The sequence below is a fragment of the Artemia franciscana genome, chromosome 7 (genome assembly GCF_032884065.1).
Source record: "Artemia franciscana chromosome 7, ASM3288406v1, whole genome shotgun sequence".
NCBI classification, from domain to species: Eukaryota; Metazoa; Arthropoda; class Branchiopoda; order Anostraca; family Artemiidae; genus Artemia; species Artemia franciscana.
Window position 1 is genome coordinate 34,549,553 of NC_088869.1, and position 280,400 is coordinate 34,829,952.

Consider the following 280,400-nt stretch of genomic DNA (forward strand, 5'->3'; position numbering starts at 1 on the left):
ACTTGAAAGTCCAATTGTAAGTTGTCGATTTTAACTAGCTTAATCTTTCTCTAAGATTTAAATATTTTTGAAGAACAAGGTCATTTCAGACCATTGCCACCTTAGACAGTTGCATTTTAGAAATATCCGATTTAGTCAGACAATACCAATCTAGCTGACTATAAGGTTCATTATGAACATAATAGAACCTCTCACTTGAACGTCCAATTGTAAGTTGTCGATTTTAACTAGCTTAATCTTTCTCTAAGATTTAAATATTTTTGAAGAACAAGGTCATTTCAGACCATTGCCACCTTAGACAGTTGCATTTTAGAAATATCCGATTTAGTCAGACAATACCAATCCAGCTGACTATAAGGTTCGTTATGAATATAATAGAACCTCTCACTTGAACGTCCAATTGCAAGCTGTCGATTTTAAATAGCTTAATCTTTCCCTAAGATTTAAATATTTTTGAAGAACAAAAAATGAACATGGTCAAGGGTAAAATTTATTAGGTTTTTTGATGCTTGTTAGCCTTGACATTCCAGGCGAATTGTTGGTCGTCCAATATTCAATTAATTTTTGTTAGAGCAACTGCCTGAGCATGTGAATTGGGTCACTCGCTTCATACTCTAGGCAGGTGGGGCCCCCAATTACGGTATGGACGTTTGTTGGCTTGCGAAGTTGCCATCAATCCAAGGCTAATTGGAGAGAAAGCCAGGACAGATAGTCTGAGGGAGAGGCACAGCTGGCATAAGCCTTTTTCAGGATTGTATAAACTTTGATCTAATCGAGATCTATCACAAATAGAGGGATTTGTAGAAAAAATCCACAAGAAAAGTTGCATCAAAATTTTGAATTTACTTTTCCAAACAGATGGAATACAATTCATGGAAATGTTCCCGTCGATATTTTTAATAACCGAGCAGATATCTACAGCTTGTACCTTGTACCAATGAAGACAATCAAGCTGTTCTAAAGTTTTCTCCCTTTTCAATATGAATATGTCACGTTTTAACTAATGTCTTACTAAGTTTATGTCTGTTTTGAACGAATTCTAAATTTTTCCAGCTCTGTTAACACTAACTTTTGGAAGTCAGCATATTCTTCACAAAAATGGGTTTTAAATGATTAGCTAGCTGTAAATTCGTATTGAGCTATTGACAGTGTATTGCCAAAAAAAAAAAGCATTAGCAGGTACTGAATCTCATGCAAGAAACACACTTTCAAGCAAATGGTAATTAGTGACAGGCCTTTTTTGCCTTATCTGTCGACTAAAATTTTATTTCTCTAAAATAGAATAATCTGCAGTTCACCAGAAAACTAATTGCTCAGCTCCTGTAGTTGTTTTTCTAGCTATATTTAGACGCTATTTTGCACTCTCATTGTAGAAGTAAAGAGCTTCTTCTTAGTTTAAATGATCTTAAGCAGCTAATCTTAACTAGTAAATATCAGCCGAACTTTGGAGCCTCAGACACAGATTAGCCAAACTTGCTGCGTTTCGTACATAACGAAGTAATAGTAGTATCTTACGTGATCACTTCCTGCACATTTTGGAAATACTTTCGGTTTTCTATTCGAGAATAATTCAAAATTGTCCACAAGGCCTATCTAAGTTGTTGTTCAGTTACCATTAGTCAATAGTTCTTTCCCCCCCCCCATAAACTATGTTAAAAGCATATAAAATTGAAAGTACATATAGATGATATAAAAATACGTGGAGCCTTTTTAGCAACTTGAATAGCCAAGAAAGAGAAAGTTCTTTTAAATAAAAAGTTTAAATAAATATTAACCTTTCAGGACGAAGTAAATTTTTAGTGTTGCAGGAATTATTTATTGTTTTTTTTTGAAAATAGCAATAAAGAAAGATTTGTGACACCCAAAAGTGCCTGGGAAGTATAAGAGGTAGATCCCACGAAAAAACGGGAATTATTCTCTCATCGCCTTCTGGTAATAAGTTGGTTTATTTTTGGGGTTTTATATTATTTGTCTATTTTAATCAAACCAAAGATCTGACCCCTTTTTTATTTTTTGGACAATCATAAGGTTTGTAAGGAATCTTGCTGATTATTCCTCCCAATTTCTATCTAGTCTTCATACTAGAGAGAATATATCTAGTATTTAAATTCTATCATACTAGATAGAATTATATTGACAAGTATTTCAAAGACCCTTATATACAATATGTTTCTCGATCAAAACACTTTTCTTTAATCTGAGATCATTCTTGAATATCTTAAAAGAACTAATAAGTAAACTAGAATCAACGAGACCAATTTTTAAACCATACCTGGACCATTTTTCATCCCATTGGTGCTGTAAAATTCGTGATGAACGACAAAAGAGCGGAAAAGCCTGGCTATTTTCTTCCATATGAAATGATCAACACTTCCATGCATGTTTTTGTTCTGTACAAATATAAATTTCAACAGAAAGTGCAGGATAATTGACATTATTTACAATAATAGAAATGAGAGACAAACATAGAGAAAATACCATATTCGTTTCATCCCATAACAAGCAAAAACTTTATTTTAGATTTCACTCTTGTTCACTCGCAATAAAAACCACTTCTACAAGCCATTAATACTATAGATGACTAACTGTGTCCACCTGAGTTTAACTTTAGGTTTCGAAATCAAATGAGGATAGTCAGAAGTTCGGGCTTTTTTGAATAAATATGGTTAGAGCTAAGATTTGGCTTTTGCTGTGGCCAACAGGATGCCATACCATAGGACCGTGTCTTTAATCGTCGAAATCCGAACAGATTTAGCCAAGATATTCAGATCACCTCTGAGAAGCTTACCAGTAGCTTTGTAGGACGCACCTCGGTAAAGAAGTCACCCCACAGTACTATCCGGCATTTTTTTCTTCTTATTCCTCTCAGCAGATTCTTTGAACTAACAACTATCACTGAATCAGTTCGGGGAGGAATCAACACATAATTTAATGACAAATGGCGACATAAAAGAAGGCTGCCAAAAACCCAGCTCAACCTGTCACTAAAACTATATTTATTATATGCTGATTTGCATGAGCCTTTTTGTAAAGATTGCTTTAATTAGCTGACAATATAAAAACTAGATATACAACAAAAAATTTGCAATGACTTTTTGAAGCTCATATGGAAGATAAAATGATTGATTTTAAAATCTAGCTTAACTTTAAACTGGACTGAACTGATAAATCAAACAACCTCTTTTGTTAACTTAACTCTTAGAATATTTACTGTTTCTTTTAAAATAGAAATTCGTGTCTCTCTTTGGCAAGCACAGATGAGCTGGAACTTAACTTGCATTTACAAAAAAAAAAAAAAAAAAAAAAAAAAAAATCAGCAACAGCAACAGCAACGGAAAAGGTAAACAGGACAAAGAAATGCCCGCTCATAAACTACAGATTTATTACAAACAGAGCTAAATTGATACCAAAAGGCAAACGTCGACGTTAATTTCAGTTACAAGAGAAATAAAGTGACCAAGCCAAAAATGTGTCCCAATACTTCAAACTGATGTATGGTAAGGAACAAAGACACTTCCAAGCAAATGATAATTGGCGACAGGCCTTTAATGGCTCACATAACAGCTAAAATTTTACTTCTCTACAGCAGAATTCTCTCCAGTTCACCAGAAAACTAACCGTTTAGTTTTTATAGTTGTTTTACTAGCTATCTTTAGACGTTATTTTGATTTTTAATTAGAGAAGTAAAGAGCTTTATCTTATTTTTAATTATCTTAGGGAATGGATTTCAACGAGTACCTATCAGCCTTATTTTGGAGCCACTAACATGGAAAAGCCAAACTTGCGATGTTTCGTACTAAGTAAAAGCCGTACCTTACGTGGTCTATTGCAACACCTTTGGAAATACTTATTTTGTGCTCTACTTGTAAACAATTCAAAATTGTCCACAGGGCCTATCAAAGTTGTTGTTCAGTCACCGTTAGTAAATGTTTTTTTCTCTTAAACATGTTTAAAGCATATAAAATCCTATGATTGCTATTAAACAATATAAAAATATGAGGTTTTTAAAGCAACTTTAATAGACAAGAAAGAGAATGAGATGATTCTTTTAAATAAAACGTTTAAATAAATATTAGCCTTCCAATACGAAGAAAAATTTTAGTGTTGCAGGAACTATTCATATGTTGTTTGAAAAATAGCAACAAAGAAACAATTGCTGCTCTAAGAGTGTTTGGGAAGCATAATGGTGGTAGATCCTGCGGAAAAACTGGAGCTATACAAAGTCACATACATTCTGGTAGTAGGTTTGGATTATTTTAACCATCCCAAAGGTCTGATCTCTTCTCCATTTTTGCGCCAATCACAAGAAATTCTAAGACATTTTGCTGATTATACCTCCCGATTTGTATCTAGCCTTCATACAATGTATTGACAGGTTTCAAAGCGCCTTATGTCCAGTTATGTGTTTTTCAATGAAAACATTTTCTTTAATCTGAGATCACTCTTGAATACCTTGAACGAACCGATAAGTAAGCTAAACGAGGCCAATTTTTAAACCATACCTGGACCATGTTTCATCCCATTGGTGCTGTAGAATTCGTGATGAATGACAAACGAGCGGAAATGCATGGCTATTTTTCTTCCAAATGAAATGATCAACACTGCCATGTATGTTTTTGTTCTGTACAAATATAAATTTCAACAGAAAGTGCAAGATAATTGACATTATTTGTGATAACAGAAAGAAAAGAGAAAATAACTTTTTCGTTTCACCCCATAATAAACAAGAACTACATTTATTTTAGATTTCATTCTTGGTCACTCGCAGTAAAAACAATTCACTTCTACAAGCCGCCAATACTATAGATTACTAAATGTGTGCAAATGAGTTTAATTTTAGGCTTAGAAATTAAATGAGGATACTGTCAAAGTTCAAGCTATTTTAAATTAGTAAAGTTAAGGCCAAGATTCAGTTTTTATTGTATAGCATATCATAGGACCGCGTGTCTAATTGTCGTAATCTATACAGATTCAGCCAAGATATTCAGATCACCTCTGAGAAGTTTACCAATAGCTTTGCAGGACGCACCTTAGTAAAGAAGTCACCCCACAGTATTATCCGGCAAAATTTTTTTTCATGTTCCTCTCAGCAGATTCTTTGAACTAACAACTATCACTGAACCTTGGAGGAATCAACTCAAATTTAATGACAAATGGCGACATAAAAGAAGGCTGCCAAAAACCCAGTTTGACCTGTCACTAAAACTATATTTATTATATGGTGTTTTGCAAAAGGTTTTTTGGTAAGTGTTGGTTTAATTAGCTGGCTAATTAAACAAATTAATTAGCTTGGTTAAAACTAGATATACAACGTAACTTTTTCGAGGACTTTTTGAAGCTAATATGAAAGATAAAATGATTTTAAAATCTAGCTTAACTTTAGATTGGACCGAACTGATAAATCAGACAACCCTTTTTAACTAACTCTTTTAATATTTACTCATTTTTTAAAGTAAAAATTCAAGTTTGTCTTTGGCAAGGACAGATGTGCTGAAACTAGAGTGTTTTCTTTTCTTAATGAGACATCAGCCAAGCCCACGTCAAGGTAAAAGTTAAAACACCTCACATAATCTTGTTCAACCCATTTTATTTTTACAGTAAAATTACACGGAAAAAGCCCCCACTTTGTTCTTCCTAAGGACTTTAAACCAAGCACCAATCTCCAAGAGAGAAAGAGAAATGCTTCTGGATATACAGCAAATACTCATGAAATGCAGAACTTTATTTTACTAGCTTATATTAAATCGGACATGTAACTCCTTCCCGCCATTGGTTCATCTTAGTCGACAGAAAAAATGTGACTAAAGAAACTGAACTGGTCAGCGATTCACGACAGCAAAAGCAAGAAACCCATAAACAAATCCTCACTGCATCAGCAAGTATTTATATAGGATGGCGACGGATTAATAAAACCTATGTTTTAAGAAAAATCATCAATATTATATGGAATTTAAGTACACTACGTACTACAAGAAAACAAAGTGACTGAATTAACGTTTTCCCATTTTTCAAATTTAACAGAAAAAAAATTCTTTTTTTTAGCTATTTCAATGAAGATCTGGATACATTGTTGACATACAAAATATTAGACAATAAATCCAACAGGGAGGAGTAGCCATTAATATAACTTACAGAGATGATGAGAAGGTGACAGGATCACATCTGGCAGTCAATAATCATGGATAACCGTGAGGAAGCTGATTCTGCCTCAAATAGGGTTTCTGTAAAAAGTAAATCAGCTAGATGTGCTTACCACAAATCTATACAATTTATTTATAAACATATATTAAAGGAATAAAACAAACACAATTCCTTTCTCTTTGATTGGCATCTGATTTAACCTTTCATTTCTGTGTTCCTTGTTATTTAGTTTCACTCATTTTTAACAGCAAAAATAGATAAGAGCATCTATTTCAGCAAATTAATTAATCCCATTTGCCTTGCACTAATGTTTAGCAAACAACATTGAAGAATTAGTTAGGGGCCTCTATGTGACAAATGAGTACTGCAGTTCATATACTGAAGTCTTTAAGAAATACTACAGCTAAAAATATTTTAAGCAACCAACTCTTGAAAATGCACAGAAGGGGAGGGAGCAGGGGGTTGTCCTTTTTAACATCAGCTGTACTTAAGCGATTCCGACCTAAAGTAATACTTTGTTTTCCACTCTAATATACATTAAGTCACAGTGGAATTAAATCCCGGAAATGTTATTTGAAAGCTTATTTAGTCTTAAAACTTGCGCATTATTTCAAATATTAACTTCATATTATTTCAGAATTAGTATACTTTTCTCACACACAGCATTTGGAGAACAACGACGAATTTTAAATTGAATTTTAGCAACACATTGTATATATTTAAGTCACGTTTGCTATATTTGCAGGGACTGCAAAAGTTGTAACTATTTCTTGACTCAGATATCACAGTAAGTCTAAGCAGAGATAAAAATTTCACCATAGTACAAAGGACAACAGAGGTTCTTTTCTTTATCGTGTTGAAAATTTACTTTTTTTTAACAAGTAAAATTATTTTCAATAACCCTTTCCGTTATATTCAAAATTCGAGCCAAAAAATGACACAATGCTAAAAATATTCTGTTTATATTTTTTATCTTTAAAATTTGAGAGATTTTAAGCAATGCGCCATTTGTGTCAAGATATTTTTTTTCAAGATTATGTCGAATGATGTTGAATAATAGAACCTTAAGTAGAAACAAAGGATTAAAATAGAATTTCAACCAATTTCTCACAGTAAAATAGATTAAATTACTACCATGGACATAAAACAGGTAGCAGGATCTGAACAGAAGACAGAAGGGCCCCAATGTCAATCAGCAAGAATTCATCTCTCATTTCCTCAGCCAAGCCCAAAAGTGATGCAAATCATTCCTGAAGTTGAAGGTAATTAGTAAAAATCATATATGTATAAAAATATCAATTGTATTTATCACAGTACAAAAATTGACATAAGAAAATATAACTAAATAACTATCACAACTTTCTAATTTTACTCTCTGGACACCTAAGAAACCTATCAAGCTCATCCATTGTATCATCTACAGAATGCCTCTTTCGAGAACTTTCATTACAAACTTTATCAAATATATACACATTTAAAGAGGATATATTTTTAGCTGATTTAGGATCAATTGAGACTGATAAATTTTCAAGAGCAGATTTTCTACTACAATCTTTACAACCACTCTCAGCAGAGCAATTACCAAAACACTTTTCAAGTTGAAAGTCCTCAAGATCAAACCTGTACATAGCCCTCTTTCTCCTACTTTCCCTCATAGAATCGGCCAAAGAAACTGGTTCATTACTTTCATTAAAACTAGGAGCAATAGGTATCAACTGGGTTAGTAAAGTGGATCTGACTGATGCCAATCTTCTTTGTCTTTCTTCATATTTGGCTTTGAGTGAATTTCTACATTGCTTCAGTGCACAACTTACAACTGTCAGTCTTTGAAGGTTTTCTCTTCTATCTCTCCTCAGCTGTGAGGCATATGCTGCTAACTTATTGGACCATCTGTTTAACTCCTCTGTAGCTGACACTCTGTAGTCTTTCATCTCAGCTTTACCATATACATTTTGACAAACCATCTAAAAAGGAAGTAACTGAGTTAATTTAACAATATTGAATCTTATCAATTAAAAAATGGGACAACCCAAGGGCCAAGTAGAAGGTGGATTCCTCCAAGGATGCAAGACGTACACATTACAAATGAACTTAAAAAAAAGAAAAACCAGATACAAAAAATATTATTAATCAAACAACAAAAAAGGGTCCCACTGCCCAGCTATGTGACTGCCTTTTGTATTGTGACTGCCAGTGAAGATTATGTAGCACAACTCTCCATAGCTTCCAGGGAGCTAAGTACAGATAAATAAGCTGTGACAGAGCACATTAGAGCATTTACATCTTAATTTATTATTCAAACTTAACAGATTATGCTGAACCATAGATTTCCAATAGCTTTCACTTTAAATTACCACAAATTCTTTTGCTTATAAATAGTATACAAAATTTTGTTTGTATATATTTCAATTCCAAAACAAATTGCATTTGAAATCCAGCTTTCCCCAAGAATTCCAGATAAAGGTTTCCTGGCCTGTACAAGTATATATTGATGCTACCATTTAAATATATACTCAAAGTAATCAACCTATAGAACCCTAGGGGTGTATACATGGCTTCTGATTTCACCAAAAACTTACCAATGCCTAGCAAAGACAAACAAAACCTTTAAGTGGAAGCCCTTCTTCTTATTTCTGATATGACACTGGCTGATATGGCTGTAACTGAAAGTGAACTTGAACATTTACTTTGAAAATTCTCATCCTGATTTCATCAATATGAGGGAACAGATATTTGCTGGCCCCCCTTGTTGTTTAAAAAAAAACTTAATTTGATGGGGGGAGCGGGGGTTGTTAAAAACGCCCTTTTTGGTATTTTCATCGAGAATATTGTGAAAATTATAAATTTGTAATTTCCCCCTCCCCCCTATGTTTTTGACAATACATTAGTTAGATACATGCTTTCATCTTAGTATAAAAAAGTAAAATTTTTAGAATGGGGTTACAGAAAGATTTAGAATTTGTAAAGTTTTTAGGATCTTATATCATAAGAACTTTGATACACATCTTTAAAGGCTGAGTACCTTTTTGTCTGATAGAAAAGAATCAATATGATTTTCCTGACAATAAGCATGAAATTCAAGTAAAAGCATATCAGACTATAAAGTTAACTATCATGCTTGGTTGTATATAGATTATGTCTAACAGTATTTTAATAATTTGCAATAATAGTTATTTTTCTCTGATCAAAATTGTCCAGCTTATACCAGGGTTCAAGATTTCTACTTTATTAAAATCAAGGAACAACAGAGGGTAGCACCATACCTTTATTGAAGGAGGGGAGAATAAATATAAAATACACATTTTACTGAATATAGCATAATTTTGATCTACATATTTCTTGCTTGTCAATAGGAAGAGGGAAGAATTTGTCAGATACACTGCAAGCAGTTTTGGAATTGAGTTACATTTTAGTTGTCTCCATTTTAGAAAATGCAGACTCTTTCAACTGCTGTATTGTAACTTATTGGATAGGAGCATAAAACTATTTTGGAATTGTTCCTAACCATGCCTAAGGACAAATTCCCATGAAAAAAAACTTTAATGAGAAACTTGACAAACATTCAAAAAGGGGTATTCAAGATTTTTCTAAATACACTAATTGGAACTTAGAAGCTACTCATTGCACCTAAGTTCTTATTTAGTTTCTGACCTTTAACATTCTAGTGTTTTTTTTCTTAAATATTATTTTTTTATGTTATTACTGGATGTATAATATTTTAACAATATAAAATATTATATCCCTTTTTATATGACTAAGCTGTTAACACTGTAGTCCATATGCATAATTGTTATTCTCACATACATAATTTCCAGTTTTCCTCTTCTTTTTTTAAAGCACATGACTTTCCAGACATGAATAAAAAATGCCAAAAATCAGGTTCAACTCTTTTTTTTATGGATGACCATTATTTACAAAATTACTGAAAAGATTGATTTGTTCATATTCACACCCAAATATGCCTTTAATCATATGAGTAAGTTATGTAACCAGTAATAGTGGGTGCAAAAATCAGATTAATACATCCACACTGTGATAATAGACTGTAACAAGGTCAGTAGCAAAGAACAAAGAAGTGAGGACTACATATGAGAGTAGTGACAATACTGATGGATATTCATCTGTTCTAGTAGGTTTTATGCAATAGATAAATTTGATTCTATAAAGTGAATCCGCAAATTTTGTATAAATGTTAGACACTTTATGCATTTATATCAGTAGAAAATGCAGGCATGTTCCATCATTTCAAACTGGAATTTAAATGGGTGATTGGAGCCACAAACCTGTGCCTTGTCTGAACTGAAACCATTCAAGAATTTTGGCCCATAGCAATTCAAACCTCATTCCCTGTTTTTCCCTTTTTACATGATGATTTAATCCTGTTGAACTCACAGCCTATCAAATTGAACCTATACTAGAACCCAATAATTAGATTGAATTGAGTTAAAGTTGAGTTACAAAGGTTCAACTGTATGGTGTCAAGTTGCATGCACATTAACAATTTATTATTGAAAACAAATTGTGCCCACGGTTCCTCTAATGGCACCACAACTACCAACTTTTCAGCAGGACGTTTGTTTCTAATATCTGTGTACAGTTTCAGAAGACAAATACCTTGGGTCAATCTATGGGATGTGAAAATCATTTTCACAGACATACCCCTTTCTCAAACCTTTATACATAAACAGCAGATATCCTTAAAACATACAGCAGAGGGAACATATCCTAACATGCAAAACTTACTTCTGAGCCCCATATACTTTCTTCATGAAATTAACCCAATGTCCTTAGAATATTGGTCACTATGTGGTTATTAAGACTTTCTCCCAAAAATTAAAGGATTACATACTTTTACAGTTCAGGTCTTAAGAGAACTCATTGTACCAGAGCCTACTTTACATCAAGCCTACCAGAGCCTTGAATGTAAAGGCTAGTTGGCAAGAACTTCTTGGAGAAAGTAAATTTGATTATAGGTGCCTACCAACCAAATTACGAGTGGATCTGACAACAACTCTATGAGGAAACATTGGGCTTTGAAATAGCCTACAACTCTGGAAACATTGTCCTCTGATCTAAGGTATTTACCCATTTGCTTCAAGCAGAGTAATCTTATACAAAGTCAGAAAAGGGATGGAAATCTCTAGAAAACAAAAAAAATTTAAGAGTGTTATTTAATGGTATTTTCAACCATGTTTTATAATTATCATCTCAGTATTGCTGGACAACAAAGTTGCCTACATAATGGTAACTTACTCATAAAAGGCTTACTTTACTAATTGTATACATATGAAATTACCTTGGAGAGAGAAATATTTCTTAAGAGCTCTGTAGCTACACTTCCAAAAGTGGCCCATTATCCAAATCATTATACTCTTGAGACCAAAAAAGCTGTCAAATCAGCAGCTTGTTGATGGGCTGTTTTTTGTGAAGTAGGTGCTTATCACATCAGGTATGAAATAGCAAACACAATTCTAATGGTCCATCAGTCACCCAATGGCAAAAAAAGAGCATTGCCATGCAACTTCAAAAATGTCTGGAAACTGACTAGAAAGATTGGAAGGGATGTTCATGCTACCATCATGTCTTTCTATCAATAGTTCACTGGCACATGATAGTGAAGATGGTCTGGTTGAAGATGATCTATCAGACGTAGCAATTGAATATGTACCAGATAAGAAGCAGCAGCTGCTCTAGCTTATCTTTTATTATCTCTTATAAAGAATTATATGAAGCCTAAAGTGTTTTTTTTTATTTTTACCCCCATGTAAAAAGTAGGAAATAAACAAATAAAATGATGTAAAAATAAAAAAAAATTCCTCATCAATCTGTCAGAGAAGAGAGAATATTTTCTTTTAATTGCAAGTTACTGCTTATGCAGTAACTTACTAAAGTTACCAGTAACTAATTTGTTAAGACTAAGTTTCAAACTTTACTGGTAAATCTTGCACAATAGTCAAGAGGAATGGGCTATATACAAGTTCTTTCTCCAAATTATTGGGGAGGAGACAACTACCCCCCCCCCCAAAACAAAAGACACCACTGACTTTATTCCAACCCACATAATGTGCAAATACAAAGCCAAAATTAAATATTTCCGTGTTTTTATGGCACTTGATATTAACCAAGTGACATATAGCAATCAAAAATTCTGTTGGTCCTGGTTTTACTACTTCAGGCACTTCCAGGTAAGCTAGGACAATGATATTTGATAAGCATATCAGGGACCAGACCAGATTAAATTAGAAATAGTTGTTTTCCCAATTTGACCATCTGGGGGGAGTGGGGGGTCTGTTAATTCAGAAAAAATAGAAAAATTGAAGTATTTTTAACTTATGAACAGTTGATCAGATCTTAATGAAAATTGATGTTTGGAAGGATATCATGACTCAGAAATGTTATTTTAAATCCCGACCGGATCTGGTGACATTAGGGGGGAGCTGGGAGGGGGAAACCTAAAATCTTGGAAAACACTTAGAGTGGAAGGATCAGTATGAAACTTGGTGGGAAAAATAAGCACAAGTCCTAGATACATGATTGACATAACCAGAACGGATCCGCTCTATTGTGGGGGGAAGGGGGTGAGGTTAATTCTGAAAAATTAGAAAAAAATAACATATTTTTAACTTATGAAGGAGTAATTGGATCTTCATGAAACTTCATATTTAGAAGGACCTCATAACTCAGATCTTTTATTTTAAATCTCAACCGGATCCATCATCATTGAAGGGGGGAGCAGTTGGGGGGAATGGAACTCTTAGAAAATACTTAAAGCAGTGAGATCTCTCTCTCTCTCTCTAGGATGGGAAGAATAAAAACCTGTCTAAAATGCATGACTGACACAAGTGGACCAGATCCGCTCTCTTTGGTAGAGTTGGGGGGGGGGGGGTAATTTTGAAAATTGAGGTATTTGTAACTTACAAAGGATGACCAGATCTTAAATGAAATTTGATATTTAGAAGGATCTTGTGCTTTAAAGCTCTAATTTTAAATTCTGACCAGATCCTGTGACATTGGGGGGAGTTGGAGGGGGAAACCAGAATTCTTGGAAAATGTGAAAATTGGGGTATTTTTTTTCTTACAAATAGGTCATCAGATCTTAATGAAATTTGATATTTAGAAGGAGTTCATGTCTCAGAGCTCTTATTTCAAATCCCAACCAGATCTTTTGACATTGGGGGGAGTTGGAGGGGGAAATCTTGGAAAACACTTGGACTGGAGGATTTGGGATGAAGCTTGGAGGATAGAATAAGCAAATGTCCTTGATACATGATTGAAGTAACCATAATGGATTTGCTCTCTTTGGAGGATATGAGGAGAAGAGTTCAGTGATTTGGTGAGTTTGGTGCTTCTGGACGTGCTAGGACAATGAAAATTGGTAGGCGTGTCAGGGAGCTGCACAAATGGACTTGATAAAGTCGTTTTCCAGATTTGACCATCTGGGGGCTAAAGGGAGAGGAAAAATTAGAAAAAATTAGGTATTTATAACTTACGAGTGGGTGATTGGATCTTAATGAATTTTTATATTAAGAAGGACATATGAAATATATAATTAGGCTTATATATTTGCACAATAGGGGGGGGGGGTAAATTATAGTTGAAGTGCCTTCATAATAGCTTATGAAATTTTTCTTTGTATTTTTAAGTAAAAATTGTTTTCTTAACATTAACTATTTAATTATCTAATTAACATGAAATAGCCCTAATTTAAGACTAATAGCCTTGATTTCTTTTTTGGGAAAATTCTAGTTAAGTGGCTTCTTGCTACTTTGGAAAATATTTGAGTCAGGTGAAATTCAGGAATGTATTAAGGGCCTTAATAATTAAATGGAAAAATATTTTGAAATACCTAACTTCTTCTCCCCCTAGAGGGCACTGACTTTTGATGACTAACCAATCCTTGTGACACCTTGCAAAGTTATCTTTTGCCCACATCATGAAAATACACTAGGAAGGCATTACCAAGCTACTACATCTATCCTTTTTGGTTTCTAGGGATTCAAAGATTACATACATGAAGGGTCTAGCAGCACCAATACTAGAATTTTACCACAGTGGTTACTATGTTAATCCTCTCCTGATGTCTTAGTTTTAGAAATTTACCAAGACTACTTGACCTATTAGAATTTTGTCAAAATGACACTATACGTTAATTTTGAGTATCCTTTCTATGGTTGAAGTTTGAAAATACAATTCCTTTTATCTGAGTAGAATTTTAAGCCATATCAGTGGTTTTTTTTTAACTCAGAAAATGTGCTAGCAGATCTTATCTCATAAATTTAGATTGAACAAAATTGTAAAGCTAAAAACACTTTTCTTGTACTTTAAGGTAAGGTAAGATCTATTTTCCAAGGTTTCACTTTTATAACACAGTTTTAAATGCCATCAAAGCTCAGAGCTCTCTAGAGAGAGGAGTAGAGGTGGGTAGGCTACTTACAACTATCTTCCCAGGACATACTGCAGTATGTAGACCAATCCCTGCAAGTTTCATTTTTTCTAACCTAACCTCTTTCCAACAGAGCAAAATATAACTTGTCTGAAATTTTACCATGTATAATTTGGCTTATTTACACATTAGGGGGGGGGATAAAACATAGTGAAATTAGTCAAAATGTGTTAATTACAACAGTCAAGAGAAGGACATGTAGAGATGGAAACATGTTAAGAAAATAATTCATACTCAATAGTATGCCAAATAATTGTAAATAACATTTTGAACAAAGTTCCAATATACTTTACCCCTAACTCCTCCCCCTAAGGTGCAAATATAAAGCCCAAATTATATATCTCCAGTGTATTCTGCTACCCATCACTTGTTTTTCTGGTTCTTATTTTGTCAGTTTATTCAATTTACAGGTAGAATACACAAGATGAAATTCAGCTATGTATTTGCTCATTAAGGGGGATGGTTAGGGTAAAGTATGACAGGACTGCATGCAAGATGTGTTAATTACAATTATTCTGCATATTGGGTAAAATACCTTCTTTTTGGGAAACACTGCTTTTCTTTGGCATTTTGGAAAAATAAGATGGGCTTTTGAAACCCCTCATATTTTACTACAGCATGATACAGTGTGAGAGTAGTAACAAGAACCCTGCTTTCTAGGTCAAATTTTCACCAATAATTTGTCAGCATAAATTAAAAACGCAGCCTCATTTTGATAAGCAATTGAAAAGAAAAAAAATTATGTTTTAAAATCAGAAGAAAATGAGCTTTCTGTTAATAGCCTATGTGAAAAAACAAAACAATTGAAACACTGAAAGGATATATACATCAAAATAATAGGATACTTGGTATTTCCAAAAAGATGTCCTTGTAGGTAAGTCAATAAACTGACAACTCCAAGTGTTTGATCTTTAGATATTTGTAATTCTTCCTATTTGGAAACAAGATGCTGGACACAAAGAAGCTTAGTCCCCTGTTGCTATCAATCTCAGCAACAGCAGTTTTTCTCTGTGCATGATGTGTCCCTTACTGGAACAGCTTATCCTAGGCCACTATCCAGTCCAGAATCATTAAATTAACTCAAGAAAGGAGTTGACTTGGACTGGAGTGTAGGCTAACCTGGGATGCTAGACCATATTCATGTCACCACCTTATCTTGCTGGATATGCAATTTAAGGTAAGATGTGACTGTTTAACATAATTTTTCTCAATTGGATACTGGTTTTTTACCTTATGATTTGTTTTCTTAGCATGCTTCTTTCTCTAGGCATAGACCTATACCATTATAGCCTGCAACTGGGATAATTTGAAGGTAAATTTTTTGTTATTCATATTATTGACTTTCATATAAAAATGAACATAGCATTTGATGCCTGAATTTGTAGACATTTTGCATATCTGTAAATTTAACTAGGCATACCACTTTGAATTAGAACCTTGTGGGATATTATCTACACATTCTTCTGTTGGCTTTCATATTTTGATATCTTACTGAAAACTTATAGATCTACCTTAATTGAACATTTGGGATCAAGGAAGGAGAAAACAGCATAATATTGTAAAATTTATTCATCCAACTTAGGCTAATTATGGAAAATAAGTGCTTGTGGATTATATAACATTGAAAAATGGATTTAGCCTATAACAGAACATTAAGTTAGAGACCAATTGTTTTAAGCCTTTTTTTACACAAAACTGGGAATATTTTGGTCATTTCCAAGAGCCCCAAAAGGGCTTAAATTTGAATTTGCATTAGAAACAATGGTAAAATTCTAGTTAATTGACTTCTTGCTATATTGGAAAGGCTTAGATTAGGAAAAGAAACTTTCAGGGATGGGTCCACAGGCCAGAGTATGTCCTGGGAAGGTATTTTAAAGTACCCACATCCACTTCTCCCTCTAGAGGGCCCTGAAATTTGCCTACATAACAGGTCTATTACCTATTGAAATCTTGACAAAACAATATTTTACATTAATTTTCAGTTACTAGTTGCTTTTTCTCTGCCTCTAGTTCTGAAAATGCAATTCCTGTTATTTGAGCAGGATTTTGAGTCATATTACTGTTTTCTTTTTCAAAACTTGTGAGATGTATTTGCATATCTTTAAAACCTTGTAAAATGGAATTGAGTAAAGTTATGAAGCTGAAAACAATTTTGTTGTGCTTCAATTAAGCTGAATATCTATTTTGCAAGGTTTCACTTTCTGAGATAGCAAGAAGTCAATTAACTAGAATTTTACCAAACCAATTAATATGTTTGTAAAGAACACAACAAAAGGCATTAAGTAGTATGTTCACTTTATTCATAAGTCAATAAAATGAACAACAAAAATATTTTGTTTGTTGGTAAAAAATTTACCAATCTGCATGTTATGAAGCATAAAATGTTCTCCTAACATGATTCCTTCTCAACAGCCCTGCTTCAGAACTTGGCCTAGACCAACAAAAAGTTTGGGCTATGATTTCATACAGTTTTGAAAGTGGTTATAACCAAAACATGATGAATTAAATAATGGATATATCCAGTATTTAATAGAGCATGAAATCATGGTTTAAGAATAGCCTATATTCTTTCAGTGTTCAGATAGCCTAGGCTTATTCCTTGGACTAAAGCTATATGGAGCATCAGGAGGGTGCCCTATGAATAGAATAGTCATCAAATTTGGAAATAGCTAAGTAATCAAGTATTGTGTTCATTTTTTGAATCAGTTGTGGAATATTGTAGAATAAATAGGCATAGGCCCCAATCAGCCAAAACCTAGGCTACTCAATAAGAATTGTTATAAAGGTTTGTATACAAAAAAGCATAATCAAATCCTTACCTTAATGTGATAAGCAATAAAATTCCTTGTAGCAATTGAAAAGAGAAATTCGATTAGCCTAATATATATTTCTCGAATTAGCAATGCAATGCTTTCATCAGTATCAGTGACAGTGTGTAATCAAAGCAAAATGGCGTTGAGAATAATATTTCCTCTAGGTTTAACGGCAAAACATTATCTAATATTTATAAAATTTGGACTATCATTCAACATTTTTTAGAAAGTTATATACTCATAAATTGATTGATATTTCAAAGAAAAACTACCTTTTAATATATAAATATTATTTAATCAAATCTTGCTTAGAATATCACTACCTTTGATTTATAGATGGCGTATCAGCTTTTCTTCTATGAAAAAAGGGTAGTGTTTCCACTTTCTAGGGTTCATTACTTTTAGCTGGATATCTACGCCTAATGCAGAACTTGTTTTGAAAGGATTATAAGCTTTTCAGGGATTTTACACATAATTTTAAAGTTGAGTTTGTAACTGGAGCACAGGATTTTGGAACCCGAAAATGGATTCAATTCTGATTTTTCTACACATCAGCTGTAATCGCTCGCCGAAATGAAGGCAAGATTCAATTTTGAGATCCCTGGTTTTTTATCTGCATTAAATAAAAAAAACAAGAAAGCAACAATGAAAGTAGGAGTAATGTTAAAACTTAAAAGGAACAGAAATTAGTCCGTATTTGAAGGGGTTGCCCCCCTCCTCAATGCCTTCCTCTTCACGTTAAAACTTTTAGCACTTAAAAAAGCTTCCTATTCTGATTGAACGATCCTTGTGTTTGAAGGGTCGTTCTTCAGAAATTGGGAAAAACTTCAGCGTAAAGAATAAAGTACTAAGGAGGTGGGCGATCCTTTCATATACGGAATAATTTCTGAACGTTTTGAATTTTAATGTTGCTCCTTACTTTCAGTTAAAAAACTTTTGTTTTTTATTTGATTTTTGATCATTTTTCAAAGAATGCCGGTAAATCTAGATCACCCTCCATCAAATATACCTTTCCGTACCAGGATACTCATCTGCAGAAAGGTCATCCCACGTAATATACCCTCCCCCAGTAAAATTCTTTCTGGTCATTTCCATCCTTGTTGAAAATTATCTCCTCCTCCGTAAAAGTTCTTCTAGAAAATGCAGCCTGAAATCTTTTTTATGGATTATTTACATTTAGAATCAGAATAATAAGCCAATCCTTTTGGTGTATTTATTGATATCAAAATTATGTTTTTAAAGTTTCGGCTACAATTGAGCTGCGACGCTCCTTGCTTACAGTTCGTCACGACGGAATGTTTTGAAAGTGTTGACACCCAAACTTACCAGAAAGCTAATCGGGACTAAAATGTGATTGATACAGATTTAAAGTGGCAAAATAGTGATCGATTCCTTTTAAATTGCAAATCTTGAGAATGCACCAGCTTAGTAATATGTGGAATATACATTAAAGCTGAAAAATAGTCTTGAAGACTATTATTTTTAACTTTCAAAATATTGATCCAATATTCAAATCTTCCCCTCAACAGTGATGTGGTTAAAAGACTGTTGAGCGGGTCGAAAACATAAAACTGACTTTACAACCTTTCTGAAAGAGCTGAAACCACTGCTTCATCGATGCCCAAAATGAACAACGGTATAAAAATGGTAAACACAAATGCTGAACCCTAAGCGAATGCAGTACCGCTGTCTCAGCGCTTGTGGGTTTTATGCAAACACGTTCACAAAATCTTACCGTAGCCACCAGATTATTTGGTTGATTTTTGTTCCTCCTCCCTCTGCTTACTCTCTCACTTGCTCCAGTTGTCTCAATTTTTGCTTTTTTCATTTTTTCCTCCAATTATACTTTGTTAATCTGTTTAAGTACATCAAAACAGGAGAATGCCCCCTTGAAGAAAATTATTTAATAAACCATTCAGTCTTAGTCACTTTATGGACAAACAATTACATTTTATTTCACTCTTATGTCACTCTTTAAAGCTTTTTAGAATTTACTGTTTTGCTTCCTAGCTAGGATTTAAAGAGGTACATTTTCATAAGTAAGATTAAGGAGAATGTGCAATGTAGTTGAAGATCTCTAAATTACGTTTTCTTCTGCTGCAGACATTACTGAGAAAACTCATTTCTAAAATAGTTCCAAGTATAAGAGGTGGGCATTATGGTTTGATAACGTTTAGTGTTATGCTGTATTTCAAACTTGTTAGTAAAGATAAGTTGCCTTCCGCAATTCTCAATTTTCTCAATAAAAAGTAAAAAGAAAACTTGTCAAATAAGAAACTTGTCAAGTAATTTGAAATTGGGAAATAAATATGCTAAAGGTTTGTAAGACGACTAAAAATCAATAAATAATTGTTGAAATGGTAATATTGATTAATGAAGAGTCAGAACGCCATTCTTGAGGTCCACTTAACTTTTTAAGACTCTGCAAAACTTTTGAAAGCCAAAAATTGACGAAAATAGTCATGATGCTACAAATATAGTTTTTGAAAATTCAGAGTGGCTAGCAGAGCTGACAGACTTCTAGAAGTTTTTGCAGGGTACAGAGTGCCGAAAGTTATATTACAATATAGCAAGGTGGTTAGCGTCTGAACAAGTTGCCAAATGGTAGAACAATGAGTGGGGTACTGACTTTTTAAAGTAATATTTTCTAGTGGGAAACGATATGATTGAAGTTTATTTTTACTTAGGTATAAAGTATCCAAAGTTATAATTAATCTAATTGTTTTGTAAACACGTTTTGTGTGATGTAAACGGACTAAAAATTGAATTTCAAAGCATGGACATAAAAATCTGAAAATGCTTATACAGTGTATCGCCTTACATCCAAGCAATAGGAGTCATTTTGTTCATCGAAAATCAAATGCAGCCTGGAAAAAATGTCAATTTGCTATTGATTGCAGAGATCTTGCAATTTTAGAGGAATAGAAGATAAGCATTGTGACCTAGAATTTGAACTATAGAGTTTAGGTGTTTTTGCTCATATGAAACGTTTTCTCATGAGAACACTTTGCGAAGAGGATTTCACCAATTCTTTGGTGCAATAGCGACTACACTACACAACACATTTGGCTTTGGGTGTTTCCACTCATATGAAACGCTCTCTCTTGAGAAAATATTGAGAAGATGATTTCACCAATTCTTTGGGGAAATAGCGACTTCTCTTAAGTCACTAAACATTTAGCTTAGGAGTTCCCGCTCAGATGAAACGCTGTCTCTTGAAAAAACCTTCTGAACAGGATTTCACCAAGTCTTTGGTGCATAAGTGACTACTCTTGAACCACTACACCTTTGGCTTTAGGTGTTTCTGCTCATATGAAACGATCTCTATTTAAAAAAAACCTTGCGGAGAGGTTTTCACCAATTCTTTGGTGCACAGCGACTACTCCTAAGCCACAAGGCATTTGACTTTAGGTGTTTCCACTCCTATGAAATGCTCTCTCTTGAAAATCCTTACGAACAGGATTTCAACTAATTCTTTGGTGCAATAGTGACTATTCTTAAACCACTAAGCATTTGGCTTTAGGTGTTTCCGCTCATATGAGACGCTCTCTTTTGAAAATAACCTTGTGAACAGGATTTCACCAATTCTTTGTTGCAATAGTGACTACTCCTAGACCGCAAGGCATTTAGCTTGAGGTATTACCACTTGCATGAAATGCTCTCTTTTGAAAAACCTTACGAACAGGATTTCAATCCATTCTTTGGTACAATAGAGACTATTCTTAAACCACTAAGCATTGTGATTTAGGTGTTTCCGCTCATATGAGACGCTCTCTTTTGAAAATAACCTTGTGAGCAGGATATCACCAATTCTTTGGTGCACAGCGACTGCTTCGAAACCACAAAGCATTTGGCTTTAGGTGTTTCCACTCGTATTAAATACTCTCTCGCTTGAAAAAATATTACGAACAGGAACCAATTCTTACCAATTCTTTGGTGCAATAGTGACTATTCCCAAACCACTAAGCATTTGGTGCTTCCACTCGTATGAAATGCTCTCTCTTGAAAAAACCTTGCGAACTGGATTTCACAAATTCTTTGGTGCACAGCGGCTATTCCTAAACTACAAAGCATTTGGCTTTAGGTGTTTCGACTCGTATGAAATGCTCTCTATTGAAAAAAACTTACGAACAGGAACCAATTCTTTGGTGTAATAGTGACTATTCCTAAGCCACTAAGCATTTGGCTTTAGGTGTTTCCACTTTTATGAAAAGACCCCTTTTGAAAAAACCTTACGAACAGGATTTCAATAAATTCTTTAGTTCATTAGTGACTATTCCTAAACCACAAGGCATTTGGCGTTAAGTGTTTCCACTCGTATGAAATGCTCTCTCCTGAAAAAACCTTACGAACAGGAACCAATTCTTACAAATTATTTGGTGCAATAGTGACTATTCGTAAACCACTAAGCATTTGGCTTTAGGTGTTTCCACTATTATGAAACGACCTCTTTTGAAAAAAACCTTACGAACAAGATTTTAGCAAATTCTTTAGTTCATTAGTGACTACTTCGAAACCACAAGGCATTTGGCTTTAGGCGTTTCCACTCGTATGAAATTCTCTCTCTCGAAAAAACCTTGCGAACAGAATTTCACCAATTCTTTAGTTCATTAGTTAGGAGAAAGCGTTTCATATGAGTTGGAACACCCAAAGCCAAATGTGTAGTGCTTTAGGATTAGTCACTATTGTGCCAAAGAATTGGTGAAATCCTCTTCGCAATGTGCTCTCAAAGAGAGCGTTTCATATGAGCAGAAACACCTAAAGCCAAATGCGTAGTGGTTTAGGAGTAGTCACTTTTGCACCAGAGACTTGGTGAAATCCTGTTCACAAGGTAAATTTTCAAGAGACAGCGTTTCATCTGAGCGGAAACTCCTAATCTAAATGATTAGTGGCTTAAGAAAAGTTAATTGTTAAGACAATTGTAGTTAAGACATTTTACATGTAGAATCGCTATACTCTACCCCCCCCCCCCCATGTGCAGATATATAGTCTAAATTTGTTTCTAGAGCATTATATTTTCATCATGTTTTTTTTATATTTCACTAGGATTAACCTAAATTCACTTCTTGAATGGGGTCGCTATAACAGATAAGTACCCATATCTTTTATTTGTGACAATAAATACGCCAGAGGCATTACTAAGGTGTTTTCGCTGAATAAAAAGGTATTTTCAGGATGTTCTTATGCGAAAATGGAGTTCTAATAAAAAAAAAAAAAAAAATGAAACACTGTTCATAGATTTAAAATATATCTTGTGCAAAGCAGAAAAATTTTTAAAGGTTATGACAAAAAGCGGCATTTCAAATTACTTCATTAGAGTTATTGGAATACATTTGCTGATTTCATCCACCAATGCTCAATTGAGTATTAATGTCAGGCTAAAGGTTTGTACCTGTAAGCCAATGATTTGAACAGGAGCTCCATAATAAACTCTCAAAAGCTAATTTAGGGGTGCTTTGCCACCTTGAATATTTGCTAAGTAATGTAATTAAGGGTGGTTTCGTTTTTTTTACTTAGTAATGCAGGCCTACATAACATAGCCCAGGCTACAAAGCCTATGTATATCTATAAGATTTTTATTAATAGTAGGCTATTATCTATCTAGCTGGACTTTTTTTTATATTGATACTAAGTATAGGTGGATATTATTTTTACATTCAACAGAATAGGATTTTTTAAGAATATCTGTTGGGCACCTTCCTGGCTATAAATGTAAAATGGTAGGACTAGGTCTAGGCCTACCAGGTTAGGTAAATTTACAGTTTTCAACATAATTTAGCTATAATGATGGTAAAAAATCACTCAATGCTTCTTTCTAGGCTCTTTCATTATTTATTTATCACTTTTAAGGGAAATTAACATTTTAGCCCTTAAAGGGCTAAAGTGGTTTAAATTAGCCCAGACATCCAAAATTTTAAAATTTGTTTGAAGAAGAATAATAATGGTTGGATTAATATCTTCTTTCTTAAGTACAGATTTATATTGTTTTTATCCTGTTTAATCATTTATAATAATGTTTACTGTGCCTCAATAAAGTTGTGTGGGCAAGACTTGAAGTATCAATATGAGTAACACAGACCCCCAAAAAGGGGGTCCACCAATATCAGGTGCTTACCAGCCACCACTCTATATGCTTATCCAGCCTAGCACCAGTGTCTATGGTCAATATGGAAGCCATGTACAGTATATATCAGCCTCAATGTCATACAGCCAGTTCCAGACTCCCCAGTTGGGGCAGTGGCAGCCCCATCAGCAAGTTATACAAATGCCAGACAATAACCCTAATGTTCAACTTAGTGCCAGTGCTTACAACATTAGTGGATATAATGTACCTGTCAATAATAGATTTCAAGTGCTCAACAACAACAATGATTTCCCATTCTGGCTGAAGGAATAATGGACAATAGTCAGAATAGACAATCTAGATTCCCAAAGTTAGGAATGATCTCTTCCTTGGTTAGGAAAAGAGTGAGATCCCCAGGAGTGATTACTCAAAATAAAAATAAAAAACAGGAAATTTTGTCAGAATCATCAACTCCTAATGGGATTCTAGTAAATGAATTGTTTTTGACAAAAGTAGAATTTTAAGCTATTGACAAAAACCAGAAATTAGCAGATGAATTCTTAATCCTCAAATCCTTAAGAGAGCATATTTCCCCAATTAGGTTTGAATTTGAGCTAAATAGAGAAAGAAATGTGCTGTCTGTTTATGTAAAAATCTATTGATGAAGCAGATAAAGTCCAAAAAATCCAATCATTAGGAAGGGTAAATGTAAAAGCTCAGAAGAAAGAATCTACCAAAAGAGGGATCATCAAGGGAGTGCCCTTGTACTTGAGTGATGAACAATTAAAAGAATCCATAGAGTCTTCTGTTCAGATAACAGATATTATACAGCAGAAGAGATATTACAGAGAGTCAAAGAAACCTGAAGACAGCTATGCTGTCATGATTACATTTGCTAGCAATTCCTTGCCACCTTGTGTGTGGTGCTGTGGTAGGAAAAAGGAAGTTTTAGTGTATAATTGCAGAATTGTTCAGTGTTTTAAATGTCAGCATTATGGCCACTCACAGAAAAACTGTAAAGCAAGTGAACCAGTTTGTTTAAGATATTCAGGAAGACATAAGTCTGTCAACTGCCCTCTTAAAAACAGTGACTTAATAGATAAAACACAATCTTACAGATGTGCTAATTGCAAAGGTTGCCACTCCTCCACATCCACTGTTTGTCCCATCAGGCAACAAAATAGAAATGTTCTGCTTATGGCAGAAAAATACAACATGGGCTACAGGAGAGCACAGGTTGTATACAGGACATATGCACAAGATATCCACTCTAAGCAAGCTCATCAGGCCAGACCAGTACAACATAATTATATTATAAATCAAAATAATGACCAAATAATTAATAAAACCATATCAGACACTGTTGCTAAAATAATTGTTAGACTGTTACTATCTCCTGATATACTGGATATGGCCAACCTTCCCTTGGCTACAAAAGTAGATAAAGTTTGTGGGCTTTTGAATGAACTAAATATGGGACCAATTGACTCTGAAGCCATTAGAAGTCAATGTATGGAAAATGACTTTAAGGCTGTTTTCTTGGAATGCCTGTTCAGTGATTAAAGAGAAAAGGGACTTGATCCTATATTATGCAGTAAAAGAAAAAGTTAATATCATATGTATCCAAGAGACTTGGCTTAAACCCTATATTAAAATGGGATTCCATGGATACAATATTATAAGACATGACAGAATAGCCAAGGATGGTGGAGGTGTCATGATTGCAATTTGCTCTAATTTACATTTTGAACAGTGGAGCATTGATTATTGTGATGAGCTTTCAGAAAATGTAGAGGTAATTGGATGCAAGTTATATCTAGACACTGAAAAAATCATCAATGTTGTTAATATTTATAATGCTAGTGGCAATAACAAACATATTGGTTCATTAATAGTTGAAATTTTTGCTAAAGTCCCTAAAAATGAAGAACTTATATTAGCTGGAGACTTTAATGCACATAGTAATGTATGGTGCAGGTGTGAATTGGTTAATAGTTCTGGCAAAAGTATAGAAGAGTCTCTACTTGAAGATGATATATGTTTGGCTACTCCTGCAGGTTTACCAACAAGAAGGAATGTACAATCCAGCTTTTATTCAACTTTTGACCTAGTGTTCACAAGGACTACATTTAGCAATAAAATTGACATTGAAATTATAGAAGATTCTACACTGCACAGCAACCATTCACCAGTATTAATAAGTGTAGACAAGCTAAGCCCATCACAAGTAAATAACACTAAAAGATTTAATATCAAAAAAGCAAACTGGCAGGAATTTCAAAGCCAGCTATATAATTCAGAGATGGCGAAAATTCTTCAGCAAGTGCAATCCTTGGATGACAAGGAAAGAGCATTTCAAGATGGACTTTTTATCGCAGCATAAAAATCTATACCCATGTGTGTGACAGGTGGAACCTTCAAGAAGTATACAAAATGGTGGAATGAGGACTGTGAAAAGCTGAAAAAAGAACTTAAACAACAGCAAAATACTTATAAGCAGGTATCAACAGTCAAAAACTACATTGCAGTTAAAAAGGCTTATGCCAGGTTTAAGAAGTGTGTAATTGAGTCAAAATGCAGAAGTTGGCAAGAGTTTATTGAAAGTTTTGACTTTAGAAAACCAGTGTCTAAAGTTTACCAATTCATAAGAAATATGAAATCCAAAGAGGAAAAGTCAGGAAAAAACCCCCAATTACCTTTGAAAACAAAATACTAATTGGGGAATTGGAAAAAGCAAATGCTAGGGCAAAGGTCTTGTCTAACACTATTGAAAAATATGATCCCTTTCAAGAAGAGGATGCACTAACATCAGCCAAGGCCAAAAGACTCAGTAAATTCAGAAACAAAAGTCCTTATAACAAGCTTTTTACCAAAAAGGAGCTGGATAATGTTGTTGCCAATCTTCCAAATATGGCCCCAGGCCCTGATATGATCTTTCCACAATCTGTAAAAGCTTTGCCCAAGAAATGGATGAATGTATTGCTGGAAGTAATTAACCTTGCATGGGACAGTGGGGTATTCCCTTCTCCTTGGAAACATGGCCAGGCTGTTATGATACCCAAACCTAATAAAGACAAGTCAAAAATGGAAAATAGTAGGTTTATTACACTGCTTCCAGTTTTGGGAAAAGTTTTTGAAAGAATGGTGAAAAGAAGGCTTAACTAGGAGATAGAAAAGAGCCATTTTTTGAAAGATATTCAGTGCAGTTTCAGAAAAAAGAAAAGCACAATAGAAATCTTGTTCTGCTTGAAACAGGACGCCCTTTATGCTTTACAAAATGGCTTGGTGATGGTAGTTGTTAACTTAGATGTAGATAGTGCATTTGATTCAATGGTCCATTGACAGATACTGAATGGAGTTATGGAAGCTGGGATTAAAGGATGGTTGTTTGCTTTCATGTACAGCTATCTACAAGGAAGAGAAGTTACAGTCAAAGTTGGTGGAACAGTGTCTAATATTCTAGTGAAAAGAAGATGCGGTATCCCACAGGGAAGTGCTATAGGTCCTGATTATTATAATATTGCAGAATTAGACATACCAATTGAAGAAGGGGGCTCAAAAGGGATGATATTTGCTGATGACAATTCTTTATGGGCACTAACAAGAACCTTAGATGAGTCAATGGAGATTGTTAGATCAACATTACTACAAACTGAACATTGGGCAGAGGGGCTTGATTTAAATTTTTCTCCCCACAAGAATAAGATGATGATTATCACTAGAAAGAAAATAATAAACATACCCACATTGCATCTCTTTGGTTACCCAATTGAGTATGTGAAACAAACAAAAGTCCTTGGATGCATAATCACAGACAAACTGAATTGGAATCCACATGTGGAAATGGTTCAGGCTACATGTATGAAAAGATTGAATATCATGAAGCTGCTCACTTCATCTTCCTGGGGTATGAAGGCTGACACATTGCTGGAGTTTTATGGGAAGTATATTTGACCAAAAATTGAATATGCTTCAGTGATATATGCAGCATTATGGACTAACCCGCTTGTTTATGCTTATGTTGTGCCTAACATTGCTTGCTTGTGCTTATATTTTGTATTTGTTCTAAGTGCTTGGGTTTATAAATAAACTATAAATAGTCAAATGCTACATGGTGTCAGACGTCATGGAGATCACCCACCCGTCAATAAACTGGAATGCAGACAACCTCAACTCAGAATGGACTGCATTTGAAAACCACGCAAAGCTCATGTGCCAAGGCCCCCTTGCTGACAAGTCTGAGAAAGTAGCATGTGCCTACCTCTTAATCTGGGTTGGTGCACAAGGCAGAGAAATCTTCAGCACTTTTGAGCTTGCGGATGAAGAGAAGGACAAAATCGAGATCTACTTCAAGAAGTTTAGAGACTATGCTGCCCCCAAAAAGAATCAAGTGTTCTCCCGCTATGTTTTTCAGAAAAGAGACCAGAACAACACAGAAAGTACTGACAAATACATAACAGAGCTCAAGATTCTAGTTAAACCATGTGGATACTTAAGTGAAAGTGAGATGGTAAGAGACAAAATAGTTAGTGGAGTCAGAAATCCTAAACTACATGAAAAACTATTAGCCGTCGGTGACAGCCTTACTCTGGCCCAAGCTGTCACAATATGTCGAGCTCACGAGTCAACCCAAGCACAACTAAAGACATTCAAACAAAAGGAAATAAAACAAGAAGTGGATGCTGTTGCAAAGAGTCGCTCCAGCTTCTCACTTAAAAAGACAGAGTGTTACTTTTGTGGCAGAAATTACTCACCCCAGCATGTGTGTCCTGCAAAAGGGAAAACATGTGCCAAGTGTAGAAGACAGAACCATTTTGCAAAAGTCTGCAAAAGTAAGGTGGTGAATATCGTTGGAAATGAGGCCACAAACACTCCAGCATTCACCAGTGACCTGTACAACCAGGAAGAAACAGAGGTGTTCCTGTATGCCATCAACAAGGACTCCAGCAAGGATGAAATCTTTGCTGAGATTTCTGTTTGTGGGCAGATCCACATTGATTTTAAGATTGATACGGGTGCTCAGGTCAACATCCTACCTTCACAGTACCTGGACAAGCTGTCGCCAATGCCAAAGCTGCTGAAAGCCATGCAACGCCTCACCAGCTACTGTGGATTGACAATACCCTATGTAGGAGTCTGCAACATTCCTTGTTGCTACAAAAATGGGCCTACACAGCAACTCACCTTTTATGTGGTTGAGTCAAGCACCACACCTATAATTGGGTCTAAAGCAAGCAAAGACATGAACCTGATCAAGCTTGTTTTGAACATTGAAGAATCACCAGTCAGCGAATATAGTGATGTTTTCAAGGGTGTAGGCAAACTCGAAACAGAGTGTGAAATATACTTAAAAGACAATGCAACACCCACAGTACATCCAGCTAGGAAAATACCGCTAGCCCTAAAGCAGAAGCTCAAGACCGAGTTGGAACGCCTAGAAAATCTTGATATCATCAAAAAGGTCAGTGAGCCAACAGACTGGGTTAATGCCATGGTCATGGTGGAGAAAAAAGATGGTGGTGTGAGACTATGCATCGATCCTGTTGACCTGAACAAGGCGATGAAACGCCCCTGCTATCCGGTCCCATCTTTCAACGATGCCGTTGCTGAACTGGATGGAGCAGCAGTATTCAGCAGGCTTGATGCCTGCTGAGGCTACTGGATACTCCCACTTCCCACGCGATCCTCCTACTATACAACCTTCAGCACTATCTACGGCCGATGCAGATGGAAGAGATACCCCTTCGGCCTAGTGTCTGCACAAGACGAGTTCCAGAGAAAAATGGAAGAGGCGTTTGAAGGATTGGAAGGTATCAGAATACTTGTAGATGATATTCTGGTATATGGAAAGAACCGCGAGGAGCAATACCAGAGACTATCCACCGTTCTTAGAAGAGCCAGAGAAAAAGGAATCCGCTTCAACAGTGAAAAATGCGAATTTTCCAAAGACAAAGTCAAGTACTTTGGACATATCATTAGCAGAGACAGGATAAAACCAGACCCAGAAAAGATTAGGGCTATACAAGACATGCTAAGCCCACAGTCTAAAGAAGAGCTACAGACACTATTAGGAATGCTCAACTTCCTATCGAAATACATACCCGACCTATCCTCGAAAAATAAGCCACTGAGAGATCTTACTAAAGCCACCGATTTCAGATGGGAAACCGATCACGAAGCAAGTATGAAAGAGATCAAGAGCTGCATTCAGAAAATCTAGCTTTCTTCGACCATAAATGCAAAGTGGTCGAACTCAAGGTTGACGCTTCAAAGCATGGACTTGGAGCTGAGCTCTCCTCAAATGGGAAGATCGTAGGATTTGCATCTAGGGCCCTTAGCACGACTGTACAGAACTATTCTCAACTAGAGAAGGAACTGTATGTGATCGTGTTTGGGTGCAAACACTTCCATCACTACATCTATGGAAGAAAAACCATCGTGACAACAGATCATCGCCCATTAGAGACCATCTTATCACGACCACTCAATACAGCACCAGCACAACTACAGCGAATAATGATTCAGATCCAACCATACAACATCAAAGTACACTATAGCCCGGGGTCAGATATCCCAGTCCCAGATGCTCTCTCTCGACTACACCTGCCAGACGTTGATACCAAAATGCAGAATGACATCGAAGTTTTTGTGCATACAGTGATGAAATCCTTGCCAGTGAGCGACTCCAAACTAGACGAAATACGCCGCGAGACAGAAAAAGACACTCAACTCAAGGCAGTCAAAGAACTCATACTCAAAGGATGGCCCGGTACACGCCAGTTGTGCCCAACAGATGCCATTCGATTCTGGAATATCAAAGACGAACTAGCAATCCACGATGGGTTAATTTTGAAAGGTCAACGAATCGTCGTACCCCATCCTCTCAGAACCAACATAATTCATCAGCTACACTCAGCACACCTTGGGATCGACAATACCAAACAGCGCGCCCGGATGATTGTGTACTGGCCAGGGATGAACGCTGACATTTAGTCCTTTGTCCAAAAATGTGAAACATGTGCTAAATTTGCAGCAAATAATCAAAAGGAACCGTTGATTAGCAACCAGCCGCCCTCACTCCCATGGCAACACATTGGCATTGACCTTTTCGACTGGAACAAGACCTGCTATCTCATCACTGCCGACTATTATAGCAGATACTTTGAAATAGACAAATTGTCAAGTCAGACATCAACCGCAATCATCGACAAACTGAAAGCCAACTTCGCACGTTTCGGAATCCCTCAGCTGATAACTTCAGACAACGGCTCACAACTTTTCTCACAAGAGTTCCGAGATTTTGCGCAAGAGTGGGGAATTAGTCTGAAAACCTCCAGCCCCATCTATCCGAGATCAAACGGTCTGGTGGAGAAATCAGTACAAACCTGCAAACGGATACTAACCAAAACGAAAGAAAGTGGAAACGACCCACATATTGCACTTCTAGAATATAGAAACAGCCCAGTTGACGGCCATGCCTCACCTGCTCAACTCCTCATGAGCCGCCAGCTACGGTCAGTCCTACCATCAACATACAACCGGCTAAAACCAAGAGTCACCCCCCTTCAGACCTTCCTACAACACAGATCGAAGGAACAGGAAAGACAGAAACGCTATCACGATAAGACTGCGAAACCGCTACGTGAACCTCAACTGGAAGACCAAGTTTTTATCCAGAAGAAATCAAACGGCCCCTGGACCAAAGCGAAAATCATATCATGCCATGAGAACCCCAGATCATATGTAGTGGACAGAAGACGGTTCCAGGCTGCGACGAAATAGAGTCCATATCTCCCGCCATTCCTTTCCCGTAGCCAAGGAAGAGGTCAGAATCCAGCCCACCACACAGGACGAAAGCAATGACATATCCCAGCCCATCTTAACCGAATCACCTCAGCCAATCCGCACAGACATCAAAACCTCGCCAAGAAATGTTCCGTTACCAAGAGAAGAAGGTGAACCTTCTAACCCACCCCTTGTCCCACCAACCATCGTGCCTACGCCTGAAAATGCCGCTCCCGACTGCCCAGCCACAGGGACTAAATCCCCTACCGCTACATCAAAGGTGATGCCGCACACCCGCAGCGGCAGAGTGGTTAGGCCACCTAAAAGGCCGGATTTGTAGGCAGACCGCCTTTCATGAAAAGAAGGGAGATGCAGCATTATGGACTAACCCGCTTGTTTATGCTTATGTTGTGCCTAACATTGCTTGCTTGTGCTTATATTTTGTATTTGTTCTAGGTGCTTGGGTTTATAAATAAACTATAAATAGTCAAATGCTACAATATATGGTTCTGGCTCTCATTCAATCTTGAAAAGGCTGGAAGTTATTCAAAATACTGCTATCTGAATTGCATTTGGAGCAAGGAAAACTACCCCAGTTGCATTTTTACTATCAGAAAGTGGTCTCCCACAACTTGAAACAAGAAGGAAATCAAATGTACTAAAGTATTTGCAAAAAACTGTGGATTGCTGACAAATCTAACCCTATGAAGTCTAGAGTTGTCAAAAAATGAAGAATTTTCACAGCAAACCCCAAGAAAAAAAGGGCCCAGGCAAATATATTTGAAGAATGTGACAGTTTGGCTAAAACCCAAGGTATTGAACTTAAATTTACTGATATGTTGACAGTGCCTCCACCAAATTTACCACCCCCTTGGGAAGAGAAATCAATAATCACCAGCTTGGATTTAAAACAAGAAAATTTTATAGATTGGAATACTTGTTTCCAGATATGGAAGCTAAATAATTTTGAGGGATATTTAGACATCTTCACAGATGGATCCAAAAACGAAGGGATGGTAGGAGCAGCATTTGGTGTTCCCAAAATGAATGTATCAAAACAGTTCAAACTCCACAGCAAGGCGTCAGTATTTCAGGCAGAAGCAGCTGCATTAGCTGAAGTACTTGAATTTTCACTAACTGAGGTACAGAAAAATTACTCTGGTATCCTAATATGTTCTGACTCTAAAGCTGTGTTATCTGCACTTAACTCTTTTCAGAAAGACCAATATAAGTCAGAAGAAATAGCTGAATGCTACTCTAAACTGATAACACTGATGGATTCCATGACAGTGGTCCTGCAGTGGGTTCCATCTCACATGGGGATGCTGGGAAATGAATTGGCAGACTGCAAAGCAAAAGCCACAGTCTCACAAGGAACGTTTCGAGATTGTTCCACCCCTACAATAATCAGTCAACTTGAAAATATTCGTAAATCTGTATTTCAAGAAAGTTTTGAGGATATAAGGGACCAGAGTGGTAACCCGTTTGTTACATGTAAGCTGCAGTGGAAGTTCGAAAAATCAATATATAACAAGTTGAGCAGATGAGAAGGCCGGTTACTATTCAGACTTAGATCAGGTCACTGTGGCACTAATGATTATAGAGCAAGATTTAATGGTGAAGATGGTACATGTATAAGCTGCTCAGAAGATGAAACAGTGGGACATATGCTATTGGACCCGGAGCAATACCGGGAAAAGAGAGAAAATGTACACAATTTCTTCAGAGAAAGATCTGACCCTGTCAGTTTATTCTCGTTCCTTGGAAAGCTAAATAAATTAAATGATAACCTGGAAATAGTGAAAATAGTGATACAGTTTTTGAGTGATATTGGAAAAGATTATTAACTTTAGAATATATTGAAGTGGAGAAGTAATATGATCCAGTGACTTGGTTCCCAAGGTGTCTATCACAGAGGGGAACTCAAACCCATTGAATTGAAAATTCTAAAATTTGTTTGTAAAAAACTTATTAGCCAAAAAGAATGTTAAAATTATATTTTAATGTTAAAATAATTCATAAATACAGCAGTTCATATTACTGGCTTACCAATAAAGTGAATATACCACTTGATGCCTTTTTATGCTCTTTATGAATATATTAATTGCTTCTACTTTAAATTCAAATTTAAGCTCGTTTTAACCTAAACTAACCTTATTAATTTTAGCACCAAGAAAATGTAGCATTATTCTTTCAGAAACAATGGAAAAGATGGTGCTAAGATAACAAGTATTATTCTGTGGAAAACGAGCAATAAGTCATACTTTAATTGAAAATTCCTCATTTTTAAGAGCTCAAAAAGTTCTGATTATTATTTTCATAAAGAACATAAAAAAGGGCATCAAGTGGTATGTTCACTTTATTGGTAAGTCAGTTATATGAACTGTCATAATTTTTAGAAAATTCATTGTTTTTAAGAGCTCAAAAAGTGCCTAAATTTGAATTTAAGGTAGAAGTGATTATTATATTTGTAAAGAGCATAACAAAAGGCATTGAATGGTATGTTTACTTTATTGGTAAGTCAGTTATATGAACTGCTATAATTTTACTGAAAGAATTGGTATTTGCAGCTGATTTAGGAATGGCAATTAATATTATTGGGAGTCATAATAGCAATAGGCCCTATGTTATTATGAAAACAAATTTACATTTTTTTTTAATAGAGCCAGAAATCAAATTATAGTTTAGCTACTTTCTGCTATCTTGGAAAGGGGTTAGATTAGGAAAATGAAACTTTCAGCAATGAGTCCAGGGCCAAAGCATATTCCAGGAAGGTATTGCCAAGCTTCCAACCCTCTTCTGATTTGCAAGTCTTAGAAATTTGCGTACTTGACAGGTCCCTATACCTATTGAAATCTTGACAAAACAACATGTTATATTAATTTTCAGTTATCAGTTTCCTTTTCTCTGGTTTTAGTTCTGAAAATGCAATTCCTGTTATTTGAGTGGAATTTCAAGCCATATCAATGTTTTTTTGTTTTTTTTTTCAAAATTTAGAAAATATATTTGTGGATCTTTGAAACCTCATAGACTGGGATTAAACAAAGTTGTGAAGCTGCAAACAGTTTTGATGTATTTCATTTAAGCAGACCTATTTTGCAAGGTTTCACTTTATAACCACAAAGATTTTAAAAGGTCATCAAAGGCCAGGACCCTCCAGAGTTTGAAAGAGTAAAGGTAGTTACTTCAAAATATCTTCCCAGCACATACCTTAGCCTGCAGACCCATCCCTGAAAGATTCATTTCCCTAACCTAATCCCTTTCCAAGATAGCAAAAAGTAGCAAAACTAGAATTTTACCATCCCTTGAAAATAACGTCAGTTTTACTATGATATCATTTTTGAGGGTTTTCAGGCTCTTTTGAATTATATATGCAAATTTGTTTCATAGCTTTTTATTATTAAGACTAAGAAAAATAATAATTACCATTCCTGAATCAGCTACAAATGATAATTATTCTCACTAGCCCAGTCAGTTTTTTAGAAACATGTTTTTAAACTTTTGGGTAGTCTACTATGGACTGTTTTACCTTTTGGGTTTCATTAAGTGCTTAGACTTCCCCCAGAAGCAATCATTGAATTGTAAAAGAGCATAGAAAAGCATCAAGTGATGTATTTTTTATATTTTTTATTCTTTTTTTTACTTTGTTAGACTTAGAAATTGTTATCAATCCTATAGAAAAGTAATTTGTAATGATTATTTTATCAACTAATCTATTTGAATGTTTGAGTTTTGCTTTTTTGCTCAAATTTTGACTTTGTATGGAAGGGGCACAACCTGTGTATATATATGGAGCTGAGAGGGAGGTTGCTTGGCCCCCAAGACCCTGTTATATGTATACCAAATTCTTGGCACATTCCTGATTTTGAAAAGTAAGTTTTCCTATCTTTTTTGTCAAACTTATCTGTGCAGCCTTTTTCTTTTTATTAGTTAAAAAACACTTTTCAAGGAAAAATAAAGGCTATATTAAACTTAAGGCCAGCAGAAATAATAACCTATAATAATTTGGACTCAAAACGATGAGAAATTACTTTTAAAGAATAAACAAAACCCAAATCAACAGAAATTAAGCAAAAAATCGTAGCAAACAAACGTACATCAGGTACTAATATAAATGAATAAATGAATCTTAAAACAAATAAAATTTAAATTGAATATGCAAATCAAGCTTAAAACAAAAACTTTTTTTTGTCAAAGATTAAATGAAATTCAAAATGAACAGAAATTAAATAAACTATCATAGCAAATAAACATACAACAATTACCTGTATAAATGAATAATAAATCTTAAAATGAGCAAAACTTGAAGGGGCAAATCAAGCCTTAAACAAACAAAAATGTTTTACTTCTAAAGAATAGTAATAAGATTGCCCTCTTCTCTAACTAAAATTTTAAAGCCTGCTGCATCATTTGTGCTTTGCTGAAAACAAATTGTATTACAAATATTTTTTTTTACATATTACAACCTTGAGAATAAAAATGAAAATTACACTGACATAAAATATTGAACTGATGAAATATTAAATATCAGTTTAATTTTATTAGTTCCTTCCAAGACTATTCTTAAATTATAGAAAAATAAAATTTTGAACTGATGAGCTTTCAGCAATTAATGTCATTATCTATTAAATATTCAGTTTAATTCTATTAGTTTTTTTCCCAAGACTATTCAGGACACGCATAGCTTGCAGTAAAGTGCTGATGACCCAGTAGGCTTTAGACTATTACAGTTAGGGAAGGGGCAGTTGCCAAACTGTTGTTTGCTGTGATTTTTGTTTGTTTTCAGCTTGAGTTGCATAATCAATATAAGTTTTATTTGTTTTAATATAATTTATTCATTGATAGTTGTACCTGTTGAATGTTTGTTCATTTTGAGTTTCATTTATTCTTTAATAATAATTTTTGATTGTTCTGAGTTGTAACTGTTGTTGGTTTTTATTTCTGCTGATCTTAAGTTTAACATGGCCTTTTTTTCTTTGAAAAACTTCTTTTTGGAAAGTTTTTTTTTTTAATTTCTGTTTGTTTTTGATTGCCAATGTTTCAAGTTTTTCAAAATGACCCATTTTACAAGAATTTTTTTTTCTACATGAAAGTTTCATCAAAGTATCAAAACCAGCATCAAAGTAACGATGTCCAGTCAAAGAAAGTATCGAAATAACAATAAGCAACTTGCATAATTTACATCCCTTGTCCCATAAATCAAAGTTGCCCCATAAATCAGTAAATCAAAGTAAACAAAGTGTGAAAGTAACAATAAGCAACTTGCATAACTTACAGCCCTTACCCTGAGGGCTGTTGGGGGTTTGTCAACATCTGAGTTATAACTGTTTAACTTTTGGACTATTTTGAACAAAATGGCTATCTCAAAATTTTAATCAGATGCATTTGAGAAAAGAAAGGGAGGATTAGGTTGGGGGATTGGTTACTAGCTATTAATTTTTCATTCTTAAAGGGAATTAGAACTTTCAATTTTCAATCAAATAACCTCCTTTAAAGTTTATACAACCACCTTTTCCATTAAAACCGTATATGTTAACAATAGGCAATTAGCATAACTTGTAGCCCTTGCACCTAGGGGCTGGGGGGGGGGGGGGGTCAACCCTGAAGGCATAGCTATTTTTCACTTTGGACTTTTGAACAAAATCTTGACATTTTGATGGGATCCATTCAGGGGAAAAGGGTGTAGGGGAGAGGTTGATGCCCTCCAATCACTTTTGACTCTTAAAAAAGGAACTAGAACTTTCTATTTCCAGTCAAATGAGACTCCTCCAAAGTTTGTAAAACCACCCCTTTCACAAAAACCTTATATGTTAACAGTGGGCAACTAGCAGAACTTACAACCTTCGCCCTGGATGGATTGAACCCTGGAGGCATTTTTATTTTGCTTTTGCACTATTTTGAACAAAACGGCTATCTCAAAATTTTAGTCAGACCCATTTTGGAGAATAGGGTGTAAAGAGGGAGGGGGGCTGGTAGCCCTTTGATCGCTCAAGAACTAGAACTCTCAGTTTTCAATCAAATGAGCCTTCTCCAACGTTTATACAGCCACCCATTCCACAAAAACTATATATTCCCTCGGGTTAACTTACAACCCTTGCCCATGTGCTCTAGTGGGTTGAAAATTTTGATTGGATACATTTAGAAAAAAGAAGGCTTGGAACAAGGGCTAGTTGGCTTCTGGTCTCATTTGACTGAAGAAAGAAACTAGAACTTTCAATTTGCAATCAAGTGAGTCTCCTCCAGCGTTTATCCAAGCACCCCTTCCTTAAAAGCCTTATATGTCCCCAAGGTATAATTTACAACCCGTGCCCCCAGGTTCTGGAGACTTGTGTCAACCCTGGAGGCATTGTTATATGATAATTGGACTATTTTGAACAAAATGGCTATCTCAGAATTTCAATCAGATTTATTTTAGGAAAAGAGGGCCTGGAGGGGGCTAATTGTCATCATATAACCTTTGAATCGTAAAAATAGAACTAGAACTTTTAATTACCAATCAAATGAGCCTCCTCTATAGTTTATACAGCCACGCCTTCCATAAAAACCTTATATGCCCCTGGTGCCTAACTTACAACACTTGATCCCAGGTTCTGGGAGGTTTTGTTGACTTTGGAGTTTTCATTTATCTGATCTTTGGACTGTTAGAACAAAATATAGTTAGGCCTATCTATAATTTTCGATTGGATACATTCAGGGAAAAGAGTGTGTGTGGGGGGTAGTTGCCGCCAATCACTTTTGACTCCTCTGAAGTTATACAAGCACTTGTTCCATGTGGGTGCAAGTGTGAGTGAGCCAGTGAGCGTATGCCAGTGTGACCCCCCCCTCTTCCAGTGAAAGTCAAAGTTTAGACACTCACCCCTTCCACAAAAACCTCATGCCTCTGGGGCTAAATTTATAATCCTTACTCTGGACTCTGGGGGGGTGCATTAACCCTGGAGACATTTTTAATAGGATCTTTGAATGATGTTAAACAATATGGCTGCATTTAGGGAAAAGAGAGCATGAGGGGTTAGTTGCCCTCTGATCACTTTTGACTCTTAAAAAGGGAATTATAAATCTTTCAATTTACAATCAAATGAGCCTCCCATAAATTTTAGGCAACCATCTTTTTGATAAAAATCTTCTATAGCTCCTAGGGCATGACTTACAACACTTGCCCCCAAGCTATGAGAGGTTCTGTCAACCCTGCAGTTATTGTTATATGGTCTTTAGCCTATTTTGAACACAATGGCTGTCTTAAATTTTAACAGATGCATTTGGGGAAATAGATTATGGGGAGGGAGGCTAGTTACTCTCCAATCACTTTTGACTCTTGAACAAGTCACTAAAACTTCCAATTTCCAACCAAATGAGCCCCCTACAAAGTTTATCTGACAACCCCTTCCATGAAAACCTTAAATGCCCCTGGTGCATAGCTTACAATACTTGTCCCTGGGTTCGGGGGAGTTGCATTGACCCCAGAGCTTTTAACATTTTTGATTGGATGCTTATGGGGAAAAGAGGGTATGGGGGGCTAGTTGCCCTCAAATCACTATTGACTCTTAAAAAGGGCACCGGAACTTCCAGTTTCCAATCAAATAAGCTGCCTCCGAATTTTACACAGCCACCCATTCCATATGAAGTGCCTCTAGAAAAAAAAACACAAAACATTGAAGCCTTGTGGCCTTTACTATAGGAAATGCTATAGTGATGCTCTGATGGCCTAGTTGCATAGTTTTGGGTACATGTCTAGGGGGGCTGCACATATAGAGTACCACATATTGTTTGCACCGTTTTGCTGTTCTGTTTCAAATCAAAATGGATTAAAGCAATTTGTTGTTTTAATAATTTATTCAGAGTTGGCTGTGATAAGATATAGGTTAGGGATTGAATTCAGTTTTTATTGAACTTTCTTTCGAATCGTTTTTTTGTATAGATCCTATTTTTCTTCACCTGCGGTAGTTTTTTTGTTATTTCTTGATACACTAGGTATTGTGTATATGCTTAATTATATGCATTTTAAGTAGGGGGCTGAAGCCAACACATTTTCTAAGTAGCTGTGTTTTGATGCTGATATTTGGTAGGAAGAATTGTCATTCACTTTAAATGAATCCACAAGCCCCCACCCCTTCTTGAAAGATTGTCTCTAAAGGATCTGTTGCAATAATTGAAATGACATTAAACTTTTACTTTCAGGAGCATGATGTGGTGAGAGAGACCTTTGCATCAAATATAACTGATGGCACTGTAATCCTTAATTTAAAGAAGTTGGATGGAACACTGATAACCCACATACAAAATTTCTTTGATGTAGGTATTTGTGTCTCACATTGATGTATAATACTTGATGTACCCTATAATATCTTTTGTCCCGTCTTTATTATGTGCTTATCACTGAAATTGAGTTACAGCTAAAACTAATAATATGAAAAAAGTATTTTTCAAATAAATTTAGAATTTGCAATGTTTTTAGATTTTGTTTAGCCTTTTTGTCCCATGAATGTGTTTTTAGAGGTGTCCAATGTATTCTCCCGTAGTTACCCTATGATAAGTTACTCCCTGGAAAATTCCCCCTGGACAATTCTCCTTATTATGTGCTTTTCACTAAAATTGAGTTACAGTTAAAACTAATAATTACAAAAAATTATCTTTGATATAAATTAAGAATTTGCCATTTTTTTAGATTTTGTTTAATCTTTTGATCCCATGAGTGTGTTTTTAGAGGTGTCCAATGTATTCTCACCGAAGTTCCCCTGTGATAAGTTACTCCCTGGTAAATTCCCCCTAGAAAATTCTCTTCTGGAAAATTTCCTCCTACATGTAAGTTGGAGCAGGTAAAGGGAAACTAAGGCAAATAAAAAGAATGAAGAAGAGAATTAATTTTGGAATATTCTACCTATATTCCAAATTATGGGTGGAATTTAAGGTATAGAATATCTAGGTAAATATCCTATAGTATTTAGTATCATTTCGTTCAATTCTTTTTTTTGTGTCTTGGGGTTGGTGGTTAGTATCGCTGGATAAGATAAACGTTGAAGAAAATAATTGGCTTGCCTATTTGAAATAAGGAGTTCTTCATTTTAAATTTACTTGGTTGTGACTGGGAGTTTGACTCTATGTTATTCAATTTAAACTTTAAAAAAGTCACTTGAAGGTTCTCCAAACAGGAAAACCTTCTGATGTAAGCCTAGTAGACGTCCTCTTGATTACAAGGGGCGAACTGGTATCACCTACTATAGATGTTGGTGCCAGGTCAAGTCCATGGAAAGTAGTTACTCAAACTTCTCAGTCCCAACCTGTATATATGTGCATTTCTGTCTTAGGGCACTGCAACCACAGCTGTCAATGATTTAAGTTGTTTTCTTTAACCTTCATTTTACTCTGCTATGACAACTCAACCCCAAAAAGACAAAAAAAAAAGAATGAAAAGAAATGAAGGCATAAAATAAATACTGTAGGATGCTCTACACGGATTTTGGAAAATTGGTAGAATATTCCAAAATCGCTCCTTTTTCTTATTATTTTGTTTGTCATTCTTTCCTTTGGTGGCTCAGTTTTAATTGTGGTAGGGGGGTATCAGCACAGAAGCGTTTTAAACATAGTTATATCCACACCCTTTTTGGAGTTGAGCAGATATAGTTAAAGAGGGAACAAAATTTAGTTTTTAAAATCAAAATTTATAGAAACGACATCATCAGTTGATTTACGTCATGGTACCTAGTCTTCATCTTCAGTGAAACGCCTGGGCCCATCTTTAAAGAATTTGCTGCCAGTGAACATTAGGGAAGAGGAATACGCACCACATTTTAAAAGGAATACAAGATTATTTTAAGAGAGGTTTTTGTCAAATTTCGTTAGGGGTGGATAAAGGATAGGAAGGTGGGCTGAGGAGGTAAAGGCTTATAAGGTGTGATGTGAGGTTGGGGGGAATACATTATGCAAGATTCGTTCAATAGAGATACAGTGCAAACGTGAAAATGGGATCGTTGAAGGTATTTCCTATTCCATACGTAGATGATACAAAAATTCCTTGAATTACATTTTACTATGGAAAATTTGAAATAAAGTTAATAATTTTGTATACTATCTGTGTATTGTATCTTGTCGTCTTCTTGGTAAACCTTCAGCATTAGGTTTGTATATACACATTTCGTATAATTAAATATTTAGAAAATATAAATTAGATGTCGTGAAATTTTGTATTCATTTTTAAAACTTACAAACACTTGCTTGTACTCGTGATGAGAGCCTGGAGTTTTCAACCTCACCCATGATTTAGGATTTTGGACATTTCGCTAGACGACATTTGTCAATATGCTACCTCTAAATGTGCAATGGTGAGTCACTCTGCAGACCATTAGGGGCAGAGCTTTTATGCAGGTGGTGGGTCTTTTTCCTTTTGTGCATGCTCATGGTAACATGATCATACCATGCTCATGTAACAGTGCTCATGGAAGTTTGTTATGATTGCACAAGGTGTTGCCTAGACTAGGTTTTAAATGTTTAAAGTTGGACTGCTTAAGGTCAAGCTGATTGCTTTAGTCTAAAATAAAAAAATAGAATACTGGTTATTGTTCCAAATAAGTTCGAGTAAGAATTTTGAAAATTGGATGAGGTAAGTTACTGTGAAAGCTACTAATTAGTATTTCCACAGATCCAATGTTTTGGCCTTTTTGAATAGCTCAAGCAAAACCCTGCAATGGGCCTTTTTTTATGGAAGAATTATATTGTTTTTTGGCTAAGGTGTTGCCTAGAATAACAGACCAGGGCTGCCACTGAGAATTTAAAAGTATTCCAAGATTCACTTGCTAAGAATCTCTAGTGTTGAAAATAATTTGAGTTACAATAGTGTATACAATTAATACTTAAGATACTTTTGGACGGCAATGTTGGATATATTCTCTCAAGATCCCAGTGTAAGGACTGGAATATCAATGTCTTATGGAAAATCCAAAGGAGTGGCTTCCTACAAACAGTTTTCAAGCAGACATGCATCATATTACATCTTTGATGGTATAGACCTTTCCCCTAAAAAAGAACGAAAAAAAACCAACAACTTAGAAACAGATACTTTTCCTATTTTCCTGACTCTCCCACTTTGACTCTGTAAAATCGTCAAATAGAAAAGATTTTACTAGGAAATAATATTTTTTATTTAACAAGCATATTGACAGTTATATCCATTTAATGTTTAGGGTCTTTACTAACAGCTTTCAACCTTAAATCTTTAGTGAAAAGCCTACGGCTCTGATTAACCCGTAAAATGATTTCACCCCCTCTTATACCTCCTCAATATAATTGAGGAGTGTTTTTCTCTCCTTGCTGTTTACGCTTAAGTTCGACTTTTTGTGCCAATTCTTTAAGAATGACTTCTGAAACAAAAGGGCCGTTTAATTAGAATAAGAAGCCTTTATTGAAAGTACTTAAAAAAAACTTAAGCGTAAAGAGCGAGGTATTGAGCAGAGGGCAACGCCCTTCATATACAGAATAATATTTGTTCGTTATAAGTTTGGCGTTGCTCCTTGCTTTCAGTTGATTTTTTTTTATTTAATATATGTGTAAGCATAACAAAGGATATAGCAGCTTTCTTTCCTAAATAGAGCACGTCTTTTGTGGCCACATATTATTTGTTTTTGAAGTTTTTCTTCATTATAAACAATACGCTAAAGTTAAAAAAATCTAAATTATTTGGCCCTTTCACACCCTGCGCGCTTCACACTCTCTTACTGATGTTACTTATTAGATGTCGTGTATGTCTGAATTGGAGAAACCTTTCTTCACATTAAAACTTTTTCTGAGCAAACCATGTTAGCTTTTGAACTTAGCTTTAGATTGATTAATGTTATTCTACAGCAAAGCAAATTAAATTTGCCAGTGTAGCAAACTGGCCATATGGTTTGAAACAGAAGTCAAAATCTTCGATAGCTTACCATCATTTTTCTCTCTGTAAGTTCATCATTTAAATAGGATATTTCTTTTGAGTGACTGGTAAAAAATAAAAAAAATGTTAAATTCATTGTAATACCAAAAAGTAGCTAATTTGTTCCAGGAAATTTGGCTTCAAAAATTACATAATATGGTTGACTTTCTATGTGACTTGCTAATTATAAATAAATTACAGTCGTTCATGCTTTGCAGGTTACTCCCATTTCTTTAATCACAAATTTGCCCATTAATGCAAAAAAAAACTAGAAGTGACGAGGGGCACTGTTGTTTGTAGTTCGAAGTATTGTAAAAAGTATGATGGATAATATGAAATATTGACTCAGTTGTATATCGTGGCTTTTTGAGAAAAGCATCTCAATCGTAAATATCAACTCATTTGCTTACTAATTTATTACTTTATAGTCTACCGCATGCGCATATGTTAGATATTTACTCGCTTCATAAATATTTTTTTTTAGGAAGTTCAAATTATCAAGATGACTGTGCTTGGTAGTGAATATGTGGGTGAAGACTCGGACGTCTCATATTCTGTCTGTTTCGCCTTTAAACTCCCCGTCAAAAAACCAAACGAGATAGATGAAGAGACATATGAATACGTGGGTCCTGAAGCAATGGTCAAGCTAAGACAAGTAAAACAATTTGACGCATTTATTATACTCTAAAATTTTGAGTTTCTTTACAGAACGAAGTATAATTATCCCCGCTTGTTTCGCAATGAAGTGTCTTTTTGTCCTGTGGTGGCTCAGTGGGTTTCATCTCAGATTGGTCGGCTTTAGTATAACTTGGGGTTATTGAGTTTATTGAGTTTCGGTTAAAGTCACCCTGTGTTTCGTTTTGGATAGGGTGTTCTTTTCTTACTCGTAGTTGAAAATCTCCTTGCTATTCTATGCCTTTATGTTTGAATTTAAATTTGCTTTAAGTTTACGTTCTTTTGAATCTATATAATTCTTTTGAACCTTTGCCTTTTCGAATTTTTTGATAAAAGCTTGTCGTTAAGTTTCTAAAAAATAGGCACAAAAACAATTGTTCCCATATAGCGAGTTAATTAGTAAACTGTTAATCAATGCGTAATTAGCCTCCGGAAATTCTAAACACCTGAATGCATTCAGCCGAGCAAAATCTCTTCGCGCCAGGACCTATTAGAATTAGAATGAATTGGTCAAGTTGAACAGTTAACATTAGCCGTGATTAATTTTATTGATGGGAGTCAAACTTTGATATCTTATTTTTCATACGGGCCCCACAGGTTGAACTTGGCTGTAGCAACACACTGCAGGCCTGACACAAGGACCTTAGTAGTCAAAAAGTGTCTTGAAACCGATACAGTGCAGTCCAATAATTATTCACAACAGATGTAATGTTAAATTTTAATTTTTTTTTATTCCGTATAAAAAGTAGGCAGAAAACTATTGTCTTTTTCTTTTATGTTGTGTGAAACTAAAAAAAATTTTTTTCGTGGCATTTCTTCTTTTCATTTACTTTGCTAAAAATGTTTAAACTTCGAATCGGGATTCTTTTGTAAAAAGAAAGGAAAAATAAATTGTGAAGTGATTTTGTTTTAAATTATCATTTTAAGCCGGACTAATAAACTTTTTCTTTTTGATATAATTAAACAATAAGTCATTCGAGCATATTGCAGGCGTATCTCAAATGTGGGTCAAGAATAGAGGTAATAAGTTAGACAGACAGTCAATAATCCTCTTTTCTTCAAAGCAGGTTTTGGTCCTATGATGTACCTTCAGTGTGCCTTTTCAAGAGATTAGATGGAGATTCACATGGGGAACAAAATAAGAAAATAGCTAACACTATTGTTTGTACAAAAGCTATTACAGTTTCAGAGTGTCAGGCCACCTCTACCGCCTGGTATCAAGGCCAGCCCTGCCAGGTCTGGTGAATCAGCTTTACCAATAAAACAACTTATTTCAACAAATCTTTTCCCAATTGCCTTTATATGTACTTTATTATATCAATGGAAAGTAAAAAATAAAAAAAAATGTTTGTGAATAATTGATTCTATCCATTTGTCAGAACCTGCCCTTCAAAATTCGTTAATTTTGCCGCATTAGGTAGTCGCATTAACTCGTGTCGTCTTTGTAAAATAATTATCAAATTCGTAGTGTCAGTGATGGATAGTAAGGCTCTTCTAACTGAACTTTTTTTTTTAATTGAAAAAACTTAGTTTTGTAAAGAAGAGTCTTTTATAAGTAATTGCTGGTAATCTTTTGACGTTGAACAACATTTGATTGAAAATATTTTTTGGGAAAGTCGTCTGGAAGCGGAATTTTTCGTCAAGTTTCTATTTTCTCTCATTGATTGATAATAAATTATTTGGGTACTACCACATCCACATTAGTCAAACATATTTCGTGTAGCGCTTGTATTAAACATTTTATGTGTATTATATATTTAGGTATGTTATTTGGACACCAGACTCCTTGTGCCTTAGTTTTCCTGTAGACATAATGAAAGTTTTCTAATCAGCTGCTGTACAAGTGAAGAAAGTTGCTGATTTACCATAGGAAAAACTAACGCCTTGGGAATCTGGTGTTCAAAGAGCCTACTCAGTTCTCACTATCCCAGGGTGTCCACTGTTCCTCCTCCAAAAACTGTAAAGACCACTTCAAAATACTGTACATTCCTCTGGGGCCGATTTTTGAAATAATTTAGTACCAATGAGTAATGAAGACTCTTGGTCATCTTCTATCAAATTGTTGGTATAAATGCGCCTGTAGTTTATTCTTAATTTTAGAAAAATCCCAGCGTTATTCGAGTGGCGGAAGAAGACAAGGGTGTTTTTCATGCAGTATTCAACTCAGCAATTGACATTACCAAAAGCTCCATCATTTCACAGTCAGTTTATCATAATTGTAGAGGCAGTGGTGAAGTTGTTTACTTAACGGAAGATGTCAAGGACGTTCCTTCTCTAAAAGGTTTGTTCTGCTTAATTCAAGGATACTGAAAAGCTTTCATGTAAAAAGTACTTTAAGAAATATTTAATAACTATTTGAAATTAGCATGGTCTTAAATCTGACGAAGTATAAGAACTAAATATTGTTTAAAGAGCATATTCCGACAATATACAGTTGCATTGGTTTCAAAACATGGATACAATAGTGAAGACTCGAATACTTTCATTTGACGTTAGTATGACAAGAGTCATACTAACATAATCAATTTTTTTATATAATTTCATGTTAGATTGAAATAAACTTAGACCTTCACTTTAAATCGCGATTTTAAAACATTAAAACTAAACTATAGGTGATATTATTTTTAGTCATGCTATTTGAAACTACATTGTGATTGGTGGTTGTAGTTTTTAACCCCTATCTAAGCAATGTTAAGCAAAAGCAGAAGTATTTCTCCTATTATTTATTTTTGATTTCAGTTAACGTATGCAATGCTGTTGTCCGCGGACATTTTCTGCTTGTCCCAGACGATTATTATCCCAATCCCCTATTTGATACAATTTGATCCCCTATTTGCTACAAATTCACTATCCGCTATTCACTCTTTCATTCGTCTTCTTGGTGTGAAGACCATTTAGTCTGAAAGGATAAAACTAATGGGACTGGTTTGACTCGTCTTTATTCAATCTAGATGTTGCAATAGAACATTGTTTATTTGGGTTGTGATTTTTGAACTCTTTAACCAACCTGTTTAACAAGTTTTGGATAATTAACTTTTGAATCTAAGTTGACTGGGATAACCTTTAAATAATAAAAGCCTGTTGTCAAGTTTCTAATAAATAGGCATAAAAACAATTGTTTCCATGTAGCGAGTCAATTAGTAAACTGGTAATCGTTGCATAATTAGCTTCCAGAAAAGGAGTCAAACTTCGATATCTTATTTTTCATAATTTTTATAAGTATGGGGAAGGCAATGAGGGAAAAAATGGAATAATCTCTAAACTTGTCTGCATCTACGGCAACGAGACAAGGTGATGAACTTTCTATAAGGTCTTTAGCAGAAAATTTTAGCTTGATTTTGGACACAGTTACAGGAAATACTACCACTTTGGAAGCATTAAAATCTAATATCAAAGCATTTGAAAATTATGTAAAAAGATTGTAGGAAATTGTTTTTGAATCAAGTAAAGAAGTTGCGCAATTGAAACCTCTTGTTCAGAATGTTGAAATAGTGATGATAAGCGTCAAAAACCAAATTTCTGTGGTGGTGGAGGAAAATATAGCGCTTAAGTCCCATATGGACAAAATGTTGCTTACTCTGACGAAATTAGAAGCTAAAGAAAACGGTAAATATTTAGTGATGTGGAATGTGAAAATTCAAGATGAAATAAAAGCACACGAACTATTGTCCAAAGTTGTTACTGAAGGCCTTAATCTACCAGCCCCGAGCCCAGCTAAGTTGGTGGATTTCAGGGAAAATGTGAATTTCTTGAATTTTGAATTGCCATCGAAGTTGATCAGGAACGAGATTTTGTTGAACGCTAAGAAACTAAAAACCAGTTTCGGCACCTTCGCAAGAAATTGCTTAATTTGAAACTCAAATTGCGGGATGTTGGAATTGACTCTTGGTTGTCCTAAGGTCTACCCCTCTACCTAAACATCAAACGGCAAGATGGTTCAAATAAGCGACTAAGAATCAGTGAAGCATTCAGTTTAATTACTAATCTTGAAAAGAAACCTGACGGTGAAATCGCAAATATGAATATATGATATCATAAAATGAATTATGCTTATATGATCATTGATCAGTTTGTTTGATAGTGCTGTGTTTTTATGTATGGACTAGTTTGTTTGATAATAGGAGTGTTTGACATGTATTTAAGTTGAATAAACTATTGTAATGGGTCCTATGTAATCTGATGTGTTTGGGTGATACTATTATTGCTAAGAAAGAATTGTTTATATATATTTTTGTTTGTTTGTTTAGGCCTAGACATATACTTAGTTGATGTGGGACTAGGAACCTACCTCCGGGGACTAGGAATGTTTTTCAACCTGAAGGCCGAGTTTTTGATATTTCAAGCCAGTTTAATGAAATAATTAATAGAAATTTAGATATTAATGCCAAGGAAATTTTTACAAATGAGCCATCAAGATATATTTTTAAAGATGATACTATACCTCTGTATTGGGATGAGGGTTGTCCTAACCTTAATTTTTTTTTTATGTGAATTGTCAGGGACTGAACTCTAAGTGTAATTTTTTATCGGAACTAATACATACTAAGGTTTTTCATGTAATTGCTCTAACTGAAACATTGTTAGGAAACCATAATTTTCAATTATTGGATATCCCTGGTTACAATCTATATGCAAGAAATCGAGAGTTTTACCAACACGGTGGTCTAGCAGCATATATACAGACTGAGTATCAAGTTGTAATAAGAGAAGATCTAGCAATATATAGGAAGAGGGTTTGCGAGTGTTTTGTTCTGCAATTTTCAATTGAATTTTTATATTGTTGTTGTTTACAGACCTCCACAGAGCCCTCTCCAAGATTTTATGGACCTATTTGAAGAACAATTGATAAAACATCTGATCAACTCTATGTCATGTTTTATAATGGGGGACTTCAATATTGACCTAATAGACCAGTCATCTGCCAGTACTGAATTTATTAATAGAAGTCTATCTAATGGGTTTCATCCTTACATAAACATCTGTACAAGAATTATGGAAACATCGGCGAGTCTGTCTTCTGGATAATATTCTTTCTAATGTTCCTTTGAGTTTTCCTAGGGTACTCATCAATGATGTATCTGATCACTTTGGAGTTTCAGCTAGCTTCAGGGCTGCAGTAAAAGAGGCTTAAGGCAAGGGATCAAGATAGATTCCAGTAATCCACCAAACTGCTCGGATAAAGTTGAAAAATAATATCGAAAAGGTTGCTTGGTATGAAGTACTAGGGGATATTCAGCATGCTAGTTCGAGGTTTTTCTTTATTTTATGAAAATTTACAGAGTTTGATTAGTCAAGTTGTTACATTGAAACCATATATTAGATAACAATCAAGTAAAAAACCTTGGATCAGTCCAGTGATATTGAAGCAAATAAATGTTAGAGATAAATTGTTTAATTCTCAAATAACTAATCTAACACAAGAAAATAAGGGGTTATACAAAGTTTATTGAAATAAGTTGAATACCGTTTTAAGAAATGAAAAAAGGAAATACTTTGAGAAGAAGTTTAAGGATGTGGAAGGATTTCCTAGAAAGACTTGGGGATCAATAAAAGAAGTGATTGAATTAAAAACAAATAGTGTTCCCGTTGAATTGATTAGCGCAAAGGATGAGACTTTAAAGTTGGAAGATGATATATGTAATGAATTTCAGAGTTATTTTTCAAATATTAGTCCAAATCTAGCTATTTCAATTATGCCTGATATTAGTGATCCGACGTACGAATCTTTACTGAGGGACTCGATTGATGTATCTCTTCGCCTTAGACTTGTAATAGCTGATGAAATTAAGCAAATTATTTACGGGTTACGTAGTAACTCATCTGGTAGTGATCAAATCACTTTAAAAACTCTTTAAGTTTATATTTCCCATTAAATGTCAATTTTTATGTGAATTAATTAAGAAGTGTTTTGTTCAAGAGAAATTTCCAGATTGTTTTAAGGTTGCCTGTGTAACCCCAGTTCATAAAGGTGGTATTAAAACTGACCCAGGAAATCACAGACCCATAAGTATTTTACCCACACTTTCTCGCGTTTTAGAGAAGTGTTTTAGTACTAGAATGATGAGTTTTTTGGAGGGTCATAAGTTACTAGTAGAGACACAATTTGTGTTCCGTAGAAAAAGAACAACGGAACAGGCAATGATTTATTTGACAACTGTTATCAATGAGGCATTAGATAAAGGTTTTAAAGTAGGTGCTGTATTTTTAGATCTGATAAGAACTTTCGATAAGGTGGACCATGAACTTCTTCTTAAAAAGTGCGAGGTGTATGGTCTGAGGGGAAAAGCGTCGAATTTTTTAAGCAGTTTTCTAAGTAATCGTTATCAGAATGTTCAACTAAATCATTCTTCTTCAGGAGAAAAACTGGTTGAACTAGGTGTTCCGCAAGGATCAGTTCTTGGTCCTATATTATTATTGATATTTATAAATGATTTACCAAATTGTCTAAACAATTTTTGCTATAGAACAAATAAACTAAGGGTTAACCCCACTAATAAAACAGTTTTGCTTTTTGCTGATGACACAACAACAAATACCACAGCTAAGACAGCGCAGCTGCTTGAGAAGTCAATGAGGGAATCAGCTGATAAAGTTGTAACCTGGCTGAGGATAAATAAACTAAGGATAAATATAAACAAGTCTAATTTTGTCATTTTCTCACGATCGCCAGACTTTTATCTATGGACGAAGGAATTAACTACGTCAAATGGAGTTATAAAACGGACTTATTGCATTGAAATTGTAATTGATGAAACTCAAGCAGCATGTAACTAACTAGTAAAATTCTGGCAAGAAATCTAGGTATAATGAAGAAACTCCAGCATTTTTTTTCTAAATCCGTCCACCGCCAACTTCATTTTTCTCTTATGCACCCGTATATACTTTATTGTCAAGTACTTTGCTCTCCACTTTTCATGTATCCTTAAACCAATAAGAGTTCTACAAAATCACGCAGTTAGGCTTTTAGCAGGGATTCCTCCTCATCAGTCTGTTCGGGAAATTTACCCAACCTTGAAAATTTTGTTAGCTGTGGGACTCCATGAATTTTATTTATTGCGGTTTATTTTGGATTACTGCAGGTTATTCAACCACACTGTTTTAGTGATTTATTATGCGTTAGTCTTTTTTTTTAATTCACACGATACAAGGGGCAGTGTTGATTAAATATACCTAGAGGCATTTCTTCCCGTTCATGTTTTTCTGTTTTATATAGAGGTACACGGAAAATAGTTTGGCGAGTAATATAAGGAGTTGTGGAGACCCCGTTATATTTGAAAAACCATCTAGGAACTGCTTTTTGTAGAATATGAGTTTTGATTGATTCATTTATTTTATTTATTGTGGGGGTTTTATGATGTGTAGTTCCCAGAGGAAAAGTAAAGTAATGATGTTTCTTTTATATTTATAGTGGAATTTGGTGGCATTAGTGGTGTCGATGACCTAGTGTTTTTTTATTTTATGTATTTTGTTTTCTCTATCTCCCCCTTGGACAAGCTTTGCTTTTTTGGGGAGGTAGTAAGTTGCGACCATTTATTTTGTCTTCTGAACCAAACGTGTTTAAAAATTGACTGAAAAAGCAAAATTAAGAACAACGAACTTTAGAAATGACCATTTCTAATCACACACATCATATCATCGTATGTATAATTTTCATCATACACACCGCGAAAGCGGTCTTTATGGCTTCAAAAATGGTGAGTTGGTTTAGAAAAACACAAATATTGAACTGTTGAGTCTCAGGGCCAAGCCTTACCAAATAAGACGCAGTGTGTGCTCTTGGTCCATTTCAAATTTGAAAGGTAAAAGTTATATTCTTAGTGGTTTGGTGTTGATAGCATATATTCACTGATTAAGGTATACTTTGGCCAAACTGGATCCCCCCCCCCTACCGGAAGGGCTTGCTATGTACTTGTACAACGAAAATCCCCATATTCTGTTTCTGTTCAGTTTCCTAAAATAGTCAGGAAAAAAGAAGCCCTTGCTGATTATTCTTGCCAATAAAAAGCATTTTTGTCAAATTATACAGTAAACTGTGACAGGCAAACATAAATCTGTCAGTGTACGATACAGTATTCTCCGTTAAATCATGTTTCGATGATGATTCTCTAAATCCTGTGTCAATTAAACTGTCTAGTTGAAACGTATTGAGACTCTTAATTGATTAAGTTTTTTTTTAGATGCGGAAAAGGCTTCTCAATTAGACGATGTAGTCCAGACAATTCCTGATATTCAGTCCTCTCCATATTGTTCCTTAATTGACTCTGAAAATTTCCAACAGCCCTGTCTGTGTCATTTGCGTGTATGCATACCATGGTATCCATGTGGCTTAAAATTCTGTCAGACAACAGACAACAAGGGAAAGCAAACACAATACAGGTGTGGAATTAAAACTTGTAAAAAGTGCTATTCTTTTGAATATTTGGCAGCAAGTAGATTATTATGTACGTGGCACTAGTTCGAATAAGGGCGTGACCTAGGTGTTACTGTGGTACCTCTGAGATTTAGAAAATCGATAATGGGTGATTTTCTTTTTAAATCAGACTTCATAAATATTTTGATTGTTTTGAGCTTTTGCAGGAATGAGGTAGCTCAGTTGTATTATTTATTCACTTTATTATGCAATGACTGAAAAAGCTATTGGAGTAAAATGAATTGAAAATCCATTTAAGTTTGATTTGTGTACACATGTTGTTTTACTAGTCATATTTCTGGTTTGTAACTTGCCATATGAAGTTTTATTGTTAGTATATTAATTTTATTTTCTCACCTCATGTTTAGCCAATGTGGTCTTATAATTTATGTATTCTGCCACTATTTAATTAAATTTTAAATATGTTGTTTTTTATTTAGTCAAATGTTTCGCAGGTACACTGCAATTGCATAAAACCTTTGGACCATAAATATAATCAGAGCATCTCACTGTTAATGATTTTATGCAGAGTTGCACTACTCTCAGACATCCTGATTTTGAACAATCCCCTGATGTTTTGAACTGGAAATACTGTAATTCAGATCTTAGCTCTGAGAATAAAATTTATTAATTGATTATCTACTGCGGCACATAGCGTTAAAGAACTTCTTGAATAAACCAGGCTTTTGGTTAATCTGTATTTTGATGAATCCATCTGTTCTATCTAATCAAATGTATTTTGATGTTGTTTTTTAATCGATCGTGACTTTTTTATTGAAAGATACGGTCATTTGAATTCCGCATCTGTTTTTTCAGCTGCTGCTAAAGCCAAGATATGACTTTTTTGGTTTGTGTTTTGTGACTCCTTTCCAAGTTAGGAATCGTTTTTCTGTTCAGGAATAAGGTCTATTGACTTTTTGACAATTATTTGCAAAAAAAAGAAAGAAGAAGTATAGTAATTAGTTTAGAACAGTTAATAGGTTGGAAAATGCTTTTCGTTTTTATTTTAATTGTTGATTTAGGCGGGGAGCTATCCTTTAATCTATTGTGCATCTACCGAACGTCCATTTTGTTAGCAATAAACATGGCAAAATATCATTGTTTTTTTTTGTCGGATGGACTAATCGGACAAAGTCAAATATATAGATTACCATGAAAAAGCTGGTGGCGAAGTTTTTGAAGTTAAGGTTCTTTGGCATCGAAAGTTATTTGTTTTTTTTTTGTTTTTTCCCAGGGGAAACGTCATCTGTTTTAATTGTATCTGTTATATATTTATATTAAATTTCTCTATTTACTGAAATTCCTTAATTAAAATCAAACGAACTTTTATAATCTCCCATTCGAATGTTTGTTTCTGTGTGAGCAAAGATCACTGGCTTATTCTGCCTCAAACAGGAAGAGCAAGACACAAAAAAGACACACTAAGAACAAACTACTGTTTCTTCAAGCCAGATTTTAACCCAACACACTTAAATCCAGAAGTTGTCAATAACAATAATTATAAAACTATTTTTGTTACACAGTGAACTTTATGACTTATTTCTTGTATCAAAAAATACTTTTATAGTCAATTAAGATGGCAATCTGTAGTCCCACCAAGGTGCTTGAAATACTAACATTTATTGTAGCCTAGGCCCAGTGTTTCAACAAACACTCTAACTATTAAGTATTATTTACTTCCAATTTTGTACATGTCCCGACGAATGCTTCAAATATTAACTATTTATTATTTTCAAATTTGTACTTAAGTATATTATAATTTAGACAACTAATCTTGGGTGCGTATTGGTAGCGTGGGGTGCCGCTTGTACTTAAGTATAATATAATTTAGACAACTAATCTTGGGTACGTATTGGCAGGATGCCGCTTGGACTTAAGTATAATATAATTTAGACAACTAATCATGGGTGCATATTGGTAGTGTGGGGTGCCGCAGGTATTTGTAGGCTTGCCAACCTTTGGAAAAATTTTTTGCGAGCAGCCATGCTAAGACCAGTTGTTCTCTAAACTAAATATGTTGTAGAATGAATTATATTCAACTCTTTAATATTGAGAAAGGAAAATAATATCGCGAAAATACGTATAAGAAAGAATTAATATAGATATAAAGTATTGAAATTAAAACTATGTAATAAAATATTCTGTGGTATGTGGCTTAGAAAATCTAAGCTATTCTTACAGCAATTGTCAAAGTCACATCGAAAAAAAAAAATAAACAGAGTTTAATAAGAAAGCCCAGTCCATTGGATAGAGCTATTATGATTGATAATATTTTAAGATTAGCAATATTTAGATGCCCTAAAAATGCCATATTACCTTAGTGCTTGGATTGCTTACCCACTAGAAAAGAAGAAATACCTGTGGATGGATTTCTCAGTACTTACACAACTTTTCCATTAAAGCTGAATCCTGCCGACTCAATGCTAGGCTTAAGACAGATTTTACCCTACTACTTATTTATTTTTTCTTTTATAATTTCGGATTCCAGCTTTTGGAAACACCATCTATAGTTACAGCTATTAAACCAGAGGCTCCTTAACAATTTCTTTTTTGAAAAAAAGTATATCCTCAAGCTAAAGCAAAAATAAAAACAAACAAACAGGCTCATTAAAAACGGGGAAAAAGTCACAGATGTGCTGATAGTACTTATATTGACTCTGAAATTTGGCCGCGTCAAATAATTCTGAATTTCAGGATCTCTTAGAGCCCGCTATCTTAAAGGAAGCTAGAATATTCAGTTGCAGGAATATCCCAGAGTAGCTATTTTTTCCATCTTCCTCCGGTATGGTTGCAGAAGAATTCGGCTATTAAAGACTGTGTTTTGCCTCGACCCACCTGTTTTATATTTATCTTTGGAACGTTAGATAGATTCCTGAAGAAAGCTGAAGGCCTTGAAATGCTGCAACGTAAGGAAGGGATGGGAGTTAATAAAATGTGTGTTGCGTCTTGAATGTACTGTAAAACCAGGACTTTCTTGAATTTTTGCCTCTATCAACGAACATTCCTGGTTCTTGTTCTACTCGTACCAGACCAAAGTTATAATGATATCTATGTATCCGAGATACTTTTTTCTTCTGCTCTAAGGATTCCTAATGTAACCAGAAATGTAAATGCATCATGTTTTTCCAGACATACACTCTTCAATAAACCGAATTTTGTTTTTCCCAAGCTTCGATTCTTACTGTAGAGGCCAAATTTAGCTATCCAGCCGTATTATTATTTGATGGATAAACTGTTTCTCGGCTATTTCAGCTGCACATTTGCTTTTGCTCTTTCTAAATGTGGCGCTGGTGTCTCAAGGGCAAAAAAGACTGGCGTTTTGATTTAACTAAGTCGACACATGATTTACATTTGTTCTCTTGTTATGAGGTAAGTTTTCAATGGCCAAACTGTTGGTAAAGAGTGGACCTTTTTAATAACACAAATTTGATTGTAAGAAAGACTGATTTTCAATAACAAAAAGCATTAGTTATTTTAGTGATTCTCAATATGTAAAATGGGGAATATATCTCCCTAAAAACTGGTCAGGGATTTTGATGTAATTTACATAATTAAATTCAACGTGTCCAAGAACATAAAATCGGAAGTTTCAAATACATGCATCTTCATTTGTTTTCTTGATTGTTCGTTTGTTCGAGATTCTTTTTTCTAGGGTTGACCAGATCGAACCTGTGGTCATAGTATATCGAGAATGTGCCCCTTTGAGCGGAAATTCAATGCTCTAGGACCCCTCCTTAAGTAACGAAAGAGACTATGAAAGAGGGTAGTTCTAATTTCTGCTAAAATGCGCTGTGAAACAGAATTCTGACCCTACTTAGGTCAACATGCTATCTGCGCTGTGAAACAGAATTCTGACCCTAAATATTTTAGAAATATATATATATATATATATATATATATATATATATATATATATATATATATATATATATATATATATATATATATATATATATATATATATATATATATATATATATGCCTGGCGGCTTCACCGCCATGGCCCAGCACGGCTACGCAGGTACTTTTTTATACTTAACTTTTTCGCATGCTTGTCAATGGTCTGTGTTGAGCAGGTGCCGATCTCCTGATTCAATGCCTTTGGCTGGGAGTGCAGTGCGTGTTTGGGGATAAACCATCCAATGCTTCCTGGGTTTTCCCCCAGGTTTGTCCAGGTACCCATTTAGAGTTGGGTCGAGTTTGGCAGGGCTTACAAGAACACACCATTGGCCCCGTTTTAAACCAAATAACCAGCGACACCAGGACTCGAACCCCTGAGCTACCCAGGTAGGCTTCTATATATTGATTCTCATTGTCGCTTATCATCTTACCGCAGACAATGTGAACTTCTTGATGTCATGGCGTCACCATAGGTTCGATACAACCACCCTCAGAAAAATACGAATTCTTCTGTAAAGTTATGACTTATTTAGATCGTTTTTGTGGCCAGTAATGCGGATTTACCAGCTTTAAGGCAAAAAGCTATGTAGCCGATTTCGAGACTGGGACCCAGCACACGGCAGGCTTGTATATATTGAGTCTCGTTGTCACTAGTGTTCTAACTGCAGATAATGTGATATCAACTTGTTTATGTCATGACGACAGATTAGGTTCAATGCAACCACTCTTGGAAAAGTATTAAAACGGATATATTTCTAACAGATGTTTTAAATGAATACACAATTGCTCGTACAAAGGGAGTATATGCATTTGTTATTGTTTTGTTTTAACTCATGAGGCGTCAAATAAGCAGTACCAGTTGAGTTAAGAAAGTCTGGTAAAAATTCAATTCCTCCTTCCTGTTAAAACATCGCTGGATTGCCTCTTCTTTAAAGTCTCAGCATTTGAGTCTCAGCAGTTTCTAGAAAGTGGCATTAGATCGCATCGATAGCTGGCGTAGATGTTCAGGAAGGGTCTTATTCTAACAGAAATATAAAGCTCGAGCGTCTATTTAAACTCACAGCAAAGTACCGATTTATACCATTTTTACCACATATGGCAAAACTGCTATTGAGTGACAATTTGTAGATAGCTAATTAATTTTGAACTGCAGAAAGCGAATTTCATAACCTCTCCGTTTCAGAGGACATACATCTGCGAGTTGGCACATTTGTGAACTGGTACATTTGTTGGGGGGGGGGGGGGAAGGGACTGCAAATTTTGTGTTTGACGAGGGGTGGCTAAGATTGTTGCCTAATCCATATATACACGTCTGCACTAAAAGCTGCCATGGAAATTACAATCCTTTCACGTCTCTCTAGGGAGGCAAACTCAAATATGTCACGTAGTACCAGGTTATCAAAATAGTGTATACATAATGTCTTTCGAATGACTTGGGGTATCGAGTTGAAACTTTCAGGGAATGATACGGAGCCAATTAGACCTCAAGTAATGACTGAGAGGAGGGGCAAAAGAGGCTTAAAATATGTGTTTTCCTTTATACCAAAATGTTTTGGCACTAAAATCCTCTATGCGGCCTCATATCTATTCACGGTTAAGTAGCAACCTAAATTAAAAACATTCTATGTTGTCAGGTGACCAAAACAGCTTAAATGCGATATCCGAGAATTATATTTAGGGAAAGAATTTATTCCAAAATTTAGAAGAATTTAAAATTACCCTATTTTCTATTGATATTTCACGTTGAAAAAAAAGCAAACGCACCGGTAAAGTTCAACCGAAACTCATTTGTCAAGAAATTGTTTCTATTTGATGTACGTGTCTAATCCGCCTATAAGTTTTCTAACTATATGTCCAAGTAAAACTTTGAGTCTATTTGCATGAAATACATACTCAGGAAGAGAAATTGCGGCCCCACCCCCGAAATCTTCATGCATTTTTCGTTTCCATATTTTAATTATATTATTTTGCCTCTTTTGCTGTTTGACGAACTTGGCTCCCTCTTGCATTAGTTCTGCTACATAAATTAGGATTAAGGTTTTGCTTCGCTCTATATCTCTTGTTCGTCTTTTTCTTTGTAAGTGTTACTGGTAGCAACTAGTTTTTTATTTTTTGGAGTAAGGATCTATCAGGATAATCCAAGTTGGAACTAGAGGTGACTTTAGATACGTACAGATACAGTCTCGAGTCCTCTGTTTATTCTTCCACGTGGACAAACTGATCCTAGTGGTGTATACTTTAAGACGTAAATTAATAATGATCACTGTATCTTATCAACGATATACATACAAAGCAATACTTAGGGTAAGTAGTAAGGTAGAACAAATGGGAATGGTAACTACAAGAAGATAAACTTTAAAATCGCTAAATATTGAAAAAATAAACAAAGGTTAGCATAGATTTGCTGGGCACTTACGAAGCTAGGTCTTTTGAACCCAAAACGCCTTTTGGGCTACTTGCTAGTCTTTCATCTTTCGTTAATGGCCTGTTTTTAATTCATCTCTGCTATTTTAATTCAGTTCATCTATATTTTATATATGTAAAGCTATAGTGAAAATGAAGGATAAGATCACCAATTTTACCAAAAGTATAAAATTGTTACTGATTAGTATAACTTTCGTTGTAGCCATGATAGCTATGAGAACACAATTTAGTCTAATATAGAGCATGGTTCAATGTAATTTATGTTCAAAATAAAAGTGGCCGTTATTTATTTTTGCCTTATATGCTTGTAAACGGTTTCTGCAGGTACTCATAGTAAAGTTACCAATTCCATTTGTTTCATGGTCACGGCTTAAAGAGCCCATTAGGAACACAGCATAGGTATTTATATAATGGCTGCTATGCAAAAAGAAAAAAAAGAAAAAAAAAGGGCTAGATATTCCTAAAGAGTCATCCAAAGAGAATGGTTAAGTGATAAGAGAGCAAGCTTGGTTTCTTCTCTTATATAAAAAAAGAAATTGTAGCTTTTACTGTTAGCCTGGTAGGTCATAAGATTGGCTGTGAAACTCAGAATAAGAGTATCTGTTATTTCTTTTTCTTTTTCCACATTTGCTTTACGTTAGACCGAAGATTGAAAAACTGCTTTTGCCAAAAGGGCTTTATAAGTTTCATTACGGCGATTTTTCAAAACTAGAGTGTGTTCTGCTTATTAACTTATATTTTTATATTAACTTACAGCCTAAATATATTTTTCTATCAATTAAAGATGGCTTATGGCAAAATATATGCCTATTTTCATACGGTTCTGAATTTGATGCAAATAAACTTAGGTCTCTTGTTGAAATTCAAATTCGGATAAGTTCAAATTAAGCTTATTTTAAATATTTAAAGTTTTTTTGGATGACACTGGGCTGTTAGTGTCGCTTATAGTTTTCCATTCCTATCTAACTCGTCTTAGAGCGATAAAAGTTTCCTCTCTTATCTGTTTCTCAAACTCTTTGAGATATTCTCTGTCACTTGGCTCCAACACAGAAATTGATAAAGACCAACTATACCGGAATGATTCAGACATGTCCAACACCCCTACTTGTTTGTATTATTGCTCATCTGTGTTTACACGGCTCGTTCACTTAGCACCAGAAATTAAAAACAAAAATATTAATTATTTCAGACGTAAATGAAGCACTAGTCTCCTGATAACAAAATTGGTTGTAAAAAGAGTTCATGGAACAGAAATTAAGACAGATTAAGTGGTGCACATTGTTCTACTAGTTTCTTGTGGACGTGCTTACACTCAGATAATATTTAAGCAATAAATGCGATGTTTGATATATCTCCTTGTTCTGAGCTTTTCACTTTTCACAGCTGGTAGTAGGTGATATCAATAGTATCAACCGCACAATTAGTCAAATATAATTAAAATAAATATTAACAATGTTTACATCACGATTTTTCGTTTAGTTAATGAGCTTATCGTTTCACTTGTGTCCGATAAACTTCATTCTCGTAAATAGTCTAGGACTGAATTTCAACAAATATGTGCAGATGCAGTAATATCCTTGATTCAAAGATTTTAGAAGATTCAATTGTAGAATTGAACTGTAGAATTTAGAATTGTAGTGGATTCGATTGTAGAATTGCTCAGAAGGTTGAAATTCAGTTGCTACTACAGGCCTTTATTCGCAAGCTGGAAAGCGAAGCTAGCTTTATTTTCCATTGTTTATTTCCCTTATCCGCGACTAGCGAAAAGCTGTCAGACTGTTATTTGGAAGAAGACAATAAATGGATAGGCTTGGAAAGCTAATACAGCCTGCTAGTGAAAACTGTTTTCGGCTAGAGGCTTTTGGTACAAAATTTAAATTATTACGTTAACGACTCTAGTAAAATTCCCAATTATGACTTTTACTTTATTTCATAGTCAGTGAACAAGAAGCGAATAGTATGTTTGAAAATCTTACAAATCATGAATGAGACATGTTATTTACCCTGGCTTTTCGATAGAAAGTGATGACAGTGGAAGCGTGGTCAGTTTTTAAATAATTTGCTTCTAATTCGTAACTCTTGACTAGCCGGTGTAATTTTTATATCTGATTTTGTAAGCCAACTTCGCATTCTATTTGTTTTTCGCAGCTGGCACTTCTTTGCCACTAAAACACGGTTTATCATGAATAACCCCCAAGTTAACCCATGCCTGATAAATTACCGAAACTAGTGAGCAAATCTTAAGATTTCATTGACTCTTTGGCTCTGTTTTTAACACCCTTGAACGAACGCACAATGGTAAGATATCAGAGTAATTCAGTGATTTGAATCTGTGGTTGCTGGCTGGTCAATATTTCCTGCAAAAGGTGTCAGCATCGGTACAATGTTGAAATTGGAGAGACGAGACATGATAAACATTCTACCGGCCTAAAAGTAAAAAAGAAAATTACACAACGGAATATATGAAACTATGACTAGTATTAAGTAAAAAAAGACAGCAGCCCTAAGACTCTGTTACATGCATTTTGTAGGAATGTAATAAGCACTAGATTATCCATTTCTACTTTCACTAATGTATTCCACAAGAATCTAAACTAATTCAGACAATCTATAAAAATCACTTGCCATCGGAAGTTGAACACCCTTAACTACGCTACCCTTAACTACTGGGTTGGACATCAGCTTGATTGTTTCTTTCTTGAAAATGATATTTTAGTGCTGACTTTTTTTACCACACACAGGAAGGTTGGTTGGATTTTTATGTGTAATTTTCTTTATAGCACGAAGTTTTATTGCTGGCTTAGGCTCTTGAAGTTCGTGACAGCTAACAAATTTAGAACCGTAAGTTAATTAAAAAAATCCTAAAGGGTAACAATTTTTTTGATTATTAGGTAGCTTGAAACGACTCGAAAATTTTCATAAGCGCTTTCAAAGGGTTTACCAAAGATTAAATCATTTTTTTTGGCCTTTGCTGTCATTCTGATCTTGAGCAAACCAACATTCAATCTTCTTCAAAACGGATAACAGTAGTCAACCAATTAGAAATAATACAGACAAATTTTGTCGCAAGACTATTGCATAGATGTAAAGCACCATCCCCATTCCTATTATCCATGTCCATCTTAGAAGGTTTTTACAAGTTCAATGTCAAAATGTATTAACGTTTTTATATGCTCAAAGTGTCAAACAGATTATTTTCAATATTCAAATATATGGATAGTCTAGCTTTCATTCTTTTCTAATACCATTGACAAGTTCGATGACCATAGACTTGGACTGAGGAACATATGAAGAGGAAAATCTTCGGAACATGATAAAGTAGAAGAAACTGATAAAGTAGACAAAGCGTGTACAGTGCTCCAAAATGAAAGATTTTTACCCAGTAAATTTCAGGAATAAAACCAGATTTTGTGAGGTGACTTGTCACCTGCTAAAGGATTATAAGGGCCTTTGGAACGAAAAGCAGAAACGTCTGTTAAATGGAGGGCAAGTGGGAAGTTCGGGCAACACGTCATATCTCGAGGAGACAATACTGCGTCTCCTGTTTGTGTTGACTCATGACCAGAAAAATACTACCTAAAGCAGAATTAGGAACTGGGGGCTCCTAGATAGCTTTTTTGTGGCCTACAGAGAATTTTTTATGACAAAGTGCTTAGAGTAAATAACAGCATTTGTGCTAAAGATTTCAAACGTAATAAATAAAAAAAAATACTTAGACTTAGACTTAGGTCCTCCCACGCCTGAGGGCGCATAAGGCAGCAACAGCGATTCGCCACGACGACCTGTCTTGAGCCTTCGACCAAAGCTCCTCCATCGAAGACCTCGCCAGCTTCGCCTCCTTCTCTAACATCCTGCCAACGGTCATTTTGGGTCTCCCTGACTTGCGGAGGCCAGGGGGTATCCAACACCATATGTCACGAGGTAGCCTTCCATCACCCATTCGCACCATGTGCCCCCAATACATCCATCGTCGCTTTCTAATGGAATCAAGGATGGGGTATGATTTGTCATGGTATAAATCTCATAATTTCTTATTCTCTCAGTCCAATTTATATTCAAAATATATCTTAGGCAGTTATTATCGAATGCCCATAGTCGTTTTCCTAGTTGCGCAGTGATACTCCAAGTTTCACAACCATATGTAGGGACGGAGAGGACATTGCTATTACAAAGTCTGAGTTTTAGCTTCTGGGAATATTTGTTATTTCTCCAAACATTTCTGAGACAATTGAAGGCAGAGCCAGCCAATGCTATTCGGCACAAAATTTCTCTTTCAGGATTGGGATCTTGCGTAAGAATGCTGCCTAGATATTTGAACTCTCTCACTACTTCAATTTCCTCATTGTTGACCAAAAGTCCCTCAGCTAAGTCAGGAATGACTGCATTTGACATTGATTTAGTCTTGTTAGCGTTTGTGGAGAGTCCAACAGCATTTGCCACACGCTCAAGTTCATTTATATTGTGTTGTATATCTTCTGATTCGTGAGCGAAGAGTGCAATATCGTCCGCAAAAACACCATCATGAAGGGTTCTTAGTGGGATTAATTGTAGACCCCCACTGAAGCTACATCCACGAAGCACAAGATCTATGACTATGGCAAATAACAGTGGCGATAGAATGCAGCCCTGCCTTACACCCGACTGAACGGTAAACCAGTCCGTTAGGCCACCCTCGGTTTGTACTGCACACATAATATCGAGGTATAGCGCTTTAACTATATTTACAATTTTAATCGGGATCCCGTAATGTATTAAAATTTTCCACATGGTCTTGCGGTGTATCGAGTCGAAGGCCTTGAGAAAGTCAATAAATACTGTGAGTAGTTGAACCTGCCATTCGTTAGATTCTTCGAGCAGGATTCTCAGGCTAAATATTAGGTCACAACACGATCTGTTTTGGCGGAATCCATGTTGTTCATCTCTCAGAACTTTCTCCACTTTACTTTGAATTCTATTGAGAATAATTTGGCACAAAACCTTGCTGCCAACTGATTGTAAAGCGATGCCTCTCCAATTATCACATTTAGTCTTTTGTCCTTTTTTGAAGCGTTTTACAATTACTGCCTTTGACAATTTACTCGGGACTTTTTCATCATCCCAAACACGTGACAAAAGTTCAAACATGGGCACTGCTAGGGCGCTTCTACCATATTTCAACAGTTCTGGGGGTATGCCATCGTTACCGACTGCCTTTCCGTTTTTCAAAGCCATTAGAGCATCTTTTACTTCACTCAGCAAGAGAGGTCCGGAATGTATTCCAAGATCAAACAGTGTTTCTTCAGGGGTATTTAAAGAAGTCGTGGGAGGCACCTGGTTTAATACATCGGTGAAATGTTCCATCCAACGTCGGTTTATGTCATCCGTCTGGGTTAATAAGATGCCTTCTTTGTTTTCAACTTGGGATGAAGAAGCCTTCGAAATACCCGCAAGCTCCTTCGTTATAGCGTACACAGTTCGACTATCTCCTCGCCTGGCGGCTACTTCAGCCTGATCAGCCATAGTTTCGAGGAACACCCTCTTATCATTCCTAGTCCGTGTTTTGACTTGTTTATTGAGACGCCTATACTGCGCTTTTAAATCATCAAGATATTCTCTAGTGCATGTCCTGTTATGCTCACGTCTATCTATGAGAATTTTGACTTCTGCCCTTTGATCAATGATATCCCAGGTACTTTCAGATATCCACTGCTCTTTCTTCTTCCTGTTATATCCCACTACTTCTTGTGCCACTTCTTTCAGGGACTCGACGATCTTTTCCCATTGATTATCAATTGACAACTCGTCCCTTAGCATGGAACACTTATTTGACAAAGTAGATGTATACTTTTGTAATACATACGGGTCCTGCAGCTTTCTTACATTAAACCTTTTTACTGTCCGCTGGGGCTTTATGACAGTTTTTAGTTTCAGCTTAAACTTAGCAACAACAAGTTGATGGTCGGAATAGCAGTCGGCACCTCGAAAGGTCCTAACATCCTCTAAACAACGTCGCCTGTGCTTGGCAATTAAAATATGGTCTGTTTCATTTCTTGTTACACCATCAGGCGAGTTCCAAGTATATTTGTGTATTTGTTTATGAGGTAACCATGATGCGCCGACGATAAGTTCATGAGTCGCACAAAAGTCAATTAAACGTACGCCATTATCATTGATTTCCCCCAGTCCATGCTTACCAAGGATAGCTGGGGCATAGGAGGCATCACTTCCAACTTTAGCGTTAAAGTCCCCACACAAAGTCACAATATCGTGCCGATGCGCTTTAGCAACAACATTTGACAACCCGCGATAAAAATCATCCTTGGTCTGATCATGGTATCATTGGTTGGGGCATACACAACAATAACTGTCAATTTGGCCTGAGAAGTGGCAAAGCGAGCACAAAGGATTCGCTCATCAATAGGTTCCCAGTCCACTAGGCATTTTTTGGCCCGACTACTTAATGCCATTCCAACACCTGCCTCTTTTCTAGTTTCAAGTCCAGAATACAAAATATGGTATGTTTCACTATTCAAAGTACCAAAACCGGTAAGTCTGGTCTCAGAGAGTCCAGCAATGTCAATACGGAACTTATCAAGGGTCCTCATAACACTGTTGAGTTTTCCTGGCTGTGTTTCTTGATTAACTGTTCTAACATTCCAGTATCCAATACGAAAACACTCGGTCGTTTTCAAGAATCCTGTCCGGGGACGTGCGTTAGTCGTCATCAAAGAAGAAGTCAATCCGAGGCTATCTGTTGCTGTTTCTTGAGTAATCGATTTTACGGTGGCGGGTTACTAGCCCTCCGACCAACCCTCCTCCTTCTTATAGGCTGGGACTTAAAAAAAAAAAAAAAAACAGAACTAATGATCTGCGCATCTGCAATTCACTCAATACCTTTTATTTAGGAGTGAGTCTGTTTCACTTTTCTTGTATTTTCTGCATACTGTAAACGAATCCCCTTTTTGAATCTTTATTAACCCTTTTAAAGTATTGAATTACAATTTGCATTGTAACAGGGCCAATATTGCCAGCATAATTGAATTCGGTCGGCGATGCTTCCTATGTTTGAGTGAGGACTTTAATGTTGGTTCCTACAGATACTTTAAAAAGCTATCTGACTCTAAAAGTATTTCTGTACAAAAGTTGGTGGGTTTGGCAATCGATGGAACTCCCGCTACGGTATGTGGTGAGAAAGGATTTATTGCCCTATGTTGTAAAGACAGCTTTCCAAAATGTCTATCTCACCATTGCATATACCAGTAATTTTTTTTTAGTAAGTTTTCGAGTATCAGTAATGCGACGAAAACAGTTGTTAAACTCGTAAATAAAGTAAGGGTTTATGCCCTTCAGAAATGTTTGTTCAGGACTCAGTACTGAATAGTTATAATGGTGAGTCATAACATGGTGATGTATTGCTACATATAGAAGTTTGTGGGCTTAGCCGAGACTGGGTTTTAACACATTTCAAAGAATTGTTTCCTACTTTGGTGGAATTTTTGGAAGAGTGAGGGGAATCATTCCATGAGCTAGGAGATTCAGTTTGGCTAGGAGCTACTGTTTTTTTTTGCAGACACAAACAAAAAACTAAACACCCTTATTATACAGCTTCAAGGCGAATATAAAGGTAGTTATGGGGCTATTTTAGATGTGGCCTCATTCATAAAATGCTGGATCTACGGGGAAAAACTTTACCCAGGGTGAATACTTGACTTGTTTGAAGCTGGGAATTGACAACCAAGGACCTTCGCAACCTCCTTGTAACAACTAAGTTCATATTTTAATTCTTTCCGACATGAAAAATAAGTCCAGTCAGCGCTTTCGAAGTTATTTTGATTGCAGGAGAATTGGTCACTTTATCTCCTTTTTCTTAGATTGACGCTGAAGAATTTTTTACTTGTATCATGCAATATTTTGATGAATACAACGCTGGAACGGAGATAGAATTGGCTGATTTTCAAAGTAAACTTTCATTAAAAGCACTCATTTCGAGCAATGAACAAATTGGTTGGTTTAAAAATGAGGGCAATGTTCAGCTCAACATGTCTACCAAGGATTTTATTTTCCGGCGTTGAATAACGAACATTGGCGCAACGGCATTTAAATGGCCGCTATTACGTATGAACCTAACATAAAAAAATTGTGCCTGACAAAAAATTCCACCTACTACATTGAACTTTGTTTTTCTGATAAAATATTTCGTTAATTCCTTAAAATAAATGGGAATTGTATTTTTAAAGGTAAGAAACAACTAAGTTATTTAAATAATAACAAACATTATATCTCTAATTTGTCTGGTAGCTTACACTAGGGTTTATGAGAAACAAGAATGCTCAGCCGCTTATAAATTTGACGACTGAAATAAAGTATTTCCTCACTAATTTGTTCGAAGAATAAATAATTACAAACGTTTTCGGTATTGCAATTATTATTCTAAACCTAAAAGCAGGTCGATTGCAGATCGCCGGGAATTATTTTCAGATCGCTGGTAGAATATCAAAGACATTATTGATGTATCTAAGGAATACCCTGAAGTTTCATACTGAAATTCAGTTTGTGAAGAAGCCAAGGATGTGAATTGTGTTTGGAAAGCATAACTGGTAATTCGTAGCTTTTCTTGCAGGTTCCTCATATTTCACAGAGACAAAAAACTTTCGATTAATAGACATGTAATTTTTCTATACTTTTATTCTTTTATGCCTTTAAACCTAGTTCTTCTATACCTTAATTCTTTTATGCCTATACACCTAATGCTATTATAACTCTTCAATCAATGGAAGACATATTCTTAATAGCCATGAACAAGTTGGATTAACAAATATTTTTTTTCTCGCTCGTCCTCAGGGATTTATTTTTAGATTTGAAATATACTCGGGGACAAACACGCTACCAGAGGAGTTTGAAGACATTGACGTTTCAGACGGAGGACCTGGAGATGCTCTGCTTAATACAGGAAGATAACTAGGAATCTAAGTGTAGAGGTTTCTTCCACTTGTCCTTCCGTTGCCTTTATATTGCATATAATGATGCCACACCTTACAGTAATGGCATCTGATTATAGGCCGAAGCATGGTGAATTTAAAGTTGAGAAGAAAAACACGAAAAAGAGAACGACAAAACTTCCACACCATGTTCCTAAGCCAAGGCATACTAAAACTTATGCTTCCGGGTGTTCATATGGTAAGTTAAAGGATTCGGTACTTAAGGCGTAACACGAAAACCCCGTAATAAACAATTCAACTGCTCCAGCAGTTTTTTTTGTACTGCTTGTTAATGCATAAATCGGTTTAAAAGCAACAAGAAGCCAGTGGTTGACAAAAAGTTTTAATCGAACGGTTATTTATTAATTTCACTTGGTTATCTGCCGAGGATAGATAATTGTATAAAATTGTACTACATCAAAGGGGACAATGAGGGGTTCAACCTAGTAGTAAAGGAAAGTATACTTCGTCCAGAGAAGGCTTAGAACCACCTGCCGGAGTATCCCAACCTGGAATACGCTGCTCACTGCCGTTTTCTAGGTTGTTAGATATACTGTACATTCATTGCAAGTTATTTTTTGCCTGGTTTATGGTCACAACCGCATCAAACAGTTTTATCTGTGAATTTCTATAAAAATGCTGTTTAGAATTGTATTAGGTGAAATAGATAATTATATTTTGAAAGTGAAAACGACCATTGATTTTTCTAATATTATTTGGCTACACTACCATTGTCGACCCGGGTAAACGTACGATAATGTGGAGGGAGAGGAAACTAATTTTATTCTGTGTTAGTTTTGAGAAATATAATTGTGTTTTATTCCAGACCGTTAAAAATCATGCTTCAATTTTAACCCTAACTATCCTGATATTCTAGAGGTTAGTCAAGTCGGTGCTAAAAAAGGATAAAGCGCATTTTGTAAACTGGAATTTGCGGGTTTCAACTGTCCAAAGAATCGAGGAGGAAGTTATATCACAAGCCAAACTTTTTACAACGTTCTATTTTAAGCTGATACAAAACTAAAAAGGGTATCGTTGAAAAAATGTGCTGATATGTTTATTTACTTTCTGGGGTATTTCCATGACAACAACTGCTGAGTTTGAGCATATATGGTGTTTTATGTATTGAAATAGGTAGTTTATCCACGTCCCTACTACCATTCACCAGAATGTGTTATGATGTAAGACAACAACATGATGAGGAGTCTAGTAGAAGGGGGGGGGGAATTGTTTAACGCAAAAAAAAATGTATAGAAAATTTAAGAAATATAATCAAACAGAAAAAAAAATTTGAGGTTTCAATGAAAGAGGCCCTCACTTGCGTCTAATGGAGTAAATTGCTCCAGAGCTTCGGTGTAGTTCCGCGACCCCTCCTCTGCTCAAAGATTGAAAATTTTGAAGTATTCCTCGGTAAGAAACAATACTGCGTAAAACTATGCCATTTATTTCAAGCCTGGTTCAAAAGAAAAAGATTTGGCTTCCTAGTATTCTGAAAACCTAAAATTGTACAAAATCTGGACTGGTCACTTTGGTGTATTTGAATTTTGATCTAGTGTTATAAATTCTAGCTTTGTAATGAAGAAGGAATTTTTCGATCCCTAGATCATTGTCCTAAATTTATGCAATAGTACATTATTTGAAAGTAGAATTATTGAAGAAGTAATCGGAGTAGGGATACGCTCGATTAATTGCATAATTGCATGATTATACTTAATTCCATTTTTCTCAATTAAATTGTAATCGAATCAGAATTTTCTGTTTCTTAAAATTAATCTCTTAGGTGTACCAGATGAAATTAACAATGGAAATACGTGACTGAAAATTGTTGCTGTTACTTCTGTAGCTTGTAGCTTATTACTGATGAAGAAGTCATAGAAATCGATGACCTAGAAAGAATAATCAGGCTGACACCATTACTTTAGTTGTGGCCAATGTCTTGTCATCTTTGGTGGAAGCAGTCAGACAGCTTTAAATCTTCTACACAGTCACGGTTTCATTCTAGCCACAATTGAACACGTTAGTAACCGACCTTTTCATTCTAATGGTCCCTTGTTATTTTTTGAAAAGTACTTCAAAAGACTGGATATAACGAGCTCCTAACAGCTCCTGGTACAAAGGTTAGTGTCGTTGCCAGAGTGCATCGAAAAACTTCCAATTAGAGTTCAATCTGAAAGAAGGGTCACTTCATCTATACTTGCGCCATCAATCATAGACCTGATGAGATTGCTTGAACTAGATTCAGAGAGCTGTCCATGCAACTAATTTGTTCTAAATCCAGCCAGTCCACTTAAGGTGGCTATGAACATTAGAACTTCAGGTTAAACTACCGATAAGATCTTCATCCTTGCAACATACTTAATCCTTGTTTCCAGCCCAGATACTAAAATGTAGTTGCAACCATTTCCTTTTACAAGCTGCTTTTAAATTATTGATGGTAGCAACCAGAGATAGGAATGATCTGGCTTCTAAAAATAATCGTGTGCCCTGGCCATCAAAGTGTCCTCAGTTTTAATGTTTCAAAATAAACCCATCCGTCTACTGGGAAGCGAAAAATAGTGAAAACTGGGATGGGATCTTTTGGAAGATGCCAAAGTCGGATGAAAATGCTTGAGTTTCCTGGCGGGTTCTAGGTTTCCAGCCTTGTAGAGAAAACTATCGTTCTACAGAGGACACGATCAACACAAATTAAAAACTTTTATAATATTGTGTTTATGAAGTACCTTTTGACATATTTTCTATATTTTTCATAGCAATAAATAAAAAGTATATTTTTTATACTCACCAAAGACTGGGGGACGGGGTAAATTTTGAATCTCAGTACCATCAACGCTATGTAGCCTTCCAAGTAAATTGGAGTCCTTAGTTTGACTACCCAATTCCGCAAATGAACCTTTTCCGCAAATGAACGAACATAAAAAACTAAGCGAGATGAAATCCAGATAGAGAAAAATAACGAATGAAAAGCGTTGGGTCATCATTACAATGCTTGTTGGGTTCTTCTGATTGTTATGACAAATGTGTGAGAATAACCCATTAAGAATCTACTGCCTTAGGATCGGGTTTTAAGAATCTATGGTTACTTTATCATTTCCCCTTGTCTTAGGTTTACAATTTATTCTTTATTTTTAGTTAAAATCTTTTTAATATAAGCAGTTTGAAGCATAAAAGATACTTCCTTTTAGAATTGCATTGAAAAAACTGAGACAGCTTTCAAAGGTATGGTTATTGTGCTGATGGGAAGTCTTAAACGCAGATGTTACTTCCACTTTGACTGAAGCTTCTTGGTGTGATTACTGCATAATTGATTAATTACTTGGCAGCTGGAACTATTAAGGTGAGCAAATTTAAAGGTCCAGAAATTCTGTATTTGAATTTCGAAATTACCTCATCCTGAGAATTATCCCAGAAATTGTTTACTAGCAATGAACGTGATCTCTTGGTATTGTTTTTCCCCGAGGTAAAAAAAAAAGTTTCTTTGATTTGTTTAGTTATAACTAACAAAAACTCCTCCTTTTATTACTAAGTAGCAGTCCTGCTTAAATTTGTCTATGTTTAATTTGAAGTCACATTTTAAAGCAGAAATTATGGTGATAAACTGCTGCCATCTTTAGCCAAAAAAGGAAAAAAGTTCTTTCCTCGGGGATTAACACACAGGTTTCCAAGGGAGTATTGATTTGTTTCCTTAAACTCGCTTGGTTTTTTCCAAAGTATCTTATCATTTTGTCTTTGTCGGAAAAGTTGGAAAACATAACGTTTATCTTTAATTTGCACCTAAGAGACTGCCCGTGAAGTTACAATAGAAAATAAAATGGCTCTCAGTTTGAGTACTTTTTATTCAAATTACTTTGAAACAATAACTCAAAATTTTTCTAACTACATCCTCTTTTAGTTAAAATTTTCGTCTAATTTTGAAATATTCGTATTTGCTTTTACAATTCATCGGAAGGCTAAGTTTAAAAAAAAATTATGCTTTTCAAATAGTTCGTGGTTACAAACTGTATTAAGGAGCGACCCGGCTCAATAGTAACCGAGATTCTAAAAAACGGAATTTTGATACCAATAGTTACATCAAAAGGATTGTATTTTTATGCTGATTTTAAATATATAAGTTTCATCAAGTTTAGTCTTACCCATCAAAAGCTACGAGCCTGACAAAATTTGCCTTATTTTAGAAAATAGGGGGAAACACCACCTAAAAGTCGTAATGTCTTAAAAAAAATCACAACATCAGATTCAGCGTATCATAGAACCCTACTGTAGAAGTTTCAAGCTCCTATCTACAAAAATATGGAATCTTTTTCTTTGCCAGAAGACAGATTACGGATCCGTGCTTATTTATATTTTATCTATATTTTCCAGGGGTGATCGTATCGACTCAGAGGTCCTAAAATGTCGCAAGAGGGTTGATTTTAACGGAAGTTATAAGTTCTAGTGCCCTTTTTAAGTGACCAAAAAAATTGGGGGCAATTTTCCCACGCTTGTTTTTTTCCCAAAGTCACCGGATCAAAATTTTGAGATACCTGTTTTATTCAGCATAGTCAGAAAACCTAATAACTATGTCTTTGATCTTTGGGGACGACTTATTCCCTTACAGTCCCCGGGGGAGGGGCTTCAAAATACAGACTTTGACCATTGTTTAAATATAGCAGTGGTTATTGGGAAGTGTACAGACGTTTTTGGGGGACTTTTTCGCGTTGGGGGAGTCGGGGAGAGGGGGTTACATTGGAGGAATTTATCATGAGGGAAGAGAATTTCCATGAAGGGGCAGAGGATGTTCTAGAATTATTTTAAAAAAAATGAGAAACTAAATAAAAAATGTTTTTCATATCGAAGTAAGGAGCAGCATTAGAACTTAAAACGAACAGAAATTATTACATATCTAATTGTGTTTGTTTCGTCCTCAATTCCTCCCTCTTTACGCTAAAGTATATTTAGTAATTTCAACTATTTGTTCTACGGTCTTTGTGATTCTGGGGTCATTCTTAAAAAATTGGGACAAAATTCAAGCTTTAGGGTAAAGAGCGAGGTATTGACGAGGGGGAGAACCCCTCAAATACGTAATACAATATACAAATATAGAAGTTCGTTATGGAAGTTAATTCGTAAGTTACGTATATTTATTACTAACAAAAACATTCGTAAAATAAGTTCTAGTTGCATTTTTAAGCAACCAAAAATTGGAGGTCAATTAGGCCTCCTCCCCAACCCCCTTTTTTATGTCAAAATCATCCGATAAAAATTATGAGATAGCCATTTAGCCAAAAAAAAAAATGCAAATTTTGTTTTAATTATTCATATGCGGTGAGCCAAAATCAAAACATACATTAATTCAAAAAAGTTCAGAAACTAAATAAAAAAAAATTCTTTTTTCAACTGACAGTAAGGAGCGATATTAAAACTTAAAACGAACAGAAATTATTCCGTATATGAGAAGGGCTGTCCCCTCCTCAACGTCCCGCTCTTTTTACGCTAAAGTTTTTTATTGTTTTAAAAAGTAGAACTGTGACAAAAAGTCAAACTTTAGCGTAAAGAACGTGACGTTGAGGAGGGGACAGCCCCTTTCATATACGGAATAATTTCTGTTCGTTTTAAGCTTTAATATCGCTCCTTACTTTCAGTTGAAGAAAATTGTTTTTTTTTTATTTAATAGTTATTAGGACGTCATTTTGCCAAATTGGTGAAATGCAAGGCATTCATTCTGATATGATTCCTTTTCATTATTGTAAGTAGATGTTTGCGGAGCGTTTCCAGCCTTTATGGTAACCAGGGAGGGTCTTTACCCTTTTGGCAATCTTCCTAATTACGATGCTGCAAGTTGTTCCTTCTTCGCTATTGTTTAGCAATATTTCGTATGTTTAAATCGATTTTGATTTTGTATATATATATAGTATTACACTGCTCAGCAATAGTGTTAAACTAATCTCACTGTTAAGGCTTATAGTTAGCACGACTCCGAACTCTCTTGAATTTTGTTTAATGAATAAAATTGTTTTCAATTTTTATAATATATAGCAGTATCGCATGTGGATATAGAAGTTTTCCAGAATCTATAATACCTTGTTGGGAACCAGTAAAAGCATGACGGAAGCTAAGAAATAACTAAGTGCTTATGTTAAGTGATAGAAAGTGAATGAAAATTGTTTTATGGTTCTTAGTAAGACGGAAACATATGCTTTACGGTAGTATTGCATTATTGATATAAAAGTTTTGCAAGATTTGGAAATTTCTTGTTGTGAGTCAGAAAAAGCGAAAAAAATATATGTAGTAATTAGGCATTTACTATATCAAACAGCTTGTAGTATACGACCGTAAATAAATAGTAAACCAACAGTAATAGAAACTGAAAAAACGGAAGTTCGAAAACCATACGAATGTAAATTTTATTTTGCATCCCAATACCTGGATCCAGTTTCAGGAACCGTCTCTTGGGCCAGGATGAACGCATATTTTGATATATTAGAACTTCCAATTTTTAATCAAATGAGCCAACTCCGAAGTTTATAAGACCCTCCCTTCCATGTGAAGTTGCGCTGGTGAAACAAAAACACACACTACGTCAAACACCAATGGCTCTTTACTAAAGGCAGCGCTAGAGCATTACCTCTGATTCTAGTTCGTACTATATGTTTAGCAAGAAGAGATAAGATGGTAAAAAGCGTAGCGAGAGGCAAAAAAGTTGGCTACTGTGCAGTCACTTTAATGGCTGACCAAATGGTCAGTTAACTAGGGTGATTATCTTTCCAAGCAACTCCTTATGTTAGGTTCCTCCTCTCCCGAGGACTTACAGGTACAATTTTATGCCCCATTTAGAAACCTTTAGTGTCAAACTTCTTTCTCTCAGTCAAAGACTTGATCTCCATAACCTAGGTATCGATTCTGGTAAGCTTCAAACCGATTGAAAAAATGGCCCTTTTTGGGTCAAATTCTCGAAGAAACCCAATTTCATCTCAATTTTGTATTTTAAACTGGTATTCTCGTAGTCCCAAGATTTCTCCAAGTACACACTTAGAGCAGGGTCGACTGGCTGAGCTTACAGAGTCAAGTCACTGCCCCCCATCCCAAACTTAATAATTGGGTACACTAGGATTCGAACCCTCACCCTATCAAACAGTTTGTGGTGACGAACTGTAGCAAGGAGCGACCCGGCTCAATAGTAACCGAAACTCTTCAAAATGTAATTTTGATACCAATACTTACATCAAAAGGATTGCATGTCAATGCTGATTTTAAATATATAAGTTTCATCAAGATCAGTTATACCCATCAAAAGTAACGAGCCCGAGAAAATTTGCCTCATTTTAGAAAATAGAGGTAAACACCCCCTAAAAATCATACAATCCCAACGAAAATCACATAATCAGACTCAGCGTATTAGAGAACCTTACTGTAGAAGTTTCAAGCGCCTATCTACGAAAATGTGGAATTTCGCACTTTTTGCCAGAAGACAGATCACGGATGCGTGTTTATTTGTTTTTTTGTTGTTTTTTTTCCCCAGGGGTGACCGTATCGACTCAGTGGTCCTAGAATGTCGCGAGAGGGCTCATTCTGACGGAAATTAAAAGTTCTAGTGTCCTTCTTAAGTGACCCAAAAATTGGAGGGCACCTAGGTCCCCTCCCACGCTCATTTTTCCCGAAAGTCACCGGATCAAAATTCTGAGATAGCCATTTTATTCCTCATAGTCGAAAAACCAAATAGATATAACTTTAGGGACGACTTACTCCCCCGCAGTCCCCGTGGGAGGGGCTGCAAGTTACAAACTTTGACCTGTGTTTACATTTAGTAATGGATACTGGGAAGTGTACAGAAGTTTTCAGGAGGATTTTTTGGTTTAGGGGAGAGTTGAGGGGGGGTACGTCGGAGGATATTTCCATGGAGGAACTTCGCATGGGGGAAGAGAATTTCAATGAAGGGGGTGCAAGATTTTCTAGCATTATTTGAAAAAACAATGAAAAAATAAATATGAAAAGTTTTTTCTACTGAAGGTAAGGAACAGCATTAAAACTTAAAACGAACAAAAATTGTTACGCATATGAAGGGTTTACCTCCTCGTTATATCTCACTCTTTACGCTAAAGTATTTTTAGTAATTTCAACTATTTATTCTACGGCCTTTGTGATTCAGAGGTCATTCTTAAGGAATTGGGACATTTAAGCTTTATTGTGAAGAGTGATGTATCGACGAGGGTTGAACCCTCTCATATACGCAATAAAACATACGAATATAGAAGTTCGGTACGTAAGTTAATTGATCTTGATCTTGGAGAGCCAAGATCAAAACATGCATTAATTCAAAAACGTCCAGAAATTAAATAAAAAACAAGTTTTTTAAATGAAAGTAAGGAGCAACGTTAAAACTTAAAACGAACAGAAATTACTCCGTATATGAAAGAGGCTTTTCCTCCTCAACGCCCCCCTCTTTACGCTAAAGTTTCTTACTGTTTTAAAAAGTAGAGTTAAGAGAAAGAGTCAAACTTTAGCGTAAAGAGTGGGGCGTTGAGGAGGAAAAGCCCCTTTCATATACGGAGTAATTTCTGTTCATTTTAAGTTTTAATGTCGCTCCTTATTTCATTTAAAAAAAATTGTTTTTTTTTATTTAATTGATCAGAAGATCCTAAATCTAGCGCACTAATCCACTCGGCTAGGACGGCTATGGCATTTCTATTAGCTCACAGCTTTAAATTTGAGAAGTCGAAAAAGAAACTTATAGTAAAAGGATGCTTACAACATAGTCACTTTTGAATAAACATGGGACTGACTTCAATTACCCATAATTATGCTTTGTTTTTGTGTTTGTTTTATTTGTCTTTTAAGTTAATTTCTCTATGAATGCTGTGACACAAAAACACACAATTGTTGCCTAGTTTAAATTAACACAAGAACTATATTAAGAATAAGCACACCATAACAAAGTCTCTTGGAAAACTCTATGGGCAGAAATAATGGCTCATTTACAAAACATTGCAAATAAAAATACAAAACATAATCCTATTTACTAATTATCGATTTTTAACTAGCTTATTGAAACATTATTGGAATACAATTTGACATGATTTCCATACTCACTTTTGGTATGCGAGATAGTAGTTCATCTGATCTTAAATCAACACATTAATTCTGAAAATTATGGTTTTATCATACTATCTTTGATTTTGTTACACTTCAGCTTCTAGTACTGATCTAGTTTTTATTTCAAGCTTTTTTCAACAGACATCTTTTACTCCATGGGTATGTTTTAAATTGAGATTAAAAAATTTCGGTGGTAATTTATGCTAAAAAATAGTGGTAGTTGTTAGCATGATGTCCTTTTTCGTTAAAATTTTTTTTAGGACTTTTTCATGGTAATCGGTATTAAAAACCAATATTTGCGGTAACTAAACCCTATAAGAAGGAATATGCTTAATTTGGACTTATATAATTACTTAAGTTTACAATATATTTATAGTTTTATTCATTTGCAAAAACAAATGCTTAATTCTGAAAACTTCATTGTTGGCCCCCTTTCCCTAATTATCAAAGTCCCTTTGATAACTTAATATTACTTCCTCTCTAAATTCATCATTTCACCCTTGGTCCCAATTATTAAATAAATATATTTTGTCATTTTTGGCTACCTTTAACTTTTTTTTTCTTTTTGGCTGAGAATACTAAACGTCTCTGAGAAATTTGCTATGTAGGTTGTTTCTGAAAAAGTACAGGCTGGAGCTTACTCATTGGGTTGGCTAGATAGGGAGTTTTAGTCTTTGGGGATGGGGAGGGGGTCATAGAAAAAATCATAGAAAAATCTTTGACTTGACTGGCAGAATATATCACGTACCCCTACCGGCATCCCTATTTCCTCAGAATTCCTTGGGCGGTCCTATTGTGTAAGCATTCTTGGAAGAGGTATAATTTTGTTATCAGTTCTTGTTTTTTAATAAGAGAAAAAGGAATGGTAAGTTTCTTACCACGTGCACTGACTATATTTTACTTCTCGTCTAAGTTATGGGTTTTTGAGGTTTGCTACGATCTTTACTATAGGAGGGGTCCTCTCCTATGTTGTTGAGATATCTTCTATAATAGTAAATATTGGAAAGTGCGGCTCTAAAGATTGAGTCAGTGTTTGAGTACAGATAAAGCTACCGGTTCGGTTATATCGAGGAGTTTCTCCTCCTAGCGCCGAGTGCGGTGGTCCCGAAAAAGTTTATGGATTCCAACGAGAGGTTCTCTCCTTCCAAGGACGATTCAGTGGCTTATAAGGACTTGATCATACAAAACGTAATTTTTAAGTAGATTTTTTTTTTTCAATTGAAGGAGGGGAATCTAGCTCTTAGTGACCCTAGACACCAGTGATATTGCTAAATACAGATGACAACCTTATATTTATGTTTTTAGATCTTGAGGGAGGATAGGAGATTATATATAAATATGGAGACGTAACCACTATTTCCTTTCATTCAAACTATTGAATTTGTGCTCCTGGCATAACGGTTGTAGCATATAACAAGCCTAGTGATACCCTGAGGTATTACTATTTCAACTACATTTCTTTATTAATTTTTCTCTGCACCGAAATCAGTAATCAGTGCTCCTATCTTTAAAGACTTACCTCTAAATATCGTGGTTTCTGAAACTAGAAAGCTCTTCTCCCAGTTATGGATCCAAAAGAGACTCGGTCCGGTCAAACGGATTTTAGTTTTACCACATTTGTGTTGGCCGAAAAATTACAGTAAATGTAATAAAAATTTAAGATAATACCCCCACAAGAAGTGTACTGTAAAAAAGGTTCAATATTGAAAAAGAAAAAGAATTGTACCGCAACTAGACGCAAGACAAGAAATTAACCTCCTGGTTGAACTTAGGAAATTCAATACTAATTTGAAAAGATAAAAAAAGGAAGCAGAAAGAAGATGATGTTCTCGTAATTATTTTAAAATTAAAGTTGGTAGGATCAATCTTCTTTGACTTGAACTGTCTAAAAAAGCCCATAGGCTGATCCAGCATTTTTGTAAAGATACAGGAATCCAAATGAAGTTCTGAAAAGTAGTTTTCATGAATGTTTAGGGGTGTAGGGGATTTAAAAGGAGGATGCTACTACTACTTCATTCATGAATAACTCTTTTTATTTTACAAGAGTAAAAATTTCTAGCTGTTCTCCTGACAGTATAAATAACCTAATAGGCTGTGGCTGGTATTAATAGGTGCAAAAACTTCTTGTTTGAATCAAAAATGGTCTTCCATACCATTTTTGGACGACAAATTGTTCTGAAAATAGGCTTGATGGAATAAGAATTGTTACACTATTGAAGTTTTTGGCATAATAAACCACTTTTCTTCAAGGGACGACGATATTTTAGCTATTGGCAGTCTTTTCAATTTTTTTTCAGATGAACTAATACACATAAATAATTTAGTTTATTTTTTCTTGGAAGGGGTGTAATGAATCTAATATGAATAACTTAACCTGACTATTTTATAAATGTGCCACAAAGCTTAGAAAATAAAAATAGAAAAAGCAGGGGACAGACAAACCAGTGCAATTTTACAGTATACAGAGTGAATGGAGGTTGAATTGTCACCTTTGAACGTGTCATGCTGGGTTTATTTGTTGGAAAAGGGTACGATGGCCAGGATGCCTTTAACTGAAGTCTAGAGAAAGAAAATAGAATTAGTTAAAGTGTATGTAACTGCGAGCAGAATTCTAGAATTAATGATGCTCAAATCAATGACTTGAGCATAACAACTTTCAGAATTTAACAGAAAACATTCTTAGACTACTAAATATAGCTTTTACAATTTCCTAATTTTATCCTTATAATTTTTGAATATTTTGTTCGTTCTCCGCTGCTTGGACGAACTTTCAGATATATAATTAGTGTTAAGTTATCCTGGGAGGAAAAAAACAAAGTATTCATTGCAAAACTAATTTGTGACAAAGTTCAATGTAATATGTTGTAGTTGGTTGCATGGTCTCTCTGACTTAAGATTTTGTTGAAGATTGCTTTATCTCCTAGATTTCTGAAAGATTAATTAAATACAGATTTTTACAATTTGGGCACACCGTAAGCTTTACTTTGAGGTTAAATTGGGCACTTGAGAGGTCAGCTTGCCTCTTTACTTTTGCGTAGAAGTCCAATGTTTGTCCGCTCTTTACTAAACTCAATGTAAATGATGAATGTCATTCCCCCCCGCTCTCACCGGGCAGAACGGATGGTCAGAAAATTCTGGGAGGGCTCATTCAACCACAAACTAAAAGATATAACGCCCTTCTTGAAGGCGAATGCCAATCAAAAGCTTGACGAACTATTTACTATGAGTGCACTGAATCCTGATTAAATACTGCATCGAAATTTCAAGATAAGCAATATACTTAAAGGGTCATAAGACTAATGAAAGTGACTCAAGGTGCGATACAGTAAATGCAGCCCCGATGATAAGTGGTCCAAATTATGAAAAAGGGCTTTAAGACGCAGGCCTTATGCATGCTTCATAGTCGACGCAGTGAAATGGACCAGTAAAGAATGTTGAATCTCCAGTGTTACCATTAATGAATAATCATAGAAAGTTGGAGGAGAGCTCATTTGACTATAAATAGCAAGTCCTATTACTCTTTTCAACGTCCATATTCAATCGAAGTGTTACTGACGGCCTTCTTAACGTCTCAGTTTCCCAAGATAATCCTCCTGCACAGCCATTTGACCAGAATTTCGACGTATCCATTGTGAAAAAACCGTCTAAAGATTCTAAAACTGTGTTTATGAGGATTTAATAGCAATACTGGTTTCAAAAGCCCCAGTCATAAAGGAGGGAAGTCGGCTCTATTCTTTACTTCTTTTTCACCCAACCATTTCGTAGGGAAGGAGGTATCCCATAAACTTCTGATGGGGCTCTTTCGATTGGAAATTAAAGTTTTAGTGCCCTTCTTAAGGCATATAAGTGATTGGAAGCAACCAGCCCCTACACGCCCCCTATTCACCAAACACATTAGATAAAACTTTTGAGATAGCCATTTTGTTCGGCATATTTAATTGGTCAACTGACTATGCCTCTGGGGATGACACATTCCAGACAGTCCTTGCGGCGAGAGCTGCAAGTTTTGTAATCCATAACTTGTATCCTATAGTATTACTATTACTACTGCTACTACAAATGCTACTACTACTACTACTACTACTGCTGCTACTGTTACTGCTCCTGCTACTACTTCTGCTACTGCTACTGCGACTACTACTAAGACTAAAGGAATTAAGGGGAAAACTTCAGGGGATGATGACCTGAGGAGTGTTAAGCTGTCCAAATGGTAGAATTTGAGTACTACTACTAAAACCACTACTGCTGCTACTACTGTTACTGCTACTGCTGCTACTACTCCAACTATTCTTTCAATCACTACTGCTGCTGCTACTAAGTGTCAGGGTATTCAGGTGAAAATTTCAGATAATATTATTGAAAAAGTTGACTAGATCAGTAACCAGTAATATCATAAGAACAGCTTAGAGTATTAAGCTGCAACTAACAGGACATGTTGTGGGGTATTTTGAACAAACCAAAAGGGATTATTAGCATGCTATTACTACTGCTTCTATTGCTACTGCTATTATTACTATTTCTACTACTACTGCTGCTAGTATTGCTACTGCTACCACTCTTACCATTACTAAGGCTAAGGGTATTCAGGTGAAAATTTCAAGTAATTTTATGGGGACTTTGAACTAAATAAAAATACACTAAATGAACTAAGTGAACTTTAGAAGAGGCTCATTTGATCGAAAATGTATACATCTAGTTCCCTTTTAAGAGTCAAACTTGATAGAGAGCAACAAGCCTTCCCCCTCCCTGCCATTCTCTTTTCCCAAACATATTCAATTGAAATTCTGAGATATCCATTTAGTTATCAATAGTCCGAAAATCATATAACAGCGTCTTTAGGCTGGACACAATCCCCCAGAGCCTATGGGTAAGCGTTGTAAGTTATGCCCCGAACGGTTTGACGCAAAAGATTTGGATCAGATGGAGGTCGTTTAATTTGAAGTCGGAAGTCTTAGTGCCCTTTTAAGAGTCAAAAATGAATAAAGGGCAATCAGCCTCCACCAAGCCTATCATATCCGAAACATATGTGATCGAAATTTTAGGAGTTCTATTTTGTTAAGCCTTGTTGAAAGGTCCAGTAATTGTGTCTTTGGGGATGTCAACCTCCCCACGGTCCTCAGGACAAGGGAAGTAATCCAGACAATTCGTTCATTGTTTACGCATAGTATCTGTTATTGAGAACTGTATGCATGTTTGAACATTTCTTTCTAAGAAGACAAAAGGCATTCAGGTGAGCCTTTCAGAGACTGTTGAGGAGAGTGATGAACTAAATTGAAAAACGTTACGTGCATAAGGATTGTCAAAAGTTTGTAAAACAGGAATAAGTGAGTGTATTAATTTGTAAAATTTAAGAAATTATAAAGGATATGATCAAAAAGACAATATTTGCATGCTATCTCTACTACTACAGCTACCACCCCCGCTACTACCAGACTACTCCATTTACTGTATTAACGGAAATTCGAATTAAAAAAAGACGCTATATACATGCAAATTGTCACAATAGTTTATTTCAAGAAGTGATTTGGGTATTAAGTTAGAACTTTCAGAGAATGCTTAAAGGGAAAGATCGTCTCAAGAAGAGGCAATATATACACACTACTGCTAATACTGTACTCACTGCTACATTTACTACTACTACTACTACTACTACTACTGCTACTACTACTACTACTACTACTACGACTACTACCACTACTACTACTACTACTACTACTACTACTACTACTACTGCTACTACTACTACTACTACTACTACTACTACTACTACTACTACTACTACTACTACTACTACTACTACTACTACTACTACTACTACTACTACTACCACTACTACTACTACTACTACTACTACTACTACTACTACTACTACTACTACTACAACTACTACTACTACTACTACTACTACTACTACTGCTGCTACTACTACTACCACCATTACTACTACTACTACAACAACTACTACTTTACTACTACTACTACTACTACTACTATTACTACTACTACTACTACGACTGCTACTACGACTGCTACTACTACTACTACTACTACTACTACTACTACTACTACTACTACTACTACTACTACTACTACTACTACTACTACTACTACTACTACTACTACTACTATTACTACTACTACTACTACTACTACTGCTGCTACTACTACTACCCCCACTACTACTACTACTACTATTACTACTACTACTACAACTACTATTCTACTACTACTACTACTACTACTGCTACTATTACTACTACTACTACTACTACTACTTCTACTCTACTCATTACTACTACTTCTATGGTTGAGAGCATTGAGATAAAAATTTCATAAAGTATATGAAGATACAGGTTATCAAAAGGACACACCAGCAATGACATAGCAATGGCTAATCGTATTAAGTTAAAACCCCATGTTTTCTCAAGGCCAGAGCGTAATTTATGCTTTACGGAAAACAGAATATATTTTAAAGGTTTTCAGTTTTTTAATTTCATAAATAAAAAATATCAAAACTTTAAGGAACAAATACCAGTATATGTCAATGAAACTGAAAATCAACGGTTATTTGTTCTTTTTTTTAGTAAAGTGTAAATTATATTTGTTTTTTTGAGAAGGCATGAAAGCTATCAGCCCTAATCTAGTTAATTTCTGCTCGTTTTAAGCTTGACTCAGCAATTTATTGTAATTTCTAGTTTTATTGAGTTTCATTTATTTATTGATGGTGGCTTGTGGTAGTTTTATGCTTGGGAGATTGTTTCACTTTTTTTCTGTGTATTTTTGGCTAAAAACAGCTCTTTACTTGAATAACCTATTTTATGGAAAAAAGTTTTTTCAAATTATTAGCAGGAGAAGCAGATACTTTTATGTTAGCCTCTTTGCTAATAACGCCTTTTTAAGCACCCCTTACATTTCCTGTCTGTCAAGCCAGATTCCAAAGGATCTCATCGAGACGCTATAGACCTTGTTTTATTATGCCCGATATTCTTTGTTGCATATGCACCAAAATTAGAAGCTAAAAAAAAAAAATAAAAAAAAAAAAAAATCTGTGTTGGAAATCAATTCACCAATATGCAACAATATAAACAAGTAGAAATAATTCAAAGAATTTTGGGCGGTATTACAATTAAGCTAAATATTGTTTATTTTAGCTTTACCTGCAGAAATTATCCATTTGCAATTATACAATTCTTGTTTTTATTATTGAGGCTAATCCTTAATAGGATATTTTTATTGTCTTTTTACGGGTCTGAAGGCTATCAAGAGCGTTTGAGGCCATGGGAATTCAAGAAGTAGTTAAATTTCTAGTATTTTTTTTTTTTTACTAGGAATTAGAAAAATAAACTTTGGAGCTGGCTAATGATAAGGAAAAAAAAATGATATGGAATGTCGGATAGTTTTGCTATCAAACCTAGAGGGAAAAAGTATTTTAAGATTTACCAGAACGAATTATTGTGTAAATCTGAAATTTTGTCGTCTGAACAGAGGATATCTTTAAAAAAATCCTTTAAAAGATCTTTCAAAAGATTGAAGAGAGGCAAAAGGCCTCTATGCCTAACCTAACATCCTCTGTTCTATGCCTAACCTAACACCTGCAAATGCTACTGTAAAATTGTTGCAGCGTTAATAAACGCAAGACTGACACAGAGAGAGCTCTGTTCCTCATTCGTATTATATTCAAAACTTTTAGTCTAGAAGCTTACAAAGAAACCCCCAAAAGTTTTATTTCATTTTATCCGCTCATCCAAGTAAAATTTTGGCCATCATTTGCTTCTCTTACCCCTTGTAAGCTAATTATTAAAACTATTAAAGCGCTATGGACATCGATCCTCCTGACGACATGTCCAAGCTATATAAGTCGCTGTATTGTGATACACATGTTGAGCATAATAGACATCATTTTATATCTCATTGAAATAAGCCCCATTAGAGCTTTTAAGCTCGTCTCAAAATGTATATGGGCTCTAAGTATGGTGATAATTTTTTTCAGTTGAGAAATTTTTTTTTCTGAAGTTAATGAAAAACATTATAATTTTTACAATTCATTGCCCCTTACTACTTTAAAAACAATAATAAATTTAAAAAAATCAAGATAATTTTATCAAACGTCTAACTATTTTTAGAAGCAAAATACAGTTGGAGCTAATGTCTTCCTAAAGTATTTTTTTAACAGCCTTCCATCCTAAACATTTTGGGGGCTGCACGGTACAATATTAAATTGAAGACGGCAAAGAAAAAAATGAGGAAATTGTCTATTATCCCCTAGTTATTTATTTTCTAAAATTACCCTGTTTACCCTGAATAACTAGGAAGAAAGTTTCTAAAATGATCTTCTGTTACCTTTTTTCTACTGCCTGTTAGAAGTTCTTTGTACATCTCGGACCGTAAGAATCTGGAATAACTATCACTCCTCATAAGGTGGTAAACATGGCCCTGAAAAAATGAAACTTATTGCATTGCATAGCTTAAAAAACAATGAGGATAACCTTACTCATACGAGCCCCGCCCTTCATATTTGGAATAACTCTGTATATGATATTAAAAGGGTACATAAAACAAAAGCAAGCTTTTAACGAAAAGAAGTTTGTTATTTTTTTTTGTAACTGAGTAAATAATTTATTAGAACAGAACATAAAAAACGCAAGAAGCCTTTTGACATGCTACTTCAGTGAATAAAAACAAACTAAAAAGCACTTATTTACACCAGTGTTTTCAGGGATCAAAATTACCAAAACCTATACATAAATTAATAAGAAGATCGACGATTTTAAGCCAGTAGCCATCAACCACTCACTGAAGGTTCGCCTTTCTACCTTGTCCCTAACAGAGTTCCTAACACGATGAACAGAATAAGCAGACAGTGCATGAACTCTAATAAGCCGTCAATACTTATCTACCTGTTTCGTATAATTCTTATAGAAATGAACTTTTTGCTGTAAACATAATACCAAAACAATATAAAGCATTACTATCAGTAATAACTTGCGCTGAAAATGTTTCAGACAAAACAGTGGAGCAGTGCGATAAATAAGGAAAATAAACAAAAGGAAAATATAAAAGTTGTAAAATCTTTCCAAAAAGTATTTGTTCTTTGTTTCCTGATTATGCATATTTTTCTCTAAACTTCTGATTCTCTGGATTGTAAATGCTAAGAAAAAGAAACTTAAGTTTCATTCATTAACACTATAATACACTGTCATTTTACAGTCCTTAAGGTCTTGCAATCCGGGGTAAGAAGCAGGTTACCAGCCGTGGACAATTATATATATATATATATATATATATATATATATATATATATATATATATATATATATATATATATATATATATATATATATATATATATATATATATATATATATATATATATATATATATATATATATATATATATATATATATAGTAATTTCCCTTACTTTTATTTAGCCTCTGTCACTCTTATACTTTTCTTCCATTACGTCATAAAGTGGTCTCAAAAGCTAAACTTTGTTATATTTCAGAGTTGAAAAATTTTTATACTAAAAAAAGTGCAATATTTCCTGAGTTTATTCCTCATTTCTGGCTTCCACCACATTTCGATGTATGTTATTCATATATATTAAGAAAAGAACAGGGGTATGGGAGGGGGAGGCTGGGAGACAACACCTCAAACTTGAAAGACACTTTAAAATCATGGCTTTTAATTCTAAATCTAGAAACCGATTTCTTAAATATATTGAAATATTCTGCAATGATTTTTTTTTATAAGAAATCGAAGGTTTACTGTTTCAAAACGCAATTTATGCATTTTGAAAACCAATTTTTATTTTGAGTTACGTTTATATTTCTCTTGACATAAAATAACAAAGAAAAACAAAAAACATACAGACAATGTGTTGTAATTCAGTTCACCTTCCCTTCTAAAAATTCCCCGAAACTATTGCTAGCGGTAGCAATAGTAATCGCACTAGTAGCAGTAGCAGCAGCAGTATTAAAATATTTCTTTTAGTCAGTTGAACTTCCCTCACATCAAGTCCTAGAAGTTTGAATTTAATACAACTAGCCACTGCTGTGATATTTCCGATATGTTCTGTTGATAAACTGTATTTTCATATACTTCTTGAAAGTCTTATTTGAATGCTCTTAGCCTTACAAGTGTTTGCAGTCGAAGTAGTGGTTGGAGTAATAGTAATAGTAGTAGTAGAACTAGTAAATGCAGCAATTGTAGTAGCATTAGTAGTAGTGTGAAAATATTGCCTTTTGGTCAATTAATCTGTCCCTTTAAGTATTCTCTGAAAGTTCCAACTTAATACCCAAATATATCTTGACTATCATCTTTTGACAATCTGAAAATACATGGCTTTCTTTGATCTAGTTCAAATTTGCCATCCATATTCTCTCATATTTTCACCTTTATCAAACAGTTCGTGGTAACGAACTGTAGTAAGGAGCGACCCGGCTCAATAGTAACCAAAACTCTAAAAAATGGTATTTTGATGTCAATAGCTACATCAAAAGAATTGCATTTTAATGCTGATTTTAAATATATAAGTTTCATCAAGTTTAGTTTTACCCATCAAAAGTTACGAGCCTGAGAAAATTTGCCTTATTTTAGAAAATAGGAAGAAACACCCCCTAAAAGTCGTAGAATCTTAACGAAAATGACATCATCAGATTCAGCGCATCAGAGAACCCTACTGTAAAAGTTTCAAGCTCCTATCTACAAAAATGTGGAATTTGTATTTTTGCCAGAAGACAAATCACGGGTAAGTGTTTATTTGTTTTTTGTTTTTTTTCCCAGGGGTCATCGTATGGACCAAGTTGTCCTAGAATGTCGCAAGAGGGCTCATTCTGACGGAGATGAAAAGTTCTAGTGCCCTTTCTAAGTGACCAAAATAATTGGAGGGCATCTAGGCCCCCTCCCACGCTCATTTTTTTCCCAAAGTCAACGGATCAAAGTTGAGATAGCCATTTTGTTCAGCATAGTCGAAAACCATTATAACTATGTCTTTGGGGATGGCTTACTCCCCCACAATCCCTGGGTGAGGGGCTGCAAGTTACAAACTTTGACCAGTGTTTACATTAGTAATGGTTATTGGGAAGTGTACAGACGTTTTCAGGGGGATTTTATTTTGTTTGGGGGTGGGGCTGAGGGGAGGGGGCTATGTTGAAGGATCTTTCTTTGGAGGAATCTGTCATGGGGGAAGAAAAATTCAATGAAAAGGGCGCAGGATTTTCAAGCATTACTATAAGAAAACAATGAAAAATAAACATGAAAACGTTTTTTCAAATGAAAGGAAGGAGTAGCATTGAAACTTAAAACGAACAGAGATTATTATGCATATGAGGGGTTCTAAAAATACTTTAGCATAAAGAGTGAGGTATTTAGGAAAAGATAAATACCTTGCTCTTTATCCTAAAGTATTTTTAGTAATTTCAATTATTTATTCTACGGCCTTTCTGATTCAGGGGTCATTCTTAAAGAATTGGGACAAAACTTACGATTTAGTGGAAAGAGCGAGGTATTAACGAAGGTAAAAACCTCCTCGTATACATAATAAAAATATAAGATTATGAAAGTTTGTTACGTAAGTTAATTCTTAAGTTACGTATATTTTTTACTAATAAAAACGTTCGTTAAAAATTAAAAGTTCTAGTTGCCTTTTTAAGTAACCGAAAAATTGGAGGGCAACTAGACCTGCTTCTCCACCCCTTATTTCTCAAAATCGTCAGATCAAAACTAAGAGAAAGCCATTTAGCCAAAAAAAGAATTAATATACAAATTTCATTTTAATAATTTATGTGCGGAGAGCCAAAACCAAACATGCATTAATTCAAAAACGTTCAAAAATTAAAAAAAAACTAATTTTTTTAGCTGAAAGTAAGGAGCGACATTAAAACTTAAAACGAACAGAAATTACTCCGTATATGAAATGGGTTGTCCCCTCCGCAATCCCTCGCTCTTTACGCTAAAGTTTGACTCTTTGCCACAATTCTACTTTTTAAAACAATTAATAACTTTAGCGCAAAGAGCGAGGGATTGCGGAGGGGACAGCCCATTTCATATACGGAGTAATTTCTGTTCGTTTAAAGTTTTAATGTCGCTCCTTACTTTCAGCTTAAAAAAATTAGTTTTTTTTTTATTTAATAAACTTAGCCTCAATAATACTAGTATCACAGTAGTTGAGTTGGCAGTAAAAGAAGCAGTAGCAGAATTAGTGTTGTATTAGTAGTAGTAGTAACAGCTGTAGCAGTATAATTAATAACAGGAGTAGCATGTACATGTAGTCATTTTGTCAGTCGAACTTCCCTTTCTTGATGACCTGGAACTTTCACCTTGATACGGTAACCCGTTCAAAAATATTGCTAATGCGCCCCTTTGACTCCCTTTTGACGACATTTTTATTTTAATACTCTTAGCCTTTGAAATTTTTGTAATTGAAGTAATAGTTGGAGTAATTTTGTTGCAGTAGTAGTAGTAATAGTACTAGCAATAAAAAAGTATCAATAGTAGCGTTAGCAGGGGTGTGCATGATTATCTTTTTATCAGTTCATTTTCCCCTTTAAGCATTCTCTGAAAGTTCCAACTTAATATCCAAATCTATTCTTGAGATACGCCCTTTTGACAATCTGCATGCACATAGTCTGTTTTGATTTAGTTCAAATTCCTACTCGATATTCTTTCAAATTTTCATCTTCATACGCATAGCCTTAATTGTACTAGCATCATAGCAGTAGTGGTAGTAATAGGAACAGTAATAACAGTAATAGTGTCGTATCAGCAGTAGCAGTACCAGTAGGAGCAGCATAATTTATCGCAGTAGTAGGAGGTACATGTTGCTTTTTTGTCAGTTGAACATCCCACGCATGATGCCCCAGAAATATCCTCTTGACATCATTAGTCGCCTAGAAAATATTGCTGATACGCCCGTATCAATAATCTGTATGTACATGGTATGTTTTGATTTAGTTTAGCGCTTCCCCTAATATTTCCTCAGATGTTTATTTCAATATCCTCAGTCTCTGTAGTAATCGATACAGAAACAGTAGTTTTAGGGGTTGTAGTGATGGTAGTAGTGGTAGCAGTAGCAGTTGTGCTAGTAATAGTAGTAGTGGCAGTTTTAGTAGTAGTAGTAGTAGCGCGCAAATATTGCCTTTTTGGTCAATTGTTCATCTCGATTATCATTTCCTGTTCCGAATTAATATAATTTGTCATTCCTGAGTTACGCCCTTTTGACAACCCGTGTGCCCATAACCTGTATTGATTTAGCTCAACGCTCCCTTTAACATTCTGTGAAAGGCTCACCTTAATGCTCTTCGTATTTTTGGAAAGTAAAGGTCAAACATGCATACCTTCCTCAATAGCATATACTATATGTAAGCCATGAACGAATTGCATAACTTGAAGCCCTTGCCACAAGGGCTATGAGGAGGAGGAGAGGGTGTACATCCCCATAGGCATAATTATTAGACCTTTCAATGATGGTTAAGAAAAAAGGTCGTCTCAAAGTTTGATTGGGTATTTGTCTTGGAAACGTTGAGCTTGAGGGGTGGGGATGGTTGCAGTCAAATCACTTTTGACTTTTAAAAAGTGCAATATAACTTTCAACTTTCAATCAGATAAGCCCAATCCAAAGCTTATACGACCACCCATTCAATAAAAACCTTACATACCCCAGGGTATATCTTACAATTCTTGCCGGGGGGTTTTGTTAACCCTGAAGGTACTGATATAGGGTCTCTCGACTATTTTTAACAAAATGGCTATCTCAGAATTTTGATCAGACATGCACAGGGAAAAGAAGGCGTTGCGGTTGCAGTAAATGAGTACAAGGACACTTTCGAAGCTATTGGAAACCTGGAAAACAAATGCGAGATCCACCTAAAAGAAAATGCTGTCCCTACTGCTTACTCTGCGAGAAAAGTACCTTTAGCAATGAAACAGAAACTTAAGGATGAGCTGGACAGACTAGAAGCCCTAAACATAAATGGAAAAGTCAGCGAGCTAACTGATTGGGTAAATGCCATGGTCATGGTCGAATTGAAGGACGGGAGCGTCCGCCTATGTATAGAACCCTTGGATCTAAACAAAGCAATCCGACGACCTCATTACCCAATCCCCACGTTCGAAGACGCAACAGTGGATTTACACGGCATATCAACCGTAAGCAAGCTTGACGTCCGGTCGGGCTACTGGATACTGCCGCTAACCGAACGGTCGTTATTCTACACAACGTTTAGCACCATCTTCGGAAGATACAGATGGAAAAGATACCCATTCAGTCTTGTGTCTGCACAAGATGAATTCCAGAGTCAAAATGGACGAGATATTCGAAGGGTTGGAAGGCATACACATCCTCGTCGATGACATCCTCGTATACGGAAAAAGTCGAGAAGAGCACGACAACAGGCTCCGTGCAGTCCTTAAACGCGCCAGGGAAAAATGAGTGAGATTCAATCGGGAAAAATGCACATTCGGAATGGAAAAAGTAAAATACTTTAGTCACATGAGCAGCAAAGAAGGAATCAAACCAGACCCTAACAAACTCAACGCCATCGAAAATTATGCCAAGTCCAACAACCATGGAAGAACTCCAAACCCTTCTGGGCATGCTCAACTTCCTATACCGATACATCCCCAGTCTCTCATCCAGAAACAAGACCCTACGAGACCTCAAACAAGAAATGGAGTTCGAGTGGAAACCATATCACGAAGAATGCTTCAGCACTATCAAGCGGTCAATCACTGACAATCTAGCCTTCTTTGACCACAGCAGCCGCACAGTTGACTTGAAAGTCGACGCCTCGAAGCACGGGCTAGGGGCAGAGATCTCAACCAATGGAAAAATTTGTGGCTGCGCATCTGGAGCTCTCAGCAAGACTGAACAAAACTACTCGCAACTCGAAAAAGAAAATGTACGTAATTGTGTATGGATTGAAACGTTTCCATCATTACATCTATGGGCGGAAGGTAACAGTCACCACCGATCATAGACCAGTGGAAACCATCCTGTCAAAACCTCTACACCAAGCGCCAACACGGCTGCGGAGAATGATGATTCAAACTCTGCCATATGGCTTGGAAGTCATCTACAGCCCAGGTTCCGACATACCCGTAGCTGACACACTCTTGTGACTACACCTCCCAGACACTGAATTCCAGATGCAGAGAGATATGGAAGGATATGTTCACGCAGTAATGAAGACACTGCCCGTGAGCGACAGCAAACTCAGGAAAATGCCTCAATTGACCGTACATGATAAACAACTCAGCACTCTTCAGTCTGTCATACAGCGTGGATGGCCATCGACTCGAAAATCATTTCCTGTTGATGCATTAGCATTCTGGAACATAAGAAGCGAGGTGGCAGAAGTCGACGGAACAGTTTTCAAAGGTCAGAGAATTATCATTCCCCAGGTCCTCAGACAAGAAACTCTGATCCAGCTACACGCAGCACACCTCTGCAATGGAAAAACGAAGCAATGCATGAGGATGCTGGTATACTGGCCAGGCATGAACGCCAACATTGAATCCGTCAGACAATGCGAAATATGTGCCCGCTATGCTTTGAAAAACCAGAGAGAACCACTCATCAGCACAGAAATTCCATCACTACCGTGGCAACACGTAGCAGTAGACTTATTCAAATGGGAAAAAGCCAAATTCCTTATCAGGGTTCACTACTACAGCCGTTATTTCGAATTCGATCGACTTCAGAACCAAAAATCAGCGACAATCATCGGCAAACTCAAGACTCACTTCGCACGCTTCGGAATACCACAGCAGATGACATCTGACAACGGCACTCAACTCTTCTCGCGCGAATTCAACGAACTCGCTCAAACTTGGGGAATTGAACTCAAGACCTCAAGCCCAATATATCCCAAGGCAAACGGACCTTTCGAGAAATCCGTACAAACATGTAAAAGAATTGTGTAAAAATCAAGCGGTAACGACCCGTACATAGCTCTCCTAGAGTAACGTAACAGCCCACCCGCTTTGTTTCACCCGCACAGCTACTACAGAGTCGACAGCTTAGATCCTCCCTACCCTCTACGTACCAACACCTGAAACCAAAGGTCGCCACCAAGTCGGACTTCCTCTATAGTCGAAACGTCATGAAGAGACGCCAGAAATCCCATCATGACAAATCTGCGAAACCCCTTCCTGAACTTGAGGTTGGAGACACTATTTTCGTCCAACGAAAACCGAATGACACAAGGACCAAGGGAAAGATAACTGCACGCCATAGCAACCCGCGGTCCTACATCGTCGAAACAACTGATGGTTCAAGACTAAGAAAGAACAGGATTCACATATACAGACAACCCATCCCACACCGCCACTCATACACTACTGGCATGGCCGGCCACAGTGCCGATGATCCCCAAACACCCCGCACCGAAAGTGAGCAGATAACAGAAAACATCACCAGCGAAAGTGAGAAAACCCCAACTCTACCACCGCCTTCGACAGTCACCGGATCGTCCCCGGTGGGGCTTACGTCAGCGAAGCCTACCTCAGCTGAGCATACCTCAGTAGCGCCCACCACGGTAGACATATCACCTGTCAGGGGCATCATATACTTGCGGCCGGCGACCACCAACCTCACACTGCGACGCACCAGAAGCGGACGTATTGTAAAGCCCCCAACGCGACCCGACATGTGACCTCGCAAGCACTATCTTCAAAAGAAGAAGGAAGATGCAGTAATACTTGCTTACAAATTGCTTAGTGTGCGCATTGTTTATTTACCCCAGCTTATTGTTGTTATTTTTTATAGGTGCTTGGGTTTTGAATAAATAGACTTCACTCAATCCGAACGTGAACACTACAGTGGGGAGGGCTCTAGCTGCCCTCCATCACTTTTGACTCTTAAAAGAGAACTAGAACTTTCATTTTCCTATTGAATAAGCCTTCTTTAAAGTTTATACGACCACCTCTTCCATAAAAGCCTTGTATGTTCCGGAGTGTAACTTAAAATCCTTGCCTCCAGGTTCTGAGGAATTGTTTCAACCCCGAAGGCCTTGTTATATCGTCTTAAACTATTTTGAATAAAATAGCTATCTCAAAATTTCAATCAGTTGCATTTGGAGAAAGGAATAATCGGAGGGAGCGAGGGGCTCGTTACCCTTCGGTCATCTTTCTTCTGACAAAAAAATATGAAATTCCACATTTTTGTACATGGGAGCTTGAAACCTTTACAGTAGGGTTCTCTGGTATGCTGAATCTGATTGAGTGAATTTCATTAGGATCAATTGATTTTTTGGGGGGATCCCCCATTTTTCAAAAATTGGGCAAATTTTCTAAGGTTCGTAACTATTGACGGGTAGCATTAAACTTTTTTGAATTTTACGTATTTTGAGTAAGCATCAAAATTTGATTCTTCTGATGTATCTATTGTTATCAAGACCTCTGTTTCTTGGAGTTTCGATTACTGTTGAGCCGCATCGCTCCTTAATTACAGTTCGTTACCACGAACTGTTTCTGTTGTTTTTGGGTTTTGTTTATTTATTGATGATGATTTGTGCTGGAAATATTGTTTAGATGATTGGATTGCCTATCAAAATATTATTTAGATAGATGTTTTACGCTTAAAGTATTATATGACTTAATTTGGATTAATATTCGTTGCCTTTCTTTGAAAAGCTTCTTTTGCGGAAACAGTTTTTTAAACAATTCATGGTAACGAACTATAGTAATAATAATAATAATTTATTTTTGACCTGCTACAAAATCAAAGCGGAGTATCAATAAAAGAAACAAAACAAACACTACACAAAACAGGAAAAACAAGAAACTAAAGCAAACGAGTAAGGCCTCCGTGGGCGGGCAGATAATTATAAGTAGACTGGGGTATTTTGCCAGCAAGCTCCGTGAGCTTCGACCCAATATCCGGTAAACTATAAATATATATATGAGACCCCTATTCCTATACCATGGAGGCAGATACAATAGAAAACGGGATAACCGGAAATAATAAGAACGAATTGAACTGATATCTTTTTTATGAAAAATAGGGTAAATACCAGAAAGAAACAAAACCGAATGATCTGTAAAAACCGAGTGTAATTTAGCAAGAGACTTTCTATTGTATCTACCTCGGTTAGTAACAATTTTAGAGTAACTTAATTGGATTTTCTTCTTGCAATCAGCAACAGCGAGAGTCCGTAAGGATTTTAGTGTTTTACTAACGTTAATTCCCAGCCACCGAAATAAAGAAACCGACGGGATAGAAAAAGATCAAAAGATTAGAGGAGTAGTGATACTACTATTATATGAAAGATATTCACACTTTGAAAGATTAAGGGAAAGTCCAATCGCATGAAGTTTAGATGCTACTGTTGAAACAGACAAAGAGAGCCCTTTTTTAGTCCTACTGATCAAAAGAATATCATCCGCATAGGCAAGATAAAAAAAATATTTACAGAATTAAGGATGCAAGTAGGTGGAATAGAGGAAAGGACAGATGATATACAAAGTTTGAAAATAGAGGGGGAGAGGACAGCACCTTGCCGGACCCCAAGTCGAACTGGAATTTTATTATCTGAAACTCTCATATCCGTTTTAATCCGAAAAAAGGAATTTGAATACCAATATCTAAGAAGAAAAATTACCGATATGTTGATACCGTGACTAAAAAGGGAAAAGATAGCTTGGGAATGCGTAATGCGTTGGGAAAGGCTTTGGAAAGATCCAAAGCACATAAATGTAACTCGAATCCCTTTTTAGTAGCCTCAGTAAGAAAATTAGCCAAAACTCGATAAGCCTGCTGGCAACCTACCCCAGCTGAAAGCCCAATCTGATTTTCACCAAAATATGCCGAAGAATTAACTGATGGGAGGAGAAGATACTAAAAAATTTTGCTTATATTGCAGGAAACCGTCATTGGCCTGTAAGATGCACACTCAGTCAGAATCTTTCCTCTTTTCAGGATCGAAGTAACTGTTCCGCACAAAAAACTTTCAGGCACAACCGAGGTGCATAAGCACATTTGAAACAGAAGTTGTAAATGTTGGACTAGAGCTGGACACTCAACATTTAGGTGTTTGGCACTTATACCATCACAATCAATAGAGCTAGACTTAAGCTTCTTTATAGCTTGTGCCACCGAAAATAAATTAACTGGGAGGATCTGGTTCTGGCGGAGTGATATTGGAAGCGCAGAAATAAGAAACCTCATAAAAGTAGCATGAACAAAATGGTTTATAGTGTTGAAAATCTGGTCGTCATATTTGCACCAAGCAGCAGGACTAATTGGGCTCGAAGAATCATCGATTTTATTTGAACTTACCACATTTTTCCAATGTAAATTACTTGACAGAAAATTGCAAATTTTAGATTTTGCAGACCGTAAATACTTTTTATACTCTAATTTAGTTTTCCGTTTAAGCTGAAATACTACAAAATTTGGCTTTATTTTTCACTGATTTTAGACCCGGATCCCATGACCATTCAGGCTTCCGCGTATTAAATTTAACACGTTCTTCGGGAACAGTCACCCTCTCAGCTTCCTTCGTGCATGATATAATATCAAAATAATGTTTATTCAGAAAATTCTTATCATTTACAAATTTAGATCCAACCTGAAGTAACTGAAAAGGAACTTTTATCCTAGACAAAAAAGCTGTAAGGTTAGAAATATAAAGAGCCCAATTAGCCTTATTCCAATTTCATCTGGTAAACCATCTACGATTCCCACGTTTAGTAGAATTATCTTGCGACAGAGAAATACCAAGCATGAAGGAAATTGGTAGGTGGTATATATCGCTTTCAATTTCATGTACAGAAACAGTCGAAACAGATAAATTAGGAGAGCAAAGAACATGATCAATATTAGTATATGAAAGAGGTTGTCCCCTCCTCAACGCCTCGCTCTTTACGCTGAAGTTTTTTATTGTTTTAAAAAGTAAAGTTGTGAGAAACAGTCAAACTTTAGCGTAAAGAGTGGGACATTGAGGAGGGGACAACCCCCTTTATATACGGAATAATTTCTGTTCATTTTAAGCTTTAATGTCGTTTCTTACTTGCAGTTAAAAAAGCTTCTTTTTTTGTTTAATTCAAATTGATAATATATCGAGTTTAATTCGCTCTTCACATAGGCAACGCTATTGCGCTGCCTATGATGTATTACCACTTTATTGAATAAGTTGCTCTTGTAAGTTCCTTATAAAATGACTTTCCGATCAAATATTTTTCCGAAATATATACACTTGTTGGAAGTTATTTCAAATAGAAAAGAAACGCTTTTGAGGATTATTCATAGATTACTAGAGACGGACAAAACACATAAACCAATTTGACTTTACGGGAAACTCGTGAAATTGTAACACATCAGAGAAGACAAAGCTGAAAACACCACCCCCCGTCTTTAAACTTTTCTGGTTTCAATAAGAAGTTCCAGTAGTGTCATTCACGTCTAAGCTTAGGAACATTATACATATAAAATAGCAGCAATGTTAATCAGCACAGGAATAGCGGCTTATGAATAGTTATTCAATGCTCCAGATTGAAACGGAGAGTTTGGTATCAGCGTGCATAAATATAATTTGTTACCATTTTTGAAGTAACAAGACTATTTCAAACTGCATTTATGAACTTGGTTCAATTTCACACGTTACACGAAATATTGCAGAATTCGTTTTCATCCTCTCCCATTTTTATGCTCAGAGAAACAGTAAATTAAGCTTACTTGGACCTGTTTAGGGTCTTATGTTCTACGCTCACACCAGGCCCATTGTCAGACTAGTAAATAGATATTGTTTTATTATTGTTTATTGGTTCTACAAATTGACAGTAGCTTAACTTCATAAGAATGAATTTTAACTTTGCTAAATATTGTTCATTTAAATATTCATTTCTTTAACCCTGAATAAAAAATAGCAGTTATCAGTTTTTCTTTTTCAGAAAGCTCAATAAAGTTTTATTAGTATGACATTCATTTGATGGAGTATTCTGAAAACAAATAAATTACTTGTTTTATAAACAACTAAATGCTTCCTCTCATTAATTAAACAAATTAATAATTGTCTCCTTACCGCTGCTCTATCAAATGTCCACCTGTCGGGATTGTCCATTGCAAGTCTAGTTGCTTCCAGAGATTTTGAATCAATATTTACAGGGCAAGTGGCTTCTGTTCCGAGGAATTCTGACCAGATTTCTCTTGATCGAGTGGCTACAGCCCGTTGATGCAACTGTTTTAGATCCTGGACGGCCTCCCAAAACCTGGAGAGAGTGACACGTGTTTTGAGTACATTAATGGAGATAGAATAAGCTGTTCAAAAGCATTTTGGCAAGATAAGGAAGGACTTACCGGGGAAGAAATAAACAAATTTTTCTCGTACATATTTGACGATAATAATATCTCCTGAATGTTAGGTTTCGTAGTAGAAGAACTGGACATTGCGGTTTTTCCGCAAAAGAGTTTAGATTAAAACATGTTTTTATTAGAAATTGAACAAAATATGATAATAACTGTTTGTAACTCTGCTCTTTAGCAGTTGCAAAATTACTACAGAAAAAAAATGAGTTCCTTTGAACTTATTATGAAATTATATTTGAGTAACAAAAAAGATGTTTTCCTCTGCTAACTGGCATTGAATTTTTCATTTCACCTAAAACCGTTTTGTCACCTTGAATTATTTAATATTTAGGTTTGAGCTTTCTAAAGGAAATACGCATTCTACTTCCATACAATATAAATGTCTATTATCAAGCGTTATTTTTAGAGTCATATAGCTAAAACCATTCATTTGAGGCTTTTTTTTTATTTATGTACAATTGTCTGCAGTTGTGCCCTAACTAAGAATTCGGAGGCTATTGGTAGTAGATCTATTTGTGGTTGGGAGGAGGGTGCCTTAATTCTGAGGGATGTTGGTGATGTGGTACTCTAAGTGACAATTCCCTCCTATTGTAGGCATATTTTAAGCACAACAAAAGAGAAAACATTCCTATTCTTACCTACACAAAAGGAGGGAGCAATACCCGAACATATTTTTTTCAAATAACACCCCATAAAAATAAAAGAAATATGACCTTTAATTTCATTTTTGGCATTTCTAGTCCGAGAATATTTTTTAAGGGATTAAGTTTTCAGAGATGATTGTCATTCATTTAGAATTTAAAGAACTAAATTGAAGATTAGTGGTGGAAATGAGAGGGTTTAGTCGCCCCAATCAAATTAATCGTGGTTCTAAACCATAGCCTAAAACGAGGGATTCTGATTGCAATTTATGCATCAAAATAATCTATGGAATATGGTAAATTTTCAACGAAGGATAATTTCAGGTGTGCTTGTTTTGTTCCGTTTTATTGGCATTCTCTTTAACATTTTGCAGATAAAACATACCGCTATGTTTAGACACTGTAAGCTGCGTTAAAAAAAGTGAATACTCTGAACATGTACAGGATAATCTGTACATGACTGTGAAAAATCTTGGAATATATTCTGCAAAAAATCCGTTTTAAGTGAGCATATACTATTTTCCACTCTGACATTTACGACGATAGATTCACCCCTCCCTTGAACTCCTGGTACAATGGGTCTAGGAAAGTCACAACTTGAGGAACTTAACAAGACATAGCTATGTGAAAAATCTAATCGATAACTTGAGTCGCAATCAACTTGAATGATACAAAAGCATCAAATAATAAATATTGCCAATAGTAAGCTGAACTCTTGAAAGAAGCTTTTCGGAAAAAAATCAATATATCAAGAAATTCGATTTCAATAATGTTTCGTAATAGGACAGACTCATTAATTAGATATTATCGATCAACAATTATTAGAAATACAGAAGAGAGAATAATGAGAACTTTTTTCCCAAGACAGTGAACGAACAAAAACTTATTTGGATATTTCGGCCCTATATCTAAGGACCGTCTACAGCAAAGAAAACAATAAACAATAACACACTTATAATAAAAGTTTTCGGTTAAAAATCCATTTTTTTAAATAGCCTAGGCATTATTACTTCTTAGCGAAAAGTTCAGCCAAGACTGTGTTATAAAAGCTAACATTTTACAAGCTAAAAAGGCTCATTCATTTCACTAACTGTATTTATTAAAAATTGGAATAATTTCTTATTGCAATATTTGCCTTTTCGGATTTTTGACCGATAGCTTTTATTGTGAGTGTGTTATTGTTTATTATTTTCTTTGCTGAAGACGGCCTTTAGATATAGGGCCGAAATATTCAAATAGGTTTTTGTTCGTTCACTGTCTCGGGAAAAAAGTCCTCATTATTCTCTTTTCTGTATTTGTATTATGGAAAGGCAGTGTGGTCTTCGTCATTAAGAATTATTAAATTAAATAATTTTACATAAATTTAGCGAACGGGAAAAACACTCTCTAGAAACAGGAACAATCTTGATCAAAACGGGTAATCAATACAACATGCTTAGGTATTTGGAAGTGTAGATTTCAGGCCCTTATCTGCTAATATAAGAAAATCCATCTTGAGAAAAAAATTCCATCGATGCATGCTTATTAATTTTTTTTTCACTTTGATAGACTTACCAAATTAGTGGTGATCAATTATCCGAACAAGACTAATTCGAACCAAAACTTCAGGTTTCTGTACAATTTCCAAGTTGCCAATGAAACTGTGTCGCAGATGTATTCAAGTTTTACATAGTTTAGTGGTATAATTTCCAGCCCTTATTTACGGGGCCACAATTGTCCTTTTGCTGCTAGAGGCACATTTTAAAACCGCTTAGACGTTAAAAAGGCATTCAAAGGTATATGAGGTATAAAAGGGACCGTGGATTGTACTTCATTCAGAATCTTACCCTATAAAAGGCTTTAGAAATTCCGGCTTTCGGAGGAGAGGGGAATGTTAAAGTTTAGGCTCATGATATGCGACAATAAATTCAAATGATAATATAAACAAATTGGACATCTAAAAACGACTTTTTGTTTATTCGTAATGGATTCCTCGAGTGCTGGAAACGGGCTCAAGGAAACGAATTTGAAAATGTTCAATTTTTTCGCCTAAACTACAGTCTCCTCATACAGCCTACATTTGGAGTACGCTTGGTAGTAGTCTATGTGTAAATTATAACATGATACAAATTGAGTTCTGAGTCTGAATTTTACCTGAGTAAATAGAGGACATACTAGTTGTAGATAAAACTTCGCTAACTGTTACATAGGGTTTGAAGGGAATTCATAGCACATTTAGTGTACTATAATTCAATGTCAGCCTATCCAAAACAACAAGCTCATGTGAAATAAAGTAACTGTCTCACCTAAGGTTTTCTGAACTAAATTCTTTTTCTAAATATTTTACAAAATGTTCTCGTCCTAATGGGTCGTTCAACAGCTCATGGAGACTAAATGCCCATCTTCTGACCCGCTTGTTTGTCAGTTCTTTCCTGGAATAGAGGAGATTGGTGAATTAAATTTGTTAATTTATAATAGCTAGTTAATTAGCCAAGATTGTAATAATTTTTAAATACTATCGCTCTGAGCGTCCGCTGTTTAAAATTAAGGACACTGGTTCAATAGTGTTGGTTGCAAGGTGGTAGCATCTAAGAATACCAAATAGATTTATGTTCTTAGGAGGAATTATACATGGGTAAGATAATTTATTTGATGAAAGTAAAAAAAAAGTTTGTTTGAAATTTATTTCTAATCCGTGTTAGAATAAAGGTTGTTTTATTTTTTGCACTCGTGCTTTCTCTTTTATTAGTTCTGTAATCAAAATGTACTAAGCAAGACAGTGTTTCGTACTTTGTCTACTAAATCCACTGCTTTTACTCCTAAGAAAATGAATTTATCATCAATCAGGAAGCCAAGAGATTTATTCATCAATTATTGAAAAAAGAAGCAAAGGAATCACGCAAAAAAATAGGCCAAATAAGTTACCTTAAATAAGTCTATTGCATCATTTCCGTTTTTATTGAAAACTATAAGTAAAACTATAAGTATATTGAAAACCTGGGTGCATTATGCTAATTTGGTAAGCAGGATGTCGTTAAACTCTTTTGATTTAGTTCAAAAATTTTAGTTGTAATAGTAGAAGCTGTTGCAGTATTTACAGTTACAATTGCAACGTAGTAGTAGCAGTACAAATAGTAGTAGTCAGAGTCGCAAGCATTAGGAGTTGCACTCACGAGTTGTCGCAATCGTAGTTGCAAGTTGTCGCAACTGTAGTTGCAGGTAGTTGAAGCCACAGTTGCAAGTAGTCAAAGTCGCAAATAGAAATTTACGACTGTAAATTTTTGAGATCACAAAAAGTCTCAGTCGCAAGAATTTGTAGGATTAAGTATTCGCAATCACAAGTAGTCACAGTCAAAAGTTATAAGTTATCACGGTCGCAAGTTGGGACAGGCGTAAATAGACGCAGTCGTAAGCACAGCTGCAATGGCAAGTACCCTTGGTCAGAGTCATAAGTAATCACACTTGGTAGAATTCGCAGTCACAAGTAGTTACAGTCACAAATAGTCAAAGTTGCAATATCCCCCCTGCAGTCATAAGTAGTTGCTCTTGCAAGTTGTCCTAAGTGTTCACAGTCACAGTTGAAAATAGTCTGAATCACAAGTAGTCGTAGTTCAGCCACAATAGCAGTAGCAATATTATTTCTGAATGTGTAAGGTTGGTACCCTTAGCAGCTCTTAAGATATTGCAGTTATACCCTTTTGATAACCAGGATGCACAGAGTGGACACAGTCCTTGGCTCATGTAGAAGTAGTTGAAGCCACAAATAGTCACACTTGCGAATACTCCTAAGTAGTGACAACCGCAGTCACAAGTAGTCAGAGTTGCAACCACAATAAAAGCATTAATAATGACCATGAAAAAGTAAAATTAATACCCTTAGCCACTTCAGAGTAATTGTATATACACCCTTTTAATAATTTGGGTGTACATTGTGTCTTTTAATTTAGGGTAAGATCCTTCTTAGCATTACCTGGAGTTTTACCTTAGCACCCTTTGGGTTTCCTGACACTCTCAGGATCAAACATACTCGCTCTCTTCCAATGATAAATCCTGTAGGTAAACAATGGGCATTTTGCATTATTTACAACCTTTTCTGTAGGGGCTGTGGGGGACATGACATTCCCAGATGTCTAGTTATTAGACCTTTTGATTAATTTGAGCAAAGTGGCTACTTCTTAATTGTAACCAGTGTTAAAGGGGTCTGAAAAGGACAAGGAGAACCTTAGCCCTCCAAACGCTGTTCAACATGTCCTAAAAGTTTCAATTTAACGCCCTCAGCCCCTCCTGAGATGTTGCTAATGTGCTCTTTTGTCGATCAGCATGCACACTGCGTGTTGTCACAGACATAAGTTATCACAGTCTCAGTCACAGCTAGTCGCATTTGAAGTGCAGTAGTAGTAGTGGTAGTAGTAGTAGTAGTAGTAGTAGTAGTAGTAGTAGTAGTAGTAGTAGTAGTAGTAGTAGTAGTAGTAGTAGTAGAGTAGTAGTAGTAGTAGTAGTAGTAGTAGTAGTAGTAGTAGTAGTAGTAGTAGTAGTAGTAGTAGTAGTAGTAGTAGTAGTAGTAGTAGTAGTAGTAGTAGTAGTAGTAGTAGTAGTAGTAGTAGTAGTAGTAGTAGTATTAGTAGTAGTAGTAGTAGTAGTAGTATGGTAGTGACCTTGAAAATTTTAAGGTAATACCTTTACCCGTTCCTAAGATATTGTAGACACCCCTTTTTGATAACTTGGATGCAAATATTTTTTTTTGATTTAGCTCAACATACCCTTCAACACTCCCTGAAATTTCACCTCAATACCATTAGCCTTTTCAGATACACCCAGAACCTAACATTCCCCCATTTCCCAATGGTAAATCCTACATGTAAAAAATATACAAATTGCATAATTACATTCCGCGCCTTTGGGCTGTGGGGTTGTGGCATTCCTGGAGGTATAATTATTAGACCTTTTGACTGTTTTGAATAAAATGGCTTTATAAGATTTCTATCAGTGCCAAGAGGGTATTTAAAAGGATAAGAGGGGGGGGCTGGCTGCCATCAGTTCCTTTTTCAACATCCCTCTCAACATTCCTTTTAAGTTCTAATTTAATACCCTCAGTCGTTCCTTAGATATTGCTGTTATACCCTTTTGACAATCTCCCTCCATATAACGTGTTTTAATTTACCCTGACATTCCCCTTAACAATTTCTAAGAGTTTTACTTAGCCTTTTTGGAAACTCAGCCTGAAACATGCCCCTTTTTTCCAACAACAAACATCGTATATAAGCAATAGGCAATTTATACCGTTTACAACACTTAGCCCAGGGTGCGTGGGGGCTATTTCATCTCCAGAGGCATAATTATTGGGCTTTTGACTATTTTGAACAAGACGACTATTCCAAAATTCTGATCAGATATATCTGGGGTGAGGTCTGCTAAAATAGGAATTAGAGAAAGACATGTTGCCCTCTGACCACTTTTCGATATCCCCATCAACATGTCTTGGAAGTTTAGAATTAATACCCTCAGCCGTCCTTGAGATATTGCAGATACGCTTTTTTGATAAACTGGATGCACGTAGTATCGTTTGACTTAGTTTAACACCGCTCTCAACATTCCATAGGGTTATATTAATAATAATATAATAGAAATTAAAACCCTCAGCCGTTCTTGAGATATTGCAGATACGCTTTTTTGATAAACTAGATGCACGCAGTATCGTTTGATTTAGTTTAACATCCCCCTCAACATTCCCTAGGGTTAGATTTTAAAAAAATTCGCCTTTTCGAACACACCCAGAATCAAAGATTCACCGTTTTCATACTGATAAATCCTGCATGTAAAAAAGGGCAAATTGCATAATTTACAATCCCGGCCCTGGAAGCTGTTGGGGCATTACATACCTAGAGGCATAATGGTTAGACTTTCTGACTATTTTCAGTAAAATGACTTTTTAAGATTTCTATGAGTGTCAATGGGGGTATCTAAAAGGGCAAGAGGGGAGGGGACTGGTTTCCATCAGTTCCTTTTTTACATCCCAGTCAACATGCCTTTAAAGTTTCAACTTCATACCCATAATTGGTCCTTAAAAATTGCTGTTGCACCCTTTTGACATTCTTCCTGCATATAATGTGTTCTGATTTCGCTCGACATCCCCCTCAGAATTTTCTAAAAGTTTTATTTTAATACTTTTAGTCTTTTTAGAACCAAGGTATGCCCCTCAGGACCAAGTATGCCCCTTTTTCCAAATAACAAAACTCATATAAAAACAATGGACAATTTATTAGTTTAAACCACTTGCCGTTGGGGCCGTTGGGGGTAATGTCATTCCCAGATACATAATTATTTGACGTTTTAACTATTTTGAACGAGATGATAATTCGAAAATGTTGATCAGATATCTGTGAGGTGAGGCCTACTAAAAAGGGTACTGGAGGAGGACTGGTTAATCTATATACACATATTTTCTTTTGACTTAGTTTAGCACCTCACTCAAAATTCCCCGAGGATTCACCCTAATACCTTTAGCCTTTTTGAACACGCCCAGAATCAACACATCCCCCTTTTCCCATTGATAAATCCTGTATGGAAAAGGGGCAGATTACCTAATTTAAAATACTGCCCCCGTGGGCTGTGGGGGCATTATATCCCTGGAGGCATAGTTACTAGACCTTTCGACTATTTTGAACAAAATAGCTTTTCCAAATTTTAGTCAGTGTTGTGGGGAGGTAGCATCCAAAAAGTTTAAAAGAAGGGGGGAGCTGGTTATCCTCCGATCAACCGTTCGTTAGATATTACTGATACGCCCTTTTTACAACAAGTATGCACAAAGCACGTTTTGATTGTGTTCAGCAGCTCTCTAAAAATCTCTAGGGGTTTTGTCATCCCCATAGGCACAGTCATTTGACCTTTAGGCTGCTTTGGAAAATATAGCTATTTTAGGATTTTGATCGGATGATTTTGGAGGGAGGGTAGCTAAACAGGACATAGGAGAAGGGTTAGTAGCCCTCCCATCACTTTTCAACAAATCTCTCAATTAACCCTGAAATTTTATACCTATTACCGCTGTTATTAAGATATTGTATCCTAAATTGGATGCACATAGTGACCTTTAATTTAGTTTCACAAAACTCACAACAGTTTCTAAAGTTTCACCTTAATGCACTTAGCCTTCTTCTTCGGTTCCTAGGTCGTGCTTCATTGGATCTAAAATTGGGGCATCAGCTTGCTAATTCTGGTACCCAAGAAGTTCAAGGGTATTAGCAATGAGGCTAACTGATAGCTAATTTCGGCTCACTGGGAAATTAACGAAGTAATAACAAATTTTGTGGTAACGACTGTAAGTAAGGAGCGAATTTGCCAACTAGCTACCCAAATTCTAAATAACTTGTTTTTGACAGGTACATAAAAAATTGCGTTTTTGCTGATTCCGAATACATAAAGTTTATTAAGTTTAATTTTACCCATCAGAGGCTACGAGCCTGAGAAAATTAACCTGATTTGAAAAAGCAGGAAATACCCCCAAAAAGTCAAGTGATCTTAACAAAAATCACACCATCAGGTTCGGCACATCAGCAAATATTACTGTAGAGGTTTCAAGCTCCTTCTACAAAAATATGGAATTTTTTTTGCAGAAGAAAGATCACGGATAATCGTGTCAAACCAATAGTCCTAGAAGGTCGGCAGATTGCTCATTCAAGCGGAAAAAAAAGTTCTAGTTCCATTTTTAAGTAACCAAAAAGATTAGAGGGCACCAAGCCCCCTCCCCCGCCCATTTTTCGAAAGATATATCCGATGAAATTTTTAGGATAGCCATTTAATTCAGCATACTTTGCTGATGACATACCCCTCCATAGTCTGTGGGAAAAGGGCTGTAAGTTAAGTAATTTGTCCGTATTTTTCACATATAGTGTTTTTTATTGGGAAATATACGGTAATTTTTCGGGGTAATTTTCTGAGGGGAGGGGGGGGGGTCCGGTTGAGAATTATCCGTTGGAAGGGAAGTTATGGGATAGTTTTCCAGAAAAAATGTTGCATGGGATATTGAAGAAATTTCCTGGCATGATTTTGAAAAAAGGTAAGAAGTAAAGTACAAAAACAGGTTTTTTTTCAACTAAAAGTAAGGAGCAACATTAAAACTTAAAACGAGCAGAAATTATTCTGTATAATAGGGGAATTGTCCCTTCCTCAACCCTCGTTCTTTATGCTAATGTTTGACTTTTTGCCTTGATTCCTTAGGAAAGACACAAACACAAAGGCCGTTGATTTTGAATAGAAATTATTTTTCAAGAGCTTTAAGGCATTAGCGTAAAGAGTGAGAGTTGAGGAAGGGTCATCCCCCATCTAATACAGAATAATTTCTCTTTGTTTTAAGTTTTAATGTTGCTTTTTACTTTCAGTTGAATGTATATTTTATGTATATTTTTTGAATGTATATTTAATGTATATTTATTGTATATTTAGTGCATATTTTTATTTAATGTAAAAAACAGAGATAGCCAAACTCCACTACAAATTTAACTGAACTCCAATAATCTCTCATTACAAGAACCAACTCAAAAGCAAAATATACAAAAATATCAGCTGTTACGGAATTTTAATTTTCTTGAGTATGTCTTCAAGCTAATGCGTAAATATATTTAAATTTTGTTGAATGGCAGCTATTGTTTGGTGAAATTTTTCTGAATACCAGGAACGTGCTGCGAATTTCCAAAGAGCGGGCTTATACATCGTTAGTGCTGTATGAATTAATTCTATTAAATGCTCATTTCTGAGTTGTGAATGGGGCTTTGATTCTATAAGCTTCCTTGTTGAAAAATGGACTCATAACTATATGCTGGGCTAAATATGGATAGTAATATGGTAACAGCTTTTCTTAAATAGGGTACATTACTAGCAAAACTGTTTGGAAAGGCAAAGCGAATGGTAATAACATGGGTGAAAGACTACTGTTGTTATAATATGGGCATAATAATATAGGCATAATAATGTAGGTGAAAAAATATTTGTTGATTTACTAACTCCATTTTTTCACTATATACAAAAAATATAAAGTCACAAGAATAGGAAAATAAATACTTACAACAATATGTCATGGCCCTACCCAACCGAACCAAATTAAAAGAACCGTCACGACTGACATTCAATTTATGGGATTTCTAGGCTACCATCGAGTCTTTTGATGCCTGGGGGCCCCAAAATTAGTATAATGCTACCAAATTTTAGTAGCTATAGAGCACTGGCATGGGTACCAAACACCCTATATGAGTTGGAACAACTTATGATGATCGAGCAATCAAGAACATGTTGAGAAGTTTAATAATTACTCTACTATTTTTGAAAAATCTTGAGTAAAATGGGCGATAATGCTTTAAAAACAACTGAATTCCTTTTTTCTATTACTGTTGGACACTCTGTAACTGAAAATACTTTAAATAAATCTAATTCTTATGTCATTAAATTTGACTTTTAATGCTCATGTGATCCTAAGCATTATTTGAAAAAATAGTTTTAAATTCATTTATCTAACTAACTGCGAAGAAAAATAGCAAATCAAACTATTGTTACAATAAATTCACAAATACATTCTACAGGGCTTAATTATAAGCTAAACATTCTCCGAAACTCCTTCCATAGGCGAGAAACGTGTTCTTAGAAAACCATTTCTTTCATAAAAAATTGCTACGAAAGGATATTGATTTTTCTCCCTGTTTCTAGCCAGATCTAATCTCCAACCTTAAGCTTGTTCAACCAAATCTGCACATGAAAAAAAAATTCAAAGAATAAATAAAGAAATACAAATGTTGAATTTGTAAATTTGTTGTTTAGCAAGTACTGCTGTAGTAGATGTGTTTGCACTATTGTCTAATAAATTAGACTAGCATTTGTAAACAGTCAAAATTTCAAGGTGTGGAAATGTTGCACGTTTTTCTTGGAAATGAGAGGATTTGATGCAAAAAAGTGCCTTTGACACCCAAATATTTGGATTGTTGTTTAATGTTATTAGTATTATCATTTGTTTTACAGGTTGCCTCCAAAATAATAGAGCTGAATACAGTCTTTAGGATGGACACTCTCTCATTTGTATATACAGGATGAAGGGTCATCCCTAATCATTTAATTGACGTTTATTTTGAAGACTTTTGCCTTCACAGCACTCAGGTAAAAAAAGAAAGAAAAAGATGTTACGTGTAAAGTAGAACTTGATATAGAATTTGTTTTTCTCTTCTTGTTTCAGCCTAGTTTCAACAAGTTTCAAATTTAGTTTTACGTAAAACGTTTGAAAACGTCTACTCTTTCGTTTTTATTTTATCGCTTTGATACCAAGTTCATAGTTACGTCAAAATAAAAAGGGGAAAAATGTCAAAAAGACGAAATCCATTGTTTTGCTTTGTAAGGTCGGATAATTTGTTCCTGAACATCGCAAAAATCTGATGTTTTGAGAATATAGATAAAAAAAAAGATCCTTCAGCTAGCACAGAGCATTTGATTAAAAAAAAAAAAAATCATAGAATAGTTAACTATTTCTAAACTTTCTTATACCTTACTTATGGTTTATGAAAGTGTTATGGTGAAATTTATGCACAAGAAAGTTCAAAACATACCTAGAAATAATATAGCATACAACTTCATTTGGATTAGTGCAATGTATCAGATATTCCAATTTTACTGTTTTGTCATATACATGTACCAGTCAAGGTCCGATCAACACCCAGCAGATTAATTACGAAAAAGTAGCAATACTTAATTTTGAAACTATTCAAGGCATGGACAAAAACATTTTAAGGCACGACAAACAATACTTAATGGATGTTATTCTTGCCTCAGGAATTTTTCGTTCATAAACCATTCCCTTTCTCAAATTTTCAATGACGCCTAAGGTGAACAGAGGTTTGCGACTCGGAGCCCTTCAGACCCTGTTTAAGCCCATCATATCAAATCAACTTTCGATTAAGATGATTTTCATTGTCAATTAATAAATGCCTTCATTATCCATTACACAGGTTACAGATAGGGCTGGTTTTGAAGCCATAAATCAGCCCGATGTGTACTAGACAGCCTGATTCAAGCTAATAGCCTTGTCATGGAAAGAAATGCTTTCTTGAATGATCCAGATTGCCTGTTAAGTAGTGTGATTGTTGATGAAAAAGGCCATGTGAAAAAACCAGGGGTCAGAATATTCATCAAGGCAAGGATATTAAACTCCAAACGCCGATCAAAGTGCTTCAATCACCAATGCATAATTCTCAAGTAAAACTGCTGAACTCAAAGGGTTGATTAAGCACTACCTTTTAAAAAAGAGAAAATGATGAAGATACGTGTTCAAAAGTTTCATCTCGTGAAACAGCGCCATCGTTGAGCTTCCAAAAATTTCCTTGCCACACTCTTGCAATAGAAAGTTGTGTTAAGCCAGTCAGAGAAGTGTCCCTGACAATCCTTGAAAAAAGCTCCAATAATCTATTTTCATTCAAATTAGACCACTTTCATTAGCCTCCTTGGCTCATTTTGCTAGTAAGAAGAGTTTGAATCTGCTCAAAGAATAAAGTTTGAAGAGTGTCAGACTTTGTATCAACAAATTAATCTTATGAAAAAGGTGATTGCTTTATATTCTATTTGTGATATATATATATATATATATATATATATATATATATATATATATATATATATATATATATATATATATATATATATATATATATATATATATATAAAGGTAACAAATAACTAATACTTACAGGGTCAAATATCCTGTATGGTTTGTTTGGATGTAGTGAGTAAATGCTTTTTAAAGTCAGTTGTTTTAGGTTTTATTATATATTTTAATACTTTTCATTGTTTATAATTTTTGGCGCTTTAACAAATCGTAGGTATCGCATTGAATAAAAAGTTCAAAAGTTTTAAGTTTTTTTATAAGTAAGAAAAATCAATTTCTTTCATTAGCTTGGTGTTCATCAGAACTATTTAATTGTATTTGTATTTTATTTGTATTCCAAAGACATAATTTTTTTTTTGCACAGAAGCGTTTAGAGAATTTTATGTTTTTACCCACTTTATTGTGTTCCAGTGCTCCAATTAAAAGATATTTCAACCCCTGTCTTTTATCAGATAAATCTAGCCCTTTACCTGTTTATAGACGCCTGTGTGCTTCTTTTAAAGACAGATTGAAAGCGTTGTCCAAAGCAAAAAAAAGAAAGGAAAACTAAAAGATTGAGGCTTCATGAAACCTAAAATAAGATCCATGAGATGTTCATATTGCTTGGTTTGAAGTCTAGAAATACTGAAATTCTGATTAGAGATTTTCAGACGAACTCCCTAGCAGTGTTTCCACTTCTACCGATTTATCGGTAGATCTACCGATTTTCGGACCTTTCTACCGAATAAATTTCAAGCCTACCGAAATACCGATTTTCTACCGACTTTTGGCGATTTTTGCCATTTTTTTTTCTTTTTAATTGAACAAAATAGGTGTGAGTGCGAACAGTGCCATTTAGCGAAATCCCGGAGCTATTCACAGCCACTTCAGTCATAGTGCAAAACGAGTGAATTCATTGAACGCTTTCGAGGACTTCTTCGAAAGTGACAATCACAAGATATTGTCCCCTGGACAAACTAGATGGTAATCTGTACATAGCTGCTTCAAATGGATTCTTGAGCAATGGGATGCTCTGACATTATATTTTACTCAGGCTGTGTTTGATGATCCTACCCATGAAAACGATTTAGCACTTGGTGGCTTGAAAAACCCCTTTATGAGAATAATGATGATGTTCATGGACTATATTTTGGGCATATTGGCTGAATTCAATGCTCTTTTCCAATCACAGTCTCCCCCTTTTCCATACATTTAAATTAGAAACAAAAAGACTTGTTGCAACTCTCTCCAAGAACTTTCTTGAGGTAGGATATGTAAATGCTTTGAAAAATTCACTTGATGTAAATGATGACAATTATTATGTAGCTATCCAAAAATTTATCTTGGACGGAATGCCCAGATCGCCATTTCAGAGCTTGTAGACCGCGACCCTAAGGTGGACCATAATCAAGAGATGAAGCTATACCTCACAGCAAGAGAATTTTACAAGGAAGCAGTTGCACAGATCAAAACCAGGTTCATATTTGATGATGATTTGTATGAGATGTCCTGTCTTGTAGAGCCTTCAAATGCTGCTAAGCTCAATCTTTCTAGTCTTGGACCAATTCCAGTTAAACATTGCCCTCCCAAATGTCCTAGAGCTGCCATTGACTCGGAATGGCGTGAACAAAGCTCTGTCGATGTTCCGAAAGATCTGTATCAGTCACCAGTAGAATATTGGAGATTCGTTTTGTCCATTGTTACCCCAAGTGGTCGACCAAGGTTTGTAAATTTAAGGCAGGTTATTTACTTTTTCTTTTCACTGCCTTTCTCGAATGTTGTTGCAGAACGTCTTTTCAGCACTTTAAAAGAGATGAAGACTGATAAACAAAATAAATTGTCGACACTGACCTTGTCTGCCATAGTACTAAATGCGGGACGAAGAGGATGAATATGCATTCTTCGTCGCTGATAGTTGATCATGAACTGGAGAAACGGCTAAAGGAAGTACGAGCATCTACGACCGTTGAAGATTGTATATGAGTGATCAAAGTTAGTCTATAATAGCAAAAGTTTCTGTTTTGCTATTAGATATTTGAAACATCCACTGTTCCAAAGTGTGGTTTATTGATTTATTATGATGTAAAGTACCTAATTAAGTAGATTAGAATTCAATCAACCTGTGTATTGATACGATCCTAGGCTAAGGCTTCAGAATGTTAGTGATGTATGTTTACGGTGGAAGAGCAAAAGTTTCTGTTTTGAGTTGCATTAGATATTTGAAACTGCCGCTGTTCCTGAATTGTTGTTTGAAGACCAAAGTATGCTTTATTGATTTATTATGATGAAAAGTACCTAATTAAGTAGATTAGAATTCAATCAACGTATTCTACCGATACGATCTTAGGCTTGATTCCGTCGTTTGCAGTTGCGTATCAGTTGCTTTAATCATTTGAATCCAGTATCTCATTTGTTGTTTGAAGTCCAATTTCAAGTGCTTTACTATGATGAACAGTACCTGATTAAGTATAATAGGATTCCATTAATAATAACTAAGGATATTGAAAGTGCATTTTTTAAGCGACGTTCTCATGCGTGTCTAGCTAAACATATATGTTTACAAGCGTGCCAGGCAATATATTCGTGTCTAAACATATCTTGTTCCGACGTAGGCATAAACACCAAATGCCAATTTAATTAATACATGAAAATCGTTCTTTCCTTATGTGTGAATTCGGATTCAGAGGCGCTACAGATTTGCAGCAACTACTGCAAATGCCGCGTTTGCAACATTTTAGAATCGCCGCTAGCTCAGGAGTATACCATATTAGTATACTAGAGATTTACAAAAACCACTCCAAACGCTGCATTTGCAACGACTGCAACATTTCATAACCGTCGTTATTGCAACGAGATCAAACAACGCCCCATTACTCTTTTGCAGTTTTAAAGAAAACATTGCTTTAAATCGTCGTATAATCAATCGTAAGTCGATAGACCGTTGTAGAGTTGTCTAATTCTGAATTGATCAGGGACTTCAGCAAAAAATTGAGCATTTTCGCGAACTTAGCATACACTTAGAGGGTTTGGGCATGTCTAGAAATTCCCTACCGATTTTTCTACCGATAGCGTAACGCCATCTACCGATTTTCTACCGAATTTTAGGTAGATATACCGATTTTCGAAGCATGAGAAGTGGAAACACTGCTCCCTAGAACACGAGCCAGAATTTCAGCTGCGCACGCATAGGTTCAGGTTGTAGAGCATTTAGATGCAACTCAGGGAAAATCTTTCTTATTCAGAATGATAAAAATCGACTACACAAAATATTTTAACCAGCGAGTATTACCAGAAATGAACATGCCTGAAGAAACCATTATTATTGAATTTTTTGTAGCTGGTTCAGGGCAGCGAAAATTGGGTGGATGCATAGCAGTGCGACCTTAATAACATGTAAATTAAAACAAAACCACTTACGCGTGTTTTTCCAGGTCCCAGAGATCTGTGGAATCAGATATCCATGGATTTGGTGGGTCAGACGCCACTAGAAAAGGGTCGTATTCTTTGTACTGTTCTGCAAAGCTAATTTGTCTGAAAAATTGGATAATTAATAATTGGATAATTGGATAAAACTTGAATAATTAACTTTGGAATAGCCGCATCATGTTTTCTTGTAAATATTGCACATAAAGTTAAGTATATTAAGGCGCTCATTTTCAATCTTCCTTTGAACTTTCTCTGTGAAAACTTTTCAATCTATTATTTTTCATAATGAAATATACCACAAACAAAAACTATTTATGTCAATCGAAGTTTGTTTGGCCCTTTATTTTTCAAAAATCGAGTATGTCTCGCCACCAAGTGCTTGCCTAATATCAAAGTCCTTATTACTTTTGAGTTTTCAACTACTGGTACTGTCATAATTTACAGTACCGGGAGCCCAAGCTTTGTCCGGGCCCCGTTTTTCGGCACGCGACAGGCTTATATATATTTGATTCTCTAATCGTTTATTAGCATAATCTAGGATATTCTGACAAGAAATCAATTCCTACTTCCTGTTAATGCATCAAAGAACTATCTATTTTAAAGAATTTGATTTCTTCTCGGATTTGCTATGGTTCTTACTGTAAATTTCTTCTTCTATTCGCTTTCGCTTTCTCCACTGTTCGCTTTTCTTCTAACAACAGACTTAATTTACGATTCTATTTGATCATCTGTCGCTTTTTTCCTAACCACAGGTTTTATTGTCCAGTATTTGAATTGGAGATTCGCAGTGATGTTTATTGTCGCCTGTCTTATAACCGCATATCTTGTTTGCGCTTCAGTTTTGGTCATCACTACAATAGATGTTTTTCTATGACTTTCGCTTTAGCTGTTCGGATTCAATAAAAACCGTTATTAAAGAAAGAATATATATTCATTAGCCCATAAAAGAAATACACAGTTGCTCGTTTAAAGGAAAATATAGGTTCATTATCCCTTAGCTTTTAGTCATGAGGTGTCAAATAAGCAATTTCAAATGAGTTAAGACATTCTGGCGTGAATTCAATTCCTTCTTTCTGTTCATGTATCAAAGAATCATATATTTTACAGGATTCGCTTTCTTCTAGGACTCGTTGTGATTCTCACTGTTGCTCCTCTTCTAACCACAGATTAAATTTACCATTCGATATAATCGTTGTAATCCTGGTTGTCACATGTCTTCTAGCCACGGGTCTCGTTGGCACTTCATTTTTACGCATCATTACCTCTGACTTTGGAATATTCCAATACCTATGCCCAATGAAATGCGTATTGGCATAATGATCGAATTATTCTTTAGTTTCAGGTATCAGGATGGCAAATCAGCAACTTAAGTTGAATTAAGAGATTATGCCGTGAATTCAATTCCTTCATCCTGCTTATCTTTTACAAACAGTAAAATAAAAGGTCCCATATTAAATTGCAATTCCATGAAATATCTAATTTCCACAATAGCATAACTATCTTTAGTGGTATTCTTTAGTTTTAAGTCACTTTCCCTTTCGCAATTAACCACAAATTTCGTTGTACAGCATTTTCGTTTATGTGATTTGTTTCTGTTTCTTGTTCCATAGCTTTTCTTTACCTGTTCAGAGTCATTTGTCACCTTGTGTCATTTTGCATGTATCATAGACATTAAAAATTAATTCTTCCTCGCTGTTTATCAATCACAGACTCACGCGTGCTAAACAAACACGTTCCTTCATTCCATAGTAATTTCGTTTTGTCGTCTAACTGCTCACGCACGCTAAACTGACACATTCCTTCATTCATTGCAATTTTGCTTTGTCTTCTAACCGTGAATTTTGTTGTGCAAAATGTTTGCTTGCAATTGAATATGATTGTTGCTGTTTCTTACTCCATGCTTTTTTTTTTAGCTGTTCAGAGCAGTTTGTCATCTTGTGTAGTTTTGCTTGCGTCTTAGATACTAAAAACGATACTACTACTGCTAAGAGGAAAAATGACGTAATTTATGTTCTTTAAATGTATATAAACATGATTTTGCTGACATGGATTTTTTTTCAAAAGATAAGGACTCTAATAAATTTTCTAAACGAGTTTTCTCAAACTTGTGATTTATCTAAATTGATTTGTCAAGCCAGAAATTCCAAGGGTGCAAATAAAAAAAAAATAAAAAAATAATAATATGGATGTGTTTTCAAGAAAAAAAGTATGCATAAATAAAGACACAAATGCATACACATTGACTCGTTTAAAGATATACGATAAAGGAGTTGATGGAAGAGCCAGAATGTGAATTTACTAAAAAAAACAATATTTGACAGTTTTGTTTAATTTTGCAAAAATAGCCTGCTTTTTAGTAGACTATTCTTGTTGTATTTTATCAATAGATTGTCAGTAGTGCAGCTATATTAATTTTTGGCTTCAGCCCTTACTGCTGTCATCTATTCGAATGTAGCTGTAAGGTTTCTGATGGTCGCCCCTGCCTATAGCTACAAGGTTCCGAGATACACCCCTGCTTAAAGCTATGAAGCTTCCGATGGTCACATCTCCTATCTTTAGCCATAACAACTTCTAATTATGCAAAACATACGTTAAAAATATATTTCTCTAATATATGTACATACTATGCAAACAGAGGGAGGTTTTTCTTTTGGACAGAAAAATATTTTGTTTATATTGGTCCAATGTCTTATTACAGCGTCTATTATAATTTTTCTTATTTCTGCTATCTTTTGGTTTTACGTATTAATCAAAATTAAATTATCAAGTGCATGAATTACAAATTAAATTCTGGTCTTAACAAGGCACGGGGGTGTCAGCCTTACTCCCTTTTGCTTCTGCTCATTAAGGACCCATATTTTGCCTAGCTATTTATATGCTGGTATTTTCTAGAACTCGCAAAAAATTCTTTGTATTTGTCTTACTTTCTCTTTGGCTGCTCAGTTTTATATGTGGAGAGAATATTACGAGGGTATTATGCGAGGAAAATTACCAACGGGATGGGAATTGTCTGAGGATACTTCTCTGTGTATGGAGGGGGGTAGACTTTCCGCAGGAGGAATATTCACTGGGGAATTTTCTATAGAAATACTCTCCATGGCGAAGGGGGTTTCAGGGGTATACTTTCCAGGAAGGAGGGGTTCCGGTGTGATTTGAAAAACGACCAGGAATTAAACAAAAAATAAGTTGTGTTCAGATGAAACTAAGAGAAGTTTCCAGGGAAAATCGTCCGGGGAAAATTTTCAGGGCGGATTTTCAGCGAGAAGGGAAATGTCTTGGGGGATTTTATGGTGGACATTTTACGTGGGAAGATTTCCATGGGGGAATTTTCTGCGGGAGAAATTTTCGTGTGGGATTTATCCAGGAAAAATTCTCCAACGAGGGGAAGGTGAATTTCCAGCATGGTTTGAAAAACAATAAGAAAAATAAAAAAGTAAGTTTTCTCAAATAAAAGTAAGGAGCTATTAAAATTTAAATGGACAGAAATTATTCCGTATATTAAAGCGGCTGCTTCCTACGAAGTCCTCTGCTCCTTACGGTAAAGTTTAATTTCTTGTCCGAATCTTGCAAGAGCGACTGCTCAAACACAAGAGCCGTTATATAGGAATAAGCAGATTTCAAACAGTTCGTGGTAACGAACTGTAGTAAGGAGCGACCCGGCTCAATAGTAACCAAAACTCTAAAAAATTTAATTTTGATATCAATAGCTACATCAAAAGAATCGCATTTTAATGCTGATTTTGAATATATAAGTTTCATCAAGTTTATTCTTACCCATCAAAAGTTACGAGCCTGAGAAAATTTGCCTTATTTAAGAAAATAGGGGGAAACACCCCCTAAAAGTCGTAGAATCTTAACGAAAATGACGCCATCGGATTCAGCGTATCAGAGAACCCTACTGTATAAGTTTCAAGCTCCTATCTACAAAAATGTGGAATTTTGTATTTTTTGCCAGAAGACAAATCACGGGTGCGTGTTAATTTGTTTGTTTGTTTGTTTTTATTTGTTTTTTTTTTCTTTTTCCCAGGGGTCATCGTATTGACCAAGTGGTCCTAGAATGTCGCAAGAGGGCTCATTCTAACAGAAATGAAAAGTTCTAGTGCCCTTTTTAAGTGACCAAAAAATTGGAGGGCATCTAGGCCCCCTCCCACGCTCATTTTTTCCCAAAGTCAACGAATCAAAATTTTGAGATAACCATTTTGTTCAGCATAGTCGAAAACCATAAAAACTATGTCTTTGGGGATGACTTACTCCCCCACAATCCCTGGGGGAGGGGCTGCAAGTTACAAACTTTGACCAGTGTTTACATATAGTAATGGTTATTGGGAAGTGTATAGACGTTTTCAGGGGGATTTTATTTTGTTTGGGGGTGGGGCTGAGGGGAGGGGGCTATGTTGGAGGATCTTTCCTTGGAGGAATCTGTCATGGGGGAAGAAAAATTCAATGAAAAGGGCGCAGGATTTTCTAGCATTACTATAAGAAAACAATGAAAAATAAACATGAAAACGTTTTTTCAAATGAAAGGAAGGAGTAGCATTGAAACTTAAAACGAACAGAGATTATTACGCATATGAGGGGTTCTAAAAATACTTCAGCATAAAGAGCGAGGTATTTAGGAGGAGATAAATACCTCGCTCTTTATGCTAAAGTATTTTTAGTAATTTCAACTATTTATTCTACGGCCTTTCTGATTCAGGGGTCATTCTTAAAGAATTGGGACAAAACTTACGATTTAGTGTAAAGAGCGAGGTATTAACGAGGGTAAAAACCCCCTCGTATACATAATAAAAATATAAGATTATGAAAGTTTGTTACGTAAGTTAATTCTTAAGTTACATATATTTTTTACTAATAAAAACGTTCGTTAAAAATTAAAAGTTCTAGTTGCCTTTTTAAGTAACCGAAAAATTGGAGGGCAACTAGGCCTCCTTCTCCTCCCCTTATTTCTCAAAATCGTCTGATCAAAACTAAGAGAAAGCCATTTAGCCAAAAAAAGAATTAATATACAAATTTTATTTTAATAATTTATGTGCGGAGAGCCAAAACCAAACATGCATTAATTCAAAAACGTTCAGAAATTAAATAAAAAAAAACTAATTTTTTTAGCTGAAAGTAAGGAGCGACATTAAAACTTAAAACGAACAGAAATTACTCCTTATATAAAATGGGTTGTCCCCTCCGCAATCCCTCGCTCTTTACGCTAAAGTTTGGCTCTTTGCCACAATTCTACTTTTAAAACAATTAAAAGCTTTAGCGTAAAGAGCGAGGGATTGCGGAGGGGACAACCCATTTCATATACGGAGTAATTTCTGTTCGTTTTAAGTTTTAATGTCGCTCCTTACTTTCAGCTAAAAAAATTAGTTTTTTTTTTAATTTCTTAAAGCACTAAGAATTTTTAGCCTAATGAGGGAGGGATTGAGGAGGGGACAGCCCCACTCATATAATAAATACTGTCTATTGATTTTAATTTTTAATGTTGTGCCTTATTTGCGGCTAAAAAAACCTATTTTTAAAATTTAATTTTATAGCCTATACATGGGACACGCAATCGCAATGCTTTTTATTTAGTCAACACTATTGCATCGATTATAGAAATTCAAATATCTAATTTCGTTTTTCTCCGACACTCGTTTTAAATGCGACTAGAAGCTATTGATTTTGTATGATCTGGGACGTAATAGAAACCAACAGTTTTTCATCCAAACTGAAGCATTTTAGGTTAGAAGAGACCAACAAGGTCAATTGATTTTTCTTTCAGCTGATATCGCTGTTTCTTCTATATAGCTCAGGCTAAAAAAAACAAAATTAAACAAATCGGAAGAAATCTGTTGCCGGGTTTCCCTAAACTTGATTAAATGATGAACAGTATTTGCCTAATAGGGGGAACGGAGACGCTTGGGTTTTAAATTCACACTGGTAAAAAGAAGCAAAGTTTAAACCATCGTGCAAAATTTTTGATTAATTATTATGTTATTTTCTTGTACATTGTGACAAATAATATTTATAGGTCTTGGCTGACTACGAACCGGTATATTTTTTATACATTTTTTTACATCCATTTTTTAAATTTGTGACTAAACGAACTATGATTGTACTGATGAGCTGATGCCCTCCCCTTCCAGATTCAAACATATGACCCTTGTGTTATAATTATTGAATCATTAATTTTCAGAGATGATAAGAAAATTGCTCTCAATGACTGAGTTTTATTTATTAAGAAATACCAAATCTAAATCAAAACAGTAAGAACTTTATTTACAAGTGGTCTTATGATTTTCATCCAAATTGGCTTAGGAGAATTTTTGAACTTAAAAATTTCAAATCTTTGAGGCTTTTTTTTTGTAATACTTATGTCCTAAATGAAAGGGAAAATCAAACCACCAGTGCAGGGATTTTGATTTTGATCATCACAGGGACGTATGTACAAACCTTAAGCAGTGGATTTCCAAATAACCTCATTTAATACATATATATATATATATATATATATATATATATATATAACGAGTATATATATATACATATATATATATATATATATATATATATATATATATATATATATATAACGAGTATATATATATATATATATATATATATATATATATATATATATATTATATATATGTATATATATATATATATATATATATATATATATATATATATATATTATATATATATATATATATATATATATCTATATATATAAAAAATAAGTTGTCTGTCTGTCTGTGGATCTGTGGATCTGTGGATCAGGTGACGTCATGTTTCGGCTGACGTCATGAAATTAGTTGCCGTCATTTTTGTTTTGAAGGTGACGTCATTCAAGTTATATAAGACATATGTTCGCGTAGAATCTATTAATGTTTAAGTTTACAATGACTGATGAAGATGCTCAAAGAGTCTATGCCAAAAAACTTGCTGCTGATAGAGAAAGTCAGAAAAGAAAGCGTGCCGAGGAACTACCAGAGCAACGCGAAAGCAGACTTGCTGCTAAAAGAGAAAGTGAAAAAAGAAGGCGTGCCGAGGAATCAAAAGACCAGCAGGGAAACAGCTTGAGGCTCATAGAGAAAGAAAGAACAGAAAGCATGCCGAGGAACTACCAGAGCAACGCAGAAGCAGACTTGCTGCTAAAAGAGAAAGTGAAAAAAGAAGGCGTGCCGAGGATCAAAAGACCAGCAGGGAAACAGGCTTGAGGCTGATAGAGAAAGAAAGAACAGAAAGCATGCCGAGGAACTACCAGAGCAACGCAGAAGCAGACTTGCTGCTAAAAGAGAATGTGAAAAAAGAAGGCGTGCCGAGGAATTACAAGAACAGCAAGAAATCAGGCTTGCTGCTGAAAGAGAAAGTAAGAAAAGAAAGCGTGCCAAGGAATCACAAGAACAGCAAGAAATCAGGCTTGCTGCTGATAGAGAAAGTAAGAAAAGAAAGCGTGCCGAGGAATTACAAGAACAGCAAGAAATCAGGCTTGCTGCTGATAGAGAAAGTAAGAAAAGAAAGCGTGCCGAGGAATTACAAGAACAGCAAGAAATCAGGCTTGCTGCTGATAGAGAAAGTAAGAAAAGAAAGCGTGCCGAGGAATCAGAGCAATCTGAAAGTTATCGCCTGGCATTCAGGTACAACCCAGTCGATGATTATAGCTTGAGTAGATGTGTTCAAATCGGGACAATGTCTAAAATTGTCCCTATTGCAAGGCCTTGAAATTCAATGGTGAAACAATGGGAATGTGTTGCGCCTCAGGAAAAGTTAAACTTCCTCTATTGCTGCACCACCAGAGCCATTGAAGACTTTCCTTACTGGAACTACGTCAGAATCTACTGATTGTTTTTCCCATGGACAATTGTACGTTGCATGTTCGAGGGTCGGTAAACCTGACAATCTATTTATATGCAGCGAGAATTGGACAGCGAAGAATGTTGTATATTCGCAAGTTTTACGCAGTTAATTTGTATTTTCGGAACCAAATGAAGCGGTTAATTATCCATCTGAATTTTTAAATTCCATAGATCCTTCAGGGTGTCCACCACACCTGCTACAACTAAAAATAGGCGTACCAATAATACTTTTAAGAAATATCAACCCACCAAAGCTTTGCAATGGCACGCGACTTGCCGTAAAAAAAAAAAAACAATGGAAAACCTAATAGATGCCACAATCTTGACAGGGCCTTATGAGGGTGAGGCTGTTCTTATTCCTCGCATTCCCATGATTCCAACGGATCTGCTTTTTCAATTTAAAAGATTGCAATTCCAATTCGATTAGCATTTGCAACCACCATCAACAAAGCTCAAGGGCAATCACTAGAAAAATGCGGTATAGATCTTAATACAGATTGCTTTACCAATGTACAATTGTATGTTGCATCTTTGAGGGTCGGTAAACCTGACAATCTATTTATACGCACAGACAATGGGACAGCGAAGACTGTTGTATATTCACAAGTTTTACGTAGTTAATTGGTATTGTATCTATCTATCTATCTATCTATATAAAAACGAGTTGTGTGTATGCATGTTTGTTTGTTTGTAAAAAGAGCGTTTGTATATGACGTCATTATTAGTACATACGGCTTTGTATATGGACAGACAATGGGAAAGCCAAGAATGTTGTATATTCGCAATTTTTACGTAGTTTGAAACACATATATAAATCTATCTATATTCACAGGTGGGACACAGGGACACAACTACAATGGCGCGTAACTAATATGGCGCGTAACTAATATGGCGCGTAACGACTTACGCGCGCGGGGGGGCTTTGGGGGGCGCGAAGCGCCCCACCAACTAGGTGTTGGGGTGAGGGCCTTATGAGGGTGAGGCTGTTCTTATTCCTCGCATTCCCATGATTCCAACGGATCTGCTTTTTCAATTTAAAAGATTGCAATTCCCAATTCGATTAGCATTTGCAACCACCATCAACGGCTTTGTATATGGACAGACAATGGGAAAGCCAAGAATGTTGTATATTCGCAATTTTTACGTAGTTTGAAACACATATATAAATCTATCTATATTCACAGGTGGGACACAGGGACACAACTACAATGGCGCGTAACTAATATGGCGCGTAACTAATATGGCGCGTAACGACTTACGCGCGCGGGGGGCTTGGGGGGGCGCGAAGCGCCCCACCAACAAGGTGTTGGGGTGGCGCGAAGCGCCACCCCAACAGCTAGTATATATATATAATTTATTTTAAACCAGAAGATGACGCTTGTGGAGTATAGCAAAAAAAAAAAAAAATACGCTGCATAAATAAAAATTTCAAAAGGTTAAAGAGTAATAACAAAAAAAAAAAACATTCAACGGAAGCTCTAATATCATCCGTAATTGAATATTAGTCATATAAAGTTTGTTGGATAGCAGTGTGTAGTAAAGGGCAATATATCTCCCTTACATTATTGTTCCTCTTGGTCACTCCCTGTAGAGCCACGGTAATAAAAGCGGGGATAGGGTTTATTTAATCACAAATTAGAAGCCCTAGTGCACTTTTAACGCTTAAAATGGATTAAACCCATACCAAAGCAACGGGTATCAAACAGTTCGTGATAACGAACTGTAGTAAGGAGCGACCCGGCTCAATAGTAACCAAAACTCTAAAAAACATAATTTTGAAACCAATAGTTACATCAAAGAATTGCATTTTATTGCTGATTTTACATGTGTTAAATATATAATCTTACCCATCAAAAGTTCACACAATCAGAAACAAAATCACACAATCAGATTCAGCGTATCAGAAAATCCTACTGTAGATGTTTCAAACTCCTATCTACAACAAGAGCTAAGAGCTCATATAGCACTTATGACGAGGTTGGAAGAGCCAAGAGCTCATATGGCATGAGCTCTAGAAAAATTTTAAGAATCAATAGATTGCTTTAAAAGGAAAATCAGAGGCTTAATGCCGGTCGGGATTAAAAATAAGAACTCTGAGTCACGAGGTCCTTCTAAATGTCAAAATCCATTAAGATCCGATCACCCACTCGTAAGTTAAAAATACCTCAATTTTTCCAATTTTTCCTCTCCCTTCAGCCCCTCAGATGGTCAAATCAGGGAAAAAGACTTTATCAAGTCAATTTGTGCTAGCACAAATTCTCCTAGCACGTCCAGAAGCACCAAACTCGCCAAAGCACTGAATCCCACCCCCTAACTCCCCCAAAGAGAGCGGATCCAGTCCGGTTACGTCAATCACGAGTGTACGACATTTATAAGCGTTTTCCAAGATTTCCAGTTTCCCCCTCCAATTTCCCCCAATCTCAACAGATCTGGTCAGTATTTGAAATAAGAGCTCTGAGACATGAGTTCCTTCTAAATATCAAATTTCGTTAAGATCCGGTCACCCCTTCTTAAATTAAAATTACCTCAATTTTTCTAATTTTTCCAAATTAACAACCCACAGCTTTCCCAAGGAGAACAAATCTGTTCCAATTATGTCAATCACATATCTATAGCTTGTGCTTATTCTTCCCATCGAGTTTCATCCCGATCTCTCCACTCTAAGCGTTTTCCAAAATTTCCGGTTTCTAAGATTTCCGGTTTCGCCCTCCAACTCCCCCAATGTCACTAGATCTGTTCGGGACATAAAACGAGAATTCTAAAGCACAAGATCTTTCTAAATATCAAATTTCATTAAGATCTGATCACCCGTTGGTAAGTTATAAATACCTCATTTTTCTAATTGTCTCGAATTATTCACCCCCCCCCCCCAAATCCACCAAAGAGAGCGGATACGGTCCGGTTATGTCAGTCACTTGTCTTGCACTTTTGCTTTTTCTTCCCACCAAGAGTCATCCTGTTCTCTCTAATTTAAGTGTTTTCCAAGATTTCCGGTCCCCCCCACAATGACACTGGATCCGGCGGGGATTTAAAATGAGAGATTTGAGTTACAAGGTCCTTCTACATATGAGATTTCATGAAGATCCGATCATTTCTTCGTAAGTTAAAAATACCTCATTTTTTAATGTTTTAGAATTACCCCTTCCCCCCAACTCCTCCAAAGAGAGTGGATCCGTTCCAGTTATTTCAATCACGTATCTAGGACTTGTGTTTATTTTTCCCGCCAAGTTTCATCCCGATCCCTCCGCTCTAAGGGTTTTCCAAAATTTAATGTCCCCCCAACTCCCCCAAATGTCACCGGATCCGGTCAGGATTTAAATTTGAGCTCTGAGACAGGATTTCCTTCCAAAAATCAAATTTCATGAAGATCTCATTATCCTTCGTAAGTTAAAACTGCCTCCTTTTTTCTAATTTTTTTCAGAATTAACCCTCCCCCCAACTACCCCAAAGAGAGCGGATCCGTTCCGGTTATGTCAATGACGTATCTAGGACTTGTGATTATTTTTTCCACCTAGTTTCATCCCGATCCCTCGGCTCTAAGCATTTTCCAAGATTCTAGACCCCCCTAACTCCCCCAATGTTACCGGATACGGTCGGGATTTAAAATAAGAGCTAAGAGACACTGTATTCTTCGAAACATCAAATTTCAATAAGATCCGACCGCTCCTTCATAAGTTAAAAATACCTTATTTTTCAGAATTAACCCTCCCCTCAACTCCCCCAAAGAGAGCGGATCCGTTCCGGTTATGTCAATCACGTATCTAGGACTTGTGCTTATTTTTCCCACCAAGTTTCATCCCGATCCCTCCACTCCAAGTGTTTTCCAAGATTTTAGGTTTCCCCACACCAACTCCCCCCAATGTCACCTGATCTGATCGGGATTTAAAATAAGAGCTCTGAGACACTATATCCTTCCCAACATCTAATTTTATTAAGATCCGATCACCCGTTCGTAAGATGAAAATACCTCCTTTTTTCTAATTTTTCCGATTTAACCGTCCCCCCACTCCTCCCAGATGGTCAAATCGGGGAAGCGATAATTTCTAATTTAATCTGGTCTGGTTTCTGATATGCCTGCCAAATTTCATCGTCCTAGCTTACCTGGAAGTGCCTAAAGTAGCGAAATCGGGACTGACCAACAGACAGACCGACCGAATTTTCGATCGCTATATGTCACTTGGTTAATACCAAGTGCCGTAAAAATGATGAATTTTGTATAATTGCCAGAAGACAGATCACGGATGCGTGTTTATTTGTTTGTTTGTTGTTTTTTTCCCAGGGTTGATCGTGTCAACCAATTAGTCCTAGAATCTCGCGAGAGGGATCATTCTAACGGAAATTAAAAGTTCAAGTTAACTTTTTAAGTGACCAAAAAAATTGCAGGGTATCTAGGCCCCCTCCTACGCTCTTTTTTCCCAAAGTCACCGGATTAAAATTCTGAGATAGCCATTTTATTCAGCATATTTATTTTTTATTTTATTTTTCATCCACACGATGCATAAAGTAAATATAGTGGAGTAAGAATAAATATAAGAAAAACACAAAGAGAAAACAAATACACACAAAGTCAACGAAAAAAACGGATAAGACGGTGGTGAGGGGATAGGCGCGCAAAAGCTGTACTGGAGAGTTTTCTGTGAAGAATCTCCAACTTTAAAGTTATATCAGGAACTGAAAATTTTCTAACAACGAGTCCGTTTTTTTTGTCCAAGGTGGAAGATACAGAAGAAATTTGCAAAATTTGAAATAATTTCCTCGAAAAACCTAATAACTATGTCCTCGGGGACGACTTACTCCCCCAGAGTCCCCGTGGGAGGGACTGCAAGTTACAAACTTCGACCAATGTTCACATATTTTAATGGTTATTGGGAAGTGTACAGACGTTTTCAGGGGGATTTTTTTGTTGGGGGGAGGAGGGGTTGAAGGGAGGGGGTTACGTGGAGGGATCTTTCCATGGAGGAATTTGTCATGGAGGAAGAGAATTTCTATGAAAGGGGGGGGGCAGGATTTTCTAGAATTATTTAAGAAAACAATGAAAAAATAAATATGAGAAAGTTTTTTCAACTGAAAGTAAGGAGCAGCATTAAAACTTAAAACGAACAGAAATTATCACGCTTCTAGGGTTCACTTCCTCATTATACCTCAATCTTTACGCTAAAGTATTTTTTAGTAATTTCAACTATTTATTCTACCGACTTTGTGATTCAGGGGTCATTCTTAAGGAAAATTTAAGCTTCAGTGTAAAGAGCCAGGTATTGACGAGGGGGCGAACCCCCTCATATATGTAATAAGAACATACGAATATAGAATTTCGTTACGTAAGTTAATTCGTAAGTTATGTATATTTTCTACTAATAAAATTGTTCGTAAAAGATTAAAAATTCCAGTTGTCTTTTTAAGTAACCAAAAAAGTGGGAGTGACTAGACCTCCTCTCCCGCTCCTTTTTTCTCAAAATCGTCCGATCAAAACTATGAGAAAGCCATATAGCCCAAAAAAATTGCAAATTTCATTTTAATTATTCATGTGCTGAGAGCTAAAATCAATACATGCATTAATTCAAAAACTTTCAGAAATTAAATGAGAAAAAATAAATTTTTTAACTGAAAGTAAGGAGCAACATTAAAACTTAAAACGAAAAGAAATTACTCCGTATATGAAAGAGGCTGTTCCCTCCTCAACGCCCTACTCTTTACGCTAAACTTTTTTACTGTTTTAAAAAGTAGAGCCGAGAGAAAAAGTCAAATTTTAGCGCAAAGAGTGGGGCGTTGAGGAGGGAACAGCCCCTTTCATATACGAAGTAATTTCTGTTCGTTTTAAGTTTTAATCTCGTGCCTTACTTTCAGTTAAAAGAAAACTTTTTTTTTATTTAATTTTTCTTAAGAAGGACATTGCTGTTAAAATCATTTTGTGTAACTTTAAATAAGAAGGTAGCGTAGTTTAAGAAACATAAAGGGGGATGTAGCACACACAACTAAAGGATAAAGGGTTCACAAACTATTCAAAATTCCATTCTTCACAGATTAGTTGGAAAAGAGTAGGCATGCTACAACTAGTTAAAAACAAAAGCTTGTAATTAATTTAAATCTGCACTAAAATCGGATTAAAATCCCTTAAATCTGCATATGCGAATTAGGGCACTGACAATTGCAGCCTTCCCCATTTACCACCCGATTTGAAGCTGAAAGAAAAAGGCATTACACCGTGTTTAAGCAGGAATCATGTTAGAATTACTAATCTCTATGCAAAAGCAAGCTAAGTCCAAGACGTTGACTGAATCGGTGCAAAAACGAGCGATGTTCTGACTCATTACAAAAATTAGCTAAATCCTGACTAAGCGTAAATTTAAGGTAAGTTCTAAATCATGTAAGTTCAATATCTGAGGAACGTCTACAGGTATGAAATTGAAATTTTCAGAGAAGGAGCAAAACAACTTTTGTTTCCAATTCAGACAAAAACAGTGCTATCAAGGAGGCACACTCGTGCCTCTATAAAGAGGCGACACACGACAATGTTAAGCGATCTTCGGTTCCAGTGGTCGCAGACGGATGGGGAGGGATGCATTTCGTAGCCCGAGCTCCAACTAAGAAACCTGCAAAATTTCATCCCCCTCCAACTTTTTCTTCATGGGGAAAATCTGGCCGAAAGTTTCGACCTGTCAACCCAAGCCCCCCTTTAACGTTGTCCGATCGGGCTGAAATTCACAAGTTAAGGTCCCCTAGGGCCCAGGAGCTTATCCGCGAAATTTCAGCTTGATCCGATAACTCCTTCCCTGTTTTCCAGAAACCACGCATAGCCACTTAAAATTTATTTACTTTTTTTTCCTAGACGCCTACAGGTCACATCCGACATCGGATCTGGGTGTACGAAGACTCATTCGATGCGGAATTCTCCGAGTAAGTGCCCATGAAAGTTTCGTAGGAAAATCTTAACCCCCCGAAAGTTTCGACCCTCCAACCCCCCCCCCCCCACCCACCCCTTTTAACGTTGTCCGATCGGGCTGAAATTCACAAGTTAAGGTCCCCTACGGCCCAGGAGCTTATCCACGAAATTTCAGCTTGATCCGATAACTCCTTCCCTGTTTTCCAGAAACCACCTATTAGCTATTTAATTAACGGATTTCTCTCCATAAGAGCCCATGTTAATTTGAAATTTTTAAAAGCTATTGAGAAGTTATATTTACACACATGCAAGTTATTAGCTCAGTTGGTAGAGCGTGAGACTTTTAATCCTCGGGTCAAGGGTTCAAGTCCCTTACGGGCGGTTTTTTTCACAACATCAAAAAAATTTTGATAACACCTGGACAGCTTATCATTTGAGAGATAACAGAATATTAGCTTCTTATGAGCAAAAGAAACATTTCGGTCATTCTATCTATTTTTTTTCTATTTTATACAATGATTTAAAAGCGGGGGGGGGGGTTCCTCTCCTAATTCCTGTACGAGGAGTACAGGAATTATTAAATTACATCCACCATGGATTGTAGAAAAACGTACAGAAATAATATGAAAAAAACTTCGTTTTCTTAAAGAGTTAAAGAGGCTGCGTCCCAAAGTCGAACCTTAAAACGTACAGGAATTAGAAGAGGCAGTTGGGGGGCTGCCGCCCCCCAAACCCCCAGCTTTTAAAGACTCTTTTGTACAGGTTTTTTGTTTTTTTGCTAACCCCCCGCTCTTGGCTTGGGAAAGGCCCTCTTTTAATTAACAAAACATTGAAATGAATGAATAATGGAATAACTTCGAAAAATGTTAAACACAAGAGGACAGGAGAACCATTGCGCCGAAACTAGTAATTAGTAACAATGAAGTCCCCCCACAAAAAAAAACTGTACAAACTGTAAAACAAAAAACAACCTGTACAAAAAAAAACTGTACAAACTGTAAAAGAGTCTTTAAAAGCTGGGGGTTTGGGGGGCGGCAGCCCCCCAACTGCCTCTTCTAATTCCTGTACGTTTTAAGGTTCGACTTTGGGACGCAGCCTCTTTAACTCTTTAAGAAAACGAAGTTTTTTTCATATTATTCACTTTAAGATTCTAAGAGATTTCTGGACCGTGCACTGTTAAGTAACGAGATTCACCAGAAGACACTGTCTGCTGCCAGGATGGCAAAACGGTGTATCTTCAGTGTCTCAGGAACGGCTTAGACTAAAAGGTTTAAACGTTCTGAGAATCTTGAGAGGGGGGGGGCAAGTGGACACAGAGCTATAGCTTCAGGAAAAAGGTAAGGCTAAACCAAAAGACATTGTGACCCTATCTGTGATATCTCGAGAATGGTAATGGCCCATTGAAATGGGAAATACCAAATTCAAGTATCCTTTTTAAGAGTCAAAAGTCATTGGTGCGAAACGAAAATCTCTTCATCGCTCTTTCTTCTTACCCACCCCCTAAACCCTGAAGACATTAGACAAAAATTTTGAGACAACAAATTTATTCAAAATGGTTGATATGCTCAACCAAAATGTCTAAATGTCATTGTATTTTGAGTTAGATCTTATGGATTACTTGTTAAGCCAAGATTCACGGGGTTCGCAAGAGTGTACTATGAAAACATTACGTGCACCTGAGTAAATCAAAGAACACTATGTGCACCTAATGTATCGTATTAAAAAGTTTGGGGAGTAATGGAGGGTAAAATGGTCATTTAGGTTTATTATTTCCACTCAGGGGAAGGGGAGTAAAGAGAATTATACTACGTCTACTTAGGTCCTCAAAGTAGCATGTCTGTAATACCATTGAAACAGGTTGGGGGAAAGGGTTGACACTTTCAGACACTGTTGGATTAAGAAGAGGAGAAAGGCTGGGCAAGGGAAATTTGACTTATTTTTAAGGGGGAAGGGACAAAGCTCTAACCAATTTTTGTCTCCAATCCATAGATAAAAGATGTTTTTGCACTATAAATTCCCATGAGAATCATAGTTTGTACAAAGTTAAGTAATGGGATAGAGCAACAAGCCCTATGTACTACCAGGTTGTCAAAATAGCGTATATGCAGTGGACAAGTACTAAGGAAAGGCTTTGTGGGTTGAAAGAAAGGGTATAGCCAAATAATAATAAAAATTAAAAAGACCATTAAATATATCTAGGCTATGAAAATGACATATATGTAATATCTTGACAACGCAAATGAACGGCTTAACAGATCCAGTTGAAACTTTGAGGTAACATTGGACAGGAAGGGCGGGGAATCAAGCACATTTTATACTTGTCTGGGGAGGGGGCAAGAGGTACTTACGATGGACAATCAATTTTTGACGAAGAACGTAGTTGTATTGATTCTCATTGCGAAATGCTATGTTTTTCTTTCGCTGATTTGTGTTAAAATTTTAGGCCAAGAAAACCGCTCAATTAGAACTTCAGAACCAAAGAAGCCTCAAACAGGAAACAAAGTCATCTTTATTGATTTTTGACGCCCTTCTTTCAAATTAAAGAGAACTTTTTTAAACCCCTAATATACAGGATAATCTATGCTGTTTTTCAGTTTCAATATCGCTCTTTAAATTCATTTGAAATAACTCCTTTTATAAATCAATGAAACACAAAGCTTATGCAAATACCACGGATAACAATGGTAACACAACTTTTTCATTTCAGTAGAAAAACAAGCGAGGAAATGAAAAATTATGAATAGATATAAAGAAGTGCCTTTATGATTAGTTTGAGCTGATATGATAATTAAATTGTTAATATACGTTGATTTTTAATCTAAAAGTGAAAATTAGTTGCAGTGTTTAAGACACCTAAGAATAAAGAAATTTCAAATTATATTTTCCAATGGATCCAAATAAGCAGCTATATTATGCATCGCATGATGACGTACAAATAAGTGAAGAAATTCTAAACAAATGAATTGATACTAAAAGTCAATTTATTTTCTTGAGCTCAGTTTTTTCTTTCTCCCGGAGAACTTTTTTTTCAAATGACAAAATTAGAAATTGATCACGACGTTGATGTTAATAGTGAAAATGAAAATGGAAAAAGCCTCTCATTTTACAATACAAAGACCTACTTTGTAAATGTTTCAATCGATAACACAAATTTTGACATTACAGTTTTAATCATGACCTTAAATTTTTTAGGTATTTATTAAAACATTTTAAATTAGTAGGCTACAATAAAAATTTAAGTCAAGAAATATCCGAATTTTTCACAGTAAAAATTGTTATTATTTCTGATATTGGTAAATAGAGAAAGTTCATAGTTTCATTATGTTACAGCTTTAATTTTAGATTAGCTCCATTTCTATTTAAACAAGATCTAACATCTAATATAAGAAATAAACTTGAATAATCCATTATACTCATTTACTCAGAAATTAAATTAAAGAAGATATACTACTCTATGGTGGGTTGTTTCTTAAGGAACTTACTGCTTTAGCTGCTGCTGTAAATTAAAAGGCTGTAGAATTGATGAATTGCTAATAATATTATAAACTAGATATCAGTATTAAAAATTATTCTAAACAAAGTGTTTTATTTGAAGGAATAACCTATAAAATAAACCTGAAAGAACCTTAACAAATAATTAATTAACAAAAAATTATTTAAATTTAAAATTTATATATGAAACTAAGATTTGAATATATGCTCTAGATAAATAATTGAGTAATAGAAAAGGAATGAATAGTATAAATAATTAGATCCAAGAATACTAAACATATTTTAGATATCTCAATGCTGGAAAAACGTTGCTATAAAACGCCACAAAAAATATTTTTTTTATTACTATTAAATTAGTTATAAATGATTTTAGACATCTGTATTATTTTATGCAGTTGCAAATATCGTACATCAATCGAAGTCTTTAAATTTAAAAAGATCGGTATATATTAATATTAAATCTATAAACTTCGGTTCAAACTAATAATTTTTTTCCTATAAGTACATTTTTGTGTAAATTTATCACAATTTTACTGTATGATGTTAAACGAAAAAAACTCAAAACAATTCAATCGTATTACAAATTTCTTAGGAAATACTTGAAGGATAGTTTGGTGTGGAACATTTATAGGTGCCAATTGTATTCCTTAACAACCATCACGGTTATAATAAAAGATATATGAATCAAAAGGGTGTTAAACTTAAAGAACAAATCATAGTAAAATACTTACGCTTCAGAGACTTTGGACACTTTAACAGTCGTTCTTGCAATTCTTTTTCGTAGAGCTTCAATTTCTTTCTGAAGTTGTTCGGCGGGGGATGCAGATATTTCTGGCAGTGGAGGTGGGGACAATCTCCCACCCGCAATTCCTATGGAGTGGTGTCGCAGAGAAACATTCCTCATGGGTCGATTCATTCTGCAAGCTTTTCTTATATCAACTTCAGTTGTATTCACGCATCCAGGCTGTAACAAAATAATTAAATCCAGTCAATGAGCCGTCGTAAGATTGCTTTTTATCCCTCAAAATATTGCTGGCTCTTGTTTCAAGAATTTGGGTCAAATGGTGGTACACAAGGGCATATTTGCTTCCGCTGGTAATTTGCCATTGAAGACTTTAACTTTGGTTCGTGCAGTGTGAAAAATGTGCTATATCTTTTGGGCCATTATCTCAAATTCAACTTTTAGAAGAAAAGTCGGCAAATAGCACCTTGTTTGAACCGGAATTATGCAAAAGTTTTATTTTCTTATGACTAAAGAAACAAAATGGATTCATAGCTTATTTGAACTATCCAACTCTTGCCACCTCACCGCCATCATTCCAACAAAAATTAGGCATATGGCAGATTATTTGAACCAGACCAAAGTCCCATGAGGATTTTTAATCAGTATTCCTGAAGGCATAAAGTTTAACCGTGGACCCTTTAAGTCCTTCATACACCCTTTCTCCGCTCTTTTTTGTTGTTGTAGAAATGGAGAAAATTTACTTGTTTGAGGTAAATGTTTGAAGTAAAATGTTTGAAGTTCAACTTGTTTGAAGTAAAATTATGGAAGGCATCTCAGCCTGTATAATTGGTGGCACAAGTGAGCCAGTAGTCCTTCCGTATACCCCACCAGTACCACCCCAATTTATCACCAGCCAAATAGGCGATTAATCCGTCCATGTAGCTTTTGTTGATTCATTTGCAATAAATAAAGAGATGAAGAGTTAACAAGTATTTAACTGATTTTGAATTAGCAAATGTAAACGAAGGTCATAAATTGGACACGTCAAGGTTCTCATACTTAGGCAATTTGTAGTATACATACTGTACTACTATTAGGCGTATGTCGGTATTACACGACGATATTAAAGCTGCTGCATTGCTTACTCCAGTCCAGCCTGTTATATCAGGATCATTAACCTTGCACGATCTGGAGAATTGACATTTTCTTGCCTCTTCTTCAATTTCGGACCCCAAGCAGATCAATGGGTCAATTAATTGTAGACCCCAAGCAGATCAACGGTAAAACTAAGGTATATGTATGTGCATATACATGCGTTTTCAGAATCTGAAGTATTGATTGCTCCTAATCCACCGGGTTTTCTGGACCGCCATCGTGTATCTGAAGTGCCTAGCAACAATACGGTACAACTTAAGTTAGTTTTACGTTCATATTCACAGCTTCCTGACTTTTACCCCAAACTGGCCTATTTGAGCGGTCATATCTTTTAGTTTTGACCGACATATTGGATTAAAGGCACCTAGCGGCACTACGGTACAACTTAGGTTATTTTTTAGCTTATATTCGGAACTTGTGTCATCGATTACCCCATACTAGTCTGTTTCAGCGGTCATGTCTTTTGATCTTGACAAACTGGTATTTTTGTCCGCCATCTTGGATTTCAGGCCACCTAGTGGCGTTCCGAGGACATATTTCACTTGTTTAATCAATTCATATTAATTAACATTCTTGAAAGTACATTTTAGCCAGTTTTGGTGCTCTCCTCAAACAAGGAAGTATTTTGGTCATTTTTCGATTTCAATTTTCCCTATTTTTACATGAATTTCCCCTAAAATTCCTTGTCTTTAGGTTTGATTTCTCCTTATTTTCTCCCATGAAAAAGGCATATTTTGCCTTATATTTCCATACAATCTAAACGATAAAAACAAAGCGCAGCATCAAATTCTTATTTTTTACTTCAGATAATGACATATATATATATATATATATATATATATATATATATATATATATATATATATATATATATATATATATATATATATATATATATATATATGTATATATATATGTATATATATATATATGTATATATATATGTATATATATATATATATATATATATATATATATATATATATATATATATATATATATATATATATATATATATATATATATATATATATATATATATATATATATATATATATATATATATATATATATATAAAACATCTTTTATACTGCCGAGAACAAATAAAAAGTTCAATTAAGTGTCATCTCCAGCCCTTCATCACCGTAGCCCTTCTTGGTCTTGAAGAAAGCGACAGCTTTTGGTATGCTGACAGTTGATGAAGTCTTATCTTCGTTTTTCAACCGGTAATTGACTCGAATAAGTGAGAGTAGTGTGACTTTCACGAGACTATTTCGGACGTCTGTTTTGATTAATTTCAGGAGATTAAACAAACTCTTAGCTGGCACATTGCTAAAAGGTAAATCAGTGATATCACTAAATAAAATATAAAAATAAAAGATAAAGTGAATATCAGTGATATGCACTTCCGCAATTCTGGGTACGTGATTTCACCACTTCGAGTCTTCAGCAATATCTTCAATCAGTACTGCTCAACTGACAGGTCTTGAACTTGGGCATCTCCCAAAAGAAACTCAGTGACATCAGTCATTGCCTGTGATCTACATTCTACCTCCATTTTCTGGGGGCGACACTTCTCTCTTAGGACAGGAAATCTCGCAAATAGTGGCCTTAGAGATTTATGCTTTAATTTTTTTGTATTCCTTGGTCCAACCAAAACCAAAATGTCATAAATCTCGGCTTAAACCTTGAAACGGGCCTGGATCTGCCTGAAAGGGATCAATACTATCACTTGACTCTTGAGAATCTACGAGTTCTTGCAATGAGTCGGTTGGAGCTATTCTCGCATATTTCTTACTTTATAGGCAGTTACTCACATGGAAGATAAGGATCCAGTTAGGTAAACAAACCAACACTGTGAAAATAGTCCAGTTCCATGAAGGTAGACGCAACATCTTTCTCAAGTTTGCTGACACTTTCCTTAAAGTAGGGAAGAAGTGTAAGCTCAGATTGGAAAACTGTGTTGAATTCATTGTAGAGGCCGAGAGAGTAGTCCATGAATTCATGGTGTGGCCTGGTCAACTTGTTTTGTAATGTTGACAAGATAAGGTTTGGTTGAAGGGAATCAAGTTTTTTTTAAATCATTTGTTTGATGAAGTTAGTCAGACCCTCAGAAGATCCCTCACTACACTTACCCATGTCCATTACTTCGACATGAAGTTTTAGATCTTTCTCATTAAAACAAAACAAAACAAAACACTACAATGATATTTAGCCGCCTGTCAATAGTAAAATTTGTGGTCTCATCAATTATCACAGAGAGAAAAGTAGTTTTGAGCAGATCAACTAACTGGTTGTGTAGTACCAAAGAAAAATTCTGTCAAAAAACGTCTGTAGCTTTCAATTTACCCAGAGTGTACCCTGCAAGGGCATGGTCTTTTGGAAATAACTTTCTTAAGAGAGGGACAGAGCTGTTGTCAAGACGTATTGGCAGATTATGCTCTGCCAGAAATATGTAGATGCGCTGTTCAATTTTTTGGGAATTACTGCCTACGGTCAGAAGTTTTACAATGCTGCCACTTCCAGACTTCTTCTCAATTTCATTGCTTGGTTTTATATGCTGCTTGGTCAGAGGAGCCTGGTCAACTCTGATTTCATACTTTTTGCTAGACTTGTTTGACACTCCTTTCTCTATCCACTTCTTAGGCATTGGTAATTGAAGCTACTTGTCAACAAACTTTAGTCAAATTTTTTCTTTCGGGAATCCTGCCATAAGCCCCGTTTATTTTTGGATGGAATCACCAGAAGGTTAACATAAGGATCGACATCCTCTAATTGTCTTTCGGGACTAGATACAGTTTCGACATTTTTTCCTCTGATTCAGTACACTGGCTTTCAGGCATTGGACTCTTAAGATCTCTAGAAAAAGTGTTTTAGTATGGCTAGCTTGACAATCTTTATAATCGGAATGCCACTAGAAACGAAAAAAGAAATTTCCTGATACAACTCCTAATCTTCGCTAGAAGAGTTTTGCTTTGATGTCCTATAATCTTTAGGGAACAACCCAAGCAAAAACAACAAAAAGGAAGTTTCATTGTAAACGTAGCTTGATAAAACACTTTAATTTGGTTCTTTTACCTTGCTGCAGTCCACGACAAAACAGTAGATTTTACATCATTCCAGATGGCCACTGGCAGACAAGTGGACATAAACAAAAGACGGTAATAAATTTTATTGTTTGATTTATATCAGATTAAAAAGCGGGTAGTCACAGCTAGTTGGAGCAGAATGGAGGGTTCTTGATAGACAGTATGGAATGCAAATTTGTCTGCAAAAAAGCCATATTTTGCACCAACACTAGCACCTGTCCCTAACCTTTGGCACACATGCCACATTCTACACATGCTGTACATGAGAGTAACCTTATATCTACGTCTTTCAGGACCATAATTGCTAGAAACAAGTCTTTCAACTTCTGTAAATTCCTTGTGTACTTTCTTTTGTGATCATATTGTAGCTTGGCTCCAACTCTGTATTTTGGTATGCCAACTGATTTTTCCTGCCTTAATTTTGACCATGATTTAAGTAAAAGGTAAAGGTAAAGGATGCGGCACTAGAACCGTAAGGTCCAAAGTGGCGGTGCTAATCTCCATCTCAAGGTCCTTCAGGCAGGAAGTGCAACGGGGGGATGAGGGCCAGCCATCCTGTGCTTTTGCACACCCTTCCTGTTTACCTTCCCCAGATTTCTCCAGGTACCCATTTAGAGCTGGGTAGACTCTGGCTGAGCTTACAGAGTCACGCCACTGACCCCCGTCTCAAACCAAATAATTGGGTCCGCTAGGATTCGAACCCTCGCCCTCTCGGACAAATGATCTGAAATCCAGCGTACCAATCCAATCGACTGACCATGATTTAAATTTCGCTTGACCTAATGACAGTTCAACTTTGAATTACCACCACATTAAATAAAACTCCGGCATTTTTTGAGGATATAAACCAAAACAAAGTACCTACTGAGGATAGAATATCTATTGATTCATCTTTCATAGTAAGTGCCCTCTCCAGACGACTCAGCGCGTCCCCAGGTGAAAGATAGGTGTATACAGATGTACACAGATATGTATACAGATATGTAGGATATCTCCCATAAAGGGAGGCGCGAACAAAGGGGGACATAGCCCCCAGGGTCCATAAATTGAAACTGGGGGCCATAAATACAGGTGGAAGAGGAAGGAGACCCCTCTGATGGACACTGAGCAGGGCCCACCGGCGTGTGGACACTTTCCGCTAGTTGCAAACCTTCTTCTGGTAATGGGTTAAACTGTATTGTAATGCAGGATACCATCGTGGGAGGATCCTCTCCAGGAGGACAACTGCAGAATAGGGAGGAAGATCCAGATTTGGACAACGACCTCTGCATGTGGTATGCTCCGGTCCTTGCCCATAGAGCTTGAGAGTGGAAGGTACCACAAGGTGCTGTCTCCTGCCCCTTTTGGGGTCACCACCGCCTTTGCCGAGGCTAAGTATGAGGTCTTACGGCCACTCTTATGAGGCAATGTCTGTCTTAGGATTTCTTTTTGTCCGATGCTTGGGCCAACCACCCATTCAGCTAGTATTTACCAAGTTTTCAAGCGGAAAAAAACAGCCTCGGATCGGACTTTCTTCCAGTGGACGACCAAATGAGCGTCCTAAAACAATTTTTACGGATACGTTTACTGTTACCCACTGCAATGTACGTGGTCTGTGGTCCAAGTTGGATCACTTACAGCATATTGTAAATGAGGTCTCCCTTCTGTCATGTGTGTATCCGAGACCAACCTAAATTCTGGTGTCATCGATAGTGAGATCAAAATTACTGGTTACACTTTGCTTGGCCTGGATCACAAAAACATGAGAAGCTCGCCCACCAAAGATGAAAATCCCTGGTAATCTGGAAGATTGCTTGGAATTTGTGGAGTAAAAGTTTTTTAAATCAGGTATAATAATCCAAGGAGACTTCAAAATTCATCATGGCCACTGGTTGAAAAGTCTTACGACTGATGCAAAAGGCGTAGCTCGACTATATCTGAGTCTTACATATGGCCAAGAACAGCTTGTTGAATTTGATACTTATATTGGCCCTCATGGATCATCCCAGCTTGATCTCGTCTTAACTGATCATTCAGATTCCTTTAGTGTTGAAAGCTATTATAAAATTACTGGTTACACTCTGCTTGGCCTGGATCACAAAAACACGAGAAGCTCGACTTTTGGTGGAGGTGGCGTTGCTATGCACCTTAAAAATAACATCTCTTTTTTGGCACTTTCGATTTCTAGCAATAAGGAAGTCAAGGGTGAGAGTAAACCTATCAAATGAATCATTTGTTATTGGTACAGTCTATAACCCACCAAAGATGGAAATCCCTGGTAATCTGGAAGATTGCTTGGAATTTGTGGAGCAAAAGTTTCCTAAATCAGGTATAAAAATCCAAGGAGACTTCAAAATTCATCATGGCCACTCGTTGAAAAGTCTTACGACTGATGCAAAAGACGTAGCTTGACTAGATCTGAGTCTTGCTTATGGCCAAGAACAGCTTGTTGAATTTGATACTTATATTGACCCTCAAGGATGTTCCCAGCTTTATCTCGTCTTAACTGATCATTCAGATTCATTTAGTGTTGAAAGCTATCCTTTTGCCAGCGACCACGTAGCAGTTAGAGCTCTTGGAAATCTGAAAATACCTCCTCCCACCTGGATCACCAGGCAATATCACCACACAGACAAGGATGATCTGCAAAACCTCTCATCGTCAAGCCCGTGGAGTGAAGTTTTAAATAAAATAGCAGCGGCACTTCACGAAAAAGTGAATACAGAGGCCATTGAGTAATTCGTCCAATCGGAAACTGTAAAAGTCTCATCTCGAGATAAGCCCTGGTCCAATGCTGGTTGTAGAAGGGCAACCAGGGTCAGAAAAAAGATTCACAAGAAATGGCGTTTGACTGAATCCGACGAGGACCGGGCTACTTTTCTTAGCTCTCAAAACGAGTCTGTAAAAGCTGCACATCAAGCGAGAGCTGATTACAAACACAAGTCTTTAGACAAACTGTAAAGTACTCCTGCAAAGTGCTGGTGAAGGGTCGTCAAAGAAGATCTACCATCATTTCAATAATCATCTCGAGATAAGCCCTGGTCCAATGCTGGTTGTAGAAGGGCAACCAGGGTCAGAAAAAAAGATTCACAAGAAATGGCGTTTGACTGAATCCGACGAGGACCGGGTTACTTTTCTTAGCTCTCAAAACGAGTCTGTAAAAGCTGCACATCAAGCGAGAGCTGATTACAAACACAAGTTTTTAGACAAACTGTAAAGTACTCCTGCAAAGTGCTGGTGAAGGGTCGTCAAAGAAGCTCTACCATCATTTCAATAATCATCAGCTCCCACGCTTCACGTTGAAGGGACGATGATTCAGTCAGGCCAGGAAAAGAATGATGCAGTTGCACAAGCCTTTTCAAAGGTCTTTCAGCTGGATGAAGACGGAGTCATCCCTCCCCCCTTTCCACCACGAAACGATGCAAAATCACTAGCGTTAAGATAACTATTAGTAAGGTTCTCAGAGCACTAAGCCAGCTGGATCTCACCAAAGCTTCAGGAGTGGACACGATTTCCAATCTCATCTTTAAGACATGTATCCCTGAACTTGCTGCTCCTCAGCTCTCTGTACAGAAAATGCTTTGCAGCGGGATCATTCCCAAAGCCTGGAAAAATGCTTATGTGGTCCCTGTTCCAAAGGCAGAGTCCGACCTTACTAATGTAGGATCGTATCGTCCAATAGGTCTGCTGTCCTGCGTAGATGAAGTTTATGAAAGTGTCATTAATTAGACCTTTTACCAACACCTTGAGTCACCTCTGTTGTTGGCAGACACGCAATACGGTTTTCGCAGAAAACGGTTTACATTAGATTGACTGCACAATATCAAGAGTGGGTTGAGCTCCTTATCAGGGGCACAATATTCGTCCTCTCTCTTTTGACATGGCAAAAGCCTGTGATCGTGTATGGCTCAAGGGACTTCTTTTTAAAATGAAAGCTTATTGAAATGATGGTTGACTATTTGAGGTGCTTGCTGACTTTCTAGGTAGATGATCATTGCAAGGTGTCCTCGATGGGTTCATATCAAAAGAGCCCCCAGCCTTAACAAGAGTATCCCAAGGGAGTATTCTTGGGACGACTCTTTTCTTGGTGTTCACAAACGACTTAGGGGACAACCCTGTGAAGAAATCTCACCACCTTGCTGATAACATGACAACAAAAACATCAATTGCAAAAGACGAAGATCCTAGTGAACCAGGAGCTTCAGGCTGACCTGGAGAGAATAGAGGTGTGGGCAGATGCATGGCTTTCAAGTTTTAACGTATCGAAAATAAAAGAGCTCCTAATTTCTACGGCACGTAATTTGAGGGCTGATCCTGATTTCTTTTTCAAAGGAGAGGCAGTAAAGCGAGTTGATGCACTACGCCTACTTGGAGTTAATTTTTCTTCTGATCTTTCATGGACTGAGCGAAAATTAGATCCTCTCGCTTGAAGGAGCTAAGAGTCATCCTAAGATGCAAAAGTCTTCTCCCTGATGAGTCTATTCTGCCACTTTTCATTTCGTGCATCAGACCTTTCATGGAATATACATATTCTCTCTTCACTGGTGTACCTAAAAGCCACTTCGCTCAATTCCAACAAATTCAAAATAGAGCAGTTCGTGCAGCAGCCTCTGGCAACACAAAACCTAAAACCCTACATTTGACCCATGGAGCGCCTCAACGTGGCGTCCATGTCGGTTTTCTACAAGTAAATGTATAACCCTCCATCAAAAGAGCTATCGAAGCTTTTTCCTAATAGAACAAAGCTCTTGCAATCAACTCCCCAAAATACAGCTTGTCAGGACTACCTTGAACAGGGTGCTCCCCGCCAAGAATATCTGAAAACAAGTTTTGCCCGGCGATCGGTTGCCACATGGAATAGATTGCCGGCAGAGGTAATACCGGAAAATTCTTCCCTTGACACGTTCAAGAGAAGGTATAACAAGTACCTCAGTGGGGGAAAATGGGTTATTTACCAGAACTAGCGGCAAATCATCATCTGTGATGGAGCCGTGAAGCCTGTAATAAAAAAAAACAACTCATAATCTCGTTGACTTAGTGATAATTCATTTCGAATTGTTTTAAAACTCCGGTATCTTTTTGAGAATAGAGATTAAAATCATAATCTTCCTCGACTTAGCAATAATTTATTTTGAATTACCACTATACTAAATGGAACTTGGGTGTCTTTGCAAGATAGAAAAAATATTGTGTTCCTGACTGCCTAAGGTCATCTCCCTGCACCAACAGTAGCTTTGAGACAGATGTCACAACAACACAAAAAATAAGGAATCATATGGAGCACGAGGTGTGAAGATGGGAAGGAAGAATTGAATCACAGCATCACCAATGCACTTTGTATCCTCCTTTGTCATTTTCTTTAATTCACTTCACAAACAAATGAAAAAAATCGAGTCGAGTATTTAATATCCAAAGAACGTAAGCCATTTTTCGGAAAATTTAAAAAAGACAATACTTATGCCCCTAAAGGGGGGGAGGGGATGGATCAAAACTATACAGAAAAACAAAGGATCATCTGGAGCCTGAGGTGTGAAGATGTGAAGAAGGGATTGCACTCAGCATCACCATTGCACATTGCAGTGAGACTGATGTTGATGTAAACTCTGAATTTGTGCAGACAAATCTTGTGTGATCCCAACTGTGTATAGATTAAGTATCAGATTTTTTCCCACAATCTTCAGGTAGGCAAAGTATAGGTCACGCGCTTCTATTCCACAATTGCTGTATAGCTTAACAATATTCCCTTATGTCGGTATACTAGGCTACATAAATAATACTCCAGGGTTTAGCTTTTTGAAATTTCGGAAATTACAACAACGCAAGCAAGTGGTAGTAAATAAGCTTTTTTAAAAAACTGAGCATATGCAATCATTGAAAATTCTTCATTCTTTTGTTGGAAAAAATCAGACTTTCCATGTAAAACCTTACTTTACCCCAAAATTCCCTGAAAATCCTAACTTTATCCCAGATTTCCCTTTATACCTAGATTAACGATAAATGAGGGAAGAGATTTTTTCCCTAGATAGGGTAATATCCCTAGATTGGGAGGCCCTGATTTTGGTGCTTGTCGCCCACACTATAAGGTGCTCTTCCGCAAACACGTGACATTGCAATTATTAGTAAAGTATTCAAGTGACAATTGCTCTATGACAGATATAATTAAATTGTTCTTACCATCATCAAGTATATTGAATGCAAATCTTGGGTGTTGTGTTTTAAGCCAAAATAATGTATCCTTAGGTTGCACCTACTCCATTTGTTTTGAAATAGCTACAAACGTAGATGATTACGAAGATCACACTGATATTTCGGTCATAGATGCGGTGACCGTCATCATTAGTAATAATAAAATAAAACAGTTAAAAACAATAACTTATGTAGAAAAAAAAGTACATATTGTCTAATAGCCTTATTTTTTTTCAAAACAAAACCGGAAGCGAGTCTTCTTGACCTACCTGGTTTTGATTCGTTAGCATTATTTCAGCTAACAATTGGATAGAGGGTAATTGCATTGGGTGAAATGAACTTTATTCTATCTGACTTCTTCCTTAAAAGTTCCTCAATGTAGATTGAATTTTAGCATAGGTGGCACAGTTCTGATCTTCTTACACCGTAGAAGAAAATCCTGTTGATTGATAACATTAGGTGTTTTTATGAGTGCTTATATATTTATAAACTTCTTTGGTCAAGTTATTCCCATATTTATAACATAGATAATTTTGACGACCACACTGCCTTTCCATGACGAAGATGTTAGCTTAATAAGACATTTTACTGTAAAAACCAATTCAAATTTTGTATTAAAAACAGGAATTTCTTGGCACGTCCATCAAAGACGTAAGGATTCTAAAAAAAAAAATAAATATTTAAGAAAAGCGTGGTTCAATTACTATTACAAAAGCAGACAAGGGTAACACTTTAGTAGTTACAGATACTGAGGACTACGATTCAAAATTAAAGATTTTGTTAAATGATGAAAAAACCTACAAAAAGCTTTCGTATAATCCAACAGACTCTTATACAAACAAGTTTAAGAACAAATTAATGGGTTTTAGGGACGAAGGAAAAATTACACCTCAACTTCATAGTTGTTAGTGTCGATCTGTAAACTACTTTTGTCTACACAAATTTCTTGCTTTAAGACTCTTTGGATTTGGTTAAAAAACTAAAAGAAGCGGAAATTTTTTCAAATTCTTTGATAAAATGCCTCGACTCTGTATCAATGTACACAAATATTGATGAAAAAGCACCCGAAATTCCTCTTGAAAGAAAGTCATTAAGAAAGTTTGACTTGATTAGTGGTAAATCAGATTTAGAAGTCTCTGGAAATAAATATTTAGTAAGGTTGTGCAATAAGTTCTCTTAATTTTTCAATTCAGAAAAAAATTTTCGAACAAGTAAATAGTTTACGCATGAGGGTCCGTTTAAGCCCATTATTAGCGATTATTTTGGTGGAAAATGTTGAAATAATTACATTAGATTCGTACTTTTTAGAACAGAATTTATGGGAGCGGTATATGGATGGTAAAATTTAATATGGAATTATGGGGAGAAGGAATTAAAGGATATTTGAACATCTTAATTGTTTCAGGAGTGATTTAAAGTTTACTTTTGAATTAGAAGAGGGTGGAAAGCTTTTTTTTCTTGATATCTTTCTGTAAAGAAAAAATATTCTGGACTTTAAAATTTACAGAAAACCGACTAATAACAAAAGATTTAATTTTTAGGTCCGGTCATGCTGGTCAAGTAAAAACTGGTTTGACAATTTCTTTACTGACCATATTTTTAGTATTTGTTCTCTGATATTTTTTTGGGGAGGAACTGTTTTTTTTTTAAAGAAAAACACTCATAAGTAATCCAGTATGGTTAATTGAATAGACTTTTTCAAAAAGAAGAAAAAAGTTTCTAGAGATTTCTAAGGAAGTCTTGGAGACATCCCAGAAGAAAGATGTTTTTTGTTCTTCACTACATGTGCCAAGGCTAAGTGAAAAACTTAAAAAGAATTTCACAGAGCAATGGATTAAAGGTAGTTTTAAAAAGTAGTAATACTTTGGGTATATTTTTAAATTCTGGGAAGGATCGAACTGCATTGGGGCAGCAAAGTGGGGTCTATCAGATCCCATGTACTTGCGGAAGCTCATATGTGGGACGTACTAACCAGAATTTGAAAATGAGATTACTACAGGATTAAGACTCTATTTAGCCGGCTTTAAAGCAAAATTCCAAACCTGAAGATTTCACTTCAGCCCTATCGGAACTTGTGTTTGATTTTCCGGATCATTTGATTTTGTTCGCTAATGTCTTTTTGATTTCTAGGGAACAGAGTTTAAAGCAAAATTTTCGGGAAACTATTGAAATTAAGAAAATTTTATTGAAGACATGGTTTTAAATATAGAAACAGGTGAATTTGTTTTTAACTCTATTTACAATAACTTATTAAAGTCAGATAAATTAAGTTCATTTCACCCAATGTAATTAACCTCTGTCCAAATAATTGTTAGTTGTTCAAATAATGCTAACGAACCGGAATCAGCAAGGTCAAGGAGACTCGCTTCCGGTTTTGCTATGAAAAAAAAAACGTAGCAGTATTTTAACGCCACTACGGTTTTCCACCACCATCTCACCATATCTATGTCAAAATAGACATAGATATAGACATAGACATTGACACAGATATAGACAAAAGCATAAACATAGATACAGACTTAGACATAGACTCACCTAGCCTGTTTATTCTGACCCAACTAATCTTCTTGATGATGCAAGATTTCCAGGGTGGCAGGAAAACCGCGGTGGCGTTAAAACTCCCAAGCTAAAAAATAAGGTTGTTAAACAATATGTAGGTATTTATTTTGTATTTGAATTATTTTTGTTATTTTTTTTTTATTTTAGTATTATTACTGATGGTGGTAACTTAATATGCGACCAAAATATCTAGTTTTTTTTGTGAAGTTTATCACTGTCTATTAAAAGGATCCCCACTTGAAATTTTGAATTGGGTGTTCTAACGCAACCGCGGTTTTCCACCAACGTATGTTTTCCGCCACCCAGGAAATCTTGCATCATTAAGAGGATTAGCTGGGTCAGAACAGAAAGATTAGGTTAGGTTTGTCTATGTCCATGTTTATGTCTATATCTATCTCTATGCCTATGTTTTTGTCTATACCTGTGTCTATGTCTAATTCTATGTCTGTGTCTGTTCTATGTATATATTAAATAAAAAAAAACTAATTTTTTAGCTGAAAGTAAGGAGCGACATTAAAACTTAAAACGAACAGAAATTACTCCATATATAAAATGGGTTGTCCCCTCCGCAATCCCTCGCTCTTTACGCTAAAGCTCTTAATTGTTTTAAAAAGTAGAATTTTGGCAGAGTCAAACTTTAGCGTAAAGAGCGAGGGATTGCGGAGGGGACAACCCATTTTATATAAGGAGTAATTTCTGTTCGTTTTAAGTTTTAATGTCGCTCCTTACTTTCAGCTAAAAAATTAGTTTTTTTTTATTTAATTTCTGAACATTTTTGAATTAATGCATGTTTGGTTTTGGCTCTCCGCACATAAATTATTAAAATGAAATCTGTATATTAATTCTTTTTTTGGCTAAATGGTTTTCTCTTAGTTTTGATCAGACGATTTTGAGAAATAAGGGGTGGAGAAGGAGGCCTAGTTGCCCTCCAATTTTTCGGTTGCTTAAAAAGGCAACTAGAACTTTTAATTTTTAACGAACGTCTTTATTAGTAAAAAATATACGTAACTTATAAATTAGCAACTTACGTAACAAACTTTCATAATCTTATATTTTTATTATGTATACGAGGGGGTTTGTATCCTCTTTAATACCTCGCTCTTTACACTAAATCTTAAGTTTTGTCCCAATTCTTTAAGAATGACCCCTGAATCAGAAAGGCCGTAGAATAAATAGTTGAAATAACTAAAAATACTTTAGCATGAAGAGCGAGGTATTTATCTCCTCCTAAATACCTCGCTCTTTATACTAAAGTATTTTTAGGACCCCTCATATTTGTAATAATCTCTGTTCGTTTTAAGTTTCAATGCTACTCCTTCCTTTCATTTGAAAAAACGTTTTCATGTTTATTTTTCATTGTTTTCTTATAGTAATGCTAGAAAATCATGCACCCTTTTCCTTGAATTTTTCTTCCCCCATGACAGATTCCTCCAAGGAAATATCCTCCGACATAGCCCCCTACCCTCAGCCCCATCCCCCAAACAAAATAAAATCCCCCTGAAAACGTCTGTACACTTCCCAATAACCATTGTATATTGTAAACCAGTGCTATATGTAAACACTGGTCAAAGTTTGTAACTTGCAGCCCCTCCCCCAGGGATTGTGGGGGAGTAAATCATCCCCAAATACATAGTTATTATGGTTTTCGACTATGCTGAACAAAATGGCTATCTCAATTTTGATCCGTTGACTTCGGGAAAAAATGAGCGTGGGAGGGGGCCTAGATGCCCTCCAATTTTTTTGGTCACTTAAAAAGGGCACTAGAACTTTTCATTTCCGTTAGAATGAGCCCTCTTGCGGCATTCTAGGACCACTTGGTCGATACGATGACCCCTGGGAAAAAGAAAAAAGAAAAAAAACAAAAAACAAAAAACAAACAAATAAACACGCACCCGTGATTTGTCTTCTGGCAAAAAATACAAAATTCCACATTTTTGTAGATAGGAGCTTGAAACTTCTACAGTATGGTTCTCTGATACGCTGAATCTGATGGTGTCATTTTCGTTAAGATTCTACGACTTTTAGGGGTTGTTTCTCCCTATTTTCTTAATTAAGGCAAATTTTCACAGGCTCGTAACTTTTGATGGGTAAGACTAAACTTGATGAAACTTATATATTTAAAATCAGCATTAAAATGCGATTCTTTTGATGTAGCTATTGATATCAAAATTCAATTTTTTAGAGTTTTGGTTACTATTGAGCCGGGTCGCTCCTTACTACAGTTCGTTACCACTAACTGTTTGATCTATATCTATGTTTATCCTGACCTACCTGAATTAGTAGGGGGCTGAAAACATATGGTGGCGGAAAACCGCGGTGCTGTTAAAACACTGCTACGGAACTTTTATTTGTAGCTACAAGCATTATCTAAATGGTGTTTTTCGGGTCAAAATAATTCACCATTGGCTATATATATATATATATATATATATATATATATATATATATACATATATATATATATATATATGTATATATATATATATATATATATATATATATATATATATATATATATATATATATATATATATATATATATATATATTTATATATATTTTGGGGGAGGGAGAGGAGGTGTATATTCAGGGAGTCAAGGGGCGTAGTATATCCTTTGGGGGAAAGGAGTGGTGGAACATTTTTGAAAATCCAATCCTAAACGTGTTGTCAAGAAGTCTAAAAAATAGTTCTGAGAAATTAAACTGTAATGGATTCTGAACACCAAAAGAAAAAAGTAAAGGTTGCATCTGCCAGCCCTAAATCTTCAATAGCACATTTTTCTTCGAGAGGTAGTGAAGAAAAGTTATTATCTAGCAAAGAAACTATTCTGTTAATTTCAAAAACACTATACAATATATATAAATAAACAATGCACTCACATCAAACAAACATAAAATTAAGTGGTAAACTCAGCCTGTACTAAAGCTGTCAGTAATGAGTTATTGCAGACGACAGAAGTGTACTGTAAACAAGCTTTCGAGTGGGTGACGATGAATTTCATATAAGCTTCATTTTTTACCAGCTCTTCTGTTACTATTAAAGTGCCTAACCCCCTTACACTTTGTTCAACCCCCACGCCCATCAGAGGAGACTAATGATCGCAGTTTAACTGCATGCTATTCCAACAGCCCTCTGCATGGCGTGATTCAGTTGAACGCGGTTTGAAAGTAACGTCTTAGAAAATCGAAAATTACAACTCCTCTCCTCGAACAACAAGAAAAAATCACTTTCTTGCATGGGCAGCAATGGTATGTCCTCCTGTTAAAAACAAATCCCTCCCTGAGAAAACTTTTCCCTTCCTAAAATGAAAACTGTTCCCTTCTGTGTATAAAACACACTCGGGAAGTGAAGTTTGGTGACAATAAAATATAATGAAAATAGAATACTTTATTAGGAAAATTGTGGAGGTCATTTGTGAATTATCAAATTGGGAGCTTCGGCATCGACTGACCGCCTCAAAGACAAAGACAAGTTCATTATTAACACATTTCTTGACCTAGTTCATTTTAGTTCATTATTAACGCGATTCTTGAGGACACCAGTTAGCTTGATTTGACTAGTGATATAATATAGTGTCTCGCCATAGATGTTCAAATTTAGATTTGGAATTTGCCAAGGACTGAAGAACAGGTAATGATATTCAAACAGTTCGTGGTAACGAACTTTAGTAAGGAGCGACCCGGCTCAATAGTAAACGAAACTCTAAAAAACGGAATTTTAATGCTAAAATATACATCAAAAGAATCAGATTTTTATGCTGATGTTAAATATATAAGTTTCATCAAATTTAGTCTTTGTCATCAAAAGTTACGAGCCTGAAACAATTTGCCTTATTTCAGAAAATAGGGGAAAACACCCCCTAAAAGTCACGAAAATCACACCATCGCATTCGGCGTATCAGAGAACCCTTTAGCAAAAATTTCAAGCTCCTATCTACAAAAATGTGGAATTTCGTATTTTTTGCCAGAAGACAAATCACGGGTGCGTGTTTATTTGTTTGTTGTTTTTTTCCCAGGGGTCATCGTATCGACCAAGTGGTCCTAGAATGCCACAAGAGGGTTCATTCTATCGGAAATGAAAAGTTCTAGTGCCCTTTTTAAGCGACCAAAAAAATTAGAGGGCACCTAGGCCCCCTCCCACGCTCATTTTTTCTCCAAAGTTAACAGATCGAAATTTTGAGATAGCCATTTTGTTCCGCATAGTCAAAAACTATAATAACTATGTCTTTGGGAATGGTTTACTCCCCCAGAGTCCCTGGGGGAGGGGCTGCAAGTTACAAACTTCGACCAGTGTTTACATATAATAATGGTTATTGGGAAGTGTACAGTCGTTTTCAGGGAATTTTTTTTTGGTTTTGGGGGTGGGGTTGAGGGGAGGGGGCTATGTGGGAGGATCTTTCCTTGGAGAAATATGTCATGGGGGAACAGAAATTCAATGAAAAGGGCGCAGGATTTTCTAAAATTACTATAAAAAAAAATGAAAAAATAAACATGGAAAAGTTTTTTCAATTGAAAGAAAAGAGTAGCATTGAAACTTAAAACGAACAGAGATTATTACGCATATGAGGGGTTCTAAAAATACTTTAGCATAAAGAGCGAGGTATTTAGGAGGAGATAAATACCTCGTTCTTTATGCTTTAGTATTTTTAGTAATTTCAACTACGGCCTTTCTGATTCAGGGTTCATTCTTAAAGAATTGGGACAAAACTTACGATTTAGTGTAAAGAACGAGGTATTAACGAGGGTACAAACCCCCTCATATACATAATAAAAATTAAAGAATATAAAAGTTTGTTACGTAAGTTAATTCTTAAGTTACGTATATTTTTTACTAATAAAAAATTCCTTAAAAATTAAAATTTTTAGTTGCCTTTTTATGTAACCGAAAAATTGCATGGCAACTAGGCCTCCTTTCCCATCCCTTATTCCTCAAAATCGTCTGATTAAAACTAAGAGAAAGCCATTTAGCCAAAAAAGGAATTAAATATGCAAATTTCATTTTAATAATTTATTTGTGGAGAGCCAAAATCAAACATGTATTAATTCAAAAACGTTCAGAAATTACATAAAAAAAACTAGTTTTTTTTAACTGAAAGTAAGGAGCGACATTAAAACTTAAAACGAACAGAAATTACTCCGTATATGAAATGGGTTGTCCCCTCCGCAATCCCTCGCTCTTTACGCTATAGTTTGACTCTTTGCCACAATTCTACTTTTTAAAACAATTAAAAGTTTTAGCGTAAAGAGCGAGGGATTGCGGAGGGGACAACCCATTTCATACACGGAGTAATTTCTTTTCGTTTTAAGTTTTAATGTCGCTCCTTACTTTCAGTTAAAAAAAATAATTTTTTTTATGTAATTTTCCAGGATAAGAGGTTGTTCCCCAACACACTGCGTCAATGTACATACCACGACTTTGCACTCTTACGAAAGGCAATATCTTTGGAGGTGTAACACTGCATTCATGCAGCGTATTTCCAAGCTGTGGTATTCACAATTTTGTTAAAAAATTATTCTATTTTCATCATATTTTTTTTTCATTAGTATTAGCCAAACCTCACTTCTCAAGTGTGTTTTATATAATAGGCAAGTACCATCCCTCATCCAAATTTAAAACTCAAGCAGATCCCCTGTGTATTCAGTATGCCCAGCATGAATTCGTCAGTAAAAGACCATATCATATGAATGTAACGTTTTCACATTAATATGTGAATGATTAAAATTCAAAGTCCCGCTATTTGAATTTGGGTCCACTGCGGCTTCTAAAAGAAATGGTTGACATCTTGTGTTGACATTTGAAGATGTAACCAAAAAGTTTTCAGTACGGGCAAATTTTAAGACTATTCAAAGAAACTTTAAAAAAAAATTCAAGAAGAAAAGGCTTGTTTTCTTAAAAATGAAAGATTAAAAAATGAGAATGTCTATAAAACATAACAGTACTTATCGGTTATATTATAAGCACTATAGAATTTCGATTGCAAATGATGCGAGCATGACACAAGAAACTGGTCAAGCAAACCCTTAATACCACACAATTAGCTTCGGCTTGGCTGGACAATAAATTGTAGCTATATCATATTTAAGTATTTAGTTGGTATTTTAGTTTGGTTAGGTCACAAATTTATTTATGCTTTACCACCCCCCTTAATGTGCAAATATATCGCCCAAATTTGTTTCTTAGCTATTATATTTTCATCATATTTTTGTTTGATTTCATTAGCACATAATTCTAAGTTGTAATTTCACAACTTTCCTAATAAAGTATAATATTTTCAACATATTTTGTTTTATTTAATTTGTTTTATCAAAAGTTCACTCTTCGAGTTTTTATTATATAACCGATAATTACGAAAATAACTTACTACAGGTCGATGGACATCCCAAAAGGCTCTTTCTTGGCTGTCTAAGATTTTTCTTTCCAATTTGTCCCTTTTTTTATCCACTCGACTCTGAGCTTCAGCTTGCATAAAAATAAATTCCCATTTGCGGGCAAACATTTTCTGGAGACGTGCCAAATTTTCCGCTTCATAGTCTGCTAACTCAAGACGTGTTTTGTTCTGCATAGTTCGCTTACACAAATAAACAGCTGAAATTTAAATCTAACTTTAGAAAATAATGACGAATTTACTTACATTTAAAGGAATAACAGATTGTTATAAACTGCTTACTGTGAACCGTTTAATGTCATTATAGGTTTATCATGGAAATATAAGTCATACATTAAAGTTACCTAGTGGAGAAAGGCCGGTTATTTAATGAGTAGACATTTCAACAGGGATGATTAGTTTCCATTTGGTTGTTTATTGGTTGACCTTCTCAAAAGGAACCACTATAAAATTCTGAAAATTAAATACTTAAATAAAATCCAAAATACTTCTTAATTTTATTCCTCAGACCACTTCATTTCACTTTATTCCCCCTCTCAATAGTTTGGAAATATAAAGCCCAAATTATATATGGTCAATGAATTTTCCAAAACATACTGATAAAATAGAATTAGTACCGTAAGTGAGACAGTCAAACAGTTCGTGGTAATGAACTGTAAGTAAGAACCGACATGGCTCAATAGTAACTGAAACTTTAATAAACAGAATTTTGATATCAATTTTTATACATCAAAGGAATCGGTTTATTATTCTGATTAATAATAAAATAACTTTCGAAAAAGAAGTTTTTAAAGAAAAGTAAAGACCATACTAAACTTATTTCGGAAGAAATAGAATCCTACAATAACTCAAATTCGAAACGATCAGAAATTACTATTAAAGAATAATTGAAACCCAAAATAAACAGATATTATATAAATAACCATTAGAAAAAATATATAACAGGTACTAATATAAATGAATAAATAAATTTTAAAACGTGTAAAGCTTAAATTGAATACAAGTTTTTTTAAATGAAAGTAAGAAGCGACATTAAAACTTAAAACGAACGGAAATTACTCCGTATATGAAATGGGTTGTCCCCTCCGCAATCCCTCGCTCTTTACGCTAAAGCTTTTAATTGTTTTAAAAAGTAGAATTGTGGCAAAGAGTCAAACTTTAGCGTAAGAGCGAGGGATTGTGGAGGGGACGACCCATTTCATATACGGAGTAATTTCTGTTCGTTTTAAGTTTTAATGTCGCTCCTTACTTTCAGCTAAAAAAATTAGTTATTTTTTTATTTAATTTCTGAACGTTTTTGAATTAATGCATGTTTGGTTTTGGCTCTCCGCACATAAATTATTAAAATGAAATTTGTATATTAATTCTTTTTTTGGCTAAATGGCTTTCTCTTAGTTTTGATCAGACGATTTTGAGAAATAAGGGGTGGAGAAGGAGGCCTAGTTGCCTCCAATTTTTCGGTTACTTAAAAAGGCAACTAGAACTTTTAATTTTTAACGAACGTTTTTATTAGTAAAAAATATACGTAACTTAAGAATTAACTTATGTAACAAACTTTCATAACCTTATATTTTTATTATGTATACGAGGGGGTTTGTACCCTCGTTAATACCTCACTCTTTACACTAAATCGTAAGTTTTGTCCCAATTCTTTAAGAATGACCCCTGAATCAGAAAGGCCGTAGAATAAATAGTTGAAATTACTAAAAATACTTTAGCATAAAGAGCAAGGTATTTATCTCCTCCTAAATACCTCGCTCTTTATGCTAAAGTATTTTTAGAATCCCTCATATGCGTAATAATCTCTGTTCGTTTTAAGTTTCAATGCTACTTCTTCCTTTCATTTGAAAAAAACGTTTTCATGTTTATTTTTCATTGTTTTCTTATAGTAATGCTAGAGAATCCTGCGCCCTTTTCATTGAATTTTTCTTCCCCCATGACAGATTCCTCCAAGGAAAGATCCTCCAACATAGCCTCCTCCCCTCAGCCCCGCCCCCAAACAAAATAAAACCCCCCTGAAAATGAGCCCTCTTGCGACATTCTAGGACCACTTGGTCGATACGATGACCCCTGGGGAAAAAAAAACAAAAAAAAAACAAATAAACACGCACCCGTGATTTGTCTTCTGGCAAAAAATACAAAATTCCACATTTTTGTAGATAGGAGCTTAAAACTTCTACAGTACGGTTCTCTGATACGCTGAATGTGATTGTGTCATTTTCGTTAAGATCCTACAACTTTTAGGGGATGTTTTCCCCTATTTTCCTAAATAAGGCAAATTTTCTCAGGCTCGTAACTTTTGAATTGTAAGACTAAACTTGATGAAACTTATATATTTAAAATCAGCATTAAAATGCGATTCTTTTGATGTAGCTATTGATATCAAAATTCAATTTTTAGAGTTTTGGTTACTATTGAGCCGGGTGGCTCCTTACTACAGTTCGTTACCACGAACTGTTTGATTATGTTTGTCTTAAACATTCTTGGAAAGTACAAATAAAATCAATCTGAATGTTTGATATAGATAGATTTATAGATAGATAGATTTATTCACACGAAAAGCCCAATTGGACCATGGTGACAAACACAAAACAAGTGAAAAAAAATTATGCAACCAACATAGACTGAAAAGACAATAAATTAATTACTTAAGAAAACATCACGATACCTCATACCTACCCGGACGAACTTTCCAATATTATTTATACTTAAGTAACACCTATTTCTAAAAATTTCCAAAATCCAATCCCCCCCAACCTCCCTACCAAATATTTCCAAGCGCAACTCCCTCAACTCCATATTATGTTATTAATTGTTGAACGATCATCAGTTCAAGATTTTATTTCACTGTAACTTTGTTTTCATTTTCAATGCTGTAATAACTGGGAAAAGAAAATATTTGTAATATAATTCGTTTTCAGTGAAGCACCAATGATACAGTAGGCTTTAGTCTTTTACAGTTAGGGAAGGGGGGAGTATCCAAACTCTGGTTTGTGAAAAAAAAATCTATATTTGCCTTGGACAGTCATAGAAAGAAATAATAAAATTAAAATGAATATTTTATATATAATGATACTAATTGCTTAAAGTTCATCAGTTCAAAAATTAATTTTACTGCAATTTTTATGTTTATTTTCAATGTTTTAATAAGTACAAAAGAAAAAATTGCAATATAATCCATTTTTAGTAAAGCGCCAATGGCGCAGTAGGTTTTAGACTTTTATAATGAGAGAAGGAGGCAAAACCCAAACTATTGTTTGTAATGATTTTTCTTCGTTTCAGGCCTGATTTGCATATTCAACTTAAGTTTCAATCGTTTTATAATTTATCTATTCATTTATATTTGTACCTATTGTAGCTTTTGTTTCTTTTGATTGTTTATTTAATATCTGGTAGTTTTGGGTTTCATTTATACTTTAATAGCAACACATTTTTCTTAGTTTTAAGCTTGATTTGTATATTCAATTAAAAGTTTTACTCGTTCTAAGATTTATTTATTCATTTATGTTAGTACCTGTTGTATGTTTTTTACAATGATTGTCTATATAATTTGTTCATTTTGTGTTTCATTTATTCTATAATAATAATTTCTGGTCGTTTTGAGTTCGAGCTATTGCAGGTTTCGATTTCTTTCGATCTTAAGATTAATATGGTCGTTACGTATCTTAAAAAAACTTCTTTTCCGGTTTTCTTTTTTTTTATTTCAATTTCTGTTCGTTCCTGATTGACAAAATTTCAAGTTTTTCAGAATTCCCTTTTTCAAAATAATTTTTCATTCCAAAATTAAACTGAATATTTGCTACATTATCATATTAATTACTGAAAGATCACCAATTCAAGATTTTGTTTTACTCAGGGCCAGGTATAAAGTTTTGACAAGTCTAGACCCAAACGTTTTGACCGCTCCGGTTTTGCAAGATTCTTGGAGAAATCTCCAAAACTTCGGGATAGTAAATGCCGCAGGGCTCTATTGGGCCTATTGATAAATCCTGATCTGGTTTCACGGCAGTTTTCATTTTATTTTCGATGTAGTAATAAGTACCAAAGAAAATAGTTTTAATTTAATTTGTTTTAGTAAAGCACCAAATACACAGTAGGTTTTTTGCTTTTACCATTAGGGAAAAGGGCAGTAGCCGAACTCCTGTTTGTAATAAATAAAAAAAAACAAGTTTTTTTAAATGAAAGTAAGAAGCGACATTAAAACTTAAAACGAACAGTGATTACTCCGTATATGAAAGGGGCTTTTCCTCCTCGACACCCCGCTCCTTACGCTAAAGTTTTTTATTGTTTTAAAAAGTAGAGTTGCGAGAAAGAATCAAACTTTAGCGCAAGGAGCGGGGTGTCGAGGAGGAAAAGCCCCTTTCATATACGGAGTAATCTCTGTTCGTTTTAAGTTTTAATGTCGCTCCTTACTTTCATTTAAAAAACTTGTTTTTTTTATTTAATTTCTGAAAGTTTTTGAATTAATGCATGTCTGATTTTGGCTCTCCGTACATATATTATTAAAATGAAATTTGCATATTAATTCTTTTTTTGGCTAAATGCCTTTCGCTTAGTTTTGATCAGACGATTTTGAGAAATAAGTGGTGGGGAAGGAGGTCTAGTTGCCCTCCAATTTTTCGGTTACTTAAAAAGGCAACTAGATCTTTTAATTTTTAACGAACGTTTTTATTAGTAAAAAAAAAAATACGTAACTTAAGAATTAACTTACGTAACAAACTTTTATATTCTTATATTTTTGATTATATATATGAGGGGGTTGGTCCCCTCGTTAATACCTCGCTCTTCACGCTAAATCTTGTTTTATCCCAATTCTTTAAGAATGACCCCTGAATCAGAAAGGCCGTAGAATAAATAGTTGAAATTATTTAAAAAAATTTTAGCATAGAGAGCGAAGTATTTATCCCCTCCTAAATACCTCGCTCTTTATGCTAAAGTATTTTTAGAACCCCTCATATGCGTAATAATCTCTGTTCGTTTTAAGTTTTAATGCTTCTCCTTACTTTCAATTGAAAAAACTTTTCATGTTTATATTTTCATTGTTTTTTTTATAGTAATGCTAGAAAGTCCTGCGCCCTTTTCATTGAATTTCTGTTCCCCTATGAAATATTGCTCCAAGGAAAGATCCTCCCATATAGCCCCCTCCCCTGAACCCCACACCCAAACCAAAAAAAATCCCCCTGATAACGTCGGTACACTTCCCAGTAACCATTACTGTATGTAAACATTGGTCAAAGTTTGTAACTTGCAGCCCTCCCCCAGGGACTGTGGGGGGAAGTCATCCCCAAAAACATAGTTATTATGGTTTTCGACTATGCGGAACAAAATGGCTATCTAAAAATTTTGATCCGTTGAATTTGGGAAAAAAATGAGCGTGGGAGGGGGCCTAGGTGCCCTCCAATACTTTTGGTCACTTAAAAAGGGCACTAGAACTTTCCATTTCCGTTAGAATGAGCCCTCTTGCAACACTCTAGGACCACTTGGTCGATACGATGACCCCTGGAAAAAAAAACAAACAAATAAACACGCACCCGTGATTTGTCTTCTGGCAAAAAATACGAAATTCCACATTTTTGTAGATAGGAGGTCGAAACTTCTACAATAGGGTTCTCTGATACGCTGAATGCGATGGTGTGATTTTCGTTAAGATCCTATGACTCTTAGGGGGTGTTACCCCCTATTTTCCAAAATGAGACAAATTTTCTCAGGTCGTAACTTTTGATGACAAAGACTAAATTTAATGAAACTTATATATTTAAAATCAGCATAAAAATCCGATTTTTTTGATATATCTTTTAGCATCGAAATTCCGTTTTTTAGAGTTTCGTTTACTATTGAGCCGGGTCGCTCCTTACTTCAGTTCGTTACCACGAACTGTTTGATAAAGAATATAGGTGTCTTGAACAGTTTTGGAAAGAGCTAGTAAAATTAGACCGAATTCGAACGATTTTTGGAAAAAATGTATTGGAAAAAAATTGAAGGGGGTTGGGCCATAAAGGGAGGGACAGGGGTTAGCTCTCATGCTTTATCACATATTTTTTTTCGGTGGTAGGAGGGATATCGGGCCATGGAGGACCAGGTATCTCCCATAAGTATGGAACAAAATATTGTTAATAAATTTTTTTCGAGGGGGGTCGGGCCATACAGAGAAGGGAAGGGGTCAGCTCCCTTAAGTTTTGGAATAAATATCATTAATATTTTTTTGAGTGGGGACGGGGGGTTAGGCTTATCTGATCTTTGAATTATTTTTATAACCCTTGCATAAGAAACCTTATATGCCCCCAGGGTATACAATACAACACTTGCCCCGTGCTCTGGGGGTTGTGTTGACCCGAGAGTTTTTGTCTGATCTTTTGACTTATTTTAACAAAATGGCTATCACAAAAATTCGATTGGATGGATTTGAGTAAAGTTAACAGAGAAACTAGTTGCCCTCCGTTCCCTTTTGACTCTTAAAAATTTGAACTAGAACTTTCAATTTCCAATAGAATGAGCCCCTTCCGAAGTTTATACGACTATTCCTTCCATAAAAACTGTATATGCTCCCGGGGCGTAATTTACAATGCTTTCCCCTGGTTCTGAGGGGTTGTATAGACTCCAGGATTTTTATTATATGACCTTTGGTTTATTTTGGACAAGATGAAAGTCTCAAAAATTCGATCGGACGCATTTGCTATTAGATTACGTTTGACTCTGAAAAAGGAAACTTTAACTTTCCATTTCTAGTCATGTGAGTCCCCTCTGAAGTTTACCTTTTCTATAAGAACTTAATATACCCCGGGCATAAGTTACAACCCTTCCTTTAGACTCGGAGGGATAAATATGTTTACCCCGAAGTTTTTGTTATCTGATGGTTGGACTATTTCAAAGAAAATGCCTATCTGAAAATTTTGAATGAATGAGTTTAAGGAAAAGAGGGTGTATGAGAAGGAGAGGGGGAGGGTGGATAAACTCCTTTCCCTTTTAACCCTTAAAAAGTAAACAGAACTTTTAATTTCCAATCAAGTGATCCACTTCTGAGGTTTATACGACCCCACCTTACGTAAAAAAAACCTTACATACCCCCGGCGCATAACTTACAACACTTGCTCCCAGGGGGTTGTTTCAACCCCGGAGGTTTTGTTTTATCTTTAAACTAAAATGACTATCCCAAAATTTTGATCAGATGCATTTGGGTAAAAAGGGAATTGGGGAGGCGGGCGGCGGTGGCTAGTTGCCTTGCGATCACTTTTGACTCTCAAAAAGGGCACTAGAAATAAAATTTATACTCGAATGAGCCCCTGCGAAGTTATAGTACCATCCCTTCCATAGAAACCATATATGCCCTGTGGGCACTATTTACAACACTTTTCCCCGAGTTTTGGCGGGCTGTGTTATCCCTGAAATTTTTGTTGTATGATTTTTGGTCTATTTCAAACAAAATTGGCTGTATAAAAATTCGATCTGGTGCGTTTGGGGAACAGATGTTTGGTGGGGGGGGGAGGGCTAGTTGCCATCGGATTACTTTTGACTCTTGAAAAGGGAAACGGAACTTTGAATTTCTTATCATTTGAATCCCTTCAGAAATTTATCCGACCACCTCTTCCATAAGAACCTTATATGCCCCCGGGGACAACTTACAACCCTTAATTTCCCCGAGATCTGGGGGTTATGTTGACCCCAAAATTTTTGTTATTTGATCGTTGGACTATTTCAGAGAAAATGGCTATCTTGAATTGATCTGATGCATTTAAGGAAACGATGGTGTGGGGAGAGCGGGGGTAAATGCCTTCCGATCACTTTTGACTCTTAAAAAGGTAAATGGAACTTTAAATTTCCAACCAATGAGCTACTATTGAAGTTTATACGACAATCCCTTTTATAAAAATCTTATTTGCCCCCGTGGCATAGCTTAAAACATTTACCACTGGCCTCTGGGGGTTTGTGCCGACCCTGGAATATTTGTTATCTGATATTTGAGCTATTTCCAATAAAATGGCTATCACAAAATTTCATCAGATGGGTCTGTTGGAAAAGGGCATGGGATGGGGGGCTAGTTGACCTTGTGTCTCTTTTGACAAAAGTCAAAAGTTAACTTAACTAAAGTTAAAAAGTAAGCTCGAACTCTCAGTTTCCAATCAAATGAATCCCCTCTGAATTTTATGCGAGCAGCCCTTCCATAAGAACCATTTATGCACCCAGGGTATAACTTCCAACGCCTGCCCCTGGGCTCTGGTGGGTTTTGTCGACCCAGGGGTTTTTGTTATTTGATCTTTGAACTATTTTTAAATCTTTTATCGGATACATTTGGGGAAAAAGGCCTGGGGGCTATTTTGCCCTTCGGTCACTTTTGACTCTTAAGAAGGGCACTCTAATTTCCAATTTCAAATGGAATGAGAGCCTCCCAAGTCTTTACGACCATCCCTTCATCATGAAGTACCGCAGGGAAAAATAAATAAAACATTAGCGTCTTATGACCTTAGGGTTGGTGGGGTTGGTTGCCATCTGATAACTTTTAACTCTTAAAAAAGAAATTAGAGCTTTCAATTTATAATTATTTGAGTCCCCTCCAAAGTTGATACGACAATTTCTTCCACAAAAACCTCATTTACCCCCAGGGCATGATTTACAATCCTTCCCTGGGTTTTAAGGGTGTTATGTTGAACCCGTAGTTATTGTAATCTGATTGTTGGACTAATTCAAAAAAAACGACTCTCTAAAAATTTTGATCGTATACATTTGGGGAAAAGAGGGTGTGTGTGGGGGGGGCATGTACCCGCCGATCACTTTTGATGACTCTTGAAAAGGTAACCAGAATTCCCAATTTCCGACCACTTCTAAAAACCTTATATGCCCCAAGGACATAGGTTACAACCCTTCCCCCAGGCTTTCGGGTGGTATGTTGTGGAGGTTTATGTTATCTGATCATTGAACTATTCCAAACAAACTAGCAATCTCGAAGTTTTGATCGGAGGCATTTGGGGAAAGGAGGGTGTGTGTGTGTGTTTGTGAGAGGGGTGGGGGTATATCCCCTCTGATCCTTTTGACTGATAAATAGGTAACTAGGATTTCAATTTACAATCAAATGAGCCACCTCTGATGTTTATACGGCCACCCCTTGCATAAAACCTTAAATGCCCCTGGGGCATAATTTAAAATTTGTCCCCGGACTTTTGATGTTTGTGTTGACTCCGAAGTTTTTGTTATTTGATGTTTGAACTGTTTTCAACAAAATGGCTATCTTAAAATCTTTATCGGATGGGTTTGGGGCAAAAAAGGTGTTGGGGGTAGTTGCCACCCGATCTCTTTTGACTCTCAAGAACGGAACTAAAACTTTCTTTTTCCAATCAAATAATTACTCTCTGAAGTTTATACAAGCATCCCTTCTGTAAGAATTATATATATCCACAGTGCATAACTTAAAACACCTATCCCCGGGCCCTGGGGGGTTGTGTTGACTTCAGAGTTTTTGCTATCTGATCTTTGAACTATTTTTAACAAAAGTGGGCAAGCTGCCCTCTGATCAGTTTTAATCTTAAAAATGAGCCCCCTCCGAAATTTATAGGACCACCCCTACCATATCAAGGACCTCTGGGAAAAATATTTAATAATAATAAAGCACTGTAGCGGTATGTCCTTTACTAAAGGCAACGCTATGTCGTTGCCTCTGATTCCAAATGTACTATACAAGATTCATTAATCGTAGTGCAATTCATAAGAGTCTAAGAGCCATGAGAAAATTTGCCTGATTTTCAAAGAAAGGGGGAAACACGCCCTAAAAGCCTAAAAGTTGAAACTAAGCCTTCAGATTCAGCGTATCTGAGAACCCTACTTTAGAGTTTTCAAGCTCCTATCTGCAAAAATGTGGAATTTGTTTTTTTGTCAAAAGATTATGGATGTGTTTTTTTTTTTTCTTATGGGCAATCCTATCAGACCAATAGTCCAAGAACATCGGGAGAAGGCTCACTTGAACGTAAATTAAAAGTTCTAGTGTTATTATTTGAAACCAAAAATATTTGAGGGAAACTAGCCCCCCTCTCACGCATCCTTTCCCTCCAAAATCGTCCAATCAATATTTTGAGATAAGCACGCTGTTCAGCATTTTGGAAAAATCCAAAGACTATGCCTTTGGAGGTCACTGGATCCCCCCAAACCCTGGGGATAGGTTTTTAAGTTCTAAAATTTGTCAATTGTTGTTTATGTTTATTATTTGTTATTACGAAGTATAAAGACATTTTCCGAGGGGATTTTATGCTTTGGGTGTGTTTTGATGGGGATAATTCCCGTGTGGAACATGAAATTAGGTGATATAGAATTTATTTACTCAGGCAAGAAGGATGTGGTACATAGACAGGGAGTAGGGCTCACGAGGAGTAAGGAAACTGAAAAGTCTTGTTTAGGTTGGGAAGGTATTCAACAATCTAACCGCTCATTTTGTAGCTAAAAAGTGCGGGGTTTCAGTTATAGTAGTATATGCCTCTGTAGAACTGATTGACAGAGATAGTAGTGACTCAGATGAATGATACTCACAGTTACAGGAACAAACAGACAGGGTCTCAGGTAGAAAAATGGTGTTTTTATTAGGAGATTTTAATGCCCAGGTCGGTAGATATAGGGATATGGTATCCTAGCCTAGGTAAATTTGGTGTTGGAGAAGAAAACACCAGTGGCTACAAACTGCTGCAATTTTGTGGGTATTATAATCTAGTTATAACCAATACAGGATATAATCATAATATGGCCAACAAGTTAACATGATATAAACGTGATACACATCTAGCCTTATTGCTATTGTAAACCGAAAACTAGCAGTATCAATGCAAAATGCTTGGGTTTTTAGGAGAACTGTTATTGATGTTAAAAGTAAAGATAACCATCTAGTAGCGTCTAGGGTTAATTTAAATCATCAATTATTCAATTAATTAATCAATTCATTAATGACGTAGTTAGGTCTTAGTAGTAGTGATAGTGGTAGCAGTAGCAGTGGTGGAAATTGTAGTGGTAGTGGTAGGATGAAAATATTGCTTTTTTGATCATCTTTTTGAGTAGTGGTAGCAGCAGTAGTGGTGGTAGTTGTAGTAGTAGTGGTAGCATGCATATATTGCCTTTTTGATCATCTCCATTATCATTTTATGAAAATTCCAAATTAATATGCTCAGTCTACCTCAGTTACGACCTTTTGTCAATCCGAAGACAAATAACGTGTTTTGATTTAATTCAACACTCCCCTTAACGTTCTCTGAAAGGCTCACCTGAATTCCCTTCGTCTTTTTCGAAAGTAAAGTTCAAAAATGCATACCGTTCCCATTAACGTATATTATATGTAAAGAATGAACGAATTGCTTAGGTTACAAGACGCTAAAAACCTAAGACACGTAAAACTCACTAAACACCTTTAAAGGTGCCGTAAACCACGCAAGTGTTATCAACAAGCCATTGGGACCCTTCTACTATGTATGCATTCACTGTGCAGTTCTCCAATTTCCCATGGGAAAAGTAGCCAACAAAGATGTTTTACTTGGGGGCTGCTGCCTGCTTTGTCAGATTGCATTCCTGCATCAGCGATTTCCACATGAATTGATTTGGCCTGTTACAAGACATCACTTGCTCTTTGAAGAGTTCCACAAACACTATCAATCACCAAATTTTCATATTACCACCCATTCCACAAAAAACCTATATGCCCCAAGGCATAAATTACAGCTGTTGCCCCTGGGCTCTCGTGGTTGCATCCACCTTGAAGGCATGGCTATAGGCTCTTTGGACTATCAAACAGTTCGTGGTAACGAACTGTAGTAAGGAGCGACCCGGCTCAATAGTAACCGAAACTCTAAAAAATGGAATTTTGATACCAATAGTTACATCAAAAGAATCGCATTTTAATGCTGATTTTATATATACAAGTTTCATCAAGATCAGTTATACCCATCAAAAGTTACGAGCCTTAGAAAATTTGCCTCATTTTAGGAAATAGGAAAAACACCCCCTAAAAGTCATACAATCTTAACGAAAATCACACCATCAGATTCGGCGTATCAGAGAACCTTGTTGTAGAAGTGTCAAGCTCCTATCTATAAAAATGTGGAATCTCGCATTTTTTGCCAGAAGACAGGTCACGGATGCGTGTTTATTTGTTTGTTTTTTTGTTTTGTTTTTTTTTTTCCCAGGGGTGATCGTATCGACTGAGTGGTCCTAGAATCTTGCGAGAGGGCTCATTCTAACGGAAATTAAAAGTTTTAGTGCCCTTTTTAAGTGACCAAAAAAATTTAAGGGCACCTAGGCCCCCTCCCACACTCATTTTTCCCTCAAAGTCACCAGATAAAAATTTTGAGATAGCCATTATATTAACCATAGTCGAAAAACCTAATAGCCATGTCCTTAGGGACGACTTACTCCCCCGCAGTCCCCGTGGGAGGTGCTGCAAGTTGAAAACTTTGACCTGTGTTTGCATATAGTAATGGTTACTGGGAAGTGTACAGACATTTTCAGGGGGATTTTTTTGGTTGAGGGGGGGGGGCCGTGGGAGGACATTTCCATGGAGAGACTTCTCATGGGGGAAGAGAATGTCAATGAAGGGGACGCAGGATTTTCTAGCTTTATTTGAAAAAACAATGAAAAAATAAATATGAAATTTGTTTCTACTGAAAGTAAGGAACAGCATTAAAACATAAAACGAACAAAAAGTATTACGCATATGAGGTGTTTACCTCCTCGTTATACATCACTCTTTACGCTAAATTATTTTTAGTAATTTCAACTATTTATTCTACGGCCTTTGTGATTCAGAGGTCATTCTTAAGGAATTGGGACACAATCTAAGCTTTAGTGTAAAGAGCGAGATATCGACGAGGGTTGAACCCCCTCAAATACGCAAAAAAAAACATACTAATATAAAAGTTCGTTACGTAAGTTAATTCGTAAGTTACGTATTTTTTTTTTACCAATGAAAACGTTTGTAAAAAATTAAAAGTTCTAGTTGCTTTTTTAAGTAATCAAAAACTTGGAGGGCAACTAGGCCTCCTCCTTCGCTTCTTTTTTCTCAAAATCTTCCGATTAATTGCAATTAATTAATATGCAAATTTCCTTTTAATTATTTATGTGCGGAGAGCCAAGATAAAAACATGCATTAATTCAAAAACGTCCAGAAATTAGATTAAAAAAACAATTTTTTGTAACGGAAAGTAAGGAGCGACATTAAAACTTAAAACGAACAGAAATTACTCCGTATATGAAAGGGGCTTTTCCTCCTCAACGCCCCGCTCTTTACGCTAAAGTTTCTTACTGTTTTAAAAAGTAGAGTTAAGAGAAAGGGTCAAACTTTAGCGTAAAGAGCGAGACGTTGAGGGGGAAAAGCCCCTTTCATATACGGAGTAATTTCTGTTCGTTTTAAGTTTTAATGTCACTCCTTACTTTCCATTACAAAAACTTGTTTTTTTTAATTTATTCTGAACAAAACGGCTATTTCACAATTTCGATTGGATACAGCTGGGGAAAGGGGGTGTCAGAAGGGGGGGGGGGATGGCTGCTTTTCATTACTGTTGACTCTTAAAAGGGAACTATAACTTTACACTATCAATCAAATGAGCCTTCTCCAAAGTTCATACAACCAGCCCTTCTACAAAAACGTTATGTCCCCCCGGGGCAAAAATTACAACCCATGGCCAAAGACTCTGAGGGCTGTGTCAACCATAAAGGCCTTGTTATGTGATATTTGGACTATTTTAAAACTAATGGATATATCAAATTTCTAACAGATGTATTTGGGGAAAAGAGGACTTAAGGGGGGCGACTAGTTGCCCTCTGATGACTTTGACTCTTAAAAAGGGCACTAAAACTTGTCATTTCCAATCTAATGAGCCCCTTCCAAAGTTTTTACGATCACCCTTTTCATACAAACCTTATACACTCCCGGGCATAACTTACAACCCTTGCCCCAAGGGCTGTGGGGGGGGTTCAAAATCAAAGGGATAATTACTTGACCTTTCAAATACGCTGAACAAAACGGCTATCTAAAAATTTCAAATATATTTGCGGAAATAATTGGCGTGGAGGGGGCCTGGTTGCCCTCCAATCACTTTCAACTATTAAGAGGGGCACTAGAACTTGCAATTTCCGATCGAATGAACCGCTTTCTAAGTTTCAATGACAACTACTTTGTACAAAGTGCCCTGGTTTAAAAAATTCAAAAAAATAATACATTGTGCCCGCATTGCTTTTTACTTAGGCAGTGCTATCGCGCTGCCTATGATAGAAATCATTATAACGTGGGAATGCTCTTTTCTGCATCGCCAAAATTGAGCAGTTTATAAATCCTGAAACTACTTAGCATCATTGAAAAACATTAAAACTTACCGTAATCTGTGTTATCCGGCTCCCAGCAGTTGGAAGGCCAAAAATAAGGAGTCTGAAAAAGTATATACGAGTTGAATATTTAACATTTCAATGCTGTGAAACATATTCACAAAAATGCGCACACAATCCATAAAAAATAAAAAGCAGAGGAAAATGAAACCATGATTATTTTGGTTTTATGCCCTCATTACCTTATAGAGATTATATTCATTGCATTTATGTAGTTCCTTCACGTGTTTGAAGATGGCGAATATTCTTGAGTGTACTTTAGGATGGGCCTTGTCAAATTGGCTTCTAAAAAATGGTTAATACTTGCTAACGATAAAAAAAATGTTATTTTTGGGGATTGTTTTAAGCTCTTTTCCTTTAATTTAGAGGATGTTATTATGAATTTGTAAAGTAAAGGGTAGATCATGTTGGATCCAATCATTCACAGATTTTTTGGTGGATATTGAAACAATTGACTACTAAGAGACTCATGAACGATCTAGCATTGCAATCATACTGTATGAGTGACGGGCGTATGCCAGTTAAAACAGATTTTTTTGAGAATAGAGCTGGAATTGTCTCCCCAGATAGACATCACTTGCCTTTTACAAGCTCATTCAAAGAGCTTATTAACAAGGTTATAACAAAAGCTTATTTGCTTGTTTTCTGAATTATACGTGCCACGTCTCGTGATTGGAACTTTACATATAAAGCAGTATATACCTTGGAAATTATGATAGAAATAGACACATTTCGTTTTTCCATGAAGTTTCAGACTCGACAAGTAAGAAAACTCCGGTTATTAGCCATCCATAGAAGTCTGAAATGAGGCATGTATATTGGGGAAGGAGGGTAAGACACAGTGGCGGATCTAGTTGAGGGGAAGGAGGCGCGTGCCCCCCATAATATAGTGGCAGATTTGGGGCTGGGACCACTTGTCCTGTTGGGATTGGGACGATGTAACACTTAAAAGTTACTTTTTGTAATTGATTTTCAATAGTTGAATTATTAATAAGTTTTTAATTGTTAAGACTGTTTCTTTTTTCAAACAAGTTTGAAATAGATTCTCAGTTACTTTGTGTGGTCTGACTAATTTGAATTTATCCAGTGATTCTTTTCGTATTACCACAAAAGCGAACTGGGAGGCGAAAATCTTCATTTCGTAAGACGAAGTAGGGGAAACGTAAAATCCTAACTTCTTTAGGCTGTCGAAATCATATTTCAGGATTGTACTGCCACAACACAGTTGAAAAATTTAATATTTAAGCGTCTTTTTACTGTTAAAGATTTGTTTTCGAGTCTTGCTATGGCACAGAGGTTAAAAAACTGATATCATTACTTTTCTTGGCCGTCACAAAATTTAGACTTGCTTTCTCAGCGAAGCCGAATGGTTTTTACAACATTGATGTTTTTCGAGGATGTTTATCATAGATTGTAAATGCAGGAGAAGTGCAAATATATTGTTAATTTACGTTTTAGATTTTGGTTAGCAAACGGTGGCCACTTTGCTGTCTATTTCATCTAACTAAAGCTCAGCATTATATGACATATCACCCCTCTGTTCTTCCTAAAACATTAAAGTGAAGGTCAAACTCTTTAGAAATATTTGAACTTTAATAAAGGTTCGTATAAGTATAGACTTAAAAATAGGATGTGAGTCAAAACACTTTCAAGGTCCGAATAATCATTTAAAAAAAATTGTTCATAAAAGAAGGCAAATAATTATGTTTTAATTTTTTTTATTTAGCTGGTATAGATAGGTCTCTGAATTCTCAGTTTGAATAAGTGGAATGGCATCGATTTTTTTCCCAACATTTATTAGTGAAATGTTAAAAATGTAAAAAAGTAAAAACTGAATTATTAATGAAATGTTTATGTAAATGCTACATATATTTGTCCATGAAAGTGTATATACTGCTATATACACCGCTGAGGATTTTATACTTATTTACGTACCGTACATAACATCCTACCCAAGACTTATAAATCAACTTTTTACATGATTACATAAAAAAAAACTAGTTTTATTAACTGAAAGTAAGGAGCGACATTAAAACTTAAAACGAACAGAAATTACTCCGTATATGAAATGAGTTGTCCCCTCCGCAATCCTTCGCTCTTTACGCTAAAGCTTTTAATTGTTTTAAAAAGCAAAATTGTGGCAAAGAGTCAAACTATAGCGTAAAGAGCGAGGGATTGCGGAGGGGACAACCCATTTCATATACGGAGTAATTTCTGTTCGTTTTACGTTTTAATGTCGCTCCTTATTTTCAGTTAAAAAAAACTAGTTTTTTATGCAATTTCCGAACGTTTTTGAATTAATGCATGTTTGGTTTAGACTCTCCACACATAAATTATTAAAATGAAATTTGCATATTAATTCCTTTTTTGGCTAAATGGCTTTCTCTTAGTTTTGATCAGACGACTTTGAGAAATAAGGGATGGGGAAAGAGGCCTAGTTGCCATGCAATTTTTTTTCGGTTACATAAAAAGGCAACTATAAATTTTAATTTTTAACAAATTTTTTTATTAGTAAAAAATATACGTAACTTAAGAATTAACTTACGTAATAAACTTTTATATTCTTTAATTTTTATTATGTAAATGAGGGGGTTTGTACCCTCGTTAATACCTCGTTATTTACACTAAATCATAAGTTTTGTCCCAATTCCTTAGAATAAATAGTTGAAATTACTAAAAAATACTATAGCATAAAGAGCGAGGTATTTATCTCCTTCTAAATACCTCACTCTTTATGCTAAAGTATTTTTAGAACCCCTCATATGCGTAATAATCTCTGTTCGTTTTAAGTTTCATTGCTACTCTTTTCTTTCAATTGAAAAAACTTTTCCATGTGTATTTTTTCATTGTTTTTTTATAGTAATTTTAGAAAATTTTGCGCCCTTTTCATTGAATTTCTGTTCCCTCATTACATATTTCTCCAAGGAAAGATCCTCCCACATAGCCCCCTCCCCTCAATCCCACCCCCAAAACCAAAAAAAAAATTCCCCTGAAGACGGCTGTACACTTTGCCAATAACCATCATAATATGTAAACACTGGTCGAAGTTTGTAACTTGCAGCCCCTCCCCCAGTTTTTTACTGTTTTAAAAAGAAGAATTGAGAGAAAGAGTCAAACTTTAGCGTAAAGAGCGAGGCTTTGATGAGGAAGCAGCCTCTTTCATATACGAAGTAATTTCTGGTCGTTTTAAGTTTTAATGTCGCTCCTTACTTTCAGTTAAAAAAACTTGTTTTTTTTATTTAATAAATAGATATGGCGGGAGTAGAAAGAGAAAAATATACCTTTTTTATTATAAGATTATGAATTCTGTAATTTAAGCAATATATATTGCACTTTAAAAAGTGAAAGATGGGCTACATTGTCATAAAAATTGAAATTTTGCCTAGTAAATTTTTGAGCTTTCATCAAAGTAGACACTATTTATTAAAAACTGTTTTTAAAAAGAAATTGCGATTAGTTATTGTTTTATTGCCTATCCTTAATACCCTTTATTTAAATGTCTTCTATTCATTTCTATCTCTTTGTTCGATGTTTCTTGTTTAAATATCATTTTTTTTCTGAAGATAGTGAACAGCTTTTTATTCTTTTATGGCAGGGTGGTATCATATTTTTACATTTTTTAATTTCGACAGATATTTTAGAACTTTAACCCTCATCAGATTTTAGATTAAATTTAAGGCAATTTCAACTACCTACCTACGACGTATAATTGTTGAGGTTCGCTTTAAATTGCTGGTATTTCTTTGTTTACAAGTATATCGAAGCAACCTATTATGCACCCCCGCTAAATAATTCTGGATCCCCCCCTACTGAGAATTGAGGAAAAGGGAATTTGGGACCTTATCCATGACTCAGTTTTTCGCTAGTTTTAGTACAGTTTTTTGTATGTTCCCCATACAAAAAATAAAAGACAATCACAATATGATCATTGCGTTTGTTTAATTATCTGATTGAACATCTTAAGCTTCTTGGATAATTTTACTAATAAACTGTCACAGTACATTCTGGAATCGATATTCCAACTACTGATTAAAATATCAAAAATTGGAGAGTGAGAACATACGAAGGATAGTCCCTAATTTAACAAGGATGGATCATTCAGTTTTGCAGATATTGTAAAGCAACTTAAAAACTCCCAAAAGTTCGTGGTAACAAACTGTAGGTATGAAGCGAATTCGCCAAATAGTATTAATAAAAATAGAATTTTGGTAACAATAGACACGCGTCAAATTGGTATTTTATGCTGATTTAAAATTTATAAAATTCAAGTTTAATGTTACCCATCAAAAGCTAGGAGCTTGAGAAAGCTTGCCCAATTCCTGAATATTGGGAGCAATACTCCCAAAAGCCTATGATTCTTAATGAAAATCGCACCGTCAGATTCAATGAATATAAGAACACCACTGTAGAGGTTTCAAGTTCGAATCTGCAAATACGTGAAATTTTGTATTTATTGATAGAAAAAAGATCACTGATGTGTGTTAATTTGTAGTGTTTTTTCTAGGGATGATCTTATTGAACTAAAGGTCCTAGAGGATATGATGCAGGTTCATTCAAAAGGAAATTGAAAGTTCCAGTACCCTTTTAAGATGACCAATAATTTTGAAGGGCGACATGCCTTCTTCCCACGCCCTTGCCCCCTAAAATCTTTCGATCAAAATTTTGAGATAGCTATTTTGTTCTGCTTAGTTGAAAGGTCCAATAACTAAGCTTCTGGGGATGACAAGACCCCAGCCCCACCCCCGGCCTCTAGGAAAACGGCTGTAAGTTATGAAATGTATTTATATATACATATTTTCCTTAGTTTACATATAGAAGCGTAGGGTCATTTCAGTTTTTTGGGGAGGGAAGGAATTTTCAGTGTTGAAAGAGATATTCCATGAAGAGAGTTTTCAGTCTGAGGAAAGTTTTTTTTGGGGATTTTTCTGGGGAAATTTAACATGAGTGATTTTGCCAGAATTCTTATAAGAAATTCTTTTTATTTGTCTTGATTTATCTATGGAGGCTCAATTTTATACTTAGAGATGTTCTGTGGAATTGTCCAGGGGAAATTTTCAGGCGATTTGGAATTATCCGGGATATTTTTCTGTATGGGGGAAGGGAGTTTTGCGGCAGAAACTATCTCTGGGGAATTTTCCGCAGGAGAAATCATTTATGGGGAAGTTGCCGCAGGTGAAACTTTCCATTGAGACGAGGGATTTACGGGAAAAGTTTTCCAGTGAAGGGGTAGTTTCCGTTATGATTTGGAAAACAACCAGAAATTAGAAAAAACTTTTTCAAATGAAAGTAGGCTACGAAGAATTTCCTATCGAGATTATCTATAGGATACGTTCTGGGTCAGTTGAAAAAGCAAGTTTTTTTTTGCTTACTGCAAACCAGTGGTATTTTGCTTACTTATACATGGATATTCCAAGATAAAAACTGGCGTATAAGTCATAACTAACTAAACACGTTTTTAAAAATCGGGAAAATTCACATTTATTTTCTCAAACCAGGTGAGTTAGAAAAACAAAAGTTTGTTTTTAATGTTTTTGGATACTTTTTGTAACACTCAAATCTTGTATTAGGATTGAACTTTATAGCCCTGTATGACCATCACTTTGATCTGTGGTGATCGATATTTTATTACCAATGTTCACACTTGCATAGTTAACCATAACATTTTGTTCACCAAGTTCACCAAGTTCACCAAGAAGTGTCAAAGGTACTTTTTCAGTATTAAAGTATTTGAAAGACGAAAGAAATTTGAGTTTTTTCTCGCAGTTCATGAATTTATGGTATTATAATTTATGTTGTTTGTTTAATCAAAGTAGATGTCGCGGTAATTTCTAGAAACGGTTAGTATCGAGCGGAGGCCACAACGCACAGAAGTGGTTTTTACAAGCGATCTGAAGCTGAAGCCACACCAAACAAAACAAAATATTTAACAATTATTTATATTCTAGGATTCAGTAGTAAAAGGGTAAAGCTTCTTTATAATTACCATGATAAACAAAAGTCACTTACAAATATAATTGTAAAATTTAAAAGGATACCTGAAAACGATACAGCGTATTATCATTCTTGACAGTAAGAATATGCTCCTCAATTGGAAAATAATAACCATGGGCTGCCATAAGATGAGCCAGGTGAAGAGCCTCAACTGTAAAAATTAAATTCGTGAAAAAGGAAGCAAACAAGCAGGAAATCCCATCAGAGGGAGGGGAGGGGGTCTGCATAATGGAAAATTTTACAAGAAGTAAAACAGCATTTAGTTACTATTTTAATTGCAAATAGTTTAGATAAACCATGTTGGTAACATATATTTATTGCCTAACTAGATTTCTGATTTTGTGTCTAGGTATTTTCTTCTTCGATATTATTCTGAAGCCAAGTCGATGGCTATTATAATTTGGCTTAATTAAAGGTAAAAACTAGACCTACGTTGCCTGGGCAACGTGAAGTGTTGCGGCAACCTTTGTTCGGCTTTGCCGATTAAAGTGTTGCGAGAGCAACACTTTGGTTTTGTTTCTTCGCTATCGGTTAAATGCTGAAGTTGTCAAAACTATCAAAGCTTTCAAAACGGCATATTCAAAGAAGAACACAATCAGTAATCACATGATCAAATTCTTCAGCGTTGAAAAAACAACAGCAAAAGAATATCGGAAAAAGGGACTAAATTGAGTTTGCAGCCAGTTGAACTTTATCCTTTTCAATCGTAGACATCGTGACGGATGGAAACTTGGAACATTATCTTATATAATCTAGTTGGTATTATAAAGCTATCCGTAACTTTTCAGGATCAAATACCATAGATGTGCACCAATTTGCACAAATTTGTAGCCCCTCATGAACCTCCTCTAGCAACCCATTCTTGCTTACAAGTCCCTCTTCCGTGAGAGACAAAGAATAACACAATCAGTAATCAGATGATCAAAGGCTATTCCTCAGGGTTGAAAAAAAAAAAATATTGGAAGAAGGGACTAAATTGACTTTGCAGCCAGTTGAACTTTATCCTTTGCACACCATAGGCTCTGGCTCGAGGACAAGCAAAAACCATCCTTTTTGGCCCCAGGCAAGAGTCGTACGGAGCTTTCCAAAATATAATGTCATATTCATCAATCCGGCCCGAGGTCCACACTAACAGCCGATTATTACTTACTAGGCCCCTAAATGTCACTTTGCAGCCGGTTGAACTTTATCCTTTTCAATCGTAGACATCGTGACGGATGGAAACTTGGAACATTATCTTATGTAATCTAGTTGGTATTATAAAGCTATCTGTAACTTTTCAGGATCAAAATACCATCAGGGACCCATAAATTTCCTGTAATGACTCGCCATCCAGGATCGCTTATTATTGGATGGCGAGTCATTACAGGAAATTTATGGGTCCCTGATTCCATAGATGTGTACCAATTTGCACAAATTTGTAGCCCCTCGTGAGCCTCCTCTAGCAACCGATTCTTACTTACAAGTCCCTCTCCCGGGATATACATCCAAGTTCACCGGAAACAAATAATGGGTACACCAACTAGCAAAAGTTCCAAACCCCTTGTCGCTGATGTCATTGTAGCCTAACAGCCGATTATTACTTACAACTCCCCTACATGTCTTACAATCGGGAACCAAGTTGTTCTTACCATCAATTACACCAGAAACAGATAATAGGTACACCAATCAGCAAAAGTTGCAAACCCCTCATTGCCAAAGATGATTATAAGCTAATAATCGACTGTTGCTTGGAAGTCCCCTACATATCTCACAATTGGTATCGGCCTATTTTTGGTTCAAGTGTGTACCTTACCACTGAAGTTGTCAACCCCTTGAAACTTTCAAACTGGTGTATGTCATGAAGGAATTTTTGTAACAAAAAATGGATGACATATACTTTGATCAGCTCATCAAGGTCTATCGATTGTCATTGAAAAAAAAATTCTAACTGTCTTAGTTCAAAAGTTGACTTTTTTGCCGGAGGCCAACTTTCCAACACCACCACTTAGAAAGGAGCAAAGGATAAGCTCTAATTTCTTTAGCAATGAGAGAACTTTTAAAGTTTAAGAAGTATATCTGATACCATTTCTCTATTGCAATCCCAAGTAGAAAAAAAAGAATGGTAAAGTCAGCTGAAATCACGAACAGAAATGGCTAGATTAATAGATGGCAGCACTTTCGGACCCGTGGGAAAATCGCACTTTTTTGTTTCTGTAAATTTTTCTATTTATCACTCAAAGAAGATATATTGGCTGTGGGGCCGGGGAACTACCGCATATATTTAACACTTATAGATTTTAGTCCATCTTCAATTTGAAACTGGTTCCTGCCTGCTTGCCTGCTAGAACGGAGCTTTCCACTCGAAAGCAGAAACATGGTTTGATGAAACGAAAGCTTGGCTGAACAAATTCAGATAATCCTCTCTGACATAGGCTATATAACTCCACTTCACTTCGCACACCATAGGCTCTGGCTCGAGGACAAGCAAAAACCATCCTTTTTGGCCCCAGGCAAGAGTTCTACGGAGCTTTCCAAAATGTAATGTCATATTCATCAATCCGGCCTGAGGTCCACACTTTCCGTAAAAACCGCACAGGTTAGACCCTTACCAGTTTCCAGGAATAAGCTGAGATCGGCGGCATAGGGAAAAAAAAACAAAAAAAACCGGGACAAAACCAAAGTGTTGCTCTCGCAACACAATAAGTAGGGAGAAAAACCCTAAAAAAAGACCACTACCCATTTAACATCCAGGATTAAAAATTTTTTTAATTAAAAATATTTTCTTTATGTAAATTTTATTTAAGAAATCATGAATTGAAGCACCACTAAATAAACACCGTCTACCCAGGTAGGACACGTGGCAATAGCTTGAGAGTATTTTACTGACATTGGCTAGAGGCAAAACATACAAAGTGACTTCTGACTGTCACTGGACGCCATTTTTGACAACGAACCAACCTGTCCATCTTGCCTTTTGGATGTTACGCACTGTGGACACAGCCTGGTTGCACAAATGGTGTTATAAGAACCCTTCATACATACAATATTGACATAGCGGCCTTATCTGAAGCCAGATTGACAGGCTCTGGATCTATTTTAGTTGATGACTATGAAGTTTTATTTTCTGGCACAGAAAAGAAGCACGAAGCCGGTGTTACCCTCGAAGCTGGCGATGCTTGAATTCGTCTCCAAAAACGAAAGAATGGTGAAAGGCCGTTCCGCAGTTCGCAATCAAAGCTGATAGTCATTATTGCGTATGCTCCGACTAATGAAGCCAACAATTTCAAGACAGACCGTTTCTGTTACGAACTTAACGATGGCGTCAATTTGGTACCTAACCAAGATATTTTAGTTACATGTGGCGGTTTTAGCGTCGAGGTCGGCAATAACTGTTTTCATGCACCTGAAGTGATTTGACAACATGGTTTGGGTGTCATCAATGATAATGGCGTGTAGTTGATAAATATATGTGCTGGCCATGGCCAAATTGTTGGTGGCTTGTGCTTTTCCCACCTGGAAATGCGCAAGTATACTTGGACTTGCACTGATTGACCACCAAAGCTAAATTAATTACCTGTTGATCAGGAAGTGACACAGACGATGTTTAGAGGTCTGCGTCCCTTTCGTGGTGCTGATTCGTTCTCTGATCACCAACTAGTGATCACCCGTTTCAAGCTGAAGCTAAAGAATGTTGTGGCTTCTAAATGAATCTTAAGAAATTTTGATGTTTAGAAGGCAAGGGACAAAGAAATTTGAAACAAATATCGTCTATCCCTCTCCTATAAATATTCTTGCCTTGTTTGTGAGGAGAAGGCAGCATCTGTTGGTGAAATATGGATCCAGATCGTGGAAAACATACAAAGTGTAGCTGAAGAGATTCTTAGTTTTGGAAAAAAGAAAAAGAACAACAGTGGATAAGGGATACTTCTTGGAAACTCCTGTGACCTCAATGCTACCTCTGAATATAAGGACTATCTAACAGATAAGTACAAAGAAGCCCACAAAACTGTATATAGGTCACCTAGAGTGGATAAAGGTTGCTTCTACAAGGCAGAAGTTGCCAAAGCCAAGGTTGATACCAGTAAAGGTGATGTCAGCATAGGTTATAGCCTAACGAAAGAGATCACAGGAGATTTAGAAAAGCCTGATACTGCGATTGAGCGTAAATTGGGACGACTGCGAACACACAGACAAGAAATCGGTAATAGATTGAAGGGGTATTTCAATGAAATATTAGACTTTGTCCCTCCTGCAAATCCCCAAGATGGTCGAGCCCTTTTCCAATTGGACATAGGTACAGAGCCTATTAGTTTACATGAAGTATAGACTGTAATACGTAAACTGAAGAAGCTGATATCGACAGTATACAGCCTGAACTATTGAAATATGGCACTGGAGTTCTAGATGAGCTGGTACACCAAGTATTAATACAATTATGGAACACTGAGGATATTCACACAGATTGACTATAATGCTTGTGGTAAAACTCTTTAAGAAAGTTAAAACTGCTGACTGTGACAATCGTGAGGTATCACTCTAGAGTCTGAAGGAAGTAAAGTCCTTGGCCAAGTACTCTTGAATCGCATCCAGACAAAAATTGGCGCTATGCTCATCGATGAACAGCATGGCTTCTGACCAAGTATGTCATGTGCTGACTTGATCTTCAGTCTTAGAGTAATTGCTTACTGAAGAATCCAATGAATGGCAGACTAAAATCATAATGGCTTTCATCGATTTCTTGCAGGTTTTTGACTCAGTCCACAGAGATTCACTGTGGAAAATAATGCGCTACTATGGATTCCCTGAAAAAATTTATAAAATTATAATAGCATTATATGATGAATTATAGTGTGCTGTTCCGACTAAAATCGTAATGGCTTTCATCGATTTCTTGCAGGTTTTTTACTCAGTCTACAGAGATTCGCTGTGGAAAGTAATGCGCTACGATGGATTCCCTGAAAAAATTGACAAAATTATAATAGTAACATTATAATTATAATTAATTATAACATCATATTATATATGATGAATTATAATGTGCTGTTCCGACTGACCATGGGGACCTGACTGCCTAGTTTAATGTCAACTGAGGCGTTAAACAGGGGTGCATCATGTCCCTAATACTATTTACAATATTCATTAACTTTATTCTGCGGACGTGTAACTTCATGTGTGGCTTCCAGTTGAACAAGTCATACTTTGTTTGATGCAGACTTCGCAGACGATGTAGCGTTCCTTTCTCACTGAAGGGAGAAGCTTCAGTATAACATAAATGAGCTCTCAAAAGTAGGTGAACGAAGAAGTTTGGCAATAAGCACGCAGAACACAAAATCCTGCATAATAATCTGAATAAACTACCTGCTGAGCCGCTGATAGTTAAAGCAAATGAAATTGAAGAAGTTAAAATATTTAGATATGTTGGGAGTCTATTGAGCACTGATGGAATTCCTGAGCGTGAAATTTCTACACATATCACGTGCGCAGAAAGCGCCTTTGATATGTTAAGAAACGTATGGAAAAGTACCAATTTATCTTTGAAGCTGAAAATTGAGGCTCTTCAGTATTATTATCCAATCAGTGCTAATGTATGGTTGTGAAAACTGGGCGCTTAAAATGCAGTTAGAGAAAAGAATCCAAAGTTTTGAAAATAATTGTCTTCAACGAATTCTCGCAAGCAGCTGGACGGACAAAATTACAAACTCAAAAGAAGACTTAACAGGTGATATTGGGGACACATGGTTAGAATGGGCAGCAATCGCTTGCCCCATGATGTTTGGCGTTGGACTTCTCCCACAATTCAACGGCACGGATGACAGAAGGCTAAACTTGGACGATGCCTTGAAAATGACACAGCGCTCATAAGAACAACCATTGATTATCTTTGGCTCAAGACGCAGAAAAGTTCATCCTGGAGAGGCATCGTTGCCACCTTATGTGCAGACCAGCGTGGGAAGTCCCAAGTCTAAGCAAGTAAGTAATCCAGCTTGAATTGCCTCAATGATATTATATATGTGCTATACTTTTCTTCCCATTCAAAAGGTACTTGGCCATTGCTATTTCTGCTGCAAAAACTCTGCTCTTAGTTTTGCTTCACTATCCTCCATCTCCCTCTTAATTTGCAATATTGTGAAACCACTCTTCTTTTTAATAATCAGAAAATAATTAAAAATAAAGATACTTTCAAGCAATATCTTATTTAGAACTAAGAAATCAATTAGCTTTCAACCAGCCTTAATTAAAGATTTAATTCAAGCCTTAATTCAACCTTTATATGAACTGAAATTCTTTGACACCCCGAATTGGCAAGAGCGTATGATAAAGTAATTCATGTCATATTCATTCAGAGAATTTGTTAATATTTACTGGAATCATCGTATATTAGAGCGCAAGGTCAAACGGCTAGCACAACGGGAAAAAGAGCATTTAGCACTATATAAAATGCGAGTTGTGATATTCTCTTCAGAAAGATTTTTGACTGCTGCGTTGGAACCTATCCTTCTTTGACCCTAAAGGTCTATTATACTTTCATTCTTGGAAAATAAGTGAGGAAAAAAGCTCACCTTGATCTAAAACATCGATATTGCGCACCATCCAGTTGATCAAATCTGCACCTGCAAGAAATGTCAGTAAAGTAAAGTGAAACAAATGTTGGAACTGTGGAAATTAGCTAAAATGAATTTTTTCACGCGTTTTTATATCATCATACTCTTCGTTGTGCACGATTAAATTACACTTCTGTCATAACTAATGAATTATAGCCTATGCTTATTTCCCTATTGTCTATATTCTTAAAAGGAGCAACAATTGCTACTAAAATTTTTAAAAGGTCTATGCAGGAAAACATTACCTAGGTAGCTGAATCTTGTACTATTTACTTTATTACTACAAAAACAAACTTCTTTGGTAGCTCTGATATATTTACACTTGCCTCCTAATTTACTATTAGTTTTACTCGTTTATTTTTCCTTCTAGAATTTCAAATCTTATTTTGTCTCACAGCTTACAGCTAGTTTTTTTATTCTCCTCTGCATACTCCAAAAGCTTTAGCTTTATACCCTGCAACATTATTGAGATATTCCAGATACGCTTTGTTGAAAACCTGGATAGACATAGTGCACTTTGATGTAATTCACCATCCCCCCCCAATATGCCCAGAAACTCTCAACTTTATTCGCTAAGCACATATTGCCTTTTGACTTTATTCAACATTCCAAACAACAGGCCCTTAAGGTTTGAAAATAAAACCTTAGCCGTTTCACAGATATCGCAGATAAGCCCACCCTTTTGACAATCCTGATTCAAATGGCCTCTTTTTGTTTGTTTCAGCAACCCCCTTAGCATTCCCTGAATTTCCCACATTAATATCCTTAATTTTTTTGGGCGTCCATCATCAAATATTCTCCCTTTACAATGATTAATTTAAAAAACTAAAAACTTTTTTTAATTAATTAAAAAAAAGTATAGATGCGGGGCCCTCACTGCCTAGTTATGCAAATGCACAGGAGTAATGACAGCACTCTCGTAAGCAAAATCACTATAATAGTATCCAAAATGATTCAATTATTTTATTCCGGCAATCAAAAGTGCCCCTAACCCTCTCTTTCCATGCCCTCCTAAAAATGTTATTTATGTACGTTTTTCAGCACGGCGAAAATAATATATTCTTGTTCAGGCTAATAAAACCAAACCATGTACAAGAGTAAATAACTGGGGTATTGAGGACCTTGTTTGATGCAGCTGGGGGCCCTGCCCCGCACTACCATGCCCCCCAAAAAACTAATTTTTTATAGGTTTATAATACTGCAAAAATATTATAATATTGTTCAAGCTAACAAAACCAAACCACTTTAAAGGGAAAATAACTGGGATGTTGGGGACCTTCTTTGATGCTGAAGGGGGCAATGACTCTCTTATCATACCTCCCCCAATAACGTTATTTTCAATAGGTTTTTCAACATTGTAAAAATGGTATGTTGTTGTAAAGTTTAATTAAAGCAAACCATTTCAAAGGGACAATAACAGGGCTGTCGGAGGCTATTTGATAGTTCTGGGGGGCCGTGGCACTCAAAAAACTTACTAAAGATAGATCGAAGGGAATTCTTGGGGTTCCTCCGATGTTGCTGGAGCCATAGCCTTAAGAAATCGTCAACGATAGATCGAGGTGGGCCTTCACCCCCCCCCCCCCAAATCAAATATTACAGGTTTTTAAAATGATGAAAATAATGCTTTCTTTTTCAGCTTGATGTAACCGAAACACTTAAAAGAAAATAAGTTGTTAATATTATTTATAGGTTCACTTAGCAAAATCATCTTCACCACAAACTGAAGGGGACTAACAATCTCTTTGATGGCAGGGAGATAGCTTTTTTGTCAACTGTCAACAACGTTCTGGGAGAGTCTCTGTGCCAGTTGAGACAAAACAGGCTCCAGAAGAGAGTGAACGGGAGGGATTAAACTTATTTTGTGAGGGGGTGAGCCCAGAGTGTATAATTCCCCCAACATTACATCACTATTCAATTTACTTAGTTTTGTGTCCAAGCTGGGTCTTAATTCCAAAATTTCGGTCTGCTAAGTTGTTTCACTCTGCACTACTCCTGGAAAAAATATACTTCTCCAGTTTCCACAGATTTTGTACCCTCTACACTACACGATTGGGGAACAGGGAAGGACTAAAAAGAAAGTGTTTTACAAAATCTCAGGTCCAGCCCACAGTCCCTCGGCGAACGATTGAAACCACGGCAAAGTGAGGAAGGTTTAAAAAGGTCGAGAAAGACCTTATCACTCATTAGTCTCAACTCAGGTGAGAAACAAAAGATATAACTCTAGTCAAAAAAGAAGAAGCAGAAGAAACCAAGAGACAAATTGTTAGATCGAAAAAGAAGATATTTTAATCGACAAAAATGGCATATCTATCGCACAAGGAATCCCACCCGTCAGTCACCGCATCATTGAATCTTTTCAATACAGAAAATGTTGATACTAGAGTAAAATATGGTTACTAAAAACAATTCTACCGACAACAAACTATCTCTGGAAATCTTCATTTTCAAATCTGTTCCAGTTTAATTTCGTAGATTTTACCTCCACAAATATAGATTTGCATGTGATAGTCAATAAATCTAACGATCAATTACCTGCCGATGCTGCCAAGGGGTTATCCTATGAAAATTGTGTACTAAACAATTTGTTTAGACAAATCAGTGTCTATATAAATGGAATATTGGTGAGCACTAGCAAAAATATGTCAAACTATGCAAGTTAAGACAATTGATGTTGATGCTTCCAAAGTCCTATCTGAAATTCATATCTGAACAGTATTCTCAGAGAGGTGACAACTAGTGATTTACATTAAGTTGGAAAAACAAATCCTGAAATATTTTACATAACCCAATGGTTACCCCCAATGTCAAGACTTACATGAAGTTACAGCTTACACTGTCCAATTTTATTCTTCGAAAGGTATTTGCCGATGTATATGATGCAACAGTCTCTCTCACTTCGGCAATACTTCATGTACAAAAACAACAGGTTACGAGTTCGTTTACTGTTCTTTTAGTTCTTTTACGAGTTCTTTTAGCAGTTGAAAAATTAAGAGCCAGTGGAAATAATATCAAACTGCTCGTTCTTCACACAAAAAACGACAGATTGCCACAGGTACGCTTACCTACACCAACTCTTCATTTATCAATGGTGAAATTCTTTGAAAACCTGCTTTGGCATTTGTAAAAAGTGCTAGGGCCATATGATTATGGACAAGTTCCCCGCACAAATTTGAAATCTTTTGACTGTCCACTCTTTTGTTTAAAGTAAATAGAATTCCACTCCAGAATTTATCCTTTGATACAACTTATAGGGCCCTATATGAACTGACACATCATTCCCTAGATCAAGATTCAAAACTATGTGAAAATGGTCCAACCGATACAATATTTTCAAAAAGTCGCGGTATCATTGTATCGGACTTGTCTGGTACTCAAGATATGAGTATTGTCCGAGCAGGCTCTTTGCGTTTAGAGTGTACCTTTGCCAAGCCATTAGCTGCGAGTATAGCATTTATATAGATAAATCAATTGGAAACCTTCTGGAAAATTACCCCCCGATAGCAGTGTTCTATTAGACTTGGTACCATGAATCAAATCAAATGATCAATGTATTCAACTTGAATCTGTACAGGTTCAAATACAAATCCTATCTCATACCCTTCGATTTCCTTGAACATGTTCATAACGCCAGCGGTACCATTACTATTGTTAATAGTAGTCTGTCGAATGTAAAGACGGGTCATGGCTATACATCTTTCAAACAGCGAAGAATATAGAATTTTTCGATCCTCATGGTCTACCGTATGCATTCTAAATGCCATATATCAAAAACGCCCTTGAGAAAAGTGGAAAATCTATTATTCAAAATCGGAACTGAGTAAAAGGTTTATCGACCAAAAGCTGTGGTTTTCATGCACTTTTATATTTTATTTTTCGATGTCGTGGCTATACTTACAGTGAATTTCTCAGCATTTATATAGATTAAATAAAAAAAACAAGTTTTTTTTTAAATGAGAGTAAGGAGAGACATTAAAACTTAAAACGAATAGAAATTACTCCGTATATGACAGGGGCTTTTCCTCCTCAACGCCCCGCTCTTTACGCTAAAGTTTGACTCTTTCTCTTAACTCTACTTCTTAAAACATTTAAAAACTTTAGCGTAAAGAGCGGGGCGTTGAGGAAGAATAGCCCCTTTTAGGGGGAGACTTTTAGGGGGTGTTTACCCCTATTTTCTAAAATGAGGCAACTTTTCCCAGGCTCGTAACTTTTGATAGGTAAGACTAATCTTGATAAAAGTTATATATTTAAAGTCAGTATTAAAATGTGATTTTTTTATGTAACTATTGGTATCAAAATTCCATTTTTTAGAGTTTTGGTTACTATTGAGCCGGGTCGCTCTTTACTACAGTTCATTACCATGAACTGTTTGACAGTCCTCGATTGAATGACTTCACATCGGAACCGTCTAATATTCATAGCACTGCCCTAAGAATAAAGTGTTTTAATAATTTTTGTAAATTTTTATTAGTGAAAATGTATGCACAATAGAAGTCTTTGTATTCATCTTTTAGATTTCTTCTACTGCGTGTAGGCTGTCATCCACAACGACTAGTGGTGGTAGATCATTGGGGTTCATCTTCTACTGATCTTGGCATGAAAGTCAGGGTCAAATCCTCTACAATACAATTAGCTTCACTTTTAATATATCTCGTTGTGAAGTCAATGATACTATTTTGGTTCATACGATAAAATTTACAACTTTCAATTTGCTTATTTGAACTAATGCCATACATGGTCTTCACATATGAAGAATCACTTTCTGTAATAGCCAAGTAAAAATCAGTAGGCTTATATTTATAGGCCTATAACCAAACTCTTTCGATCGAATGCGTTTGAGGAAAAGATAATATTAGGAGGGGGATATTTTATCTCCATAACGTTTGACCCTTAAAAGCGATCCAGAACTATAATTTTGCGTTTGAGGAAAAGAGAATATCAGGAGGGGGCTATTTTCTCTCCATAACGTTTGACCCTTAAAAGCGATCTAGAACTATAAATTTTCAGTGAAATTATCCTCCTCTAAAGTTCACACGATCACCACTTCCACAAAAACCTTACATGTCCCTGGGGCATAACCTAAAACCAATACCTCCACACTCTGGGGGTTTGTATGAACACCAAAGGCCTTGTTATGTAATCACTGAACTATTTTTAACCAAATGGCTATCTCAAAACTTTTATCGAATGTATTGAGGGAAAATACGACGTGGGGGGATGCCTTATTGCCCTCCAATCACTTTCGACTATTAAATAGGGCACTAACCTTTTCGGTTTCCAATCCAATGAGCCCTTTTCGAAGTTTCTACGACATCAAATGGTCATCTTAAAATTGCTATTAGATATATTTAAGAAAAATAGGACGTGTGTGAGGGGGAGGGACGTGAGTTACTGCCCTCAAATCACTTTGACTCTTAGAAAGGGTACTACAACTTCTGATTACCAATCTAATGAGCCCCCCTCCCTCAAAGTTTATACGACCATCCTTTCTATAAATATCTCTTATGCCCTCAGGGTATAACTTGCAACCCTTGTCCTCGGGGATCTTGGGGGTTGTCATCCTCAAAAACATAGCTTCTGGACTTTTAAACTACGTTGAAAAAATTGCTATCGCAACATTTTTATTGGATGTGTTTCGGAAAATTTTTGGCGTGGGGGCGCTGGTTATTCTCCAATCACTTAGACTAGTAAAATGGGCACTAGAACTTCTGATTAACAGTCCAATAAGCCCCTCCAAAGTTTATATGACCACCATTTCTATTAAAGCCTTATATGCCCCCAGGGTATAACTTACAATCCTTGCCCTCAGGGATGTGGAGTGGTGTTGTCATCCTCGAAGGCATAATTTTCCAGAACTTTCAACTACGACAAACAAAATTGCCCTCTTATAATTTGGATTGGATGTGTTTGGGGAAATGATGGGCGTGGGGGGGGAGGGGTTGCCCTCCAATCGTCTTTTACTATTAAAAAGTGCACTAGTCCTCTGAATTTCCAATCGAATGAGCTCTTGTTTAAGTTTCTACAACAACTCCTACTATACGAAGTGCCTAGGTCTAAAAGAAAAATAAATAAATTAACAATACATTGTGCCACGTAGCTCTTTACTTAGGCAGTGATTAACTTATATAATTTACAACCATTGCTCCAATAGCTTTGGAGGTTTCGTCATCCCCTAAGGCATAGTTGTAGGTTTTTTCTACTATTGTCAAGAAGATGGCTATTTAAAATTTTTATCATATGTCTTTGGGGGCTTATGGTGGAGGGCAGTTGAAAAAGGGCGTAGAATGGGGGCTGGTTTTCCTGCAATCACTTCAGACTCTTCAAAAGAGCACTAGAACTTTTAATTTCCTATCAAATGAGCTTCCTCCAAAGCCTCTATGATCATACCTTCCATATGAAGTTGGCTAGTAAAAAGCAAAAAATAGTAAAAGAAAAAAAGTAAAAAAAAAATTGTTTCTGGGTGAGGGTGGAGTAAAAAGGGTGGATAAAGTCAGTATCAATTTCCACGCAACATCCTACTTTCAAGGAGCAATTAAAAAAAATCGTTTTGCTGTTTGTCTTCAACAGAGAAAGAAGACACTAATAGGGGAAAAGATCCAATTCAGTCGCTTGGCACTAATTTAATGAGGTCTTCAATATTTATTTATAGAAAATTCTAGGCCATTTTGTGAAAACTTTTAAACCCCCTTATTTTATCAAAAAAATCTTACATAATACAGGACCGCGATTTTACAGGATAAATGATAAATTTTATTCTAAAGACAATAGAAAATTGACACTATTTAAACATTAGGTGAATCTCAGGGCCATATATAGAAAGGGGTTGCATTCAATTTGACCCCCCCCCCAAAAAAAAAAAATCCGACCCGCGTATTGATCATAAAGATTCAGGTGAGCTCTACTGATCTCAGGACTGGTTGCAGATATTAGGTTGAAATTTTCAGGGAATGCTTAAGGAGATGCTAAACTAAATCAAAAGACTATATGGATCCAGATTGTCAAAACGGCATATCTTCAATCTCTCAAGAACAGTTAAGGGTATCAGGTTGAAACTTCCACTGAATATTAAGGGAGAGGTTGGACTTATAGACACGATATGGATCCGAGTTTCCAAAAGGGTATTGCTGCAGTATCTAAGGAACGGTTAAGATGATGAAGTTCAAACTCTCAGGAATTGTTTATTGGGATGTTGAACTAAATTAAAAGAAACCGTGTGCATCCACGTTGCTGAGATAGGCATAGCTAGAGTACAATATCTCAGGAAAGGTTGATGATGTCTAGTGTAAACTTTCAGAAAATGATAAGGGAGATGTTGAACTAAATCAAAAGATGCTATATGAATCCAAGTTGTCAAAGTTGTGTCTGCAATACCTCAGAAGTTGTGAAGTAACTAAGTCAAAATTTTCAGAAAATGTTGAGGAGGATGTTAAAACAAATCAAAAGACACTTATTACATCCAGTTAGTCAAAAAAGGATATGTGAAACGTCTCAAGAACGACTATGGTGGTATGTTTGAACTTTCAGGAAATGTTGAGAAGGATGTTGAAGTCAATCAAAACAAATCATTTACATCTAGGTTGTCAGAACAGCATCTTGTCCACACCACAAAGAGCTCACGTCAAATCCAAAAATAAGAGTTTTAAAGTCAAAAATAAAGAGAGCTGAGTGATGCCTCTGATTTTCTCACCACATTTTCTCAGCCCATTTTCATATTTATGTCATATTTTGAACGTTCTCCCAAAAGGATTATTTCGAATATATTACGTAAAAATTACAGTTGAATCAAATCTTATTTTCAAACCTTGATTTCCTAACGTCGTTTTCAAATTGAACAAAATTTATGCAATAATCGTATTGAATACAATCAAAGACAGCACTAAGGTCAACTTATTCCACTTAACAATTTAAAATAAGATCCGGTATTTGAATTCTTCTGCCGAAAACCTGAGAAAGCGGTCACGTTTGATGTGATTAATTACTTTAATTTTTGTTCGTTTTTTGTTTAATTGATTCTTTACTACAAATACTATTGGATGAAACATTGAGTCCTGAATCGCTGAGATTTCCAGGAATTATCAGCAATATATTCAACATGTAGTTTTACTTTCATCGATTCTTTCTGGTCATGTTTTTTTATCATAATGATTTATTTGTAATTTTCCGTCGATATCTTGAAAAATTAGCAACACTGTTCAAAATCACACTTTTTTTCAATGAAACAATTTTTTTTGTTTTAACTTTGATTTAAGTATCCATTTTAATTTCTATTTGGTTTAGGATTTATCAGTACAGCTATGTTAGTGTCTGCTGTCTTTACATTTAATGTGATAAATTGTCTTGATTTCTGTTCGCTTCTGGTTTAATTGATTGTTTGATAGTAATTTTCGGTTGTTTTAAGTTTGAATAATAATAGGACTTTAAAATACTTTTCTTTAAAATACTTTTTTTCCGAAAATATGTTTTAGAATTAATTTCACATAACATCTGCTATGACTTATTCTAATTCAGCTGTTTTATAACATCTAGCATTGCTTAAGAAAAATAACGAAGACAAATAAAAGAAACTATCAACTAAACGACTTTTATAAAGCGTAGCTTGGTGGCTATGAACTAAGCTTTCCTTCAGTTGAAGGAGAGACTTACCCGTGAATACTGATGGCACTTTTGTCATAAAATTCTTCACAGTTTTTACGGGAACTCCATTATTTTCATCCTGCATTCTCTCAACTATATGTTCCATCTATAAACATAAAAATAAATAAAATAGCAGTTATTTGTAGAAAGTTTTCCAACCCACTCTTTTTAATTAACAATAAGTAAAGAATGAACTATGGCAACAGTAACCAAAACTTGAAAAATAAAGGAAATGTATTTTTTTTTTGCTGATCCTGAATGTACGGACATATTACGTTTAATTTAGACCATCAAATTTCTTAGAATGATAAATTGCTTAGAAGGAATGGGGGACAAGCTCCAAGAGTATTGCGGTCTTCATGAAGAACTAGCAAGTTGTTCATGCATTAATCTCTTACACCTAGCCCTTTATCTAATCTATAAGCTCAATTGCAGCAAAAGCTGGTTTCTGCTAGTGAAAGCAAAGAGTAACATCAAAACTTTAAAACAAATGAGAACTATTCCTTTTTTTTGAAAAAGGAGGTTACCCCTTTTTTAAGGCCTGGATGTTTGCGCTAAAAAGTTGAAATTCTATACTGAAAGTATTTATGAGTGCAACTCATATAGCAAATGAATAATTGTTATAGTGTTTATGAGTGTTTATTGACCAATTGGTCAATAAACACTCATAATACCATCATATACTATTTAATGAGTGTTTTATTGACCAATTGGCTTGTTAAACAGTTGAACTGAGAATTGTATTATTTAGTACAAAAGCACATCAATAAGCTTTTCCATTCTTCAGATATTGATAATTTATCCCATTCCAATTGCCCTTGTGCTTGGGAAATCATTCTTAAAGCATTGGTGACAAAGAGTCAAAATATTAGCGTAGGTTGTTGAAGTTAAGGAGGGGATAGGTTCCCTCATATGAAGAACAAATTCTATGTGTTTTAAGTTTTCAGATTCTATGAGGCTTTCAGCGGATAGTCAGTGACTAACAGCTGGTTACCATTTTCCTTCTTAGTGTGAATGTGTTTTTTTTTAATTTTTTTTTCATCCAGTTTTTCCTTTTTCGCCTCTTTGTCTTTTTATTTCTTTTCATTTTCTCTGCATTCAGACCCATAAACCCCTGGTCAGATGTTGGTAGATCCTTGACAATGTTTTGTTTTCGTTCACTATCTACTAAGTACCTCTAATGGGAAAACTCTCTATTGCATATATGAAAGGCGTTGCACTGATCAAGTTGGGTTTTTTCCCCTTTTGTTTGCATATAAATACTGCGACTGCATAAGCAAACGGGACAATGAAAAAATTTGAACAAAGAACAAGCATGTTTTAATAAATCAATAATTATACAGCTGTGTTTAATTGTCTTTAGAAAGTTTTACTATTCATTGATTGAATTTTGCAATCCACATAAGTAAATCTTTGTCAAAGAATTATAAAAGATCTTCAAGTCTATGAATGTGCGTTCAAATGTGTATTTATCGAGACACTATAAATAAGTCTATACAAAGTTTATATCGCAATAGTATTTTATTTAAAGATGCAGAAATAAATAATTTTGGCCAAATATTCTAAGTGAGTTATCGATCCGGACTACTTTATTTTTAATTTGTTATGGGGTTAAAACCATGAAAAAAGTCAATGATAATTACAAACAAGGTAATGGCAGGATGCAAAATTCCACTCGATATCAGAACAGGTTATATAGTATGTCATGCGGTGATGCAACAGATTTAAAAAGTTATGCATTAACTTTGATAATTCTCCCTGTTATCACAACATCTCAAAATAAATTGAATTCACAGAGATTTTGTTGCTTGCGCGAACAAGCGTCAGGTTATATCTTTTTTAAAAAAAAATTACATGCAACGACCCTTTGTTTTTAAACAGTTTAGCTCTAGCATACATGTTCTAGAATTTGTAAACAAATTAAGAGAATAATCTGGTATGTAGCTACTTAACATTGTTTTGCATTGCTTGCTCAACTTACGAGTAGTTCAAACATTATTCAAAATTGTTCTTAGCAAATATTGGCATATGTTGGCCAATAGAAAGTCCTTTTGACCATAGGATAGATTTGACTTTGTTGCCTAGAAGTCAAAACTATTCTTGGATGATTTCGTGTATCGAGTAATGTCTGTCATGGCTGTTTTCGTGCTACAGTCACATTAATTTATGCGTTTATGACTGAAGGGAGGGCAACACTTACTTTTCTATAAACAATTTGATTTGGTGACTCTTCATGGGGTTGAAATTTTTCTTTGTTATTGTCATTCCATTTAGCCACACCGTTATTTTGCAGTCTATCACAATTAATATCAGGGCTGCTTGTAGGTCTTGATGCATTTTTTCTTTCTGTGCTCATGCTGACCATCTTGCTTATACTACATGCCTGAAACTGAAATAGGTAAATATGTATTATCTAAACAGGATTAACGAGCCTTGTATAGTATTACAAGTGCGTGTGTGTATGTGTGTGTATCACAAATACACATACACGCACACAAACACGAACATAAACACAAACCAGTAACACTTGGCTGAGTAGGCATTTTTTTAGTTTTGTTGTCGTGATCTTTCTGTGAAGTTTTTTTTGAAGAAGCTGAGCATCATGGCTGTGGTGACAAATGTAGCCTTATTAAGAGCGAAAACCTGCCAATAGTAATCTGAGTTTTAAATCGTGTTTTAGAAAAAAAGAAACTGTCTTTTGAGAAAAATTACAAATTATAGTTGATTCAAGAATCATTTTGGTTATTCTTAGTAGTAAAGTGTTTTTGCAAAAGTGGATTAAAGCTCTTGTAGACGGTTTTTCCATGATTAAGGAAATTTATATCAAATTTCTTAGCGTAATGTACTTTCTTTGGTAACACTTCAACTCGTAAGAATATTCATAATCATCAGTTTAGCAAATCATAGTTATTGGGAACAGTTTTTAATATTTGAGATTATATATATTTCACATGGTAGTGAATTAGGCATTGCCATAAGAAATATTTTGCTTTTACATGCAAATTACTGCATTTGCTTAATTTTATCGACACTTTAATATTTACATATCCCTGGTTGACACTACACATAACCAAAACTTAGCTAATCATGACTATTATAGACCATAAATTGCATTTATAAGATATATTTTATTCCTATATATATTTTGATACATTGTTTAAGAAACATAGATTTTAATCTTGGGCAATTAAGTCATTCCATATTCATCATTTTTCTTTTGTTTCCTTACTATACTTTAGAATATCCTTTCTATACGAGATTAAATATCAAAAAACTAGTTTTTTGAACTGAAAGTAAGGAGCGACATTAAAACTTAAAACGAATAGAAATTACTCCGTATATGAACCGCAATTCCTCGCTCTTTACGCTCAAGTTTTTAATTGTTTTAAAAAGTAGAACTGTGGCAAAGAGTCAAACTTTAGCGTAAAGAGCGAGGGATTGCAGAGGGGACAACCCATTTCATATACGGAGTAGTTTCTGTTCGTTTAAGTTTTAATGTCGCTCCTTACTTTCAGTTAAAAAAACTAGTTTTTTTATTTAATTTCTGAATGTTTTTGAATTAATACATGTTTGATTTTGGCTCTCCGTACATAAATTATTAAAATGAAATTTGCATATTAATTCTTTTTTTTTGGCTAAATGGCTTTTTCTTAGTTTTGATCAGACGATTTTGAGAATAAGGGGTGGGAAAGGAGGCCTAGTTGCCCTGCAATTTTTCGGTTACTTAAAAAGGCAACCAGAACGTTTAATTTTTAACGAACGTTTTTATTAGTAAAAAATATACGTAACTTAAGAATTAACTTACGTAACAAAGTTTTATATTCTGATATTTTTGCTATGTATATGAGGGGTTTGTCTCCTCGTTAATCCCTCACTCTTTCTGCTAAATCTTAAGTTTTGTCCCAATTCTTTAAGAATAACCCCTGAATCAGAAAGACCGTAGAATTAATAGTTGAAATTACTAAAAATACTTTAGCATATAGAGCGAGGTATTCATCTCCTCCTAAATACCTCGCTTTTTATACTAAAGTATTTTTAGAAACCCTTATATGCGTAATAATCTCTGTTCGTTTTAAGTTTTAATGCTACTCCTTACTGTCAATTGAAAAAACTTTTTCATGTTTATTTTTTCATTGTTTTTTTATAGTAATGCTAGAAAATCCCGCGACCTTTTCATTGAATTTCTCTTCCCCCATGACATATTCCTCCAAGGAAAGATCCTCCCACATAGCCCCTTCCCCTCAACCCCACCCCCAAATCAAAAATATCGCCTTGAAAACGTCTGTACACTTCCCAATAACCATTACTGTATGTAAACACTGGTCAAAGTTTGTAACTTGCAGCCCCTCCCCCAGGGTTTATGGGGGAGTAAGTCATCCCCAAAGACATAGTTATTTTGGTTTTCGACTATGCTGAACAAAATGGCTATCTCAAAATTTTGATCCGTTGACTTCAGGATAAAAATGAGCTTGGGAGGGGGCCTAGATGCCCTCCAATTTTTTGGTCACTTAAAAAGGGCACTAGAACTTTTCATTTTCCTTAGAATGAGACCTCTTGCGACATTCTAGGACCACTTGGTCGATACGATGACCCCTGTGAAAAAGAAAAAAAAACAACAAACAAACAAATAAACACGCACCCGTGATCTGTCTTCTAGCAAAAAATACGAAATTCCAAATTTTTTTAGATAGGAGCTTGAAAGTTTTGCTATACGGTTATCTGATACGCTGAATGCGATGGTGTGATTTTCGTTAAGATTCGTTAAGGTAAATTTTCTCAGGCTCGTAACTTTTCATGACAAAGACTAAATTTGATGAAACCTATATATTTAAAATCAGCATGAAAATACGATTCTTTTGATGTATCTCTTAGAATCAAAATTCCGATTTTTAGAGTTTCGTTTACTATTAAGCCGGGTCACTCTTTACTACAGTTCGTTACCACGAACTGTTTGATATATAAAAATGAATACACTACATTGACAACTGAAATATGTTCAGCAATCAAAAAGGTATATTTAAAACAAGGCCAATCAAAGACAGGAGAAAGGGTACTCAATGAGGTACAAAGAGGAGAAAATCCTCATAAACTACGATATGCAAAAAAGTATTTTCTCATAAATTAAGTTTATCTATACATATGTCAGTTTACGTATGAAGGTAGGACACTAGACTATGTAGATGAATTTCAGTACTTAGGCTTTCGTCAGATGGAAAATGGAAGAAACATCTCAAGATAGTAGAAAGTAAGGGAAATAGACTACTAGGATTGTTAAGTAAAAGTAGTATCAAGGAAATTAGGAATGTAGGATTGCTAAAGTATGTTTTTAATGCTATGGTTAGATCGGCTTTGCATTACGGGGTGGAGCTTTGGGGGTTTAATAAGGGGTTGATTTTAGAAAGAATGCAGTTGAGGTTTTTTAAGCGTATGTTAGGCCTTGATACTAAGCTTAATGGGTTAGTACTAAGAGTGGATATATGAATAAAGTGTATGAGACAGAGTAGGTTAATTAGTATGGTTAAATATTGGGAAAGGGTATCATCGATAGAAGATAATAGGCTAGTCAAACAAGCATTTTTAATGATGCTTCAAGATAGGAGGAAGGATTTGTGGCCAAATCGGATGAAGAATATATTAGACCGTGTAGGGCTAGGTAATTGTTGGAATGAGGGAAAGGGGATAGGAGAGATGGTAGGGACTGTATCTAGGTTATTTGCTAATAGGCTAGAATCTCAAGAAGTTCAAGTTTGGCAAGCTGAGAAGGCCACCTCGCCGTCCCTTGGGATGTATGCGGAGGTCAAGGAGAACTGAGGCAAAGAAATTTATCTAAAAATGGGATTGGCTCCGGATGATTTGAAATGGGTAATGTATGCAAGGGGAAATCTTATGCCTCTTGGAGAACGTAGGAAATATTTAGGGAGAAATAGATTGGGGTATGTATTTATTTGCTGTATTTTTTCACTTGTTTTGTGCATGTCACCATGGCCCAATGGGGCTTTCCGTGTGAATAAATCTATCTATCTATCTATCTATCTATGGGGGTTCAAACTAGTTTTTCTTTTTGTACTTGAAAAACCTCATATTTAATGTAGCTTTTCTGCTACATTAATATTTTATTGCTACACAATGTTCTATTTTCTGCTTAAAATAATTCATTTTATTATTGCCCACTAAGAATTAAGACAAATTTTTCTTTCTTGCCAACTAATTTCTAACATAATATATTTTCTATAACACATTCGTAAATTTATTTTGATTTATCTATTTTAATACATTTTATTGCTAATTAAATTCTAATTTTGCTCCTTTTTCTGCTAACTAGGTTTTAATAGAATATTTTAATTTTAATAGAATATTTTATCATCATTTTGTTTTGTCAGTTAAAAAAGTACTAGTTGTTGCAACTTCCATTCAAATGAGCACTCAAACATCTCTGTATATCGTTCCACCTCCCCAATAACTGTGACAAAAGAACGGAACAAATCAGGAGACGTCACTGCTATCAATGCAAAAGAGTGACGATCTTTGCTATTTAATGGGGGTGGGTTCAGTTTTTGTGTGGGCTTTTGACACTGACAATTCTGATGTTGTACTTTTCGTTTAAATCTAATGCTATTTTCAAGGGCTTGGGGGTCTATCGTTTAAAATTCCCATAAATTGGTTTTTGAAAAGGTATGTTACCACTAAGACTGGTCGAAATAATAGTTACCTTTCCTAAATCAGGTGCAAATGGTAATTTTTGATGGCCAATTTTCTTTAGCATGTGTTTCCAATTATTGGCTACTATGGGCCTATGTTCGTTTTTTTAATAGATTGCAGCTATCTCTGCAACTATTACAAATGCTTCATACGTATATTTTAGCAAAGGATGGGTTCTGTTACACCTTGATGAAATGTCACCCGAGGATTATTTGTCTGCACACTTAGAGTTTCTCAAGTGTGTCATGGGGTCAATTTTTCTCTCCACCCTCCGTTTGAAATATTCAAAAGTAGTGTCTCGCTATCCATTTCCAATCATTCCAAGATTGTTTGTGGAACAATCCCATTCGGAAAAATGTTGTAAATAAAGATCAGTCGCTTTAACTAAATTAATTAAATCAAGGAGTTTAATAATTAGGAAAATTTCAATTCGAAGAAAGCATCTGACTAACAAATACAAATTTTAGATATGTGCAAAAATTCAGTCTTACTACTGTTATTACTTCTAATGCACTGCGACTGACACATTTTTGTATCTCTTTCTAATTCATTGTCCTTCCCCACATTCTATATGTTTCTTTCTTTTGGGTGATTTTCACAAATTCTTACAGAAAAACTTCATGTTACTTTAGGTTTGCTAAATACATATTCAATTGCCTCCATGGTCACGAAATTCTATGTTAGTTCAGAGGTTTAGAACACCTAGCCTTGAGGAAGCTATATCTTCATTGAAAAAAAAAAAAAAAAAAAAAAACAAAGAAAAACACATGACTGAGAGAGTTAACCCTCCTTTGTACCCCTGCTAATGCGTCTTGATAGTTGAGAGTACATGTTTGTTTACGTTGTAGGCTATATTTAATTATGTTACTGTTTAGGAATACTTTTATCCGTTGGAGTATTTATATTGTTTGTTCACAGGGTTGCTTCGTAAACTCATCGCCTTCCATGGGCCTAAATTTGAAATCAGTTCAGAGACACGGATTAGTTGTTCCTGAGGATGTCTTAACTTATTTAAACGAAGTTTATACTAGGAAAATGCGAATTTTTCTTGGTATACCCAGCTAGCGTGTTGGGTATAGCTGAGGGCTGAAATATATATAATATAAATACAACTTGAAAATATTTGTTATTTATTTATGCGTAGTTTCCATTTTAGGGTGAAATACGTTTGTTTTATATTATCTTTTCTTGTTGTTTGTTTTCTGCTGTGTGCATTATCTACTAAATACTGGATATTGTACTAAATAAATACGACCACTGGAAAAGTAAGCACTCTTGCAGAAATAATTCTGCTGCAAGAATTAAATCGAAACTACTTCCAGCCTGATTACTCCCAACATTACTAATTTAGTCAAGACAACTCCAATGACAAACTTTATTTTGCCCGCTATTCCAACCATGATTACTCCTACGCGATAATTCCTAGTGCAACTATTCCTACCACAGATCGTGATACCACTGCTGCTCCTTTTAATTTCATTAGCAGAGCCAGGATTATTTCTACCACCACTACTCCAAACCTGAATTCTGACACCCTAGCTTCTATGAACAGGACTGATCTCCCCAGGACTATTTTTATGATGGTTAAACCTATGACCATTCCTCTTACTAAGATTACTTCCGCCTAGGTTACATCTAGAAAGGTTATACCCAATGTTACCTTTTTAACATTATCAAGCCCTCGGCGATTGCAACTATTTTGTTTTCACTATTAATTGATATTAATTAGTACAGTCAAATAAACTTATCAGTCAACATTTTGCTTTCAATTTATACCAATAAATAATTTCAATTCTAAGCCAGTTGAGGGTAAACTAAATAAAACACATTTTTTGGAGGGAAGTAAAGAGTGAATTTAAAAATAAAATGACGAAATCAGCTCATACTAGACGGAAAGTCTATAATGAAAATGAATTAATATGAATGAAGAAATAAAAAAAAAACAGGAAGTACCACAGATTAAAGTCCTCCATGGCATGAAAAGGTCAAAAAATTGTTGCAACTAAAAAGAAAATGTACGTTGAACATCTCTTACCAACACGGACAACTGAAAAAAGAGCACCTCTTAAATTTCTGGCCGCTGTTTATTTATTTTTTTTTGGGGGGGGGGGGTATATCAGTGTACTAATAAAATATTTTGTAATTTCACTTATTTTATTTTCCCTATTTTATTTAGATTTGCTTTCTATTCTTATAGCTATATGTTTTCATTATTTTTGGTCTTATTATTTTTGTTATGCTTTATACAGTTTTATGCATTTCGTTTTATAGACTTTTTTTTTACTTTACTGCTGAATAAATTTAGCTTTGTTAGTGAAGGAGACGATGAGAGTTTTACTCGTTAAATATGCAATTATCTTCATAGACATTTCTTACTTTTAAATCCATTCACTTAAAATATACAAAAAATCAACTTGACAAAACGAAACTTTAAATTTAAGTAGTTTATTTAGTTGTCTATAAAGTGGAAAATACCCTCTCATCTTTTGAGGGGTTTGAGGAGGGCAGTAAAGCCAAATATATTTTTATCACTTTTGCTTATTTAATTTTTATCCACATTATTCATTACAATTTTGTTTCTTATATGTTTAACATTTGGTAAAATTCTACTATAGCTACTTTTGGCTATCTTGGAAAGGGGGTAGGTTAAGAAAATGAAACTTTCAGGAATGGGTCTGCAGGCTAAAGTGTGTCTTAGGAAGGTGTTTGAAGTACTTACCTTCACTCCTTCTCCCTCTAGAGTGTCCTGACATTTAATGATCTTTAAAATCCGTGTTTAATAAAAGTGAAACCTTGCAAAATAGGTCTTATGCTTAAATAAAGTACAACAAAATTGTTTTCAGCTTCGAAAATTGTCTCAATCCTAATTTATAAGGTCTTAAAGATATACTAATACATTTCCTAAATTTTGAAAAAAAAACCATCGATATGGATTAAAATTCTACTCAAATAACAGGAATTACATTTTCAGAACTAAAGCCAGAAAAAAAGAGACTGATACCTGAAAAGTAAGGTAAAATGTTGTTATGTTAAAACTTCAATAGGTAGACCTGTCGTAGACCTGGCATGTAAACAAATTTCAGGACCCTCTAGATGGATATTGAGTGGAGGTAGGTACTTCAAAATACCTTCCGGAGACATACTTTAGCCTGTAGACCCATCCCTGAAAGTTTCATTCCCCCAACATGACCCCTTTTTAAGATAGCCTAAAGTAGCAGAAGTAGAATTTTACCTAACTTTTTCGTTTATGATAATATCTGATTGGTTTAAGGTAATTACCTGAACAAACTATACAAGCCAAGTACAAATTCGATTAACATTTCTGATTCAATTTTTACTTTACGTAGACTAACTTTGGTTTGTTTTAACTTAAACCATTTGGGTGTAAAGGAGATGGGGATGATTGGCCATAAGTATTTTCCCACAAATGTCAAGAGGCTTCTTTAGTGTTTTTTTTTAAACTTTCAATAATATTCACAGCACTTACTTTAACCCTAGCTACGCAGAATTTTGGCAGGGCTATTATTCCGTAGTCCAATCTACACTCGATTTTTATAAACACGTATTTCCCACATTCTTGTATTTCACATGTGCTTGTATAAAATCCACCGTATTAAAAATTGATAAAAACATAAAACAAGGTTTTTCAACGCTTGGCAACTGCTCGGTTATTCGAGGTTCTTCCTTAAGCTTGAAAATCTCTAGTCTGAGAGACTGCGCTATTCTGATAACAGAATGAACACTCTGGTCATTATTGATAGTCTCGGAGACCTTAGCACTCCACCCTTGCACGTCTTGCCAATATATTGAACCAGTTCCCATCACCAGTTTTGATCTTTGAAATAAGTCCAATATTTTTTTTTCATGTATAAGCTTTTATTTTCAACTTAATATTTCGGATATTCTCTAGCGCTTTGTGAGCATGTATTATATCGAAGCATATGGCTATCAAAGACAGAAGACAGATAAATGATTTTTTTTTTTCAGTTTATTATTTGGTTTACTTTTAGGTACCAAGAAGACAGCTGTTGAATTTTGGTTGCTTTATGTAATGTTAGATAGATATTTCTAAAGCCCTAAATATGTGAAATATTTTTTTCGCCGAATAATGATCTTTTGGTACTTATCTGTTATAGTGACCCCACTCAAGAAGTAAAGTTAGGTTAAACATAATGAAATATACCAAAACATGATGAAAATATAATACTTCTTAAGCAAATTTGGGCTTTACTTTTTTACGTTAGGGGGTGGGGTAAAGTATAGCGGGTCTGCACGCAAAATGTGTTGGCTACAGTTATTCTGCGCATATTATGAAGTAAGATTTGTTTTATAACTTCACAGTGTCCAAATACTTTACCCCCCCCCCTTATATGCAAATATATAGCCCAAATTATATAAGTAATGTATTCTGTCAGCCACCATTTTTTTCCAATGAGTATAAGCTAATTGTCTCTTAATACAGACAGGTAAAACCGGTTTGATCTCGAGTTTTTCACAGCTTAATTCTTGAGTGGGGTCATTATAACAGATAGGTACCGATCTTTCTACTATAGTTTTATACCTATAAATGGGTTCAAAAAATTGAAGGATACATTTGGGGGACCCCATAGGCCTTGTGTTTGAATGCCCTAGGTCATGGCCTGGTCTGAAATAAGGTGGGGTCTAGGATATACATAAGAAACGGCTCATCCAATAGTTGTGGTTAGTCGGGGACACTCTCCATAAAAATAAGGAGGGATAGTGATCAGTGAACAGCAAAAGGTTTGACAAGGGAGTAAAGTGCAATTAATAACATTGATCATGAACATAGACTCGTAAACATGGACGGTCCAGTGTTTTTTTTTAAATTTTAGAAGGTGGTATTTTTCGCATTAAAAAAACGTTTCGCAAAAAGTTCATCAATGATCGATCAACCTAGGGTAATTGATAACCTCTGATTAGTATATTTGATGTATTTTTGTATATGTATATTGCGTAATCTGTGAAGCCTTAGCTTTTGTTCGTTTGAAGTTTCAGCTTTGCTCTTTACTTCTACAAAAAAAAACTTTGATTTTTCAAGTGGCTTTTTGCTCCTTTTTATTTTTTCATATATACACTACAAGCATTACAAAAATATCTTCATATAACTTATGGGATGAAGACTTCTTTGTCAGAATAGAGCCTTGAATAAAGGTTTTTATTTCTTATATCTGTTAAACTTCCCAACAAGAAGTGTGCAACTTTTTCACGCAAATGAAGAATCCGAAAGGTATATGGTCATTGGACTATTTGAAAATTATACATTAAAATTCGGTTATTTTGCATCCAAGTGAAAATAAATAAATAAATATCAAAAGTGAATTTTTGGTTTTTCTTATAGGGGATTGGAGGAGGAGTATTTGATAAGGGATTTTATGCCTCTGGTACATGATTTACCACGAAGATTAAAATAACATTATTTTTATGCTTTTCAGCCTGTAGACTTCCGAAATGGCAATATAAATTGGAATGGTTGGTGCCGTATTGTGCTTTACGATAAAAGTATTAAGAGGTAGCAACTTTTAATTAGACCATTTGCAACTTTGAAATTATCCATTTGTGATAGCCTGCTAGCCCTAGAATAAAAACAACCCATCTGACCCTGCAATTCTAACAACAGCTACATATAGTTATTTACTTACAGTTCATTCTCATGACCTTTTAATACTTCATCTAAATCCAGGTTATACACCCGTTAAGTCTTCTATTTTCAAACTCTATCTGCTCAATCCCAAGACTTTCAACCTTCAGAAGCTTTTAATTTCAAATTGATGGTAAAAGGTTACACTAAAGAAAAAGTTTTTCGTCGTCGTTTTCCAAGATGGAGGCTAAAAATCTTTAGTTCAGGGTCTTGGCCATGCAAAGTCGATTTGTAATCTTATAATGTGCATTCCTGATATTTTAGTTCTCTTTGGACAAGAATTATCTGCTGGTAATTTATGAATAAACAAGGAAGTCTAACTTCATACTGAAGAGCTTTATCCAATTACTATTAGAGCGTCTTGTAAGATGGGGGACTTAAAAGCTTCTACTACGAAGCCCACTACTAAGGGTTTAAGACTACGAAAAATCGAATGGTTATATTAGAGCTCGGATTTTTCGATATTTTTACCTCCCAGGCACAAGAACTGATGTTTTGTGGACAAAGTGGCAGAAAACACCACTTTAGTGTTGCAAAATATCTTTGTTCAGTAGTTCATGGTACAGAATAGTACATGAATAGTACAGAATAGTACGGTATAGTACATGTACAGTACATAGAAGTACATAATAGTACAGAATAGTACATGGTACAGAAGTAGTTCATGGTACAATGGTACATGGTACATTAGTTCATGGTACCGAAATGTAAGTAAGGATCAATTCGACATAACAATAATTATGACTCTAAAAAACTGAATTTTGATAACAATTAAACTAATTGGCTTTTTATGCTGATTCAAAATATATAGGATTCATTAAGGTTAATGTTAACAATCAAAAGCTATGAACCTAAAAAATTTGGCTGATTGTCGTAAAAGGAGGGAAACACTCCCAAAAAGTGAAGAGGTGTTAATGAAAACCGCACCATCAGATGGAGCATATCAGAAAACCCGTATGTAAAGGTTTGGAGCTTCTATATACAAAAATTAGGAATTTGTTTTTTTTTTGCAAGAATGTTTATTTATTTATTTGTTTGTGTGTGTGTGTTTTCCTCAAGGCTTATCTTGTCAAACTAATGGTCCTAAAATATCGAAGAGGTGTCGTTCAAATGGAAGCTAGAATTTTTAGTACCCTTTTTAAGTGACCAAAAGGACTGGAAGGAAGTCAGCCTTCCTCTCACAACCTCCTTCCTCCTGAGACATCCAATAAAAACCTTCAGACACCTATTTAACTTGACGTAGTTGAAAAGTCATATAACTATGCCCTTAGGGCTGACAAGACCGCCCAAGGCCCACGAGGAAAGTGCTGTAATTTACGGAATTTGCCTACTGTTTAAATATAATATTTGCTAATGGGAAAATAACACTTTTTTGGGGGGGAATCTCACGAGGAGAATTTTCTATTGGGAATCTTCTAGTAGAAATTTTACTCTCTGGGGGGGGGGACAAATTTATTGTCGTTTTGAGTTTGAATCATAAAAGGACTTCATTTTGCTGGTCTTGAGCCTAATATAGCTCTTTATTTTTTTTTGAAGATTTCAGTTAGGTAAAGTTTTAACAAATTAATTTCTGTTCCTTTTTATTACCAAATTTTTACTTTTGGTTAAAATAATGAATATCTATACAGTTTTTTCATGTCCTCAGCTTAGTAATTAAAAATCCAGTTTTAAGTTATTAGTTCTAATTTTTGTCTTGTGATCTGTTTTAACATTCTCTGAAAGTTTCAACAAGTGTCCATTAGTCGTTCTCGAGATATTGTCGATGCGTCTTTCTGACATTCGGGATGCACATAATGTCTCTTGATTGAATTCAATATGCCCACAACATTCTCTGAAAGTTATTATAACTCAATGCCAATAACTGTTTCTGAGATATTACACCCATTATTTTAACAAGCAAGGTAACCCAGACTATTTTGACAATAAGAATGCATATATTGTCTTCTGATCTAGTGCAACATCCCAATTCGCCATTTCTTGGATTTTTCAATTCAGCAATCTTAGTAATTCCTGAGAAATTGCAGCTACGCCCATTAACAACTGGGATGCACGTGTTTTAAGCTCAAGATCCCTCTTAACCTTCTCTGAATGTCCCAAATTGATACTATTTCCTAACTGTTCTTTAAAATTTGCAGATATGCGTTTTAACAACCTGGATCCATATACAATCTTTTGGTTTAGTACAATATCCTTTTCAATGTTCCATGAAAAACTCGACTAACTAGTAAGATTTTTAAGATACTGCAGATAATCTTTTTTGACATCCCCGATGCAACATGTCATTATGACAAACAAGATGCAGTTAAACTATTTTGACTTCACCTAATAGTTCTAATTATAATGATAGAATTTGTAACTGTACTTTTATTCATAGTCGCAATTACAGTAGTAGCATCAATACTATTAGTAGTAGTCACAGTTGTAAATAATAACATTTTTAGTTACGAGTTGTCGTACTCATAGTCACAAGTAGTCGTAGTCGTTGTTGCAAGTAGTCACTGTCATAAGTAGCCACAAAAGCAGTCGAGTTGAGTTTGTACCTGTAGTCGCAGTCATGAGTTGTCGTAGTCTCAAGTAGTTGCAGTCACAAGTATTAATAGTCTTAGGTACTTCCAGTCGCAAGTGAACTTCACACTGGGAACTTCAGCCAGAGTAGGAAGACTAGCGAATTATTGGAAACTTTGAAAATCGATGTCTGTGCTTTGTTTTTTATACATGGAGGTTCTAACCAGTGTGGCAGCAATATAACTTAGGAGAATATGCTTGGCTCACTAGCCCTAATTATTAGATAAGTGTCTTTTCCATAATATTGGTATCATTTCTATTTTAAATTTATTGCTTTACCCCTGGCTGTAGCTAGTTATTAAATATATTTTTTTGTCCTGTTAATATTTTCTTATGTGGCGTTTGAAAGGATTTGGTAATTAGATCAACGTTAAAAAATAGACAGACTGGCTCTGAGACATCGGGCCAGTCTGACAAGAATTTTCCAACCGTCCATAAATGTGGTTTCACAGAACCCAATGGGCGGTTCATTTAGCTATTTAGTATATTTTGTCTTTTGCCGTCAGCTGTATCTTGACTTTTGATCTGAAGAGTGAATTTTCTCATCTTGTACAAGGTCTTATAATTGATCATTCTTGCTTAGGTAAAGGTTTCACAGAATTGTTAAGAAAATTCGGTACAGGAAGTAAACCCTATATTATTGGTATATCTTCTACTACAAAATATATACTTTGTTGAGTACGGCTTAAAGGTCTGAGTTAGTTTCTCGAATATAATAATGCGGTTCGGTAATACTGGAGGTTCTTCTCCTCCACTCCAGCCGTAACCGCGGGGGATGTGAAGCGGTGTGAGATAAGAGGCAATTTGTTCGGCTGTAGAGACGCGACCAACAAAGACGTCACTTATTTAGGCTGATTTACTTAGAGAGCAAAGGAGTACCCTCAGCATCACTCTGGCCTCTCATCTTAACTATAGTGGACGGTTCAGTATTATGGATTGCAGTATCCACATTTACCAATATTGGTAGCTAGTGAGATCCACACTCCCAATAAATTCCATCTTAAATATTGTTATATATTTAACAATAACAAAACAAATTTAACTAAACAAATTTATGGTTAACTTACAAACCCTTATAATAATAGTAATAATAAGAACAATTTATTTTTAACCCACTGGTTTCTTTAATCATTGTCTACTAAGCTGAGAAATGTATTCAAAATCCTAGTCCTCTTTTTATTATTTCTTGATTCCCTTGATTTCTAACAACGAGAATTTCAAAGAGTGATCTGATATTATTGCATCAATTTCAACAAACTACTTCCATGATGCGGCCATTACTAGGGTTCTCGTTTCTGCTGTCCATATTCGATCCAAAACTGATTTATCTGGATTCTTTTTAAATAAACCTTCTAAAGAATTAAAAAACCCAATGCATAAAGGATAGAATGGCCAGAAGATGAAATAAAGTTTTACCAGATCACCTGTATCATGTTTTTTTCGGTTTGCAACAATGTTTGCATAACCAGCTTGGCTTTTAAATCTGAATTGTAGCAGATATTAGAGGTCATAACATTGTGGGATGTTTAATGATTTTCATAAATAGTGACAAAGACCACACTGCCTTTCTATCACAAACACAAAAACAAGAAGAACAATAGGGAATTTTTCTCTCAAGCCAATAGGAAGCTAATTGGAGTGAATATTTCGGCCGTATGTCCAAGGGTCGTCCTTAGCAAAACTTAAATATATAAGAAGAAAAACTTACAACAAGATACAACCAATTTAACTAAAACGAATGTTTTTTGAACAGTCCCAGCATCCTTACTTCAGCGAAGTTAAACCAGGACTGATAAATAAACTATAATGAAACGAGGCAATTCATTGAAATGACAGAGAATGATTAAAAACACGCTTTTAGTGCTAATATTGCTATCTTAGCTGCTGATCTCAAAGGTCTATTTGTGACAGGTTCTGTGTTAATATCTATTGTTTTTTTTTTATATTTTGTTAGACTGTTTTCAATTAAATTTGTGTATAGAGCATTTAGTGAATATTCTCCCAAATCCTTATGTCTGATTAAATAAAAACAAAAAGTTTTTTTTAACAGAAAGTAAGGAGCGATATTAAAACTTAAAACGAACAGAAATTACTTCGTATATGAAAGGGGCGTCTTCCTCATCAATGTCCCGCTCTTTACGCTAAAGTTTGACTCTTTCTCTCAACTCTTCTTTTTAAAACAGTAAAAAATTTTAGCGTAATGAGCGGGGCATTGATGAGAAAGCAGCTCCCCCAAAGAGAGCGGATCCGTTCCGTTTATGTCAATCACGTATGTAGGACTTATGATTATTTTTAGCACCAAGTTTCGTCCGTTTTCAAAGATTTTAGGTCCCCCCAGCTCCCCCCAATGTCACCGGATCCGGTCGGGATCCGGTTGACACGACCGGATCCGGTTTGGAACAATATCTAGTCTTAACAATATCTTAAAAGGTATTAACCTACTTTTAATTTTGACGTACCTACAGAACTGATTACCAGATTTTCATAGCTCACCGACGGAAATAATTAAAAACACTGGATCTTAATTAAGACAGGTTATCAAAAGAGCGTATCTGCAGTATCTTGAGAACAGCTAAGAATATTATTTTAAAATTTTAGGGATGCATTTTGATATACAGTAAATGGTCGCTTCCCAGCCAAACTTTATGTAATATTAACACAAGATAATCTGCACACAAAATAATTTGATAATCTGATAACATAATTTGATAAAATAATTGATAATCTGCACACAAATTACTTACCAATAATTTTAAAATCATAAATCTCCTAAATTCTGGTAAAGGAAAAACTCCAGTTACTCGCTAAAGAGGAGTCTATCAGATACCATGCGATTGTGGCAAATTCCATGTGGGTAGAACTCACCAGAATTTAGAGAAACGCCTACAACAGCATAAAGATGATATCACCAAAGCTCTAAATTCTAATATTGCTTCTGTTTTTTTTTTTTAGTCTGCTTAAAGCAGCCTTGTGTTTGAAAATCGTAGCCACAAAACAATTTTTGAAGAATCCACCCTTATTAGCAATAACCTAGGCATAACGCAAGTAGTTCGAGAAGCAATTGAAATCAAACAGTTCGTGGTAAGGAATCAAACAGTTCGTGGTAAGGAACTGTATTAAGGAGCGACCCGGCTCAATAGTAACCAAAACTCTAATAGCTACATCAAAAGAATCACATTTTAATGCTGATTTTAAATATATAAGCTTCATCAAGTTTAATCTTACCCATCAAAAGTAATGAGCCTGAGAAAATTTGCCTTATTTTAGAAAATGGGGGGAAACACCCCCTAAAAGTCATAGAATCCTAACGAAAATCGCACCATCAGATTCAGCGTATCCGAAAACCCTATAGTAGAAGTGATCCAGACTGGATCACGGATGCGTGTTTATTTGTTTGTTTTGTTTTGTTTTTTTCCCCCAGGGGTGATCGTATTGACCAAGTGGTCCTAGAATGTTGCGAAAGGGCTCATTCTAACGGAAATGAAAAGTTCTAGTGCCCTTTCTAAGTGACCAAAAAATTGGAGGGCACCTAGGCCCCCTCCCAAGCTAATGATTTTCCCAAAGTCAACGGATCAAAATTCTGAGATAGCCATTTTATTCAGCGTAGTCGAAAAACCTTATAACTATGTCTTTGGGGATCTTAATGAAACTTGATCTTAATGAAGTTTGATATTTAGAAGGAACTCATGTCTCAGAGCTCTTATTTCCAATCCCGAGCAGGTCATTCGACATTGGGGGGAGTTGGAGGGGAAACCGGAAATCTTGGAAAACGCTCATAAATGTCGTAGAAACACGATTGACGTAACCGACACTGGATCTGCTCTCTTTAGGGGAGTTAGGTTGTGGGGTTCAGTGCTTTGGCGAGTTTGGTGCTTCTGGACGTGTTAGGACGATAAAAATTGGTAGGTGTGTCAGAGGGCTGCACAAAGTGACTTGATTAAGTCGTTTTCCCCGTTTCGACCATCTGGGGGGGCTGAAGGGAGAGGAAAAATTAGAAAAATTTAGGTATTTTTAACTTAGAGTGGGTGATCGGATCTTAATTTTGATATTTAGAAGGACCTCGTGACTCAGAGCTCTTATTTTAAATCCCGACCGGCATTAAGCATCTGATTTTCCTTTTAAAGCAATCTATTGATTCTTAGAATTTTGCTAGAGCTCATACCATATGAGCTCTTGGCTCTTCCGACCTCGTCACAAGTGCTATATGAGCTCTTAGCTCTTGTTTTTCTTCTTCATTGCTACTAGGTCACTAGAAGATTAAATATAGCTATTTAGTGGCTCATTTGAAAGGAAATTGGAATATCTAGTGCTTTTTGTAATCAACAAAACAATAATTAAAGATAAAACACAATGTTTTACAAAAAGCTACAACTTTATATATTAGACGATGAATGATGTCACAATCGTAGGTTACAATCATAAATGACCTTATAGTACAACTATGTGATGATATCAGTTACAATGACATTAGTATCAATTTAGAAGGCTATTAAATAAAAAAAACTAGTTTTTTTTAACTGAAAGTAAGGAGCGACATTCAAACTTAAAACGAACAGAAATTACTCCGTATATGAAATGGGTTGTCCCCTCCACAGTCCTACGCTCTTTACGCTAAAGTTTGACTCTTTGCCAGAATTCTACTTTTTAAAACAATTAAAAACTTTAGCGTAAAGAGCGTGGGACTGCGGAGGGGACAACCCATTTCATATACGGAGTAATTTCTGTTCGTTTTAAGTTTGAATGTCGCTCCTTACTTTCAGTTAAAAAAAACTAGTTTTTTTTATTTAATTTCTGAACGTTTTTGAATTAATGCATGTTTGATTTTGGCTCTACGCACATAAATTATTGAAATGAAATTAGTATATCAATTTTTTTTTTGGCTAAATGGCTTTCTCTTAGTTTTGATCAGACGATTTTGAGAAATAAGGGATGGGGAAGGAGGCCTAGCTGCCCTCCAATTTTTCGGTTACATAAAAAGGCTACTAGAACTTTTAATATTCAACGAACGTTTTAATTAGTAAAAAATATACGTAACTTAAGAATTAACTTACGTAACAAACTTTTATATTCTTATATTTTTATTATGTGTACGAGGGGGTTTGTACCCTCGTTAATACCTCACTCTTTACACTAAATCGTAAGTTTTGTCCCAATTCTTTAAGAATGACCCCTGAATCAAAAAGGCCGTAGAATAAATAGTTGAAATCACTAAAAATATTTTAGCATAAAGAGCGAGGTATTTATCTCCTCCTAAATACCTTGCTCTTTATGCTAAAGTATTTTTAGAACCCCTCATATGCGTAATAATCTCTCTTCGTTTTAAATTTCAATGCTATTCCTTACTTTCATTTGAAAAAACGTTTTCATGTTTATTTTTTCATTGTTTTTTTATAGTAATGCTAGAAAATCCTGCGCCCTTTTCATTGAATTTTTCTTCCCCCATGACATATTCCTCAAAGGAAAGATCCTCCCACAAAGCCCTCTCCCATCAACCCCACCCCCCAAACCGAAAAATCCCCATGAAAACGTCTGTACACTTCCCAATAACCATTACTATATGTAAACACTGGTCAAAGTTTGTAACTTGCAGCCCCTCCCTCAGGGATTGTGGGGGAGTAAGTCATTCCCAAAGACATAGTTATTATGGTTTTCGACTATGCTGAACAAAATGGCTATCTTAAAATTTTAATCTGTTGACTTTTGGAAAAAAATGAGCATGTGAGGGGGCCTATTTGCCCTCCAATTTTTTTGGTAACTTAAAAAGGGCACTAGAACTTTTCATTTCCGTTAGAATGAGTCCTCTCCCGACATTCTAGAACCACTTGGTCGATAAGATGACCCCTGGAAAAAAAACAAAAAAAAAACAAACAAATAAACACGCACCCGTGATTTGTCTTCTGGCAAAAAATACAAAATTCCACATTTTTTAGATAGGAGCTTGAAATTTTTGCTATAGAGTTCTCTGATATACCGAATGCGATAGTGTGATTTTCGTTAAGATTCTATGACTTTTAGAGGATGTTTCTCCCTTTTTTCCAAAATAGGGCAAATATTCTCAGGCTCGTAACTTTTGATGACAAAGACTAAATTAATTGAAACTTATATATGTTTAGAATCAGCGTAAAAATTCGATTCTTTTGATGTATCTTTTAGCATCAAAATTCCGTTTTTTAGAGTTTCGTTTACATTGAGCCGGGTCGCCCCTTACTACAGTTCCTTACCACGAACTGTTTGAAAAGAAAATAACTCGGTATTTCGGGGCTTCTGACATTATTACTCCTTTGCGGAAGTTAGGCTCAAAATTGAAAAAGGATTATATTTTTTCTCTGGGCCCCTTCCACCTCTTAGTTCGTTTATTTTCCCGTTAGTTTTCACCTGTTTTCGCTTTATAGTTGTGTTATCTTTTAGCAGTTCTTTCGTTAGTTGAGTTATGGTTGTGGTATATATGTTTTATCGCTCGAATAGTTGTGTTATTTTCAAATTATACTCCATAATAGAGAGGCTCCGAACACCCAGCATTGTATATTAAGCTCTTAATTTGACGTTTTTTTCTAACGTGACCAGATTCGTCCTGCGCCCTTTTCATTGAATTTTTTCCCCCATGGCATATTTCTCCAAGGAAAGATCCTCCCACATAGCCCCTTCCCTCAACCCTACCCCCAAAACCAAAAAAATCCCCCTGAAAACGTCTGTACACTTCCCAATAACCATTATTATATGTAAACACTGGTTGAAGTTTGTAACTTGCAACCCCTCCCCCAGGGACTGTGGGGGAGTAAGTCATCCCCAAAAACATAGTTATTATGATTTTCGACTATGCTAAACAAAATGGCTATCTCAAAATTTTGATCCGTTAACTTTGGGAAAAAAATGAGCGTGGGAGGGGGCCTAGATGCCCTCCAATTTTTTTGGTCACTTAAAAAGGGCACTAGAACTTTTCATTTCCGTTAGAATGAGCCCTCTTGCGACATTCTAGGACCACTTGGTCGATACGATGACCCCTGGGAAAAAAAAAACAAAAAAAAAAACAAACAAATAAACACGCACCCGTGATTTGTCTTCTGGCAAAAAATGCAAAATTCCACATTTGTGTAGATAGGAGCTTGAAACTTCTACAGTAGGGTTCTCTGATACGCTGAATCTGATGGTGTCATTTTCGTTAAGATCCTACGACTTTTAGGGGATGTTTCCCCCTATTTTCCTAAATAAGGCAAATTTTCTTAGGCTCGTAACTTTTGATTGCTAAGTCTAAACTTGATGAAACTTATATATTTAAAATCAGCATTAAAATGCGATTCTTTTGATGTAGCTATTGATATCAAAATTCAATTTTTTGGAGTTTTGGTTACTATTGAGCCGGATCGCTCCTTACTACAGTTCGTTACCACGAACTGTTTGAAAAGATCTTGTCACCTTAACAGTTAAAGTGGATTGATAGTTTTTAAAAACTTATAAACATTAGGCTAAATGAAAAAAAAATCAACTGAAAGTAAGGAGCAAAGTTAAAACTAAAACGAATAGAAATTCTTTTGTATATGAAGGGGTTGCCTCTCTCCTCAATACCTTGCTCATCACGCTATAGTTTTTCATACTTAAAAAAAACTTCCTATTTTAATTTAATGGCCCTTGTTTTTCAGGAGTCGTTCTTAAAAAATTGGGACAAACAGTCAAGCTTTAGCGTAAAGAACAAGGTATAGACGGGTGGGGCGACCCGTTTCTGTTCTTTTTTAAGTTTTAATGCTGCTTCTTAATTTCAGTTGAAAAAAATGTTTTTTTTAAATTTATTTTCTAACCATTTTTCAAATAATGCAGGTAAATCTGGCTCATACTCCATGCAAAAATTCCCTCCCCTTGTGGGAAACTCCTCCGTGGAAAGTTATTCCGAAGTAAAATAAATCCCTATCCCAAAAAAATTCATTCCGGGCAATTCCATCCTCGCTGCAAATTCTTCTTATATATAAAAAAATATTATTCTATACTTTCATTGGAAAACGACTTTTTTTTTAAAAAAAAAGCTCTTTTCGTCTTTACAGTCAATCCAAAATTCCCCCTTTCCATGAAATTATTTCCCGGAAATCCAAAACGCTGAAAATTCCCCTGGAGCATCTCCGTATTCAAAATTGAGCCTGCAAAGAGAAATTAAAACAAATAAAAGGAATTGTGTATAGGAATTCTATTACATCCTACTGGGTAAAATTTCCTTGGAAATTTCTACCCCAGAAATTTTCCAGCACAAAAACAATTATCCCCATTAGAACCCATCCCAAGCACAGTCTTTAAACTTCCCAATAACAAATACTATACGCAAACAATGGTCAAATTTTATAGCTAAAAGATTTATCTCCAGGGGCTGGTTGGGGGAGGGGTCAAGTTACCTCCAAACGTATGGTTTTTGGACTTTTGAACTATGCTGAACATAATACTTATCGCAGAATTTTGAGCGGGCAATTTCAGGGTAAAAAGGGGCAAGAGATGGGGGCTAGTTGCCCTCTAATCTCTTTGGTCATTTAGAAAAGGGCACTGAAACTTTTAATTTCCTCTCAAATTAGCCCTCTCCCAATTTTCTAGGGCTATTTGTTCGATAGATTACCCCTGGAGAAAAAAAAAAATAATAATACACTCGCATCCGCAATCTTTATTCTGACAAAAAGTATATAAACCTTTATTTTGGCAGATAGGAGCTTGAAACCTCTACAGGAGGGTTTCCTGATATGCTGAATCCGATGGCACAATTTTCATTATGATTCTTTTACTTTTAGAGGGTGTCCTCTTCGTTTTTGAAAATCAGGCAAATTTCCTCAGGCTCGTAGCCTTTTATGGGTAACACTAAGCTAATTAATCTTATAGCTAATGAATCACCAACACTAATGACTCTTATGTATTGGTATATAATCCAATATATTTTGAACGCTTGTTTGCCTTGCAATTCCAGGCGACTTGTTGGTCAACCGATATTTAATTACTTTTTTGTTAGCCCAACTGTTTGAGCTTGTGAATTGGGTGACTCGCCTGACACTCTAAGCATGTGCCCCCCCTCCCATTAGGCTGTGTACGCTAGTTGGTTGGCGAGTCCAGGTGACTTGCAGGATGAAAAAGTGAAGATGGAACATTTCAAGAAAGTCTGTGTACATGATAGAGTTAACATGCCATAGAATGCTGACAAAAACAAATATTTGAACTATGAAACGAGCACTAATGTTGACACCATTTGAAATGCATGCCAGCGTTGTCATGATAGTGAGGGATAAAATTTCTTTGGACTACCAAAAAATTCAACATTACTGACGATAGAAGTGCTAGAATGAAACTTCCAGAGAAGATAGTGCTTAAAGATAATGCAAGTCTAAAAATAATAGTTGGAGACAAGGGTCAACTTCTTGCTTGTTGTGCGAGTAACACACTACCTGTTGGTAATAAATCCTGGCGTTAACTTTCGGGTGCTAGCAATCAACGGACGGTAAAAGAAGACTGATGTACTGGTTTACCAATATCATAAATCATATCCTGTCTGTATGCCGCATCTGTGTACCTATTTAAAAATAATGTAGAAATAGACAGTAAAATCGTAAGAAAAACAGAAAGCGCATTGGCAGACAGCATCACGAAGGAAATTAAAAACAATTCATTGAAAATCAAAGCATAGGTCAACGTTAGTAAGTATTATTTGCAGTTTACCAACAGATACCATCATTGAACAGAATAATAACTATGATGAAACTTGCGATGAGATTACAGGTAAAACCATGTTAAAAGTCATGTATGAAGCCTAAAAAGAAGTAAGTGCCATGTCAAAATGAAACATGATGAATTATTTTTTGGAATAAATTCGAAACAATAAAATTTCTTATTATGTTATTAATAAAATGTAATATTTTACGTGCCATTATTTCAATAAAAATATTTCATTGTATTACTTTTTTATATTACCATTATCTTTAGGGTACACTAGCAACTCAATCGTTTCGAATGTTTATTCCAAAGTCAGACATTCGAAAAAGGAACTTTCAGACATAGGCACTACTACTACTGGGCTCACACGGCTGCACTAGAATCTGAAATAGGCGGATAAGGTTTTCACAAAAGTCTGAGAGAGATAAACTGGATTCCATTCCACGATCACACACGCATAACATATATGTTTTTTTAATTTAAAAGTCAGAGACACGTCAATTGGAGTTACACCCCTACTACTGTCATCTATTCAATTACTTTCAGAGATGACACCATTTTTAACTATCCGATTGCTGCCATCTACTTCACAATAGTTATAGACGATAGCAAAGGTGATGTTTAAACTAGGTTTCATTATGTTAACGGATTTTGAGTTATATACGCTTGGGACCAGTAAGCATGCCCGCTGCAAAGAAAAATCTTGAAAAATAACATCTCGAAGAAAAAAATCTTGAATAAAAACGCCTCAAAGAAAAAATCTAGAAAAAAATCTAAAAAAGGAATTCTGCAAGAAAAAATGTCTCGAACAAGAAAATCTTGAAAAAGCATCTCGAAAAAGAAAAATTCTTCCAAATATCCTTTAGCTTAAAAAATGCTGGTACCGGGATTTGAAGGTATATAGGCATCATGGGATCCAACTTGCCCCAATTACCCTTATCAATATGCTTGGTAAACGTACAAAAGCACAATTCCAAGGATCGAAACAACTAGAAATGACACTAGGGCTAGCTCAATGTCACACTTCAAAGGGCAAAGCCTGATGTTATTCAATTTGGCGTGTTTGAGATTCAAATATTATTCTTTGAAATCACAAAAAATGAGCCTTAGGAAGTTATCACTGAAGAATGACTGTATCACTTGTTTAAATAATAAATTCTTCAGAATCAGGAAGAGATTATCTTTAAACTGTAATTTTTCATTGATATTTTCTAAAACCAATTTAATAAGGCATATCAAGATAAAACCAGCAAGTTTGGTCCCTTGTGGGGCTTTGCACATTAAGCTTACTTACTCTGATGTAATTGTCCCCTTCAAGCAGTGGAAGTATGTATTCTGTTCGATTTTTCCGAACACTCCGAACAAGAACTAGAATATGTTTGTGTTCAGCCGCACATTTCATATTCGTTGCCGCAACCAAGTGGCTTGAGCGAACTTGGTAAACTGTAGCATTGCATCCCCTTAGACCGGCGTACTGGAAAGGGCTGATCTTGTCTTTAGCTCATTTTAAAAATGTTTTCAAGATCAAGATGTTTTCAAAATTCTTTGTCCTGGCAAAGGCTGTCATGATGAATATTGGCAACAATTCACAGCGAGAATTTGGAGTGTTAGTTTGGTAATAACTTTAACACAGGCGTGTTTCTAGCACTAGCGAAAGCACTTCCGTAAAGTACGAGTTTGTTACATGTGCTGATGGCTTTGCGATGAATAAAGCAAATTATTGTATCAAATAAATTAGGAGCTCTCCAAGAGATAGGGAGCTCGGTTCTTTCAGTTTGCTTTTACTCCTGTTACGCTTAGTATGCCAATCAGGCTACTTCCAATAGCTAGAAGATGCTTGAATAATCATAGACTACATAAATCTATATCAGCCAAAAAAAAATCAAGTGCATGATTTTTGGAAATTCGGAATAAATGCTCCTAATATATGCTTTGGTAGATTTTTTTTTGCAGTTTAACTTTTTCTGGCTGATGAAGATAGAGGTAGCCTCTTTTTATTTTAACACTTAAAGCCATCGGAATTTATGCTCTATATATCCAGTACATTTTTTCTTATAGTTTTCTGTGCAAGATAAACATGTAGATGACCCCAAGGGATTACAGGGGAAGCGATTGTATGTTGCAACTGAGTGAAACAAATACGATAAGTAAAGAATATGTAAGGTGAAAATTTGGTATTAACTTCGTGACTTACATTTGTATGACAACTCTTTTTTTCAAGTAACATTTTTTTTCTGTGACTTTGCTTCCATCAATAAATGAAAAAAAATATTTTAAATTCTCTACATTAACCCATAGCCAAGCTCTACTAGGTTGTTCTTAAGTTTTGTCAGTAAAAGTTACTTAAACATAGTACAAGCAATCCTATTTTCTTTTTGTGTATTTCTAATAAACCTTAAGAACAACATAGTAGAAATCTAGTATATATGGATTGCAGCTTTTATTCTCAGAATTTTTTTTTTCTTATTGGGAATTTTTCTGTTGAAGGGGTGGAAAGGATAAGACACTGTAAAAACTAAACCAATGAACTTGGAATTGTCATAAGATTCTAATCTGAATTCTTTTCCAAACCCTGTGCGGTTTTGCAAGCTTTTAATGCTCCAATCATGTAGCACACTTGAGAAGTTTTTGTAGCTATCAAATAATTCGAGGAAGGACTGCTATCTTTTCAGATCAAAAGTACTGACGTGACAGAGTTAGATGCCTCTGTAAGATATTAGCTAAAATTAGGAACGAATTGCAGCGTCCAGGGATTGGTTAGGAGACTTTTTCAGGCGGCCGATATCAAAGATAGACTTCTATGGATAATACAGTTTAACAGGCAGACATGTATAAGAATCACATATTATTGGTAATACTGAAAGAGATTTGGTCAGTAAAGGTAACCAATGACATGTTGTCTTTCATTTATTATTGTTCTACTTCTCTATCTACATTTCAGTGTCCATGGTCAATATAATTGCTAAGATGAATAATGAAGTGCAAATATAAAGCTTAAAATTACTAGAAATCAACTCATATTGGATCTTAACCTTGACGACGAGCATATTTTAATAGTAATAATGAATCTGAACTGAACTACAATGAAGATTTCACCCCTTAAAGTTCCCAAAAGGCTATCAAATCCCTGATAATCGATTTTGATGTTTAAGACTTAGATCCAGATCCAGGGGGGGGGGAAATTAAGTTTTTAGTACCCTCTGACCTCTCCCTCATTTTTTGCTTTATGGGTTTATTTTTGGCTTGAAATGAAAGAACGATTCAGCGGTGATGTAAGGCTTCAACGGTTGTTCGCTGCCTAACTAGTTAGGTAGCCTAGGTAGTTTCCCCTGTTAATAATTTTAATAGTTTCTCAAGGGGCACCACTTCACGAAAACATAGGCAGGCAAAAATTTTTTATTTTTAATATGACACCAAAATATAATTTTCAAAATCTAAGGATTGGGACTTTTTTTTCTAATAACGACATAAAAAAGACGTTATCTTTAATAATCTAACTCCCAATTTATACCTTTGTAAGTTTCCCCATGAACCTTATTAATTTGCGCAGTTTTGAGGGTTCTGACAAACCACCTCTCCACAGAATAAATTCCGGCATGCTAATTACATGATGACACTTTTATTTCAGTTAAAATGTTATCAAACAGTCATTTTTACGCCCTTGATCCATGTTGAAACTGTTTTGAAATAAAAGTCGTGAGTTTAAGCTACAATAATTAACATTAATTATCTTCAGGCCTTGAATAGCCATGAAACCATCTTCTTTGAATTATTATGGATCAGTTGAATACAAATAGAAGAAACAATGCTACTGCGTCCACGGTAACCGACGAGAGGGAAGATTGAAAACACACCTACTTGACATATAGTAACACCAGTGCGACGATATTACACTCTCTTGCTGTGGTAGATCTGATGACAAACACCGACAAGGTGTCCTGACACGCAAAGTAAAGTTCACACTTATAGAAAAAAGCCAGTCTCACAGTGCCTCACGATGAATCTGCTGCAAGTAAAGATGCACAACATCACACTTATCCAACTATATAATCCCGAGCCCTCAAGGCCGGATGAAGAATTACCCTCTCTATCAACAACTTCGGTCTTTAACTGATGAAATTCCAAAAATATGTCTTGATAGTGTTGGGTGACTTCAATGCCATTGTCAGAAAGGCATCACGGCTTACTCGTAATATGTTTGGCAGATTCATTATTGGGAGGCAAAACATACGCGGTGAGCGTCTATTTTTGTTTTGCAGGGATAATAACCTTTTGGTACAAACTTCATGTTAAAAAAAATAGAAAGAGAAGAGGGCAACTTGGATATTCCCAGAAGCAAAAAATAGGTCTGATTGACTATAGCCTATTCTCAGAACGTTGGAAATCATCTGTCACCAATACTCCTACCCTGCCTTGAAGACACTTTGATTCGGGTCATGTGCTTGTGATGAGTCCTTTGACAAACCTTCAAATCAAAACACTTCGTCTTTCGAAAAGTAAGATCCCAAGATTCTGCACCTGTAAAATGAAAGAGTCTGCTTTCCTGCAGTCACTAGAAAACTGTCTTGGTTTTGTACTTGAGTCACTACCATTAACCCTAACCACTGAAATCTTGAGTCACATACCTATAACAGAGAAGCCTTAGATCATAAATGAAATTCTTGATCTATATGACCAAAACAAAATTTTGCAGCAAAAAAGACAAGTAAAGGAGGAACATGTATATGTAGATACAAGGGATGGTGCTCAAAAATCCGAGCATTCCTCAGAGATTATATATAAGAGACGTGTGAATCCTGTGAGAATAACTTTAAATCGACAAAAAGCCATAGAATTCATAAAATAGGCAACAAACTACGCACAAAAGACGCACTGCTGTGACTAGTATCCTGGAAAAGGATAGTAGTCTCCTGAATGGCAGTGAGGCTATCAAAAACAAAATAAAAGCCCTTTTGAATAAAAATTGAATGTGCTACTTACCTTCAACTCTCATGTGATATCAGGATTAGCTAAGCTGGAAAGTGAACCTTAATCAAGAATTAACTTAGTAAAGCGAACCTTTACTAATTGACGTAAAAAAGGGTTATTTGCAGTCTCAAAGCAATAGAGCTTCAGGCCCTGATGGCATCCCCACCGAAATTCTCAAAGTTGGGTCTCCCTCTGGTAGTGAATATTCTACATAAAGTAGAAGTTGCTGCATGGTAGATAATCCATTTCCCAAAAACGTTGGCGAAGAAGAATATTTTACCACTCCACAAAAAAGGCCCTAAAAACGACTGTGAAAATTGTCTGCCCATAAGCCCTACAGGTCACCCAGCTAAAATCATAACAAGAGTTCTTCTACATCGAATAAGAGCCAAAACAGACCGTATTTTCAGCGAATATAAGGCGGGTTCTCACTCTGGGTGGTCTTCCACTGACTAGATTTGTGTAATAAGGCAACTCACTGAGAAGTACCTTAAATATACGAGCAAAATCCTCAAGCTATTTATTTCTTTTAAGCTGGTCTTCAATCTAGTATGGCGAATTGTATGGCAGCATATATTCGCCCACTATGGTGCTCACCTAAATACAGTAGACAGAACTAAAAACATGTGTAATAACTACTGTAGCTGATCTCAGACCCCAGAGGGCCAAACAGAAGAGTTTGCAACGATTTCACACGTGCTTCAAGGTTGTATTCTTTCTCCGCAACTTTTCAATCTTTCTTTTTGCATGCTATACCATCCGTGCTTGAGAGCCCTTTAAGAGTAATCATTAATTGCGTTATCGACACGCTAGCTTATGCCAAAGATCTCGATAAGATGGTGGAAATCGAGTCCAGTCTTGAACCTATATCAAATAGTTAGGATTTTCCAATAAACCCAAAGAAGAAAAAAGTTATGCGAATCACAAAAGACAAAACCCATCCTTCATTCATATCGAAGTAATCAGCGAACAAGTCGATTCGGTAACCAAGTAAGTGTACCTAGGAAGGTTACTATCATCAGATAATAGCTGTTCCGATGAGATAATACGAAGGCAGGCCATTGGAAGGGCAAGCTTAAATAGGTGCTCCCAATGTTTAAAAGTAAGTACCTATCAATACAACCGAAGCATCGACACTTCGACTCTATAATCATCCCTATTGCCATGTACACCTGCTAAATGTGGACACTAAAAGCCGAAGACGAACGCAGAATTTCGGCCTTCGAGACTAAGTAAAGCTGGTACAATGTACCTAAACAGAATTTCCAACGAAGACCTTAGAAGGCAGCTCAAGCGAAAAACTACAATCCTCCAGAAAGTGTGTTTACAGCAACTCGGGTTGCTGGATCACAGATGTTGGTCTGTCAAAATCTACCTTTATAGATGTCGACACCTGCCAAAATTTAGCTTTGAAGGAAGGGTCCACGGTAGCCACCAGCTTGGAACACCCATGAAGGGATGGCAAGATAACCTCGGACTTGACCTCCTGTGCCTTCTCAAAGAAGCTGCCAACCGAGAATCATATAAGAAACTGATCTTGTTGCCTGAAAGTGTTTTTTTTTTTAACATAAAATTTTTTTTAAACTGAGTCACAACACTATCTTGTGTAAAAAAATCTCTTCGAACGGTCTAATTGATGTTGCTGCAAGTTGTCTATAACTGCCTGTATTTTGCAGTTTTCCTTTCCAGAATTAACATTCTTTAAGAAAATTTTGCCGGATCACATACAGCATGGTCCCTTTTGCCAAAAATTTGCTGATTTGCTAAAAAAAAGTTAGTTACATGGTCAGCAGTTTGGTTACATGGTCAGATTTATGTGTGCCTCAAAATCGTAATCAATTAATGAGCTATTTGATACAGAGATCCTGAAGAAGCATTCACATGTCCAGAGTATAATAATGGTGTTCTGAGACTGGTCACTTCATGATTCAGGTTGTCAATTTTAGCCTAGTTCCATTTTCAAAGGGGAAATTACTACAGATTAAGCAAGGACTCAACAGAACTGTGTTCTATCAAATTCGTTTGCTGATACGACTCATTCTGTAGCGTTAATTGCACCAGATGCTTGCCGAAGGAGATCATTGCCCAGTATATATATATATATATATATATATATATATATATATATATATATATATATATATATATATATATATATATATATATATATATATATATATATATATATATATATATATTTATATATATATTTGTGCTTAGAGATTATTGCTTAATTATATGCTATGATCAGTATTGGATTCAAATTTTGTATGGATTATTGAAGAAAATAATCTCTTCTCGAACAAGAAGTTCATGCCAAAAAAAAGCCAGATCGCAATAAATTTGGCCGAAATTGAAACTGGCAAGTATATTTTAAAGTTTTCCCGCCAGTCACCATCAAAATAAGCCAGTCTAGCGGGAAATAAGCCAATGTGGCAGCACTGACCTTTGTTTGTCTGCAGGTGTGGGAGGGTAACTGCGCACAAATGCAGATCCACACGTTATGCAATCATTTAGTTATATATTTGACATTAAAATCTCTCACTACCCCAGGGTCGTATTATGCGACCCCATTTGGGTTTGCGACCCGTAGTTTAAGAAGGCCTACTCTAACTATAGCCGATTCTGAGATACAAATGTCAAAATTTTCAAACTCGTTTTTCTTGGGTTTTTGGAAAAACCGATTCGGCAAAACCGCTTTCAGGTACGATCTATATGTGTGAAGGAAATAGCCCCAATGCAACCCATGAAGACGTTCAGGACCCACCTTTACTAACATTTTTGTTTAGTTAATATTTAAACCCTCTGGTTAAACCAGCGTTTTCCAAACTAGGAGGCACGCCTCTCTAGAGTGGCACGGACTAGTCTATGGGGAGGCGCGAATATTATACAGGATAAAAAAAAAAATATATATATCAAATGAAATTAAAACTACGCAGTCACGCAAAATAACCTAACCCTTTCGAGACAGATGGGGTTTACTAGCCCAGGCTGAACAAAAGCTATGTCACCATCTTAAGATAGAATTGTCGAAGTTCTATAGATGCCGCTAAATAGTCCTTTCAGGGGAATAATCAATTAGACGATCGTCAGGGACGATCTTGGTTATCAATTAGTTTCTCAAATACGGGCTTCAAATTCAGGGTTCACCTTACAAGTTGAAGAGGGAACTGATGCAGCTAAAACCGCAAATTTAATTGTATATATCCAATATGTTGAAGAGAGCAATATAACTGAAGATTCATCGTTTTTTGGAAACTCATTCCTTGCACAGTCACATCCAGTGAAGTTTCAATATATTTGATATTTTTTTAAAGGAGAAAGGCATATTTTGGAATAATACATACAGTGCCAAGCCAATGTCAGGACACAAAACTCACCTTTTAACACTAATTAAAACAAAAACACCCAATGTTCTCTGGACTCACTGCATGCTCTACAAAGCAGCTCTTATATAAGATTAAATAAAAAAAAAGTTTTTTCAACCGAAAGTAAGCAGTGACATTAAAACTTAAAATGAACATAAATTATTGCGTACATGAGGGGGCCGTCCTTTCCTTAATACCTCGCTCTTTACGCTAAAGTTTGATTGTTTTTTTTTGTTCCAGTTATTTAAGAATGACTCCTGAATCACAACGACTTTTTAATTAAAAGAATAGGCTCCCCAAAAAGTTCTAAGAAAACCCTTTTGAGTAAAGAGCGAAGCATTGAGGAGAGGGTGGCCCCCTTTTATGCGTAATAATTTCTGTTGGTTTTATGTTTTAATATTGCTCCTTGACCACTTAAAAGGGGCACTAGAACTTTGGGTATCCGATCAAAAGAGCCCTCTCCCGATCTTTTGCGATCACTGTTTCGATACAATCACCCCTGGAAAAAAACATATCTGTGATCATTCTTCCGGCAAAAAAAAAATGCACATTTTTGTACATAGGAACTTGAAACCTATACAGTAGAGTTCTCTGGTATGCTAAATTTCATGGTGTTATTTTCATTAAGATCACTTGATGTCTTGGAGGTGTTTCCCACTTTATCAAAAACTGGGCATATTATCTCAGGCTCGTAACTTTTGATGGGTAACATTAAATTTAATGAATTTTACACATTTTGAATAAGCATCAGAATTCGATTCTTTTGGTGTATCGATTGTTATCAATACTTTTTCTTAGAGTTTCGGTTGCTATTGAGCCGCATCACTCCTTGGCCTACTTACAGTTCGTTACCACGAACTGTTTGAAAATATGAGTGAAGAATTTAAAACGTTTTTACAAAAATAACGAAGTTTATAAACTACATAAAAAAGCATGTTATAAGTTAGATTATTTACCAAGTTGTGTGACGGTATGGGATCTACTTACACGCCTCTCTTTTGTACTAAATCGGAGTACAATGGCTATCTCGGGCCAAAGTGATTCAGAGGATACATGAAGTCAAAGTGGAAATTATAATTTCTATCGAACAAAATTAAAATTAGGATGCAAATATGTTGAGTGAACACGATATTTTGTCAAATAAAACTTTAAAAGTATTGCTGCCGTTCGAAAAATCTTATTTGTACGAAACAGGATTTTGTGCATAACCTGAAATGAAATTGAAATATTGTACTCGTTTGGTTGCAGAAGGTGAGCTTCGTCGAGGTGGTGAGCTTCGAAGGTGGTCAATGTCATCATTGACACCGATATTTGACAGACTTTGTGCTAATTATAGGGAAGCATATCCATCTCATTAAAGACAATGATTTAAAATTGTCGTTCGTTTCGTTGTTTGTTATAGTTTATCTTAATAAATTTCGTAGTATTAAAAATTTTCGCGTCTATATTATTTTATAAAATGGAAGGGATAGTCTATATGATCAAATAGCCTATTTTTTAAGGGAGCCGTGGTAAAATAAAGTTTGGAAACCATTGGGTTAAACAACTCAATTTCAGTGAATAAGGCAAAAAAAAATTGTCATATAGCTAAAATCCCCTTTTCTTTGGCGTAGTGGTCTCTCTTAATTGACGGATGACAGTGAGAAGGGTCTTTTATTGTTTAAGCATTAAGTTGAATAAGGTGAGTGTTACTTAGGTAGAATACAGGACTAACGTGGACAAGGTGAGCATTACTAATGATAAGTAGAACAGAGTTCCAAATTCTTATTTATCTTAAATTTGAAGCTATTTACTTTTACAGACGTGATCTTTTCTAATCGTCTAAGGGAAGAAGAGACAATAAGGAGGAAAGTAGAAAAGAAAATAACAATAAGGAAAATAGAGACAATAAGAATGCTATATGAATCAAGACAAGGCACTATCTTCTGTCCTATTTTTGTATAAGCTATTTGTGTATAAACTTTTTAAGACGTTTTAGGATCCTTTATGTACCATTTTCGGAGGGGCTCAACCGGACTCTTAAATCTGTGCATTGAAACTAAAATAATAAGTTAAAGGAAGACTGTTGAACTAGTAATAATAGTAACATAAACTACTATGCTAGTAGAAATATAAGCCTGTACTCAGTTTGGATAACTCCCGAGGTTTCACAAATAAGCTTGTTATTGCCTCATTCCTAAATCTGTTGAACGGCAAGACTTGATTTGTGCTTTACTGAGAACTAAATAAAAGCTTAATTTGTTTGGCTACGTAATTTTTATTTTTTTAACTTTGTAAAATTTTATTTTCTTTATATCTCATTGTGTGCCTTCAAAGGACCAGCACATAATTTGCAGTTTACTGAAAAGAAAATACATTTTAAAAGCTTTCTCTTTCTTATGTCTAGAATTCTAAAATTAATAAGAATTTTCAGAATCTATATCAGCGTGTATATAACTGTCAATCGACATTTATATTTTTTTCTCTAATCTTGGCTATGATGGTTATTTTCCTTTTTCTTTTTCTGTTGTTTTGAGAAAGACATATAGATTGTTTTCAACAGAACACATATTATGTTCTGGTCTTTGAAGGCACAGAGGGAGCTAACTATTCTCGTCTTTGTGGTAGCTTTTCCTCGTTTTGAGTTTGGCTTGGTTATTTCTTATAGTTAAGAACAAAAAATTTCCAAAAAATGGTGCTTTTAAGGGAAAGCGAATATCTATATTAGAAAAAGGATAAGCAGAAACTAAAGTAAATTTTTTTTTTCCAGTATGAAACCACCATAAATTGACAACCATGGCAAACTACAAAACAAGCAGAGCCTACCACAAAGAGGAGTGGAAAATTTGCACCTGTGCCTTTTCAAGAACAGAGCATAGTTTGCACTTTACTGAAAACAATACTTATTTTGAGCTATGTATTTTTATTTCATATAACAACAAAAAAAGAAAATAAAAATCACCATCATATTCAAGATTGCTGAGAAAAAAAAACATAAATGTAGATTGACTGGTCAATGTATATACAAATATTGATTCTCAACCCTGATTCCCAGGTTTTTTTTTTCAACACTTTCCTAAAAGAGGTCATCTCATTTATCGTCAATAAAACATTATACGCCCCCAGGACATAGCTTACCGCCGTTGCCCTGGGGGCTATGTGGGGATTCATCCTCATAGACGTAATTTCCGGAATTTTCAGCTACGCTGAACAAAATGACTATCCCAGATTTTGATTGGATATGTTCAGAGAAATGATGAGCGTTAGGAGGGGGGCGAGGGTCTGGCTGCTCTCCAATCACTTTCGAGCATTGAAAATGGCACTAGCCATTTCAATTTCCAATCGAACGAACCCCTTTCGAATTTTCTATGAAAACTCCTTCTATACGAAGTGCCCCGGTATAAAAAAAGAAATAAAAAAAATTAAATAGTACAAATAGAAAATTTTCAACATAGTGAAAATTCAAGTGTTAATGTAAAAAGAAACAAACCTTTAGATGGATTAATCTGTGTGTCTGAGATGACGGCAAAAACTGTTTTTCATTTGTAAGAAAAGAAAACAAAGTGCCTAATTAGACACAACAGGCTTTTGCGTTTTTTTATAATGGTAACTTTCAGTTTATTCTCAATTTTTTATTGATCATAAAAAAGTTAAAAAAATGTTTCTCGGATAATAATCCAAAACGAAAAGTAATACTTGTTTTAAAATATGGCCAATATCGTGGTATTTTTGCAGCTCAGTTCGCAACTCGCATTGCGATTACCGAATTCGTGTTCAATAAAACCAAGCATAGGTAGATCGGCCAGTATATACCTGCGGATTGAAGAGGGCTAGTTATATAACTAGTGCGGGCAAAAAGCACCAACATACTTCCGTGTTTGAGGAAAACACCGAAATTGACCGAGATGTACTTTCGAGTATGCTCTTTAATAGGGTTTGATTACGCAAGCGAAATTTTTCCTCGAAACGCCGGTAGGTGGCTTGAAATCCAAGATGACGGACAAAAATACGAGTTTGTCAAAATGAGAAGACATGGCCGTTCAAATAGGCTAGTATGGGGTAATCGATGGCACAGGTTCCGAATATGAGCTTAAAAACAAACCTAAGTTGTACCGTAGTGGCACTAGGTGCCTCAAATCCGAAATGGCGGTCGAAAATATGAGTTTGTCAAAATGAAAAGATGTGACCGCTCAAATAGGCCAGTATGGGGTAATCGGTGGCAGAAGTTCCGAATATGAACGTAAAACTAACCTAAGTTGTACCGTACTGTTGCTAGGCGCTTCAGACTCAAGATGACGGTCGAAAAAATACAAGTTTTGTATTAAATACAATCGATAATACAATCGAAAAATACAATCGATACTTCAGATTCTGAAAACGCACGTATATTCACATAAATATACCTTAGTTGCACCGTTGATCCACTTGGGGTCTAAAATCAAAGTTGGCGGAAGAAAATATCAGTTTTCCGAATCGCACAAGGTTGATGATCCCAATATAACAGGCTAGGGTGGAGTAATTAATGCAGCAGTTTTAAATATTGTCCTGTCATTCCGACATACGCCTAATAGCAATACAGTCTGTACAGTACAAATTGCCTAAGTATGAGAGCAAGACGCGTCCAATTTATGGCCTTTGTTTACATTTGCTAAAGCAAAATCAGTTAAATACTTGTTAACTCTTCATCTCTTTATTTATTGTAAACGAATCAACATAAGCTAAACGGACGGATTAAAGCATTTAAGAATTATAATTTTATCAGGAACACAAAGAGATCAATAGAATCTTCAAGTAAAAAGAATAATCACATGTTCAACAATTAAAGCACTTTGATTTGCACCAGCATAGTGGGCTTCAGTTAAGGTCAAATTTCTTTCTGTGGCACCTTCTTTCGCACACTTTTTTTGCAACATCAACGCACTGTCTTGCGACAGACTTTTGACACTGGCGTAAGGGAACTTAACCAATTGGGAAGCCACTTTCTATCGGTGTCTCTGACCCAACCAAAGTAAGAAAAACTGGAAAGGGTGGGTAACACGCGTTAAAAATAGATAGCGCTGTCTGTCAAGCTAATAAAGAGGAACTACTTCCCGATACAAGCAACAACAATACGTTTCGTTAATCCCCGAGTAATGTCTTGCATACATCTCTTTCAACCACCAATTCCCTTTTCTATTTACCTTATAAGAAATGGAAAAACAATTACCCTTCAATGAGCACGGCAAACATTACGTCATTTATAGTAACGATGAAACTTACCGCTAGATGACAGGTTGAACGAAAGTAGTCGACATGGAGGCAAATTTAAGCCGTTTGCGATGTGTTTTTGGACGAACAAGCGTTGTTTTTTTTTGTTGTTTTCTTATTGTGAATATCGGGTTTTTCATGCAAACTGGTTGTATTTTTTTAGTTAGTTTAGTATCAAAAGGCTTCTTATCATTATTCAGACCAATAGACGGAATTCCAGATATAATTACTTTAGTCCACTCTTACTTTCATATACCAGTGCCATCGATCACCCCAGACTAGCCTATTTGAGCGGTCATGTCTTCTCATTTTAACAAACTCGTATTTTCGTCCGCCATTTTGAATTTGAGGCACCTAGCGGCAGTACGGTACAGCTTAGGTTATTTTTGCGTTCATATTCGGAACCTATGCCATCGATTAACCCATACTAGCCTATTTGAACGGCCATGTCTTGTCATTTGACAAACTCGTATTTTCGTCCGCCATTTTGGATTTGAGGCACCTAGTGGCATTACGGTACAGCCTAGGTTATTTTTGAGCTCATATTCAAAACCTGTGCCATCGATTACCCCATACTAGCCTGTTTGAATGGCCATGTCTTTTCATTTTGACAAATTCGTATTTTTTTCCGCCATCTTGGATTTCAAGCCATCTAGCGGCGTTCCGAGGAAAAATTTCGCTTGCGTAATCGAGCCATATTAAAGAGCATACTCGAAAATACATCTCAGCCGATTTTGGTGCTTTCCTCAAATACGGAAGTATTCTGGTGTTTTTCGACGCTTTTCGCCCGTACTAAACTACCAATTACAATACCTGAGTTAGCTCTAGAATGTCACTCGTTTGGTATTTTCAAAAGAATCTGTAGACATTTTTTAATGTCTTGATGGACTATGTTTATTCAGTTTTTTCTTTTTATCTTTTTATTCATAGTATAGTTCTTTGCTTTGTTTTATTAATGAGAGGGACGGCTCTTGGCTGGGTTAAGAATTTCTGGTTGTAAAGAATGTTTGACTTGCGCTCGAACATATCTCGTGGATTGGTTTCAAATATGCAATTTGAAATAACTTTAATTTATACAGCAGTCCCTCACTTAACTTTTGATTTTGGTGCCTCTCGAGAGTATATTCTTTTAGTCTGTTGAAGTAGGTAATCATTAAAAAGGTTTTTTTTGTACTTGTTTCATTTTTGTTTCTCTCTTGTTTTTTTTTTCAGGCCACAGAGCCTTAAGAAGGAGACTATTTTGAACCTTTTTTTTGTAAATCAATTGACTTAATAAATTGATGGATTGATTGATTTATGAAGAATCATACCCTTAATGAAGAGTCTTAAAAGCCATGAAATTGAACAGGAACGACTTTGCATTGATTTTTTATCTTTTTTTTTAGTATCTTATATATGCAGTTAATAATCTCCCATTTTCAAAAATGAACGCAGTTTCCTTTCTTTTATCGGTCAATAGTTCAATATTAGAACTTAAGAAATTATAGGTTTAGTAATTAAACTTCAAAGGGAGCGTTAATCCTAGCACGTCTCAGCGCTCGACTCATGGAAACTGTCAATATCTAGAAAACATGGCTTTTAGCTGTTTAAAATCCACGCGAGTATTAAATGGTGTCTATTCATGCTGCTCATTAGACCTCTTGACTGAAGACGATTTTTCACGTATCTCAAATGAATCATTGAAGCAAACAAACTAGTACGCATACAAGCAAACATAAGCATAACCCAGTTGGAACTATAGATAAACAGACAACGCCTATTATTCTCAATTGTGGCAATGAATTTCCTTAAGCAATTACCTTTCGTAATAGCTGGTGAATGATTATCGTGGTTGCAGCTAATCGCGGCCCTTAATAACCCAAATATCATATTTATGCAAGAGAGGTCAAACTTAGATTGTGAATTTATAAGAAATTAAGAGCTTCATTAATCTTTTTTAAGGGACAAAGTGATCAGAGGCCAGACATCTTCCATCGTGCCTCTTTTGCCCCCATCCAAATAGTCCCATATCTTGTCTTATCTTAAAACGTGGTACCTTATAGGGATTCACTATAAGCCCTCATGAGACTTTCAATATTATTCAACCACTTCATTGAGAAGCGATTATCTTGCACATTTCAAAGGAATAATTAAAGCAGACAAAGTAGTAAATATACAAGCACCAATAAACATCGTCCAGTTGAAACTGTAGGAAGACGGAAAGCAATTGTTGTTATATTTTGCTGCAAGAACTTTTGATTAAACAAATACCTTTCCTATTGATTGCTGCAAGATTACATTTTTCAGACGCTAGTCAAATTTGGAAGATTTAGTTGATCAAAAATTGAGAGCTCAACTGTTCTTTTTAATAGGCGAAAGCGAATAGAGGGCAGACATTTGCCCTCTTTTACCTTTTGTATATATTCCATAAGGTAAGAGCAGTATACAGGATGGAGTTGAAACTTTGAGTTAATGCGGGGGGAGGGGGGCTGTTATTTTTGTTTTTTAGGAGGGAGGCAATATGCTTTGACTTTGGCCCATTTAAACGTTATCATGGTTGTAGTGATAGCTATTAGTGGAAGGAATTGATAGTTGAAGGAAGTGTTACATGGATGCAATTGTGCGTTTTCAATTGATGGTCATTTACAAATTTTGCTCTAAAGCTATTAAAAGTATGACTAGACCAAGAGAACGACCGGAAACCGCAAATTTACAATTTTCAAAAATGATAAGTCGTTTGATCAAGAAAATTTTTGTCCAATCACCTGGACTATCAAACGTGGAAAGACGTTTGAACAGCCTGGGCCATCAAAGTGACAAGACCAATTTAAACATCTAAAGCAGTGGACATTGAAAAATGTCTGAGGCAATATTGAACGGTAATGAAGAGCAAAGAAATTTGCGGTTAGAAGATGTGCAATAACCTGGACCATCAAACGTGACAAGAATCCAAATAGCTAAGGCAAAGGGTATTGAAAAAATGTCCTAACTAATGATAAAAAAAGGAAAATAAAGGAATATCCAGCTAGAAGATAAGCGACAGCGATAATCACAATGAATCAAAGATGTAAATCAACAAAAACGAAAAAAAAGGAATATCAAGCTAGAAAACAAGTGACAGCGATAATCACAATGAATCAAACACGTAAATGAAGCATAAAAAAGTATTCGAAAAGACAAGGAAAAGGGAGAATCATAATGAAACAAAAATGAAAATGAAGCATAAAGAAATATGTGGTTAGAAGACACGTAACAACGAGAGTCACAGTTAATCAAAATAAAAAACATAACATTTTGTTTTTTGTTCATTGGTATGGTCGCACTAATTTCATTTAGTTAACAATTGCTGTTACTGCCACAATAACTGCAATTGTTCCTCCCGAAATTAACGTATGTGATTTTTAAGAAATATGCCTGCTAGTATTAACATGCTGTCTAGTATTTTCCATTGCGTCAATAAACTCTTCCACCGATGCTAAACCAAAACTTGAAAGCTTTTTATTAATCACACAACATTTCTTTTGACTATTACTATGAACTTTTATCTGCGAATTTCTAGCCAACTGTACAACGGGATGGTCTCTTTCAAGTAGGAATTTCATCCCTAATTTTGAATTAAATTTGTTGCTATTCTTGCCTTTGCTTGTATTCTAACCAAAGATTCTTTTTATGATTCGTTTTAATTTTTGCTTTGTTGCAATTCTCGCTTTCGCTTCTCTTCTAACCGTAGATTTTTTTTATTCAGTTTTATTTGTGATTGGTCATGATATCAGTTGTCACATGTGTTCTAACGGCCATTTTTGCTGCATATTATTTTCAATTGTGATTTGTCGTAATGCTCTTTGTCACATGTCTTCTAAACATGTATTCCTTTGTTCTTCATGTTTGTTCACACTCACCATAGATATTTTTCCCATACCCCTTGCTTTAGCTATTCAGATTGATCTTCTTAAGGCAGGCTTGAGAGATATGCAAGATGTGCAGCCGCACTTGTGAGCCTTCTGGAGGGTCATAAAATTGGCAAATTTTGGTAAAAAATTTGGCAAAGTTTTAGAAATTGATTTTTGTCATAAAATTGAATTTTGGGTCAAAATATTTACACTAGAAGGAACTTTTTCTGAAAACTGTTAGGTTTAATTTCGAAGTTCAGCCGAAGATCTCAATTACATAATTACTCAATCGATCAGTTCATAATCAAAATACACACGTGAAAGACAATTCATACTCCTGTCTCCACAAAATGCTCTGTTACCTCTGTGTATAAGGGGGACAACTACACAGCTAAATCAAGCCACAAAAAAAAAAATAAGTCACTCAAATGAAAATCGATAGCCTACCATTCAAAACCAAGCGAAACTAAACAACGAGCAAGGTTGCCAACTACCGACATCTCAAAAGAGTGCAAACCTTTAACCGAACCTGAGAATTCCTCTACTGGCTGTATTATAGCTTTGAAAACAATGATTTATTATTCAGGATAAACACAATTTAGAATAAAAAATGAATTCTATTAAAAAGGCTATTAATAAAAACGTTAAGAACATTGTTTCTTTTATTAAGAAACATCTAGCGTTACATAAGTTTACAATGCGATGTGGACAAATAAACAAGCCGACGATCCCTTTTGACTGAAGGGGGCCTACCGGCCTACTGCTCTAGGAATGATGGCTGTGAAGAACGAATTGATGTTAGCGTTAATGAGTGGCCTGTGAAGGTTGTTGTTCCTGGGTTCGACCCCCACTTGTGGCAGCCCTGACTGGGACAGGTGAAGTAGTAACTAGTAGATTGAGTTACCCACATTATCCCATTAGTAACGTCACTCACGTCTTTTCGTTTTGCTGGTTTAAATATCTTTTTTTGTTACGTTTGTTGTGTTTAGTTTAAACTGATAGGACTTGGAATGTTCACACATCAAGGTTGTCTTTGTACGGACCGTTGAATTTTGTTCATAGGCTATTACATAATAAAAAAAGTTTTTTCCAAATGAAAGTAAGGAGTAGCATTAAAACTTAAAACGACATTGATTATTTCGCATATTATGGGGCTACCAAACCCTCAACTCTTGCTCTTTATGCTAAAGTCTTAAAGCTATTTAAAAATACTTCTTATTCAAATTCAAGGCAAAGAGTAAAAATTAAAAAATTTTCGCGTGAAGAGCAAATGCTGGGGAAGGGACAGTCCCCTTCTTATGTGGAAAATTTTTTGTTCGTTTTCGAGTTTTATGTTGCTCTGTGCCCTTAAGTGGAAAAAAAATCAATTTAATTTCCTACCGTTTTTCAAATTATGCCAAAAGTCCAAGTTATTGGACCTTTAAACCAGAGGTTCCCAAACTCTTTTTTTCTCATAGACCACTTTAAAAACTATAATGGTTCCGATACTTCACTTACATTTCTACCATATTTCCAAAACTCGACAAAAATATGAAGATGAAGTCTACGTACGGAAAATTGCTTTGTGGCTGAGTTCCAACCACGAATTAGCAGTTTTCGAGAAAAAAAGTGAGAATTGATTGGTTGATTAATTAACCGATTGTGCGGTGAGTGGTTGTCAAAATATAAGATTGACCAATCAAAAAATTGTGTCCATTCAACTTAATGTTTTTGACATTTACTCACAGCACAAGGAACCAATAAATTCTCACTTATTTCATTTAGAAATTATCAGAATGAAAAAAATAAAAGAAGTATATGTTTTTTCGTGTTATATTTAATCAAATATGAAATTATCATACTTTTAATTAATAGCGTAAAGTAAGTTATACATTTATACAATAACTATCACAAAATAGTCATATGTTAATGGGAAGGATGTACTTGATGAATTGACAGCATATTATCAATATTAGGGCTCAATTTGGTTAGGAATAGCCGCAATTCTCCCCGTTCTGTGATATTCAATCTGTTCCTTTTTCCGTTAAAAGATTTGTGACGACATTAAAACTCATTTCGACAAAATATGACGAAGGAAACGCTATCAAAAGCTTTATTGCAATTACCCACAGTCCAGGATATTTTTCGGGTATTTCTGCCTGCAACCAAAATGTTTGGTACCCTCTTTTAAGCTTCACCCTCAGCTTCTCACTGATGCTAAGCTCGAGTAGCTCCTCTTGTAATATAACATTGCCCAATCCCGTTTCATCAAATGGATTTATGATCCATGTTGGTATTTCCATCGTCAGAATATCTTCAAATCTGATTTTGAAGTCATCATGCAGGACAATTAAATGTTGAACGTATGTCTGAATATCCTCATCACGGCATTCTACCTGCGACAAGTTTGAAAACTGGAAACATTCACGCCGACTAATATTTTGCTTCATGTATTTCAATTTTCCAAGAAAAGCTGAAATTACACCCTTTGCTTTTATTCAATTGAGAAAGTCCCCTTGTAATTGCAAGTTAATGTCATTACATTGTTTTGAACAAATCTATCAAATAAACTATGTCTGCTGTCGAGTTGATCAAGTTTTCTCTTAAATCTGGAACTTTAGTTTCCAAAAACTTTAATACTATTTCCAAAATTGAGTAAAATCTTATTAAACATGCACCCTTTAATAACCAGCGTTCTTTAGTATGTAAGAGGAATCGTTAAAATTCTTCATCGTTTTCATCGCATAACTGTACAAATAAACACGCATTCAATGCATTGCTTCTTGTTTTGTTAACTGCATTAATCGCAAATTGAAGTGGTTGGTGCAATTTCTCACTCAAATTTTTCACTGCTAGATGTTGTCGGTGGATGACACAGTGAATTGCAATTACCTCTGGTATAATTTTGCTTTAAGATGGCTTATTAACCCACGATATCGCCGACCAAGGCAGGAGCCCCATCTGTTGCCACCGAAATAACGTTTGTAAATGAAATCGATTTTTCGTTAATATTAAATAAAAAAAGCTAGTATTTTTAAATGAAAGTAAGGAGCGACATTAAAACTTAAAACAAACAGAAATTACTACGTATATGAAATAGGTTGTCCCCTCCGCAATCCCTCGCTCTTTATGCTAAAGTTTTTAATTGTTTTAAAAAGTAGAATTGTAGCAAATAGTCAAACTTTAGCGTAAAGAAGAGAAGGATCGCGGAGGGGACAACCCACTTCATATACGGAGTAATTTCTGTTCGTTTTAACTTTTAATGTCGCCCCTTACTTTCAGTTAAAAAAAAACCAGTTTTTTTTTTAAATTTAATTGCTGAGCGTTTTTGAATTAATGCATGTTTGAATTTGGCTCTCCACGCATAAATTATTAAAATGAAATTTGCATATTAATTCTTTTTTTGGCTAAATGGCTTTCTCTTAGTTTTGATCAGACAATTTTGAGAAATAAGGGGTGGGGAAGGAGGCCTAGCTGCCCTCCAATTTTTTGGTTACTTAAAAAGGCAACTAAAACTTTTAATTTTTGACGAACGTTTTTATTAGTAAAAAATATATGAAACTTAAGAATTAACTTACGTAACAAACTTTTATATTCTTATATTTTTATCATGTATATGAGGGGGTTTGTCCCCCCGTTAATACCTTGCTCTTTACACTAAATCTTAAGTTTTGTCCCAATTTTTTAAGAATGACCCCTGAATCAGAAAGGCCGTAGAATAAATAGTTGAAATTACTAAAAATACTTTAGCATAAACAGCGAAGTATTTATCTCCTCCTAAATTCCTCGCTCTTTATGCTAAAGTATTTTTAGAACCCTCATATTCGTAATAATATCTGTTCGTTTTAAGTTTTAATGCTACTCCTTACTTTCAATTGAAAAAAACTTTTTCATGTTTATTTTTTCTTTTTTTTTTATAATAATGCTATAAAATCCCTCACCCTTTTCATTGAATTTCCTTTCCCCCATGACATATTCCTCCAAGGAAAGATCTTCCCACATAGCCCCCTCCCCTCAACCCCACCCCAAACCAAATCCCCCTGAAAATGTCTGTACACTTCCCAATAACCATTACTGTATGTAAACACTGGTCAAAGTTTGTAACTTGCAGCCCCTCTCCCAGGGACTGTGGGGGAGTAAGTGATCCCCAAAGACAAAGTTATTATGGTTTTCGACTATGCGGAACAAAATGGCTATCTCATAATTTTGATCCGTTGACTTTGGGAAAAAGCGTGGGAGGGGGCCAAGATGCCCTCCAATTTTTTCGGTCACTTAAAAAGAGCACTAGAACTTTTCATTTCCGTTAGAATGAGCCCTCTTGCGACATTCTAGGAACACTTGGTATATACGATGACCCCTGAGGAAAAAAAAACAAAAAACAAATAAACACGATCTGTCTTCTGGCAAAAAATACGAAATTCCGCACTTTTTTAGGTAGAAACTTGAAATTTTTGCTATAGGGATCTCTGATACGCTGAATGCGATGGTGTGATTTTCGTTAATATTATATGACTTTTAGGGGGTGTTTCCCCCTATTTTCCAAAATAATGCAAATTTTCTCAGGCTCGTAACTTTTGATGAAAAAGATTAAATTTGATGAAACTTATATATTTAAAATCAGCATAAAAATCCGATTCTTTTGATGTATCTTTTAGCATCAAAATTCTGTTTTTTAGAGTTTCGTTTACTATTGAGCCGGGTCGCTCCTTACGTTACCACGAACTGTTTGATTGAAGCAAGCATACTCTGCACAGTGTGTTTTTTTCATTTTTTTTCCTTCAATGTTGAGAATATTCCAAATCTTTATCTATTTTAGCTGGATCACACCTTCTTAGATGATCTTCGAGCTTCAATGGTTTCACATAGTCATTGCTCAGAACTTTGCTGCATAAAAGGCATATGGGCAGCCCTTTGTCTGCTTTTGATGGTAGAAAGCCAAATCTCCAATAATCAACACGGAATCATCGACATTTCGCCTTGGATTCAGCCATGTTTCGTATCAGTTACCTACCTATACATCAAAAACATTGTTTTAGTAAATTCATGGTGGTCTTTTTTTTTTATCTGAAATTTTAAAATTAAACTATACTTTAATTTTGGTTAAATTTAGTTTTGAAAACCACTTATTAATTGCCAAAATAGGAACATAATACACAACAGTACCATTAATCTGCTTACCAGGCTTTTGAAAGACGCTGTGCCGAACAACATTCGATACTGTCCCAGATTGTTTTTGTTTTTTATGTATTTGGGACGCCGAACCTGGCAAAAATTTTATTTTTCATATAAGTTATTGAAAAATCTAGTAATATCTAGTAATAATCTAGTAATACTAAACTAATATCTGTTTATTTATAATATTTAGCAACACTCAATAGCGCATATTTTGGCTTTAGGTATAAATATTAAATCTCGGGTATTTTCTTCAGTTGGAGAGGTTTTAAAGCTAAAACTAAAAATACCGTCGGGTGGTTGTTGTAGAGAAACTACGCTCAGCTTTCCCCATTTGCGACCGTTGGTTTTTCAAAAACGAAAACGGAGGGCAATTGCAGAGAAAAACACCAAAGCAAATGCTAAACTCTTATGTTGTTTCCTAAACAAGCCAGACTCAAGTGTTAACAAGATAGAAGAACATTTTGGTAGAAAACAAAGTAGAAGACAGCCTAAACGGGAAAAGGAATTCCAAGGAGAACTAAGCGATGAATTTAGTAGCAATCCTTTTGAATTGCAAGAAAACCAAAACAAGCAACGAACCCTACGGTGCCTCTTCTTCTGAATACGACAAAGAAAAAGAAATCAACACCTCAACAGACCATGAAGAACCGACTCTTACTGATTCCCGCAATTACAAGTCCCTATAAAATCTGATTTAGATATTTATGACACTGCATGAGTTGAATAGTTATTTTACGAGCTTGGTTAGTTGGCCTGATCATGTAAGTACTAGCTTACGTGATTTAATTGTTACCAAGGGAGCAATCTCACGTGAGTTGAAACTCATCTAACTATCCTAGAGATGAAACTGTCCAAGAAATGAAACGAATAGTTTGCTCTCTACTTTGTTTGATTATAGGATAACCAACAATAGGGAAAAGTTTAAGAGACGTTGGTTATTTTACTCTAAAGTAAAAGTAGTGTGATCGGTTTTTCTCCATGACCTTTAACGCACCAGGATCAGCAACTTTGTTAAATAAAACAGAAATAGTGATTAGAGGCACATAGGTAAAACATTGAGAAAACATGAAACGACTCCAAATCACATGTTTCGTTACAAGAAATTGGTCTAAGCAGAAAAAAGACTGAATGAAGGAACGTCAAATCGGCCATTAAAATCGAATGATTGTTGCACAAGAAAAGGAAAGGTGTAAAAATGTTCTCACCCTACCCCTTGCTATCCTTAGCGCACTACCAACTTCTCTCTAGAGGGGATCCTCGAAACAATTTACAAACTGGACAACCAAAACTACTTAGATCTTGTTGAACTCATAGCCTAGTTCAATCCCATGATGAAAAAATGTATTTCGAGAGTTCAAGTGAATGAATGATAAACGAAGATGTCTCGTATCTGGAGAGTACGAAAGTCTATTTTAAACAGAGCCAAAAGAAGTAAAGTACTTTGCGTTAGCTCTAGACTGCACTCCAGACGTAGGCAGAAAAGAACAACTTTCTATAATCTTGCAATATTTCCATGAAAAAAGTAACAAAACAGTAGAAACGGATGAAAGTTTGGCTGGAATTGTTGAAATCATGGATATCAATGGCAAAGGCATGTCTGAAAAAGTTTTTAAGACGTTAGAAAACTATGGCCTTGACATTCAAAAAGTAAAGGTCAAGGCTGAGACAACAAGGAGGCCAAAATGAAGAGCAAAAAGTCTGTACTATAGAACAAAACAAGAGCCTTTTATCCCTCGAGATTCTCACAGCTAACACTTGGTGGTTATGAATGCAGCCAAGTTTTCAGTTCCAACAGTGACCAAGTTTAAAAAAATGCAGCGTCTTAACACCCTATTCAGCTCTTCAACCAAACGCTGGAGCTATGTCCTAAAGAGTCTTTTGAGGTCTGAAGAATCTTGTACTGAACTGCCTTTGACATTGAAAGAGCTGTGTATAACACAATGGGAGACACGAATTGATGCACTCAAAGCAGTGAGATTTCAGATTGTCGAAGATCGCCGATTTCCTTGGGATTTTTATGATGATCCTTCTTTTCAAGATGATATTAGGAGAGTAGCAAATTCTTTTGCCACAACGCTTGAAGATTAGGTCTTTTTGGTTTCTCTAATAACCTGGAATTACATTATCTTTAAACTTGAATTGGCCAGTAAGATTGTATGAAGATAAGAAAGTTACCTGAATGGCTGAAAGTTGAAATAAATTCATCTCTAACTCCTATGGAGTTAGAGAAGAACATCTTTGTAGTAGTGGGGGGGGGATTATTCCAGAGCTTATATCCTGATGCTCTGAAGAATATACCCTAAACCTCATTGCATATACATTAAACCTCATTTGCATACTTACATGAGCACATATTAGGTCATGACAATGATATGAATACGCTTTTATTTGGGTTGAATGAAACTGGTCTTATGACACATGCTTAGGTAAAGTAAATTGGACGCATTTTATAATACGAACCGAATTTTAATGAATCAAAAAGTGACAAATCGGCAACCTTTTTTTGTATGACTTGCGCTTGGGTAAAGTAATCCAGTGAAATTATTTCACCAATGAATCAATCGCTACGGTATTTTTTTTTTAGAGGAAACGTATGTTCCTCTATATCCTCTCTACACGGAGAGTCAAAAGCCCCTCTCTTGTTTTTGCCATTCCCCTTTTTGAACTTCAAATTTTTGGGGGCTTAGAATTTTTGGGACTTATAATCTCAAAAAGATGCTAATAATGTTCATATGCGCTTTTCTTCTTCGATTCATCTTTATATTTCTTGGTGATAGTATCTGTCAATACCCTTTTTGTTTTGCTTTCGATTTCACTGTCTATTATTACATTATTTTTACACAGGTAACAGTTCTGGCACGTAGACAAGATACTGTTTGTGATATTGGCAGAGGAATACGCCTTTCTTTTTCCCTTTGTTTCCATTTGAATGTTAATACCAGAACGGTGGTGATAGCACCTATCGACAGGTAACGTTTTACCACAAGCAATAACAAGAAGTTTCCTCTCATCATCGACTATTGTTTTTATACTTGCATTCTCTTTTACTGTTTTCATCTCTGGAAATGTCACTCCCGTATATCCACCATCAGCAATGTCAAATTTTTTTGGTAGTCCAAAGGAATCTACTCACTCACTGTCATGACAATGCACGCATACGTTTCCGATAGTGTTACCATATGTGCTCATGTAGATATGCAAATGAGGTTTAGTGTATATGCAATGAGGCTTAGGGTATACTCCTTAGACCATCGGGTTGTAAGCTCTAGAGTATTACCCCAACTACTCATCTTACTGACCCAAAAGAAAAATTTAAAGTTAATTTTCCTAGTAGCATTAGTCTACAACACCTGCTCAACTGTGGACACACATAGAGCAGCTTTTTCTATAAATTATGCTGCAGTGAAACTATGGAACAGCATTCCCTTGGAAATAAAAGATTTACAGTTCTGTCATTTCGATTTAATTATAAAAACTTCTTCTTTCCACTGGCACAAATGAAAAATGTTTAGGAGGACTCTCTCTTTTTTGTTCCGTAGTTCACAGTGCCTTTTTTCAGTCTTCTTTCTGTTTCAAAGTTTAGCACTTTGTTGTTCTGTCAATAATAACTGATATAATAATGTGAATACTCGATTTTCTACAGGGACTACATTTAGGCCCTAGGGCTCATTGGTTAGTCCCCGGAGCTGTGTTTTATATGTGTGTTTATACTCAATAAAGTCAAAGTCAAAGTAATTTCTGTTATTTTTGGCTGGTATAGGCCGTGGTTTGTCCTTCATTAGGTTGCACCTACCACTGCAACTGTGATTTATTGTGACTTACTCTACTTAAACGAGTTGCCGTGTATGTATGTATATATAATTCATTTCAACAAGAAGAAGTTTTTTCCAACCACCTGAACCATCAAACGTGACGAGACCAAGATGACGAACCAAAAAACCGAACATTCACAATTGCTGAAAATGGACAACTTGGACAATCAAAGAAGACAAAACCAATCAAAACAGCCAAAGCAAAGGACGAATGGACATTGCTGAAAATGGAATTGCTTAAAATGGACAACCTGGACAATCAAAGAAGACAAAACCAATCAAAACAGCCAAAGCAAAGGACACAAAAAAATTTCTGATTTAGCGATAAATGAATAAATGATTTAGCGATAATGAAACATAAAGAAATATGCGGTTAGAAGATAAGCAACAACCTGGTCCATCAGACGTGATGAGACTAATCCAAACAGCTAAAGCGGTGGGCGCTAAAGAAACATCTGAGGTAGTGATGGAAGAAAATTAAGAACAAGAAATATGAGGTTAGAAGACGACTGACAGCGAGATTCACAACGAATCAAAACGAAAATGAAGCACAAAGAAATGTTTAGTCTCTGTAGACGAGCAATTGTGTATGTATTTATGTATTTGACTATTTCTCTCGGAAAAGGCTCGATGTTTTTTTGTTTTTTTTTTAAGTGGCATTTACTGGCCTGACGAATATCAGTATATATATATATATATATATATATATATATATATATATATATATATATATATATATATATATATATATATATATATATATATATATATGTATATATATATATATATATATATATATATATATATATATATATATATATATATATATATATATATGTACTGATATTCGTTCATAACAATCTTATCAATTTCGGATTTATGCAAGTTTAAAATCTATTTAGTAAATTACACTGCCAGTGTAGGAGCAGTGGTATGTACATATTGCCCTTTGGTCAATTGAACATCATGCCCTGAAAGCTCAAACTTATTGCTCCTGGTTTTTCTAAAATATTGTTCACACATCCTTTCGACAACCTGTTGGCACATAGTGTGATTTGATTCAATTCGACTTATCCCTCGACATACCCAGAAATGTTTATCCTAATACCCTTAGTCTCCGTAGCAGTCACGATAGAAGAGGTAATTGTGGTAGCGCTTGCAGTGTGGTGGTAGTAGTAGTAGAAGTAATGATAATAGCAGTATTAGTAGTGTGAAAATATTGCATTTTAGTCAATTAACCATCCCCCTTATCATTTCTGCAAGTTCAAACGTAATACCCAAATTAATTCCTTAGATAAGCCCTTGCGACAACTGACTTGGACATAACTTGTTTTGATTTTGTTTTACACTCCCCTCAACATTCTCTGAAAGCTTCACCTGAATGCTATTTTTTGGATCCCAAAAACCAATCAGGTCCACCTTTTCTGATACAAATATTATTGGGTGAATTGTATAGTATATAGCCTTAGCCTCGAGGGCTGTGGGGGGGGGGACATTCCCAAAGGCATAGCTATTGGATCTTTCGACCAAGCTTAACAAAATGGTTATCTTTAATTTCTTATCCTATTAATTTAGGGGAATATTGTGCATTGATGGAGGACTAGTCACCAATGATTTTTTAATCGTAAAAATAGGCCCTAGAACTCTCAATATATAATCAAATAAGCCCCTTCCGATTTTTTCTACGTTAACTACTTCCATACGAAGTGCCCTGATGAAAAAAATTCATAGTACCCACTTTACTCTTTACTTAGGCAGCGCTATTGCACTGCCTATGATTGTTTTATTTTAGTGTAAATACTAATGATTGAGGGGAGTTGCATCCCATCTCATGCTGAGTATAACCCAGATATAATACTTAAAAACTAGATATTCCATTTATACTCTCATTTGAAGAAACTTACTTTTCTTATCTCTAGACATACGAAAAATTACGTTTAGAAATTAGTTGGAAAGATAAGATGGAAACAGAAATAACAAGAAAAAAATTGTACCGAATTCAGCACAGTGGAAAAAGACATTTTGGGCCCTTCTCCATCTCAACATTAAAATACGGCTATTAAAGATAAAACGAGCTGTTTTGACAACTGTGCTTCATTCTTCAAGACATTTTCTGTAAATTTCATCCAATCGCAGAGAGTGAAAAAAAAATTTTAATGTCATTCTAAATATTTTTTTCTTAGAAATACATCCTTTCTCTTTCTCATGAGCTGTCTTAGCAATTAAATTTTAAATATAGTTCGTTTCTGATTGACTGGCATCCTGTCCTTTAAGAATAAAGCCATAGGATAAAAAAAAAAAATACAATTTGTCAGACATTTATTCAAAAGAGCAGTGTTTGGTAGATAATATATCGCCTTTTTGCTATTATTCTTTTCCTCTTTTGAAAGGGACCTAGGAGACGCCCCTCGGACATTTTAAAAGTTATTAGTTTGTCCTCTTTTCCTTTAGCTCAATATATTGAAAAATTTCTCAGGCTTTTACTTTTTGATAAGCGATTTATAAACTTGATGAATTTCATATATTTAGAAAATGCATGAAAATCAGATTCAATTGATATACATATTGCTATCAAAACCTGTTTTTTTAGAGTTTTGTTTACTATTAGCCTAGGTAACTCCTTGTAACTCGTTACTATGAACTATCCAATAGCATAGCCAAACGAATTATGCTAAAATGATTCGTATTGAAATATTTATTTTTCAAACAGTTCGCGGTAACGAACCAAAACTTTAAAAAATGAATCTTAACGAAAATCACACCATCAGATTCAGCTTATCAGAGAACCCTATTGAAGAAGTTTCAAGCTCCTATATACAAAAATGTGGAATTTTGTATTTTTTGCCAGAAGGCAGAACACGGATGCGTGTTTATTTGTTTGTTTTTTGTTGTTGTTTTTTTTTTGTTTTATTTTTCCAGGGGTAGTCGTATCGACCCAGTGGTTCTAGAATGTTGTCAGAGGGCTCATTCTAACGGAAATGAAAAGTTCTAGTGGCCTTTTTAAGTTACCAAAAAAATTGGAGGACACCTAGGCCCCCTCCCACGCTAAATATTTTCCCAAAGTCAACGGATCAAAATTCTGAGACAGCCATTTTATTCAGCGTAGTCGAAAAACCTTATACCTATGTCTTTAGGGACCACTTACTCCCCCACAGTCCCCGTGGGAGGGGCTACAAGTTACAACCTTTGACCAGTGCTTACATATAGTAATGGTTATTGGGAAGTGTACAGACGTTTTCAGGGGGATTTTTTGGCTGGAGGAGGGGTAGAGAAGAGGAGGATATATTGGGGGAACTTTTCATCGAGGAATTTGTCATGGGGGAAGAAAATTTCCATGAAGGGAGCGCAGAAATTTCTAGCATTATTAAAAAAAAAACAATGAAAAAATAAATATGAAAAAGTTTTTTTCAACTGGAAGTAAGGAGCAGCATTAAAACTTAAAACGAACAGAAATTATTATGTATATGAGGGGCTCACCTCATCCTAATACTTCGCTCTTTACGCTAAAGTATTTTTAGTAATTTCAACTATTTATTCTACGGCTTTTTGATTCAGGGGTCATTCTTGATGAATTGGGAAAAAATTTAAGCTTTAGTGTAAAGAGCGAGGTACTGACGAGGGGGTGAACCCCCTCATATATGTAATAAAAACATGAGAATACAAAAGTTCGTTACGTAAGCTAATTTATAAGTTACGTATATCTTTTACTAATAAAAACATTCGTAAAAAATTAAAAGTTCTAGTTGCCTTTTTAAGTAACCAAAAATCGGAGGGCCACTAGGCTTCCTCACCCACTCCTTTTTTTCTCAAAATCATTCGATCAAAACTATGAGAAAACCATTTAGCAAAAAAAAATATACAAGTTTCGTTTTGATTATTCCTCTGCGGAGAGCTAAAACCAAAACATGCATTGATTCAAAAACGTTCAGAAATTATATAAAAAAAAGTTTTTTTTAACTGAAAGTAAGGAGCAACATTAAAACTTAAAACGAACAAAAATTACTTCTTATACGAAAAGGGCTGCTTCCTCATCAACGTTCCACTCTTTACGCTAAAGTTTTTTACTGTTTTAAAAAGTAGAGTTGAGAGAAAGAGTCAAAATTTAGCGTAAAGAGCGGGGCGTTGATGAGGAAGTAGCCCCTTTCATATACAAAGTGATTTCTGTTCGTTTTTAGTTTTAATGTCGCTCCTTACTTTCAGTTAAAAAAACTTTTTTTTAAATTTAATCTCTAAATTGAAGCAGTTTGAGTTGTATACTGGTAAAAAAAAAAAAAAAAAACACAAAACGAAGAAAAATATACAACATAACCTCATTAAAATCCATTTCATTTTAACTAGAGCGTAAATGACTTGTGCTTACTAGGACATACCCATATTTTTTATCTGGGTAAATATTATCTGTTTCATTTTTTTTTACAAAGCTTAGAGGGCAGTCGCTGTTACTTTAACAAATCCTTTGTTACAGGATTTGTAAGAGTAAGGATTACAAAGTAACAGGATCCTGTTACTTTAACGGATCCTGTGCCATAAGAAAAAGTTATCAGTCTAAAGATTCCGTACTTTGAAAGGAACTGAGTGTGAATTCACTTTCAAACAGAATTGTGGAATAGCAATGATTCAAAATAATGGAGGTTAATGTGAAATTCCACTTCCACTATAAAAGGACTTGAAAACCAAAATAAAAAGACAGGGATTAAAAATTTATTTGTTAAGGCTACATTAGCCCCTAAGCCCAACAAAAGGATTCGATTCAGCCCCAGTCTAGGCTGTTTATTTGCCAAAAGGTAATTGTTCCACCAACATCGTTTCCCCGATTCGACCATCTGGTGGGTGGGGTGGGAGTGGAGGGACGGTTAAATCGGAAAAATTAGAAAAAATGAGATATTTTTAACTTACGAACGGGTGATCGGATCTTAATGAAATTTGATGTTTGGAAGGATGTCGCGTCTCAGAGCTGTTATATTAAATCCCGACTGGATGTGGTGAAATTGCGGAGAGTTGGAGGGGGGGGAGCCTAAAATCTTGGAAAACGCTTAGAGTGGAGGGATCAGGATGAAACTTGGTAGAAAAAATCTCTTAAATCCCGACTGGATCAGTTGCTATTCAGTCTCTGACCTGTTAAGACCAACTAACAATAGCCTAACGCGCGTCCGTACCTGCCTTGATGTATTTTTTATTCATTTGTTAGTCAAGATTGATTGGAAGATTCAAAATTGTAGTGAATTTTCCATGACAAGTTGAAAAAAAGGAAAAGAAAATTGCAGTTTTTATAATAGTAGTGCTGGACTGAGACTGATTAAAGCTGTTTGCCGTGGTTATGTTTAAAGCTTAGATAAAGCTTTTTAAGGTAGGCGATTTGTAATTTCTCTTGACCCTTTCTCTCAACTATTCTTTTTAAAACAGTAAAAACAATTTGCGTAAAGAGCAGGGTATTGATGAGGAAGCAGCCCCTTTCATATACGAAGTGATTTCTGTTTGTTTTAAGTTTTAATGTCGCTCCTTACTTTCAGTTAAAAAAATATGTTTTTTATATTTAATTTCTGAACGTTTTTGAATCAATGTATGTTTTGATTTTGGCTCTCCGCAGAGGAATAATTAAAACAAAATTTCATATTTTTTTTGACTTAATGGCTTTTTCATAGCTTTGGTCGAATGATTTTGAGAAAAAAAGGAGTGGGGGAGGAAGCCTAATTGCCCTCCGATTTTTTGATTATTTAAAAAGGCAACTAGAACTTTTAATTTTTACGAATGTTTTTGTTAGTAAAAGATATTCATAACTTATAAATTAACTTACGTAACGAACTTTGTATTCTCATTTTTTTTTGTTACATATATGAGGGGGTTCATCCCCTCGTCAGTACCTCGCTCTTTACACTAAAGCTTAAATTTTGTCCCAATTCATTGAGAATGACCCCTGAATCACAAAAGCCGTAGAATAAATAGTTGAAATTACTGAAAATACTTTAGCGTAAAGAGTGAGGTATTAAGAGGAGGTGAGCCGCTCATATGCGTAATAATTTCTGTTCGTTTTAAGTTTTAATGCTGCTCCTTACTTCCAGTTGAAAAAAACTTTTTCATATTTATTTTTTCATTGTTTTTTGTTTTAATAATGCTAGAAAATCCTGCGCTCCCTTCATGGAAATTCTCTTCCCCCATGACATAATCCTCGATGGAAAGTTCCACCAACATATCCCCCTCTTTTCAACCCCTCCCCCAACCAAAAAATCTCCCTGAAAACGTCGGTACACTTCCCAATAATCGTTATTATATGTACGCACTGGTCAAAGGTTGTAACTTGTAGCCCCTCCCACGGGGATTGTGGGGGAGCAATTCGTCCCCTAAGACATAGTTATAAGATTTTTAACTACGCTGAATAAAATAGCTATCTCAGAATTTTGATCCGTTGACTTTGGAAAAATAATTAGTGGGGGAGGGGGCCTAGGTGCCCTCCAATTTTTTGGTCATTTAAAAAGGGCACTAGAACTTTTCATTTCCGTTAGAATGAGCCCTTTTGCAGCATTCTAGGACCACTTGGTCGATACGATCAAACCCTGGAAAAAAACAACAAACAAACAAAAAAAAACAAACAAATAAATAAACACGCATCCGTGATCTGCCTTCTGGCAAAAAATACAGAATTCTTCATTTTTGTAGATAGGAGCTTGAAACTTCTACAAAAAAGATTCTTTGATGCGCTGAACCTGATGGTGTAATTTTCGTTGATTCTATGACTTTTAGGGGGGTGTTTTCCCCTATCTTCTAAAATAAGGCAAATTTTCTCAGGCTCGTAACTTTTAATGGGTGAGACTAAATTCGATGAAACTTATATATCTAAAATCAGCATTAAAATACGATTCTTTTGATGTAGCTATTGGTATCAAAATTCCATGCTTTAGAGTTTTGGTTACTATTAAGTCGGGTCGCTCCTTACTACAGTTCGTTACCACGAACTGTTTGAAAAACTGAATCTTCATTGCCCATTTAGAGCTACATACCGGAAAAGAAACTCACCCAAAAAACCTTGGATGAGTTTATCGCTTTTATAATCTATCAAGGAAGCAATCGACTGTATAAGATAAAAATGAAATACCCCTCAGCTCATAATGTACAGCGATTCATTAATTATAAAATTTTGCTGGTGGTTCTTAGAACAAGTGAACAAATTTATTATGAAAATTCATTTAAAAAATCGGAATCACCTAGGACTACTAGATGGGCTCTCCACAAATATTATGAAAGAACTTACTTGTGTTATCCATGTCCCATTGCTTCATATTTTAAAGGCATCTATACCAGATTGTTCATTCCACTTAACAAGCTATTGCTGCGCTAATCTTAGAGATTAATGATTCACTAAATGATAATAATCATGTGTCTGCTCTCTTCTATTATATAAAAAAGGCATTTGATAAGTTAAACCATGAAATCTTGATGGAAAAAATTAATAACACAGGTATTAGAGCTAAAGGTCTAGATCTAATAAAATTTTACCTGCATGATCGAAATATTCAGGTAGAAATAAATGGACATTTATCAAGCCATATCGTTATTGATGATGTTGGAGTTCCCCTAATCAGTATTGGGGTCATTACTATTTTTGATCTATATAAATGACCTCCCAAGGTATTTACCCCAAGATAATAGCTTAGCAGTAATTTTGGCAAACAATACGGCTGTGACAGCAAAAGCTAAAACCGCATCTTTGTTGGTTGAGAAAATGGTGACAGCAATGAAATCTTTGAATAAATGGTTTGCGTGTAAAAGCCTAGCTCCGAACTTTTCTAAAACTAATTTCATGATTTCTGGGTGGTCACAGCGGGGGATAAATGAAATTACCATAGATGAGTTAATTGTAAATCAAAGTAGGATAAAAAGAGTATATTCATTTCGTTACCTTGGGATTATTCTCGATGAGCTTTTATCTTTCCGTAAGCATTCTGATTATTTGATATTGAAACTTGCCCATCACTTGGGTTGTCTTTATAGATTGAAACAGGTTTTTCCTTTCTCCATCCTTAAAATTTTATACCATTCTCTGATTGAATCATATCTTAATTATTGCCCCATAGTTTATCTCAACACATTTATGGTCCATCTGCAACCTGTTCAGATAATTCAAAATAAGGCAATTAGAATTCTTTGTGCTTTTGTTCATCGGCCTGCGAGACTTAAAATCTGTCAGAAACCCAAACCTTATATATTTTTCTCAATATACTTAATCTAAAACAATTGAAGGACGTGCATACAGCAATGTGGTATTATGATATTAAATCCTCAGCAAATTATTTCCATGATTTGGGTATAATTAGGACTCCCACTTCTCCTGCCCACTGCATCTGTTCCAAGAAGTATCGCCTTCCGCCAATCAAATCAGAAAGAGCTAGATTCTCAATTAGATACCAGATTCCTCATATAATAAATAAACTTAACTTAGTAGAAATGTCCCGAAGTTTCACAAGTCGATTTTCTTTGAAAAAACATATTTCAAAAATAATCCTTTGCCTGGATGTCGGGATTGATTAATAATAGATTTAGTATGTATTTTGCTCTGGTGTTCTTACGCTGGGGTGGCCTCCTCTATGATCTCCTACCTTGTATGTTTTTTTTCTTATTTTTTTTTCTCTTTTTGGAATTATTAGTATGACGAGACGTTGTTTTTTTTTTGCTATGCGTTTGTACTGCCCCAGCCTTACGAGCTCTGCTCTCTGTTGGGGCACAATATTATTTTTGTATATTTTTAATTTGAATTAATAAATGTTGATTGATTGATTGATTGGATCCTGTGTCATTGGGAGGGGGGAGGCGGAAATCTTGGAAAACGCTTAAAGCTGAGAGATCAGGATGAAACTTGGTGGGAAGAATAAGCGCAAGTCCAAGATATGTGATGGAAATAACTGGACCGGATCCACTCTCTTTGGTGGAGATGGGGGGGGGGGTAATTCGGAAAAATTAGAAAACATGAGGTATTTGTAACTTACAAACAGGTGATCAGATCTTTAATGAAATTTGATCTTTAGAAGGATCTTATGCTTTAGAACTCTCATTGTAAATCCCGGCCAGATCTGGTGACGTTGGAGGGAGCTGGAGGGGGAAACCAGAAATCTTAGAAACCGGAGATCTTAGAAAACACTTAGAGTGGAGAGATCGGGATGAAACTTGATGGGAAGAATAAGCACAAGTTATAGACATGTAATTGACATAATTGGAACGGATCCGTTCTCCTTAGGGGACCTGGGGGGGTTGTTAATTTGGAAAATTAAAAAATTGAGGTAATTTAACTTAAAAACTGATGATCAGATCTTAACGAGATTGGATATTTAGAAGGAACTCATGTCTCAGAGCTCTTATTTCATATCCCGACCAGATATGTTGACATTGGAGGGAGTTGGAGGAAGAAACTGGAAATCTTGGAAAACGCTTATAAATGTTGTAGATACGTGATTGACGTAACCGGACTGGATCCGCTCTCTTGGGGGAGTTGGGGGTGGGGTTCAGTGTTTTGGCGAGTTTGGTGCTTCTGGACGTGCTAGGACGATGGAAATTGGTAGGCGTGTCAGGGAGCTGCACAAAATGACTTGATAAAGTCGTTTTCCCCGATTCGACCATCTGGGGGGGCTGAAGGGAGAGGAAAAAATTAGAAAATTTGAGGTATTTTAACTTACGAGTGCGTAATTGGATCTTAATGACTTTTGATATTTAGAAGGATCTCGTGACTCAGAGAACTTATTTTAAATCCCATCCGGAATTAAGCTACTGATTTTCCTTTTAAAACAATCTATTGATTCTTAGAATTTTGCCAGAGCTCTTACCATGTGAGCTCTTGGCTCTTGGCTCTTCAGACCTCGTCACTAGTGCCATATGAGCTCATAGCTCTTATTCCAACTGGAGTCTATGTAAATAGTTTTGTTTTTTCTTTTTTATATAGTCCTCAGTCGTTTAAGGTTTGTTGGAATTGCTATTCCATAGGATTTTGGCCCTAGTCAGGCCAAAAGTGATGTTTATTAGGATAGAATGATAGAAACTGGAACGTTAATGAGGTACTACCTCTTTTGTTACTGTAAAAAGGGAATTAGAACGCTAGTGTTTTTGAACGGCCAGCACTTTCATTTAATTGCACCTAGTGAAAAAACAATGCATCAAAAACAAAATTATTACTTGTCAGTTATGATCGATTTTGCGAAAAATAATTGTAAATTTCGTACTTTTGGAGATAAAAACATGAAATTCCAGAGGTATCGGATATGTTCTACTTTACGTTCCAATTTTCACCAAAGATGCCGTTTTGTTGAAATTACACATCTGTTCTTATATTGTTATATTTTGAAGGATGACTTGAGTAAACATTATGGTAATTATTGTAAATAGTTTTTGGTGGGTGGGGTAATTGAGACTAAAACAACAATAACTTATTTTGAATGATACCTATTGTTAAGTTTTTTTCAATAAATTCAGCCTCCCTCCTCCCCAGTATTTTCTTATTTTTCAGGAAGTACTTTGATATGAAAATAATTTATTTTGTGTTCTTTTATTTTGTTTTCATAAATACTGGTGATTTCAAATTTTTCCAAAATTAATCCTCTAAAGAAATTTTCTAAAAGTAGCCACCTATCCAGTCCTTTTTATCTTTAGCCAGAAAATGTTATTGTGCCAAGATTCAGAAAAAATCATTTAGCCGTTTCCAACAAAAGAAATAACTATGTACCGAGATTCTTATATACCACTATCGCTTGATTAGATAACTAGCTTATCTCCTAATTCGAAAGACTTCCCCTCCAAAACAAAATGTGAGACTGTCTGAATATATTACCACACAATGACTTAAGACCACACCGAAAATCTTTGAGGGAATGAGAGCTGGGGTATTTAATTGTTGGCGAAGAAGCAAAATAAAAGTATTGCTCCTTCAACTGTTTTAATGGTGAAGCCGATCACTGTCTACTGCCACACTTTACATTTCTCCAGCAATATTCTCATCCTAATTTAATTTTCATCAAATTTAATTTTTCGTGCAGAAACACTTTTACTCTTTGTTCCATCAATGATAGCAAAGTGAGGAATTTTGAAGTTTACCTTATAACGTTTATTCTTTTGGTAAGAGAAAGCAATTTTTTCTTTGAAATTTAGGATTACATAATTTAACATCTGTTTTGCTTTCACTAGTATTGCTGTCAAACCAATATCCTAGATTAGGCTTAAACTAGGAAAAGATGAGGATGAAGAGGTGATGCTCAGCTACGAGAAACTTGATCAAGTGGACAACAAAGGTTTTTTTGTGATTAAGTGAAAAGAAAACAAAGTTTTTTTCTGATTCGTAAAGAGCAAAGATGAAACTAAAAATGCAAAAACAATGAAACTTAAATTTTAGTTTACTCAAAATGTCAAGCAATATTAGTTTTCAGTAAGTCGTTAGTTTTTCAGAATTCTAAAAATTTAAAAGATACGTTAGGGATCAGATTATTTGAACCGAAATTGTGGATAAGAAGATATGGAACTTATTATCTTTGTGTTCTGAATTCAATTCAATTTGTACCCTTCATAAGTCTATGGTTGCGTTGAACTAGAGACAAAGAAGAAGAGACATCGCAAGCCCTCAAGATTGAAGTATTTTTTAAGAGATTTCCATTTATTTTTATTTTGTATAAATGTCTTTTTGAAATAAACGTTTACTCTTGGAATTAATCGAAATAATAACATTTCCGTATCAACTTCAAATGGCAATATTCCTCACTAGACAGTTTTTCTTAATGGGTATTTAAATTCTCGGTTACTTTAGGCTGTGTTTTTTGCTTTACTAGGCTGTTAAAGGAACTGAGAGGGGTAGCAATAAAAAGGAGGAATTTCAAATTTCTGATTATATTGATTATGAGTATGTTTTTGATCATGTAGATTGTTATTGTAATCTACATGATCCGTGGAATATGTAATAGCCGTGGAATATATTTTGGGAAACGAACGAAATAAACGAAGTCCTGACGTATCTGTTATAATAAACATTTTCCAAAACTACGTTGTCGTGTATGCTTTTATTGAGGAAATAATAGGGAGACCGAGGTAAGCACTACAATCAACTGGCTTAATCTTGTTGTTCCCGAGAGGAATATCTGCTGACGGTGCGTTCTTTTGGTTGAAAGAATCCGACTTACGAATTTTCAGAATTGAATTCAAGACCGAGTTTTGCATGCTCAGGTTGTAGTCATGTGATGCGTCACTAATGCACTGGATAGTGTGACACAGGTTCAGAATGTCGTCTGCATAACAGATAAGACAAATTGAGACCGACGAGGGTGAAAGAAGAGGTAGCAGCGGACTGCACATCGACAACTACATTGCTGAAGAATGAACAGGAAGAAACAGCACCTAGACAGGTACCTTTCTCGTTGTCCACAAAAGTATCACGAGTGGTTGTGTGATCAGAATTAAAATGGTATAGAGGAAGGCCATCAGCTTTAGATGATGAATGGAAGACCAGGCGAACTTTAAGACAAGAATGCATGTTTCGGAGGGCTCTGTTGTATAAAGGGCTCATCCAACGTTTTGCTGCATAGAATAACATAGCGGGGTGAATGAGCAAATCAAAAACTTTCCACATATCGTTAGCTGCGTGTACAAGACTTCCTCTTGATGAATGAGCATCAACCGATGCATTCGTAATGATGGATAAAGCACGGGCACAACCAAGACATGGCTGGAAACAAAACTAATTTGGCAGAAAATAGAACTTCATGTTCAGTTGGTCGCTGAAAAGCAGTTCAAAAGGCTTGCAATAAGTGGTAGTCACTGTTATAGGGCGGAACGACGAGCACCGAGTGGCGAATTTTCCTCTCTTCGGTATCGGAGTGAGATCTTTAATAAAGAAAGAAGAGGTTAGAACCCTTGGATCACAATCGTCCTTTTAAAAGGGTAATATAATAATAATAATAATAATAATTTATTTCTTACCCACAACAACACTATAAAAGAATTAAAATGTGGAGTACAAACAATTAAATACACACAAAAAAGCAAAACATACAAAAAATGAAAAGTAATGACAATAGAAATTTTTTACGTTAATACAAAAAATTAAATAATACACAAAAAAATGAAATTAAAAAAAAACACAAAGAGAAAAACAAATACACACACAAAGTCAACGAAAAAAACGGACAAGACGATGATGAGGGGATAGGCGCGCAGAAGCTGTACTGGAGAGTTGTCTGTGAAGAATCTCCAACTTTAAAGTTATATCAGGAACTGAAAATTTTTTAACAAGAGTCCGGTTTTTGTCCTAGGTGGAAGATACAGAAGAAATTTGCAAAATTTGAAATAATTTATCCGAATTCTTTTTAATTACCATTATTAAGAAGGGTGAAAAGACCTGAAGCATAAAGGACAGAATGATCACAGAAAGTAGAATGAAGTTTAGCCAGCGCACGTCTATTATACTTCCCTCTATTTGCAACAATTTTTGCATAACCAATCTGAATCTTTTTACTTATATCACAAACAGTACGCTGACGTAAGCTCGAAAGATTATTAGTAATAGAGGTACCAAGCCAACGAATACAATCAACAAGAGGGATAGTGAAGCTGTTACAGTGAAGGGGAGTAGCAGTAGTACAGTTATAGGGAAGAAACTCACATTTATCTATATTAATTGAAAGGCCAATATCAGAGAAAGCATCAGAAACTATAGAGACCGTTTTGGAAAGACCCATTTTGGAATGGCTAATCAGAAGCAAGTCGTCAGCATACGCAAGATAAGAAACATCCGCAAGACCAGAAAGGTATGTACCTGAAATATTAGCCAGCACACTAGAAATACAAATCTTAAAAAGCGTAGGGGACAGAACACCACCCTGCCTAACTCCTCTGATGACTCCATTTGATATGAATCAAATGTAGCTCATATAATAGAGGATGTGAAGAGCGATCACTTTATTTATACCAGAAAATTTCTTATTTTTAAATCGCAGCATCACCTGCACTATAGAATCAACCAAGACAACAAAGTTGTCTGGTGGCAGCTATAAGGAAGTGGGTCAAAATTCCTTCATATTCAGACTGAAAAGAGGCATAAGGTCGACAGCCACTGCTGTTGAGTGGAACGAAAAGCACTGGGAGGCAAATTTTCCTTTCTTTGGAATTGAAGTGAAATCTTCAATCAAGAAAGAAGAGGTTAGAGCCCCTTGGATCACAATCATCTGTATCAAAAGGGTAATATGAATCAAATGTATCCCACAATCATAGAGGATGTGATGAGCAATTTATTTATCTGTTCCGGAAAATTTCCTACGTTTAAATCGCAGAATCACTCGCACTGTAGAATCAATCAAGGCAACAAAATTAAAAAATTGTCTGGAGGGCAGCTATAAAGAAGTGGGTCAAGATTCCTTCATATTCAGACTGAAAGAAGGCATCTGGTCGAAAGAACTCAGCGTAAAGGGGTAAATTTCACTTGGAATTAGAATTCATGGGTGGATGAGTGAGCACTGGGAGGATCTCCTTAGACATTTCTCTAGAAGGAAGTTTGTGATTGACAAGCTTACTGGGACTTCTCTTCGAATATCAGGTTCATGTGTATAAATAGATCTTTTTCAAGCTTCTGTTTGCAGGAAAGATGAATCTCTGAAACCCAGCCAAAACAAAGACGCTCAAACGGTGGCCATAGATGGGACCAGAACTTTGACTATCACCAAACTTCAACAAGGATTGGCTTACTTGCCAATGCTTTGTGATTCCCCCGTGGATACGTTTTTGACTTACACAACCTTTGTCTACACTTTTGAGGGCAGGAAAGATCTATGTAAGATACATGTCAAGAAACACGTGTTTTGTATTTATATCAGATTTTTGATTTCGCATTCGTAGCTGTAACGGAGCATGAATCTTTTGTAGGAGAGAATCCATAACAGTTACACAAAATAAATCACATCAAATAATTTTCCAGTTTCTTTTAAACTAAGCCCGGGGCATACAGGGTTGTGAAAAGGAGAAAACTAAGGATGAGAAGAGACGCAGGTATTGTAAGGTAGTCTGACAATTGGAGATCAGTAACGACGATGACATCTGACACTTGAAGATTTGTTGAAGAGACTACCTGGTCAAGGTGTGATGCGTATTTTGCTTTATGTGTCTAAGTATGTTCAAGGTCTTTCGGAAGAATCTTATGACGATTATCAAAAATACCAGACAACTAAAGGCACGGAATGATGATATGTCAATTAAGTTAAAGTTAAGATACCCGATAATAACACAGTGCTTACCTAACTTGTAAATTATAGAGAGATAAGACCCTTGTTTCTCCCACGTGGACGTACCCGGAAATCCCTACCGTTCATCGTGGTTATCAGTCGAGAGGCAAACATTGAATATAATACACACTTTTAGAAGAACAGCAAGAATAAATAACAAGAATCGAAAATACTAGAGCGAAGCAAACTAAAAAAGAGGGTCATGTTGCCAACTGACGGGCAACCACTTGGAGTTACTCGTTTATCTCGACTGAATAAGTGACAAAATCCGAATTTATTTTTAGAAGACCTAAACTATAGCTCATGAAAAAATATCCTTACAATCAACAAAATCAACACTTGGCAGCAAGTCGTTTTGCAGGAAGTCTAACTGAAGCTCAATGATTTATATTCTATGATTAAAGAGATACTGCTTGTGGGAAAGTAGGTGGATCCATGTCGTACTGTGGGCTTTGCCGGTTAACTCTTGTTTTTCGAACATTTTATACTACAGCACGTATGATTGGCAGCTTTACATCCTAGGTAGAACATTTTTTTTTCTAAACAAGGGGATGCACTACTTGAAGGATGATCGGGCGATCTGAGTCGATAGTGAGTGCCTGGTTCGATCACTGAGAGACCAAATTGGCGATTTCGTGACACGAGAAGCAGCGCTTTGTGAGGAAACAAATTCTTGTACGAAAAGCCTCTAGTATCCACCTTTCAGGGAGACTTTCAAGAACAGGTCCAAACCTTGTTTTGATTCAAAATAAAACACAAATATCCAACACTTTCCACACTGAGACACTCTTACGCAGTTATATACAAGGGATTTGATTCAGTCCTCATCGTAGTCACTCAGAACGTCTTTTAGGACACCTATGAATAGTGAGGATTTTAAAATTGCTGAAATACCAGAAGCACAATTTTTAGCATTTTAGTGAGAGACGGCCCTGAAAAAACAAATGAGTTTAATGTTAAAGTGTTTTTTTTTCTCGTGGTAACCACTGCCTGATTAGACTCGCTGCAATTGTTAACTACGAATTTGACTTTTTTTTCATATAGCCCAGAATACTCAGTAGGCCGATTTCTAGCTCAAATAAATTCGTGTTTTGCGAGATATGCTTCGAATAATGCAAAAATAAAAGAGCACAACATATTTTTCTAAAAAAAATAGTGTTAGGTCAACAAGAAAATAAATTTATTTCTTATGACAAAAAGAATTAATTATGTGAGGCATCGCTACAAAATATACTTACACTAGATTCGAAAAAATATAGCGAAAATAAAAAAAAAGTTAAAATATAGTTTATTAGCTAAGAAAATTGCATGCTACCGTCCTATTTTATTAATTGTGGTGGTTGCTAGAAACTTTGTTGAAGCTCCTGAATTTTGAATTTTCCTCCATTTCCTTCCATTTGGTTTCTTCTTTCACACAAAACAAGTAAAAAATCTTTCTCCGTGATATAGCGACTAGGAAGCAACCGTACCTCTGTATTCAAAATCTCCGCTTATATCTATACAAACGTAAGAAGTTTCACCTTTAGAATACTGTTTGTCCAGTTGATAAAATTAAAAGGATCCACAATTTAATTTGAATCTTTTCAGCTGATCACGTTTCAAAATGCTTAGATGTGACACTTGTAATAACATTTTTACGATGGCCATTCAACTGATGTCAATAAAGTACATCAGGCAAAAAGTAGGGAAGGCATACGTAAAACCGAAAAGAAAATTTTAATACAATTTGTTTTTAGTTATTTTCACGACTATTCTTAAAATTAAATTTATACAGTAATTTCAGGTTCACAGTTTGAGCCCGAGACATCTTTGTTTAACACCTAGAAAAGTTTAATTTAACTATTGACCATATTAAATTGCGTCTCTTATATATTTGTTCATCTTCTAAGGACTTGAGATTTTCCATAAGAAAAACATTTGTCACAAATAAATCTAAAAATAGATATAATTTTCCGAATTATTCAATTGCCTCAATATATGCTATAATGCATAGTTTACGTGGAGAAGGCTCCCTAGATTTTAGATGATAAGTATGCTCTTGAGAATAAGGTAGCAACGGCATCAAGTTCTTCGTCAATTAATTAATTGTCCTTTGCTGAAGATTTCTCAGTGCGTGACTTCCTACTCTCCTTCGAAGATTAATTGAGTGGCAATAAACAGAGTTGTTGGATTTCCATATTTGAAAGTTCCTCGTTGTTGAATTTTGAAATGAATCCGATTTGAACGGATTTCTGGAATTAAAGGCTTTGGACTATACTAAAAGGATGTTTTCATGGAATAAAAACGCTCTATTTTGTTGTAGGAAAACAATCAAATCTCATTAATGTCGTCATGACACTGGACCCTAAATGGTCTGTTGGCTATAAAATAACAAAAATGACAACAGGAAAGTCTTGCCTCAAATTTAGACATATTTCATTACTGTCACCTTCATAAAATCTTTGCCGCATGCTACTGCCCAAAATACTGCTGATGGTTGTTTGAGTAAAAGCACCATTCTTTTTTTGTAAGTACTAACTTTTCTTTTACATCATCCACTCTCTCTAATCTTGTTTGCTGCAATACCAACTCAACCTGGAGAAACTGGTGACCTAACACTGGGAAGCAAAGTACGAATTCTTTTCTGATCTTTAGAAGGCACGGGGACGTCCGCACCACTCTTCTTAGTTTGTACTCTTTGTGCTTTTGAATTTTTTATTGTAAAAAAAAGTTATTTAATTGTAATTTCTGTTCGTTTTGATTTATGGTACTTTTACGCTTGAAAATCATTTTACTTTGTTAAGGCTCGTCTTTGCTTTTAATCTGGCTCTCATTTGTTAAGAATTTTTTTTTTAACTTCATTGGTTTTCTCTACAAGTATCTAGATTTTGATTTACTATTTATATATTGGACGAAACTTTGTAGAATTTTTAATAGTAGTTATACATGACTGTATTTACAGTGGCCACAAGAAGGTGGCCGGGGGTCATGGTCCCACTGGGAAATCGTGGACTGTCAAGTAATTAAGAGGAAACCATCAAAAACCAGACAGAGAGCATTGAAATATTCACCGTTTATCTCTGCGTTAACAGAAGATAACCCACTTCCTCAACTACTCACTCTTGAAGCAAAAGTTTTTTGTGTTTTAAGGAAGATCCTTTTTCTAGTCAAATGGCCTCTGTGTTTCAGCAACTTTTCTTAAAGAATTTGGCCTAAAAGTTAAACTTTTAGAGTAAATACCAAGAAGTTGAGGAAGGAGAACTCTCTCATAGATCACAGGATTTAAGTTTTAATAATGTTCCTCACTTTCAGATGAAAAAACCTTAATTTTTGGTTCGTTTCAGATCATTTTTCATGTCGTGTGCTGGTCTATGCGATATATGATGTGGGGTAACAGCTGTTCAAATCCCCGTGTTTTTAAACTTCTCTTTTAAATTACATATGCCAATAACTGTAAACTGATTGGTAGCCCCTCCCCCTGCCTCTTCGGTTTGTCTATTTAAAAATTAAACTGTTGAATTGTGCTTAAAATTTCATTAAAATTTGGATATGTTGTTAGAATTTGCGATGAACAGTAATTTAGTTGAATAAATTCTTATCATTGTTTTTACTTCAGATTTTTGTGCAGACAAAGGGATTGCAGTTCGTTTCGATAGAAATTTTGTGTAACATCTGAACTTCTATGTGTCTGAGGCCATCACAACCTCTACAAGAGGAATTTTGTATTTTAAATAGATTATATACATAAATTTGAATCCAATGAAACGTTGTAGCCTGTATAAATGGAAAAAGAGAAATATTACTATTTAAAGTTACTGAAAACAAATCTCCTAGTTGCATTTGCCCCTCCCCCCTCCAAAGAAATTTCCTCACTACATTTATAATGGCTCACCTCGCCTTTTCTAACTCTGTGCTGATAGACAATATAATGTTTCTTGACATACAGAGACATATTATTGCAATGGAAGGGGTCCTACTAGATCCCTCCCATAAATGCATCAGTAATAAAAGCGTAGAGAAAAAATATTCCTGGGGATCAAGATGAATTATTTATCATTTTTCATTCCCCCCACCTTCCCCAAAACTCATTCTATTCTCATCGAAAGGCTTAATCAGAGCTAGAATATTTGACATTTAATATCTTTCTGAAACATCTCCCCTAATTTGCACTCTTTGAAACATACCCCCACACACAAAAAAATTACCTAACAACTAAGATGACCTTCATGATGGTTGATATACACTTACAAACCCCTCTACAAGATTTTGTGAAAAGGAAATCAAATTAGTTCACTTATAAAAAGTTTTAAAATAAATGCTAGCGACATTTTTCTGCAATAAGAAGGGAGGTATTATCCCCCTCCAGCAATATCACTCAGACTTAGTATAAATGAAAGGAAGTGAGAGATTAAATCTCAACACTCCCCTACCCCTCTGTATATTAAACAGTTCGTGGTAACAAACTGTAGTAAGGAGCGACCCGGCTCAATAGTAAACGAAACTCTAAAAAACGGAATTTTGATACTAACAGATATATCAAAAGAATTGAATTTTCATGTTGATTTTATATATATAAGTTTCATCAAATTTAGTCTATGTCAACAAAAGTTATGAGCCTGAGAAAATTTGGCTTATTTTAGAAAATAGGGAGAAAAAAGTCAAAAAGTCATAGAAAAGTCAAAAAGTCATCCCCCTAAAATTCATAGAATCTTAACGAAAATCACACCATCGCATTCAGCGTATAAGAAACCCTATTGCGAAAATTTCAAAATCCTATCTACAAAAATGTGGAATCTCGTATTTTTTGCCAGTAGACAGATCACGGGTGCGTGTTTATTTGTTTTTTTTCCCAGGGGTCATCGTATCGACCAAGTGATCCTAGAATGTCGCAAGAGGGCTCATTCTAACGGAAATGAAAAGTTCTAGTGCCCTTTTTAAGTGACCAAAAAATAGAAGGGCATCTAGGCCCCCTCCAACGCTCATTTTTAACCCAAAGTTAATGGATCAAAATTTTGAGACAGCCATTTTGTTCAGCATAGTCAAAAATCAAAATAACTATTTCTTTGGGGATGACTTACTCCCCCACAGTCCCCAGGGGAGGGGCTGCAAGCTACAAACTTTGACCAGTGCTTACATACAGTAATGTTTATTGGAAAGTGTAGAGACGTTTTCAGGGGGATTTTTTCGGTTTGGGGGGTTGAGGGGAGGTGGCTATGTAGGAGGATCTTTCCTTGGAGGGATATGTCATGGGGGAAGAGAAATTCAATGAAAAGGGCGCAGGATTTTCTAGCATTACTATAAAAAAAACAATGAAAAAATAAACATGAAAAAGTTTTTTTTAATTGAAAGTAAGGAGTAGCATTAAAATTTAAAACGAAAAGAGATTATTACGCATATGATGGGTTCTTCTCCTCCTAAATAATTCGCTCTTTATGCTAAAGTATCTTAAGTAATTTCAACTATTTATTCTACGGCCTTTCGGATTCAGGGGTCATTCTTAAAGAATTGGGGCAAAACTTAGGCTTTAGTGTAAAGAGCGAGGTATTAACGAGGGGACAATCCCCCTCATATACATAATAAAAATATAAGAATATAGAAGTTAATTCTTAAGTTATGTATTTTTTTACTAATAAAAACGTTTGTTAAAAATTAAAAATTCTAGTTGCCTTTTTAAGTAACCGAAAAATTGAAGGGCAACTAGGCCTCCTTCCCCACCCCTAATATCTCAAAATCGTCTGATCAAAACTAAGAGAAAGCCATTTAGCCATTTAGCATTTAGCCATTTAGTATTAATTGGAGGGCAACTAGGCCTCCTCATACGCTCATGTTTCCCAAAGTCACCGGACCAAAATTTTGAGATAGCCATTTTATTCAGCATGGTCGAAAACCAAATAACTTTGTCTTTGGGACGACTTACTCCCCCAGAGTCCCCGTGGGAGGGGTTGCAAGTTACAAAATTTGACCAGTGTTTACACATAGTAGGGGAGAGTCGGGTAAGACGGACCGGGGGGCAAGACGGACCTTTTGTCATTGCTCGACTTGAGCCTCACCTTTTTATCACTTGTAGAGCTAGAAACAACGGCCATCTAGTGGCAAGTTTCGGAGCGAAGTCTGAGAGTTGAAGCCAATCTTGTGTTCGAGAAAAATATTTTTATTCGTTTTAACATTCTCGAAACCGGCTTTTGAGGTAAATGTTTTTCTTTTCTGGTGTTTCTAATGTTCTGTTTTATACTGTGGTAATTTTTCTTACAAATATGGAGTTCTAGGAGAGTGTGTGAGACATTAATTTTTTTCGATGCAGCGCCATCTTATGTTATATTTTTTAACTATTCCGAAAAAGCAGGTTTAGGGTAAGATGGACCACAGAGACAGCGGGTAAGACGGACCGGTCCGTCTTGCCCCCTATCATCTGGGATCTTTTTCGAAGTTATTATTTTTTACGTATTTTGTGAATATTGTGTTGCATTTATTGTTCCCGCATGTCAATTAGAAATATATTAAGCTGTCTCTCTTTTGCAGAATGGGAAAGTATACTAGGAAAACCACCCGCGGTCTCCACGACCAGGACTTACTGAGAGCAGCTGCTATGCGAGTTAAATCTGGTTCGCCGCTTCGCAAAGTTTCGAAAGAGGTTGGTTTGCCACGAAGCACAGTGCGAAGAGCAGTTGCAAAACTCGACGCAGCAGAAGATCTCCAATCAGTGGAGTTGGCAACTACCTTCAACTTTAAAAGTGTGTTCTCAGCAAACGAAGAGATACTTCTGAAGGACTATATGATCACGGCACAGCACATGCATCATGGACTTACGAAAAAGTAAGCAGGTCAGCTTGCATATGAATATGCCCAGGCCAAAGGGAAGAATATGCCGAAGAACTGGACTGAAAATAAGTGTGCAGGAAAAGACTGGATGAATAGCTTTATGAGTCGTGCTGGGCTTTCCCTAAGGTCCTCCGAAGCGACAAGCCTTGACAGAGCCACCAGCTTCAACAGGACGAATGTCAGCGAATTCTTCAATAATTTAGAAGAGCTGCTTATAAAGCACAAGTATCCGCCGAATAGAATATATAATCTACCGTTATAATCACCGTTCAGAAGACACCAAAAGTGGTTGCAGAAAAGGGATCGAAGCAAGTTGGACGCATTACTTCGGCTGAGCGAGGGACGCTGGTAACAGTCGTAGGGTGTATCAACGCAGCTGGCCAGTCGATAGCCCCTTTCTTTGTCTTTCCACGAGTGAACTGGCTTCAAAGTTTTCTCAATGGCACGCCCCCTGGAAGCACAGGAAAATGCCAGCCGTCTGGATGGATGACAGCCGAAATCTTCCCGGATATGATACGCCATCTGATCTCCCAAACCAGTTGCTCGCCCACAAATCGACTTCTGCTGATTATGGATAACCATGATTCGCACGTCTCATTGAGCGTGGTTAATCTTTGCAGAGAAAACGGCATTGACGTCTTAACGCTTCCGCCACATTGCAGTCACAAGCTGCAGCCTCTTGATGTTGCTGTTTATGGGCCATTCAAGCGATACTACAATGAAGCAGCTAACTCGTGGATGATTTCGAACCCAAACAGGAGGATTACCATTTATGAAATCGGAATATTCGTTGGAATCGCTTTTCCAAGAGCTTTCGTCATGGAAAACGTACTAAGCGGGTTCCAAAAAACAGGAATATACCCTTTCAATAGGAACGTTTTCCAAGATCAAGACTTTCTCAGCGCCTTTGTGACAGACCGACCAGCACCAGAGACGTCTCCCATGACAGGCCAGTCTGCAGTTCCATCAACCAGCCCTGGCGACGAGAGCTTGAATAACGACGTGCTGCCAACTACCAGTAGCTCAGTGATTTCTGCGACTATGCCAGTGACTCCAGAGTCGGTTCGTCCTCACCCTAAGGCGAGTTTCTATGCAAGAGACGGAACGTCTAGGAAAAGAACAAAGTCCAAAATTCTGACGAACACACCTGAAAAAAAACAGACTGGAAGAAGAATTTGAGTTGAAAAGAAAAAAATCAGAAAAGAAAGCTCAAAGAAAACGGCCTGAAAAGAGAAACCTCTCTAAACAGCCTGGGAACGGGGAAGACAGCTTCGATGAACATATCGTGCTGGATGATGAAAGTGGCTGACTGCTGGATGACAGCTTGCATTTGGATGGGTCAGAGGAGGAGGAGTTTCTTGATGGAACCGAACCAAAAAGTGGGGATTTCTTGGCTGTGAAAGTGTCGACCAAGAAGAGCTTCAGGAATTATGTTGGAGTTGTGTGTGATTGTGAATCTGATGGTTTCCAAGTTCAGTTTTGGAAGCGATTAGCTCCATCGAGCAAATTCATGGCAACTGAAGAGATGAGCTTCGTGCGAAAAGAAGAGGTCATCATGAAGCTGCCAAAACCGACCCCTTCGGGTGGAACGACGAGACAGTCGGCTCAGTTCGTTTTCACGTAGATTTGGCCTCGTACAGTGTTTAAATATAGTTATTTGCTAACTTTTTACTTTTTTACTTACTACTAGTATTTTAAGTATTCGAAATAAAATTGTTTAGAGACAATCAATCTTTTTGAGCAATTGGGTCCGTCTTGCCCAAAGGACTGGTCCGTCTTATCCTATGGGGTGGGCAAGATGGACCTTTTGACCAACTTCAGTTTTTTTTATCTGGGCCCGGAAATACGGCTGATTTATGTGTGAAGAAGGTTTCTTTACGTAACTCAATGTTTTGGGGATAAGTTAGACACCTTTCGTCAGTCGTTGCTTGTTTCCAACCTCTTCCGCAGACGAAAAACCAAAATGGGGTCCGTCTTACCCGACTCTCCCCTAATGGTTATTGGAAAGTGTACAGACGCTTTCAGGGTGATTTTTTTGGTTGGGGGGATGGGTTAAGGGGAGGGGCTTATGCGGGGAGAACTTTCCACGGAGGAATTTGTCATGAGGGAAGAGAATTACCATGAAGGGGGCGCAGGGTTTTTTAACCATTTTTTAAAGAGCAATGCAAAAATGAATATGAAAAAGTTTCTTCAATTGAAAGTAAGGAGCGGCATTGATACATGAAACGAACAGAAATTATTACGCACATGATGGGGTTCACCTCCTCCTAATACTTCGTTCTTTACTCTAAAGTAATTTTATTGATTTCAGCTATTTATTCTACGGCCTTTGTGATTCAGGGGTCATTCTTAACGAACTGGGACAAGATTTAGGCTTTAGTGTAATGAGTGAGATATTGGTGAGGGGGCGAACCCCCAAATATACGTAATAAAAGCATACGAATTTAGAAGTTCGTTACGTAAGTTAGCTCGTAAGTTACGTGTATTTTTACTAATAAAAACGTTCGTAAAATTAAAAGCTCTAGTTGTCTTTTTAAGTAATTAAATAAAAAAAAACAAGTTTTTTAACGGGAAGTAAGGAGCAACATTTAAACTTAAAACGAACAGAAATTGCTTCGTATAAGAAAGAGCTGCTTCCTCCTCAACGCCCCACTCTTTACGCTAAAGTTTGATTCTTTCTCTTAACTCTACTTTTTAAGACAGTAAAAAACTTTAGCGTAAAGAGCGGGGTGTTGATGAGGAAGCAGCCCTTTCATATACGAAGTAATTTCTGTTTGTTTTAAGTTTTAATATTGCTCCTTACTTCCCGTTAAAAAAACTTGTTTTTTTTTATATTTAATTTCTGAACGTTTTTGAATCAATGCATGTTTTGATTCTGGCTCTCCACAGATGAATAATTAAAACGAAATTTGCATATTTATTTTTTTTGGCTAATTGGCTTTCTCGTAGTTTTAATCGAGTGATTTTGAGAAAAAAGGAGCGGGGGAGGAGGCCCTGTTACCCTCCGAGTTTTTGGCTACTGAAAAAGGCAACTAGAACTTTTAGGTTTTTACGAATTTTTATTAGTAAAAGATATAGGTAACTTAAAAATTAGCTTACGTAACGAACTTCTGTATTCTCATGTTTTTATTACGTATATGAAGGGATTCACACCCTCGTCAGTACCTCGCTCTTTACACTAAAGCTTAAATCTTGTCCCAATTTCTTAAGAATGACCCCTGAATCACAAAAGCCGTAGAATAAATAGTTGAAATTACTAAAAATGCTTTAGCGTACAGAGCGAAGTATTAGGAGGAGGTGAGCCCATCATACACGTAATAATTTCTGTTCGTTTTAAGTTTTAATGCTTCTCCTTACTTTCAGTTGAAAAAACTTTTTCATATTTATTTTTTCTTTTTTTTTAAATAATGCTAGAAAATCCTGCTCTCCCTTCATGAAACTTTTCTTCCCCCATGACAAATTCCTCCAAGGAAAGTTCCCCCAACATATCCCCATCTTCTCACCCCTCCCCTCAACCTAAAAATCCACCAGAAAACGTCTGTACTCTTCCAAATAACCATTACTATATGTAAGCACTGGTCAAAGTTTGTAACTTGTGGCCCCTCCCACGGGGACTGTGGGGGAGTAAGTCGTCCCCAAAAACAAAGTTATAAGGTTTTTTGACTACTCTAAATAAAATGGCTATCTCAGAATTTTGATCCAGTGATTTTGGGAAAATGATTAGCGTGGGAGGGGACCTAGGTGCCCTCCAATTTCTTAGTCACTTAAAAGGGGGACTAGAACTTTCAATTTCCGTTAGAACGGGCCCTCTCGCAAGATTCTCAGACCACCGGGTCAATACGATTACCCCTGGGGTAAAAACAAAAAAAAAACAAATAAACACGCATCCGTGATCTGCATTCTGGCAAAAAATACAAAATTCCACATTTTTGTAGATAGGAGCTTGAAACTTCTACAATAGGGTTCTCTGATACGCTGAATCTGATGGTGTGATTTTTGTTAAGATTCTATGACTTTTAGGGGTCGTTTCCCCCTATTCTCAAAAATAAGGCAAATTTTCTTAGACTCGTAACTTTTGATGGATATGATTAAACTTGTTGAAACTTGTATATTTAAAACCAGCATTAAAATGCAATTCTTTTGATGTAGCTATTGGTATTAAAATTCTATTTTATAGAGTTTTGGTTACTATTGAGCCGGGTCGCTCCTTACTACAGTTCGTTACTACGAACTGTTTGACCAAAAAATTGTAGGGTAACTAGGCCTACCTCCCAAGCTCCTTTTTTTCTCAAAATCGTCCGATCAAAACTATGAGAAAGCCATTTAGCCAAAAAATTAATTAATCTTCAAATTTCCTTTTAAGTATTCACGTGCAGATAGTCAAAGTCAAAATATGCATTAATTCAAAAACGTTCAAAAATTAAATAAAAGTGCAAGTTTTTTTTAAACTGAAAGTAAGGAGCGATATTAAATTTTAAAATGAACAGAAATTACTCCGTATATGAAAGGGGCTGTTCCCTCATCAACGCCCCGCTCTTTACGCTAAATTTTTTTACTGTTTTAAAAAGTAGAGTTGAGAGAAAGAGTCAAACTTTAGCGTAAAGATCGGGGCGTTGAGGAGGGAACAGCCCCTTTCCTATACGGAGTAGTTTCTGTTCATTTTAAGTTTTAATATCGCTCCTTACTTTCAGTTAAAAAAAACTTGTTTTTTTATTTAATAACTATATTGAATGCAATGAAAGCCGACGCTCAGATCACCTTTTGCAGCTTAAAATTTAAATTAAAATCAGATATTTGCAATGAAAGCCGACGCTCAGATAACCTTATGCAGCTTAAAAATTTAAATTTAAATCAGAAATCTTAATTATTTCGCTAAAAATCTGAAGTTGAACTCTTTTGTCGATTAGCTTGAAAATGAATTATTACGCGGGTCAAGGAGATGATTTATTTTTTATAAGGGGAAAATGAGGCTTGAAACTGATTATCTTTGATCAATCTAAAACTTACAGTGGTTGGATTCTCTGTAAAACCTAGAGAAGTAAAACTTACTTCTCCACTAGGGTTCTCTGATACGCTAAATTTGATGGTGTGATTTTCGTTAACATTCTATGCCTTTTAAGGGGTGTTTCCCCCTATTATCAAAATAAGGCAAATTTTCTCAGGCTCTTAACTTTTGATGGGTAATGAAACTTATATATTTAAAATCAGCATTAAAATGCGATTCTTTTGATATAACTATTGTTATAAAAATTCCGTTTTTTAGAGTCTCGGTTACTATTGAGCCGGGTCTCTCCTTACTACAGTTCGTTACCACGAACTGTTTGATAGTGTAAGTTTTGTATAATTTAAAATCAGGATTTAAAACAATTCTCTGTAATTTAATGACAATATACTCGTAGGAATTCTCCAGAGAGGATGTTTGAAGCATTACGCATGAATAAAAAGGGAATAAGACAATGAATATACTTCAGAAACGTTACATGTACCTCTTTATTTCTGAATTTTTATATTATTTTATTTTCGAATTTTACTTGAGCGTTTGCTGAGTGTGGCGCGGAAAAATTATCATTCCGATAACATATATACACATAATGTATTTAGATTGAACACAACATCTATCTCCAAATTCCCTAAAAGTTTATTCTTAATGTAATAACCATTTTTTTATGTATTTCACATAACCTAGGCTCTTTTGACGGCGTGGATGCAAATATTATCTTTTGATTTTGTTCGAACTCCCTCCAAAATCTCCTTAAGTTTCAATCAACACCATTAGCCGTGCCTGAGACACGGCAGATACGCAATTTGACAACCGTGAAGCTCATAGAGTCTTTTGATTAAGCTCAACATTTATCCCCCTTCAAAATCTTCTAAAAATATCAGCTTCATAACCTTAGCTGTTCTTTTCTGTTTAGGCATTGCATGCACCATTTTAACAACCTGGATTTTTATGATATTTTCTGATTTAGTTCAACATCCTATTAAACATTTCTTGAAGTTTCAACTTAATACCGTCAACTACTTCTGAGATTTTTAACCCACCATATAGAATTATCAAAACATAAATAAAATAACATGTTAACATTAATGCAAATTAATAAGCCAATTTCCGGTAGCGTGTAACCTTCTGTCTCCGACAAAATGACACAGTTCTTCATTTGGAAGAAATTTGACAAGTCAACATCTCTTTTTCAGAATCTTCGTGTATTTACGAAGTTTTTTTCTGAAGGCTAAAAGAAAGAAGTAACAAGTTCCCTATTATTGTTCTTATTTATCTTTCTTTGCAGGAAAGAGTGTCACAATATTGGGAGGCAGAGTGGCAAACATAAGAGAAGCTTGTTACTGTGATGAGAGAAACATGAGAGAAGCTTGTTACTGTGATTTGGAAATTTTCATTTGCAATTTGATTCCTGTTGGTGACTGAGCTAGGTCCAGAAGAATGATAACTTGTTGAAGACGAATAAAAACACTGTAAGACTTCCCACTTACCGAGGGGCAGAAATTATGAGAGAACTAAAAGAGGCTAAAAACAAATGGCTTTTTGTTGTCATAGTATTCAGTGGATTAAATGAGGCACTTGAAGCAAATGAACAGCTATTAATTGCGAGCGTAATAGATGGAACTACCAAACACTTTCTTGGAGCTCCTAGTGGCAATTAATAGCTTCAATTTCTGAGATAGGAAGTTTTTACTCGTTGGTCAGCCAGATACACCACGTTGAAGAGCTTCTTGAAATTGAAGTAACCCGTGGCCATAATCTTGTTCTACATTTGGAGACGTGGGCTAGTACTATTCGAAGAAGAATTTGAGCTTGTTACTGCCCTCTGCTCATTTCTATCAAGCTTTGAGGATAAGATGGATGCAGTGGAAGGATATGAACACCCTACTCTTAATCTTCTACTACTATATCAAGTTCACCTTAAAGATATTTTAGCAGCACCTGACACTGAAGTTGAAGAACCATGTGCTTTGACATCCCTGAAAAGTCTCCTACTAAAAACTGTTTATCCCAGGGTTGATCTGATGATAACTTCAGCCCCGTTAGACATTCAGCTTTTCAAGCTAAAAAATATTAATGAAAATCTAGGTTTAACAAGCAAGAAATAGTCTTTGATCATAATGTTAAACATCAACTGTCTGTGTAACAACTACAACAGCTGCTATGTTTAGTAGCATCAAGGCCGCCAAATAGTTCGTCCAGAATCTCATTGCCAAGCTCCATTCAGCCAAAAATTGCGGTGACAGTGATGATAATATTTCCAAAGTTTTTTCTTTTGGAGAATATGAAGCTTCAGACACGTCAACAGATTCAGCAGCAGTTTCCCCTTAGGAATCGCAGTTTGCTACTTTCTCATTTTTGACTAACATGTTAACTAACTTTGTAAATGTCTATTAGTGGTGGAAAGATACGGGAATAATGTTCAAACTTCGGGGAAATTCCAGCAGAGTGTTTTTTACAACAAAATGTTTAGAAAAATTATCTGAATTACACAAAAAAAATCTACCAAAATTCCCCTTTGCAAAAGTGTCCCAAATTTGCCCTTGAAAGGGAAAATGAGGGGAAAATCAATTTTAGTGTTTTTAAATATTTTGGGGTTTAGAGAGTTGTTTCCTATCAGATAATGCAATCTGGCTACAAATCTGAATTCAGGTTTCTATTTTTTCGTATGCTTATTCCCATTTCCACCCTAAAAGGAGAGGGAGGGGGTTGAAGCCCTAAATTAAGAGGTTGTCGTATTTTTGGCCGTTCCCTTTGAAATGGATGGTTGTGAATTCGAAAATAAAGTTAAAAACATGATTTAACGTAGTCAAGTACCTCATCTTACCTAAAATAGTTGTGAAAATTAACCTACATGAGCTAGTTATTTTAATCATTCTTAGTCGATTCGCTATTTCCTATCAACATAGGAAACAGTCTAATCAACTCAGACAGTTTAATTTCAAACCAGTATAATAGGATCCCCTGCCCCTCCAGTTTTGGTTTTCCATTCCTTAGTGCCATTCTTTAGCAGATCAAATCACTGGAGCAACCTACAATAGTACTTGCCTCCACCAAAGAAACAGAAGGGAAGACCGTGCGATAGCGCAAGGAAAGCCACTCTCGAAGAAGTGCTTCAATTGTATGCCAACAGTGAAGAGTCTTCTGTATCTCTGAGCAAAGATGATTTACATTCTCTCTGAAACTGACTGTGATAGTTTTGCCTACAACTTTCGTCAAGCCAAGGAATTGATAGTCAGTGACACCGTCGAACAAGTAGTTGGGTTTTATTCAAACGGGAAAGAGACAATCGTAGCATTTATAGATTAAATTAAAAAAACAAGTTTTTTTCACGGAAAGTAAGGAGCAACATTAGAACTTAAAACGAACAGAAATTACTTCGTATATGAAAGGGGCTGCTTCCTCATCAACGTCCCGTTCTTTACGCTAAAGTTAGACTCTTTCTCTTAACTCTACTTTTTAAAACAGTAAAAAACTTTAGCGTAAAGAGCGGGGCGTTGATGAGGAAGCAGCCTCTTTCATATACGAAGTAATTTCTGTTTGTTTCAATTTTTAATGTCGCTCCCAACTTTCCGTTAAAAAAACTTACTTTTTATTTAATTTCTGAACGTTTTTGAATCAATGCATGTTTTAATTTTGGCTCTCCGCAGATGAATAATTAAAACAAAATTTGCATATTTATTTTTTTGGCTAATTGGCTTTCTCGTAGGTTTGATCGAATGATTATGAGAAAAAAAGGAGTGGGGGAGGAGGCCTAGTGGCCCTTTGATTTTTTGGTTGCTTAAAAAGGTAACTAGAACTTATAGTTGTTTACAAATATTTTTATTAGTAAAAGGTATACGTAACTAACAAATTAGCTTACGTAACGAACTTCTGTATTCTCATGTTTTTATTACGTATATGAAGGGGTTCACCCCCTCGTCAGTACCTCGCTCTTTACACTAAAGCTTAAACTTTGTCCCAGTTTCTTAAGAATAACCCCTGAATCACAAAAGCCGTAGAATAAATAGTTGAAATTACTAAAAATGCTTTAGCGTAAAGAGCGAGGTATTAGGAGGAGGTGAGCTCATCAAATGCATGATAATTTCTGTTCGTTTTAAGTTTTATTGCTTCTCCTTACTTTCAGTTCAAAAAACTTTTTCATATTTATTTTTTCATTTTTTTAAATAATGATAGAAAATCCTGCGCTCCCTTCATGAAACTTTTCTTCCCCCATGACAGATTCCTCCAAGGATAGTTTTCCCAACATATTCCCACCTTCTCAACCCCCCCCCCCTCCCTAACCTAAAAATTCCCCAGAAAACGTCTGTACACTTCCAAATAACCATTACTATGTGTAAGCGCTGCTCAAAGTTTGCAACTTGTGGCCCCTCCCACGGGGACTTTGGGGGAGTAAGTCGTCCCCAAAGATATAGTCATAAGGTTCTTTGACTACGCTGAATAAAATGGCTATCTCAGAATTTTGATTTAGCGTGGGAGGGGACCTAGGTGCCCTCCAATTTATTTACCACTTAAAAAGGGCACTAGAACTTTTCATTTCCGTTATAATCAACCCTCTCACAAGATTTTAGGACCACTGGGTCGATACAATCACCCCTGGGAAAAAAAAAACACGCATCCGTAATCTGCCTTCTGGCAAAAAATACAAAATTCCACATTTTTGTAGATAGGAGCTTGAAACTTCTACTTTAGGGTTCTCTGATACGCTGAATCTGATGGTGTGATTTTTGTTAAGATTCTATGACTTTTAGGGGTTGTTTCCCCTATTTTCTAAAATGAGGCAAATTTTCTCAGGCTCGTAACTTTTGATGGGTAAAATTAAAGTTGATGAAACTTATATATTTAAAATCAGCATTAAAATTAGATTTTTTTTATGTAGCTATTGGTATCAAAATTCCATTTTTAGAGTTTTGGTTACTATTGAGCCGGGTCACTCCTTACTACAGTTCGTCACCACGAACTGTTTGATACGGCTGACAGGATATTACGAGAGCATCACCAAGAGGTGAAAGTAGATAGTGAAAACGCAGAGCTCATCAAAGTTGTTGGAAGGACAACAGAAAGTGAAGTCAAAATCGTTGCGATAAGAAACAATTTCTACGAAGTGTTTAGCGAATTATCGTCAGTAGAAAAGTGTTTGAAATTCGTGTGCCCATCTCTTTGTCTACTGCTTTCATCAATAGGTGTAAAGTCGCCTCTTTTGATATTTTCTATTGCACAGGCTATAATACAGGCATGCAGACCACGGGGTTTAATGTCGTCTCTGCAAACAGGACTGGCTTCGCAGCTGCATCACCATTTTTTATCCCGAATTTTAATTGAAACGTTGCATAATCTTGGTTTCGTAATTAGGAGTAAAAAAAACTGAATGATTTGCAGCAGAAAATCAAACATTATTGGAAAAGTCCGAAGAGAAAGCATATTTTTATCAGTATGCAGTAGACAACGTTGATCATGGTATTGCTACTATTGACGGCCTGAATATCTTTCATGGAATGGGAGCTATTGAAGTGTCTACACCTGAGTTGCTGCACGGAAGCTTTCCGTACAGAGAAAATAAGTAAATGAAGATGAATTGAAATCAATTAAAGTCGTGCCATTCTACACTTACCATATCTCGACCACGTCACAACCAAGGACTTATGTTTGTTTGACAAATATGAATGACACTCATGGCATTGAATGGAAGGTTGAAGCGCTCTGGCTTTTTGAAGCGCTCAGACCAGTTTACTGGAAGACAAAGGATCATCTATGCAAAGCCTGCCAAAAGTGCTTTAACAAATGCTACTGTTGTCATAGGTGAATTTCACACCCCCACCAGTTTTCTAGTAGCCATTGGCTTCAAAATGGCTGACTTGGGAATTTCCGAAATCATAAGTAAAGTATACGCACCAATCATTGGTCAAAGTACATTACAAGGCAAAGTATGTTACATACACACATAAACACAGACACGCACACACACATACACACACACACATACACACACACACAATGAGAGAAAGAGTCAAACTTCAGCGTAAAGAGCGGGACGTTGAGAAGGGAACAGCCCCTTTCATACACGGATTAATTTCTGTTCGTTTTAAATTTTAATGTCGCTCTTTATTTTCAGTTAAAAAACTAACTTTTGTATCAAACAGTTCGTGGTAATCAAACAGTTCGTGGTAACGAATTGTAGTAAGGAGCGACCCAGCTCAATAGTAACCAAAACTCTAAAAAAGTGAATTTTGATATCAATAGCTACATCAAAAGAATCGCATTTTAATGCTGATTTTAAATATGTAAGTTTCATCAAAAGTTATGAGAGAAAGTTACTGAGAAAATTTGCCTTATTTAAGAAAATAGGGGGAAACACCCCCTAAAAGTCTTAGGATCTTAACGAAAATGACACCATCAGATTCAGCGTATCAGAGAACACTACTGTAGAAGTTTCAAGCTCCTATATACAAAAATGTGGAATTTTGTATATTTTGCCAGAAGACAAATCACGGGTGCGTGTTTATTTCTTTGTTTTTTTTTGTTTTTTTTTTCTTTTTCCCAGGAGACATCGTATCGACCAAGTGGTCCTAGAATGTCGCAAGAGGGCTCATTCTAACGGAAATAAAAAGCTCTAGTGCCCTTTTTAAGTGACCAAAAAAATCGGAGGGCATCTAGGCCCCCTCCCACGCTCATTTGTTTCCCAAAGTCAACGGATCAAAATTTTGAGATAGCCATTTTGTTCAACATAGTCAAAAACCAGAATACCTATGTCTTTGGGGATGACTTACTCCCCCAAAATCCCTGGGGAGGGGCTGCAGGTTACAAACTTTGACCAGTGTTTACATATAGTAGTGGTTATTGGGAAGTGTACAGACGTTTTCAGGGGGATTTTATTTTGTTTGGGGGTGGGGCTGAGGAGAGGGGGCTATGTTGGAGGATCTTTCCTTGGAGGAATCTGTCATGGGGGAAGAAAAATTCAATGAAAAGGGCGTAGGATTTTCTAGCATTACTATAAGAAAACAATGAAAAATAAACATGAAAACTTTTTTCAAATAAAAAGAAGGAGTAGCATTGAAACTTAAAACGAACAGAGATTATTACGCATATGAGGGGTTCTAATAATACTTTAGCATAAAGAGCGAGGTATTTAGGAGGAGATAAATACCTCGCTCTTTATGCTAAAGTATTTTTAGTAATTTCAACTATTTATTCTACGGCCTTTCTGATTCAGGGGTCATTCTTAAAGAATTGGGACAAAACTTACGATTTAGTGTAAAGAGCGAGGTATTAACGAGGGTACAAACCCCCTCGTATACATAACAAGAATATTACCTATCAAAAGTTACTCTTTGCCACTGTAGTATAACTCTTTGCCACAATTCTACTTTTTAAAACAATTAAAAGCTTTAGCGTAAAGAGCGAGGGATTGCGGAGGGGACAACCCATTTCATATACGGAGTAATTTCTGTTCGTTTTAAGTTTTAATGTCGCTCCTTACTTTCACCTAAAAAAATTAGTTTTTTTTTATTTAATTTAATCTTAGAAGAAGTGTAACTATATCATCCATAACTCTATCTTCCAAAAATTTTAGGTAAGAGTCAATGAAGGAAGCACTGATAAACAGAGACATTCAACAAAAGGGGGGAAAGAAAATTACGTATAATGCACCAAATCTTTATTAGTCAAGTTTATTAACAGATGACAAATAAACCTTGATATCTATGGAAACAAACAAGTAAGCCCGATTAATTGATTGTTTTTGTAGTTGCCTGGAATGACAGAGGTGGGAAAGACAATGCTAATAAACTCTTTGGATTTTTATTCAGCTTCGGGAAATATCAAAGTTACAAACCTCCGGAAGTGTTACTTTGGAAACAACAAAAAATATTGCAAGGAAATGCCAAGATAAACTTGAGTTCTTGTTTTTTTTCACATTGTAGTTTATTTCCCTTTTTTGCGGAGATCAACTATGAATAAAGAAAACTTCGCTACTTACAAAGAACAAGAATACTTCACATGGTTTAATAAAGAATTGACCCGGAATATCAAAGGACAACACGAATCTCTTTTCTTAGAAATTTCCTGAACTTCATAGAAGAAAATGACAGTCGCAGAACTTTATTGGCTACTGTTGGAGTCAATTCTTCATTTTCCGAAAAGTTTAGCCGAATATCTGATCTTGTAAATAAACAAAGAATGAAGCTATTTTAACAGAAGATCTTAGCATCAGTTCAACTCTTCCTTTGTGTTCTGATACAATACAGCAAAAACATCCTAAATCTAATGCTTGGATTAAGAAGGGGTTTACAACCTGGAAACTAAATGACAAGACCATGGAAACCCTAAACAAAATCCTGAGAGCACTTCAGATGCTAGGCTCTAGCGTTAACTACAGAAAAGGCCATAAGGCTTCAATGTACTCTCTCCCAAGAGGTAATATGAAAGGGATGGTCGCAAAAACTTCAGAGAGGGATCATTCAATTGGAAATCGGAAATTCACCTGCCCTTCTTAAGAGTCAAAAGTAATCGGAGGGCAACTAGCCTCCCCCCCCCCCTGCCGAGTCTCTCCGCGACGCCGTCTTTTCCCCTAATGCATCTGAGCAATACTTTCAAATAGCCATTTGGTTAAAAATAGTAAAAAGATCTGATAAAAGAAAACTGGGGTTGACAAAACCCCTAGAGTTCAGGAGTAAGTGTTGTACGGGGGCGCATAAGGTTTTAATGGAAGGGGTGGTCAAATAAGCTTTGGAGGAAACTCGTTTGATATGAAATTGAAAGTTCTAGTTTTCTATTTAAAAACAAAAAATGATCAGAAGGCAACTAGCCCCCCTCCACACGCCCTCTTTTCGCCAAATGTGTCTGAACGAAATTTCGAGATTACAACTGTGTTCATTTAGTACAAAGATCATAAAACAATGCCTTCGGGGTTGACACAAACGCCCAGAGCCTTGGGACAAGGGTTTTAAGCTATAGCCAGGAGACATATGAGGTTTTATGGAAAGGTGGTTGCATAAACTTCAGTAGGGGATCATTCAATTGGAAATCAGAAGTTCTAGTGCCCTTTTTAAGATTCAAAAGTGACTGGAAGGCAACTAGCCCCCCCACGTTATTTTTCCCCCAAATGTATCCGATCGGTGTTTTAGGTAGTCATTTTGGTCAAAATACTCCAAAGATCTAATAACAGAAATTTCGGGGACGACAGGCAAATGTAGTAAGTTTTTCCCGTGGGCGTATAATGCTTTTATGGAATTGATGGTCGTATAAACTTTTGAAAAGGCTCTTTCGATTGAAAATTGAAAGTTAAAGGCCCCTTTTTAAGCGTCAAAAGGGATTGGAGGACATCCTTCCCTCCATGCCCTCTTTCCCCGAAATACATCCGATCAAAATATTCAGACAGCCATTTTATTCAAAATCATCCAAGAATCATATGAAAATTCTCTGGGCTGGCATACCCCCCAAAGCCTGGGGACAAGGGTTGTAAGATATTCCCCGGAGGCATATGAGCTTTTATTGAAAGGGTGGTCGTATAAACTTTGGATAAAATATTTGATTGTAAATAGAAAGTTATAGTTCTCTTTTTAGGAGTCAAAAGTGATCAAAGAGAAAGTAGCCCCTCCGAACTTTCTTTTCCCTGAATGTATACGATCAAAATTTTGACACAGCCATTTTATTCAAAAGTGTCATATAGGAGTCTTCCCTGTCTCATTCGAGCCAGTTGACCCCAGCAGTGCCAACTTATTGTTGTGGCTTCGTCGGTAATTTGTCGTTGCTTAGTGAGGAAGCTCATCAAGGTGTTAATTACTCTATCAATGCAGCTAATCGCAAGTATTCTTTACGGGCAATTGGCGCAGATTCAGCTTCAGTGAGTACTGCTGTTGAAAGCTGCACGCCCTTTTTAATGTTGCCGAATCCCTGTCTCTGACCCAAGTTGGTTAAAAGTACCTACCCACTGTCACCAAATACTTTCGTCAGCAGTGTTTAACTACTTCTTTGAATGTCTTTGGTAAACAGTACGTACGCTTCGTTTCAAGCCCGGTTTGACCAAAAGTGTTTACCCTCCACCTTTGGTTTTTCTAACACTGCGTACGCTCTTTCTCTTGCTCCATTCTGCGAATAGTACTTGCATTTCATCTAAAATTCTATTTAGTAAGCAGTTTGACCCCTCTCTTTGGCCAGTAGATGTATACTCTATTTCTTAAGCCTTTAATTCACAGCGTGGATGAGTTCAATCAAAAGGAGATAGTTGAGTAAAATCCTGTTTTACAGGAGAGTGGAAAAGCAGTTTTTTCCTTGAATGCGAAAAATATATTTTAACAGCGGGTATAGGAGTAAAACATATCAGATATATAAAAACTTGATTTACAAAATATATCAAGGAATAAGATAAACAAGTTCAAACCTTACTGAGGAGACGAAAAATGACTAAAGGAGTAATTATATATATATATATATATATATATATATATATATATATATATATATATATATATATATATATATATATATATATATATACATATATATATGTATATATATATATACATATATATATATATACATACATATATATATACATATATATATATATATATATATATATATATATATATATATATATATATATATATATATATATATATATATATATATATATATATATATATATATATATATATATACAGAATATATATATATATTCTGTAGAATAGATCTATGCCAGCTACTTGATCTATGCTTTCTATAGATCTATGCCAGCTACTTGAATTTAGGGGTATGATTTCTGTAATAAAGTGTCTAAATAATTTATCCAAGAGGAATTTAATCAAACTTTTCTGGATTGTTAAGAATAATACAGCTCTTGATTATAATTTTAAAGTAATATGTGATACAATTTGCATTCTAACTAAAACGAAATTTATTTCAAAAAAGAAAAAGTTCGATAAGATTAGTAATAAGGATAACAGATTATATTTACCTATTAATTTTACTTGTAAGTAGATTGAAGATATTAATTTACCAGAAATTTTAAATCAGCGGCCTGTGAAACAGGCCCTTCCTAGTAATTTAAATTATAATGATAGTTCTTTAACTTATAAATTATCAAAAACTATTGGACAAATTATTTTTAATTATAATTTAATACTAAAAAAAATAGATAGTGATATAAATTGGAAACCGGTTTGTAATTGTAAGCAACTTGGCCCATTTGTAAATCCTACTTACAAACATGTTATACAGGGGACTTGTCAATAATAAAGCAAGATGATCTTCAAATTATAATGAATAAAGGGGCTAATTTCCGTCTTTCTCATCATCTGAAACCATCGAGTGTTCTTGATGGCTTGGAAAATGATTTTGATTTATTTATTGATAAGTGGTGTAAGAAAGAGAATAAAAATAAAGCCGAGTTTTCAAAGTTGGAAGAATTTAATTATTAGTAGAGTAAGAAATAAAATATATTCTAATTAAAAAAATAGTAACACTAAATCATTATTTTATAATGCGAAGATTAAACAAGCAATTGCTAATCTAAAGAATGAATTTGTAATTGTGCCAGTGGATAAAGCTAATAATAATTTTGCCATAATTTGTCAGAAGCTGTATTGTGATATCTTAAAAAGGGAGTTATGCACAACTAATGTTTATGAAAAGGTAAATATAGAGGATGAGAATTTAATTGAAAAGACTGAAGAAATACTTTTTAAAAATGTTAATATTAAAATAAATGACAATGATAAAAAGTTCCCTTTCCTATATTGGACTGTAAAATTTCATAAGAATCCCCCTAAACCACGGTTTATTGCTGGAGCAGCTAAATGTCCAACCCGCATTGCTGCTACTGACCTCTCTTTAATTTTAAAGGAAATTGTAAATAAACTTAAAACCTATTGTTCTGGTATTAAAAAATTTTCGAATTTTATCCATATTGGAGTGTTAATAATTTACTGCAGGTGATAGACTCTTTAACAATGGTTTCAAACAGTTCGTGGTAACGAACTGTAGTAAGGAGCGACCCGGCTCAATAGTAACCAAAACTCTAAAAAATGGAATTTTGATACCAATAGGTATATCAAAAGAATCGCATTTTAATGCTGGTTTTAAATATATAAATTTTATCCAGTTTAGTCTTACCCATCAAAAGTTACGAGCCTGAGAAAATTTGCGTTATTTTAGAAAATAGGGGGAAACACCCCCTAAAAGTCATAGAATCTTAACGAAAATTACACCATCAGATTCAGCGTATCAGAGAACCCTATTGTAGGAGTTTCGAGCTCCTATCTACAAAAATGTGGAATTTTGCATTTTTTGCAGAAGGCAGATCACGGATGCGTGTTTATTTTTTTGTTTGTTTGTTTGTTTTTTTGTTTTGTTTTTTCCCCAGGGGTGATCGTATCGACCCTCTTGCCCTAGAATGTTTCAAGAGGGCTCATTCTAGCGGAAATGAAAAGTTCTAGTGCCCTTTTTAAGTGACCAAAAAAATTGGAGGGCACCTAGGCCCCCTCCCACGCTAATTATTTTCCCAAAGTCAACGGATCAAAATTCTGAGATAGCCATTTTATTCAGCGTAGTCGAAAAATCGTATAACTATGTCTTTGGGGACGACTTACTCCCCCACAGTCCCCGTGGGAGGGGCAACAAGTTACAAACTTTGACCTGTGCTTACATATAGTAATGGTTATTGGGAAAAAACAGTAAGTTTTTTACTGTTTTAAAAAGAAGAATTGAGAGAAAGAGTCAAACTTTAGCGTAAAGAGCGGGGTGTTGATGAGGAAGCAGCCTCTTTCATATACGAAGTAATTTCTGTGCGTTTTAAGTTTTAATGTCGCTCCTTACTTTCAGTTAAAAAAACTCGTTTTTTTTATTTAATTTCAGCTAAAAGAATTGAGTCTTTCGATTTTACGACAATGTATACTAATTTATCACTTAATTTAGTGTTTGATAATTTAAAAACTGTTATAAAGAAATCTTTCCTCTTATCTAGTAAAAGGTTCTTAAAAATAGACAGTTATAATATAAAAGCTATATGGACAAACAGCTTTAGTACTACAGTTAACTTGAGATGTTACAGCTTGGATATGATTTTTGAGTTATTGGAATTGTTTTATACAATACTTATATAAGATTTGGGGGTGATTTGTACAAGCAAATTATGGGAATTCCCATGGGGGGGGAATGCCAGCCCATTTATAGCTGACTTGTTTTTAAGTCAACTAGAATATAAATATATGATGGATAAGAATAATCCAATTAATTTAAAACATGCTTTGTCAAATAATAAAAGATATTTAGAGGATATTTTGGTCTTAAATTGTAAGGATTTCATTGATATTTCTAAAAATATATATCCATCAGAGCTTATTCTTGAGCCTAGTCATGGCGCTGGTCATGAAGATCATTTCTTAGATTTAAATATTAATATTTGTGATAATAATAAATTAAGTTTTAAAATGTATAATAAAACGGATGATTTTGATTTTGAAGTGATTAGTTTCCCATTCCCTGAAAGTAATATACACTCAAATATCACGTATTCAGCGTTTTTTCTCACAGTTACTTCGTTATGCAAGGATTTGTAGTAATTATATTGATTTTAAAAATAGATGTAAAATCTTCAGCAAAAAATTGATATCAAGAGGTTTTTCTGCAAATAAATTAACTTGGCAATTTAAAAAATTTAGTTTTCATTATAACGAACTTTTAAATAAATATCAAAAGAATTATCTAGAAATACTTAAAGAAATTTTTAACTAATTTCGGAGGTTCGAGAAATGTTGTCACAGCGCCATTTATTTTGAATTGTGTTTCTAATTGAGCAGATTTTTTTAAAAATTTAGCCACATGGTAAAGATGAATTCTATAATTGTTTAGTTCATTCAGGTTTTTTGCAATGTGTTAGTATTTGTGATTTGGTAAAATTTATAATATTTAGTTTACCTATTGTTGCTAAAGGGAGGGATATATTAATAGGATAAGCTTGTTTTGGTTTTACTTGGTTGTTTTACATTTGCTGTTTTTTTTTCATGGGCATGTATTTTGGGGGTGATACCTGACGCGGGGATGCCATGGATATTCTGTGGTAGCCACAACACTGTGCTGGGTAGAGAATTTAGAGTGGCGAAACCCTATATAGGCCAGTGTATTCTCCTGATGATCCCTTATGTTGGGTGTTGCCTCTGAATTATTTGTCTATATTATTTTTTCTATTGTTCGGTAAATGACGACTTATACTTATTGACGACATGACTGCCTGTCCATGGATTATTCTTTATGGTTGATTGTGTGTGGCTATGCTGTTTGACCTATGTGATTGTATGGATGAGTAGGGTTAAGGCCTCATTCAAGTGCTGGTCTATATTAATCACTAATTTAGGAAAACAGTCTTCCTTTTCTCCTTCTGTCTCTCTTTTTTTTTTCTTTTTTTTTTTGTGTGTGTTTGTGCTGTAGCATTGGTGATTTCTCTTTTCATAATATATATATATATATATATATATATATATATATATATATATATATATATATATATATATATATATATATATATATATACTAGCTGTAGGGGTGGCGCTTCGCGCCACCCCAACACCTAGTTGGTGGGGCGCTTCGCGCCCCCCCCAAGTCCCCCCGCGCTCGTAAGTCGTTACGCGCCATATTAGTTACGCGCCATTGTAGCTGTGTCCCTGTGTCCCACCTGTGAATAGAGATAGATATAAATATATATTTTTAACTACGTAAAACATGCGAATATACAACATTCTTTGCTGTCCCATTGTCTGTGCATATAAATAGCATTTATATTCCCTGTGTCCCGGTCGTCATTTGTGTCCCGGTGTCCCGGTCTGTAATTTCTATTCAAACAATCCCTGTGTCTCAGTCGTCAATTATATATCCCGCCTGTGCCCCCGGCGTCCCCGTTGTAGTTGTGTCCCTGCGTCCCGGTCCGTCATTCATTTATATTCTCGTCATTTATATTCCCGGTCGTGATTTGTGTCCGGGTGTCCCAGTCTGTAATTTTTCTTTGAGGTTCCTG

At 35.6% G+C, this 280,400-nt stretch overlaps 4 protein-coding genes and 1 long non-coding RNA gene across 12 annotated transcripts in view; 2 read left to right on the forward strand and 3 right to left on the reverse strand.

The window, feature by feature from the left end:
- Positions 1-7,426: 7,426 nt before the first annotated feature.
- LOC136029197 (uncharacterized) lies at positions 7,427-17,523 on the reverse strand. The gene is made up of 2 exons (XM_065707339.1): positions 17,404-17,523; positions 7,427-8,105 (listed from the first exon to the last, which is right to left on the reverse strand). The coding sequence occupies exon 2, from the start codon at positions 8,103-8,105 to the stop codon at positions 7,494-7,496; it is 612 nt and encodes a 203-aa protein (XP_065563411.1). The 5' UTR covers positions 17,404-17,523; the 3' UTR covers positions 7,427-7,493.
- A 5,085-nt stretch (positions 17,524-22,608) lies between these two features.
- LOC136029199 (out at first protein-like) lies at positions 22,609-70,760 on the forward strand. 3 transcript variants are annotated; one of them, XM_065707345.1, is made up of 6 exons: positions 22,609-22,781; positions 39,422-39,535; positions 43,630-43,800; positions 45,921-46,101; positions 51,998-52,196; positions 67,389-67,506. In XM_065707345.1, the coding sequence occupies exons 1-6, from the start codon at positions 22,680-22,682 to the stop codon at positions 67,489-67,491; spliced, it is 870 nt and encodes a 289-aa protein (XP_065563417.1). In that variant the 5' UTR covers positions 22,609-22,679; the 3' UTR covers positions 67,492-67,506. The 3 variants fall into 3 exon arrangements, with proteins under 3 accessions (XP_065563417.1, XP_065563418.1, XP_065563419.1); XM_065707346.1 differs by lacking the exon at positions 67,389-67,506 and adding an exon at positions 70,694-70,760 and having other exon boundaries at positions 22,610-22,781; XM_065707347.1 differs by lacking the exon at positions 67,389-67,506 and adding an exon at positions 59,744-59,905 and having other exon boundaries at positions 22,611-22,781.
- Positions 58,381-197,809, reverse strand: LOC136029198 (regulator of G-protein signaling 7-like). Of its 5 annotated transcripts, none has more exons than XR_010617993.1 (14): positions 197,561-197,808; positions 189,575-189,763; positions 187,384-187,480; positions 178,702-178,752; positions 172,204-172,310; positions 166,160-166,211; positions 151,805-152,028; positions 132,482-132,714; positions 113,532-113,645; positions 100,810-100,935; positions 97,600-97,786; positions 84,918-85,010; positions 79,020-79,136; positions 58,381-60,981 (listed from the first exon to the last, which is right to left on the reverse strand). XR_010617993.1 is itself a non-coding variant. In XM_065707343.1 (14 exons), the coding sequence occupies exons 2-13, from the start codon at positions 189,737-189,739 to the stop codon at positions 79,089-79,091; spliced, it is 1,497 nt and encodes a 498-aa protein (XP_065563415.1). In that variant the 5' UTR covers positions 189,740-189,763; positions 197,561-197,808; the 3' UTR covers positions 58,381-60,981; positions 79,067-79,088. The 5 variants fall into 5 exon arrangements, 4 of the variants coding, with proteins under 4 accessions (XP_065563415.1, XP_065563413.1, XP_065563412.1 ...); XM_065707343.1 differs by having other exon boundaries at positions 79,067-79,136; XM_065707341.1 differs by lacking the exon at positions 79,020-79,136 and having other exon boundaries at positions 189,575-189,757; positions 197,561-197,809.
- Positions 197,810-199,519: 1,710 nt separating this feature from the next.
- On the forward strand, positions 199,520-234,481 carry LOC136029200 (uncharacterized). Its single transcript, XR_010617994.1, has 2 exons — positions 199,520-199,603; positions 234,193-234,481. It is a non-coding gene; the product is annotated as an uncharacterized LOC136029200 (long non-coding RNA).
- A 15,900-nt stretch (positions 234,482-250,381) lies between these two features.
- The window catches only part of LOC136029201 (visual pigment-like receptor peropsin), a 218,124-nt gene continuing 188,105 nt past the window's right edge, over positions 250,382-280,400 (reverse strand). For both annotated transcript variants that reach the window (XM_065707349.1, XM_065707348.1), the window contains exon 8: positions 250,382-254,454. The gene's annotated coding sequence lies outside the window, so the exon portion shown is untranslated. The remainder of the gene's footprint in view (positions 254,455-280,400) is intronic.

Excerpts from the sequence above, each read along its gene's own strand:
- LOC136029197 (XM_065707339.1), bottom strand. The coding sequence starts at position 8,105 with ATGGTTTGTCAAAATGTATATGGTAAAGCTGAGATGAAAGACTACAGA.
- LOC136029199 (XM_065707345.1), top strand. The coding sequence starts at position 22,680 with ATGACAAAAAGCGGCATTTCAAATTACTTCATTAGAGTTATTGGAATA. Across the intron at positions 43,801-45,920 it reads CAATGGTCAAGCTAAGACAA|AAAAATCCCAGCGTTATTCG; the intron begins GTAAAACAATTT and ends TCTTAATTTTAG. Across the intron at positions 46,102-51,997 it reads GGACGTTCCTTCTCTAAAAG|ATGCGGAAAAGGCTTCTCAA; the intron begins GTTTGTTCTGCT and ends GTTTTTTTTTAG.
- LOC136029198 (XM_065707341.1), bottom strand. The coding sequence starts at position 189,739 with ATGGTCAGCATGAGCACAGAAAGAAAAAATGCATCAAGACCTACAAGC. Across the intron at positions 178,753-187,383 it reads AGTGCCATCAGTATTCACGG|GTGCAGATTTGATCAACTGG; the intron begins GTAAGTCTCTCC and ends CATTTCTTGCAG. Across the intron at positions 113,646-132,481 it reads GTGTCCAAAGTCTCTGAAGC|ACAAATTAGCTTTGCAGAAC; the intron begins GTAAGTATTTTA and ends CCAATTTTTCAG.